The sequence below is a fragment of the Anoplopoma fimbria genome, chromosome 17 (assembly GCF_027596085.1).
Source record: "Anoplopoma fimbria isolate UVic2021 breed Golden Eagle Sablefish chromosome 17, Afim_UVic_2022, whole genome shotgun sequence".
Lineage (NCBI taxonomy): Eukaryota > Metazoa > Chordata > Actinopteri > Perciformes > Anoplopomatidae > Anoplopoma > Anoplopoma fimbria.
Genome location: NC_072465.1, coordinates 2928637 through 3216994, shown reverse-complemented (window position 1 = coordinate 3216994; position 288358 = coordinate 2928637). Strand labels below are relative to the sequence as shown.

General features: G+C 42.4%; 1 protein-coding gene across 1 annotated transcript; it reads right to left on the bottom strand.

Moving 5' to 3' along the window:
• Positions 1 to 67698: 67698 nt before the first annotated feature.
• LOC129105266 (plexin-A1-like) lies at positions 67699 to 254324 on the bottom strand. The gene is given in 33 exon segments (XM_054616196.1): positions 67699 to 71516; positions 72458 to 72608; positions 72698 to 72910; positions 73123 to 73292; positions 75385 to 75575; positions 77239 to 77335; positions 77750 to 77853; positions 78311 to 78470; positions 78897 to 79043; positions 82063 to 82129; positions 85006 to 85262; positions 87074 to 87216; positions 90420 to 90654; positions 91854 to 91997; positions 93601 to 93837; positions 94889 to 94982; positions 98167 to 98295; positions 98297 to 98332; positions 101379 to 101515; positions 101674 to 101797; positions 104699 to 104850; positions 111280 to 111470; positions 113838 to 113934; positions 126765 to 126965; positions 142466 to 142580; positions 148687 to 148786; positions 149816 to 149969; positions 150610 to 150733; positions 153588 to 153688; positions 167567 to 167707; positions 201268 to 201450; positions 217237 to 218668; positions 254227 to 254324. Coding segments are annotated over 32 exon segments (5673 nt in total). The 5' UTR covers positions 218419 to 218668; positions 254227 to 254324; the 3' UTR covers positions 67699 to 71420.
• Positions 254325 to 288358: the final 34034 nt, after the last annotated feature.

Sequence of the window (288358 nt, the reverse complement as noted above, 5' to 3'; positions counted from 1 at the left end):
GATGAATTCTAATAATCTGCCGTCTCTTTTTTCTGTTCTTTATCTTGTATCCTTCAAGCCCCCACGCAATCGTCTCTCGCTCGTTCACTCAGCTTTGTAAAAAGGGTCAAAGAGCAGCCTCATCAAAGGGTCATTTGTGAGTCTCAATGGAAAAGTAGGTTTACTCCTTTCCTTAATGGGGCCTAGTTTAACAGAAGCATTTTGGACGGACCATGGAGAGGGTTTTTATTCCCAAATGCAGCTGTATGAAAGGGTACAATGAAATCAAGGAACTTTGTTTCCTATTGGTGGGTGGTGCATGTAGGTGATTGAATTGAGTATGTCTCCACAAAAAAGTGCTAAGAGGCACTTCAGAGCAGAGACATGTTCAATCATTTTTTGAAAAAAAAAAAATTAACAGGAAGGGAAGCTCTTAAAAGTATTATGTACTGAAAATATTTGCCAGAAAAAAAGAGATACTGTAAATAGTCTGATTCAAAAAGAGGTAGTGTAAATAGTCTGATTCCACATTGTTGTACATGGATACATGATCATAGCAATCACTGCAGTGATAAAGTTTCTTTCCTTATATCATTACCACAAAGTCATTTACTCATTTACAAGAATACACACTCACAAGCAGGCTGATCCACCGCCGACAACAGCACCTCAGGCAACAATAATCAATTAGAATATACTGGCAAAGGCTTGCTGCACCATGTAAATGATTTGATACAAATGAGCTTTTCCTAATTAAACGGTCTAATTTGCTAAAAGGGGTGTGAGGGAGGTTGGCGATGAAGCCAGCTGAAATGCGCTGCAACGACATAACGCCCCAGGTGCAGTTGAAGATGATAAATGTGAGTAAAGCTGTGTGTTTTTAAATTAGGTGTTACGGGGAACATGACACGTGCATTTGTGTTTTATAGGAATTATTTATTTCCTGCAAAGTCCATTGTAATGCTAAACAAGATGCTTTCATTATTGTGTACAAAACCAGTAACTGACATGTTTGTGTTTGAGGTCAGAAAGATTCACTGAAGTTTGTGCTCAGTAAAACCTTCAAGATTATCAATACCAACTGATCAACTTCTGACATCACAATGTCTAACCATTTCTTCAACAAATGATTAAAATTTAAATGCACGGTATGTTATTTCTGCCATTAGGGGTCTCTCAATCAAAACAATGAAAAAAGACTGACTTTGATAACTTTCATGACGTAGTGACATAGCATGGGATCATGTAGTACTCATTGTTAAACAACCAGCATTACTGATGCAAATTTGTCTGATATGACTGTGGCAGAAATGATTTTCACGAACAAGTTATTGTATTCAAGTTTTTTTCGTTACGTTTTGTCATTTCATTCTAATGTAAAAGCCGTATGTAACGCTGTGTGCTAAGCTAGGCTAATATTGTATGTGCAGGCATACACTCAGCAAATTTTCATATTTCCAATGCCTTAAATCCAAAACCTGAAATGTTTTCCCTAAATCTCAATCATATTTTTGTCAAATGATTATAATGGGGTACACTTCAAATCCAGATCTGAAAGTTATTCGTAATACATTTTTATGTAATCAATTATTGTTTAATAATAAAAAAATAAATAATAATAATAATAATACCCATGTTCTCTAACAAGAGATAATTAGCCATTAGCAGTTAGTCGACATGCGCAGCTCAATGTGTAATTTCCTTCTTAACTTTGTTGTTTACATACCATATGCATGCCAGCTACATCAGTTTTAAACACAACCCAGCTACCAGATTTTTACCAGGTGTAAAGTGGGTACTAGTCTCTTGAAGGTAATTAATGTTCTGCTAGTGAGCTTTTAGCAACAGTCTGTTTTAGCATATCAATCAGCAGGAGATGCATAGCAACAACGGAGCAAAGGCTTTTCACTCTATTTCCAGTTGACCAATAGAGAGTGAGAGAGAGTGTTTGTGTGTGTGTGTGTGTGTGTGTGTGTGTGTGTGTGTGTGTGTGTGTGTGTGTGTGTGTGTGTGTGTGTGTGTGTGTATACGAGTGTGTGTGTCTGTGTGTGTGTCTGTCTGTGTGCGAGTGTGTGGTATATTAGTACAACTAATGAGGACTAGTCATAGCATCCGGGGCGTGAGGGTGCTGGCTGCCAGGTGATGAGATGTAAAAGGGCCTAGAGGGCACCGCTAGACATTTTAATATTAAAGCGATCTCCACTGAGAATGATTCATATGTGTGAGTGTGTGTGTGTGTGTGTGTGTGTGTGTGTGTGTGTGTGTTTGTGTGTGTAGAGCCTAGAATAAATTCTATATCAGGTGATGTTACTGCACAGGGCTACAGCTTATATGCTTCTTTCTCATTCTTCCCCTCCATTAGTCCAGCATCTCTTCTTACCTCTCCTCCTCTACGGTATGCTTCAAGACCAGAGGAGGGACAGACATGATAGAAATAAAGGGTTAAAAAAATCATGATAAAAAGACAGATAAACTTAACATAGCAAACTGTTTGCAGGGCAAATAAAAATCATAAACATCTTTGAGGATAATGCTAATAAATGCATGTGCCCTTTTGTGTGTATGTGTGTGTGGTCTCCTGGGAGTTACAATGATGCAGTCTCAGCATGTGACAAAGATAATCCTTTAGAGAAACAAATAACAACGACGACATAATTACAGGATTGCTGTCCAAAAATGTTCTTTCCTCCATCCCTTATTTATTAATGTTTGCAATGTCTGACCCGCACAATCATTGTTGTTTTGTATGTTGTTCTCTCAAAACAGTGGGCAAATTAACATTCAAACCCACAAACGGTTTAACCTGCAATAACTGCAATTACAATAACATTGTGGCCATTGAGGTGGCATGTCCTTTGGAAACAAGTTGTTAAATGGTAAATGGACTTGTGCTTGTACGGCGCTTTTCTTATATTCTGACCACTCAAATCACTTTTATACTTTACACCGCAGTGCATGCAAGGTCAGGTACATCAGGTACTAGTTAACCATTCATACCCATTCATACACTGAGCTACAGGAGCAATTTTGGATTAATTGTCTTGGCCAGGGATGCATCGATATCTCTAATAGAAGTCCTACTACATGGACCCAATCTACCACTGAGCCACCTTCGCACCTCAACATTAACACATCATATCATCATTTCATCACATTTTAAAGCTGATATGATCAACTGAGGTACTCTCTTTCACTCAGGGCAAAATTCCAAATAAAATCCAACAAAAGACAGAAACATGGTATTTCTGAGATTGTCTAAAAGCAGACACATAACATGTTTGGACCCCATCTTTTAGTGAGTTTCCATTTGGTGTTTGGATCTATGGTCCCACACAACCTTCTGAAGGATGAGTTTCTGGATCGTCTCTCTATTCAACATTTGAAAGTTAAATTTTCACTGCACTCCTCATTTGTTTAATTGCAGCCCATTGCAGCCATCTTACCAACCTCTCCTATTCTCTGTTTGATATGCTTTTAAAGCCCATCACCCACACTCTGACAATGAAGTCAGAATGGCAGCCACCTGAGAGATGTGCTCACCTTTCTTTGCTCCATTCATCCTCCCCCATCCTCCCTCTTCTGCCCTGTTCACCCTAAAAGGCGCACTGAATGGTCAGATATATGGTGCAGAACAGCAAAGAGCGGTCTTAGGCTACATGCATTAAGAAATGTCTGTTTACTGACTTTAAGATGTAGTTATACATGCAACTACAAAATGTTTAGCTATTTGACCAGGCGGCAACCCCCGGGTCTGAAAAGTTAATCAAATGCGGAAGTGGCTTAAACTTGCATTCTTTAAAATAGCCAGCAGGGGGCAACTCCTCTGGATGAAAAAAGAAGTATGATTGTATGAAAGTCTATGAGAAAAGGACTGCACTTCTCACCTGATTTATTACCGCAGCACACATTGAAAACACGATTTTATGGTCTTCATCGCTACCTTCAAGTCTTCCTCTATACAGCATGATGCTCATTTAGTAAATGCTGGTCCCATTTAGACTAAAAAAGACAATAAAGCAAGTTATGCTTTAGGGCGTGGCTACCTTCTGATTGACCCGGTTTAGGTGTTTCGTCTCACAACTTTAACTCTTTCACAGTGTGTTTTCAGGTCATGAGGTTGATTGTAACCCATTTGGTAGCCTAAAAATGTCTTACTCATCGTTCTTACCAAGATTGTGATCACCAAAACTCTGAACTTCAGGCTGCAAAACTGCAAACCAATGGTTGACGTCACGGTGACTATGTCCACTTCTTACTTACGGTCTATGTTTTTTACATGATATTTTTCCTTATGTCTCTCACAAGCAAATACACCTGAGTTTCCCTTTCCACTCTCTTAGTCTCTATATATCCTCTACATCACACTTTCTAATACTCTCTCCATCTCCCCAAGTATCATAAATCATTCCTGGGCAGCTCCAGCAGACTAAATCAGCCACTATGTAAACATGGCTGCTAATCCATCGGCAGCCAGTCTTACTCCCACTCCCTTATATCCTCCTCTTTACTTTATCTATCAGCATCCACAAGGGAGCTTCTGATCAGTCAAGCTGGGAGAAGAGCAATCTCTATGTGTTTTCACTGTCTGCAGTCTTCAGTAAAACACAACACACAGAGAGACTTTAGAAACACAAGCACAGAGGACGTCACAGATAGAAGATGGATACTTGTCTCCAACGGTGCATGCAAACCTTGGTTAATTTTACACATATGAGTGATATCTATTTAACGCTGGAAGAAGAGCTTGAGTGAGACAATTGATAACTACAGAGAATAAAGGAACACCGACACAGTACAGCAGGGTGCCATCGTGTTTAAGGGCCCAGCCACACCAGTAAATAGTTGTGGAAAATAACAAAAAATTACATAAAGTACAGTACTTGTGTACATTCTGAGATACTTATAGTTTACTGGAGTTTCAAGTTAATGCTACAATTTCATTATAATTCACAATATTTCACAGGTAAACGTTGTCGTCACTTTGTAGATTAAGATTTTGAACACCAATTAGCCAATGGTGATATTAATTGTAAACTGTTAAAGTAATACACATAAAGAACATTAAACAATTGTTTATAACACAGGTAAACTTAGCTGAACACCAACTAGCTAGAACAAATGCAGTTCTGAGTGTGGGGATGTAATTGTTCTGAGACAAGGCTGCATACAAAGTCCTACTTTAGCATCTAATCTGCTATATTTGAGATGTATGGAATAATAAACAAATATATTTAGAGTATTGAGCATTGATTGATATCAAATGAGTTACATACCCTATGTCTGCACACGGACCTTTGGAAAGATTCTTGTTTCCCAATGTTTCACTCTTCTGTCCCAAGACTGCAACATGTTCCTGCAGGGTTTCCAAGGCTTGTATTGATTTTCCACCGGCTTTAGCTTAACCAGGCCCACAAGACGGCGCAAAGAGACCAACAGGACATCAAGTCTAGATGATCCAAAAGAAACTGAGCTACCAACAAAGTGGATTTATCTGAGCTAGACAAATTGCACCATATCCATGGACACATACACGTGCAGACTGAGCCTATAATGTCATGGTGATTCAAACCTATTAAACTACATTAGTTGCAGTCAGGAAAGGACAGAAGAGAGAGGTTCAAAGTACACTGCTGCAATTTTTTTCTTCCTCTGTATTAAGAGGGAGGGATAGATGAATTAAAAGGAGATGAGTAGCGTAGGTGCTTAAGCAGAAGAGAAGCAATTAAAACACAATTGCAAAATTTTCAGGGGACTCAACTTCAGAAGCCGCCTTGGTTCAAAACATGTTTTGTCTAAAGAAACAGTAACAATTGCATATCTGATTGCACAGAAGGGATCAGCAGAGACAGATAAAGTAAAAGGACAGAAATGAGAGGAGAGATACATGCTGAGATACAAAACCAAAGTGTACTCAAATGACAATATGCTCTTCCGAGAGATGGGGAGCTTTGCAAATATAAAACAATGATATTATAATACTTTCTGTTCTATTTGATGTTATGTTTCTTCCAACTTGCAACTTCTTAGCAATAACGTGCTCCAGCATTTTAAAGTAGATGAGTTTCAGAAACTAGCAGAACATAGCCGGGAGAGGATGGTTACTCAAGCAAAGCAGTAACAAACCAAATATGTCTTCTAGAAATTACTTTTAAATACAAATCATTTGCAAGTTGTAAAATGTTATTACTGAATATTGAAAAACTCAACAGTTACTTGGAGCATATTGCACTACGTTTTTACTTTATCAGCATTTAATCAAACCCATAATCTTCCCCTAACCTTAGCTCAAGTGCTTTTGTTGCCCAGACCTAAACACAGATGGAAATATGAAAGCAAACCCTTGTCTCTGGAGTTGAATTCTAGTATTTAGAAAGCCCACTATCAACCCCAACCATTTATATACCAATGATTTCTATATAAGCGTGGCACTTGGTTCCCTGAAAAAAAATAAAAATTAAACTAAACTTAATCCTGGCAGGAATTATATTACCCTGAAAAGCTTAATGACAAAACAAATTGGTATTAACACAAGACAGGGTTGAAGAAATTCACATTACAGATTAGAGGCAGTTATCTGTAGTCAACACATCATTGTCTACAGTATGATACATAAGAAATACCTTATGAACTCAAACTTGAAAAGAATGAAATGAGTGAGTCGGATTCAGCGGAAATAGAAGCCTGGTTATAGGAAAATGTGTGTGCCTAAAGCTACAAGGCACGTTTCTGAGTTATGAAATTCAAACGAGAGGGCAGAGGAATATGTCTCCTTTTCATTAGCGGACTGTTTTGGAGCTCTCATATCCTCCGGCGTGGAGCCAGTCCAGACTCTGCCTGTGTCTCTAACTCTAAATAACCAAATGCATTATTCAACGACACACCGCACACTCGCTCTCTTTTCTTAAATATTAAACTTTGAAAATTGATTTATCTTTCAAAATTCATTCCAATCACAAAAGTCATTCCTGTGCAAACACTTGATTACACACACAGATGAATGGGTCTCAGAGGAGGTGGTGGGGGAAGGAGGGGGTTGGGGCTAAGAAGTACCTAAGGGCAGATGGCGGGCATTTCTAAGGGCTGGCATTAAAACAGGAAGGCTGCAGTGGTGGCTAGGGATGTAAACTGACAGGTGTTGGAAATGCATATTCACTTCCATGATTGGAGAGGGAACATGCATAATAACTTCAAATGTCTGAGAGCAGAGAAGGAGTTCTGGAGAGGAATAGAAAATCTCTCTAGTTTGATTTTCCTACTGCTGGAAAATTTAATATGGTGGAGAATTTGCCAGGCCTTGAGCACTCAACCTGCCTGTTGCAGCAGTAGACTCTTTGATCAAAAGCTTTATATATATATATATATATATATATATATATATATATATATACATATATATATATTATAAAATATAGTGCCTTACCAATGATGTGTTTATATATTGACACCCATATATATGTATATGTAAAACAACAGTGGGTGTCAAGCTTTCACTAAACACATCATTGGTAAGGCACTATTTTACTAAAGGGTAAATTAAGACACAAAAAAAGATAATCCAATGAAAATGTTATTATTCATTTGGAAATCACTGATGCCAGCCTGCCCTCCAGGACGTATACATCTCTAGAGTCAGGAAAAGGGCAGAAATAATCACTGCAGACACTCCACACCCTGGACACAACCTGTTGCAAGAACACTGTACACAAAAATAACCAGACACAAGAACAGTTTCTTACCACAGGGTATCACTAAGATGAACAGTCAGCATCGGTCATAAACTGCCAATAAACCTGTTAAACCAAAATATGCTGCCATTGTTATAGTTCCACAGTTTTTAATGCACAATTAGTTTTTATTATGCATATATCATCTGTCACTGTCAATATGAATCATATACCCTGTATGTACTGCATATGGTCATATTCACCTCAACATGTGCAGACTGTACATAATCATCCAATCTCCATTAACTATTTATATTTGTATGCAATTTGTTTTGTTTACAACTTAGAAAACACTTGACCTGCATAAATAGAGTATATATATATATTACTTAGAGTTACTTTTATTTTCCACATCTTGTGTACATAGCAGTACATAACAGTCCTGTCTATTCTTTACTTTTATCTGTCCAGCTTTGTTGTCCACATCCCAAGCAGTTTTTTTCTATTTCTGTATGAGGACGTAGCGAGGGATGCAAAAGAAAATCAAATTCCCTGTATGTGCATGCATATTTGGCCAAATACAGCTGACTCTTGATCCGAGTTGTGTCTCTGGCCACTTGTTAAACATTAACCCTACTTTTAGCTCTGTTTTGGTCTCCACCAACCACAGGGGAATCGGCAGGCGCTTCAGACGCTAAACCTAAACGCTCCACTGTGTTCAACAGCTAGTCTGTAGCTGTGTCCAATCCAGCGGCTGCAGCCTTCGGAGGGCCCAGCCTTCGCGGTCTTCGTCGTCCGGGTCCTTTGAATACCGCAAAGGCTCGACCGAGCAGTCCCCGAAATGATCTGGTCTACAGATGATTTTTTTTTTGCGTCACCAGCTTTTCGCGCCCCCACCCTTTTGCCACTCCCGTCTCCTAGCAACAAGCTGCGGTTGTCATAAAAGAGGTAAAGCTAAGGTTAAATGGACGAGCTGCTATAAATAGCGCAGCGGCTCTCGGTAGCGTTAGCTGGTTAGTTAATAGCGTCACATAACTGAACCGATCATTTTAACATAAGTGTGATCTGATCAGGTCCCTTGTTTTTAGTTTTAACATTTGAATCTGTAGATATTCACGTGAGTTAAAACCCAATAATTACATTTAAATGTGAATTCTCCCATTTCTGGTCCACTAGTCGCCATGTTGATTACATTTAAACTTCACCGGCAGGCAATGAATCTTGGCATATGTTGGGCCGTAAAGGATCCATCAGTTGTATCCTCCTAATCTGGGAAAAGTAGGCTGCATTTGTCGGCCACATTAGAAGGAGTCTTCAAAATGGGACAGTCTCGTCGCTGGATTGGGACACAGCTTGTGTCTGTCAGATGTTTGGTCCTGAGCAGGTAGTGCACAGAGGGTTTATCAAAACCTTAAAAATGAAAACAGCAGACTGGTGTGTCTAGAAATTACGCTGACGAGAGAAAAGAACTGCATTGTACAATAACATACCATGCTACTGCCAGAATAAGATTTTGTCAGCTGTCATATCTGGATTGCATGTTGCAAATCCAATGTTGTTCTTCATAAAACTAATTGGGCAAGCTTTTCTATTTCATATCAGACCAGAACAGGGGATTGAGAGGTAGCAAAGGATATTACTGTTCTTTCAATATAGAGCTATCAAGTGAACAAACTAGATCTTGTTAGGCTGTCTTATCTCACAGGTGAGAAAACAAATGTACAACAAAACAGAAGAAAGAGAACATCAGAATGGTCTTGTTTTTATCTCTCTCTGCTGAATAGCAATGACTTTGTCATCTCTCATCTGCAATCACTGCTTCAACATTTGACACAACCATTTTGATCTGTTAGAGTTGCCAAACCATGCTTTCATATGTTTGCAGAAGACTAATTTGAAGTCGGGATAGGTTAGGTTAGTAAATGCAAACCCTTGGCAAGACAAATTATCTGAAACTTTGAAAAGCTAATGTTGGAGCTAAAACTTTATGATGTTAGTGTAGGGATGGGTGTTACATTAGTATGCGCCTTTAGGGATATTAACCAGAGACTCTCTGCTGCTGTTGGCTGGATCAGATTTTTTGCCAATCTTCAAACAAATTACACTGATGTTACCTCGGAGAGCCTTAAAGAGAGACTGGAGATATGGCCAATTTTCATTTTAACAATTTTTAACGATATACTGCTTTGATTTCATTATCTTCACATTGACAGACTCTGCCTTTGTAGTAGGCCCATATTGCTGCCGACATGACTAAGCATGAAAAGAAAATGTATTATCTATGGTCACTCTGCCATGGCAGCATGCATCTCTCTTTCTGTATTTGGAGTTGGTGTAAATAATGACCAAAATACCCATGGTCTTCTTTCTTCATTTCCTCTCCCTCTCTGCCTCTCTCACTCGCTTTCTCTATCTGATTCCATGCGCTGATGATGATAGTGAGATTAGCTTTTCCCTTTGTCTGCCTCGTCACTCAGACAAATGCACTCATCAGCCTAGACCTTGAGGTCAGGCTCTGTAAGCTGCTATTTATTAAGCACATATCTTGCAGAGCAGCTGGTATTAAGAACTTGGACAAACTGAAAGATTGCCATCCATTTTTCTAAATAAATACTTCTGTATGAGCTCATCTGTTTGCATTTGTGAGGTTTAATACTTTATCCCTGAGGAGGCTTAAGTAGGAAAATCAAGCATCGTCATCAAATGTGAAAGCCACTTTCTCAAGGTGGAATAATTTGTGTGAATGTTTTTACATTAATGCATCATGACAGTACGAATCATGGTGGCATCATGCTCATTTAACAACCCTTCGAAAGATAATAGCAATACAATTAATAGATTATAATTTTTAATAACTTATATTTTGTATGGGCTGCACGGTGGTGTAGTGGTTAGCACTGTCGCCTCACAGCAAGAGGGGCCCGGGTTCAATTCCCGGGCCAGACAACCTTCTGTGTGGAGTTTGCATGTTCTCCCCGTGTCAGCGTGGGTTCTCTCCGGGTTCTCCAGCTTCCTCCCACAGTCCAAAGACATGCAGCTTAGGTTCATTGAAGACTCTAAATTGCCCGTAGGTGTGAGTGTGAGTGTGAATGGTTGTCTGTCTCTATATGTCAGCCCTGTGATAGGCTGGCGACCTGTCCAGGTGTACCCTGCCTTCGCCCATTGACAGCTGGGATCGGCTCCAGCACCCCCGCGACCCTTAACTGGATAAGCGGTTATGGAAGATGGATGGATGGATGGATGGATGGATATTTTGTATGTGTACTTATATCTAGTTTGGAGAATGCATACAGTGACTGTGTATATAGGTTTAAAGATGAGTTTTCACAAATAGCTTAATGCTGGTTAAAGTGTGTGTAAGGGTATGGAAACGGGAGGAAATATGTTACACGTTTTCAAACCTGAATACACATTCATAAATTGTCAATTGCAGGTTGCAGGTTAGAGATTTTTATTATTATTTAGAGTTTTATTTTAAAGCAAAACAGGGGGTCAAAATTAAATGGATCCGACAGAAGAATCTGAACTGAATATGACACTCAGATCTCAACCTTTGCTCTCTCATTTCATTTTCCAATTTCTTCCACCATGACTGGAAACACTCCATCAGAGTCTTAATTAAAAACAAAAACTACTCAAATGAAGATCCTTGATTCATGTACCAAAGAAAATCAATGACTCATCATTGCATTTTGTTATAGTGCGAGACTCATAAGGGCACTGATGAGCACATCTATGTCTGGCCATCACCAAGACCACAGCTCTGTAAAAGGCTGTTCAAACACCCATTAACCTTTCTATAACTCCGTCACGCTCAAAGAGAAAACTTCCTGAACTTTATCTCCCTTTGGATGTTTAAAAAATGGTGCTTACATAACACACACACACACACACACACACACACACATACACACGCACACACACTTGCTGTATCTCTATGTTGGTCTCTCTCTCCCTTTCTCTCGAGCACCAGTGTATTTTTACTTTGATATAAGCACCTAAATGATGAATGGTACAGCATTCCTGTGTCTCCCAGTGCCACTCCAACTGACAAAACATCAAGTGCCTCGTCCTGCTCCAATCTGTCACAGCACATCTTTTGATTAGTACACACAGCTAGACACCTGAGTGCATAAAGGATTGCTCCCTTTTCCATAAATTACACATCAGGGGTTGAGACACCAGTTTTGTGTGTCACCCAATCATAGCACGCCAGGATTTCAGCTCAGGAAGGAGTCGTGTTTGAAATGGCATTGCTGTGCTTTTCATTAGGAAAAAAGTGTCACAGACAGGCATGCACTCTGTGGAGACAGAGAGATAGTTATCACAAAACTTATCATTGCCTTTTTAAACTTAAAATCACTCGACACTTGGCATGTTTTCATTAAAAAATGTTTTCATTATGCCATTTTCTTCCGGAGCTCATTAGGCAACATAAGCAAAAAGGTTAGATTTTTTTACTCTGTTCCACTTTTTGATAATGTTGCCATGAAAACACAAATAAAAGTGTAAAAAACCTGACAACTGATAATAACTTTACCTACAAGCTGACAATTTCAACTGATTTGCCCTTGAGGGAAATCCTGTTCTGCAACAGACGCATAGGATTAAATTATAATGATGAACTAATGTAATCTACAAAATCTGCATTTGTGTGATACGTACGGACATGATATACAATATTGGATTTAAGGTGACACCAGATCTAATTAGAGGGGATCCTTGTGAGATAAGATAGTAAGGAATGTGGGATTTACTCCTTCAATTTCCCCCTGAGGGTCAGGCTGATGAAATGCTTTACCCTTCTTCACGATATTTTCTTGTGTAAGTATAAAGGTAAAATGCAGAAGCACAAAGGATCGAAATGCATTTTTTGGGGGCATGCATATAACGATCAATTCTCTCCCAAAACTCTCGATCCAAATTGTCTCCTGAAAATATCTGAAGCAACACATTAGCCATGCAGTTTTGAAATTTTACTTCATTTTAAATTTGCATACCTACTTTAAATGGTTGTCAGGAGGGCCAGGGGTTTAGAGAGGTGGTGAGTCATGGCATCATCTATACCACTCCCTATAGTTTGCTGATTGGACCAGCTTTCAGCTGCCAGGCTAAATCTGTCCAGGATGTTTTCCAGCCTACAATCTTGTAGGGAAACCAAGGGCATGATATTAATTCAGGCATATTTTGCAAGTTATTGTGCACTGGTCAAAAACTACAGAATAATTGAATATATCATCTCAACAATAATGGCAAGTTATAAGAAACTGCTAAATGGGGCTGGCAAAGAGAAACTGCAGTCATAATTTGAACCCAACTAACAGAAATATGATGAACATTTAACAATATATAAGGTATGCACCCAGTATGACACACCGTTGTCACCATATTTGTATTATTGATATTATATAGGGTTAAAGCTGCTGTAATCTATATTTTATATACCAACAATAATTAAATTATTATTGGCATGTGAGTTTCTATGTAGTGACAAACAAATATTATTATCATCCAACTCAGCAGTTCACCTCAGCTCCACAGAGCATTTTAGGCGTCTATTAGCTTATTGTTTTGATTTTAAGGCCCGCAACTTTAGTGTTTTTATTCACCATGCTCTCATCAGCATCTTTATAGATGCAGCAGTCAACTGTTTTCAGCGAAAGCTCCCACAACCAACTGTACATTGTTTTTCCCAGCACCAAATGTTGACTGATAGTGTCCACTAGTCCACTAATGATTGTTGGACGGGTCAAACAAACACAGGACTTTCACCCTATCCGAGTTAGGTTTATAGTGTGAAAAACACTACAGCTTGTACTAATAGTCTCTTGGATGCAGCTGCAAAATCTACAATTACGTGTCAACACCATGAAAAAATGTAAGGTTAGGTTTAGGCAACAAAACCTGGTACATTTAGGCACAGCCAACACGGCTCCGCAGCAGGAGAAACCAGCTTTCTCAGTCAATTTGGCAGGCACCAAGAATTTATTTCCTCAGTCGACTGCATTTACCATCAGCACTGATTGGACATCCAAAGTGGTGAAGTCTTCCTTAATGTTGCGTATGTGTATAAGCAACAGTTTAGGTTAGCCATATTCACTTTAAAGGTGATATTATGTGTTTGTTTCTGATGCATCAAAGTGCCCCAATATTATTTTAATGCAAGTTTAAAGTCAATATTACATTGCATGTGTATTTTAATTATCTCAATTTCCTGCATATTGTGGCTGTAAATATATAGCCAAATGTAGTTTACACACACACAAACCACTGACAATGAAGGGAAACCTTCAAGAGCCAGTGCAGGTTTGCTATATCTTATCAATTATACAATCCACATCACGTCATCATCCTGCTGAACTGAACAGCTGGTATCGTCCAACATTAACACAGACGTAAATAACAGAATAAACATAAATGAATATTAATGCATATTTATTAGCATTAGCTTTGTTGCTAAGGTCCCTGTGGGCAGCCCTATTAGCTTCAGCCACACACAGATGTCTCATCATTGCAGGTTCAGCAGGCACAGGTGAATAGGGGGTTTTCCTCTGAGAAAACAGTCTTTTCATTCTGTGTAGTGACAGCAGCTTGCAGCTTTTTTTTTGTATGTTGCCACAGACTCTAGTGAAATGCAAGCCATCATCCTCACTTGTTAGCAAATGCCCAGATGATCTAAACTTGATATTTTGTGTTTCTTTGTCATTCTGCAGAATGAATAGAAGGTAAGGCAATAAGTTATTTATGTACACACAGTACTGAAAAAGTTTCAATACTTGCGTTATAATGCATCTGGGTGTTCATTAGAAAGGATTATAAGGTGCAATCAGGCAGAAGAGATACATTTATTGCTTGTTAACCAATTTTGCTGCATTGTTTTGTTTCTTTGATTATACCAGCCAAACTATTCCTTATAACATCACCCAAACTGTTCTTCACTGCACTCAATCATTTGTGGTAAGTTTCTTAAATGCCTTGTGATTAATTCAAATCATTATGAGTGTGCTTTATATACACGATTTGATTGAAACATGCATTACATTTGCATAATTACAGCGCTGTAGAGTAGGGCTTATTGTTGCGATCCAATCTAAACCACTCAGACTTGGAGCTTTGTGTATTCAAGGGGGCTAATATGAAATCACACAAATGCATTGTGTACAGTGTTCTCAATTATGCACAATTACAGACTGGCCTTTCAGAGACACAAAAGCCTATTTTAGGCTAACATTGTTCAGCAGAAATGGTTTTTGGTTGTTTTATAGAGCTAACCGGGAGAATAATGGTGAGGATGCAGTGAATGATGAGGGGGAGAAGATAAACAAGGGGGGGAAAATCGAAAAAGTCATAAGTTTAGTGGAGATTGGGTTTTAGTGTATATTTGAGGTGATTTAAGGATATGCATGCCTCTGCATGCAAGTAGGGCAAAAGTACACTTTTTAAAGAACCATACCAGCAGTTTAACATGTCTTAGCATGACTGAGAATGTATACTTTATATCACAGGTAACCATTGTGCAAAACCATATTTCTGATTTTCCCTAGTATTCCATGCAGCTGATGGTTTCCATTCATACTGTGTTAAAAACCAATTTGTAAACTCTTGAAACTTCCTTGAGTTCTGTAATCCAGTTAAATTAAGTCTGCACCTTGTTTTGACAAAGTATTTTACAGGGCTTTTCAAATCAATCTCAATATGGGCAGAATTCTCAGTAATGGCATATTTAATTTAGAACACAATATCAATATATATCATCATACAATACATTTTCTTCGATTAATAACATTTAATTAATTGTTATCGATAAAATGGCCAAAGGGTAATGTTTTTTTGGCTAAATCAGAAAATACCTTGGATTCAAAGCCCTTTGACACATCAATGCACAAATCCAATGTTACCTTAAATAAGATAAGATAAGATAAGATAAGATAAGATAAGATAAGATAAGATAAGATAAGATAAGATAAGATAATCCTTTATTAGTCCCGCAGTGGGGAAATTTGCAGGCTTACAACAGCGTAGAGTAAAGTGCACACAAGAGACATAGTAGAATGAAGACAAGATAAAAAATAAAAAATGAAAAATAAAAAATAAAATAAAACAAGTATTATAAATAAGCAATAAAAAAAACAGTAGAAAAACAACAATAACTGAAATATTATATTTACAGACAGAGAAAAAAAACACAACTATTTTAACTTTTCTAACTATTATTGCACAGTGTAATGTGTAATGTATTGCACAGGTTTTTATTGTCATGAAATTATTATTGTCATGTGGTCATAAGTCATTCACATTTATTTTTATCATGGGCTAGAATGGCCAAATACACCCAGAGATGTTAGATGGATAGCTACAGCCGTATAAACAATATGGTAAAATTGCTGATTGTAAACACATTTATATTGTCTCATAATATATATCATCTCCTTCCCACGCAATGATAATCTAACACTGACAAACATTAATGCTGACTTGATGTTTACTGTGATGGAATAAACAACTCAAGCAAGTTAAGTCGAGTAACTGATGTGAGAAACTGAATGGAAACCTATCTCTGCTTGGAACAGGATGAATGCATCCAGAACAAAAACTGGGCAGTAGGCTATGTACTGAACACAGGCAGTACACATTTTAACACATATTTGTATTCATCATTTCAAGTTAAAGAGCTAAAATATGCAAATACACTGGAATTGTCCTTTACCAGAACAAGCAGTTTAAATGATATTCTACCTAAATACTAAAGAACTGCTTTAAACATTGGGGAATCTCAAATAGTGAAAGCTTAAAAAAAAAAATTCTTTAAAGGATTTGTGATGCTTCAGGTCTGCACTGGCACCTTTACAAACTGCTAATCTGTTCTCAAATCCTCTGATCGACGGTCGTCAGATGCAGCAGGCACTGATAACATGTTTTTTTTGAAGTCCTTATCTAGCTTCCACACCATCAAAGTAGTGTCTGGTTCTATGTGAGCTGCATCTCAGGACCAGCAGAGTCCGAGAGTTACTCAGGGAGCGACAACCAGCATGCCAAAACATTCCCCATCCCAAACACTGCCCAGCATTGTGGTCTTGCATGGGGAGATAAAAAGGTAGAATGTCCATAGTATCATAAACTCTCAGGCATTATCAGTCCTACTAGTGTAACATGGTTTTCAGCCGTGTGCTAATCTGTGACAATACTTGAGAAGCAACAGGAGACGACACTGGAAATAGAGAGGGGAGGTGTTGATGATGGTAAATACCCTTACAGATTTCTAAACAGTGGCTCTGACAATTGTTTGAATGGTGCTTATTTCTAAACTGCCAAACCTCCCAATATAATTTTTCCTTTTTTCTTAGCTCCACACAAAGCAACAAAGATTAGGGCAATGGTTCTAAAAACACACAATGTCGCCCGCAGGGTGGAAATGCAAAGGTTTATCTATAGGCAACTCATCAAAAACAACCTTTTAATCATCCAGATCAGCAACAGCGGATATCACCCCAGCTTATCGTTCATTTGAGACAGGATATCAGATGGAGCTGAGCCTTTTCTCATCATACACAATGTCTCTAGGTCTCTTCTCCAATCCGAAATATATCCTGAGTTGAGGTCAGAGATAACTCAAACTCTCCAGAGACACCTGAAGATTGATAAATGGAGAATTTTGTTTTGTAGCAAATCCAGTTAAACGCACATGTTGAGCCGAGGCTATTTATTTTTAATTCATACCATACTTTCTATCTGTTTACATTGTAATCTGTATCTGATACTGCTCCTCTTTGTAAATTGTTCTGTTCTGTCTGTCTATTTTACTTACTTACTTACTTTATTATTTTCTGCTCCCGCTTGTAATGCTCTCTCTCATTTGTCTCTTCTTTTTTTTTGCTAGGGAGTAAATGGCATCTTTTGCCTGCATAAACAGATTCCTGTCCATTTTGAAAGTGATTAAAATCAGCCTATTCTTCTCTTCCTTTCTCTCTTTCTGTTTCTACTCATCTGTGTTCTCTCCTCTTTCCCTCTAATGCTGTTGAATAATGGAGAGACTGCATGCAGTAGTCATGCTGTCACTCAGCCAGTGAGAGGCAGGGAGCCTGCAGTGAATACATACATGTATGTGTTTGTCAGCCTATCTGTCTGCATGCTGAAGATTAGCCTTGAGGGCATAACCTTCCCCCCAATCAGACACACGCACACACACACAGTGCATATACAGTACATAAACTCACATATATTCAAACATTATGCAATCAGCTGTACCAAAACTGCCTCTTTGTATCTTCTGTATCTGAGTTTTGTGTTTTCATCCTTTTATTTCTAAAATGTTAGAGTTAGCAACAGACACCATTCTATGATGTAATGAAACTCACTGCCTGATAAACAAATCTCATTTAATAGTAATATAAGCATTGCATATGGTAGCACCTCATAATATATGAGTGTCTCCCTATAGCAAGAACACAAAGATCACAAATCAGGGTCAGAAAAGAAAGAGAGCCACAAGCAGTTAACAGAATGATAACATCCATGGTGCTGCAGGGCAGATGTGCAATTATTTTGCATCCGATACTCTGCCATCCTTGTGGCCCCCTGCTGCTAAAAACAACGGCTAGGTGGACTTGAGACTTCCAAACCCTATCTTCAAATTGATAGACTGGTATAAATGCACGCTGCAATAACGAGTGCAGGCCTCTCCACACGGTCCTCCTATTTAGTTGGCCAGATTGCCTGGTTGTTGAAAGTCTCCAGACATCACTTTTAACTCAGAGAGAGCAGCCAGGCGAACGCAACATCTGGGGTTCCCTACCAGCTGAGCTAATAAAAAACGGTGTGCATACAGAATAGAGAGAATGTCAAAAAAAGGGTAGAATACAAAATGGTATTAATCCGATGGGGGTTCATGTAAATGGGTGGAGGGGGGAGTAATCTCTCTCCGTCTTTCTCTCTTCTTCCTTTTCTCCATCCCTCTCTTTTCCCAGTCCAGTGCCCGTCACAGCTGGGAAGGGGCTTTTGCTTGCCTTTGGCCCAATTAGCCAAGGCTTAAAGTGCAAAGCATGTTGAGCAGAGAAGGTCCAAGCTTGGTTTAGTCTAGTTCAGCATGGCTTGGCTTGGCTCGAGTTCCTGCTTTGAGCTGCTATGCAATTATAATTAAGGTTGTCCTCTGACACATACACACAAAGAGGAATTATTTTCCCCCTGAAAAATTCAGCATTTTAAATTTTAGCAGACTTTCTCTTCCTCTCTTTCCCACACACACACACACAAATTCGCCCCCACAGCACATGGTTCAGGCTCAGCGATCTGGCATAGCTTCACAAAGACACAAAAACTCCCAAAAGGAAAGGAGGAACAATACCATTTCATCCCTCTCTTTAATAGCCCCATCCTTTCTGCACCCATGAACCTCCCTGACTCTCTCTCTCTATATTTTGTATCTGTCTCTTACTATCTCTCTGTTCCTCTTTCTTTTGCTCTCTAATCTCATCCACTTTGTTCTGTGAATTCATTAAACCCTATTCTATATCGCCAGTGTCAAGGATCAATCAGAACAGCTCCCAGCATGCACTGCCACGCGTGGCCATTTTTAATGAGGCCTGGTTCCATCTGTCCTGCATAAAGAAAAAGAAAACTCAATTTGCAGCAGCAAAATCTCACAGAGATGTTAATCCTTAGGGTCCTTTATCTGTCTACAAATATGATAAATTTCATTAAATACCAAAAAAATGCACTTAATATCTGCTTTGAGTCGCTTTGATGTAAACCTGTGTAACTCCCGGTGTTTTATACATTTATTTGCACCTTTATTCCATCATAAATCTGGGAGCAAATTTCTCCAGGCGTATCTAATGTTTTATGATAAGAAGACCAAACCAGAGACTTGGCTGGATTATGGAAAAGGGCTAAAGGGGGTGTTGTGCATCAGATTTTAACCAAGCATGCAAAAATATGACCTCAAAACTAACTAAGCAAAAGCAGTAATTTAAGATGTGACATTGTACTTCTAAACACACAGAAAAAAAATCAATTTTATTAGCTGACTGCATGGAGTTTCAGCCCAGTCTAGTATGCATCAAGGAAGCAGCAAATAGAAATAGAGAAGGAGAGATGATAAGAGAATACCTTCACAGACAAACTTCCATTAGCATGATTGCCACATCCAGGTCATCATGGCTGACCCAGTAGAGATGGACAGATTATCGGTCTCCCTGTGCAATCTTTGGTCATCACTTCACGGTAAGGTCCGAATTCAGATATGCCTTTAATGGCTTGGCAAATTTTTTGAACACAGACGTAGATAAACACACACAGAAAGACACATGCATAGACACAAACACACACACACAACCAACTGATAATTGGGCAAGGAACCTTCATCTAAATCAAAGATTCTGTGCCAGCTGAATCCCAGCCTAGTCCACCAATGAGCCTCCGGATTGTGAAAAATGTATGAAAGAAAACAGGACAAAAAAAGCTACAATGACAAATCACCAATGTTCGGTCCAAGGAGAGAGAAAGATTTGTTGGAGACGCAACGTGATGCATAATGAAAATAAATGCCTGTGCCGAGGCTTTCCGGGCACGGTGTTGGTCTCCATTTAAAATCAATCCTGTCAATGCATCATAAGTTATTTTGACAGGGAGCAAGAGGCACTTCAGGAAACACCAGTTTAATGATGTCTTTAACCTGCCTGTAATTGACCTCCGAATTGAAAGGGAGAAACAGTATTAAAAGCCTGGGGCAGGCGATTATAGTTCTCTGCTAGTAGACGCCTGCTATACATCATTTCTGATCAGACCTGGGTCAGCATAAACCGCAGTGATTTTCTTTCTGTGTACAGTAGAGAATGGCTCCTCTGCTGGAAAGAGCAGTGCGCTCTGTGCTAGATTGGATTTATGTACTGCTGCCTTGAGTTTTCAAACCATACTGTACATCAGAAAGCCACAGTGTGTCCCAGGTTGGGTAGTTTCTACCTCAGATAAAAAATAAATAAAGAATAAGGATAAGAAGCTAGAATATTTTGTGCATTTTGAGATAGCTGGATCTTTAGAGATGTATTAGTATTCTTGCAGCATGCCATCCAAACTACATCTTCTGCATGAAAAAGTAGGGTATACTTTAGAGGCTTTCAAAGTAAAACTTACTGTACTTGCACAGAGTACAGTACACATGCATACTAAAACACTCTAAGCATCACCATCAGATGGCAGAAGACTGTGACTTAAACACACACCAGCTGGCTGCATTAGGAATCCAAATGACATCTGATTCATGCCTGAGCTCATGGAGTGAGGCATTACCCTGCTAATCAATTTACTAGCAATTTGTCAAGTTGTTCAAATTTTCACCATAAATTCACATTTTTGTTGTCAGTAACTGCCAGAGCTCCACACTCAGTGCTGTATCTCACACTGCCAATTATATCAACATTGTGCAGCCCTGCACAGCCAGCACCATAAGACATCAGCTGCTCATGTACACCCACCATAGCCAGCAGCAGCTTGCAGCAGCATCAGTGCTAGCTAACGTCCACAGATTACAGAAGCTGCTCCAGTTAATTAATGCAGGAGAGATACATCCTGCTATCCTGTGCCACCAATCTCCATCTCTGTCGTCTCCAGCTGCCTTTAACCCCACATCCCTGCTTGGGACTGCCGGCCCTCTAGATGCATTAAGAATCAGACCCAGGTGAGTGTGAGCATGTCATTGAGTTTTTAATATGCTGCAGGAGGAGATCAATCTATGGCAGCCAGAAAATGAATGGAGACGCCTGTCTATGGGGAATTTTGCGCTCAGGCTGGGCGGCGTGTGACAGAGCAAGGGGTGTGTGTGTTTGATTGTAATTACAGTCCTGAAGAGTCAGAGGGTGGAGGTAGGAGGGGTGTGGGTTTTGATTGAGGACGGGTTGGAATGAGGGATGATGGGAGAGGTGGCGTGTATGCATGTGTCCATATGCTGCTGGGATGGTGGGAATCTCCAAAAAGAGTTTTCACCTTGGCCAAGTCTCCCCAGTGCCTCGGGATGTTGTCCAAGGTTGAGCGGAGTGACGAAGACCGACACACAGACACAGAGGAATACTAAGAGAGGCATCACGGCAGAGAGCAAATCTGTTTGCCAGTGAGCAAATCAGAATTTAAGCAGTTATAAGCACTGACAAAAATATGACATCCTAATCAACCACCCAATGATACAGACAGCTGAGTGGTGATGGTGTTCATTTCTCCTCTACATCCTCTTCCTCTCACGTATGAAAATGGAGTCAATATTTTGACACTGCACCACTCAATTGTGCTAAAGCTACTGATAATAGCAACATCAAACTAATGACATAGTAGGGTTGTAAGCATCTTGACATTCAAAAACACACTTGACATTTCCTTCAATGTGCCGGGTGACAAGCTGCTTTCAATGCCATTTCAGAGACATTCGAGATAGATAAAGAGAAAAAAAGGGTTTTTGATCAAACACACAAGTTGATCATCAAACACTCTCCCCAAACCTTTTTCGCAATAACAACTAAATCTGGGCTATTGTGGTGCAGCTCCTAACACTCTTAAGTTTGGGTTCTGAGTCTGTTGCTTGTTTTTTTGAGTTAAGTACAAAACTATGTCTAACCAAGCAGTGCTTATAACTTTAAAGGAAAAGTGTGTTACAGTTAGGGGTATTCATTTGCAGCAATATAATATAATATTCATGACTATGTTTTAATCGATGTATAGTCACCTGAAACTAAGGATCATTGTGTGTTTGTTAGCTTAGAAAAAGCCCTTTATATCTACGTAGGGAGTGGGTCGTCTTCCACAAAGTTCGACATCTTGCACCCCAAGGTCCTACAATAGCCCAGAACGGACAATGGATCTAGTGATAGCCATTTGCGTTTTAAGTTAACTGAAGATGGGGATGCGTTCCGAAACCCAGTATGAAAAAATCCAATCCTAACCCAGAAAGCATAGACCTCCTCAATAAATTAGTGTATCAGCCCTGTGATTCTGATCTGCTCCTAAATGTAACAGGTTTTTCCCTGGCTCATTCTACACCCTTCCACCAAGTATCATGAAAAACTTTTTTTACATAATCCTGCTGAAAAAACAAACAAACAAGAATATCCAAGATAGCGCTGTGTATGGCAGCCTCAGTGCTGCACACTCTGATATTTTTTTACTGTTTTTATAAATTCAATTCAGTTTTCTGCATTACCCAGGAAGGAACTTTTGAACACCCAACGAGTAACATGTCAAACTTTTTCAGAGTTTTATCCAACCTGAAAGTTTTGCAGAGTTTTAGTTGGAGGAGCAGTAGTTTCTCTATGGGATAAAGCAGGAGACGCAGAGGAAGGAAACGACCTGGAGCGCTTGTTAAAATGCAACAGTGAGGATTAGAACTGGACTCCCCTCAATACAGAGAGTGGCGGCCATTTGGCCAGTTTTGAAACTCTTTGTCCAACAAGATAGAAACACACTTTACTCCATCTGCCGGGCTTTTAACTCCTCCATTGGAGCTATCGGGGAAAACGGTTTATTCTGGTCAGTGTTTAGTTCCCATCTCAGTGAGGCATTACAAACACCTGGCTGACCAGATTACTAACGTGGAGCAAAAGCACTCTCTGCTCATTGTTCTTGGAGACTTTAACAAAGCAAACGAACTTCTAAAATACAGACAGCATATTCAGTGTCCCACCAGGGATAATAACATAGTGGACCATTGTTGCACTACAATAATGGATGCCAATCAATCCCTGCGCAGCTTTGGAACTCTGGGACAATGTCTGGTTCATCTTATCTCAACCTACGGGCAGGAACTAATATCTGCAAACCCCATTGTAAAGACTAGGTCAAGATTGACGGACGAGGCAAAGCTGAAAATACAGGCCTGCTTTGACTGCAGTGATCGGAGTGTTTTTGATACTGCAGCTACAGACTTGATGAAATGTCAGACATTGTAACATGGTAAATCACTTTTTGTGAATAAATGTGTGTGCCGACTTAAACCTTCTTCACATAAAGCAACAATAAACCCTGGTTTTCAGCTAAACTCAGGCAGCACGTCTGGCCTAGGTGGAGGCCTACAGAAAGAGTGAAAGACTCTTGTACAACACGTCCAGAAACAAACTGACGAAGGCAGATCAAAGTAGCAAGAGGATATACACTGAAAACCTGAAAAAACAGAGACCCATCAACTGAATGATAAGCTGAATGTGTTTCACTGCAGGTTTGATAAACCCTCATCCACATCATTCTACGGCTCTGACATCAAACAACCACCTATAGCCCCTGCCTTCCCCTCACACCCTCCTAATGACCCCCCCACCTGTGAAGAGGATGTGTGTTGGCTCTTTAACAGACAGAAGATCAGGAATGCACCAGGCCCAGACGGCGTGTCACCCTCCTGTCTGAAAGTCTGTGCTGACCAGCTGGCCCCCATCTTCACACAGATCTTCAACAGATCACGCGAGCTGTGTGAAGTTCCCTCCTGTTTCAAACATCATCATCCTGCTCCCCAAGAAATACTCCATCACAGCAGTAAATTACTAAAGGCTGAATGCTCTTAAAACTGTGGAGATGGCAGTGGACTTCAGGAGAAGCCTCCCAGACACTGAACCCCATTACCATAGTGAATAACACTGTGTCTGCTCAGGTCCGTGTGTGAATAACACTGTGTTATTCAACACAGTGTTATTCACTATGGCCTACATACATACATAGCATATATATGTATGTAGGCATACATAGAAATATATATATACATACAAATATATATATACATATATATACATATATATATATATATATATATATATATATATATATATATACATATATATACATATATATACATATATATACATATATATATATATATATATATATATATATATATATACATATACATATATACATATATACATATATATATATATATATATATATGCAACAAAACTAACGGGAGTGAGGGAGCTATCAATCAAGCACACTGTACTAAGAAGAGGACTAATCAGGCAAATTAAGTGAAAACACCTGTGTGGGTGGACAAAGCGTGTGTAGCATCATGAACAATATAAAGTGTATCACAATAGTCCTGACGTGACTCACCTATGAGGAGATTTTTAATGTGAAAACTAATTCTGTCAGTAACATTGATAATTCTCTGTGGGTTCATCACTACAAGCGACCGCTTTCACATTACACAGAGTCATTTGATTTTCAGATACAAAATATGGGTAAGTATAGGCTTTAAGGTCTCTTTTGTCCTTGTTATGAACATAGCCCCACTGGGCTCTGTTTAATCGTTGTGAACTGACCATTAAACATCTTTGTGAATCATAATTTGTCTTGCCCATCACCTGAAACCAGTGTGGCTTGGGGTGACCTCACCTGAAAAAAATAAAAAACAATGTTAACCTCTATGCCATAATGAGGGTACAATTTGAGTGGGTCCCACAGTCAAACACAAAGGTTAACTCATTTGTCCTTCCACGGATAATAATGTTTTTTATAATTACACATCATTTATTCATAGCTACTGTTGTGAAAAGTAGTACAAAGCTAACAAAGAGAAGTAGGAGTGAAAATGTTTAGCTTGGGAACTCTAAATAAATAGATGGAGCGCTTCTGCAAAATCCTGATTATGACAGAAAAAGAAAATACAGACATTGTTCTGCCAACAGTTGTCTAATCTGTTATTAATGCCTAATGCCCAGTGAAAGGCATTCTAGCCAATACCAACACGGCTGGCTCGATACTGTACAAACACAGTCGTCCTGTCTGCAATGCTGAGAGCAACAGAAGGGACAACATAGGACAGGTGGTGGCTACATGTGATTCATTGTTCCTGTAAGAAAGCACAAGTCCCACTGGTCGCCAATCTCTCCTCCCTCTCTCTTTCTCCCTTCTTCGTTCTCTCTATCTAACTCTCTCTTCTCCACCTCTCATCTGTCTTTCCTCCTTCTCCTTCTCAGATTAGGTGTGAAGAATAATTAGCGTGTACTGAAGAGCCCCGGGTGGACTGGATACTCTTGGGAGCCTGGTCACTTTCTCCACCACCAAATGTCCCTGGCAACACAGCTGACAGTGGGCCATGTTGTATTGGTAATGAGAGTGTAGCAGTCACGTATGTGTGCGTCTCTGTCACTGATGTGTTTGTGTGTGTGGTCACAGTGTCGAACAGGTTTTTGACCAGCCCAGATCTGTTTGTTCCTTGCCACAATTTATAAAAATATCAAGCTCCATTGGAAAAGCATTAGATGGCTGATAAACACATATACATGGTTTGACACAAAGGGGCTTACAGATTCTATTGCTGTGTATAAGAGGAGTAAATTAGTGCTATGAAAAAAAAGAAACACTTCATAATAGTGTCAATTAATTTTCTCATCTCCGTTTAGCTTCTTTCAACTTTCTGCTGTTCAATATAATTACATATGACGTGTCTGTCATAACAATTTGATGACAAACTAACAATGTCCCATAATTTTGTGGGAAACGATTCTAGCAGTTTCATATTGACTAACTTTGGGTTAGTCAATGTGAAGTGGGCTGCTTCTGTAAAACAAAGTAAAACTAACTTGATAATGTGACACTTTATAAACTCCAGTGTTTTAAGTAGATACAGTGATATATGAGGAACACAATGAGATATTTTTTTCCAATGCTTTGAGGCTATCTTTAAGGAATCCATCTAGGACAAATACGCATGTCTGCCAGCAAAGTTCCTGTGAAGGTTCAGTCTTATGCTGGAATCAGACAACGTTTATGTCTTCATTATGACAGATTAGGTGATAATAATGTGGTGAGATGGCCGAGGGAAATGTCAAAATACAGGTTGAACCCCTACCAATCATACTGTAGCTTGAGGTCTTTTACAACTTCCATCATTTGTAATGCTGATAGAGGTAGAGAAACATTTCTGGGATCAGAATAGTCGACATCCACGCTAGCAGCTCTGCGAAACTTAACATAGGCACAATGATGCTTTAAACTACTGTAATCTCAGTTTGCCAACATGCTCACAATGACACTCAAAAAAATGCAGATTTTCATTTCATAATGTTGACCTTGTCCATCAACTTAGTCTAGCTTGTTAGCTTTAAACACAAAGTCAAGTTTAAGCTGATGGGAATGCCTTTAGTTTTTCAGGTATTTAGTCATAAACCAAAATATCGGACATAGCAAAACTCAACCTCAAATGTCAACCTGCTGGTGGTGCTCAAAGGAAAAATCAGGATTACCCACGTCGGCAGGATACATTTTCTGAAGACCATGAATATTTCTACCTAATGTCATAGCAATCCATCCAATAGTTACTGAGATATTCCACTCGGATCCCAAACTGTCAATCTCATGGTGTCACTTCACTGTTAGCTCTGCAATTTTTTTTACAGGCTTTTCTTTCAATCGTGAGAGTCAACAACCTTTTTTATGCATCCTCTCCTTTCAAACCATGTGTGTTGGATTCAGCCATTAACAAAATTATATCATGAAGTAAATTTCACCTTTACCTTTATCTGTTAAGCCCAAAAGAGTCAAATCCTGACTTTAGTCAACCTAATCTCGATTTAGCTTCATGCAAGCTTGCTAGGTTGTCCTTTAGACAAAACATCCAACAAACATCGTAAACCTAGCTAATAATTATGAGGGCAAAACCGTCTAATTTCATATCAAGCTGAGGAGGTAGCACTTGGCCCTGTCTCCAGATGGCATGAAGAAGCCGAGGAGATGGGGCTTTGCAATTCCATCCATGCAGATGAGCGAAAAGCTGTGAGTCTGTATAACATTGGTGAGGGTGGCGGGTGGGAATGGGAACGGGGGGTGTTCCTGACTCCCTGGCACGTCTTATAATCGGCTTTCCTTAGTGACAGCATGGAGCCCATAGGAGAGTCCTGTCTCTAGCTTTCTTTTTCCCACACACACAAGTGATCAGATACAAAAACGTGTGCACATGCACACCTGGCTGGAGGCACAGAGGGTCCTACACCGCCAGCTGTAGAGCAGGAAACACACTGAGCTGGAGAGGAACACACAAACACAAACATGTGCATTCAAAATGTGAACACATGAACCAGCATCTCCACACGAGAAACTGTAATTTTTTACAGCAGGCAGGATGTTTAACATGCACGCGCACACTCAGCAATGTGAGAATCATCAAATACACACACGTTTGAGAACTGAAGCATTAAAAAACAAAACCTATATTTTCAGTCTCACACTGTGAGGCTTCATTACATCGCTTGTACACAGACGGCACCAAGCAGCACTCAGAGTTATGACGGGGACACACATGCACATATCCACATTCACCTCACACACTGTCATACACAAAGTAATCTGTGCATCACATGGAGGTGTCGACTGGTGCAGCAGACAGTGGATCCTGCCATTCATACAGCCATGGGGAGTGGCTGAGCAGAGACCTGGAGCCATGCAGGGAAAAGCTATTGAACAGAACAGCAAGGAGTGAAAGCTCTCAGATGCCACTGCAGCCCCTGACCTTTCTTACAAGCTTACATCACCAAAGGCTCCCTAACATGCTATTTCAGGATTAGTTCCACAATGTCATAATGTTAATAATAACTGAAAATAAACACAAATAGAAGTTGTTGTTGTTGTTGTGGTTGTTGAGGATAACATAAATAGAATGGATGTGATGTAATGCCATTGACAGTATGTCACAGTGAAGTATTCTCGTCTTTCCATTACCTGCTTAAATCCACCTGCTCCGTGAAAGTCACAGATAGTTATTTTTTCCTGTGGGAACCAGTGTAAGTCACCAGTCACTGTGTCCTTGTACTGCAGGGAGGAAACAAATGTGAAGGCCAGCCTGCATCAAAATAGGCCAAAAACAATTAGTAAGGATTTTGAATGCCGTGTTGGAAGAAACACCATTTTTGAAAATCTTTATTTAAGTCCCCATTCCAGGTATGATGACTGTCAGCTTGTGCATTTCTTTCACATCATTGACATGATCAGGTAATCTTCTACTCACGTTGCAAAGATTTGATTAATCTCATTCATCTGCACTATGATCTTGTCTACATTTTCTTCCCCAACATCCCTTTTAAGCAAGAAATACAATAAAATTAAGAAAGTGAGACCTTGTCATAACATAGTTTTGTGTGGACGTTAGGTACTTAAACCAATATGCAAAGCTATGTTGGATATGCCAGTTGCACTGCCATGCTTTGTGAATCCATATCCACATTTACATGCAGGCAACCAGGTTACTAGGAGTAATCCGGTTTTTGCACGTTTTGGGAAATACGTGTGTTTGCTTTTTTTTCATGTTTCATGAAAAGATTGATACCACTTTCATGTCTGAATAGTAAATATGAAGCATTTGAAAGCAGCTGATTAACCTAGCTTAGCATAGATACTAGAAACAGGAGGAAATAGGTAGCCTGGCACTGAAGTTTCTTTTAGTCATAAGCTCAACATCACTGGGCTGTTGCCTGGCAACCAGCAGAGATTTCAATAAGTTAATGCTCCCAAACAAGAAATAGTCTGGCACACAACCCCCTGTGTTCAATCCGCCCCGTCTCCCATGTGGAGATCGGTGAGGGAGAAACAGGTCCCGGATCTCTGCAGAGAGATAACCTACATCCTCCTTTTAGGATCTTTGACACCCATAAACAGAGGAGGAACGCTGCAGAACTGGAGAGAATAACTCTGTGTCCTGTCCACCCATTCTGTCAATGCCCAGTTGCGTCTCCTTGTAAAACAGTGTTAGGGGAGCTGTGCGGCGGCAAGTATAAGGCTGTGATATCCCTTCTTGGCCATCTCAGCAACCAGGCACCAGGTAAATGGAAGGCTGGTCAATAGGTGGCAGATATGGAAAGGGCCAAGTCGCTGACAAGGCTCATGATCGCATCAGCATTGGCTAGCCTGAAAAGATGTGGCTGCGACACTGTGCTTTAATCCCTCTCGTCTCCCGTGTGGAGAATGGTGAGGATGGAACAGACACATGTATTTCCCAAAATTTCAGATAATTTCTTTCTGGCCGGAAATCCTGAGTATTTGGACTGTGTCACCATTTTCTAATTTTGACTCTTTACACGTCTGCAATAGATTTGAAATGAAGCAGTCAATATGTGTGTAGACTTTCAGCTTTAATTCAATGGAAATAACACAAATAGAACATCAACTGTTTAGGAGTTAAAGCTATTTTCAAACACTCCCCCCACAATTTCAGAGGCTCAAAATTAATTGGACAAATTAACACAATTGTCAGTATAAGGATTATTTTTAATACTCAGAGAAAAATCCTTTGCAGTCAATGATTCCCTGAAGACTTGCACCCATAGTCATCACCAGTTGTTCCAGAGTTTCCTCCCTTGAGATGCTTTGCCAGGCGTTCACTGTAGCCTCCTTCAGTTGCTGCTTGTTTGTGGGTCTTTCTGTCTTCAGTTTTATCTGAAGTTAGTGAAATGCACGCTCACTAGGGTTGAGATCAGGTGACTGACATGGCCACTGAAGACTATTCAACTTCTTTGCATGAGATGTTTTAAGTCATTGTCCATCTGCAGTTATGTGGTGTTATGAAGGGGTGTTTAGTCACCAAGGAAAGAATTCTGTGATCATCCACTTTAGGATTCTTCTGTGGTCTTCTGGGCCTTTTGGTGTTGGTAAGTTTGCCAATGCATTCCTTCTTTTTAGGAATGTACCAAACTGTGGATTTGGCCAATCATAATGTATCTGCTACCTGCCTGATAGGTTTGCATTGACACCCCTTTGGTGCTTATTCTGAGAGTTTGAAGGACCTACATTTTCAACATTTTGAATCAACTCCAGACTCTGCTAAATGTGACATGGAATAACAAGTGAACAGGCCTCACCATTTGTAAGACAATTGTCCAATTACTTCTAAACCCCTGAAAATGTGGGGGAGTGTGTAAAAAGAGCTGTAATTCCTAAACAGTTAATTCAATAGTTTTGTTATATCCATTGAATTAAAGCTGAAATTCAACACTTCATTGGGGTCCCTTAAAGAAATAAGAAAAACTGCCACGGTCCAAATACTTATGACCCTGACTGTACTGCTGCCAAGTTATGCTGCTGCCCTGAAACGGCTACACTTTCTTTGTCTGAAGCCCAAACATATAGATCATGCTGCTATAGAGCAGTGAATGTTAAACCTTGTTAGGAATCCAATAAACATATTCATGGTCAAGAAATCAGGTTTACCAAGACATTACAGGGACTTGAAAATACACTATTTAATGTGTGTAAACGGTAAAAAATAAAATAAAAATGGAACTTTTACAAATACAAATGTTGGTTTCATATGTTCGGTTTGTTTTATAATTTCTAAATACTTAAAATCCTAAAATAAGACAGTGACCTTAACTCCACATGCAAACTGTCTGCCCTTTGCATCCAAACCAAGGCTTCACAAATAGCCTCAACAGGCAGATTCAGTATTCAAGTATTTGTTTTTCATTAGAGAAGCTCTCTTGTAAGCAAAATATCAAAAAGTTCAATAGTCATGGCGGGTGTATGTGTTGTTCATTTGTGTGTGTGTGTGTGTGTGTGTGTGTGTGTGTGTGTGTGTGTGTGTGTGTGTGTGTGTGTGTGTGTGTGTGTGTGTGTGTGTGTGTGTGTGTGTGTGTGTGTGTGTTAAGCTCATCCATCCTGAATGAGTTTGCTCTGTCAGGTCTGTATTCTTAATGAACCGTATGGGGACCACATCACAGGCACTCGCTCGCACTCCAGTCACTGCTGTGCAAACGTCCTCTAGCTGCTGCGGCCAATGACTCAAAGTAGAACCAACCACACACTGACTCATACTCACACCTGCTCTACATGATGTGTGTACGTGTTTGTGTATCTGCGTTATGATTGGCCCACAGAGCGGTCGGTAGATACGCATGTACGCTCGAGCACTCAAGTGGTAATTGCCTGCCTGGTGGTGACACTGGTATCCCTCAATCCTTGTGGTGATCAATCTTAAAGAAATAGGTAAACAAAGTTGTGTCTCTGCCCTTTAAAGCAGTCTATCTGCCCTTGTTAAGAAGCACAGCTCAAATGGACAGATGAGGAAAAAAGAAAATGCAGCTGACATGGGAATAGATTCCTATAGACCAAAAGCAGGATGATCTTTTCTTTTGCTTTGCTGTGGAGTAGCCATCCACAGCTAACTAATGTATCATACATCAAGCCTATCATGTCTGACTGGAGATTGCTTGTTACAGATATGATGAAGAGTTGCAGCGTAGCCACATTAATTATGCCCCTATCACTGGCAAACACTGAGGATTTAATCAGTGAGGTGCTTTTTTGTGCGCGCCTGCCTGTATGCTTGTGTGTGTCTTGCTCATGAGCTATGAATATAGATTTGTGTGTGCACGGCTGTTTGGATCCAAGAGTGTGTGTGTATGCGTGTGTAAGCACTGCATGGAGGGGGAGACACACCGCGAGTAAAGCCATGACTTTGGTTAACAGTAAACACACCACTGAGAGCTCATTAGAGTAGCTCTCTCCTCTCCTCGCTGCACTGCTCCAGTGACGGGGCTTTAGCCCCAGCCATATCTGGCATCCAGCAACAAGCTAATTAGCGTCTAGAACTCATTACAGTCAGGCTAGTGAGCACAATTCCTCTCCAACACATCATCTGTATCCTGTCAGAAACACAGCATGCAAGATACAGTTCCAACCAACTCAGATTGGAAGAGGCTAAGTAAAGTGCTTTGCTAAATAGACAGTGTTATCCCCCATTTATTCCAGGCTCATCAAAATGACATCTATGGGTCTTAATGGTTCATGTTGCATCAGTTATTAAAGTTGTCTGAGATCCTTAGTGGGTCAGGAGCTTTTTATATTGGGTTAGTATCAACTTAATCACTTGAGAGATTCTTTGAATTAAGGCATGCAATATTGCTGCATCAACTGGGAATACGTATGGGGGAAATTAACCAGTTTTGCCACTTAGATATTTTTACTATGACTTGATTGAGGATCACAAAAAGTTACACCTTCAATTAGAGTGTGTTTTAACCCCTGGAGAGCTTCTTGTGCTCTCAGGAAAAAAGTTCAAGATTGTTAATTTGTTCAAACGGGTAAAAAAGGGATGTTTGCATTCAGAGCCAAGTTGGATAGCATGATGTTCTTATTGAGCAGTTAAACGTCAGGGTGTAAGACTTGGGATCATTTTCATTGTTCTATCAACAGTCAGTATTGGTTTCCTTTAACCGGGACATCAACCTTAATCAAGTAGGTTTGCCTTAATTAAACTTGGCTAACTTGGAAGTAGATTAGAAAACCTGCCTTGAGGATGCTGCATCCTTACAGAGTTTGATTCCCATGTGCATGAGACTGCATGGTCCACAAGCTTGACTTATTAGATGATCCACATTTCTAGTGAGCACATTTCTTTCTAAACAACCACTAATTCTTAAGGCTATCCTGCCATTCAGATGTTGCACTTTTCATTCAGTCTTTTAACAGCCAAGCACAAGCTCATATACTTTTGTTGAATCCCCTTGTTGATCCCTGTGTAGTATGAAGTACAGTCAATAAGAAATACTTCAGCACAATGTTAACCTGTGACTGAGGGCTGCTCAACCTCCTCTGCCCAAGTATGATCATATTTATTAGTTATTTAAAGTCTATCGATGATTTGTTTACAGTTATGTATAAGATCCAGGAAACAACTATACTGTACAGTTGCATGGGTAAGACAATGGCAATGGAATTCCTATGTGGTGTGGAATAAATTGAATCAGAGAATGACGTTTTTTTCATGTGAGACTACAAAGCACTCGCAGGAAGTTTGGAGGACAGACTGACTCGCTCTCTTTCAGAATGCTCACACATTTCTTGGTGACAAGGAAAGAACATGTGGCACCAGCGCTGCCACTTTCTTTTTACAGGATTCCGACGCACGTCTTTCTGATCACATTTTTCTTTTTTTAACACTCCGACTAAGCAGCACTTTGACGTTTCATTTGCTGTAATTTTACCCCTCATTTAGAACATAGCATACACCAGGTGAGTAACATCAACCAAGCCATTTCCTGACGCAAAGGTCTAATAGACAGTAAACAAGACAGTTGAGGTTGCTATAAAAATATAAAAGTATTTAGTTTGTTAATAGCTTATTAAAGGGAGACAATCATTGGAAATAAGCAAGCCATGTTTAAACAGCCTCTAAATAATTACTCCACAAGGTTAAAGATCACACTATTTATATACATTATCATCATGCTGTCAGTGTTAGAAGCTTGGGTGCAGCAGCACACACAAGGCTCGCTCCATATGTTAAACAAAAGGAGCCATGCATCCCTAATCAAAAAGACTATTCATCACATAGGCAACATCCAACATAATGATGCACATAGAGAGGAAGATAATAAGGTAAATGAGAGGGAGAGTTAAAAGAATACCGTAGCCATCACGGTTCATGCACTGATGCACTGCTGATGAATGATACGGGTCCCTCTCCTCCTCCTGCAGCTACTTCCTCTTTTCTTCCTTCCCTTTTCCCCACTGCAGTCCCCCTCACTTTTTTCTGATGGTGAGGGAAAAATAAGAGGACTTACTACTCTAACGGAAAAGTATCTGCATTTGACAGTAGGTTGCAAATGCAATTTTTTCAGATGCACATTCATAAAAAAGCAGAAGTTAATGGCCCAATGCAGACAACACATGCAGATACATACACACAGGGCTTAAGACAGATGTAGACAAACACACATGAGCCTTTCACAACTCACCTGTTGGAGCTGGCAGATGGTCCTGCCCTGGAGAACTGGTAATAACAGAACAATAGCCAATTAAGGAGTGACGGAGAAGCGGAGGGGGCCAAGACAGTTCACGGATAGATTCAGTCAATTAGTCAAACGCTCCATTAGGAGACTGTCCAGAGACACCATCTTGATTGCCTTCCATTATCCACACCAATCCACGGTTCTTGATTGGTATTATGTGATTATAGCGTGTATAACAGTCCTAATATCATATTGAGAGGTATTTCAAAAACTAACAATGACATCGATCCCCTTCATGATCTGTTTCACAATCACATTGGGGAAGTTAACCCGGGCAAAATGAGGTATTAATTGCAGATGCAGAAGATAGTAGAGAGGAAATTGTGCGACATCTATGGGAACCTGTAACCTCATGACTTCATCCAATTAGACATTGCCTGCACCATATCCTGACACCTTTACACACACACACACACACACACACACACACACACACACACACACACACACACACACACACACACACACACACACACACACACACACACACACACACACACACACACACACACACACACACACACACACACACACACAAAAGCAACCCACATTGGAGAAAAGCTTGGAGAAAGAATGGCTTTTTCCCTCTCACGCACACAAACATGTAATACAAACATGGTCATGCATTAAACATGCACATGCATAAACACGCCCACACACACAGCATGCTGACTCTGCCATCTATCTCCTCTATGTACGGCACACGGCGGTTCATACACACCGTCACACATTGTGTTCAGATCAAAGATAGGCTGTCTTCAGTTGTGCCCTTCCCATCTTCATGACCTTAAGCTGTCAGTGTTATCTGCTGCAGACATAAACACAAACACACACAGAGCAGCCCCATGAACTCACTTTGCTTCAAACACACACATGCATACTAACGAATCTCATGGAGGCAATTACAGAGCTGAGCCCTTCATGTTGGCCGACTATCAAACGTTTTTCCTCCCCTCTCACAATACTGTGTTTGTGTGTCCTTTTTTCCCAGAAGAGCTAGCACGACTGCTACCTTCACAGCTCATATGACTGACTAACACAAACCTAACAATTTGCTTGTTGTAACTGCGGTTGGTTGGAGTTTTTAAGGTGCTTTTAACACTTTATATATTTAAGTGTCCATCACCTCGCAAACTTCATTTCATTCCTGTGCAGCTGTATCAATCTCTGTTGTTCCTCCTTCTGTTGTGTGCCGACTTGTATTGCGTTATAGCCTCTTAAGCTCTATACGTTCCCTCCCTGACACCAAATAAGAGGTAAATCAACTTGCTGCTTCTTGTCACATAACCTGGTAACAGCAACCATAGCAACCCATCACAGCCAACCACTTTGCATACAAATGATTGTGACAGAAGTGTGCATGCATGAGAAGAGCTGGTGCCAGTTTGCTGGTGGGTGGCAATACAAATGTAGTTATGTGTCAGTGTGTGTGTGTGTGTGTGTGTGTGTGTGTGTGTGTGTGTGTGTGTGTGTGTGTGTGTGTGTGTGTGTGTGTGTGTGTGTGTGTGTGTGTGTGTGTGTGTGTGTGTTCTTGGCTGCACACGTGCTTACACATGGATGTGGAGGGGAGAGAGAACGGAAAAAGGGAACGGGTGAGAAAGAGAAAAGAGTGAGAGCGCAGAGACCAATTAAATTTTTTATCTCCTTTTGATTTCAGTGTGAATACACTATGAGCGGAGGCCAGCACTTGATCTGAGCATCAGATGGTACTTATGTTCCAGGCTTTTATGTATTAAAATGCATAAGAGATGGAAAGCCTCTTTTCTGTCTCATGAAGTTTAAAATAAATGCCTGTTTGATTGTTAATGTGCTTTAATAATTAATATCATCAGTACATCGAGTCATGCAATCTGGATAAGGATTAGAAACATGGAGGATGGAAGCTACTTTTTGACCTCCTGTCATTTAAGTTTGAAATACATTTCCATTACATATAGTAGTACCTGCCTACTCCTGATTATATCATACAACCAGGTAGAATATAAATGTGAACAAAAATATTGGAAAAAATTAAATAACTTGACCATCTGATCCATCACAGCGTCTATTTAAAATTTCTCAAGAGCTTTTGATTGCCTGAAAAATTATGCTGTTTGGCAGCTAATGGAGTTCTAAAAAAAAAAGACCCAGCATTGTCAAATAATAAAAACACATCTGTGATTGTCAGCTTGCATGTCTTGGGGATGAGTTTATGTGGGAATGCTTGCACATGGGCGTATACGTGTATGTGTGTGTAGAAATGTGCGACCATAATCAAGCTCGAGCGTGCATGTGATTTGCATCTGCCTGTGTGTTTCTGATTGTGTGTAAGAGAGCGGGGAGGCGGCAGCATTTGTTTAGCAGTGGGGGGAGATTGTGTGGATCGTCTCTGCCTCCTCTGGCTCTGGCAGCATGCCCAAAATCGGGAGGCCTGTGTTGTAGCTGCGCTGTGATACCAGGGTGGCACAGCCCATGATGGATTACAGTCATTGCACAGGTACCCATGCACAACTAATGTGTATATAAGCAGGTGTTAACAGCTACAGTGCTGTGTGTGCGTGTTTACATGGGGTGTGTGTGTATTTGTAGAAAGTGTTTGTGAACATGTGGAAGGCTTTTGAAAGAGTGTTTTTTCTAGTTTGTGTGGTAAATAAGTATGTATGAATGGTTATTAATGGATAATAAACTATGAATCAATACTGTATGAATGGTATCCAAATTGAGCATTAATATATATGTGTCCTGTACTGAGTTGTATTGAAGGATCCAGCATTTTTTAAGATTGACTCATACTAGGGACTAAAAGTCAGGATGTTTGCTTCACTGAACCATTCTGTCTGTTTCTCGCAAGTTCAAACATTTGTCGAGTTAACTTAAAATGCTGGGTCGGATATAAATTACAAATATACTTGTTTTCCAACTGTATTGCCAGAGTTTAGAGAACTGTCCTGACAACTTCCTCTCTGACTTCCCAAAGAATCACTGGCATTTATATTCAGAAAGTTTTTGCAAGTTATTGATGAATCTAAAAAAAAACGAAAGCTGATGAAGTCAGCAATGTTCTTATTGATAATGACAATCACAATTGAACACAAAATCAAATTCACTAGTTAAAATAAAATCCTTTTAACATTAAGAAAAACTATTTTATGTTTGCCTTTATTCAAAGAAAAATACCTAAGTGTCCAGGAGATTACAAGGAGAAAGGTTGAATTGGGGATTTCTAAAGGTCTGGCTAAAAACTTTAATAAATAATTAGGTTAATGAAGTTAAATAATATAGTTGTATGGTAAACATACAATCTGTCATTAATTTTTGCCTCCTGTTTATGTCCTACCTACTTGCTTGCATCTGGCTTCAGATACAAATGGACTACTTAGACTTTAGGGGAAATTTGCAATAGTCTGCATCAGCGCGTGTGCATTTGTGTATACGTGAGTAGTCCCCACACAAAACTCCTCTTATCAACTGCAGCATACTGTGAGCCAAACACGCCAACTGACAGCCCTAAAACAGTGGCAATGCAACCTTTTCAAGCCTCGTCTTGGAGCATTTTCTGTCAGACTACTAGCTGTTTGAGTGTGTTTGGTTTTTCCCCTTGGCTCTCCTTTCTCTTGATATCACATGCATTGCACTCCAAGTAGCCCAACCGGCATTGCCTGTCTATAAAAAATGGATTTCTCCCAGTCCGCATTGCCATGGCGATACACAGCTTACCCGTGCGGCAGTTCGGCCCTTTTAAGGATTTGCATCAAAGTTGCTGCAGTGATGGGGAGGTGAGGAGGAGTGTGGGTAAGGAGTTATTTCACCCCTCACTCAGTGTCTACGAAAAAGCTTTATTTCATATTTTAAAATGATATGATATACTGTAGTGGGAGCGATGTAGCTGTGTGTGTGTGTGTGTGAATGTGTGACTGTGTGTGTTTGACATAGAGACATAGCTCCTTTCACCAAGAAATCACCAATGAACATTCTTTATATTTTAGAAGCACAATTTACAGTTATTTAGAAATCAGTAGATGTGGCCCAATCCTTGTCCAATGCAGGACAAGGAACGGGGAAATTGCAGCGATGATTCAGAACCTGTCCGAAAGAGGGAGCACTCTGCCGCAAGTGTTGCATTCCGTTTTAACTCTAGGTCAAAAATAGTTTGCAAAACTGGGGCAACATCATCCTAAATTATGCAGATGCTGGGGCAAGTTTCACGCCAAAGCCAGTCAATAACATTTCATCTGATTTCATCTTCTCCCGCTCGAAAAAGATCTCAGGCATTCTAAATTTTGCCACAAGCTTCAAATAGTGTTGAGGTCTGATGTTTCAGTAAAAAACAAAGACCCACAATTCTTTGTGGATATCTGCCACTCTATCGAGACAAGGCTGTGACTTTCTTGTTCATGAGCAACACACGACACATTGTAAATCGCTGTGAAGTGTGCCTCTGGTGGGTTAAGAAGGATTTGCCAAGGCCTTATCTTACCTTTGAACACAACCGTGATTAAGACACAGTTTTCTGATGACTTGGATAAACAACCTGAGGTATCGTGGAAATCGGAGACTTGTAAACAAGCGTTTGAACAAAAATTGCAAAAACATCACAAGACCTAGAATTCTGTGGAGAGTTGAGAAATCAACTGGGCCTCAAAAATCTCATCTGTGTTTTTGAAAAGGAAGTTGTCTCTTTATAAAGCTGAGACAGGGGAAAGGGAAAAAAAGAATCAAAAGTAGTTTTGATCAATATTTCAAATGCTTCCATTTTTTAGCAGGGACTGTATGAAAGAGTTACTGAGACTGTAACTATTTAAGGGTCATGTTTTAATGAGGCGTCTGCAAGACAGTGTTGATCAGACACATTAATTGTCAGCGCTCATCTTTGAAGTCCAACATCTGCTTATAGCTCTGCACTCCATAAACTGCAATTTAGTCCACTGTCATTAGATAGAATTTTGCAGCTAATTGTCCTGTCACGTCATATGGATTATTAATTTTCTTTTTTTATGCATGTGGTGATGATGGCATGCTTTTCCATTTACTTCAAAGGCTGCATTCTTCCATTCACTTTACATTCAGGAGGGAGTGCAGAGTTCTTCATGGACTGTATATGAACTCAATATCTTATATTAACACATCAAACACAATATGGACTACATCTAACCGGCTCATAACAATCTGCAACAATCCCTCCCTTCCCTTCCTCTCTTGGATCCAGATGTAGATGAAATGAGCATGCTGATCCAGGCCTACAGTCCGTCACCTGCGCAGCCAGCCAGCCAGCTAGTCTTCCTGCAGCACCTCTGGCTGCCTTGACTGTGTCCCAGTACTGAACCAAGGTAAGGACGTGGTCACCAGTGTGAGTACTGGCTCCCTCTGTCCCCTTCCCCACCCCATTTCCCCTCTTTCATCTCGCTTTTGTGTTTGTCTTTTAATACAAAGCTTATCCCTCCTTCTCTCATTCCCTCCATCCCTCCACCACTTTCCTCACGCATTGTTTCTCTCCTCTGTCCCACATCACTCCTCCCTACATCCCCCCCGATCCTTCTCTCTTTCTCTCTTGCATCTGTTTGGTGTATTCCCAGGGGCCGTGAGGGGCCAGAAGGGTCCATGAATAAGTCATTAACACTGGCCAACCAGACTCTGTGATCATCGCCAACCTGTTCAAAAACATGGTTCCCCGGCACCTCTCTCGCTCCCTCTGCACCCCCTCTTTCCGCATCCATAAGCAATGAAAATATAAATAAATAAAGCATCAGGGACTTTGTGTGTGTGTTTGTTTAAGATGTTCATTGGCCTGCTAATCTGACATGGAGATGATATTGTGTTAAGAGGACAACCAGCCAAATCAGTTTTGAGTTTATATGTACTACCAATATTCCCATTGGTCGGAAACATTTTGATATATTTGATAAAATTCTCATCACAACCCGGTAGAGATTGATAGATCAAATGCTCAAAAATAACTGAGATCTGTGGCTGTTACAGAACTGTAATAAGCCTCTCCCATAATTTAATTTGGCCCAAATGAATTAATTTTCCTATATTCTTACTAGCTAATTTCAACTAGTCATTACCTAAATTGTTTTGCACCATTAGGAGTTAAGAAATGTTTTAGTGAGTAGAGGTATTAGTAATGTGTCAATTGGTTGAGAGGAAGCATCGATTGAAATCAATATGTAAACAGGAAGTCATCTGCTGAACAGATTCACGGTTTTGTATTAGTTCAGATTTATTTTTATATGCATAGACAGAAATATGTGTTTCAAGAGTTAGAGTTAGAATTCCTACAGTTAAGCATAAGGGAACTATCCAACTATGCTAACTGAGTTAAGATTACTTGGTCATTTAGCAGAAAGGTTAAACAATTCTGCTATTTAATTTATGTTATGTTAGTTTGTGTTAGGTAATTTAAATCTTCCGATTTTAACACTATATTAGATAGATATATCAGTGTCAGGTCACATGTACCAACCACATTACATATTATCTCTTTTACTTTTCACTCTAAATGGGCCATATAATGGGCCCTAGCAAGTTAATGTTAGTTTTGTCAGCTAGGTAAATAAAACAGTTAGATCTGGCAGTTTCTGGCTGTAAGTATTTTGTAACTACCAATCGTTAAATAGGAACTAGTTTGTATGGTGCAATCTGTGTTAATTTAACACTAATTAAAGCTCCACTTTAGAACTAGGCTAGTTTGAAATAAGTAAGAGCTGGTTTGGCTGTGGCTGCAGTAGAGGAACTGTACCTTAAGCACATCTGATTTGGTTTCAACCCTCAGCCATGTGTTTGCTCCTGATTAAGAGAAAGTAAATCATAATTGCACACCACCACAGCTTAACAAAAGGTGCGTAGGACCAAAAAATCTGTAGACCCAAAACAAGCAGGGAATCCAACCTCATGTACTAATTTTATTCAATAGTGAATAAAGATAACTTTAATTATCAGGTTAGATTTAAAAGAATAAAGTTAGCATTGGCATTAAGTAGTGTGTGAGATTCCTCGCCTCTTTTGGTCCTACACACCTGTCACTTAGACTTGCTGGAGTACAAGAGCGTTTTAAACGAACATGATGTGATGCCAGAGCGCTCACCTGAAACAACCTACAAAGAGTGTTTCTCACAGGCAGCAGCCGGCTGGAAAGTTCCTAGAAGTTGATGTGGCCTGATAACTTGAATTAAAAAAAAACAGGTCGATGGGCAGTTTGTAAGGTCAGCCAAAAGTAAAAGCTTGTAGTATGATGAGAATTCTAGATGTATTTGATCGACAAAAACAATTAATTAGTCTTCGGCTAAAGAAACCCAACCTTTGCATTTTAATGGGACGCAATAGAAAAAAGAAGCAGAGAGAACAACATAAGACTAAATTCAACCTCAAATATATTTTCTGAGTACCCATGCTGGTTGGTTTGATTATTTGACCAAACAGTGAAGCATGATTTCTTGAGGGGACAGGGTGGACAACAGGCATAAATTAAGGTCTTTCTTTTAGAGACTTCTGAACAATTTATCAGCCAGCGTAAACATGCACTTGTGCGGTTGTATTGAATTGATGTCCAATGCAGCTACACTACCTCTGCAGATTAATCCTTCTCTACAGGAACTGCAAATTCAAACTGTCCCAGCATTATCTGCAATAGCTTGTAACTGTGTCCATTCTTTATTATAGGCAAACCATGAAGGCAAAACGTTCAACCTCCTCCCATCTGCACAGACTACTGTCTGCTTCAGAATACTTACAAACTGCATATGTTTACAAACCAAAATGAAGACATTGTGCCCTAAATCTTTTGTTATTTTAAAATCTATCATTATACTTTTATTACTTTTTAAATTTGGGGGGAAATAAATTACATATCATGATTGCTTCTGGGTTCCTTGACAACTGCAAAACAAAAATCAAACTGATCTGCAATAATCATAACAAACCCCGGAGAAATCCTGGTTGGGCTGATGAACTAAGAAGGTGGAAGGGGTGAACACATGAATGACAATTATGCACTGTAAATATGATTTTTAGGTTAAATTCAATCATATTTTCACAGCAATCACAGGCCTGTTGGGCCCCCCATGAATTATGGATTTATCCCCCTTTGTTAGCTATTTTATGCTGCTAAATGATAATTTGCATTATATATTTAAGGGATAGGAAGGTGAGAAAGATGGCAAATGTAGTGTAAATTCCCACAGGGTACTTTCTGTAGATTTGTCTTGCCACATCCATTATTTTTTATTGATTTTTAGAATAATGCTTTTTAATCCTGTAATAATCTTTAGGAATACATATTTTATATTTTACTTTGTATCACAATTCATCTGGAGCAATAAAACTAAGTTACATTAATATGCAGATCGCTGTAAAGATCTGCATATTAATGCAGACAGTTGGAACATTTTGGAAGATCACCTGTTTTGAGTCAAAATATTTTATATCAATCTAAAGGGGAACATTTTATATCCTCTGGTTGGGGCGCAGGGTCAGTCAGGACCTTTGACACACATAGAACAGGGCGAGGTCATGTATCAGACTGAGGGACACCTCAGCATTTTTGTGGGAACAGGATCAGGTGATGGATAACCTCACAGACTATCCATGTCTCTCCTGCTGCTCCTGCTTGATAAGGCTGCTCATCATAAGATTCACAAGGTGCATCTTCCCCAACGGAGCCTGTCTTGAATTTCTAGCTGTTGCCTTTGTGTATGTTCAGCCTGGCATGAAATTGTGTATATTATCAAAGCATCCTTTGATATGCATGTTAACAACTTTATCAAAGCATTCTCATAATCAAAGTAAGACTATGATTACATTAATGTATGCATATAACATGGATTTATCATTTTAATCAACATCAGGTGGCTCAGCTATTAGCTTTCTCACCTCACAGCAAGAAGATCCCAGGATTAATTACCAGCACAGTCACTTCTGCGTGTTTGTGTTTCCATTAATAGCACTTTGAAAAAATTATAAGACTTCATCCCAGCTCTGCAAGCAAGATTGAAAAACAGGAGCTCTACATGCTGTATTTTTAATCAAGGCAAGAGCAGACATTTTTCTTTTAAGTCATCCCCTGTGGATAGTGAAACTATCTGTTTGCAGTTGTATACAATGCTGCTAATTGTATTCGGGAGGCCCAAATAAAAAGTTTTCCAATCTGTCTATGTGAACACTGAGTGAGGAAAGGCCAGGGCAATAAAAGACCTATCCTGCCAGTAATGACGCTATACAGGTTTTTCAGTCCTTCTTGTTCCTTTTACTTCATCCTGAATTTCATAGGTGACATCACAGCTGCATCACCTTAATCCAGGCACTTCAATGGGACAACATCATGCGATTCTGTGATCAATATAAAACCCATGGAAAAAGTAAGAACATTTATTTTCCTTTTTATTCTTTTCCAGTCTCCAGTATGTGTCAGTAAGGCTCTTAACCTACCTGATTTTACCTCTCCCTTTCATCTCAGTCCTTATACGACCTCTCCTCTATGTTCTGTCTCTTAACTCACGTCTATCTGATAAAAAATTAAACTCTTGTATTATATAACGTTGACAAGTAATGGGAAGCTGCGGAACAGCGCACACTCTACTGTGGAGGGTGGATAATGACATCGCTTACTCATTTTCAACAACCTCTCTTCTCTTTTGCTTTCACACACACACACACACACACACACACACACACACACACACACACACACACACACACACACACACACACACACACACACACACACACACACACACACACACACACACACACACACACACACACACACACAAGTGGAGCTTGTGGCCTATTGCAGATGATGTCTTTGACATTTTAAAGTAAAACTTACAATTCCCCAATCATGTCTACCATGTACAACAATTCACAGCAAACTGCATTAACAAATGGCATTCACCTCATAACCAAAAAGTAGCATCGACATTCTACTTTACATTCCTGGCAGTAGCCTTTACCCTCAGTGACCTCAAACAGCCGAATGACCTAAGTAATTACAAAAACATACTCTTGTACATGGTCAAGAATGTACAAGAGTACACTCTTGACCTTGTATTTTCAAGTATTTTCCCAGTTTTTAAACTACATATTTTTTGTTTTCCCACAGGTCATCAAACCTCAAACAGACATAATTTCTCTCACTCAGAGTAGCAAATGTCATTTCAGTGCAGCAATCTATTAGGGGAATTACAGAAACAACATGTGACTTTTGTGCATTTAAAGACTGAACAAGCCTAATTTGCAATTCTGTAGAGAGATAACAGTTTGAATTTCTCAAAACTTTGAATAGCTTCATTACTCAGGAATGAATTATTTTGGTGCTGTTAGACTCAGTGAACTGAAATCCTTATTTTTTTTTTAGTGTCTGATAAGGCTGACTCTGCAATCCCATGGCAGCATTTTACCTGTTACTGAGGTCAGACCTCTATAGACTGAACACTCAGACTCTAATGTTGGGAAAGTATCATGTGTTGAAGTTTCCATTAATCACTTGGAACCTGGATCTGAGAACATTTTTCACCAGGGCAGGGTTAAGACTGTATTTTCCTGGTGTAAGTCTCTATAACAGTAAAAATGTTCCCGCCAGCAAAATACTTCCACTTTTTAAATCCATGCTCTACTTTATAACTACAGTAGTTATGTCAAACAAGCGACTTATGCACCTATTTGAAAATTACCTCCGCTAAGTGTTTCACCAATGTTTCTGACCATGTGTAACAGCCACTGGGTGTGTTTTTCAGGGATTTGGGGGCCCAGGGCAAACAATGTCTTGCTTAACTTTTCACTCTTTCTCACTGGGGATGTTAGTATTGGCAGCGGTAGAAGAAGTAAGCCTACTGAAAACAATTCTCAGAGGTAAACTATTAATTCCATACAGAAGTGATTCTGACGAGTGAAATAAAGGCAATGTGCCTACATTTTTCTTCACGTCTGTTCAAAGTGGAGCTTCCACTTCTAAAACTGTAAGTTAATTTAGTGTACAATAAATTAGGATGGTTACATAATTCAATAATCTTCATATCTAAACATCATAATAAATCTGTTGCTGTTTGGGGCTACATTGCCTAACGGTAAAGGTCGTTCCTAGAGTTTGTTCGTGAACCAGAGTGCATTTCACTGATATGTGACTGTGAGTAGGCGCAACTGTGGTGTGTGACACAACCACTGTATGTCATTGCTGTGGACTCAAATAAGTGAATTGCTTGAAAGCATGAAGTTGCTCTTTTGAGCGGTTGTCTAGAAAGCTCCAAGTAGCAACACCATAGGCCAAGCATTTAGCCCATTCTGAACAGCACCCTCAGCACCCCCTTTCCCTGCTAAGTAATACAGTTCATCAGCTACAATCCCAATTAATGAGTTAGATTAATAAACAGGGTGCATTTTCTTGTGGAGTGCAACTTTAATACACTCTGAGACAAGTTGCAGATTGAAGGGTTCCTTCAGGACACACTTATGGCAGATGAGTCCTAATGCATGGGGAGTGGATGAGCAGCTGTGTGCCATACAGGACAGAGGAGGAGGATAGCGGGAGGATAAAGGGAGGGGAAGCAGGTGGGGCGGACAGGGTGGAGGAGGAGATGTCTGCCAGGAGGGCTGGCTTGGCTCGACATCGTATGGAGCAGAAGGAAGAAAGAAAATCTCTCAGGCATTCTTCATTTTTCTCTACCAATTTATCAGTCTCTGCCTTTTCCTCTCTCCCGTTTTCAAACCGCATCTGGACTCACTTTTTCCCCACCCTTTTCAACAACACTGTTGGATTCCTCTCCACGCTTTTCTTTCTCCTTCCTGTCCAGAGTCTATATGTCCTCCAGTCCTTCATTCTTTGCTTTCATTCCTTTCATAATTCTGTATCTCTCGTCGGCACCTTCTTTCCACTTTTGCCTCATTGTGTGTGTTTTAACCGTCTTCTCTTTGCTCCATCTTTTCACAGGGAAAGAGCTTGGCATGAGATCCGTGCCAGTGCAGTCTAGATTGTGCCAACCTACCGAGAGAGTGGGTGTCAAACACAGACATCGGCACAGCCTGCCAGGGAGATGGCACCACATTGAAGCCAATGGCTGCAGAGAAACATGAATATATGTCTGCTGCCACCCGATCATCCAGGACCTGATCCCTTTGGTTCACTTAAATCTGAAGGGATAACTCCATTTCAAATAATACCTTCTAATGTTCTGTCCTTATTTCTGCCACAAAGATAAAACAGGACACGGTCAGACTTAACTTACCTGTTAAGTGATGAAAACATATAGGCACTACTGCACCCAATAAAGCTGATTACACTACTTTTGTGTCACCCTATAACCTCTAATTGCACCAAAGCTTGCTAGCTTTAAGTAGCATATAATGATATACTGACAGGTGAGGAATGTTTCATACTGAACATACAGATCAACAGGGAAAGCTGGATCCCTCAAATGCTCACTTGATTATGCAGCAGGAGTAGTTTGAAACGTTTCTATGGATGTTTTTAAATATTCTGACAGAAGCCGACAATAAAATCCGTCTTAATATTTCACAGCACTTACAACAGTATTAGCATATACTATGACGGCTGATAAGTTGCATGAAATAGTTTAGAAATGCCAAAGATGTGTTCGAACATGTATCTTGGCTGATGTCAAAAAATCCAAAATCATCAGGCTATAGTTTTGTGGTATAGTTTTTGTTGTTGTGACTCTGCTACCTTCCTTTACAAAGGAGCAAGCTCCAAACTTTTCAGAGCTACAAGGCATTGAGTATTTGATATTTCGAGATAGATTCAGTGGAATATTTCCTTAAAGTCATCTCCACAAGCTGTGCTCAGCTTCTACCTGTGTACTGAGCTGCTGTGCATAAAGTTTTATTCATAGCTTTCTTATTTTGATTCTATATTGAGCATTATTGTGGAAAGCAACCAAAGAGCTAGCTCACAAACAAGAATACTGCCAAAAACACTTTATGTAACTCAGTAAAAATACATACATTAGCTCCTTTATTAGCAGGCAAAATTCACAACATGTTTGAATTTGTGTGACAACAAACAAGAAACCGAGGAGAAAACTTTTAGAGAAACAGAGGAAAGAGAGAGTTAATAAGAGGTGTGAACGATGAAAGATCATACAATGTGATTGACAAGGGAGAGGTGAGAGATTTAAGACATAAGATGGGTGAGAGAGAGCTGGGAGGAACTTGAGACATGCACACATTTACACAGAAAAACACTGAGAGGATAATGATGGAATAAAGACAAAGGATCTTGAAGAAGCACACACTGCTGATGTACATCTTGTTCATCAACTCTGTTGGATGAACAAAACTTTTTACTAACACCGTGATCAACACATTTAGAAACAGATCAAGCAAGTTAAGTCTTGTGAATGTGTAGTGTATTTTCAGTTCTGATAGTGGTCACGATACAGTCAATACTGCTTTGACTGAGTCAAAGTCAGTTACAGAACGGATATAAAGCCCAACATTTTAACCAGAGTCAACAATATTCATCCATCCATCCATCCATTTTCCGTAACCTGCTTATCCAGTTAAGGGTCGCAGGGGTGCTGGAGCCGATCTCAGCTGTCAATGGGCGAAGGCAGGGTTCACCCTGGACAGGTCTCCAGTCTGTCGCAGGGCTGACATATAGAGACAAACAACCATTCACACTCACATCCACACCTACGGGCAATTTAGAGTCTTCAATGCACCTAAGCTGCATGTCTTTGGACTGTGGGAGGAAGCCGGAGAACCCGGAGAGAACCCACGCTGACACGGGGAGAACATGCAAACTCCACACAGAAGGTTGTCCAGCCCGGGAATTGAACCCTGGCCCCTCTTGCTGTGAGGCGACAGTGCTAACCACTACACCACCGTGCAGCCCCTTCAACAATATTCAAGTTGTTAAAAATCATAAATACAGGGATTTCAAAATAAATGTGGATATTGAATCTTACAACCACTTGCAGAAGCTTGGTTGCAACAAACTTCAAAGATAAATACTCCAACAGAACAATCATCAGCACAAGGACAAGGCAGCTAGCATTAGTATTGTAATTTCCACCCCGAGGTCTTTTCACTGACCCAGATTGAAAGCCTCGTCCAAAAATCATGAATGCTTGGTGCACACTTCAACACACACTCAATATGCACTCAAATATTACAGCCAACATCTCAACACACACACACACACACACAGACACACAGACACACACACCAGGCAGCACCCCTCCTGACCCCCTCAATCCCGGTGGAAGCACCCCGAGATCAGCAGCGCGACTGCGGGGTGGCGAGTGGCCCAGGCCGGTGTGACGACCCTGCTCTGACAGAGTGTCAATACAAAGCAATTTACAAGCGCATGAAAAATCGACCCTCGATAACAGGCAATTTCTCTGCTCCGCTGCTTCAAGAGGCGTGACCCGCCTCGCCAAAGTGAGGGAAGAATGGGGAGGGGGTGGGGAGGTGGAAAGAAGACAAAGAGGAGGAAGAAGAGGAAGAGGAGGAGAGGGATGATCATGGTCCAGTGGATGTGATTACAGCCTACTGTGCTGTAAAGGGGGGAAAGGGTGGGAGGGAAGGAGGGAGGAAGAAAAATTGAACAGTAATAGGGCAGGGAAGGGAATTGGTGCGAGCGATTGTAATAGTGATGTGAGGAGCAGAGAAATCACTGTGATGAATGTGATGGTTGGATTCCGCTTGTGGGAAAAAGGAGTAACTGAGATAGAAATGAACTAGGGAGGAGGGAGTTTTCAAGCTCAGTATTATGCAGGACTGACAAGGAGAAGAAGAAGAAGAAGAAGAAGAAGAAGAAGAAGAAGAAGAAGAAGAAGAAGAAGAAGAAGAAGAAGAAGAAGAAGAAGAAGAAGAAGAAGAAATCCGCCTACCACTAAAGAGAAAAGGAGTCAGGACAAAGTAGAGAAGGAGAAAGAAAGAGGGGAGGTGGATTGGGGAGAAGTTGTTGCAGTTGTTGATAAAATGTGGATTGTACGTGTTTGTGGACTTGAGGCCACAGGTGAGGACAGAGATAATGACCTCATTCCTCTTCTCTTTTGCCGAGACACTTTCTTCCACACCACTCTATTCATCAAGCCCTGTATCCGTCTCTCCATCCCTCGCTCCCTCTCCTTCCTTTAATTCTCTCTCCTCTCTGTCGAAGAAGCCAGAGGTCACGCCTTCATTCAAACAGACAGGAACACACACAAAGGAGGAAATATAGCAGTATGTGTCTGTGAAATATGTGTGTGCCTGCATCTGACAGGAAAACACATGCATTCAATTCGTGGAGGCAGATGTCATGGACTTAAATAGAAAAATAAATTCTATTAAAACAACACTTCATCATGAGTTCACCTGTGTCGGGATCAAAAGCTGCCTCTGTGCCATTAAGCGACAGGGGAGATTGTGCAAAATTAAGCACCGTAAGCCTAAATAAAGGTTTCAGAGAAAAAAAGAGGACTTTTTTAACCTTTTAAAAGTTTCCTTTTCAACTAAAATAAATTAGATTCTTCAGTAGAGCGGCAGTTGTCATATTAATTCCAGTAGTTTCTTTGTTATGCTCTTCTTTACATCAATCCACTTACTTGCATTTCAATACTCTATTTATGTGTCCGTATGTGTGAATGAGATTGTGTATTTTTATGCATATACTTGGCCACCTGTGCTGACATAATAAAAAATAATACAATCTATTGCATTTGAATTGAAATGTACAGATACAGCATTTCAACTGCTTTGAGAAAATATGATACTCTGAAAAAGAGACTATTTTCTCTTTTTACCTGCAGCCAAAGGTTGATCCAGCAATGAAAAAGATTTACCAAGAGCTCTGCACAGCCGCAATCAATTGCTGAAGCCTTTGCACTCTGTCGAAGGATCCAAAACTGTATAGCATTGGTAGAGAGTGGGTTTATACACCTGCTCCTAGTGCTGAATGTAACCACAGTATATCATACCAAGTAGGTAGTTCTTCACGCCAACCTGCATCTGTAGGCCGCGTAGCTGGTTTTCAGTTTACAAAATTAAACGTTTTTTAAGGTACATCTTTGTTTCTCACACAACTTGTTTGCTGTTTAAGATTCTGATTATGACCAATGTTTTTTCAGAACATTATGATTAATTTTATCATGTCATAATTAACATATCGATTCTTGAGTTATGGCCAAAAGACATGTTTAGTGAGGTCACAGTGGCTAAGGCCTTTGACCACCAAATTCAAACAGATCATTCTTGAGTCCAAGTGGACGTTTGTGCCAAAGTCAATGCCTTCCTGAGATATGGACAAACCAAAGAAATAATCTTTCCAGTCATGGCCTTCACCGGCATGGAGGCATAACTCCATAGCAACTGCTGCCCACAGACACACATTCAAGAAAAGACTGCACAGATTTTATACACCTTGTAAGCACACACGCAACAACACTACATTGCTAGGCAACTCAATGGTTGTTAATATTCCTTTCTGGGGAATGAGTTCAGTAGTGTGTTGTTGTACTCACCTTCTCTGAACGTCATTCTGAGAGTCTTAAGTCCTGCAAAGTCCTCCTCAGTCTGCTCTAGGTTCAACTGCTGGCCTCTCTGTCCCCGTTTATCCAGTCTACTCAGCCTTTCTGGTCCCACTGCTCTCCTGAAATTCAAAACGTTTTGAGTTGAATTAGGCTCTGCAGTTATATCAAGGATTATTGTCCAAAAAGAGCAGGAAGGCCTCACACACCTCTCTGAAGGCAAAAGCCCCATATGGAAAAGAACGTACAAAATCGTACAAAAGGCCCCATGTCATATATATTACTTATAAGTTTCAGATAAGCGCTCCTCAGAAGTCACCACTGGAGGATCCACAATAAGCATTTAGCATTTAGCATGTTAGCTGGAACCAGTGTATCCCTTCTGTACTGTTCAGGTCATAAACAGTACAGAATCATTTTCCATATGACTTTTGTTTTTACGCTGTAGCTGAATAGAATTTAAATGTAGTGCAGTACAGTACTTGTGATATAAAAAATACTTGAGTGCTACAGTTGGTTACAGAGGACTCCAGGGATTGGACCCAATTGCAGGTCAGTAGAGAAGGCAGCAGGATGAATTCAATGGTTTATCGAAGGGCAAACATCAACAGTCCAAGTGAGGCAGTAGATCCAGCAGTTTGCAAACAAGCAGGCATGTAAGAAGCAAGCCGGTAACAGAAAGCCAAATTGTTAAACAGAAAAAGGAAGAAGACTAGTATATGTGGAGAGTGGCCGACAAGTGAATGAGATGCAGGTTAGGAGGTAGGCAGGGAAGGCCAAGCATAGCTGATTAGGGAACTAGGAACAGGTAAACAGGTGGGAGGGGATGTCAGGTGACCAGGACTGGCAAGAGAGTCTGAGGGCATCTAGTGGATAGTTCAAGAATGGCAGATCTGGAGAGTGAGAGGAGAGTTCATGGCCTGAGGGAAGTGAGCAAAGGCTAAGGACGGGTACAGAAAGCCGGACCAGGCAAAACATTCGGCTATAAGTCCTCATGACACATGAAAGAAAATTGAATTTGTTACTTCAACCAATGCAAAACCCTATGAGTGTCTCTGTTCAAACAGGCAGTTTGGTATGACAATAGAGACAACTTTTCAGAGGAGTGTATTATTGCAGAGTGAATAGAGCACTGTGGGAGAATTTCACCGACAAACCCTTGACTGAGATGTCGTCACTCATAAAGACTAGGGACTCAAAATAAAATCTAATTTAGGTGCCAAAATTAGCATAGCTTCTAGTAATTCAAAGGTCCTTGCCAATGTTTTATCATGTCCCTCACACAAACTCACCAGGAGCTAATCCATTGCCGTGCATTTCAGAGGTCTCTCTATGATCACAAGCTGTGGGACTCATTAAGTCATACTCTGGTCTAGCTGGGATAGAAAAGTGTGTTTGAGTTTCCTGCCCACCTGTCTCACTCTGCACCCCCACTGAACAAAGACCCCCTGCGTGGCATAACTGCGGTATCCTGATAAAAGCTCTCTGACTTAAATATTCAGCAGGTGGGAGTGCAACAGAGAGAGAGAGAGAGAGAGAGACTTTGGCCTGTATTGTTTCCTCTGCACATCATCTCTGCTCGCTCAGATCTCAGAAGACAAAAGAGAAGAGGGAGGGAAGGCATGTGAGCTAATAGCGTGCAGCCTCATCTGTGCACAAACTCTGTGAATCTTTTGAAAACTGATCTAAACTAAAAAGAACACTGCAGATCAAAACTCAAGTAGAGATAAACTGCATTTTTAAGGTGCAACTCAGAGGTTGATAGATTGGCACGATAACATTAATGTGACATACAAAAACAGAAAGCAGAAAACTGAGCCTGACTTAAAGATGGGTGTGGCTGCTCCTCTAAATGTAACACTCCACAGTAACATGAATTATTTGCAAGCAGAGTACAACCTCTTGTTATTACACGGGCTATTTTCAATTCAAGATCCTTGTGAGTCGTGTATATTGAATGTCATCCTGTTTGACAGCTTGTTCTTTCCCTCTTGTCTGCATCGCCTTCCAAAGCTTTTTTTCATCCCACATTCCTCATTCAATAGTAATTCTCTCTTTCTCTCTGACTCTTCTCCTCCTCCCTACATACTCATCTTTTGGCTTGTCACTTTCCCTTCATGTCAATTACTATCTCCCTCCATTTCCATTTCTCCTTTCCCTGGCAACGCTTGCCCTCTCCAACACCTTCTCTATTTGTATCCCACTATTTTCTCATCCCTCCTTCTTATGATCCCCTCCCTCCTCCTCTTCTTTTAATTCCACAATCTTCCTCTCTGCATGCAAAGCGCCTTCATGTTCATCTTTTGTCTCCCCTTCCTCATCTATTCACTTTATTGACACTCCATTTCTGTCATTCCCTTCTTCATCCATCATGTTGCTCCGCTTTGCCCTTCCTCTGTTTTGTCTGTTTCTGCATTCTCTCTCTTCTCCTTAAAGCATACCATATTCATTTCATCTTCCTGCAGGACGATCCTGCTTTTTGCCTCCTCTTGTCTCTCCTCTCTCTCATCGTCCTTCGCTTCATCCCACACATTCTTCTTTCTCTCCAACATGCAGCATCTTCTCTCCTTCTCCTTCTATATTCATCCCTGCAATGAGTGAGTGACCTGAATCTGTCTCTTTGCATTACAGCCCCTCCCTTCTGCAGCTCAGGAATATCTCAGAAAACCAATAGTGTGGCTGCCACCTTGCCTTGCTTGCCCTCATTTGTGTGTATGAGTGTAAGTGTGTGTAATTGAACCTGGAGTGATAAGGAAGCCAGGCTTTGTGTCCTAGTACTACAAGTGCACCGGACTTGGCTGAGCCTCATTTGTGTTTGCATGTGGGAGCCAGTGTGTTGTAGGCGTGTGTGTGTGTGTGTGTGTGTGTGTGTGTGTGTGTGTGTGTGTGTGTGTGTGTGTGTGTGTGTGTGTGTGTGTGTGTGTGTGTGTGTGTGTGTGTGTGTGTGTGTGTGTGTGTGTGTGTGTGTTGTGTGTGTGCACACTTTCTGTATAGTGTGTTTATCAGTATGCCAAGCAGTGAGCCTTAAATGGATTTTAGCTGGAATGTTTCGCCTTTTCCGGAAAGAAAGAAACTCAAGATTATCTTCCATTGCCAGTGTCTTCAATGTATGTGCATATATTGTTGAGTAGGTGTCTATGTGTGTGTGTGTGTGTGTGTGTGTGTGTGTGTGTGTGTGTGTGTGTGTGTGTTATATCCTCTATATGCACAGTGCCTGCCATGTTGTCTGTAATTGCCTGTGCCTTACCATCTATCACAGGGCTGTTTTTCTCACGCTTTCTTTACTCTTCAGTCACAAACTTGTTCTCTCTTCTCGGAAGAAAAAGCAAAAAACTTTTTTTTCAAAATCATTCTGACAAGTGTTTTTTTTTCTTCTTTTTTTCCCAACTGAACAAAAGCATACATAACAAACTTTCTAGAAAGAGATTGCGTGGGGGGCTGGATGGGGAGGAAGAAACATCATATCTGCCAAGCAGGAAAACAATCAAGGCAGATAGCACTGAGTTGTCAAAGAGTGTGACACCAGCAAAACACTGAGGTCCCAGCCTGGGAAAATGAAAAACATGGTACTGAAACAAAACACGGCATTCTCTATAAACTTTTACGCTCGTCCTTTCTCACGCTACTTCAACTTTACTTTCAAATTTGCAACTTATGTTTCCAGATGCAGCAACACTAACTTTTCTGGTGGAGTTACTTGATGCTGGCAGGATTGGATGTACTTAAGATTTGGTCATGAAATTTTTGTATTAAACTATACTAAGTATGAAAGTATACAATAAGAATGTACAAAAAGAAGAAAAACAACCGACATGGAGGAGCAGAATATAATTCAAACAAGGGGAATGACACTTTCAAATGGTGAGAGCAAGTTAAGAATGCAAAGAAAGAAAAAATACAATACATGATAGACACAAGTTACAGTCCTATTTAAGTTTTTTATTTAACCAGACTACATCTGACAAGCTCAGTTTTTGCAAAAGATTTGGCTCTTGCCACTCTAACAACACTGGGCCTTAAACACGATTACGCAACAATGGCCAATTTTTCTATTTTGATAAAATAGAACTTATTGTAGTAAATAGTTTGGGAGAAATCTGGCAATGTTCTGTAACAGTCACCATCTTCTTCCAATTTGATGCATGTCCAGTCAGGTGTAGGAAAGACTTGTGTTGCTGACAGTCAAACTGATAATTGTCATTAAAACCATCCAGATCACAATGAACTAAGTGAAAATTGGTGTTTCCCGGGCTACCTGGTCTAGTGTTATATAAATAATTGCATCCTAATCCTAACCCTAACCCATGGCCTTAGGTTAGGTTTAGTAGAAAAAAAAATGTTGGGCTATTCTCCACTCTTATTAATTTGAGCAAGTACACTTATCGGCTGCAGTAATAGGTTCAAAGAGGAGAGGGGGACACAGTAGAGAGAGCTGCTGATTGACTGTGTGAAGGTGACTGCATCATTGGTTGAGGATGCCGGGTGTCATTGACTTGTTCCCTTTTCTTTTTACTGTACATATTCTGCAAGATGAATCTGTGCTAGAAGAATCTAAGTGTGTGAATATCTCCTCTATCAGTACTGTATGTAGTCTGATGATTTCCATGGCAGGAAATTCCTCTTTTCATGTCAGAAAAAAATTCAGCCTGTAGGTATTATGACAGTCAGTAGGGACACAATCCAGGACCTCATGCTCCCCAGGCAACAACACAACCACAGTACCTGAAGATATATTTAGCTTTACAGAGCGGACTCTTCCACATCCTCCCAGAGCTTTTCCAATTTCTTTTTACAGAATTTGATAAACATGGGAGGTTGCCACATTTTAGATGAAAGTGGACCAGAGAAGTGTAACCCACAGAGGAGCTCTCTAACAAGCCAAAAGAAAAACCTACCACTGCCAATGACGTCCATAGTGAGAAATAGATACAGACCAGAAATGAATAAAATGTTCTTCATAGATACATGACTAATGACAGGGATATAAAATTACACCAGTGGGTGTTTGATGAGTACATTTTATTAATACCGTTTCTGGTTTTGTGCTGTAGATGTTCTGTAGGTGTACACTAATCAAACTATATCTCCATATTTCCTTCATCAAAGTGTATGAACTACCCTACCATGACCTTTTAAAACTCAGTGAACAGCTTGCCAGTCAGATGGCGGTGATTGTTCATATTAGCCAATCTACAAATCAAATTTTTAACCAAAGTTAACCAAGTTTAAAGTACGTTAACTTAGAGCAATGAACTATCTGCATGCATCTTTGTGTTCTCATCCAACAGAAAAAAAGTCATTAAAAATGTCTTGTCAGAATGCAATTTTGTGTATGATTTCATAATATATATTGATATCCCATTGATTGTCGGACATAATAATTGTATTGTCTGTTTTGTTGTTAAAACATGCTTTATGTGACAAGGGGTTCAAAAAATAAACCTAATTTGAGCAAACAATTCAAATAAACCACAGCTGATTGACATAAATCTTGTCAGTGTCGAAATGTGTTAATGTGCGCAGTCACACACCACAGAGGTTTACAGTGTGTTTGGGTCTAGAGGCAGTGACCTGGACACGATCCCGGAGTGGGTGCAGTTAAATGGACCGTGGCTGATGCAGTGCTTTGCTTTAGGTGGCGGCACGGGGGCCTCAACCACACAGACACGCTGTGAAGTGACACAGTCACAACTCAACATGCTACATCAGGCACGCCGCATGGAAAGTTGAGAGAGTAGAAGGCTATCGTTAGCGATATGTAACACTGCAGGAGATGCATTCAATGATGGAACTTCTGTTTAGAGCTGCATGATGTGAACGTACCTGTCTTATTAGTCTGAATCACAAATGTCCAATCCCAAATATTAGACCCCACAGAACCACTTATTTCAGACATCACAACCGTCTCATCCCTAACAGACAATTTTGACCCGGTGGTCCATCACAGCATAACTGGACTCCTCAGTGATGAGGAAACTGCTGAAAAATGATGATGATCACCTCCATCAAATACCATATATATATAGTTAACATATGTTTAATCATCTCTGATTCCTTGGCAATTAAGTATTTTGTGTCTACCTCAATATAAAGTTACAGCTTCAAATGTGTGTTTCTATTTTTAGAAATATACACCTGTTTGAGTTTAAATTATTACGAGATGAGTACTTTTTAGCCACATCGGCTCGAACAATATGCCGTCAACACAGAAGATGTTTTCCAGAAACTTCAAGTGCTCAAAAAAGTAATAACCATTTCTTACAGTGGACATGTTGACTTATCAAACACAGATGTAACTAAGAACATGAATGACGGCTGCCTTCCATTCTGAGCTGTCGTATTTTGCATGCTGTCTCTCTGCTTAGCTTTGACGCATTTAAATGTACTGGAGCCAACATTAATGATATTAGCTACACCTGTGTTTTCCTGCTGAGACATGTCAAAGCATCCGCGTTGAGATGGGTGTATAGCTAAGAAGCACAACAAGGGCCTGAGGAGCACAGGAATGCAGGATACATATAATTATATGTGACATTCAGGAGATTGTATCAAGCAGTACAACTATCACTATTCCTGATGATGAAAGTGACCGACATCATGTTGCAGGCTGGTCCTCATCTTTGTACTCCGACAATCCAGTCATCGATCTGGCTGAGGAACCTGGCTTTTGACAAGGGCTCAGGTGGAGGAAACGATGGAAGGGGCAACAGAGATTGAGGCTGATAGGATGACTGACTCGTCTTGGCAACAGCTCCCTGGACTCTCAGCTCCCTTCACCTACTTCCACCGATCCTTCCCTTTTTCCTCCTTCTGCCTTCCACTGCTTCACCCCACAGGACTCAGTGGAGCGATGGACGGAAACGGTGCCCAGACACCTCCACCTGGTTATTATCAACCACACACCTGCTGCCTACTTTCCTTTCGTGCTCTAACTCTTGCCTGTTTTGGGTCCCATGTTCTCACTCAACCCTGACTAATACGGATATCTCATTTCTTTTTTTTTTTTTTTTGGCAGTGTATGCCATGGGTGTGCAGCGAATAAAAATATCTATGTGTGTGTCCTAAACATGCTGTGTGTCTGTGTGTTCTATGTATTTTGCATGGCTTGTTTCTACATGAAGACACTGACCTGACATATTATCTATAACCGTCCTCGGCTGGAAGGCAAAACACTTTGCCTTTGCGTAAAGTGCAAGGTGAAATGTGCTAAACCAGTCGTTACCATCACTCTGCACCCTCTCCCAACAATCCTGTGATGACTCCTGTGACAGGTTACCATGACTACCTGACATTGAGGGCACCTCTCCATCCATCTCTTCTGCGGCAATTGCTTCCACCTCACCCCACTCTAACCTTCACTTTCTTCCTCTACCTCCCTTCCATCACTTCTTCAACCTGCAATACAAAAGCCATTCATTCAAAGAAGAACGGAGAAGGTCGACGCTGCCGGCTTTTTGAAAGCTCCGGCTCCAGAAGAACTGAACTCAGGCGACAAAGGCAGGAGTGAGGCAGCGACAAGCAACAGGGGCTATAAAAAATTCATAGCAAATGGAAAAGGCACTGGGAGTTCTACAGTATGTGAACTGTTAACTATAAACTTCTTCTCTTTTTGTTGCCTATCTCTCTTTCTCTTTGTTGCTCTCATTGTTTTCCTGTTAAAGTCATGTTAAAGCAAAAGTAAATATGTAATCTGAGTTCATCACTTCATCACAAAATATTTTTTACACCCAGACAAATTTGTAGGATACATTTTTTTAAGTATATGAAATTAGGCTTCAACTTTGTGAAAAAGTAAGCAGTAATCTCTGCTCTAAAATGCTAGTAACTCATTTCACAGAAACCCCTGAGAGGGAATCTTGTGTGTATGGTTGTTATTAATATTCTGTCTGTGTATGTGGGGCGTGGCTTCCTTGTGAATGCTACCTGAGCTGTTTACGGTGTCTCTACCATTACGTCACTCCTCTGCAGTCCAAGGTCACATACGTTGCAACAGCCAAAATGCTGAATTGGAGGCTTCAAAACCGCAGTCCACAATCCAATTGGTGACGTCACAATGATTACATCCACTTCCTATTTACAGTCTATGGTTGTAACTCGGGCAAAAACCACTGATGCTACAAGCTCTTGTTCTTAATAGTGTTAGGGGAGCGTGAAGTATGTCATCGAGCGTGTCAACGAGTAAAGATTTCAGGCACACCCAAAAAATCCTGAACACATACATGGTAAAAAAAAAGCTGTGGTCGACGCCAAAATGCAGTAGTATATCGTTAACAGTCTTTTCACATGTTTTCAGCAACACATTTTTACAAAACCATTCTAATTTTTTCACTCCATGGATATTAATGTTCTCAACTTAATTCAAGGCCTTCTGACTTTTATTGCACATTATTTATTGTAACAACTATTGCTTGAAAATTCAAAGTTAAGTTATTCGCACTGCTTTGAAAGTGGATTTTAGATCAATGTGCATATGCAACACGGGACTGGAAGACACGATCAGATGAACAGGACTATACATCAATATGTACACTATTATTATTCTCCATCTTCTTTGTAGCACTTTCTGTCAACCAAGCACTTTATGTTTCAGTCAAACCAACATGTTCAATCTTTCTCAATAATTGTACTGAAGACAAATATGTCTTTTGGTCTTTGGTAGATAATACAGACATTTTTATGTACTCTCTGCACAAGCTGATGTATGAACTACCAGGGAATACACACTGTAATGTCCCCGCTAGAGTACATAAAAGCACATCTGAACATTCAGCAGCTCGGCTGGTTGGTAGATGAGCAGAAGCAGCAGAATTTTCATATCATGCAGTAATTCAAGCAGCAGTTTGTAGAGTAAGGAGCAGCCTGGATGAGACCCAGCTCAGTTTGATCAGACCGCCCCATTCACTGAGTGCAGCTAATAGGAAGTTTATAATTAAAAACGATGAAGAAAAATTCAATGAAAGGGTGGGGTTGGTTACAATTTTGCATTTACCTTTACCTATATAATGTGTTGTTGCAGGTACGTACAGAAGTCTTCCTATCTTTGCTAAGTTGTTCATCATCTGATATTTACAATTTTAAAGCAATTTTAAACCAATTAAGTTGAAACCAAAACAAAATCATTTTAGAGTTTTTTCTTTTTTTACAATACCCTCATATACCACCGACCAGCTCCACACTACATACTAATGCTAAAATGATGAAATTCATGTATATTATTCTCACCTTTATGCAGGTCCCACAAGTGAAGTAATGTAAAAACAACCATTGTAGCAAAATGTTGACTTACTTACTGTACATGAGGAAATCTGTATCTGATGCATCCGTTTCTGTCTACTTCAAAATGACTGACAGAGTGCCCCTACACCTGATAGTATGTGATCTTTGAATTAGGACCCAGAGCAAACATTTTATCTATCTGAGTTTATCTATTGAAACTGCATAGGCTGAAATTCTGTGCTTTGTGGCGTCTGGCAGGACTCCAATTCATTGGTATTTTGAAATATTATGTAAAAAGCACAAATTATGAGCGATAACAATGATATGAAATTATTAGGAACTTATTGATTTACAAATTCATGTCACATTGGAATGATCGAATACAGCACCTGTGAGATATGACATGAAATATATATTTTGGGTCTGATGGGAACCCAGACAAAACTAACAATTGGCAAGTTGTGGTTTTACAGGGAAAGTTTTTATACAGCCATGCTAGCTTTTCTACTGCTTACAGACTTTATGCTAGGCAATTGCCTCCTGGCTCTAGCAATATACTGCTTGGACAGACATGAGACTGATATTTATCTTCTCATCTCATTCTCAGCAAAGAAGGAAAAAACTGCATTTCCAAAATGTTAAAAAAGAATAATTGTAATGCCACTTGTATTAGTGCTATAGCAAATGCCAAATGTTCATATGATTGATACACGCAGGAGGCCACAGGGAACCCATACACCTGCAGACCAGAGGACACTTACACCAAGCTGTGGTTTACGAGTGAGAGACACAGCAATTTGTTCACACATATGGAGTTTGAGGTTTGTAAAGGAGATGGCACAGTTATGCAACCTAAAGGTCAATTAGAAATATCCTTTGCTGTGGGTACAGCATGAAGTGATGCCGTGAGATACTTGCAGCAGCCGGAGTAACAGCCTCCCTCAGCAGCACTGTTCTCACCAACATATATTAATTAACCCTTTATCTTATCGTCCTGCAACAACCTGCTGTATAACTGTACCAGCAGTTAAACCTCAATCTCCAGGTAGCCGTCAACTCCGCTATACATACACCCACGCACCAACACACACAGACACACGCGAACACACACACACACACACACACACACACACACACACACACACACACACACACACACACACACACACACACACACACACACACACACACACACACACACACACACACGTGTCTCCACCATGACCTTCTCCCCATGGTAAATTAATTGAGCTAATTAAGGGTCCTTGTGTCAGTTCCATTGCCAGGCAATGTCCATGCCTTATCTCAATCCCACAATGCACTTGATCACAAGCTGCTGTGTTTGAGACGCTCCCAAGAAGTGATTAATTAATTCATGAGCGCCGGGTCGTTGAGGCGCACACCGCTTCCCTCTGACATCAAAGTGACTGCGGTGAATGCACGGAAATATGGAGGTTGTGTGGAGGCGGAGAGTAAAGTCGCATGTTCAGAACTGCTCCGTTGATCATACATGAAAGGCCGACAGTCAAGCTGAATGTGAGGGTTAAAGGGCAAAGCTTAGGCTAAATCTTTGAAGGGTTTAGGAAGCATCTGGCGTCCTCTGATACTTCTAATCAGCATTAATAATTCATCATACTGTATCAAAGTAAATGTTTTAAGCTGAATCACACACACCCGCCGCTGAATAAGAAACAGAATGTAAACATATTCTTTCCATTTCATCTGCTCCGTTTTGTTATCTTTAAAGAACATGCAATGCAACTTTATCTTTTTTGACTGCTGCACATCGTAGTTAATTACCAGAGCAGAGAAATAACGGAGGGAATTATTTTACTTATTGTCTAAGGAACTGCTCTTTCAAGAGCCATTCATATAATTGGAGAAAAATAAGCAAGTGAAAAAATGTGTACATATCTATTTGACTTCTTTGTTGTGCCCCCTCAAAGCTTAATGCCACAATAGACCTAAAGAGATTCATTCTTCTCTCCGAGGGAAAGCAGCAGCTTTCAACTTCAGTTCACTGAAGCTGCAAGACACAGGAAAAAAATTGCAGCCAAAGACACACATTTTCAGATCAAAGTGAGGCTGTATTGTGTGTTTGTGGGTGTGTTTGCATGTGTGTGTATGAGGGAGAAAGAAAGAGAAGGAGCCACTGTGGACTGCAGCCATAACCATCAGCTGGTTGAAGCGTGATTTAATTGACTGACTATGTCTTGTGTGGGAAGTCTGAACTTGACCTCTCTGACCTCCAGACTGCACACAAACCATTCATGTGTGCACACAAACAGAGCTGATAATAAATTGCATGCACGTGAAAACATTTCTGCACACACACATGCACAAAGATGCCTGCATACACAGACTCGGTGGATCTAGCCATCCTTCAGTGGAGGTGTGAGGGGTGGATGTGCTAATCGGACAGACTCCTCCGGATCCCGGGGGATGTGACCCATCACCTGGCGGGGAAGACAGGCGAATCAGACAGACCGAGTTTTCCCATTCACAGCAGGGGGTCTCCTCTGGGAGCTATTCATGTTTGTGTGAAGGCATCTGGGGAGAAAGGGAAGCTCTAAGGTGAACTAAGGTAGCACTTGGAAGTCAATCAGTGAATCATCGTTTTAAAGCATTTTGGCTCATGGGGAAAAGCAGGGAAATATAGAAAATAAGAAAGCAGACAATCAGCCTCGGAAACCATCAGGCATGAACGGCTGGGTTGTGTTCAGTAGTTTAGGTCCATAAGATACTATAGACAACCTCTTTAAAAGCTCGGCAACGCTCCATATAGATTGCCAACCCATGTGTGTTAATCAGACATCAGGAAGCTTCAGGTCAGTGGAGCAGGGAATGGATTTTCTCTGGTCCCGACATGGGGACGCCGTCCATAATGGTTTTTACCTGTGGAGAAATTAACAAGCCATTTAGAACAGAGGGACATCAACTGGTGAACTTTCATTCCACCTCAGATGCAGAAATGTGGTGAAATCTTGCCTTAAAAATTGACTCACACGGTTGGAGAAGTTGTCTTGAGTGTTTAATTGAACTGTAAAAAGTCTGCTCACAATTAATGCAGTTAATAAATGAGGCAATATGAAACTTGACTGGTGGCCATGCAGGGAATGCATGCATGAACTAATGTGAAATTAGACATAATTTGAGATGGGGAACTGTGGTATTGGTTTCTGCTTTACATAATAGATGTTAATGGGTTCAAGGCATTATGTAACATGTGACACATAAATGGAATGAAGTATAATAACAGTTTGGGACAAGCTAACCTTTTTGATTTAAACCGACTGACCATAACACGTAGGTGTAATAACAGCGACGGCCTTCTCTGCATTACAACTATTCTACTAATGGGTTATATTTTAAAATCCAGTGACCTCAGATACTCCAAACAACGACTAAATTGTTGTTTATTCATTTTTCTACCAGCAACCCTGAGGACAAGTACTAATCAGGCAAGAAATGTATTCATTATAATTACTTGCAGTTTAAAATAAATAAATAATTCTGAATCAAGTTTATTATTTGTCTTCTAATCTGATATAATCTGGCCAGGAAAACAAAAACTTTTTTTCAAGTCTATCTCGATACAATATTTACATACCACGTGTCCTCAGGTTGAATGAGTTAACAGTTGCTGTGTGACTTAAATGGTAAATGGACTGTACTTGTATGGCGCTTTTCTAGTCTTCCGACTACTCGGAGCGCTTTTACCCTACACGTCATTCTTCACCCATTCACACCCATTTATACACTGATGGCAGGGGCTACCATGCAAGGTGCCACCTGACCATCAGGGTCCATCTAAACATTCACACCCATTCACCGACAGCACAGCCTGTGGGAGCAATTTGGGGTTAAGTGTCTTGCCCAAGGACACATCGTCATGGATTTGAGGAGCTGGGGATCAAACCCAATCAGAGGATCGGAGGTTCGATACCCGGATCTTCTGAACTACAGATTTTATGAATGTTAGTTAGAGTCTGATGGTGGCACCTTTGGTAGCCTGTCATCTGGGTGAACCAGTCGGATAAAAGCGTCCTAAATGACTGTAATGTACACAAGACTACACTGTAAGAAATGAAGGACAGAATTCATAGTGATCATTCTGCACAAAAATGCATGTTAAAGTTCAACTGAAATTAAGACTTCAGTTGCCTGAGTTTCTTAAGTGCAATTTATAGTTTGTATTTAATCACAACACTGACATTATCACCTTACAAGGTTAATTTGTTAGCAAAATGTTCATGTTTACAGATTTGCATTCATTGGAGCTGTGTTTCTATACACCAGGCAAAATTAAGTCACAATTTTCATTCACACTTTTAGCTTTATTTTGGTCACCACCAACTCCTGAGGGAAATATATGTCTTGTAAGCAGCTATAAGCACCACTATGTTTATTAGCTAATTGCTAACTTGACTGTCTGTCTGATGTTTGGTGCTGTGAAGTTAGTGTACAATGGTCAATGCCTTTTTGCCAAAAGAAGATATGTGCTGTGTTTGGAAATAAAGTAACAATAGGCCTAAAGTTGTGGGCCGTCAAACCAAACAAGTCTAGAGGGGACTGCAGAGTTGGATGAGAAATCTGTGTGTATTCTTTGCTGTGAGAGACACCATTCACATTGCACACAGTCATTTCCTCCTATGTTAATATAAGAATATTGTTTAGAGCAGCTATAACTTCATCCATCTGGTTGCAAGTAGTCAGCATTCGTCTGATTCATAGCAATGCGGAAGCGTGAACAGCTAACACTGACTACATCTTTACATATGTTCACTACACGGAACACTTGCACTTGGGTAGCTTTGTATGGAGTGACTGTGTATGTCTATGAGCTGAAAGTTGGCATCACCTGTACTTAACACCCACTCATCTCCTCTCCTTCTCACACACACACACACACACACACACACACACACACACACACACACACACACACACACACACACACACACACACACACACACACACACACACACACACACACACACACACACAGCATAAGTTAAGAACGGTGACGGTAATCCATCTCATTGCAACCTCCAACCAGTCACGCCTGTCACCTTCGCCTCGCCATGAAAAAACTGAACTGCTCCCCGGATTTAGGGCCCCTATAGATACCACTGCCATTTATGGTGCCCCGGTTCTGCCATGCACTTGATGCAATACACATTGACAGATACCAAAAGACTCCTCAGCTAAAATAGAATTCCAATTTCATTGGGTTCAGTGTGCGATAAAACACAGAGCCCTCTTCAATTGTAACTAAACGAGATTAAAGAGGAAAGGGGTGGGGGTGGGGGCAAATACAGATCATGGCTTTATTAACTATGGCAACAGAATTTTGCATGCGGGGAGAGGTGGAGGAAGGATGGGGGGATGGGGGGTGAAGAAACGAGCATCTTGCGCTTTGCAAGGAATTTATCATAATGTTCGCACTGCAAGATCATTTGCCTCTTGACAGGATCATTACGAGATTCAGTGCTCCCACGACCATTACGCAATTTCAGCGTTCCTCCTCGGATGGAATTTTAATTGAATTAGCCCGGCTGGTTACACATGGTGCGAACGATAACATTTTCTGTCTATCTGGGCTCATTGAAACCACCGGGGGAGGGGGGTTCAGAGTTTAAGGCAGGCCATTAAAAAAAAAGGACAAGAAGGAAGCATATCAATATGCTTTTTTCTGGGTCCCTCTCTCTCTGTTGCTCCTTGCCTACTTGTTCAACAGCTATACCTTCCATGAAAATCACAGGCCCAGCCTATCAGAGCCAGCTGATGCACCATATTATGCACCCAAAGCCACACTTCCGTCTAAGTGCCCATGTAAGCCCAGGGCAGTGCGAGCATGATGTATGGTTATGGGGTAAACGTGTAAGTATAAACACCTCCTGAGAACAAACCTCCACCAGCCACTCAAGTACATCCCCATAAGAATGATTAATGATGCTGGTCATATTATGAAAGGCTGAGTGACGGAGGAGGAAAAGCTATCAAGCTGCAGGCAGATACAGAAGGTTTCTCTTGACTGTGAACATTTTGAAACTTAATTCTTTGATACCAAATGACACAGCCCATTAAGAGGCTAATGTGGGCTGAGTATGAACAGAAACACTCCAATACTACTGCAGATACTATACGAGTATCGGTAGGTCAAAGTTATCATTTTCTTAGTACCTTACATTGAGGGTAACAAACTATTTTCAAATGATAAATGTCCAAATACAAGCAGTCATACAAGAGCTTTGCCTCAACAATACGCAGTCTAAGAAATAGCAATAATTATTATTTAAAGCAGAAACTGTCTGATTAAAGAATAAGTAGGGCAGCAATCTGAACAAGCTTCCTTGTTAAGGGCTGCGCAACACTGGGATTTGGGATTATTGGAGAAAACTAACCTCTGCTGCAAACAAAACTTTAAGATACCTACACTTTTTGTTCAGCAACATAATCTTCCCAAATGAACGGCACTAGTGTGATTTTTGAAGCCTAAATGCAATCACCAGAAAAAAGCAAATGTCAGGCTTTAAACAATCTGCCACGGTTGCATGTCAACAGTAAACACAACAAGGCTGCAAAGGCGGACTCGTGACCTGATAACGATTCTGTGGTCTCATTTAGTCACTTGTTAGCAACCATTTCTTTTAACCCACATAAAAGCTTCAAAATGTACGTGAGGGGAATCTACTGACATGTTTTATATCAAAGAACAACACATAAAAATCTTTTAAATTAGTGTTGATTACAGCAGTAATTTCCGGCATTTAACAAAAAACCCAATTGACTAAGAGACGAGGGAATCGAACTTAGAACTTATTTCCAGGTTTTAGGACTCATTCTTGCAGCACTCCATAGCGTTGGGGTCAACTTTAGTGAATTTTAAACCACGACCAGCTTCAGAGCGGTATGGTTTCAAAAGCAGTTATGAGACAGGAGCCAATGATAAAAATTCACCATATTTGAATAACTGTAAACTTATAGTCCTTAGTTACACCAAGCTAACCGCTGATTTTTAGCGAGCTTTATGGCTCAAAGAGCATTTTCTTCCCCATTCCAATTGTTGTTACTCTTTATTGAATGGAAATATTAAAACATTTAAGAACAAAATGCCGGGGGGGGATGAGCAGTAAGGTTCAGTACTGAGTAAAATAGCAAGAAGCTTTTGTGACTAGAACTTTGTCCGTTACTTCTACTCCATATTTCTGCAAGGCACGCAGATTATTTTTCGTGGTGCCACTTTCTGGTGTGACCGGGCCTTTATGTTGAGGGTCAAATTTAGAAGGTATGAATAAAAAACACACAATACCACTTACATTGCTATCCCTTACCTTGTTCGCTGATGAGCATCTCTTCAATGTTGCAAATGTGATTGGACATTCCATAAAAATAAGGGGGAGGTAGAATTGCAGGTGGAGAAAATATAAAAAATATACACATATTAGGACTCACAGTAGCCTGGGCCGTATTAAGAAAGTGTGGAATTATAGACCCCATGCTACAGTAGAACATATCCATGTATATTAAATGCTGTAATGGAAACATAGTAACAAGCCTGCATAAGTACGACTTCCATCGATAGAAACTGCATAAGTCATTAAATAGAAATCTCAAGCCACATTTTATTTAGCAAAAAATGTTTAATCTCTCCTTGATGCGTGTTTATTTACAAGTAGTAAATCTGCAAAATAGGAAATAACAGAATATTTACATAATGAATGTTAACCTGCAAATTTGTGACAGTTGCTTCAAGTCTGAAAATGTATCAGTTATTGTAGTATTAAAATTCCTTTGCCATCTCTGACTCAAATTCATTTTCTCTGCGTTTTCTTGGATTTTATGTAACATCCATTGAGGAAAAAAAAAGGACAACTACTGAATTTTCCAGAATTTAAAGAAAACAGGAAAAAAAAAATATCTAAAAAACAGAATGGTGCCAGGAGTTGCATTTGACTCAACTAGGATTTTTTTTTTTAAAGGGTAAAAGAGTGACTAAGCATGTCTAAAGAGCTGAGAATTAAACATGAGATACATGACTTTGAGCTGACTCTGCTCATACTTAAACCAGTGCGAGACTTGTTAATTTGTTCTGATTCGACAGCATAAAACCCAGCAACTCTCTTTCAAACTGCAGCCGGCATGTTGTTCTTTTGACAAGTTCTTCGTCGGCTGATGCTTGCTTCCTCCTGATGACACCAAACACTCTTTGACAACAGACATGCTGTATACCACCTCCACAACACTTAATACGAGTCAATTATCACACTAAACAGTGACTGGGAAGTTTCTCTAAAGATGCGTCCAGACCTGCATCCAAGCAGGTCAATCTAAAAGGCAAGTAGCCATGCAAACGATAAACTAGCCGACTCCCTCAGCACTCAACCAAATTACACCCAGAATACCACAAAAATGGAGCATGAACCTGAGAATGAATTGAGAATGTGTAAGTGTCTTTAAAAAAAAAAAAGCCTGACAGATCACCAACTGGGCAGTGTTGCGCCACTTGGTTTTCGTTCGTGTGCTTTTGCCGGGAGCGAGTGTATTTGTCCCGACTGTACACTGTGCTCATACTGATCATTTACAGAACTGTTAACAGCAGCGCTGAGCTCTGGCCTCTAGATTCATCTATTTCCTTGCCATGTGATCCACAGTAAGAGCACCAGAATGTACAAATGCAGCAAAAACTCTACTCAACTGTACACTCGAGAAAAAAAAAAAAACATGCTCTGAATGCTTGCATGTGAACTTAGCATGTTTTCGTGTTGGTTTTGCAGTACTTTCTTTCATAAATATTATTCTAAAATACATTATTTAATGTGTGTAGCCAACATGGTCAGCTGAAACAGAGACATTTCTATCCATACACGGGCAGAGTTGTCCCTCAAGATTATTTTTTGGCAGGTACAGGTTGAACTAGTCCCTAAAGGTATCCAGTTGAACTAGGCTCATAAATGCAGCTGTAGAAAGCAATGTCACATCTCAGACATGTAAACAAAATTGTGGGTTGACATTAATTTGGGAGGTGTGCTCACTATTCCTGGATAGGAGTTGTTTTTTTTAAGGAACCTGGCGTAAAAATGGATAGCAACAGCATTTATGATCAGCATAAGATGACAGCCCTAATGTTTGATAGAAAAACAAGGATACAAGAGTTAAAGCAGCAAGTCACATTTCCATCACAAAGACACAGATGCTCATCCGATGCAACAATTTCATTTTGATCCTTGAGATCAGGAAAATAAACCTCAAGTTCGGTCAAGTACTTCAACTTCAGGCGAACCGAAGAGAATTTTGTCTTCTGTGTACCGTAAAATGTACAATTTACATGTTACAAAATAAAGACAAAAAAAAAAAAAAAAAAAAAAAAACACAAATAAAAACCTGATTAAAAAAAATGGCAAACAGCTTTTGTTCATCATGAAAAAAGTATACAATTTACAAATGAAAACATCAACAAAAACATTATACAGACCACAGTTTGGTTTTTTCGGCAAGCAGAACAAAATTAATCAGAAAACATTATTTCTCACCACAAAGTCAAAAGCCCTGACTTAAAAAAAAAAAAAAAAAAAGAAACAAAGAAATCCTCTTCAGAGAGCAGTAATAAAAAAAGCTTAAGCCACACATGGCAGTAGGCTAGTTCTGAAACAAGAGCTGCAGGCTAAGGGGAGGATTACTCAGCCTTGTGTAGCTAATGAACAGAGGTGTCTCACCTCTTTATCTTTCTACACCCCCCTCATGGATAAAAAGCTAAAACCCCTGTCTCAAATAGGTAGGTTAGAGGTGTAGAGAAACACAGTATATCTTTTCCTTGCCCCTTTATCTGGGTGTTAACATTGAGAAAATAAAAAAAATAGTGGCTTTATGCTAAAACCACTTTTCCCCACTTTGTGTCATTACAAAGGGGCTCAGCTAAGCTCGACCTTACCTCACTGTCCCTCCTGTAAAGACGTAAACAGCGTCTGAGAGCACCAAGAATTTGGCTTTTCTCTTACAGGACTGTTTTGGAAAATGAATGAATCTTCCAGGGGTGAATAACACAAACTTACGTCATGTGTAATCATCAGTGTAAGATATGGTGGCTAGGTGGTATCGGGGCAAACAGAAATATTTCAGGTAGTGCAATGTATCTACTTCATTGTTCAGTTACTATAACATGATTCACTCAACTGTCACCTCTTGACCCTCAAGAACAGAACCAGCCGTGGTGCCGGACACAAACCCGGCCATGAGAAAAGCAACAATCCTGTGAGTTTATATTTGGTTGTCTGAAACCAAACGATTGCACTGATTGAATTCGAAACAACAGCAACTTCATGTTATCACCATGATGCCATGAACTGTCCTAACTCGAGAAGGCGGACAACTCTCTGTCTTCTTGCTTCCCGCCGTTTCCGACAATGATCTTATAATGGGTAATTTCTCAAGCAGTTCTTTTCAGTCACGAGGCATGTTCATATTTAAAATCATACGGTAGCACACTCCATCTAACAAAATGTCTTTGCACCAAACAACATTTACAGAAAACATGGCACAGTACAACTTTTTTGTTTCTTTTTCGTTGTTTTTTTGTCTACGTTGTTTTTTTTGTACTTCAAATATCAAATCATGTTTTATTGTTATTTTTATTGTTTGTTGGTTTAAAATGAAAACGAAAAACAACAGAAATGTTTTCTCCCTAATCTTTCTTTAAAACGTAGCTGTATTTATATATAATATCTATATCGTCTTCCTTTGTAACGTTTCTGTAAATTGTGCAAATTCAGCAGTAATACAAGTGGCGAGAGATCAGAGAGTGGGCAGTTGATTACATCTTTACAAAAAAAAGAGAAAAATCTAACATCCTTTAAAACTGTGACACCCGTTGGAGTCACATGACCTAGGGAGCCTTTCTCCATTGGCTCATCACAGATTGGTCCATTCTGTGAATGATACCATACATGGAGTTTCTTTACAGGCTTCCATTGTTTCTTTCCTGACCATCGCTTCATCACGACAAAACTCCTGAAATCAAAATCAAGCAAACAACAAACACCAACATCCACAATAATCAAATGCTGTCAGTTGACATGTTTCTCCATGTGTGCATGTGTGACAATGTCTGGTGTCCCAGTCCCTCACACAGACACGAGCCCACACACTGTATGGGGCTGCAGACAAACACACACATTCACATGTAAGCGTACACAGGCCCGCCCATCTCTGCCAAACTCCCCCCCATTTTGCAGTATACTGCCATTGTCCTTTTTGCAGTTCGTCTGTCGTATTGTTGGGGGTTGGAGTTTTGTTTGTTGTCTGGGTGAGAGGAGCGATGGAGAGAGACAGATGGAGAAGAGGAGTGAAAAGAAGGAGGACATGGAGGTGCTGGACGGTCCTCAGCTGCTCAGGGCCATTGTGTCGATGACCTGCTCCAGCTTGCTCCTCAGTCTCTGTCTCCTCGCCTGCTCGTCCCGCTCCAAAGCCGACAAGATCTGAGGATAGATTGGGGAGGTCAGTCAGTGTCACAATGTGCCTTCTTTTGCTTTCAAGACATGAAGTCGTTTTTCCTAAAACAAGACTGCCAGAGGACACCAACCTGCCACCTGGTTATTATTGATACATACCATAAATAGAAAATCTGGTGTTGAGACAATGGCCAGCATGCACAAATGAAGGCCTTTAAAAAACCCTGGCTGTAGTCTACAACAACAGGTTCTCACATAGTCAATTCATTATGATGTACCTTTCCACAGCACTAATTCCATCAGTACCAACAACAGTCAAGCCGTGCTCGCCACTACACTACTCTGAATTTTAATTTATAACAGAATTTTTCTGCTTTCTGTTACTTTTCTAATAGAACAATGACACTCAACACTTCCTGTAGATTTTTCACAGTAGAGGTATACCAATTTCGGGCAGGTGAGAAGACTTTTCATGTGAAAAATCAAATTGAAGTTACTTACTTCTGTTAAAGGAGATAAGCTGAGCGCAGCATAGTGGTGATTTTGACATGATTATGTTGTTGTACCGATTGAGATAGTGTTGTGAAAATGTACATTATACAAGACAAATAGGTAAACATTTCGTTGTGTTTGCATTAACTGGTAAGCAGGGAAACTGGGAATTAAAGTGTGATGAAGGCCTGGTTCTCTTGTCAACGGGCTTTTCATGTACTTGCTTTTGGTGCTTCAGTTACCCTTTAACTGTTCAGGTTAACTGAAATCAGTGTTTTTACAATAAGCTTAAATTGTATTTTCTCGTCTAACCTCCAGGATTGCCAAAAACGCTCAACACACTAACAAACCTCCATAACCCAAAAGTACGCCTCTTCAAAGTTTGTAGGTGAGATGTAACTGCCAACAATCAGGGTTTAACTGCTGTTAAATAAAAAATATCTCTCCAGTTTTCTCAGAAATGGCGGACATCTCACCTCATCCTTGTACTTGACAATGTAGGAGTAGATCTCGTTTAGGGCCGACATGCTATTGAACTGGTTTGCGTGCAGACGAGACTGCTCCGCCAGGTAGGCACTCATGTCCTGGTCACTGATGGCCGACATCCTGGAGATGTCAGAGTAGTACCTGGAGGGAAAAAAACAAAACACAGTTTACATCTCGACAAATTCAATTTCAAAACAGCGATTAAAACAAAACAAATTGTGTTAGCGTACCTCTCTACCCAGTTCTTATAGTTGGGGATGTCTTTAGCATAGAGCAGCTTGTTCGAAGGAGAGTCCTTCCCTAGCTTATGCTCTGATGTTGAACAGGAGTCCATGAAGGTCTGAGCCACCACAGACAAGCAGGCGTCTGTAATGCTGTTCTTATGGATGTCAAAGACAAACTGGGGGTTCTTGATCACGTTCACCCAGAACCGCAGAGGAAGACTGGAAGGATTGGGTGGCAGGAAAGAGATTAAGGATATGCACAGTTAGTTATATGGAGTATTGAGCCGCAAACAGTGTCGCATATTTGCTGACTCACAGTAAAAAATGTTTACAATCTACAATCTGAAGTTCTCCACAACACTAATGAAAAACAAACCAGCCACCAAACACTTCCAATGATGCCCTTTTACTGCGTACACAAACTGACTCACCAGTTGCTCTTCCAAGTGTGCCGTACATCAGAGTCTGATATGGAGTGTTTGTCTGCCTGCTCGTCCAGGAAGTCAAACATGTACTTGATGGCGAGAGGCAGAGCGCTTCCTCGGTGTGCTGTGCTGAAGATGGTCTCGAACAGGTCATCAACAAACTTCTGGAGTGTACCCTGAGCAGGAGAACCAACACTGGCTTAGTTAGTGTGCAAAAAAACCCATTTCAATTCCTCTTGAAGGAGGAGATGTATACATTTAATATCTCTACTGTGTTCCATTTTCTAAAATGCGTTGAACCTTCATAAAACAAACTAGCCCACATTCTGTGTATCTTATTTTTGGAGAAATGAAAAACACCAATAATGGCATATGTGAGCCTATCAGGGTGTCAAGGTTGTACAGAGGACAGAATATGCACTCTATACGTTCACATAAACAACAAGAATATAAAGCTACAGTACGCAGTCTAGTAATTACACCACTGAACAGCCTCTGCTTTCATATTCCTCTTTGCTGCTAATAGATCTGGCTGGAGGCGATGGCTGTCAGTAGCAGGTGTTTGAAAATGACAGTGCTTTGCTATTAGTACTCCAACTTCTTTGGTTTAGAGTTTGTGATGGTGCTGAGTGCTGAGTGTTCTTTACAGTATTTAAGATGGGGCCCAATGTGAGTTCAGCCTGAGGCTGTTCTGCAATGTTTTTTACCACATCCCACAACTCAGGAGATTCTGAATCCTCACATATTCCTCTGAAGTTGAAGCGATTTCATATATCCCACAAGCGTTCAGCGCATTATTTTCCATCTTCAAGCATCCAGGCCACCACTTACAAAACCTTATTTAAACCAGCCAGAACTTGAATTTGCAGTTTTGTACTCCTTCACACATCCACAAATCAGCTTCCTAAACATACACAAAGCTGTGGGGGCTGTAATAAATAAGAATAAACTGCAGCGCTCCAAGTTCCCCTCCGTTGTCTTCCCCTGGCTTGCATGTTAATCATTTCCCAATCGAGGCAGCATTGATGCCGCTAACCTTGCACTTTCCTACCTGGAGCTGGAGCAATGGAAATCTAGAGCTAATGAGTGAAAAATCAGGGGAGAGGAAGTGTCAGGGTGAGCTGAATCACCAAGGTAGTAAGCACCAGCTTGGCACAATTAGTAGACTCTGTAGGCAGTTGCTGGCTGTTTGTGTTCAGAAACTATTTGTTAATGAATGCATGTCTGTTTCCATTGAGGAGTGTGCAAGCATATTTGGGACAAAACAGCTGGAGTCCATGTGTTTTCTGTGTATACGGTGTGGCAGAATGGATGAACAGGAAGAGCTGTCAACTTACTGTGGACTCAAGCTCAATTAAGACACCTCCTCTGTTGCTGCCTTAGTTTTTGTTCATATTTTTGTATTTTTGTACAGAAGTGCTGTTTAAGTTAATAAGGCAAAAAAACAATCAAAACTCTCTGAGCAAATTTTTGATTCCAAAGGATTGACTATTATCTTTATTATTATTATTATTATTATCCTAATATGATTTTTTAATGCTATCTTAATCTCATTTTAAATAATTAAGGTAACATTTGAGATACATACAGGTGCAACTTGCTTTGTAGGACATCCATGCATTGGACAATACACATGAAAGACCTAACCAAACGTCCAGTTGCGAAACATTCACAAATCTCTCTTAATTGCTCCTGAAACAGCTCTGGTAAAGATGCCAACGCTGTATCAGCTTAATCAGTCCCAGAATATAAAATAGTCTCAATGTTGCAAATGCTTTCCCACAAAACATTCAAATGGAAACTCAACAACAACGTTCTCAGGGATGTTTTTCCAGGACATCAACACAAACAGCCCGACTCCAAATAACCTTTCAGATCATCATCTGAAGCCACCCGCTGCATGAAAAACCTGAGGGCAGGTTCCAGTGTGGTCAGAAGGACATGGAGGAATTTAGTGAGTAATGATCTCAGGGTAAAAGGCCTGAGCCTGAAAGCCCTGAGGCCACCAACAGAGGGCCCAGTAACACCTACCAAACAGCTCAATAGACAAAGGTCAACCTCCTAATTAAGACACAATCACTAATTCCTGTGCATATGTGTGTCTTTGTGCAAAAGGTTATGAAAAATGTTAATGAGCTCTGAGACCACGACTGAACAAAGGTCAGGGGTAGAGGCCGCTGGGGAAAGTTGGCTTCATGACAGGGATGTGTTGGCGTGGTTTGATCCTGGTGTTTTAAGTGTGTTTGTGTTTGTACAGCTTCTGGATACCTTGGTGGCCAGCAGTCTGGTCAGGTAGATCTCAGAGACCATCTTGCTCCCTCTGTCCCCTTCCCTCTGGTCTGAGTGGTCGTGGTTCTTAACCAGGTGCCACAGTTTGGTGCCACTCTCGAGGTCCGGGGTGATCATGGGTGTTCGTGAGCGCAAGCTGTCTGGACTGCTGGCTGTCCTCAGCATACTCTCTGGAAGGAAGTGGAGGAGGAGACATGGAGCAGATTTGAGTAAATAGGACAAAAATAGCATTAGGGAGAGCAGATAGAGTTGTGTTTTGTAACATTAGTTTGGATTTTTTTTTTTATTCAAGCATGCAGGGAAAAGCAGGTTAATAGGGAAAGAGGAAGGTCAGAGTGAGTTATGCAAAACAGATTTGGCTTTGACACAAGACACATTTTGGAAGAGGCTCTATCTAACCTAACTTATCTCAGTTAGACAACAATACCTTGCACAATGCTCGCTGTGGGTTTTGAACTTGAGAAGGCAACGGTGTTATTAGATACATATGTTCTGTTAAGGTATGAAGCCCAAAGCTTGGTGCCAGTTTTTGGTTTTATTAAAGTATTATTCATTTTGTCTTAATCACCACTTCAAGGACAAGTATAACTTAATAAGTTAAAGTATAAAAATACATATGAATAATAAAAAAAACCGAGCGGTGGCTACAGAGAGAAAAATCTCTGTGTAAAGTTAAAAACATTTCTGAAAGGTGACAGCTCCTTCTACTTTCATGTCACTCTTTCATTTCAGAATAAATTTGTCTGTCACTCTCTCTCTTGCTCCCCACCCTCCCTCCCTCCTTTTGTTGGACAGTGATCCCCTATTTTGTGACACGGAGCATTACGCTCTCAGTTTGAATGCTTGTCACTTCCGTGACAAAGCAGGAATGGATTGAGAGGTTCAAAATGTCAGAAGAGAACGTGAACCATGGAAGTAAAGAGTAAGGGTGGTGGGGGTGAAAGTGAGTATTTATGTGTACGTGATGGTGGCAGATCTCAGGAACACAGTTACTGTATGCCAGAGAAGGATTTACAACACAGAAAAGAGAAATGAAAGAAGTGATGGCTACCTCACACCCAGCATTAACAATGTGCCTGATGATATCTGGATTGTGTCTAATTTATTTCTGTAAAATGCATCTCCATCAGACAATTTCCAGAAATGCAGGTTAATGTTCTTTTCACAAATGCACACTGTCAATTGCTTGATTTTTTTTTAAACCTTTAAGTACATTTGTCGGACATTGTCCATTGGCGACGACTGCATTGGACCTCACAGCTACACTCTGCTGTGAGCAACCAGGACCTCAGCTGTAGAAATGGTTTATTTGGTTGTCTTGGCTTCTTTTTATTGGTGTAATTCATTAGAAGAATTTACACGTGGATTTCAAATGTTTTTTCCCTACACTTCACTATATCATCACCAAAAAGGCATGCAGAGAGAAGCGAGCAGCAATGAAGAGCTTTTCAGTAAAGGAGCTGGACAGCCAGCAAGCCGACTAGGCACCAACACAAAAACAGTCACTCTACTCAATGTCAAAATGTGCTGCTGACAGCTGTCATGTGTGTCATCCTCTGTGGAATGTATGATGGGAATTGACAAAAAAAAAGGGAACTTGGTTGAAAAGTTACTACGCCACTCATTGTGTGTACATTTGATTTGTTCATTATTTAAAATTTGAGATTAGTTTCAGGTTAAACTGTTTATAAAGTTTTAAGGAAGGGAGCAACAAGTGAACTGATATCTTGTTAGAAATGCATTATCACATATAATGAAATAAGGGCACACATACAAACACCTGCACACACAGATGTACACACACACACAAAACACACACACCTTCTTTCGTACCGTATCTGCTGAGGGACTTGGTGAATGTGGAGGAGTTGGAGATGTTGTAGGCTGAGTTCTGCTTAGGCACCAGGGCAATCACTGAGCCATCTGTCACCTGAAACAGGATTTTTAAAATCAGTTAGCACCGCACAAATTGTCCAGCAGCAAGATTAGTCTTAAACCACACAAACAGTCACTGCTACTTTACTTTTCAAATTGAAATATACCAGAAACAATACATGAATTCCAAAGCAACAATAATGTGCAACCTATTCAATGAGTTGTTATTTTTTTAAACAAGACACCAAGTATTTGGTTGAGTTTATTTGACAAAATACAGTAATAAAAATACAAGTGTATAAGACATTGTCAGGGATAACACAACAAAGTCCAGTACTTATTAGGACATGGGTCCTATTGAACCATGAGTTCATCCTTGCGATAACAATATGCAGACAGACTTTCAACGTCCAAAGCAGGGAACACGATAAATACGAAGTATCACAGGATTTATGTTGTGCTTGAGTACCTGGTAGTGAGCCAAGGTGTTGAGTCTCTTCCAGTCATTGTCTATCTTAGTTGTGACATCCTCGTCCTGAAGGATGATGCGAGCCATCCTACCCTGCCGCCATTCTGTCACAGACAAAAAGGAGATACAGGTAAGGTTGTATACGTCTGTTTAACATCAGGTAATACGGAGAGAAATGGGACATGAATTGCAAAGATACACTAATTAAAAATTCCCTGCTCCAAACAAAAAGATAAGTTGCTGTGATAGAGGATGCAGAGAAGAAATTAAAAGGGTTACAATGCCTAATCTTAGTCACTTTTAGCCTAACTTGAATTTAATTTTTCTACAAAATCACTTATTTTCTCCAGAGGTGCCCCGGCTGTTTCAGAGAGCCCTTGAAACAATTCCTCTTTGCCACCTGTGGTAGTGCACCTGTGCTCGGAGTGTATACTTGGTGTGTGTGTGTGTGTGTGTGTGTGTGTGTGTGTGTGTGTGTGTGTGTGTGTGTGTGTGTGTGTGTGTGTGTGTGTGTGTGCGTGTGGGTGTGTATGTATGAGCAACAGTTTTCCTTCTCCTTACCCAAGTCCATATCGGAGGCCTTTGGTCTCTGGGAGTACGGTGTGCCCTTGTACACGGCATCGAGAAGCTTCTCCTTCACCTGCGTCACTGTGTCACAGTTCAGGCTCTTCACTGTCACCTCCGGAGCGTTTTCATTCTCTGGGTTCACACAGTGCAGCGTCTACAGAGGGCAAAAGGCACAGGTCACATATAAACCAAGAAATCAGTACAGTCTATGAGCTGTAGGAGTTAACTATAAATGTGTGGAAGCATGACCCTTCGGGGATTTTTGACTTGCAAACCAACACTTCATACAGCAATTCACAATCAATATTCAATAACGGCAACAGTGCACATGCAGCTCTTTATTACTATTAAAAGTGTGTTTCATCAGAATCAGAGGTCCCCTTTGTGGATTTGCAGATTAGCAAAGTTGCCAACAACTGCAAAATGGTCCCGGATTTAGCAAGTAAGACTTTCCAAGAATACAAAAAAAAAATCCATTTCAATGTACTGTATCAAAGGTAATGTATGTGTGCATCTGTTTTTATTCTATGCCACCAAATGTGTTATCCAACTGTTTGTCTTCACTTCTAAGCGTACTGACCAAAGTCTTGTAGTCAATCTGCTGCCTGATGAGTTTGTCCTCGCTGAGGGAGTAGCGGGCCTCTCCTGTGATTGAGTCTATTGGTCCCTTTTCCATTTGCTGCTTCATGGCGCAGTACAGCATGAAGAGAGGCTCACCAGCACACTCCTGCAAACAGGGAACGAGAGTGATGGAAGGAAGGAAGGAAGAAGAAGGAGGCAGGTAGAAGGGAAACGAAGGAAGGGGATAGATTAAAAAAAAAGAAGGAAATGGAGAGAAAGACAGATTGTTAAAATGCGTACTTTGAATGCAACTGTGCAAAAACTCTACCTACGAAAAAGTTCACAACAGCAAAAAGTGCATAGCTTTGCTGAGTAACTCCAATTATATTTCTAATCTTCTTTAAACCAACCGCAGGCAGAGCACTAAAGGACAGGGCCATGGCCTGTGTTGGCTAATGGCGCGCTGAAAACTGACAGAAAACAACACACACAATTTTTTCCTCTTTCGCATACACACTCCAGCCTCTCCCCAGTGTTTCTTCTTTGGGGAAAAAAAAACACCCTTTGAAAATCTCTGTTTGTGTGTGTGAGTGAGCAGGAAGGAGAGCAACCATAGAAACTGTGAGAGTGAATGAGTGGCAATTGATGGAGGAGTTAATAGTAGGTTAACGACTGAGGGGTGAAAAACGCTTGGAGAAGCACTTTGGGTGTGCGAGACGTGTCAACCAGGCAACGAGCTCTGGGATGTTGGGCCCCTGACTCTCTTTCCCTCGCTTTTCCCCTTCACTCACTCGTTCTGCTGGTCTGCCAACTAAGCACTGCCTGCTTGTACAACTTCTCAGTTCCTCTTTAAAGTAGGCATCAAGCAGTGCAGGAGCTGGTTGCATCCGACCTTCAAGTAACGCCTCTAGCGAGAGCCTTATACATTTTGGCGTTCTGTTCTGGGCTACTGTAGAAACATGGAAGGGCAACATGGTGGAATTCAAGAAGAGGACCAGCTCCCAATGCAGACATGAAGGAAAATTGTTTTTTTCCTTCACTTTTCTCTTATCATTGCTTTTTATTGTAAAATAGTGGATAATCCCACATCTTGATGCATTTATTAGAATTAAAAAAAGAACACCACCTTTTGTTTAAACTGCTCACAACTCACAGACAAGCCACCTGCGAAAAAGAGTCGTCAGAGGACATTTCTTTATTTTAAGGTCGGTCAAAAAGTTTGGGAACTTCTGTGTTGCTTTGTTTACAACAAATCATTGTTACAATGTCCTTGTATTCTCAGATCTCATTATAATGGCAAAGTTATAATAAACTGGAATCACCATTTAAAGGCTTTATTCAAATCTTAATACTTTTCACTCACTATATAACTCACTTCAACGCTGTTTAACCAATGATTCCCATTTTCAAACTGTCCTTTAAAGCTTTGAAATGCCACTTGGGACAGAGGAAGCGTATTGGATGTCCTGCCCTTCGCCCTTCAGCTGGACATGTTCATGCATCATCAACACACGTCAGTCATCTCTGTGAGCTGTCAGAGGAAGACTGTGGGATAATCTAGCACTGACTGCTTCCTATGGAGAACACACCACACTGGCTGACATCCTCTCTGTCCAACAGCTCTGTGCTGCATCTCCGCCCCTCTGTCTCCTAATGGTCCATGTTTATCAAAGAGTCATGACAGATGTGAGTTTATCTCTGCTGTACTGCCTTTTTTTTTTTTACTTCAGCAACCTGTTCCAACTTTTATGATGTGTCATTTCTATTAATTAAAGTATATTATTAGGATGACAGAGCATCCTAAAACAGCCATCTGCACTTTTTACCTGAAGCAGTTCAGAACTTCTGGTGCAGAAATAGAGTGAACATGCGACCATCCTCCTCTAGGTAGATAAGTGAAATAGGGAATTTGATAAAAAAAAAAAAATGAAAACAATCTTATTCCTGTTCTCTTTGGTAGGTAAAAGCTTATTCTATTTCCTCCCTTTGAACAACTACTTGACCTTTACCCGTCTCTTTTCACACCTGGCTGAATCGTGACATTTTTCCAGGCCTTTCTCTTATATGACCCCTGAAAAGTCAGGATAAAGACAGGCACTGAATTACAGAGGTCAGATAAACCCAGGTTACTGCTAGTAGCTACAGCAAGTCTTAGCTTTTGTACTCATGTATTTCCAATCCCTCCATTCCTGACTTTCCCTTGTACTCTTCATTCATGTTTTTCATTTTAAAACCTTTTAACATCCCCAACCCTTCCTCTTACCCTTCCATAACCACCTCTGACCATTCTCATTCTACATCATTTCACCTTTTCCTGTCCTCCTCTGTTGTTTTTGTCTCGTCTATAGTTCATAATACCAGCTGTTATAAAACATCCCCAACAGCTTCCCTGGTAACCCACTCCCCTGTCTCTGAACCCAACTCTAGCTGTCAAGTCCTGAGCCAAAACACACATATTCATGCACACCAGGAACGTACAAACTCACACACAGATGTTAACTGGGACCCCCGGGGGGGTTTGGCTGGTTCACTGTCCACCAGAATGAATGCCTGTCCTGGCGAGGGTTTAAGGCCCCACCGCTAACTGATTAGTTGCGGCAATGTTATAATGTAGAGAATGCGTGCGTGAAAACAAGAATTTAGCACAGTTTACGCCTCAATAAGTCCCTCTGATTCCATATCAGAGGGAGAGGAATTCAAAAAGAGAAAGAAAACATACAGACGCAGAGACAGACAGACAGAGAAATGAGAGAATGCATTGGTGTAAGATCTGTGCTTTCCTCTTATGCTAAGCCCCAAAGCTCTGAAGGGAGATACAAACACACAGGCATGCATACACACATTCCTGGCTGTAAAAGAATCCCAGTGAAGGACACAAAGAGAGGACAGGTTATTGCGAGGGGCTACGGAGATCACAACAACATGACCAGCTGTGTCTGAACAGCGCTTCAGACTACAGTTTCCTCAATTCTGAGAGAGGAGAATTTACCACATGAAAGGCGGAGCTAAGGGATAGGTAGCCTGCTGCCTCTGCCTTATCTAATGCGGCAGCTGTGAATGTGTTTGTGTGTGTGTGTGTGTGTTAGAGAGGCATTTTTCTATTCTCAAACTGCAGCGGTATTAGTATTGCTTCAAAAGTTGTGTGTGTCTGTGTGCGTATGTGTGTGTGAGACGGACAATTTTACCTTGAGGAACTTGTAAAGCAGGAAGGTGAACCAGTTGGTGAGCATCTTTTCAGCGACTGACTCCGTCCTGGGGGAGCGATGAAGGGAAGAGTGAGAGAGAAATAACAGAAAAAGAAAATTAGTGAGTGACAGTCATAAGGATGGGAGAAAGACTTCTTTAAAGGAGCACATAAACCTTTGCACAACACCCTGGGAGGTTTTGGAGTCAGCCTAACCCGCCCTTCCCTGTTTCAAGCCCCCCCAGCTACATTCTCATGGCATAAACCAACACTTTTATCATAGGGGGAAAAGGCATTTAAGACACGCTCGCACATCAAAGAGAACACGCGGCATTATCAGTCGTGGTGCGGTTAGCCTTCAAACAACCGAGCCCTTTCCTTTGCTCTCCTTCACTCCCCCCCCATCATCACACGCAAACAAATTAATTCGGCAAAATCAAACCCCTCCATTTCTGCCATTGTTTCGAACCAACCCCCAAACACACACACACACACACACACACATTCCCCCCTTCAAGCAAAACCACTCGTCTTCATTAGAAATACAGCAATTAGTATAATTCACTAACTTCTCTCGTTAATCACAAACCTGCCGTGTAATGAGGGGAACCTCCGCACGTGCACGCTCTTCAGCACACATGTCAACAACCAGCGAATGAAAACAGAGCAATTAAAAGGCATTGTAATTAACGGACTTATTGCGTCTAATTTGTTAAACAGCTGAAACGGAGACCGGCACTAACGGTATGTGGGGGGGAGAGTGATTATTTCTCCCTCCCCTTCATCGTCCTCAGATTTACCTCCTTACTTTCCACCATCCTTCCTTTTCACATTAGGAAGAAACAGGAAGACTGCTTAATTATCCATTCCTTTTTTTCTCTTAGATAAATGGGGGATGTAGAAGAGAGCCTTCTGCTGGGGTTACTGGGTTGTCTAACTGGGCCACATTCCCACACTTCTTGTAAACATCAGTCTCTGTGTCATTAGCAAGGCACATGTGCAAAGAGGTGAAGAAAGGCTTATTCTTTTGAGAAATGACAGCGTAGCAAGATATTTTCTTATCAACTTTGCACAGAAATTCTGGTTTTTTTTATTGAAAAATGAGTAGTAGTAAGGGAATAAAATGGAAACACAGGAAACTAGGCCAATGTGCTAGTGAAACCAGTGAGGGCCTGTAGCAGGAACGAGACGTGAACTCCTACGCTTCCGCATGCCTCCCTGTTTGACTTTTTGTTTGATGTATGTGGAGCAGCTTTCCTTTTTCATGGCTGTCAGCAAAATATAGCGGATGAAAGATGAGGCAACTGGGAACGGAGGGATGGAGGACGACGGAGGCGAATACACCTGGACAGAACACGCTGTTGGCCATGTCAGGACATGATAGTGGGCGAAATGTAGCATCGTCTCATTCAGAGAAACCATGTCAGGGGTTGCTGTAGCTTTCCTGGCCAAACACATTGAGTGTGAGCCAATAGTTGGACAATCACACCAAATGCACCCGATGGAAGAGTGTAATTTTACCATAGGGGATGAGAACTCACATGGGCACAAATTATTAAGTCCTTTGCTTTTTCTGTGTTCATGTCTGAAAATCACAATGTTCTAAAGCCTATCTATTGCAGGAAAAAAGACCAAACCAGGGTGAACTTTGTGTAATAATTGCTGAGCTTATTAACGCCAGCTCCCGAGGTTGGTGTAGTTAGCAGGGACAGCGTGTTGTGACCGTACGCCCCAAGAGGGGATTGGAAAAGGCTTCACACAGGCACACTGGCTGAGAGTCATTTATTTGATTAGATTTTTAATTAAATATCTCTCAGAGGAGAAGGAGGAGAGAAAAAAAAACATAACTTTTTTTTATCATTTAATGTCTAATTCTAATTTATTTGGAGATAGGCCATTTCTCTAATTGTGTCTTTCCTTAAATACGTGTATCTTTTCCTGTCTGTCTGTCTGTCTGTCTGTCTGTATTAGCTTGTTTTTCCTTCTCTTCCTTCCTTTGCTTCTACTACTACTCTCTCACCATATTGCACCTTCCTGCATCCTTTCTATTCTTCCTTCATTCCCCCCCATGTTTCTCCTTCCATCAATTTGCCTTCAGCCAAAGTCTCCCTCAAGACATTTTGCACTCTCTTTCTGTCAATCACCAAGTCTCCCCTTCCCTCTGCTCCATCTACCTTACTCTCGTGGCCTCCTCCTCTTTCGCCTCACATTCTCTCCCTCCACTGCTGCTCATTTCCCCTTCTTACCAACCCATTCTCTCTCTATCCCTCACACTCTCCATTGTAAATCCTCCTCTTGTTTCCCTTTACATCCCCTCCATCCCTCAGAGTTCTCCCCTCTCCACCTTTCCAACAGTCTGTGGGAGAGAAAGAGGATCTAGAAGTGTGTGACTGCAGCTCCACTGGGAGTGTGTGTGTGCTCAGGGGTGTAATCCTCTCTGACAGGGACAAGGTTGAGAGATAGAGACGAGGTAACGTCACATAGGCCTCTAAAAGCTACAGTCCCACTCCCCTGCCTTCCAGCTCCATAACTTCAGCTGTACAAGAAAAAACAAAAAAACACCTGACATTCTCATAGAGCATCATCTTCTATTTTCTATCATTTTGGCATAATTTCTCTTCTACGTTAGCACCATAATGAGTATAACTATCTGCTTGGGTTTGCATGTGCATTAGCACTGTCATGACAACAGGAAGACACATAAAATAGGGAACAATAACAAATATAAAGGTTTTTGTTTGTCCTTTAGTTTTGTTGAAGGCTGAATACTCAAGGTGCCCATTTTCAGTGGGGTGCCTCCTCTCAAGGACGCCCTAAACCAGTGAGAAGTATGATAAACAAAAGGGACGTAACCTCAGACTTAAACCCCCCCCCCTGTTCATTGTGTGACATGTTTTTGTCCGAGCCAGTTTCCACCCCTCTGTCTCCCTCCCTGTTTACGTACCTCCTGAGTAAGAGCTTGGGGTGGTTCTTGCTCTCCAGGTTTTTGTCGATTAGGTCAGACAAGAGCTGTTTGAGGACGCCCGTGGCGTACTCCATCTCCCCCTGCAGCGCCGTCATGATGAGGGAGGCCACGTTGCCCCGATCTCGCATGGAGAAGGACCGCTGTGCTTCCAAGGTGCGGATGAAGGTGAGGAGGAAGTGCTTTTTGGTCAGCAGCTGGCCGAACAATGTCAGGGCCTTCTCCGTGTTAGCGGGGACCTGGAGAGGAGGGCACAGAGGTGATGATGGGGAGGAGTGTGAGGAGAGGAGGAGAGGGAATTAAAGTAGAGTAAAGGAAGCAGGAAGGTAAGGGGAAAAAGTGGACAAGAAGGAGGGAATGGAGTGCAAGAGAGGGATGGAAAGTTAGAAGAAGGGAAGATATAAAGAGAAGTGAAAGGAAAGGCGCATTAGAGAAAAGGTACAAGAAAGGAAAAAGGGCAGAAAATTAGCAGAGGTATAGAAAAGAGTGAAGTAGGGGCGGATAAAAAGGTTGAGATCAAGATGAAGAGGAAGATGTGAGTTATAGTTGAGAAATTGATCCATGAGTATGAGTGAGAAAGAGGAACATTAGATGAAGGGTATATTTGAAAAAGGGCCAAATACTCACACCTGAAGAGACACATTCACAGCATATGTATCTTCAAACACGGAAAATCAGCTTATAGGTGCACCCATAAAATAATGCTTTTTAAGGTTTTGCACTCTTTCTACCTATTATTGTCTCAATGCTCTCCCCCTTTCACAAGTTCTCTTTACCACCCCCATCCTTCCACACCCCCCACCACCGATTCTCGTCTTCTCTGAGGGAGAGAAACGGAGTCTTGAAGTGAGAATGTGAGCTTCATGCTGTAATAAGAAATTGATCTGCTTGCTAGCGCACTACTGTGGCCTGTGATTGCCTGGGCCATACAAATGAAAATCCAATGTCGCGCTACACTATCCCTTTGGAATACAGTTGATAGCGCTAGCAGATACTCCATGTCTCAGAACCCCCTCCCTGCAGCCGCCACCACACATGCATGTCAGCGGAGCGCTAGTGTGCGTTTCCATGTGATGTATCTGCGAGAGTCTAATGTATAGGGAGACATGATGGAATTACGTGTGCATGCTGCGTTACAGTGTCCACAGAGCAAGGTTTTATGTGAGTGATAGTGTTCCCTCTTGAAAAAAGAAGCAGAAGTGGAGGGGAGAGGCTTTTATTGAACGAGTGAACATTGCTATTTCAGTAGCCTCAAACAGGTTTGATCCTGTAGAGGCAATCTAGCACTTTTAACCAAGTCTTGGTGGAGCTCGAACTTTGCTCACTCCCCCAAAAAGATCCGTCCCTTCACTGCAGTACATCAAACTGGAGCTTGCCCAAAGAGTTTCTCTCATCAAAGTTATTTCTTTTTCGTACTAGATTTGGCTTAAAGCCTCCTCTGCCTCGACCACGGAGCTGCTTAAGGTGAAAGATGTTTGGTAGTGACATTCAGATAGTCCACCTCTGATATAATGGAGATTCTTATCTTACTAAATGAAGTCTCTCAAACATTTAATTTGTATTGTTTTTATTTTTTGGAGCTCTTTAATGTTAAAGCGTCTGCTAAATGACTGTAATGTAATGTAATGTAATGTAATGTTAAATGTTAAATGTTACTCCTCTAAACCCTACACTGAGCAGCCCTGGCACAGATTGAAAACTTGAAGATCAAAACAAAAAAATCTCTACTAGATTTTATGCTCAAATGTTTTTCTTCAGGGCATATTGAACTCCCAAACTTTCTGAATGCATAACAATTTTAATCACACTCCAGATTGATGAATTTGGCTCTTTTCTTATTCCCACTATGCAAAGAAGTCATTGCTCAAAACTTCTTCTTCAAAAATTTTAACGACATATACAAACAGACATTCAGTACAACTTTCATTCACTCAGTGTGTGTGTGTGTGTGTGTGTGTGTGTGTGTGTGTGTGTGTGTGTGTGTGTGTGTGTGTGTGTGTGTGTGTGTGTGTGTGAGAATGTGAGTGGAGAGCTCTCTACTGACCCGTACCTCCATCTCCTTGAGCACAGGATGGTCCTCAATCCCAGGAAAGAGGACTCTCATGGCGTAGGTGCGGTAGTCCAGAAAGGGGATTCCTGCTCCGTCCAGCTCCTGAGTCAGTTCATGGATGTCCGTCTGCAGCTCCGCAAAGGCTGCACAAAATAGAAATATATCATGAAGGTTGTCTTACTGTAACTTTAAATTTTTGTTTCAGGTGACATTCAAATTTCTGACGACACTGAAAACAGGGAACTGAGTCTCTAGTTCAGCCGTCTGGGAGAGTTCATGGGTGGCAGAGCTGAATTCAAAAGTGAATTATTTGCTCCAACATTACCCGTTTTTTATTACCACTAACGCTAAAAAAGATTTTACAGGTAATCCTATACCAAAAAGGATTACCTGTAAAAAAAAAAGCTATGGAGCAGTTAATCAAACTTAAAAAACATGTAAAAGTGGAAATAAACTCTAGAGCCCATCTTTATCTTGACTTTTACTATTCATGCCTCAATCAATATGATTTCCTGAAACGGCATGTTTGAGAGTTGAAAAAGGCAACACAGGTGAAAGTAAGGAGAAGATGGAGGCGTGTGGAGGAGTAGCTGTGAAAAGCAGCATTATGTGATTGCTCTATGCTGAGAGCGGAGAGAAAGATGGGGGGAAGAAGGAGAGAGAGGAAAGTGTTATGGTACTGAGTGGCTGGAGGGGAGTTCAGGATGGAAGTGCACACACAGGAACAGGAACACGAGCCTGAGTACACACACATTACACGCTGGAACCTCACACACATACACACACACATGCAAGCACACACACTTTTTCCTGTCTTGCCCCACAGCTGAACACATAGTGCCCAGATGATTAATGTGAGTGCATGTGTCAGTGTTTTTACACATTTTCCATTCCCTACGAGTGTGTGTTCTGACCCCGTTCTGTATACTCCAGTGGCTTCACAAGTCACATCTAGAGGGATCAAATGGGATCAAATCCATTCTCTCACTCACTTCCCATACAATAGTGCATATATTTTATTTTTTTGCTGTACTGCCTTGATTCTATTTTATAAATACGTAACTCCCTTAGGAGAAAATATCCAGCTTTACGGTTCCATTAACTCGACTGTGTGTGTGTGCCCTATAGTGTCACCCAAAATACACCAACACATGGATACACAACCCAAACAAATAACGAACCAAAGCCCAGACTAACAGATGGCTTGTGTCACCCTATCCCTCGCTTCCTATCTCTCTCTTTCTCCCTCTTTCTTCCCTTCAAAGTGACATCTTAGAGGTCACCTCTCCCCCCCTATGGATGCCTCTCCTCTGCTACATCCTTCCATCTTTCTGTTTGTTTGACTCACTCGTCCCATCCATCTCTCTCTGCATTTCTAATCAGTCTCTCTTTTCTATGCCCTGCTGCATGTCTTCTCTTCACTTCTTTTCTTTCATCTATATATTCAATATTTTTGCTATCAATTTCTGTTTGCTGTTCTCTTGGCTGGCAAAAGGGGTTCACTCCACCTATCTAATATTTTCCCCGGCATATTCTAATTATTCACTTCTTTTCACTCCATGTTGTCGTCTTACTTGTGCACCCATCTCCTTCTGCACCAAAATATTTATCTAGCATTTTCTCCCGCTATCCTCATATTAACTTCCTTCTCTCTCTCCTTTTTAAAATTCTTATTAAGCACTTTCTGCTTCCCCTTTTGTTTTTCCCTCTTCCTTAATCTTCCAATCCATCCTTCTTAAGTGCCCACCTCCCCTCCCTTTCTCCTCTCACAAGTCGTCTGCCTTATTTATCTCCCTTGCTCCGTCCCCCTCCTTCCATCCATCCTGTTGTCGTCTTCCAGACAGTGGTGACAGTGGGGGACAGACAGGGTCAGGGCACCTGGACTCACCGCCACACCCCCCAGCCAATCATTGTTTGACCCGCTGTGTGAGTTTATGTGTGTATGTGATTGCGAGAAGTTAAAAAAAATAAAATAAAAAAGAGCATGAGTGTCAGGTGGATGGATGTGAAGTGCACACACACGCACACAAAGTCATCCCCCGAGCGGATGACTGACAGTTCAAAACAGTCTGGGGCGGGGAATTTGAAAGATGGGGTATTTACCATTGCCTGAAATTCAGACATTGCCGTTTACTTTTCTTCATTCATTCAGACTGAAATTGTGTTCATGTCGGCCAATTGTTTTGTTGAACGAGGGGATATTTTCTTCTGTGTTGCCCTAACCCATCATTAGTATGTGACTTGTCCTTCCCGCAAGAAGCAGTCAACTTTTATAGTTAAAGACTTGTTTATTCGTTAACTTGATTAACAACAACCTGTACAGCCGTGTCAATCTCATGCCTTTTATATTTTTATCTTTAATGGATGTCGCTAGGTAGCAAATAAGCCATAGAGGGAGATGATGTCGTCATTTTTAAATCATACCTGCAAAACTTGGATAGGCCGACTTGGTCACTATTGCATTCATTTGACCATATTTATTGTTTTTGAGATTACTCATAAGATTACTATACCTGTCGATATCAGGTCTGAGATAATATTTAGATTTTTCTACATGTTAATGCTTGGAAGTCTTTGGACACCCCTGATAGTAACTACAGTAAATTTAGGTTGTTATATTTGAAGTTTTTTTAAAGCACTGCAACAAGTAAAGTGATCTCTTATACATATGTAGTCTGATGATCATGGTTATCAGTATTCTCCCTCTCTCTCTCTCTCTCTTTCTCCCCCATCTGCTTCTCTCTCTCCTGCCAGACAAACCAGTAACAGCATCAGTAGGCTCTCACTGGATCCATGCCGTTTCCTGCCAAATAAATGTATGCTAATGTAATGGTGTGTAAGTCTCTATGCCCCCTGCTTCAGTCTTTGCCAAACCCCTCCCCTTTTACTATGCTTCACTTTCCCACCTCTGTGCCCTGTATCTATCTAACCTCCATCTCCCCCTCTCTCTCTCTCAGTGTGGATGGTAGTGAGGCCAGCCAGGCAGCTCTCTCATGGGGTGGAGAGCCAACATCTGGTGGCTGGCTCGGATCAAAGTACTCCTCTGGAAACACACCAACACCCACACACACAGACACACAAACACACACTGCTGCCACCTAACAGCAGGGGGACAGTTGGCAGCGAGAGGGAGGGAGATATAGAGAGTGAAAGAGAAAGCAGGGAGAGATATGGATAGGACTATTGAATGGGAGTTGTGGAGCTTTTAAAGGCAAACTGCAGCAATTTACAGGAAGTTATTTGGGGACATTGGAGTTATTTGGGATAAAAAAAGATATAAGTAACCTGGGAGGTTTGAGCGGTTAGCGTCACACCTCTCTTAAGACCAGGTTTTGTCAAAACTCACCTTCCTTGCACTCAAGGGCCACCCTGGACTCTAGGTTGTCCATCTGCAGTTGCAGCCGTTTGAGGGTGCGGTCGGCATCCCGCGACTTCCTCTTGTAAGCAATCAGCACCACAATGATAACCAGCAGGAGCAAGCCGCCACCTCCTCCGATACCGATGATGGCAGGCAGAGTGAGCAGGCTGTCTGAGTAGATCTGCAAGGTCCCCGGTGAGTATTCAAAGCCTCCAACACGCACCTAGTAGATAGACACAAACAGGAAAGTTACATTATCTTGAGACTACATAAAAATAGAAAAAATGTGGGTCTGTTTGCAGCAGTATTTGGCAGGGTTCCAAGCTGAAGCTTTAAACCCATTTTCATTTAGAGTTACATGGAATAGAAAATAAATTAGCTGTGGAAATCCTAAAGATCCTACAGGCCTACATCTCGCCACAACCACTTTAAATCCAATAGTGATGAAAAAAATTCTACCAGGTGCCAGTGCTAAATCCCATATTGCATTTATACTTTAAAAGCAAGCTGTGTCGTGTTGAGCTGAGTGCAGGCCAAAACTCCCCAAAACCCTTTATATCTGGGTGGGGGGAGGCAACATCTGTGCCCTCGGGCCGTCTTTGGAACCAGTGAAACAAGTACACACAGTCACACACCCATTTGACTTTCAGCTATATCACATTAAAACAGTTCTGGCTTGCAGAACGCATGAATAAGAAAAAAATCTTCTTTTTTTTCAGTCTTTTATTCCATCTTCAAATGGCTTACGTCTAAGAAATACCAAATGGAGGAGGGTAAAAATAGACACAGACCTCTAACGCCCACTAGCCATTTTTTGGTCTCTATTGAATATCAATACTGTTCAAATCCCAGGGAGGATGCCAGCCAAAAGAGGCCGATCAAAAGCTTCTAAGACGTAAATACAGTCACAAACAGTGCCAACGGTGCAAGAGACAGGATGTGTGTGTGTGTGTGTGTGTGTGTGTGTGTGTGTGTGTGTGTGTGTGTGTGTGTGTGTGTGTGTGTGTGTGTGTGTGTGTGTGTGTGTGCTATATGAATGGGGAAGAGAAATCTAGAGTAATTAAAGAGATTTAGGTCTGATGGATTGGGGAGCAAAGAATGAGATGAATGAATAAAATAGGCAGGAAGTGGATTGACATAAAGAGGGGGGATGAATAGCACAGCGGAAACCGCAGTGAGAACAGGAGCTATAGAAGAGATGGGATGAGTAGCTGAAAGACATGTGAAAGCCAGATGCTCCAGAGGTGGCAAGGAAAGAAATCAAGTGGTGTGATGAAATAATAGGTATTTAAGATAGTAAAACTTGGGGATGGATGATACTCATTTTCAGGTTTAATCCAAACATTGGAACATAAGAAAAAAGACAATCACATAAAGGGTGGACATTCAGTAATGTAAACAAATATTAAAAGTTTTACTCACAGTGACTTTGTGTTCTCCGGTCAGGTTGGGCCACTCACACAGCAGCTGGCTCTCAGACAGGGTGAGAACGCAGGGCGTCTCCCCGATCAGCACTGTGTAGTTCAGCTTAGCATTTCCTGGGGCTGCAGGAATTAGGTTACGGCCCTGGAAACAGACACGCACATATTTCGGTTACTTACATAAGATCTAAGTCTAATGTGGGCCACACAAATAGAATAATAATCACAGAGAAAAAAGGAAAACCGATTCACGACTGATTTATGTAGAAAAAAACCCCATCCTGTTTCTGATTGGCTGGCAGGTGTCCGTCAGGTGTTCAGCCACAGCTCTTGTAAGTGGGCAAGGCACTTTAAACTGCCGGTAGCCATAGCAAGTGAACTACTGCACAGACCTGACTGATCAGGCACCAAAATAGGAGAAACCTGTGCACATTTAACTTTTCCTTCTTTGATATTGCTAAAGTTAAAAGTTGCTTGAGTTAAAAATGTAACTTGCGATAAATTAAGCCAATAAGCGATTATATTATTTGATCATTATCTGTTTGATAACCTACCCCTCCTCATCCTTACTCACTGTGCTTTGCAGAGTGGGAGGAAATAATTGCTTTAAGATCTCGATGAACGTCTAATTTCTCAGCAATTATTTTATAGGATGCCGTTCCTGTGCCGCTTATTTCTGCAATTCTTTACCCGGAGCACGGTGGGGCAATCAGAGCTTTTCATTATGGAATTACATTTAAAGATACAGGGGAGGAAGGCATGAGTCTTCATTTCTAAAACTCCACCCTGATTGGCCGAGAGAAAAAAGGGCTTTCGTTTTCCATGAAATGCTTGATAATTTTCTCTTTGAAGTTCAAGGGGAGAGGTGAAATGACAAAAGACAGCGTTGGCGGGTCGGGCAAAGCATTTATAAATGTGCTCCGGATTCTAATGCGTACTGCTTCTATGGCTCAGAGTAAACATGGCTATGAAGTCTCTTTAGAAGGTATCTGATAAGAATCGGAGCAGGTGGCATAGCAAAGCGTGGGTCCACTTTATAAACATGACTTTCCTTTGCACCTGATTTTAAAGGAGGCGTTATGGCAGATACTTTTTATTTCTTAAATGTCTCCAAACCCCAATGGAGAAAGCAGGCGAAGAAATACCACCTTTCAAGGTTGAGGCACATCTGACAGACGGCTGTGTTGGAAGAAAACTCAAAGAAAGAGGAAGGAGGTGGCCAACAGTCTGTACAGAAATGTTTCCAGCAAATCATTTCAAACAACTGTCAGCCTGTTATCGGTTGTGTTGGATGCTGACTGATAGATCGCCGCAGCATTTTCTAAAAAACTATTTGTTAGATTGAGCTTTTTAATGTTGCCTACAATACTCAACATCACTGGTATGCTGCTATCTGCTTTTACTGCTCTTCTAGTGTGTCAACTGAGCTCCAACACTCAGCTAACCTTCTTTTGTCCTGGAGTCCTAGTGAGTTTTAAGACATTTATTCCACACCTTTACAGAGTAACCTTCGATGAAAAGCTTTGATGCAAAAACTCCAACCTGACATCATTCCCTCAGACGTATGAATCATTTTTTCCCCCTACCAATGCCTGGTCTACTTTTAACAGGGGAGAGGACAGACATCAGAAATACAATGGGAAAGGTGATGCAAGAAAGGAGACAGGATGAAACACAAAAAGAGAAAAGCAAAACTAGCTAGAGACAAGGCCAAAACAGATCAGTGCTAAGAGCACAAGGCAATTTACCTTGAGTATGAGTGGTGAGCTGGGCTTCAGCTCCAGCATGCCCGAGGGGCTCAGAGGTTCAAACACGGGGTCCGGGTGGTAGCTGAAAGTCTCGTTTACCACCAGCACAGAGTGCACGTCGTCCATGACGAAGCCGATCTCATCAGGACTGCTGCCCGACTCCGAGAAGCCTTTGTCAGATCCGGCCACAGAGGGTGCCAGACACACCATCACGGTGTTGTTGACAACCGTGCAGTTCTAGAGAAGGGGAGAGTACACACAGCAAGAAAAGAAGGAAAGGAGGGAGGAAAAGTAAAAAAAAGGAATGAGGGAATTAGAACATATGAAGAAAATATGCTTAAGAGCTGAATTAAGTTTGATTTCATTTTCTATCAGACAACATTACAACCTTGTTGGCAGTATTGGCAAGACATTTAAATAAAGGACATTTTAAAATAATTACTCTTACGGCTGAAACAGGTTCATGTGATATGAGTGATTACATGTCTCCGTAATCACATAATGAGGAAGAGGCTGGCTTAATAGCATCAGTGTTGTAATCAGTGTTGATATCATCTGGCAATCCCCTGTGGGGTTCGACACTAAAATCAGTCACCGAAGAACAAATTAGACCGTAATGACTCACAGAAAAAAAAACAGGAGCGGTCAGCCGGTAGCTGTTAACAATAACACAGCACGGCTAAAGAGACCTCTGAATAGTTTCACAGCGTGTTATAGCCTTACATTAGGTTCTATATGTCACATACTAACACCCTCAGACACAAAGGGTGTGCAAAATCACAAAGGCAGGGAACAAAACTGTGTTTATAGGTCAACATAAACATTAACCAAGAAGAATAAAAATGACTGCAGAGAGGTTGACAAAGGAAACGGAAGGGATATTTTTACTTTCAGCGAGGAGCGGGAGAAAGGTTAGCTAAGCCCCGTGGTGCTAGGTGAAGAGAGGGGGATTTGCCAGAGCCGCTTTATTGCTGGTTGACATTTCAAAGGTTAAACTGCTAAAAGGAAATTCAACATCAAAAACAAACAGAAAATGGGCCCTTGGCTGGTTGACCGACGGGTCAGGTGTGTGTGCGCCTGTGTCTGCGTGTCCCAGGAGTGTGTGTATTGCCTGAAAATGAGTTTTCCACAGAGAGGGAGACAGCAGAGACAGAGGGAAAGGGAGAGGGAGAGACACCTGTGTGTCTATATTGGTCTCACTCCGTCTCACTTGCCAAGTCAAGTCACTGCTTTTTTTTGTTTTGTCAATAAAAACTGTATGTGTGGGTGTCTGGATCTGACCACTTACATTTTCTGACTTGGCAGCTCCATACTTGGCTCTCATTTTGGGCTCCTTGATGGTGGCCAGATTGGTTCCAGTTATGGTCAACATGGTTCCTCCACTAAAAAAAGAAATGGCAACACTTGTTGTAAAGACATCAGGAAAAATAAAATTTCTACAATAGTACTGGAAACATTTTAACAATTCTATGTGCACTTGTGTGTGTCACACATTCATCCACCTCCTGCTGAGCTTTTTTTGTCATGCAGGGTCCAAGTGCAAACGCTATATAGCCGTCCTATCAGTAGAAGAGGCCCCTCCAGTAAGCACCATACCATTAATGCTCACTCCTGCTATAACCTTCTGCCTGCTTATTCACGGAATCCCATTTTCAGGTAATGATAGAAACGCTAAAGCCCTTGCATGAATGTTAAAAGCTGCTTTAAACCGATATGGAGGCTGGAGGGAAGAATAAGCGAATATGTAGCATTACCTCTGAGAGCCAAAGCTTTTGGCCTCTCCTCAGCACCTCTCGAAAAGCCAGGGGAGATATTTGCAGAGAGTATTAAAGTTGCACTGCAGTATTTTTCTGCACAAGATTCACTCAGCGAATGCACCGCTGTCACTGATCTGACGTGTTCCGTAACCTTTACACCTGTGACCTATTCGGGTCTATGTGGCGCTGACCAGCGGAGAGATGGGTAATATGGGGGAGAGTCCTATTCCCCCACAATGCCTCTTTGACAGCCTCCGCTGGCCTGAGAGGCTGAACTTTATCTGATGTGAGGTGTTCTGACAGCAGCTAAATAAGTTAACATACAACCTAAAAACTGGAGTGGGGTAAGGCCAAGCTTGAGGCCTCTGTGCCACTGTGAGTCACCCCTGGCACCAATGAACACAAACAGCAAACGATACGCTGGCTGGTATGTTGCTAGGTTTCATACAGGCAATGATACACTAAAAAAGAGCATATTCTGTCATTGTTCATGTGCTGTAAAGCCTTGGAAGAAAGCTCTTCTACATTATCAGCTGTTTCAGAGGCTTTGGTGTTTTTTCTCTCTGAGCAGTAGCAGCTGAGGACTTGTGATCTACTCAGCCAACATTACATCCATTCCATGATGGAACTAGAGCATCCTAAAATGTAAATATACATGGACACAGTTCCCACAAGACAAAACATCAACATCCAAAGGTTTGGCTGTGTTTTCTGAGGCCAGATGGAGCCGGTTTCTAAGGCCAGTCCCAGGCCTGGCAGATGTTGAAGTGGTGAATAGAGTGTGAAAAGTGATCAGACAAAGGAGATTTACATAAAGTTACACCTTTGTTGGTGGAACAACATAGAGCTGCTTACATGTAAAGGAAACTGTGAACATTCAGTAGATCAAGAGCAGTAAATATCTGTATCAATATGTAGACACTAGAAGATAAGGATCCTTTCCACACAGTGTACACTTCAGTGGTGTACTACACACTGTACTACACAAAGTGAAGAGTCACGCAATCCACAGTGTTATCCATGTGTTACCGTTTTTACCTCAAGAACTTCTTCCTGAAGTGAGGGGAACAAGTCTGAGTCATGTCAGATTTGTGTTTTCGACAAGGGAGGCTCATTGCTGTTTAAAATCGTTCAAAAGGGTCACCAAAGGGGACGCGGTGACAAAATAGCTTGGTAAATAAAAATTTGATTTGCCTGGATAACAATGCACCTCCTCCTCTGGGATCTCTGAGTGAAACACCAAACACAAGCCGAAGGTTGGAACCAACTCTTTCATTCTCCTTTCCCCTTGTCTACCCTCAACTACTTTATTCACGCCATTCCAAATGAGACTTCACATCCGCTCACACCTCTTTTGCACGACGAGAGACTTGCTCTCCCTGCAGAGTTTTTAAACACGGCTTCCATTTTCACCTCAACCACCTGCGATGATGCAGAAGTGGATTGTTACACTGTCTGAACAGACAACGTGTCTGGTGGAAAAATCTAATGCGGGCTGTCCTAATAGGTGACACTCCCAAATAAAATCCTTGAAAATAATGTTTTCAAGCCAGAGGAACCCAAAAGATATGACTCCCCTCTTGCTTTCTTGATTGGCTTTGATTATGAAATATCTGCAGGAAATGTAGAGGTTCTCTAAAGGCGACAGAGTTGAACTGAAGGAGAACAGTGATTCTGTTAAAGACGATCTCCGAGCTGTGACTAAGACATGCAACTTGTGCAAGTTATGTACTTTTTTGTTCATCCCTCCATGGCTATTTTGTGGGATTCTCGCATAATTTGAATACTAGCTTGTTTTTGATAATTATAAGTCAATGCAAGAGAAAAACATACTGTAAAAAACTCACGACATGTTCCTGGAATCATATTTTTGAAGTAAATGAGACAGTCAAAAGTGTGTGTGTGTGTGTGTGTGTGTGTGTGTGTGTGTGTGTGTGTGTGTGTGTTTGTGTGTGTGTGTGTGTGTGTGTGCTGGCTTCATTTCGGAGCTGAGGAGTAGTAGAGTTTTCTAGGTCATGCAATTGAGCCCATTAGCACTTGGTAGCTCCAAGCTTTTTCCTTTTTTTCCCCTCCACAACACAGCTTGTGTTTGCACAAGAAATCTTCCTGTGGGTATGTAGTCTCATTTCAATAAGACAAGTAATATTTACAGATACATCTCTGCTGCAACTCATCAACTGTAGCAGTGCACTGCTTCAGGAGCCTCCTTTACTGCTGCTTCTGCTCTCAAAGATTTACTTTGAAAAGAAAAACTGTGTGAAACGGAGAAGAATGTTTAGCTAGTTTTTTTCTCTTCCCGACCCAGCCGGGGCGTATGCTTGCGAAATAATACATTTATCACATTTTACAGAGAGTTCATATTTCACTTTAGTTGACTATGCTCCTTGAAGGCATTAATGGTTAGCACATCCACCACCAGGTATTAATAATGTATTGATGCATTTGTATCTGTTCTATAGAACTACATCAAGCAGAATTGCAGATCAAAAACTGTGTTGATGTGAATTATAGATAATGATATAATCACATGACATTTTAAAATGATACTGATGGAATGAGCTATATGGCATAGCATAGCTTAAAAGATACACCAATTTATGCCGATATTTCCTAGTTTGCAAACCTTTCCTATGAATTATTCACCTTGATTCACTGTCAGAGCTGACATAAGCAAGGCATGAAATAGCGAGAATTAATCAATCATGTAGTCGTGGTAGCTGAAAGCTTCTATGCAACATAGAAAATCCTTCAAAGGTTATTTTTTGCTGCACCGTACTAGTTGAGGGTAAAGCCCGTATTGCGTCCTCACCTGGCGATACTCCAGTCGGGCTCAATCTTGAGGATGGTGGGATCGTCAGAGTAGTTGAACTTGACCTCTGGGTTCCTCAGCTCAGCAGAGTTGATGTCCACCATGACCGGGGTGGTACCTGAGGTTTGCCGACGGAGTCACACACACTATCTCCTTGTTGCTCCGCCTAGAAGAGCAGGAGATGAAGTTATGAGGACAGGAGAAAAAGAGAAACGTTACATAAAAAGGTTGCTGATGGTCTCTCTTAAAGTGGACTGTGTGCTCCAGGGATCTGTGCCATAAGATCTTGAAAAAGGATTTTGAGTATTTGGGAGCTGACTCTGACAGACACAGAATAACAACTGAAGGGTGTACACTGTTAAAAAAAACCCCAAAAAACCATATTCATCCCTTAAATAACTCATAAATTATTTATAAGATGCGACAAAAAAGCACACGCACACACACACACACACACACATAGCTGTGACACAGTTGCCTATCAACAAGGCCGAGATCTTTCAGTCTGTCCAGCCATGGTTTCATCAGCCTGAATCACAGAGGGCTTCAAAGCTCTCTCTCGCTCCCTATTTCTCTCTCTCTCTCCTTCTCTTTATCTGTCTGTCTGTCTCTCGTTCCCTCCTGCGCTTTCTCTGGCTGATAGATCTGAAGTGGCAGATCAGGCTGGTCGTCTCTCTGTGTGATGTAACTCCCTCCGTAGCAGACAGGCGGCCAGCTGTGACCTGCTGGGAAACTTTGTACCGCTGCCAGAAACTTTGCGCTCCACTCCAGTGGCTTATTCCACCATCCCTTACAGACACCGCTGACCGAGCGGCGGGAGGATAGCTATCTGTGAGACAGCAGTGTGTTGAGCAGGTGTGCTTTGTCTGTTTGGAAGACTACATTTGCATATAAATGCAGTGCGCAGGTAGAAGAAGATTAACATTGTGTGAGTATGTGTTTTGTGTCAGTCGTCGTCTACCAACATCCTACAGAGCACCGCAAGTCAGAGTAAATGGTGTGTGTGCATTGTGCAGGCATGATGGCAGGCGGCGCAGTGTGACATTTTGAACATGAGTAGAACAAGCTGATCCGTACACAAATCTTCCCCCGTTATCTGCTGTGAAAGTGAAATACGCAAAAAGACAGGAGATGATGGAGAGAATGAGAGAGTGGAAACCTATTTTATCCCCGCGGTTTGCGATTGGGTGGGGTTGGGTTTGGATACCGGGTGAAAAAACGGTGAAAGAAAAGCAAAGACCGAAGGAATCGGGCGTCTTTGTCGGACACATCCCTGCTGTCTCCCAGGAGGCGATTTCGACAGCGTCCTCTACCTGAAACGGGACTGAAGAAGGAACGAAGAAAGAAGCAAAAAAAAACAAAAGGTAGATATGAAGGAAAAGAATACACATTCCACTAGTGCTGCGTTTCCATGGCAACCGCTCTCACAACACTGTCGCTGCAGAGGAGTGCCCGTGGTGCCGCGTACGTATTTTTGACAAGGTTGCGACCACACAAAAGAAAGCCAAGAGGGGATTCAGAGAGAAAGAGAAGAGAAGGAAAGAAATGGGGTTGCAGACGGAGATAAGAGGATGAGTGACTTGGGGTAAATAGGTTTTGATTAAAGCGGAGGCCCCACTGAATACAAAGACACATTAAAAGAGATGGACTCAACCAGTTCATTACTTTGGCCATAAAGGTTATTATTGCTGCTCAGTGAATGAAAGGCCAAGACTATTATGTTCACCTTTCTCGGGATGTGCTTCAGAGCTTTAAATTGGCCTTTACTTTTTCTTTTGATATGATATAAAAAAGAACTTGATAGGTCCAAGCTCATTAGTTTAACCTGTCACTTGTTGCCTGAGAGAAGGGAACCAGTATAATAAAAACACCAGTGTAATAGATAAATGTGTTTTATAAAGAGAAAATGAAAAAGAAGCAAGGAAAACTTTGGAATAGGGCCTCAGCTACAATTAAAAAAATGTATGAGGAATGTAAAATCCGTGTTACCAATTTTCACCTTCAATAGTTAAGCTTCTTCCTGGAAATTTCTTTTCAGTACATAGGTGCTTGTTTTAGTTCACTGAGAATCTTTTTCAGCTTGGTTTCTTTTCTCTGCCATCTGCCAGACACCATACGTGAGCGGATTTAGTCCAGAGCTCAGTTCGCTGTCACTTTGCCAGGAACTCAAAGAAACAATTGAGTCCTCAGCTCAAACGAATTAGAGTCATATCAAATTGGATCCTTGTCTCCTCTCCTTGAGATCTTGGCACAATCTCTTGCCGAGTCAGTGACAATGTAAGATAACAGTGGCAGATTATTCTAAAAACAAAAAGTATAAATAATAATAAAAAAGTATTTCAAACACGAGTTCAAAGCAAGGAAAAATGTGAGTTTCCAATTACATGCAACACCATATAATTCCTTCCAAATTCTAGTCATATCTCTGGCAAAATGTGGGCCTTGCACTTAAGTCATTCACAGCACAACTGAACAATGGTATCAGCTTCCCAACAGAAAGGCTACACTGTCATTCTCACAATTTGTGTGAATTACAGTACTGCAGGTCATCTTCTTGCCGCTAGCATTTTTCAGGCCTTCAGCAAATCAAAGGCAGCAACCAAGAAAAAAAGGTGCTTTTCTTTTTTTAAAACAGGGAATAACTATAATTATCAAAATACAGGAAACAGGAAAAGATGGCAGATGGCAGAAGTAAAAGATGAGTGGGGGAAATCATTATGCTTTGTAATGATCTACAGAGGAGCATAAGCAGAAAAGAGAACTTTTGACATCTTCTGACATGACAGCATTATGCACATTGTTCTCCACTTTTTGGAAAGCTTTTTTCCTTATATTTCCTGCTTCCAAAACAGAGCAATAGAAGTTTAAACTGTCCATTTTCCCACTGAAATTTGCCTCTATCAATACTAGGGCTGGGTATCGGTACTAAATACTTTAAGGTATAGACCAAAATAAGTCAGTACTAAGTAGTATTGAAACTTTTATGCAACTAAACACTTCCATTTACATGATGGATATGGAATGAAAAAAAGTCTCTATTTGAAAAAATTGGTATTCGTACTGGTATTGTAACAAATTAAGTACTCTAAGTACTATTTGGTACCACTTTAATTCCATGGTATTAAACCAGTATAACTTTTCAGTGAAAAGTGGTATTGTAATCAAATATGAGCTAACAAAACAAATGTTAAAAGTCATTTGGGTTGACTCACTTCTCAAAGCGACAGGGGTGAAGTCCTATTTTCACAGATACAGCACTGCCTGCGTTGAGATTACTGCCTTCAATGGTGATCCTCGTTCCTCCAGACAGCGGCCCAGTGGACGGCACGACACGGGTAAAGTACGGAGACTATGGAGGGACACAGGCAGAGGACAGGGGAATAAATATCGGCTGCAGATTTTCAACAGGACAAGAGATGTCCAATACAGTTTTTTAAAAAAATCCCAAAAAGGGTTAGTTTTAGCTGTAACTTAGCAGCAACGCTCTTACAACACACACACACTTACCACAAAGGTAAAGGCCTTGGTAGACACTGCTTTGTAGTCGGGGTGAATGCAGTCCCGAACACACACTTCTACCTGAGCCTCCTGCACCCTGTAACCTGTTGCATCATTCAGCCGGCACACAATCCTGAAAAAAAGGGGAAACACAGAGGTGGAGAGATGAGTTTATCATCTTTCTACCAAAACAAATGCATACATGTCAAGGTTTTCTTTTCGGTGTTGGCTTATAAATGAGAAAGCCAATTCTGATGAAAGACGCTTGGCCAAACAGGGAGCAAGTGAAGGACAGCAGCGGAATCTGCAGAACAGGTGATTTTTCCAAGTCAGAAAAAAATTCCAATAGTTCAGAATAACCTGTTTCTGAAGCCTCATTCAGAAAAATAACAAAAATCAGACCAAATGTTCTATGAGTGGAAATCTGCAGTGCTAAGACAGGGTGGAGTTTTTCTGTGTGTGTGTGTGTCTGCATTAGGGTGTACTATAGAACTTAGCCCTGGGAGCTGGCTGGCCAAATGAAAATCCACTGGAGAAATGATTGAATGAGGGGAGGAGTGGCAATGTAGCCTACGGGGAGCACACACACACACACACACACACACACACACACACACACACACACACACACACACACACACACACACACACACACACACACACACACACACACACACACACACACACACACACACACACACACACACACACACTTCCTTCATGTTTCACCCACTGGAGACACACTTGACTGTTAATTAGCCAGAAAGAACGAATGAGACAGAGAGAAAGGGCAATAGTGCAGAGGAGAGAGGGAGAGAGAGAGAGAGCGTAAGAGAGAGAGAGGGGGTTAAAGTGGGAGAGGCTGATTAATTGAACGAGCTCATATCCTACACATCTCCTCTGCTTCCCTCCCTCCCCGAGATGAGTTATTAACTCTCCTGCTTCCATCCTCCCCGCAGGTGACCATGGCAACTGCGGCGACAATGAAATTCACATTCCGATGCGGTGTGTTCCCTTTTGTTTTTATTTTCCCTTTCATTTATTCCCAGGTCTCCCACTATGACAGGGGCAGTCATTAAAATGCTGGACAGATATCAGTCAGAAACTGCGACTCCACTTGCCTCATTACTGCACAGATGACAGGTGGCTACATTGAGCTGTTATTACGTGGTTAGAAAGACAGAAAGTGCATGCTGCATTTGTAACGACGACAACATTATAAATTATACCCTCCTAAATCAAATAACTGAGGTGGAATGTGATGGTTCAAAAATCAAACATGTGCCAAATTGTCACACAGAAACTACTAATAAGGTTCTGTTTCTCTTCACAACTGGCTATCATTTACTTTTCCAAATGTGGAATCAAATCCATCTGGTGAATATTGAATGACGGAGGTGAATGACAGGCCTACTAATACTAAAAAGGACCAGAAGTGCTACATTTTCATGCAATTAATTTTCACTCCAGTCACAGAAACAGGGAATGTGTGAATATATCAAGTACAAGTGTTAGCAGAGAGAATGAGACAGCCAGAGCGAGAACATATGTGTCTACATTTTGCCCAACAGTCAGGGCACCTCCTTCTCTCCACTAGCTGACCTTTGACCTGGGCTGTCAGTCCCGTAACCCTGTCCTTAGTCGTGTGCTGCAGATCCGATAGGGTCACGATAACGACAAGAGCAACCGAGCCACTAATGGCACCGTATGGCTGACATCACTTTTAATTAGCATGACAGCCTCACCGCCAGCCGCGCCCTCATTTTTCCTTCTCCTGCGGGTGCTATGGCAACAGGCCAATGCTGCATTGTGAGGTTGACGGGGTTAAACGTAGACACCTTGGTGCTTTTGGATGTGGAAAAGTTAACACAGGATCACCTAATATTACTCCATAGCTACACAGGCTAGTGTAAAAACGGTATGTTGTGTGTGAATACAACCATATAAAGGCTGACGTGTCACTATCATGTTTCTACACCTGTCATCGCTGGTGAAGCAGCACAGCCCTCTGTTGTCGTGGCTGTCAAATCATCAAAGTCACATTTCTTAGTTTCCTTCTTAGTGAGGGGGGGCAGAGAGAAAACAAAATCTGCTGGGACTGTTCTGCAAAACTCAGCAAATGGATCATTTGTGTACAAATGACAGCTACATAGTTGGAAATAGAATATTGAGGACAGCTCAAGCTGTGTCGAGCTTCCCCGATGTCGCCTCGTCCCAAATTGTATTTTCTCTGCTTCTGGATGAATTCAACATAAATTAAGAGTGTGTTACTCATCATGTAGTTTCTTAGAAGGCCCAGATCTTTCTGGGGAACTGTAACAGTGCAGTGCCGGCGTCACACTGGCTGTGGTTTGCAGTTTTTTTTTTACATTCTTAATGAAATTAAATTTATGATTCCCATGATATTGCTCAAGAAAAATATTGCACTGAGATGACCTGTTTTTAGTTAAAACAAAGAGTTCAGTCATGCTCAACAGAGAACAAGGAGCTATGATTGTTTACAGCTTTTCTCAGAATGAACTAGTTCATCCGCGGCTCTCCCGTCGTGATTCAGAATTTCCCGGAAAGCAGTAAACATAATTTAATCAGAGGGAGAGTTCACGTGACAAGCTTTCATCCGTGCAGTTTTTAGAAGAAATGTACCACCCACTTCAAATGTCATTACATTTCTCTCAGAGTGGGCCAAAATTAATTGTTGGTTACATGAGGTAATTCGATTCTGATTGAGCTATTTTTCTGATTATTAGTGATATGTAATGTTCCACGTTCTGCTCAGCTACTGTCAGATTTACATGGACTGCACCAAACGCAGCAGGAGCCTGCTTGTAAGGAATTGGTTTTGTTTGAAAGAGGAAAGAGCTGCATTACCAGTGGAGTTTTTACTGAAATAGAAGGCTGAGAGAGAGTCGCAGTGTTGTGCTAAGCACTCAGTGTAACATCAATATTGGACAAAGACGACATGGGAGTAGAGTCTCGGAAACAATGAGCCTGTGAGTGAGGGGTGGGAGTGAAGACAGAGAAAGTGTCAACGTACTGCTCAGCGCTGATGTACTGGTCCTCCTGAGGGTTGCAGGCCACCTTGCCGATGCGGACTCCGCTCTGGATGTCTTTGAACTGCAAACCCAGGTTCTCGCCCATGATGGTCAGCATGGTCCCTCCCTGCCTGGGCCCCGTCTCCGGAGTCAACTGGTTGGAAGAACAAATTAGAGAGGACATATGTTAGCCAGAAAAACACATGGGACAATTGATTTAAATCAAAAGCAGTACATCATAGTAAATGAATTGTATGTCAGCATGAATGACAGTTCACTTAAGTCCTTATGGTCATCTCCCATTATCAAATGCATCTAATACTTAAGTTGCTACCTCATTAAGTAAGATGACAAATGACCTTGGAACCATTAACTCCACCTCAACTCAGTCACATATTCACAACCTGCCAACTCACACACTTAACCTGGACCCACCCATCAAGCCCTCACTTACATCTCTCGTTTAATCTTGCGACGATTAATCTACTGAACACAATTACTGCGCACAGCGACCTCTGCTCCCCGACTTTTCCCTAGAGGTCTGCAAAAGGTGTGCGGAGGTGCTAATGGCTACCCGAGGCTAGCCCGGTTGCTAATCACGGCCCATTCATCCAGCCCACGACGCAGACAATGGCCCCTTCGGTAATCAGTCATTACTAGCATAATTAGGGCTAAAGCTAATTGGATTAGAACCTGGTGGGGTGGGGCTGGGTCCTTTGTCGCAGCAGGGTGCGAGGAGGTTGAAGGGGCTAAGAGAAAGCTGATAGTTGGGTGTCATGGAGTGGGGTTGTGGGTAAGGTCACACTTTGACCTGGCTTGCCATAAAGGAAAGATACAATAAATGATCACTGATTAAGTTTCCATCAGCCAGACTTTTCCCCCATAAGTATGGATAGAATACTTAGAATAATACAGTTATAGTCAATAAATAGCACACAAGAACAGAGATGGGGGTTAAGTGCCAGAACCGGTTGGTGAACCAATGATAGCGCGCTAGCAACAGTTCCGGTCACACCAGAAAGTCGAAAAGCCAAATTAATTTGTGTGCTGTTGCAAAATCTGTTGTGCTGCCAGCTTGCTGAAATACTTCGTTAATTTGTCACACTTGGCCAAAGTCAAACTTTAAGTCAAAGCACCATGTAAATTGAATTATCCTCTATTGGCAAACCCACTAGCAGCATCAATACCAGTGAAATGATGTTGGTTGAAAATTCTTCAGTTATAAATAATAGTGTGACCGTGCTTTCTGAGTAATATATTTGTCTGTTATAACATTAAAAAGAGATGAGGAACAGTGGAACAGGTTAAAACAGGGATGAAGAATTAAATTTACATTTTGACATTTTAGAGAATATGTTAATTCGCTGTCTTGCTGTGAGTTACATGAGTAAGTTCGATACCACTCTCATGTCTATGAAGTGAATATGAGGCTACCACATCAGATGGTTAACTTGGCCTTCTAGCATGTGTAACTTATTCTAATATTTACTGTTCAAACATAAGATTATAAGGTATCAATCTTCTTATCTACCTCTCTGCAAGAAATAGAATAAGTGACTTCCCCCCCCCCAAAAAAAAATCAAACAATTTCTTTATGTGCATCTACTGTCTCACATATAAATTATCTCCATTCTCTCAAGCTGCTCTCCACAGCTCTATTTCCCCACCTGGTGCCTGACAAAGCTCCCCAGTCTAACATCATTATAGAAAAGGTGGCAGGCTAGTAAAAGCCACAGGTGTTCAGGACACCACTAACAGAAACACACAATGGGAACAAAGCCCAGTGTCATGCAGGCCAGAACTGAAATGCCACAGTGATACAATTAAGGAGTGTTTTCTATCTTACAGCAGCTAGGCCTCAGATGAACATCCCTCCTCCTTCCCTCGCCCTTTTCCCTCTTCCTCTCCGGACTTCTGTCTTTTTAATTCACTTGCTGTCTCTTTGACAATGTGCCTGACTGCTTATATTTTAGCTGCAGACAAAAGAGTGAGTGGCACACAGTTGTGCACCAGTCAGAATCTTCAGATATGGTAATCAAATCTCTCTGTCTCTATAAGCACTGGCTTATCAAAACACACACACACACACACACACACACTCACACTCACACTCACACACACACACACACACACACACACACACACACACACACACACACACACACACACACACACACACACACACACACAAGTTGTTACATCACCAACTAACCAACACAAACAAAAAGCCCTTTTTTGATAAAAGCCACCAGCCCTAAACACTCGCTCTATTCTCTTCTCCACACTCATTCAAATTCCCTTTTTCCTCTTCGTCTCCGACTTGTCCCGTTGTGTCGGAGGCTTTGTGTGAGGCCTATTGTGGCCGGCTGAACGGCAGTGCACAGATAGCATCTGCTAGTTATAGGAAGAGGAGGAGGAGGAGGAAGGGGGGAAGCAGGGGACACAGAAAGAGATGATCCGAACATGGCCTAAGGTTTCTGATGTCTATCTCAGATGTGAGAGACTCAGACAAAATAAACGTCACAAACAAATCGATGGAGGTTATGAAGTGAGTAATGAGAGGGATAATATAAAGTCTAAACCACTTAATGTTTATATGTGTACAAGTGAAAAATTATATGATTGAAGACACTGGAGCCAATTATATTCCTGTGACTCAACATGTTTATATAAAAAGCTAAGTATTTACTCAGCACTGGCTTGTTTCATTATTTCTGTGAGACCGATAGTTTTGCTCTGAAACACAATACAGACCTCTAAAGAGAAAGACATCTCTCCTGACACTGGCTGACAGATGAGGAAAGAAGAGGGGAAGATGATAGAAGGGCAGGACAGATGAAGGACGATGAAAAGGGAAGGGGAAGAAGGACAGGAAGGGAAAATGAAAGAGGATCGAGGGTTGATAAAGGAAAGGAAACACAAAAAAATTGTTGAACGAGGGAATGAGGGACAGAGGTTACAAGGAACAGAAGAAAAGGAAGTGACAACAGAATAGAGAGGTAGCGAGAGATAAAGAAGTCTGGCAAAGGCCAATATTGCAGCTTAACAATACAAGAAGGAGAAATCATTGGCCTTTAGCAAGTACACCAGCTGTGAAAGACTCGCACGCTGACACGATTCCATGCAATATCCGATAGATTTTAGAGCACACAAAAAACAATTTCTCATATACAAAAGATCGCAAAGAAGCAAAAAACAGAACACAGAAGTGTGCCATATTGCACACACACACACACACACACACGCACACACACACACACGCACACACACACACACACATCGCCTGTGTTGTTTTAATTGGTTTCTAAGGGCTAGCTGTAATGCTCTTCCTGTCCCCTAGGAGAAGGCAGGCAGGAGATGATGGATGATGGAGGGCCAGGCAGAATCCAAGGCCACTACTAGGACACTGCTGCACTACACTGGGACACAGCGCCAAACAGTGTGTGTGCGTGTGTATGTGCGTGTGTATGTGCGTGTTTGCGCGCGTGTGCGTGTGTTTCACTGTCTGTGTGGCTGTGAATCTGATTTTTATACCATACAAGTTGTAGCTTAATGTTTATCACTGATTTTAAACATTTCATATCTGAATGTAGGCCTTTCAGAGTGTGTGTGTGTGTTTGACTGTGGGAACCGGAGGGTTTTTTGCTTGTTCGGGTGTGTTTGTGTATGCTTTCACACACAAACTGTGTGTCTGCTTGTTGTGAAAGGAGAACTAATTAATCTTAGTGCATAATGTCAGCGCAGAGACAAAAAAAAAATGCAGCACAATAAAAAATAGCACTTCAACAGCCTAACAGCTAAATTCTTGGTCTAAAACCAATCATTTAGAGCCTAAAACATCAATTGCAGTGTTTGGAGAACAGCGCTTAGGTGCCAGAGTCATTAGTGGAACGGTACCCAACTGCACACCATTGAACAACGTTAAATGGGCAATAGCACACTTGCAAATGACACCAAAATGGGTTCAACGCTTGCTGCTTTGAAAGCTCTGGATAGCTGTGTGTATGTGTATATTATGTGTCTGCATGTTGTGTGTTCGGTCACATAGTGGCGGCCGTTCAAATACACACTCTCTGGCCCAAAATAATTTAGCGACTAATCTGCTAGCTGATGGCCACACAACAGCTAGCATGCTGCAAAAATTAACAAAGCAGCCTGAATAAACCAAAAAGGAGTTTTTTTCCTTTAAAAAAAGAGGAATTTGACTGAACGGATGGTAAGAAGTGAAGTAATATTCAATTTGTGTGGTGGATGTGATGCTCTTTGGGAGAACTAAATGATGAAATGACAGAAAGAAAAGGGAGAGATTTCCTTTGTCACCTGCGGATGATCTTTTGGCATTAATGTCACACTGTAAATGTCAAAGGTGGAGAGAAGGTGGTGAGGCTGGTAGCGCGGCTCGGTGATAACGCCTCCTCCAGTGTCTCTTCTCTTTTTCTATCCTTCTTTGTCTCTTCTATTTTCTCAAACCTGCAGTACATTTCTCCTCTTACTGCTTTTGAAGCTACGCCTGCTTTTTGACTGCCACCAACATCTTGCCCTGAGGCCAGGATTTACCCCTCAATATGCATGCAAGAGCACATGCTTGCTTGCACACACACACACACACACACACACACACACACACACACACACACACACACACACACACACACACACACACACACACACACACACACACACACACACACACACACACACACACACACACACACACACACACACACACACACACACACACACACACACACACACCACCTCATACACCCCCCCATCTCTCTCATACATATACACACACGAACACAAAACCCAATTGCCTCTGTACGCTTGTTTCAAAGAGATAACTGAAGCGGGCAGGAAGAGAGAGAGAGAGAGAGAGAGAGAGAGAGAAAAAGAGAGAGAGAGAAAAAGAGCATTAGCGAATGGATTTATCTATGTGCCAGTGCCCCAATTATCCAATATCTCCATTACGCATTCAGAGAGACGAACCCGTGTCACACAGGAAAAGTACTGAGGGCTCCAGCCATACAAATCTGCATCGGTAAAATGGGCATGCATTAAAAGCCATACATATATTTCACACTCATTTAAAAAAAGAGAGCAATGGCACTCGTTTTGACTCAGATGATGATTCGTATTATTTTAGAGAAAGTTCAATTTAAAGAAAAAAAAAAAAGCAGAGTTAAAAGCTTGAGGAGGAATGACGGAGGAAAGGAAAAGAACGAGCAAAAGGGTCGAACTTCAAGACGAGTCTCACACGGCGGTGCATGGCTTTCAAACCGGGCTCTGTGTGTTTGTTCGCAAGATCGTGCATGTGTGTGTCAGTCCCAGTGGTGAGCTGTGGGGACGCTGACCCGGGTCACAGTCGGACGAGGACCACCGCCACGGTTACCCGGCGGCAACAGATGGGAACGCCATGGTGTTTAGACGCCTTGGCTCACCCAGCCTGTCAGATGTACACATGCGCACACACATTCTGCGCCCATGGTGTGGGACACAATTAGCACAATTGCACATTCTCTGATTCTTTGTCACCCTCCTGCGCGCGTACACACACACACACACACACACACACATACACTACAGACAACCAACCTCCCTGCCTCCTCAGGTGTGTAGGTGTGTGTGTGTGTGTGTGTGTCTTTAGTCATCATCTCTAATCATGTCAGTGTGTTCAGTCTTGGGTGTTTGTGAACTGCCTCCTCCTGGCCGGCCCATCTGTGTTGTGGTTGCCGTCATGGTGATGGCTTCTAAGTTGTCTGTCCTCCCTGCCGCCTCTCCTCCTATGATGTCCCCTTCACTTCACTGAGGCCAAACAATGACGCAGCATAGGTAGGGATTTCTAATCTCTTTCTTTTTATAAAACTTACTAATGAGCTGACTTTGGCATTGCTTTGATTTGTGTCTAAAAAAATCAGTTTCAAAGTTTGCTGAACAAGAAATAATCACAACCCTGTTACAAAAGGCATACTGTCACTTTAACCCCCCTCCTTTCTGACCCCTGCCCTGAATAAAACCATGACTTGTTTGTTGTTTTGGAGGTGGAGTTGCTGGGCAACGCACACCAAACAGCAGCTAAAGTGTCTGCTTTAACTTTAGCAGTGGTAAGAGAAGAGTTTTTCTTCAACTTGGATTCAGCAGCGCCATGCAATGTTTATTTTAGAGTGGGCTGTTCCCCGGCCTCACAGACCTTTGGGTGTTAATGTGTGAGGCGACGGCGTCAGTTAAAATCTTTGACGAAAGACAGGGTTAACTCCAAGAGGTTTTATTTTTATTTATGTAGTGACCTAAAATATATATATATATAAAAACACATTTTTACAAATTTATTTTCAAACTAATCTTGAATAAAAGTATGGTATTATAGCTTTGGAAAGGTACATTTGTTTGTTATACACAAACTACATTATGGTGTGTGCTGCTGCATGTCGTGCACTTTCAATCCATCTTAAAGAGGTGAAAGTGTGTACTTGCAGGAACATATGTGCGGGTAGGAATGTGTTACCTTGCTCGGCTTCGGGGGCATACTGAGCTGCTATATGATGTTACGTGGTGAGCATGTGTCGTTACTATCAGGCCTTACCTTGGTGATCTTGGGGTGTGCACAGCGGCTGTTTCCTGTGGTGGCGTGCATCCAAGTGCTCTCTGGAGGAGTACACTCCTGCCTCATGGAGCACTTCTTCTCCTGTACGCACCAGCCGCACTCAAACCTGGGGTTTGCCTTCAGACACATCCCACAGCTCTCCCTCAGGGCATAGCACTTATACAGGTGGGCTGGTAAAGAGAGAAGAAGAAAGGGACAGAAATTGAAGTAATGAGAAAGTATTATTGGGTGGAATGAGGATAGGGAGGAAATGAAGTTACTTTAACACCAATATAGTTTGTATTGAATATTACAATACATGCTGACTGGGTAAACACACAACCTGAGGGGTAGAGCAGTTGGAAAATCTGTTTCTCAACTTCCACACAAAAAATTCTAAAAACTTCTTCAATGTCACTGAGACTAAGTTAAGTTAAGGCAATATTTCCCAAAGGCCTCAGGAATTGTGCAGCGAAATCTTTTCTCTCTCTCTCTCTCTCTGCTATTCCATCCCCAAATCCCATTGGTCACGGAGCAGCTTTAAAGCAACCCTGTACCAATTACTGGCTAAACGTCTCCTCTGTAATTACATTAACATATCAGTATTTAAGACAAGCGAGCATCGCTCACATTCCACCAGATGATTATAATGATTGTGAAATAGGGAGGGGGGGCAGGCGGTGAGGAGAGATAGACCGGGAGAGGAATCTATGGGCTGTAGGTCAACTCCGGTTGCACTTTGGGAGATTTACACTTAGGGATAACACACAACACATAGACACTGATGCATGTAACAGATGCTCATTAGACACACTTTGTCTCCGGAAGAACTATCAACGGTCAAATAATTTCTATGTTGGCTCTATGAATATAAACATCCCATTATTGTGGATTACAGTGGGCTCCTTATGTTTGTAAAGGTTACAAACGCATCCATATAACATATCAGTCAGAGCCAGCGGCCTGAGGAATACGTGAAATCTGAGACTTCATTACCTTGTTCGGTACATTTGGACTACAGGGACTGACGTCGATAAATGGGACAAAGGGACTCTGCGTCGTTACCTTACATTACTGACAAAAAGGCAATGATCGCTGCTTCACAGACTTTAGAGATGTAACATCTTCTATTCTGAGATACTGCTTGAAATCTCTTCGCTGCGTCTTTAACCATCAAAGAGCAACTAACGGCACCAAACAACGCAGCTCCTTCTGTTGTAAAAAAAAACCTCCTTGTGCATGTCATCAACAGGCCGTATCGAACGCAGTGGTGGCTGCAGATGATGTTACTTTACTTCACAGCAAGAGAATTATGTTACAGACCCATGCTGTGCTGTACAGGCCACAATAATTATGGAGACAGCCCTATACAGACTGTCCTACCAGTAATTATATCCAACAGACATGATCTCATTGTGTTCTCCCACAGCGGGTATGTGTATGTGTTCAATCATTATCCTCTTGGTCCTTTGTATGCAGGGCGAGTTGTGGTTTTACATTAGAGTACATATGGTAATAATAAAGTGTCTAAAAGTGGGTTTGGATACAGTGGTGCCTACAATGTTAAAAATTCTACCTGTCAACCTAAAATTGCACAAAAGGGTTGTAATAATACATCCCTCTCTCAAGATATTTTACTATTTAACGTGGAGCTGAAAACGAGGTGCAACACAAAATAAATGTTATGAACAATCTTTATCAGTCGACTTTGATCTTACTACAGTCTGTTTTGTAAGCATACTGTTTCCAAGGTCAAGAATGAACCTTATCAGTAACAATATCTCAAAGTTGGTGATTACCAGTGAGAGAAAATCTATTTTTTTAGTTTTAGTTTGGGGAAAGTACCAATACCTTGAGCTGCTTTCTTCACCAACATTGTGATGGATGTATTTTGCCTACCCTTTTTACTCTCGGCCTAAAATCGGACTTTGAATTGTGTCGAGAACCTCTGGTCTGATCTTAACACTGCACCTATTGGCCTCGTGACTTTGCAGAACGCAAAAACTGTAGATCCCCAACTTTATTCAACAGATTGAAATCTAATGTTCCATTGCAGAGAGAATGCCTGCGTATAAATTGGTCATTTTGACACTGGTTTATCAGTCAGTCTGCTGAATGGAGCACTATTCCAGTCTCCCGCACACAAATACACTCACAGTGTTGGAGCCCCTTACAGACAAAGAATATAAATTAGTGGGATGGCCAAGGGATTTTGGTCACAATATAAATGATTTACTATGCAGTTGGAGCTGGGTTTTTTTTTTGTAAGTCACAAAACGTCTGTATCTATAAGTCCTAGCAGGTCCTGGATCCTACATTTTTGAGATGCTGTAACAGCCATGACTTATTTAAAGATTAAAGAAAAAGAAAAAACTGACAAATCAACACAGCTTTTGAAATGGGATTGATTGACTACAATGTCTCATGTTAAAGGTTAAGACACATGACGAGATTTAAGAATACTTTCATACTGATTATAATAACACTATCTTATCCTTATTTGCTCATGCAGATTGAGACAATAATGGTCGACAATGTTAGTCACCACGTTAACTCACCTTGGATGTTGTAGGGGTTGTCGATGACAAAGTTTCCGTTCCAAACCACAGACAAATCCACGGGCAGGTCGCTGATGTCATTGCCTTCATAGGCATACTGAAATACAAAACGACATCAATATTAGCATTCACAGTCACATATTGGTACCTCAAACAATAATTTTCTTACACCAATAACATCATTGTAAGACATCCTCGGTCTTTTAATAAAATATTAAATTAGTGAGAAAGAGGGACAAATCTGCCAATACCAAGAGCTATCTCAGTTCAGCTAGTGGCGTGTAGTTATGTCATACCCTGCGGTGCTCACACAGTTGAAGGGCCATAAAAATGAAAGATGAGAGACAGGCTATATTGTGATTTTAACACGCAGCACATCCGCCGCTGCCTGGCAGAGCACAGAGTTGATTAAGAGATTGGAATCCCCATCACTGTATGACTCATTCCATTCCAGTGATGAATGAAAAGCCTAATATATCTCCAACAATAATATTCTCATCTAATTTCATTTTTGCATCCTGAACTAATAAGAGTTGAAACGTAATTGACTCGTCGTCGGCATAATCAGTTTAATGGAATCGCTTTAAATGAGACAACAAGCTTCAAAAGCGGCGATGTGATGGCGCCGTGTTAACCGAAGGAATAAAAGGGGAAAGAGCTCTTGTGAGACCCTTCCCAACATCCGAACAAATAAATTATCGATGACGATTATCACCGGCAAATAAAATGCAGCTGCAGAAGTTACATCGCCTCCCCAATCGTCTCTCACAAACACTAATCAGCCAAACACTGAGGTAAACACACAATCATCTCAGTACTAATTCATCTAGAACCCCACATCCCACAGTCTGAGACACAATATGAATTAGTAACCACTCCATCCGCTAGTTTACTTTTCAATACAATAAAAAACTGTTTGTATATAGCAAGCGAGTGTGAGCTTGTCAGACTTGAGATAGGCCACGTTAACCTAATACCTCTGTCAGTCAAAGGGTGTCCAGTCGGTCTTACTACCCCTGGTATGGTCACTATCTTCCATGACCCGAGGCTGAGAGATAGCAGGACTATTCTCTTCTTGTGGAGTGGTGATAAAATCCGATGTGAAAGCCCTGAGCCTGAGGCTATGGGGCCCTCACAGATTGAATCTAGCTACAACTTCGCCACTATGTGACACCACTCCAATGTGATACTGTGAGATTTATCTTGACATCTGTAATAATAGTGAATTGGAAATGTATTTGAGGGGTGGAAAGTACCAAGAAAATGTGCATAGAGAAGATAAGAAAATGAGAGGACACGGCAATGTCACAATGTGTGAATGGCTGATTAATTCATTCTTCACTTTTTCGCGATTGGATGATTTACATTCAGCAGGCCCTCAAGGCGGAGATGCTGATATCCAAATGAAGGAAGATGTCTCCATGTATCTCAGAAGAACTACTACTTTGCTCTCGGAGTATATTTTAAGGGGGAAATTCTTCAAAAAAGGTTTTTAGGCACATTTTGGTGCCCTTATTTATTTAGTAGCCATGAACTATTGAAGAGGAAACTTTTACCCCTGAGTAACTCCACTTGGGAGCTGGCCAGCAGAACGATAAACAAGAAAACGTTTTCATAAAGTTAGGGAGATAGCTAGTCATTTTTCATCCAACAACTATACACAGCATATTATAAAATGAAAATGATTATTATTTTTGTTACAGTCCTAGATCATCATGATTATTTTTCTCCTTCAAGGCCAGTGAACCTGGTTTCTAAGGACAAACAACGGCCAACTTTACTGCAGTGGGGTCATATAGGAAGGTAAGGTTGAAGGTGACTATAAAAGAGCAATCTGAAAAGCACCAATAAAACTGGACAGAGTGAAGAAAGAAGAGGGGAGAAAAGCATCAAGTGATGGTTAAAAGATGAGAGAACGTTTGGAATGGCTGATGGGTCGGAAAAACAGAGGTGGAGTGTTCTGGGACAAGGAGTGCCGAGAGCAGAAATATGAAAAGATGGTGGAAAAGGGTGAGGGAAGTGGATAGGGAAAAGAGGGGGAGAGAGGATGATCCAGCAGCAAGGGTGAGGGAGAAATAGTGAGGATAGAGAGAGGTGATTGTGAGTTATTCTGTGGACACCATTCATTTACACATGGAATAAGAGGCCGCGGCTGGCCTGTAAGCGCCTGAGCTGGTGGGGGCTAAAGTGAAATTGGCATTTTCAATTTGTTCCCTGACATGTCTGCCTTGGTCTTTTCACACATTCCTCTGCCGCCTCACCCTCTCTCGCTATCCTCCCTTCCACCGCCTCCTTTTCCTCTCTTTCTCCCTCTCCCTCTCATTATTCCTTCCCTCTCCCTCTTCACGAACCTCCTCCCCCCTTCAATTTCAGTCAGACTTTCTCTCCCCTACCTCAATCCCCCGGAACGCCCACAGTCAAACAAGGAAAAATGGAGCAGATTCCTTTATCGCATATACCAAACATGTCCAGAGAAACACATGTGCACACTGCACTATAAATATGCATTCTGCACACGGGACAGTTTCCAAGAGACGGATGCCAGCGAACGCATTAAAGACGGATCGCGCAGTCTATACAGGAAATAAAAAATGATAAATAAAAACACATGAAAGCACAGGGAGATAAGACACTCACACAGTAACACATGTTTTGGATGTCAGCTATTATTTCTCTCTGCTGAAGTCCGAGCATATGAACTTCTTCAATCTTTCCCTCCCTCCCTCCCTCCCTCCTTCCCCCTCTCCCCCACAGGAGACCACCCAGTCTGCCTGGGAACAAGAGCACTTCTTCACCGGGAAAAGATGTGAAGAACATGTGAGTGTGTTTTAGTGTGTTTGCATAAAAGACAATGAGAGAGAAGAAAGGGACATGCACTGAAAACGTGTGGATGTAGAGAGAGAAAGGGGTGAGAGAAGGGCAGCAAGAAGGAGATAAGAAGAAAACGTGAGGGGAAGAAAAGCAGATGAGACAGATGAGATAAAACAGACACTGAAAGGCCATAGAAGCAAATGGGAGGAAGATGGTAAGGGAGAGAGAGAGAAAGAGAGAGAGCAGGGAGAAGAGTGGCGTTATGCCAGCTATGGGCAGCTTCATATTTGGCAACTGTTCAGGCTACTGTAGGTGTTTCAAATGTTGCATACCTGCTCTTGACAACCAGGCTTGCTTTAAAACACTGCAGTGGACAACACATTCACAGACTTGTGACAAGACACGAAACAGCAGCAGCAAGAAAGTTCCATTAAGCTATATTTCATATAAACGTTAAATCAAGGCTTGTTAAGACAAATGGTTGCTAATTGTTTTAGTTGGCCCTGAATGACAAAATCCAAACTAAGCCAGCTCATATAAAATGTTGGACAGCCTTTACGAGCACAGGAGGCCACACAAGCCAAAACCAGATTTATAAGTTCTGCAGGTGGCGTCTCACAAGACAGGAAACTGAAATACGATTTGGGCATTTGGCTATTTGTACAAAAGAGAGGCAGTCAGTGAGTAAGTGCAGTATGGAATGGGTTGGTTGATTTTTCCGCAACCCATAAGCCTTCAATCATTCTGTCTCAAACCTCCCAGCTTCCAGTATTGGATGGACACATCTGAAATGATGGCTAGACCATTAGCACAGTCTAGCCATCATTTCAGAGGCATGTTATGTCAGACAACAGGAGCTTAAGAACAATCTTCTTCGTGTAATTCACTGCCAAATACGTGGTATGTTGTATCCATTTCTCTATTTCAGAGTCGTTAACTATGTCTTTCCTTGCTGCTCTGTTATATCCTCTCAGGACTGAAGACCGGCTACAGTAAAGGACACGGGGTCAAGCTTCCTTCCACTTCCATCCCTGCTTTCTCTGATGACCAGCCAATCAGAGCATGGCCTGATCCCCCTCTGGATCACATGAGAAGAGCCAATTGCGCTGATAGAGAAATAGATAATAGAAGTGTGTGTGGACCTCTTCATCCCTGCTTTACACTCTGACAAGTCGTCACCCTGAAAAGCTGCAGCACACCGAGGTGTGGAGGCGCTAAAACAACACTGCCTGTCCTCTCTCCATTTTTTGTTTGTCCATGTTACAGGTTTGTGTCTGTGTCTGCTCAAAAAGGGGGGTGAATGTTGAGAGGGGTAACTGGGATCTGCTAAAGTATGTACCTTCACTCAACAACAACATGAATATTTAGTTAGGGAGAGGTGTGCATGTGCGTGTATGTGTGTTTAATGGGCAGTAGAGTGTGGGGGAGGCATAGGAAAGGTTAGGTTATGATCCAAAGCTCATCTCCTCTCATTGCACCAAAGGCTTATTAAACTTTCATGCTGAACCACCATTGTTGCACAATACACAGTTCAGGGAATACACACATGCGCCTTGGTGCATGGTTTATTCACTGCACAGCAGATATGAAAATGCAAACATTAAGCAGGTTACTCTGAAAAGGTCAGGATTTGCATGTGTGAAGTGGAGAGAAAAACTGAAACAGAGCCACAAAAATCACTATGTTCTATATTCAGTGATTTAATTATGATATTTGAAACCGTATAGAACGACCGTTACAATTCCTTCTGTCTACAGTCTTTGACCCGAGGAGACATGGAGGGACAAAAAACAGACTGAAGGTAAGTGGAAAGACAAAAAGGAGAGCTTGCTAGTGATAAGCTAGCAAATGTAAACAGAAAACACACAGACCATTACAAAATACTAAAGCATCCGGGAGAGGAAAAGACATAGGTGAGGAGAGTGTTATGTTAAATAAAGAACATACACTTCAGAGAATGGAGTGATACATATATAACAGACTAGAAGATACAGTGAATTGGGCAGAGGAAGAGCAAATAAATCTCGAAAAAATAAATTTGAAATGTGAAATATTAAGAATAAGGATGTTCAAGTAGGAAGTGAGACGTTGACCCACGGCATTCTCTCAACCAGCTGAGCCTGTCACTGAAAACTTAAACTTAAGGAGGGGAGGCAAGGATAGATGGATGGAGAAGGAGGGGGGGAAGGAAAACAGGTACGAAGTAGCATCAGGTACCGTCTGTGAGGGTCACCGCCCGATAATTAGTCATTTTGAAAGCATGTGCAAGCTGGACGGCTAAAAATACCAAGCTAGCCCAGGGCAAGCCCATACCTGGGACAGAGTAGGTTACACTCTTCCTCTTTCCTTCCTCCCTAGCTCTCTCAAGGTGATGACGTCTGTTATCAAATATTAAGACCTGACAAAACGCATCTTACAATCTAGATTAATGGCAGATTTTTGTGGAGTCACATTGGGACAGAGCAAAAAGAGAGCTAATGGACAGAGACTGAATGTTGGCCCATTTAAAATGTGCTTTGGCAGTGTACAGCAAACAGTACGTCAACGTATAGACACAACTGTGCCCTTATATACACACACACACACACACACACACACACACACACACACACACACACACACACACACACACAACACACACACACACACACACACACACACACACACACACACACACAACTTCCAGGCAGATATGGCTTCCTAATCAAGGATCAAGTGGTAATCCTTCCTATAGCTTAGCGTGTGTGTGTGTGTGTGTGTGTACTGTATGTGTGGGGTCAGGCGGCGTGGAATCAGCCTCCGCTCATAATAGGGACCTGTTGGCCAGTGCTAATCGCTAATGCTAACAGGATTGGAGGGCATGGCCGGACCCAGTTACCCAGCTTATCTCTTGGACGCACACACACGAACACACACATGTGCATAGTTGCACAGTTGCGCACATACATTCTTCATTGATGTAAATAAAAAGAGAGAGGGAGAGGGAGGGTAGGGGAGAAAAGTGCTGGCTTGAGGAAAAACATAATAATGCTGCCACAGCCAGTGTTTCTTATTTTCTAGCCTACGCATTAAGCTAGAGTAAGCTTACTAGATTTCTCCCCGGACAAAAGCCTGAATTCTGGTTGTTTGCAGAAACGTCCCTATTTCCAATTCCCTCACCCTTTTTCACCTCTCAACTCGTGCCATTCTTCTGGTGGCCATTCTCCCCTTGCAAACTCCACCGCTCAACTGTTTTTTTCCACAAGCCAACCAAGCCACTTACATCTATTCACTCAAAACACATGACTGCAGTATTGCACCATCTATGCAGTAGCACTCAGCGACAGAGGAGAAATCAAAGGATTGACGCTGATTGAGCAGCAATTTACATATTGGCTGGGGTCCTTTGGTTTGGAGTTTAAATGCATCTGACTTTACTAGCGACGGTGGCTATTGCTCATGCAACTGAGAGATTTGGACAGTACTGGAATGTGCGGCAGATCACATCCTGTGTGCCAGAGGATTTCTGGAAGGTCTACCCATCACTAGTTTTAAATACACTCCCTGATTAATATCACAGAGTTTCTGTCAAGTTCAAGTCATTAATAAAAAGGGATACCAGCCAAATGCACTATTCACACTGACTACTAGCACTTTGACTTTAATCTCTGATACTTTCATTTGCTATTCATGAACTGTGAACTGTTACTGCTAGGTTGTTAAGGTTTCTTTCTGCACACATCAACTTGTTTGGGGCAATAAATATTCTAATAACAGTTTCTCATTCATTCAATTACAACACAAGTGCTATTATGGAATATTATATGTTCTGTAATATGGAAATGGAGCGTGGTTAAATCACTAAACTCTACAGCAGCATACAAGACATTCACCGTAGGTTATGAGTAAACAGACTGAGGCTACTGTACTGGATTTAAAATAACCCAAAATGCATTCAGACAGAGAAACAATGAGGCAGGCGGGCAGAGGTCTCCCCTCTGGTTTAACCACTTTCTCTCCGCTCCTCTCTTCTCATCAGGCTAATAGCACAAGACTCTCGCTATGACAATCATTTTTGCAGCTTCCCTGACCCCATCAATCCATCACACAGAGCTGAACACATTGAAGGGTGGAGCACTGCTATAAGAAAGAGAGAAGATTTAGAGTAAAGGTTACAGATTGCAGAGAGACAAGGAGAGGGGTAGAAATGAGAAATAGATGGTGAAAGTGAGGTGGAGGATGGGTGGAAGAGCTGGCGTATGCTTATGGCTGAGCAGCAATTAATCCTTGTTTATTCAGGACAGGAGCGTGGGAGCTCTGCTTTTCACCTGTCAGAGAGGAGGAGGCAGAGATCCAATGACGGGACAGAGATGAAGAGGAAAGAGGAAGCTGGAGGTAGAGATGGAGACAGGTAGATGACTGGGAAAGAGGGAGGGGGAATGCTTGAGAGGAAAGTGTGTGAGGGAAGGGAAACGCCCTCTCTCTCTCTCTCTCTCTCTCTCTCCCGTCTCTGACTTTCAGCTGCTTCATAGTAAGATGGATCGGAGAGCAGTCTGTGTAAACAGGAACACACTGTTACCGAGTTAATGTGTTAAATTGTGTGAGGGCCAACAAATGCACGAAAACCTCATTGAATTCTCACAATCTCTCCCCGACACGAACGAACACAATGTAGCGCCCCAGAATCTAAATGGGATCAGTGCGGTCTGAGGTATCACATGATTTTGGGAACAAAGTAATGGAACAACGAATGGTTCTCAATCTGCAGCTCTCCAAAAATAAATCCAAGAGAATTTCCCATGCACTTTAAATCCACCCCGACCCTGAGTGTGTGTGTGTACCCTGAACACACACACACACACACACACACACACACACACGCACACACACACACACACACACACACACACAGTCTGCAAGCCAATTAAAACAGTGTCAGTGTGTGCCGTGGCTGACTGCGGTGGCAGGTCTAGTGTTTATATCTCATTAAACTGTGCCAGGCCATGCCAGACCGGGCTGTACCATGCTCCGCTGCGCCTACCCTCCACCGACCAGCGCCGAGGCCCTCATTAGCCTCGTCTCTGCCACCTTTAGAACTTTGTGTGTGTGAATTTATGAGTATGTATTCAAAATGACAGGATTTCTCCCTATATAATTTACAGTTTTACAGTCAGTTACATCTTTTAACGAATCCCATAAACTCCAGAAAGTTTTCAAAAAGTCAGAGAAGTTTGAATCAGCAAATGTGTGGCTAATGTTTCCTCTTAAACACACACACACACACACACACACACACACACCACACACACACACACAGTGTGGTTTGTGTTGACTGCCTTCCCTGCAGACACGTTTGGCCTCTTCTCTAGACCTCTATTTGCTCCGTCTATCAATTAATTAATCCATCTCTCCATCTTTCTTGTCTGCCGTCCTTCTCTCATTTCCCATTGGAAAGGGTGCAGATTATTTGTCCTCTCTCTCCTCCAAACTCTCCCTCTGTACGGTCTCATTGCACTCTGCCTCTTTCCCTCTTCATCCATCTCTCTTGTTGCTCCCTCTTTTTATTCCTGGTACCGCTGCCTCCAAACTTCCTCGCCTTTCTTTTACTTTCCTTCCTCACATTGCTCTCTTTCTCGCCTTTCCTTCTCCAAATCTGTAAGGCTGCTTTCCTCTTCTGCTGTCCCCCTGTGTGTGTATGCGAGAGTGTGTGTGTGTGTGTGTGTGCATGAGCGTCCGTCTCTGCTGCCCGACTGCAATTCATCATCATTTTATCTGCCTTAATTGGATGCCATCAGGACCCCTGATACTTCCCATTTCTCCTTTAACAAACAGCTGCTCACTCCGCACAAGGAAGAATAATACACCGACACACTTCCTATCCCAAACTAGATTTTCTCCTCCTGCTCCTTGTCTTGCTGCTTCCCCCCCCCCATTGGTGAAAGAGTGAGAGAAAGAGTGTGATGGAGTGGCCGAGTGGTTTATCAGACAGAAGGTAATGGTGTTGGGACTGCGCTGATATAATCTGTCCTCTCATTCCTGCCCTCCAGGGGGAAACAAGAAAGAGGGATACTGAAGTACAAATGGGCAAAAAAGCTAAGAACAGGGGGGAGATAAAGGAAAAGAGAGGTGAAAAAGTCTTGAATAGTTCTCTCCTCTCATCCTCGGCCTTCAAACAACGCTCAGCAGCACTGCCAGCCTCACTGACCTCAGAGTGTGGTCATTCGTGTGAGCGAGCGCTGTGTTTGCACATGCGTTTATTCGCTCCCATGGCCCCTCTGAGCACAACTTCCCAGCCCACAGCTCAGCATCTTATTGTCCTTTGCACCTTCACCTCGGCCTCTGATTGGCCGACACACACCAGGAGGCTTCCTGAGGCCAGGTCAGAAAACCGAAAGGAGCCGATTTAGTCACCAGCTTGTTGTTTTGGTTGCTGCTGACCGGAGTTAACTGTTACCATAAGGACTGGCGGATGGCTCCGTATGTGTCAGTGGTAATGTGGGCTTGTTTGGCACCAAGAAATATGATGAGGACTCTTTTTTTATTTATTTTTTTAAACAAAATGAACAGTATTTTTCTCCAACTTGCTATAGGACCTTGGACAATCTGCCTTTTAGTCAACTTTCACAGGTTCCAAAAATGTTGATTTATGTTTGGCTCAGTACCCAACTTCAAAAGTGAGAATGGGAAAGTGAGTGACGAACAATATTGTTAATTTTAACCCTCAACACAGCAAAAAAATATAAAGCTATGAGCATTGAGCAAAACCCTTAGCCCAAACGTTTTATTCTTAAAAGTCTCAACACCTTGGCCTACTTATTTCACGTCCATGCTTGCAAAAAAACAACCTTCCTCCAATGATGCATTCTTTCTCATGTCTTGTGATACGCCTGCTCTTTCCTTCTTTGGGATCAGTTGCTACAGTAACTTTATACAGAAATACCATAGCATCAATATTTCCCCCTCCTCCATAAGCAGATATGGAAAGTCAATACCCAACAAGCTTAGCATGGAGCTGATGTTACACTATCGTATATCATGTGTGTCACATATACAGTAGGTTATTGACAGCCTCCTGTTAGGCGATACTATATAAGAGGCTTGATATATTACGGTCAGTGCAAAAGGAATAAAGTATGGGAAACTGGAGTTTAAACATGATCCAACGGTGGATATCTTGTGTATCCTGTGGATAGTTTGTCTTCTTTTGGATAGTGTGATGATATCGCATGAAACAAAGTGAGTTTTAGCCTCAGGGGAGACTTTTGAGCTGATTTTGTCCCTCGCACCCTCTCATCTAGCACCTAACTCTGCCTTTCGCCTTTTTCTATTCATCTCACTTGAAACTGTGTACTACGCTCCAATCCTGCCCTCTCTCTTTCCCGCTCCTCTCCGTTATTACTTTATAGAAATTCACGCCACAGCTCTCTCCTCTCTGCCCTTGTCCTCGTCTCTGCCAGTGTATGTCAGTTTGACAACACTTATGTGCATCTCAAACCCAAGGCTAAACTGTGGATTAGCACTCCTGTGTTTATCCCATTGATTAGCAAGCCCCCCCAGTCTCCATGCATAGGTGTAATGAGCAGCAGGGCCAGCACAGACATGCAAAGCTATCCTGGGATCCATAGCCTAAGGCACATTGAAGGGTGCACATGTGCACGCACACACACACGCACACTGATTAACCCCTATCCCCATAGCTGTGTGCATAACAGATGAAGTCTATTTCTACTGCAGTCATGCATGATTCATTGAGTTGGTGCTGAACGCTGTCAAAGTAGGAACAAACATGGAGGGGAGCGCATGAAAAGTAGAGATATGAAGGTCTATAAACGGATAAACTAATATTTAAGACCCTCATTCTTGTGAAATACTGCTCCGGAGCTATAATAAGACTATCGTTCTAATAATTCATGACACATAATTACACTCATAAGCTCAAGCCTGGATGAATTATGCCTTAATGGAAAGTGCATGCAGCTGGCACCTTTTTTTCATCCACAGAATTTAACCATGGCCTCACGTAGACTCGATGCACGCGCTGCGTCGATATTCTTACCGCGCAGTCGAGTTGCCACGGCTAATTGCTAACAAGGGCTAAGCGCTGACAGCCCAAGGCTAATTGCTGCTAGCATGTCTGCTTCGTGGACATCAAATGGAGAAATTCAGCTTTTGGCCGGGGTTGGGATTTGTTGCTGATTAGCAGTGGCCTTGCAGCTACTAATAAACAGTCAATAAACAGACATCTCTTTGGAGAGACAACCCTATCGCTAGCTAATTAGCCCTGTCTTCACAAACAACTTGCTAGCGTGTGCCAGCACCTGAAGACTGTCCGTCGATACGGACAGAATCAAATGCTGCGCTGGCTGTCACAGTGGCTACCCAGAAAGCTATACAGCTAAGGAAGGATATGCTGCTGGTTAGTGCTGTAAACGTGTTTGCTCATATCTATATGACTCTATATACTTGTGACTGTTATGACAATGTTTAGTATATAGAAGTGGTAAAGTTCTTTAAAAGGTGCTACAGCTTATTAGCAAGAAATATCACGTCTTTGAGATGTTTCTACTTTATTTTAATCTGTCAAAGATATTCTTCCATTTGCGACACGTTGTGGTGACAGCTGCAACACCCTCATCTAAAACAAAATTAACGGCAGCGGCTCTCATCTCATGTCAGTTTGTTGCCTTTCATTTTATGTTGAGATAGAGAGCGAGACAGGGACAGGCAAGCGGCAGAAATAAGTGTGTGAAAAAGAGAGAGAGAGAGAGCAGTGAGGAAAGTAGTGAATAGAAGGGGGGAAAAAAGGTATGACAGACGGAGGGGGAGGGAGGGAGAGCCAGAGAGAAAGATGAGCTCTACAGGTAGAGAGAGGACGGGGGAGAAAGAGGTATGGAGTTGAGGTGTAAACATGATCAATCCGCTCCCAACTAGGTTCAGAGACAGACTTCCTCTTCGCATTTTCAGCCTCAGTGAAGCACAACGCTAGCTACCTCTTATCTGTCATGCTAGTTTGAAGCCTCACAAACACACACACACACACACACACACACACACACACACACACACACACACACACACACACACACACACACACACACACACACACACACACACACACACACACACACACACACACACACACACACACAGCCATATTTCAACACACAGAACAGGCATGGACTCACATGCACAAACTCCTCAGCCTACCTGTAAATCCCCTATACACACACACAAACACACAAATTCTTATTAGAAAAGTTCTTTAAAGTGTGAAAAGAACACTTTAATCCAGCACACACCACTCATCCCCTCCAGCCACAGACGCATAGAAAATCATAGGAGCAGAACAGAAACTATGATGGCTGACCACTGCGGCTTCACACATCATTAACATCAATGATGTAAATGAAGTGTTGCATGATGATATGTCAAGATTCCAACCAGTGCACACTGACACTTCCCCCGCAATGAAGGCTTATCATAAGTGTGTCTCAATTCAGATAATGTCTATGTGAACTCTTTATGTCAATATCTATTTGCCAACTATAAGTTCAATGTGGGAAGATCAGCGTTAGATCATTTATCTAGATTGCGACCGGGCCAGTGTCCACGTGGCACACGGTGATCTATGAGGACAATGAGCATGTTAGTGTCCAAAGTGGTCATTAGTTGAAGAAAGCCATTATTTAAACCCTGACCGAGTCAATGTCCTTACTGGAATCATGATTCAGTTACCTAGTTGCCTTGATTAGATGAAGAGTAATAGTGGTAAATCACTATGCTTTTAGCCTATACAGAAACCAAAGCGCTGGCCATTCAGTCTATACAGTGATCTGGAGTTATTTATAACTAACGCTTTACATCATGTGCTTTTATTTTGTCAGTGTATGACTGTAATGGCATACATCATGTTCTCCTTACTGAACTGTCAGCATCATTCAACCGGAATCCTCTTGATACACAATACACTAACTAAATTATTTCTGTAAACAACACCATCCAATTTTTTTGCCAATAATATCACTAGAACACAACCACCATCACGTGCTGTGTTCTCCACCGCGGCGAGGCTTTAATGGCATCCACTCATACAATCAGATTACCCATATTTCCTATCTTCCATCCCTCTTTACTCACCGCTGTTTTCTGGCACTGGATGGAGGTGCTGTTGAAGCGCAGGGCCGGCACACTGTGGGTCTCCCCTTGGATGTGGAAGACACACTCGTAGTTCCTCTGTCCTGACTGGGGCTGGGGCAGGTTCTTGGCAGCTAAGGTGATCGGCTTGGTCACCCCGACAGGGATGTAGATCTGGGTTGAGGGAAGGATCTGGGGGCAGTCCTGCAGAGACAAAAAAAAAAGAGATACTTTTAGCTTTAAAGCTTTTTCCCCCCCAAAACGAAACAGTTATGTAAGGAATGAGCTTGTGATATCCAGTCGGAAGAGCAAGCAAACAAAGCACAAATAGCAGTAAGATAAGATAAGGAGCGATGAAATAAATCAATTGTTTGTTGACATGTAAAAAAAAAAAGGCGAGCAAGCCGTGGGTTACTTTTGACTTCACGCCAGTTTGCCACAGCACACTCCTCCTAAAGAGCTATGTTGTGATGCAGTCTTTACATGTGATGCAGGCTTGTGCAACACTCCCACTGCAGTTGCACCAGATAAATGCTGCACGACAACACTTGAGCAAGAGAGCCTTCATACAAAGTTCACAATATATTATCTACCCAATAAAACTATTTGCTTCACAACAGTGCTGCATTGTTATAGCAGGAAGATAGGCTCCAGTGTATTGTGTTCATGTGTGGAGTGGTGTAATGAGCTCATGAAATTTGTCAGCTCTGGCCAATATCAATGACTGTTGTGCGCACACACATGCACACCCACATACACACACGCAAACACAATCTTGTTTAGATCATCTGGGAGCAGCCCCTTCATTGGCTCACGCCACTGGAGCTCAGCGCCCTGGAGGGCTTGGCATGTGTCCTCACATCGATGCATATGGACAAACAAGTTTCTTAATGTACAGTTGGATTAATGTGCGCCTACGCTTGCACATGTTTACTTCACTGAGGCAGAATAAGACAGGACAGTCCACTCAGTATGTAATGTTTCCTAGATATGCATGTGTGCATGTGCTGGAAGGAATGAAGTCATTAAAGTGTTCATGCCATGATTTGGCAGCGATGCAGATCTCGTCAACACGGATAATGAGAGAGGGAGAAAGAAGGAACAGGAGGGTGGGTGACGGAGCTTATACAATATGAGGTAAAGCTTGGGTGGAACTAGCCCACCCTGTGTCATACAGTTTGAGGCAAAAGGATAAGAAAACAGATCACTGCTGACAAATCACATATTTCACAACCCAGAGAAACTGTAAAGTGACTCGCATAATAAGAGACATGTGGCAGGGGGAGAATGCTAACTTTTTTCATAAAAAGGGAAAAGGGCCTTGAAACTGTGGACTTGATTCTGATCAATCATTCACCTAATGAAACCAAAACACATATCTCAGCTGTGTTTAAACAATAAATCTCCATCTTTTGCCCAGTCTAAATAATGTATCCAACAAGTTTTACTGTTACAAGGATGTAGAAGCGTCTGATATTGACAGCGTCCAGTTGCAGGATAGAACAACATGTTGACAAGTCAGAAAAGGTGGTATAAGAAGACACCGACCACATCCTTGTAAAATATTCACTGCACATCCTCTGCTTCACTTGTTGTAGCGTTTCCTTTAAGCAGATAGCTGGCTCCCTGTCAGTGAATTTTTCTTTCCCCTCCTCTCCTCTGAGCTGTTGTACATTAGAAGCTACAGCGCGTCCCCGGGGCCTGAACACAATGCCGGAGTTTGTTCATTAGGCTGCTTAGCCCTGGCCTTGTGTGTCTGATCACACAAAAACACATGCATAACACATAATGAGAGAGGGGAGTACTATAGGAGGAAGATGAGGGCTACAGAAGACCTGGCGTATAATCAACTAGGGGAAGGTGGGTGATGGGTGGAAACGTGGATGGCTCAAAAGGACCACGTGAGGTAGGGAATGGTGGAGGGAGGAAGAGGGAGAGAAGGCAGAGAAGAAGAAGGTGGGAATGAAGGGAGCGGCGATAGAGAAGGCAAGGGAAAAGCATGTGAAAGTAAGTGAAGGAAGCGAAGAGGGAAAAGCAGAAGAGGCAAGTTTAATTTGGAACAGAGCAAAGTGGAACGGGGGAACTCAGAAAGCTGTTGATGCGAGGAAAGGAGGAAGAGAAATCGAAAGACTACAATAAAAGGAAGGGTCAAAAGAAAAGACAGGAGACAGAGAGAAGACATTTTAGAGGAATGTCTGAATCCCTTTGCACCTTTTCTGTCTTTACCCTTCCCATCCCCTCCATCCATCCTACAGTACAAACCACGTACCCAAGCCCCCCCGACAACATCCTACTTAATTAACAGCCTGAAGCCTCAGACGACGGTTGGAAATTGATGGAGGGGGCCAGAGATGGAGAGAGAGAGAGAGAGAGAGAGGGACAGAGAAGAAAGCGTGGATTAATTTGCACTTGTGGCTTTTGAAGTTCTGCCTCAGTAAAAAAAGATTGTTTGTGTCAAAAGCTGTGGGCTTGCATTGTCAAAGGTGTCCATAAAAAAAAAAAAAAAAAAGGTCTGAGCATCCTGCTGCTAAAGCTAACTGTGTCAGAAGCTAGCATAGCCTCGAGTGCAAGCTGCAGCTAACCAATGTTTTATTCATCCCTCTATTGACTTTGTGTCAGCTCAGCTGTCTGATTGTCGTTTTCTCTGGCAGTCCTCTTTCCTTACAGCATCCATTTGATTCATTCTGTCCTATGTATTAAAATAATACAGTAAATATAGCAGTCTCTGGTGCAGTATGTATGTATAAGTGTCTCTCTACATACCAGGAAACAGAAAACAGATTTCTAGGAGACATGAAAGAGAATATGTAAAGAAAAAAGTGAGGTGTCCTGCCGCTTTACAAAACGAATCAGAACTCCAGTACTTTACATGAAAGACTTAAAAAAAAACTTACTATAAGGGCAATGAAAGAAAATATCAAATGGATTAGTGTTGGGATAGCTCATTGATGCCATGTAGCAAGAGAAATCCTACTGTGTGAAGCCAAAAAAATACAAGATCCCACTGCATTCAAGACGGAGTAGAAAGGGGTTCTGGGAAAGAGATGTAGTTAGGAGGGAGGAAAAAGAGGATATAGAAGGAAAGCAAGAAGGATAAAGCAAAAAAGTGCTCTTGAAGAGAAACTATTTCATCAGGAGTTGTGACAGGTGCCAAAACAGTTCAAAGCAGGCATTAGGGCTACGATGTGCAGAGTGCATTGAAACAATATTTCACCGGGGGGATTCGTTTGAAGTTGGAAGAGATCCTATTTTTTACCCCCTTTTTCCTGACTTCTCAGCTTTTACTTCTTTGTGAAGACGGATGCTGTGGTTTTCTTGGCCAGATGTGACACTTCAGGTGGACCAACAAGGGAAGAAGATGAAGGAGTGTGTATGTGTTTGTAGATATAGTAGTTTTTAAATGTGTGTATGTTTATGTGCTTTATCGGTGGGATAGGGTGCATGCCATACATGGCTCAGTGATGGTTGCAGGTACTGAAGGAGCCGAGTTCTTCTACACAAAAATGCACCATAGCGGGACCTGATTTTGCACAGACCAGCAGCTTGCTTCATTATAAGGTTCACTTTGTCTTCTATAACCGGCGAGGGCTTTTTATAGTAAAGCTGCATGTGCGCGTGAAGTGGAAATGATGCGTGAAGGAATGCACGCCACAGATGGTTCCTCCACACCAAAACAAGGCACAAAAACATCTGCTCTATTCTCGAGATTCTGATCACTGTCTTTGCATTCCGACATCTTCATAAGTATTTTTTTAACACCAACAGATGTGGAGACTGTAGCATAAAGCTGCCATTCCATGAAATCCTTTGTTTATGAGCAAACACACAAGCACCGGCCACTAACTGTGAAATAAGCTCTCACACCCCGCTTGGATCGGGCCGTGAAAGTGTGTATTTGTACATGTGTTTTTTGAGTAAGTGAACAAGTGATATTGTGACAAAGTGTGTGTTTATGATGGCCGCCGTCCAAGTCTCCAACTTCGGTTCAAAGCCAGGCACCTGGAGGGCTTTCTTTACCTCTCCGTGTTTGTTTTCCCTCACACGCCCGCTGTTAGCTTTGTTCCTACAGCTATCACCACTGTTTCCGTTTTTTTAACAGTAAAGGCATGTATAATCATGTAGCTTATTAAGATGCACTGTATATATTACCTAACAGAAAACGTCCTACATACAAACAAAGAGGAAATATCTTCTAGAGACAAAAACAAGCCCACACCATTATTCCCAACAAAAATAGTATTACAATGCTTGACCTATATATTTTGACGTCTTAGTGCCGACACCCAGATGCCAGTTTTGATTTAATGTCGCCATGAGCTTTCTCAAAGCAGAGCAGCTGTCATTCTAGGTCAAGCCTTTTGCTAAAATATTCCTTCCTTCATATCCAATGCACTCTGATGTGTTCTGCGACACGTCGTTTCACACCGATTGGGAAAAAAAGTAGAAGAAAATAAATTAATAAAACAAGTGTTCAGCGGCCGGATGAGATAATCTCTACTCACACCTTTTAACATTCGCCAAGAGCTGATAATGAGACAGTCGGCAAGCAAGCGTGCATGTGTGTGTGTGCATGCAGATAGGTAGAAGGTGAGAGATTAGAATCAAGACAGTAGATGGGGTTGGGTGTAGGAGGGGTTGGAGGGTGAAGACGAAAGCAAGAGCAGGATGCTATATAAATAAATAAATAAATGTATTAAAACGCCAAAAGACTTCTGAAGGCTTTGGCGTAGCCTGACAAGATATAAATTAATAAAGCTCCAAAAACACTGCGCATATGTAATGAGGCGGGTGTCTGGTCGTTTTTTTTTTTTTTTTTTTTTTTTTTTTAAAGTCCCCCCCCAAATCCAAGTCCATCTATGAATAATTAATTAGCCGCCTCTGTGATGTGGGGACTATAGATCAGGGAGGAGAAAAAATAACACGCTAAATAATGAAGTAAAGCGATATGGGGAGCCCAAGGGAGAGATGAGATGGCATGGGTGGCCACAGAGGAGCGAGGGGGGCACACTGGTACAAAAAAGAGGGACAGAGTGTGTGTGTGTGTGTGTGTGTGTGTGTGTGTGTGTGTGTGTGTGTGTGTCACAAGATCCCGACAAAGGGGTATATGAAGAGTTGAATGCTCCCCCACCGCATGTCGACATGCCCCCCCCCAAAGGCTTTGTGACAGAGGTCTCACATAGGAAACCAAAGAGTCATCTGTAACCTTGAACTAAAGAGTCCCATCTACTCCATTTTACAATCCACAATACATTAATATTATATTACGATATACGGCAGTGGATGGACCCTTTTATCCAAAGTAACGAACATGACATGGTGTGTGATATGTTTTGGCTGTGGGAAATACCAGGGGGAACGAGAATGAGGACAGTTTTAGCATCAGCATTGTGCTGGTTTTCGGTCACCGAAAAAAATAAAAAAATAAAAAGGTGTGTTTCATTATGGATATGAAGTGTAAATATATACAAAACACAGAGAAGAAGAGGGCAGGAAAAAAAACTAAAGCTTATGTGTGCAGTGAGATGAAAGCTAACTCAGACTGCAGCGGTGGAATAATGTGACAAGGCAGGACATACGGCTGGGCGGTTTTTAGATGAGAATGATCAGTTTTTGAGAAAAACAGCATAAATCATGATAAAGTACATGATAAGGACATTTTTTATTCTGCTTTAATTTTCATCCACATCATTAATGGAAGTCTGCTTCCAAATCATTTCTTAATAAATATAAACTGTGTAATATCTTGTCATACATCACAATGTCAAAGCCAGAACCACATATTCCCTTCTCTACCGTGTAGCAGCTGGCCAGCAGCCGTGTGTTCGTTTCAGTGTGTGTTTAGTGTGTGTGAGTGTTCCTCTTTGGGACTCAAACCAGCCACAGGGATTTGAAAAGCAAGACAAAAAAAAGCTTACCCATTAAATCACTGGAAATAGAGATAGGAAGGTGTGTATGTAGGTGTGTTGTCTTTTTAAAATATAAGCAAAAAAACTACAAGATATTGTACACACATAACTATATGTTAAACAAAACCGTATACACGTGTGCAATTATTATAAAAAGCAAATATCTACATGAGCTGCACGGTGTGTAACATATATGGAAGCATGTAAGTGTGTGTGTATTTGTGTGAGAGACAGTGTGTGTTCATGTGCACGAAAAAGTTGAGGCAGGCTCATTAGCAGACAGAAAACCAGAAAGATGTTCTGTGACCGGCCAGACACTCGCTGTCGGGGAGGGAGGTAGAGGTAGAGAGAGAGAGAGAGAGAGAGAGAGAGGGAGGGCGTAGGGGGGAGAGGAGCAACTTAATAAGGCAGCAACATGTAGAACAGTGCAGGAGCGACGGAAGAGACGGAAGAAAAGGGACTTTGAAGCTTGAAAGGGACTGTGAGATTGTCCGCCCACGTCCTTCGTTTTTTTTGTAGCGGAGTGGTGATGCAGTGAGGAAGAGATGGGGAGAGAGAGAGGGGGGGGGGAGATATGAAGAGTAAATGGGAAAACGTGAGTGAGCGCAGAGGAATAAGGGAGCACAGAAAGGAGCTGGAATTAAAGCGAGATGCAGGGGAACGTGTGTCATGAATGTTATTCAGCGTGGATTATCAAAGTCTCAGAGCAAGAGCTCGCCTGATTCTACCTATATATGTGTTCTTCCTATACATACATACAACCCCACTCTCTGTGCTTTGATGTACCACCCAGGCACACATACATGTTGATATCATCTCCTAATCCCTTATCCTTGACTTACAAGCAAGCTGCCAAACCTACACACTGCATCCGACATATAGGGCATAGTTTGCTATAAAACAATATTTGAAAAAAAGCAGGAATGTGGGAATATTTTTTCAGACGGTCTTTTTTTATTTCTTTCCGTGGATTTTCATAAAGTGGAGGATGGGAGGGGAGTGGGGAGACTCCTTGCACCCTGTTATCATTCTAACCCAGATATGTCAGCTGCGATCAAACCTTGTGCTTTTCAGCTTTTCAAAGACAAACCTTGATTTCAGAGGTAGATTTGCTCTCCTGTCTGCTTGCTGATGGCTCTAGACCGCGCTCACATTTCGGTCACTAAGATACACTAAAGCTGTGATTTTTGTAAATGAAAAAGAAGGGCCAAAATTAGTCGCTTTGCTTGACAATAAACTCCCTACACCTATGTGTACACATCATATTTTACATTTTGATTTGTCCGCCGGTGTTAAAACATTGGTCATCGAGAGGGGAAAGGTTTACTGATAGTGTGCAATTTAACATTGTGCAAACAGTTATTCCACTTCCCGTTTTGCTGTAGTATTCCTTTAGAAGAAGAACAGAAACAAGATGAAAGAGAGCGGAAACACACTGGTTTGTGCCACTGAGAAAACAACAGAATAGCACAGACGTTTCAGTTTCTCCATGACCTGTGAGATACAATCTATCCCACTGTACTGAGAACATAATGCTTCATTCACACTTCTTTTTAAGTCACCGCCTGTAACTAAATAACCTAGTTATGACAAGATGTGCCTGAACGACGCTTTGATACAGAAATTGGAAGCAGAAACAAATGTACTCAAAGTACATCAGTGAATAAAAACTATCGCTTGTGCCAGACTTATTTTTAGGTGAAACCACACAATTCACAGCATTTGCCCATTTTATTTAATCTTTTACTAATCTTGGCAGAGGAGAGGCATGCCCAAGCTTCATTGTGTCGTCTGTAGGAAGCAACAATGCCGTCAGCCACTAGGAGGCAAATAGGCATAAGAAATATGAGTTTCTTACTCCATCTGTGAGGTGCTTTGCATTTTACAATAATGTTAAGCCCTGATGTGGTGGGGAAAATAAACCCATTTTACGGTCTTTAAGGACATTGAATTCAGACTTTATAAAAACTTGGTGTTATACAGCACTAGTGTCCATCTCCTAGTCTCCACAGCTTGTAGGTCACCGACCATCTTGGGATTCCATGGGAGTGCAATTGCGTCAGTTAAAAGAAGGATGGACTAAAAATCCATGCAGGCCACTTACTAAAACAGCTCGCTGAAAAACCCAACATGACAGAGACAGTTAGCTGCTCTTGTGAGATTGGAGGATGCGGCCCACTATAGTTTCTTTCCCCCCTCCCTCTCTTTCTCGATGCCTCACCATCCCAGCAGGCTGTCGCTCAATCCCAATCACTCTCTCTCCCTCTATTCTCTGCTCTGCCTGCACTTTTTGAGTTTGTTTTTCTTCAGCTCACATTGCAGCGTGAATCATCTGTCTCCCTCTTTCTCCCGGTGACTCTGCATTTATCTCTTCCTCCAGCTGACACACGAGGGGGTTGATGGTGAAAATGCAATATTCATCTGTGTTCACCATTAGCTGGGGCCGACTGTGAGGGCTGCGGAAATGAAGATTTCATACAGCCTGAATAATTAAACCTCGGAGACCTGTCACTGACATGTAGCCACAGTCGCACACAAACTCTAAAAACACACTCCTGCATGGTCTGCAAACCTCTGTGATCTTTGCTCCATGTTAACTCTTTATTAAGCTGTCGCCGATCTTGTATTCATCACTGCAGCCAGCATGTCCGCATAGGTGATACTGGCTTCAGCAGTGGGCCTTGCCGCGTGACATAAGACTACATCAAGGAGAAGATAACCTAGCAGCGATGTTGCACCTTACACTTGTGTTTTGCCAGTGCTGAGCTCAACTGCTTCATATTTTCTCAATGTCATATAAGGATTAACACTTTTCAACCAATTAGACCAAGGAAGTGTCCTTCGAATCTACATAAACACTTAAAGCTGCATTGGCTAAGCTCCACCCTCTTCCCTAAATATAACTCCGCCGTCCTTGTGTAGTTGTCTACTAAGCATACTTCTTAGAGTATGACAGGCTGGTCTCTCCACAGTGCCTCTCAGACACCCTCCCTGCCTTCTGTTAGTCAGGGATTGATGCACGATGAGGATGCTTCAACACTATGTGAGGGAATTTTAAAAGGATCGCTTCTGAATAAAAACATAAGGGAGAGCTGGAGGAGAGGAAAAAGAAAAGGAAGATAAGCTGTGGGACGCTGGGGCTAAATATAGCCAGAGAGAGAAGGAGAGATGAAACATCTGCATGCATATGTGACAGACTGTGCATGTGTGTGAGCCTACTTACACATCTGTGCACACAAGGGACAAAATCCAAATCTCTCCTCTCGCCTTTTTCTTTCACCGATACAAACAGTACGATCATGTGGGAAGTACGCACACACACAAACACACACTTGCATGACTGCGTGACTGAATTACATTATCTCTACTTAAAAAAACGCTAACACTTCCTCAATTTACCCCATTGTTCTCTCTTGACAAACAAGAGGGATGTGCAGCAGAGTTGGCCAAAACACCTGATACAATCTTATTCTGATTTCCCCGAGGCAGATGTGTGATTATTGACTCTTGGACATGGTCTGAGAAGTTTCCTGAGAAAGTGGGTTGTCAGAAGCAGTTTGAACAGCTAAAGGAGGCGCAACCGGCCAGACTAAGATCCATCTGGCGGAGAAGGAATGTGGTTACTTCACCCCGTCGCCTACACTTCCTCTACATGTTCCCTCAATTTCTCTCTCTCCCTTCCCTTGAACCATGGTGTGCATTTGGAAAAAATTAATTGTGTCACTCTGGATGTAATCTGCCGCTTGTTACTGCCAGGGCTCTCTGCTTGCCTCCCTGCCCTTGTATATGTTTTTTTTGTTTGTTTTTACTTCCCTTCTTTCTCTGTTTACATCTGGTCTCAATCACAGCATCTCTGTCTGTCTTTGGTTTTGTGCTCGTGAAATAAAATGAAGCACTGCATTGTTTGGGAGAACTGCATGGGGGGAAATATTGCATCCCACCTCAACACGTTTTCTCATTTATTTGTTCCCTGTTCCCAACATTGTTTCTGTTTCATCAAATATGGCTTAGGCACATAACCTCTTAATATAAGGCAGAAGCACATGTGTGGGTGTGCATCCAGATATTGGCTACATGGTGCACCTAACACCACCAGGTAGAGAGGCAATAAATGGACTTATAAATAGAAAAAGAAAAAGAGAGAAAGATGAGGGAAAAGGAAGGACAGATGGACAACAACGAAGTCTGTGGATTGCAACAGTGGGCAGAAAATGGAGAGAGACCTGCTGAAACATGATTTGGTTGAAGGCACAGTGTGGGAAGAGAAGGCGGTAAAAAAAATAAAGTATGATGATGAGGGGAGAAGACGGATATCACTATCGGATAAAGACACCAGGAGAAAGAAAGGAAGGGGTGGATATTATTCAACCACTTGCCCTCTCCACCCTCCCCCTCACCCACATGCCCCCTGCAGCTCCGTGCTGCTGGTTGTGCTTCGTCCTGATAAGAACCAGTGACAGTCACAGTCTCACACACACACACACACACACACGAAGCGGCATAGAGAAACACACATGTATAACCGTGCACACAGCGAGGCCCCTCTAGCGGCCTTGGCCTACAATGTGTGGGATGTCCTTCTCAGGAGTGTGTGTGTGTGTGTGTGTGTGTGTGTGTGTGTGTGTGTGTTTTCTGCTCAGTGTCGGAGTCCCAGCCAGGGTAAACACAATGTGCCAGAATGTCATGGTCCAGGGCCTTCACACCTCCATTACAAATAACCCTTTCAGCCATGGAGAGAGAGTGTGTGTGAGTGTGTGTGTGTGTGTGTGTGTGTGTGTGTGTGTGTGTGTGTGTGTGTGTGTGTGTGTGTGTGTGTGTGACAAGGAGAGAAAGGAAAAGGGTAAGCATGTGTGTTCTGTGACTGTTTAAGAATGTGTGGGTAGGCTGCATGCTATAAGTGTAGCGGCTTGGTTAAGAGTGGGAGAGAGAGACAGAGCTAGAGGAAATATATTCATGCGTATTGTTATGCTTTGCTCAGAGTGCAGCCTGTATCCAGCCTCTCTTATTAATGCAGTGTCTAGGGACGGTGTGTCATACACTAACATTACATTTGTGTAATTGGCAGCAGACAGCAGAGCTGGAGTGTGAATACGTGAGTATGTCTAGCAGCACAACTGCAGTAATGCTTTGATAAACACAGATGATTGTGTATAATGTGTGCATAAAGTTTATATGTGTTTTTGTATTTAAAGGAATAGTGCAACAATATTTGTTTCCTACCAAAAGAGGATTGATACCTCTTGCATGCCTGTAGGGTAAATATGATTATGTAACAGCGAGCGCCCAGATAGCTTAGCTTAGCACAAAGACTGATAATAAGAAGAAACAGCCAGCCTTGGATGTGTTCAAAGGCAGCAAAATCCGCCTACGAGCATCTCTGAAGCTCACTAATTAAAACAATATATATCCCAAACTCTTGGCAAGAAAGAGAATAAGCATATTTCCGAAAGCGTCAAACTACTGCTTTAAAAGTTTTCACGCACACGAGTAGCAGGAAGAGGGAGATGGTGGAGGAGAGAGACAGGACTGAATAGGAGGGTGACATCATTTAACCCATCGTGCAGCCATGCAGAGAGGGGACAGAGGGAGGGCGAGGAGCGGAGGATGTTGAATTTATAAAAGAGTGAAAAAATCATCACTGGCGCCACACATTTCATGGCACACAGAAAAGAAAAAAAATGCACGACAGCATTATTTTTATAATATCTACATCCTGATGGAAAGTGGAGTTTGGCCATAAATGCAAACCACATAACTACATCTGGAAGAATTTTTTTATAATCTGAATGTGTTGCTCATCACTCGATTTACCTCAGTCTGGACCTAAACCCAAAATAAACAACACCAGCTTTGTTTAAATAGTATGAAAACCTGTCTGTTGTACGTTAAGTTAAAACTCAAAAATGACAAATAAAAGAAGTGAGGCAAAAAAAAGAGAGAGAGAAATGAAATTGGGAGACGGCAAAATGCGACAGCCAGAGAGTTTAGGAAGAAAAAAAAAAAAAAGCCCTGTGCCCACAAATCTCAATCAAGTTAACCGCTGCCTTGATTGCTCAAGTGAGACTGAGCCTTGCTTTGCAGCAAAACAAACACGTAAGCATGTCTTAACATAGCTGAGACCAACCACCCCGAACCCTGCCTGGCACTCATCAAGGCTTTGGCTCAGAATAGCACTTTCTCTTCAGGGGTGTGGAAGGAGAAAGGAAGAGAGCAGGAGGAGGAGAAAGAAGGAGCGAAAAGTGAAAGAAGAAACGTCAATCAAGTTCCTTAAAAAAAGGAAATGAGGGAAAGGAAGAGAGGGAGAATATGCTCCCTGAATAAAGGAAGCAAAGAGACTTCTCTCACGCTAGCCTTCCCCTCTCTGCAGCTTTTTTTTGTTGTTTTGTTTTTATGATAAGTAACTTTTACTCCTCTCCTGCAATTTTCCAGCCGGTCGCTCCTTAATTCGAGAATTTGTTTGTTGTGCATTCGGAGGCATTGTTGATTCATGCATATTTGATTTGGAAATGTCACTCATTATATTTATTCCCTCCCCCACTGACTCTGTCGATCTATTTCTTTCCCTTTCTTTCTTCCCTATTTTGACACAGTCTGTTCACAAAAAAAATACACTTTTACTCCTTGGTTGGTTTGTTTTGTTGGATTACATTTTTCACTCATCTCACCATTTCTCTGCCTGACATTCACAAAAAAGGAAAAAAACGTATTCCATGCAATGTAGTGAACAAATTACAGATTTATGACACATGGCTGGTTGTGTGAGAGAGGGAACAAAAATAAAATGGGGGGGAAAAAATGTTGTTGGCAACACACCGACCCTCTGGGTTGCCATGGTTACAAAAAGAATCAGGTACTGTAGGAGATGAGAGCGGAACACTTGAAGAGGGAAAAAATAAATAAGGATGGGGAGAAGGGAATGTTTGGAGTTAAAATGTTTATTATATTCAGAATGAGGACACTGATTTTTATAGATGTTTGACTGAGGTACAACTATTCATTTTTAAGAGTTTAGCATTGTCAGGGTAGTAAAGAAATGGAAGAATAAACAGTGAAGCACGAGAGGAGAGAGAGTTGATAATGTTGGTATAAAATAACAAATTTAAAGTTCTGTGTTAACCTTGGTCTTGGTTCCCTATTCTTAAGGACTTTGGACATTTGACCAGCTGGTCCTGCATTTCCTCTTGGCTCTTCTGTCTACTCCATACAACACCACTCAGACCACACAGAGTCTGACGTGAGGAGCAGCCACCTCTTAACCCTGTGTGAAAACCTCTATCTGGCCTTTGATCACAGGCTGACGATGAGTCTCATTTAATCCTGTCTACTGTGTTTTTTCCGCAGGTGGGAGCAGCAAAGGTCTGAGTGAAATGTCTGCTATCAGGAGAGCCCATTTCACTCTTATGTTAAACACTGCTATTTGTATTCAGAGTTGAGCTACAACACGGCAAAAAGGAATCGTTTGAGGTCTAAATTAAGGGTGCAAGCATATGTGCGCACACACACACACACACACACACACACACAAAAACATCCCTGATGGAATGCCAACCCATTCCCTCTTCACTGGTAGATAAAGAGGCCAAACAATAAGGTATTAAGGAAGAGAGACACATTCCTGTCCTCTTCCTCCATTCTTTAACTATATATAATCCACACACAGAGGCGGCAAGGTGATGAGAAGGAAGTATGAGGGGGAGAAGAAAATGGGGTGAATGAGCATCAAAGTGGTGAGGGGATGGGGTGGGGTGGAGAGAGGAGATGGGAGAGGAGAAGGATAAGTCTAGCCTACAGGAAGAGCTGTACTTGTTGGGGCATTGAGAGCGCATCTAATGGATATGGCAGCTGGGAGAACGATGATGAATGACTGTGTGTGTGTGTGTGTGTGTGTGTGTGTGTGTGTGTGTGTGTGTGTGTGTGTGTGTGTGTGTGTGTGTGTGTGTGTGCATGCACTGTCACTGTCAAGATGTTTACACTTTTGTGCATGAACGACACAAAGTATGGTAGCTGTGTGTCTACCGTGTGTGTGTGTGTGTGTGTGTGATGTGTGTGTGTGTGTGTGTGTGTGTAGTGTGTGTGTGTGTGTGTGTGTGTGTGTGCAGATGATGGATTCTCTAGTGGAGCATGTGGTCGGAGGTTTCTTGGGCAGACGAGATGACAGGAGAGGTCTCTCTGTCCACATGCCACTGTCAGCCAGTCTGTCTATCTTTCCCATCTTTTCCTTCCTTGCTGCCTCTCTCTCTCTTCCTCTCTCTTTCTTTCACTCCCTCAATCTCTCCCTCAATTTGTCTCCTTCCCTTTGCAATGCTGTCTGTTTTTCTTCTTGGTCATCCAGGTCTTAACCAAGCTTATACCTCACGGAAAAATATATATTTCCACATTAACCCTGAGCAGATTGAGTACTGTGTCATTAATCAGTGGTAGGCCTTACTCTAATACATGTTACACTTCTGTCATTCATCAATATTTCCACACAGCTTCTATGTTTGCTTGCACATGCTGCATTTTCTGCGATTCTCCTTTCATCACTGCAGGCCTTTCCTGTTTACCCATCCGTTGCCCCTCTGGCCTCGCTCAGCTAGGAGTGTGCTAGCCAGCCCTTCTCCCCGTGTCTTGCAGATGGGCGTGCTAATCCGCTAACATTAGCTCTGTGAGGCGTGAAGGCTGGGCCCGTGTGTTGTTTTGGACGGGCACGGAGGCTGTGGTTTAGCCTGCTAGTGTTTGGGATTCTACACAGCTCCGGTTGAGGGGAGGAGATAAAGGGGAAAGTAATTGGATAAAGGTTGACCAATTAATAAAGGCCGGTGATTCAAGCCGGCCAACAAGGAGGGGGGCTTTAATCTGCGCAGAGATAGCGGGGAGAGTCAGACCACAAACACAAGGAGATAGGGGTGGGATTGTGTGTTTGCGTGTGTGCGTTTGTGCATTTATGTGTGTGAGGCATCAATCAGATAAAGAACAGGCATGGCTGTCATTCACTTGGGAGTGCAGTGGATTTACATCCATAAGTCCATTGAGGAGATATGCATTTGAAAGCATTTTTCTGTGTCTCTTAATATATGCAAGACTGTGTTTGGTGAGAGAAAGAGAGTGAAAGAAAAGGGAAAAAGCACAATGAAAGCATGGCACCGCTGTGTGTCCATCACTAATATCCTTGTATACACTCCAGCAGTTGACAAACACTTGTTATGCCTTGCATGTCGCCCGCTGCAGCCCCCACTCGGCACGATTGATATTAGCTTTTATGCTAATGCAGCATTTGGCTGTGTAAGAACAAGGCAGTATTTCCAAAGACAGTCATTCATTCCGGCCTGCTTATGGCCTTATGGGCCACGACAGAATTATTGCTGCACAGTAAACAAGCTGTTGTCACTATGCCAAGGGCCACTAAGACACATACAGACAGCAGACACACACAGCAGGGTGATGTGAGGAAACCCTGAGGCGAAGGCCGCAGAAGGTGCGAGGGTAAATGTGTGTGTGTGTGTGTGTGTGTATAGCTGAGTGCAATTTGTTCCTATTTTGCTAGAATTTGTGTTTGCATGTGGGGGAATAGAACCAAGCTTGCACTGTGTGATCAGCCACACTATATGTGGAATTTAGCGGTTATATCACGAAGATCTACAGAAGATTTGCTCAGATATTTTAGTTTTTTTTAAGTTACATTCAGCAAGGCTATAAAAAATGAAATCTCTTGAGTTCGAATTTTGGAATTATCCCACAAAAAAGCCCATCCTTGCTATAAAAAGCACTGTTGTCAATATGAAAGCAATATGGTCGAATCCGCCGTGTGAATCTTACCTCAGAGATGTTGACGCGTCCCTCCTGGAAAGAGCAGTCATTGGCGTTCTGGGTGCACATGTGGCGGTACTTGCACCAGTGGCATGGGAAGGAGCCGTTCACACAGGAGAGGCAGCTTAAACAGAAAGAGATGAGAGGAGACGGTTAGGGGTTAGCAGGGTCACCTGTTATCCGACATTAGTCTAAACTTTTTATCTCACTGCATCAACGCTTCATTTCACAAAGCTGATAAAAGGCAAAAACCAGGACAGAATGAGGTGGTGTCATATTGTAAAATTGATGTGTGCCCAGTAATATCTCATACTTTATGTCTAAAACAAACTGATAAACTGATTAGAAGAGGAAAGGTTATTTTGTTTAATCTCCTCAATGCCATCTCCCTTAGTAAGTGCACTGAAATTGGAAATATATCTTTGGTTCCTGACTATTTACAGCCATCTCAGTGACATTACGTTGTTGACTTTGTTTGGGATGTTTGAATAAGTGTGGAAATCTGGCCTTTCCCTCTTATTCTCCATCTACTTGTCATCAGCTTTTCGTTGTATTGGGGAAAAATATGTGATATGACACAGGATGTACTAAAGAGTTAATACATATCCATCTGTGTTTTTTAAATCTTTACTCTTCATTTTTTCCAGACTTCCTTCCTTTTCATGGTCTCATGTCAAATTTGGACATTTTCCAACCTTGTCTGGAATCCTCTTGTCTTTCCCTCACCTTTGCTTCCATCCTATCTATCATCTGTCTCAACATCTTTCTCCCCCTCCCTCCCCTCATTCATCACTCTCCTGTAACTGTCCATCGCTTGTTGCTTCTACATGTTCAATGATCTTCCTCACAATCGGCCTACTCTCTGCATATATATTCCCTCTCTTCTCCCTCTTTCTATACTTCTGCTGTGTCATTCTCTCCATCCATTCAGCCCTGAGCCTTTCTTTCTCTCCCTACGTCTCTGCCTCTCTCTCGCTCTATCCATCCCTTTCATTCGCTGCCGCCTCATTTTTTAAAAGCTCTTCCCCCTGTTCTTTGTCTAAAGCTCTCTTTCATCCGCGGGGCTAAGACCGCTCCACCATTTTAAATTCACCTGCCTTAGCTGAGGCGAGGTGCAGATAGACGGGCTGAAAGAGAAAGATTGGGGGGGAAAGAAGAGAGCGAAAGAGAGAGGGAGAGATCAAAAGCAGGTGGATCTCCCCGAGAGAGGTTTAGACGCCAGGTATCGTGGGAGAGAGAGGGGTAGAAAATAGGGATGGGGGGTGTAGCCTGGGGGCTCTGCATGGGAGTCTCATGGGAGAGGGAGGAAACATTAGGTTGAAAGTCAGAAAGTGTGTGTGAGAGAGTGTGTGTGTGTGTGTGTGTGTGTGTGTGTGTGTGTGTGTGTGTGTGTGTGTGTGTGTGTGTGTGTGTGTGTGTGTGTGTGTGTGTGTGTGTGTGTGTTCACATATTAGGGGACCGTGTAAGAGAGCCATACAGGTTCAAGTACGCAGTTTATCAACACCGCTTCATTTTATTGGTCCTCTCTCAGCCCTAGAGAGATTCTACACTTCCTGCTACCTCATTTATGTGCGCAGTATTATCTAATGTAACAATAATCTGCTTACAAATAAAATTGTTTCATTTTATTACAACGCTCACTGTAGTTCAGTTTCAGAATTTCTTCTGTGTGACTCATTTAGCTATTATGGTTTGCGTGAGCATATGGTTTATTGGAGCATATAATAAAATACTACACATAACACAGTCAAGGTAAGCAAGTCTGGATCCATAACAATAAAAAGAGCGGGTAGAGGTGCTTAACATACAGGCTGATCAGTATTCAAACACATCTGCCAGGCGTGAATTTCAGCGTCTCTCTGAACCGCTACGAGCGTACTCCCGACAAGCACTCAATTGTGTTTTAACCCTGTGTAAAATGCCGACAGCCATTCCTCTCATCCACATGAAAAATTAGGGCTTTAACTCTTGAGCGCTGAGATGGAGCAAATACACGATTCCATCAAACCCTGACGTGGATTCATTTGGATCAATTAGGGCCGCTCGTTTGTCAGGTGCGCGCGCTGTAAGTGATCATTTCCAGCCCAGACCCCTCCTTCTGAGCGAGATCAGAGGCTCGGGCTTAATTCAATCCCACTGCAGCTTTAATTGACCAATTTAGCATTGTGCTGAGAGAAGCTGTCCATTTAAAATGAGGGATGTGCGGCTAAGGAAATAGCGGGCCTCTTATTACCACACAAGAGCAAATAGGAGATTTGTCAATGTTGCCAACAAATGGAGGGAAAGCGATCAGGCTGCCCCTCAGTTAGGTTAGCATACAGTGTGTGGACTCAAACAGCAGAAATTGGGGTTTTAGCTCAATGTTTTGTCCCAAGTGAGTCGGACACGGCAGAAGGGTGTCAATACCCAACAAAAGAGCAGATGACATTACCGACGCAAGACAAATGAACACGTGGCAAGTTAGCTGAGCTCATTGTGTAGCTTGATGGTGTTTGTTAGCCAGGCAACAATCACTAGTTTGAATGTCAAAGAGACTTTTTTTTTTTGGTTGGGGGCCCACCAATGGATCACTGCTCATCAAAATACAGTACACCACCAACTTAACACAGCAGGTGACCAGAGCCAAGCAGCGAACAGTACAATGTTTAGTGAGAGGTTCACACCCAAACACATCTGTCGCTAAGCCCTGATAATAATCATTTTTATCTGGACTTTTATCTTTTATTCATGTCGAATCAACCTCGTTAGTGTACCATTGACTTTGAAATAACGAGCAAAATATCAGCAGGTAACCACTGCCAACTTTCTGTGACTTTTATGATCACGGCCTTTGAAATAAAAGACGGTGCCATTACGCGTGCCACCCAAGGCCAACAGTAGACCACGTCTGACAACCCCCTACTGCTTACTCTTTGGTTCCTCCAAGTAACCAGGGCCCCCCTGTCACAAGCTGCCTCAGGATCTCAGAGTCTCTCTTTTAGCCTGGGTGCACACAATTTTAGGGAAAGCCCACCCAGGGCCATTTAGGGACGTTCAATCATTCTTCTTCTCTTGTCCATTGGTGGCCTCCCTTTTACAGACCCCCCAGTACCTCCTTGTTCCTCCTTCCTGTCACTCGCTATCGCCGTTAGCCACTCAGAAGCTTTGAGCGGCTGCAGACACGCTGCCCGTATGGCCACGCTCATCATGCTAATTTAATCCGTTCATATTGAGATGCTAATCGAGCTCTGGAGCCGTAGTGTTTTTTCAAGGCCGACACAATGGGCTATGATTTCCCTCCTCTTTTCTCTCCTTGGTCAGTTTGGAGTGCTAAATACAATCCTCTTTCTTGGTGAGGCGAGTTTGACACTCCTGCACTTGGCAAAATGAGTTATTTATTGGCTACTATTCATTTCAAAGGAGTGGAGGTGAAAAATTGAATGACTCTCTAGATAGTCTCACCTGTCATTACTGGATCACTTTTAAATCTGAGGGGGGTCAATAAAGCTCAGAGGGACTAGTATTCATACACACAATTGTATTAATGCATGTCTTAGTTTACAGGAAATAAAATGCACTCTGAATTGTGCAAAATAGCGCAAGAATTTCTGCAAGATTTGGAAAAAAAATACTTAAAAATCATTGTAGAATTCACTCAAACCAGCTGAACAAATTATCTCTGTTTTGGGCTGGATTCTCAGCTTTTTACATTGTTCTTTATCAAAGAAACAAAACACTTTCTTGCTATGCACTTTTTCTCCGAGCCACAATAACCATAGCAAGTAAAAGGTGCTCCATGTGGCTTTATACAGACATATATACACCCCCAATTCATTGCCAGACTATCTTCCCTATCTTTAATAAATGGGGGGATGTGGGATGAGAAAAAGCGTATGGAAATATTTAATTAAGCAGCAATCATGGCCGTGGGTAATTTTCTATTTCAATCTCAGCAATCCTTAAACTGAAACAGTGGGAATTCTAATTAGATTAATACCACTATGTAAATTTATGGCATTTTTGAAAAGGCAAGGGCCACAACGTAATCAGTTGAGTAAATAAGCGGGGAGGGTGTGTGTTTTTGGGGGATGGGGGTTGGGTGTCAATATGTGAGTGTAAACTATTCAGAAACATGATGGGGTAATTCCAATGCTGTGCTCATGCCTTGACTTCCGAAAAGCTGAGTTAACGTTAGCAGTATACACACTGCTGTATGAATAAAAATAGATGTGCAGGAACAGCTGATGAATATTGCCTCTGCCCGGAAATGTGTGTCTGCATGTGTTGAGAGTGTCACTCTGCATCCTTCACTGTGCAAAAGCCTGCATATTTTGAGTTTGAGCCCATTAGAGGGAAAACTCGGCTCTGCAAGGAATGACCAAGCATCCTGGAAACGGGGCCTTGCATGTGGCCGCCATTACGCCAACGACATTACCAGTCTGATCTCATCAGATGCCACACACTCTGACGTCCGGAGGGCACAGCGGGTATGCGGGTCGGAGTGCCAGCTACAAATGGGATTCTTATCTCAGCATCTCTCGTCGCCATCGGAGTCGCTGCTGAAGATGCAACGCGCCGTATCTGTAACTTCATTAGAACGTGTCCATTACATCACTGCAAGGCTGTATTAGATTAGCCTGGGGAACAGATTTAATCAGAGTTCATTGGGGTAATGTCTTCAAATGGCCAACTCTCTTGTCTGCGTCACTTCTCATACATGTCTCGCACTCGGTTTGGGAGATCATGGCCATATAAGTATCTTTAATGTGACATCACATTTGAATACATCCATGAGGAGACTGGGGTACTTTTACATTTACGATTTCAAAATGAAGCAATTTGTACCGACAGGATTTGCAACATGTACCCTAGGCAGTATGAGGTGCTGGGAGTTAGAGCAAACATCACAGGGTCCTTATGGGACAGGAATTAACTGGGAGTTGACATTGTAAACCACCACACCCTTAACCAGCTGAGCTAATTATCATTGTTGTGGCAGGGGATTGTTCTCTACGAGGGCAGGGAGACAGGGGTAGGCGGGTTAAAGGTCATGGTAACGGATAAGGTGTCCAAGACATTCAGGGCTTCAATGAGATGTAAGTGACAGAGGGGAGAGAGGTGCGGTGGTGCATGTCTATGTGTATCTGTGTGTGTGTGTGTTTGCAGACAATCCTCGAAGGAGGCTCATCTAACATCCAGAGGGAAGCCAGGATGGAGCCCTGCGGTACCCCAGGGGCCTCCTAGCCATCTGCTGCCCCTCAGCTAATACCCAAGCAGACGTTTCAGCCTCCCCTGGATCAGTCGTGGATGGGCAGCAGGCGGGGTATCATGTGGGGCGGGGTGGGGGGGCTAGAGGATTCTTTTACCCCGGCAGGGTGCATCGGGCTTGTGCTAGGACTGACCTAGGGGTGTTGTTCCATGGATGGTGGAGATTTTCGGCAGAAGGTGGATTAGGAGAGGCAGTGAACTGAGATTTGGCAGATAGCTGAGGGCGTCTCGAGTGTGAATGAGACTGACTCTTTTCGGAAAAAAAAGGACAAGACTTCATTTGCCGGGCGCTTCTTAGCAGCCCACTGCTCCTCCGGGATGGGTTAAATGCAGAGAATTGTAATTTCCCCATTGTGGGACTAATAAAGGATTAATTATTATTATTATTATTATTATTATTATTATTATAATACAGTGTTTGACTTTGTCTTTATTGTGTAAATAAGTACCAGACTGAGTATCCGAGAGCTCCAAAAAGCTGGAAGTATTTGTTTTATCAAGTGGGAAAGAGAAATTAATGTGGTTAGAGTCTGTGATTGGGAGGCATTATGGCAAACCATCGCATAATGAATTAATCATTGAAGTATCATTAGTGTGTGTCGTGGGTTATGATAATAAGACTAGAATTACCATCTCGTATCACAATCGTTTCTCATATACGGTGCATTCGATTTTTAACTCAAAGGGTAACACGAGCCTCCTGTGGAGGTCGGAGGGGGAGGAGGGTGTGTTTGTGTGTGTGTGTGTGTGTGTGTGTGTGTGTGTGTGTGTGTGTGTGTGTGTGTGTGTGTGTGTGTGTGTGTGTGTGTGTGTGTTTGTATGTCTAAATGTATTTCTCATGGACAGTAACATGAGACAGCCCACAGGGAGAATAGACAAAGACATAATCTCTTTAAAGAACAAGAGGGAAAAGAGTAAAACAACACCAAAAAAAAAGAGCAAATGGCTAATGTACCCAAAAATATTCAATCATTGTAACTTACGACTGGTGGACGCTGCAGTTGTAGAAGACAAAGTCGACGCTGGCAAACTTCTTGCCCGTCTCCTTGGACTTGAGATAGAGCTTCACCACCCGCTTGTCACCTGCACCAAACAAATACATGAAAACAAAATTAACATGATTTAATTAGCAAACAGCTCAAAAATACATAACAATCACATTTAATCACAGGGAATATACGTGACAAATCATCGACACTATGTCACACTTGAATTTTGAATTCCAATTGTGTGACCTCAACAGATAATACGCACACACAAAGAAACACTGTAGCTTAGCAACACGGCGCTCATGTCACACCCACAGTAGGGTGGCATTAAAAATAGCAGCACCAATCAGTGTTTGGATGCCGGAGCTGATGAGAACTGGGGGAGAAATGGGGCATAATTGGCTCATTTGAACATCTTCTGAGATGTCACTTTAAGGAAACTTAGAGTGTACTGACATGTTTTCAGTGCTTTGAATGTGGATACCAAACAAGTTCTTATCATTTGTGGCTTGACAGAATTGGACATAAAACAGGTGCAAAATATCAGCAAAAAAAAAAAAAAAAAAAAAAAAAAAGGTGCAGATATTTTTAAATATGACGATAAACTACACTGAAGTCACTGCTTTGAAAAGGAAGTAAGAGCATAACCAGTGTCTTTAGATAGAAAAAAAACACATAAAATGGAACTGACAACAGTGCATAATGCATGGTAATGGGAATTCAAAAACAGTTCTATTTTCAGTAGATAAATGTAGACTTGTGTTTATGGCTTTGAAAGGGAATGGGTGAGCGTTATTAGTGGTGACAAGGTATTCTGAATATAGACACACTAAACAAATCATCTGGTAACATTAAAATTCAGTTCTAGCTCTGCCAAAGTCTAACGTACAAAAAGACACATTGGCCCATGGTGATGAACATACAGCATATAGTGAAAAGAGGGAGAGACGACAAATACATAAAACATGTCAAATGGAATACAGAGTACTATCATAAAAAGAGTCCATTACTGAACTATATCACCAGAACTCCTCATAACCACACCCTAATCTGCCCACTGCCCCCACCCAGTAACCTCACTACCCCGATGACTTCATCACCCTTCACCCCTTCCTGTCCCCACCTTTGTTCCTTGTGATTGGGATGATGTCCCGGACTGAGGGAGACAGGCAGAAGATGTGTCCACCCTGGATCCGTCCCTCCGTCTCCACGTAGTCCTCGAAGGAGCAGTTGACCCCCGCTGAAAGATCAGGCACGTTACGAGCCTGGAGGACCAGCTAGCGAGAGAAAGGGGGACAATCATTACAAGATCAATGGAAGGACATGGTGTACATGGATTGTTATAAGATATGACATGGGGGTTAATGGGTGTTGCGGAAGGGAGGTGGGTGGGGTGGGTGGAGTGAAGCGTGGGTATGAGTACATGTGACAGCAGCAGGAATAAAGGAGGGTGAGTGCGTTTCTTGTGTGCGTGCATGTGTGCGTCACTCGGAGCAGCTATTACAGCAAGGTCAATGTGTCCGTGTTAATGTGCAGAGAGAAAGTGAAGGCAAACTGTAATCAGTCAAACCTATGTGGTTACATTGAGGAGCTGCTGACAGAATGAGAGCTCCAAGATATAGATGGCAAGACCAAGAAAAGAACATTTCTGGTTAAATCTACAAGTAGAGTTTCTGTTGCATCCTTGGTGGATGTTTCATCGTCACACTTCACTTATGTGTGTACGACAATAGATGCATAAAGATAAGGCTGTATCAAGCAGGTGGAAATGTATCATGGCACCGCCGTGTTTGTTTCGGACAACAGCATGCTTCACAGAACGGGTACAAGCCCTTTTCATACCCTGACTTTTCTCGACTGGTAATGTTGTTTAAATGTATCCACTACAATTGGCACTATATGCAAGAGAAGACATACCTCGACTTCCGACATGGTGACAGAGATGTTTCTTGGCTGAACGGTGAGCTCCACACACTGCCTCTGGTCGGAGGCAAACCTCTGGGCCTCTCCTGCTCGTTCACACCGGTCCTTACGGGAACATCTAGGGTGGGGCAGCAAAAGAGGAGGAGAAAGGGAAGGTGGAGGGGAAGAAGATAGGTGAGGAGAGGTGAGAAGAAAAGGAGGGGAAGAAGAGAGGAGTGAGGCGAGAGGGGAGGGGAGGAGAGAAGAGAGAGAATATGAGCAACTGTTAAGCTAATATGGCAATCATATTAAGATGACAAACATGCACAGCCATCACCGTCATACAGAAATGGGAGCAATAACAGAAGACAAATAGGCTAATAGCTACCCCGGCCATTACTGTAGGCCTTTACGTCATTACCTCATTGGCCCTGACATTTGTGCAAGAACCGCTAAGCTATATGAACATCCACTCTCCCTCATCTTTTCAGTTTACAGCGCCTCCCGATTCCAACTTCTAGGGAGATATACAGGCAATCATTAAAGTTTCCCTGAGCCGTAAAAAAGATACAATTCCTACCAGCCTGCATATCAATGGGGTCAGCAATTTCCACTGCTTATTACGAGCCAACTGATCGTGCTAAAAAACAGCCCAGTATTGCAGCGGTTTTACTATTAGCTATTCATAATGCATTAGCTATCACTTCACCTTCGCGCTAACAACAACTGGTCCCGGTGGTGAGAGGAAAGTGCTGATGTGGCACTCTGTGAGGCCTTTACAATAAGAGAGGCAGGAAAAAAAAAATGCTAACTGCCTCCTGTGAGCAGCAGCCCCCCATCCCCTCGTTTAGTTAGCCTTCACTCGAGCTCAGCAAGAAAAAGCTGTCGCCAACCGCTCCCCCGGGAGTCACTTACTTACACACACACACACTCACACACACACATAAAACGCACACTGTAAAGGCACGAAAAGAGATGCACAAAGGTATGTACACGTTTTCTCATTATGGACTTCTTTTCCTTTGTTTGCTCCTCTGGTGTGTGACTGTGTGAATTGCGTTTAAATGAAGTGTGCTCATTTGTCCAGAAACACCTGCGTGTGTGTGTGCGTGTGTGTGTGTGTGTGTGTGTGTGTGTGTGTGTGTGTGTGTGTGTGTGTGTGTGTGTGTGTGTGTGTGTATTCCGCGTTCAATTCCACTGATGATTGAAACTACCATGGCTCTTAATAAGATGTGGTGAAAAAGCACCAGAGGGCTGAATGAGGCTTATAAATAATTTGCCTATTAATACCAATTTGCCTGCAAGGACCTCGACAAAATTTGGCAACACTATCAGGGAAGCAATGAGCGAGCTGCATTCAAGACACAAGGTCAAAATGTGCCCAAACAGAAGGATATCACTGGATTAAGTCCATCATGATTGTGTGTGTAATTTAAAATATGTGTGTGTGTGTGTGTGGAGGGATGTGTGTGTGTGCCAAATGGAGACACAGGTGGTGTGTGCTTGTGTGTGTTTGTGTGCCTTGAGGAAAGACTGGTTGGTGATGTGTTTTGTAAGTTTAATTAACGTACAAAGAGATGGCATCATGCCAAATGCTTGAGGAGTTCCAACTGTGTTTTAACATCCTGTAACCTTTCAATAACATGGAACTGTTCTCACACTCTCCTTTGTGCATACACACGCGCTATCAAGTCGAGGGGAGGAAATGGAGAGATTACTATCGGACACAGTTTTACTTTGTATCACTACACTTGTGAGTACTAGATTTAATGTATAAACATAACTGCAAACCTGCAGTCTCTCCGTTACAAATCTAATCTTGTACAGTAATCTTAAAAAAACCTAGACCGCTAACCTAACACTAGAAGTGACTAATCCTTAATCTGTTGCCAAACAGTTCTCACGTAAGTATTAAAAAAGAAGCTAAATACCACAAAGATAAATGGGAGTGTCAGTGACGCAGCCTGCCAGGCTGTGTTATTTATGTGCTATTAACAGGTTTAGTCAGTTGACTCTTCTATGAATCAAAATTATGCCTAATTAAAAGGTGTTAGAGGCACATTACTCAAGTTATTACAAGGTTTTAAAAATAGTTCTCGAGGTCAACACAGGCCACATTCAAAGCAGCAACTGGCTGCCTGTGTAGTCTTTAGGTTCTCTATACAGCCTTTCCAGGTTTCACACTGTTCACCTTTCAGTTGCGTATTTACATGTATAGCAAATTTGTTTCATGTAAAAGGTGTTGCATATCATTTAACAGTACATCAACAATCACATTTTAATGCAGTTTAGGAAGCAAAGAAACACTCATTTAGTGGTCAAGATTGAACACATCAGTATAATTTAATTTCAGAAAATGGTAGTTCTGAATATCATGGTCTCTCTTATATTCAGCAAGCTAAACTGCAAGTCTTTACAAGTCATAATTAAAAGGAACACCAAACTTCTTCACAGTTGTAGACACCCACAAAAAGCCCCAAGGCCAGACCACAAATTGATACAGTCTCTATTCTCTACTAAAACTTTCAGAAAGAAAATGCCCCCCACTGAGTCGAGATTGTGCCAGTTTTTTCTATTTAACTTGTATTGCTCATTTTTGTCCTACATTCAAAAACTCTGGAATATATAACTACTACTCGTAACTTCAGTGTCAATAGAGTAAAACTATTCACTGTTCATCAGTTCAAGCCTCGATACTTTCTCAGTAGAGAATAACTTGAAAATAACCCCTGGAAGCCACAACCTGTATTCTATTTTAGGGTGGAATTTCCCTTTAAACAACCAGAACTGGAGTATCTGGGGTTACAAAGGGATACTGAGCTTCATGTGTACATCATTCCGTCGGGTGTTTTCACTCCAACTTGATCAGCTGTCACACACCTAAAAACCCCTGACGACACTTCTTTCATAATTATCTACTGTACAATCCACTGCATGGGTACCGGCCAGGGGTGAAGTGTGTTAATGTGTGCATGAGTGTGTGTGGTACTTACACATTGTGGAGGACACACCATCCACAGTGAGGGTCTCTGGAGCCCAAACACTCCCCACAAGTGGTGTACTGCTCGCAGCTTTCCACTGGAACTCTCACCACCTAGGGACACAGAAAGAGAGACAGACAGAGAGAGAAAGAGAGACAGACAGACAGAGAGAGAGAAAGAGAGAGAGAGAGGGCAAATAGGTGATGAAGAAATAATTAGTATCCTCGTTGTCATCAAACTTGTAAAATGAGCAGTATATTCGGCTGGATGGAGATGAGCATTTGACAGCTTATCAGACTGATTCAATTCAACAAACAGTCAGAGTGTGTATGTGTGTGTGTGTGTGTGTGTGTGTGTGTGTGTGTGTGTGTCTTTGTGCATGTGTGTGTTCTGGTTCTGATTCCGGTCCAGCGGTGTGTGACAGCCTCCAGTGAAGCGTATACAGGAGAGGCCTCGCAATGCATGCTGGGACACCTGACAGGTGGCTGTGGCAATGCTTCTGTGATTGACAGGTGACCTCAAAAACCAATGGGAGGCAGAGGAGCAGACGGACAAACCCCCAGCGTGTGTGTGTGTGTGTGTGTGTGTGTGTGTGTGTCATGTATGAGAGAAAGAGAGAGAGTATATTAAAGTGTCTGTACAGAGCCTGTGTGAGTGTGTGTGTGTGTGTGTGTGTGTGTGTGTGTGTGTGTGTGTGTGTGTGTGTGTGTGTGTGTGTGTGTGTGTGTGTGTGTGTGTGTGTCATTCACTGCCATACTGGATGTTCGAGCCTGGTGTGGCTACAGATGTTGCCTAAGAAACTAGATCAAGTGTTTAAGTTGGCCCTCCAACTCCTGCTAAAGGTGATGACAGATGGTTCACAACATGGCCCCCAATGGGTCAGAAAGTGTGAGCGTATTTAAGGATATTCACGAGAGATGTGAGTGCGTTTAAGTGAGTGACAGATTGCTAGCATATGCGCCAAATGCTAGTGTGCGACAAAGCTGGCACGTGTTCTTTTGCGGGTCTGTGTGTGCACATGTGCTGAAAGTGTCAGCTCAACACATTCAACTTTTCTTCACCACCGGGCCCCAGGTTGATGAGTCGCTTGATCCCTGTTTCATGATGTGTGTGTGTGTGTGTGTGTGTGTGTGTGTGTGTGTGTGTGTGTGCACGTATCAAATAGCCACAGACAGCAGGCCAGTTTTAAATCATGCAGCAGAGAGCGAGCCAGCCGATCAGTAAGTAACAGCATTTAACAACCCTACCCTTGGGTAGCACTAATATAGCGGGGGGACACACACCGATTTAACCATGAGAACCCCTTTCAAGTGGTATGTGGGGACTAAAGCAGTGACTGGCCTGGCGGGGACCGACTTTTTTACGAGTTAAGGACGGGAGGGGAGAGACGGAGAGATGTATGGAGGGATAAGAGGACAAAAAAATATATATATGGCAGAAAGAGAGTAGAGGCCTGAGGTAAGAGATAAAGCTGGTTAGCTGCAGGATGGAAATCAGGCCGACAAAGGAACGCAGCGCTGAAATATTAAACCGGGGCCGGGGTTTTCCTCCGTGAGCTCTAAGTACAACACAGATGTGAGATAGATATGACATGATGGAACTCATTTATGCTATGAAATGCCTTGTATCAGACCGGCCTTGGGGCTTTTTTGACGGAACAATGCTGCTCAAGCAGACAGACAAAAACACTTGACACTTTGTGCCACTAATCCGCCTTTTTCTTTCCTTTCTCCGTTTCCGTCTTTCCCCACTATACATTTGGTTATTTCCATTACTCTTTATGTTCCTTCTCTGCCCCACAATCTTCATCCTTCTCTGAGCATCTCATTCATTCATTCATTCATTCCGCAGACCCCAGTACAGTAGCTTTCTATCTTGCTAGCTGCCCAGAGAGAGATAAAGACGGATGAAATGATGTAAACAAGTAATGGTGAGGACCAGAGGAGGGGTGGAGAGAGATGGAGGTGGTCATCTACTGGAAGAGCTGCTGGATGGATGAATAGAGGGGAAAAAGAGGTGTAATGGAAGACACACACGGGCCGCATTGGCGAGGACATTGTGCTGAGTAGATGGGATATGGTGGCAGACGGCTGCTATGTGTCATTGTCAGAACAAGTGTGAGTCTAGTTTTCATCTGAAAGGAGAGCTGAAAGAGGGATGGAACGAGGGATTGGTGCGTCTTTGATAATAAAAGGATGACAGAGGGGGAAAAATGAGTGTGAGCGAATGAGCAGATAATGGAAAAGTGGATGAGGCCAAATCAGCTTTGGTTGAGGATTTGTGATTGGACACCTTGGGAGAAAGAAATCATCACATGATTCCTCCTAAGTTCACGATGTAACAAAAAAATAAAAAGAAGAGTAAAAGGAGCAAGAATGGCCTGTTCCTCATATCATCACGGACGCTGACAAATTCCCCCTTGTCCTTTCCATGAATCATTATGACTGTGATTAAGGACAATGGTTCACATAAATCATGCTAACACTATGGGTCCTTGGCGAGCTAGCATAACCTTATCACTGCCCTGTGTAATGATAGATATGGTCTATTGTTCACAGTTCTAGTACTAGTGAACACACTATGGGCTCTACTTAGTGGGAGTGGTGTACAGCTGTTGATGTGGTAGGGGGCTATGATGGTTGTTTTCCCTAGTGGGGATAATAAAATACTTTACTGGAGCTTGTACAACCGCATGCAGATCCCCCCAAAAAATGTGTTCCTGCATGTGTGTTGGAAAAACCGCTTACCCACAGACACACATACGCACACACCCTCCCCGTCTGCCTCTCGATGGCTCTTTTAATGAAAGCCAATGCCCGACAGTGTGCCACATTACTCCTTTAAATGACCTTATAAACCAAGGCCGCCATCTCCTCTCTCTTGCCGTCTCCTTATTTACAATAGCATCCACCGCTGTAACTCAATTCTCCTTCCCCGCTCTCTCTCTCTCTCTCTCCCCCCGTGTTGTCAGCCCTCTACTCGACCATATCGCAATGCCATGACATCTCCTTTCTGCTATAAAACTTTCCACCTTTCCTCTCCAATCTTTTTTTACAGAGCGCTTTCACCTGCCTTTAAGCGTCCCGCTAACAGGCTTTGCGACGGTCACCCCCCCCAAAAAACCCGACGGACCTGTAAAGCTTTCAGCATTGCTTTTCATTGGTTGTTAAATCTACAGATGTAAAAAAAGATCAGCCTTGTTGTTTCCTTTTTTATAACATTTTCAAACACAGGGGCAGACTATAGTAGAGGAGGAGAGGAGGGGGGCGTCACAGAGATGTCTCCCAGAAGGAAGCCTCTTCTATGTGTTACGCTGTCTGGGAGCCAGGAAAGAGGAATCTATGTTTATTTTCAGTTATTTTTAGATATCTGCATGAGACCCTGCATCATAAATTAGTAACGCCGAGTGCCTATCACTGAACCTCCTGTGCTCAACACTTAACCTCATATGGTTCTAATCCCACAGCTAAGGCACAAATATGAGTGACATTTGGTTTTACTATGGAGTGTCAATTTAAGGAAAGAGCACGCGTCTACAGTCAGCATGCACATTTAAGAAAACTGCATGTATTTGGGGAAAAAAAGATCACATGTTCAGTTTCCAGAGAAAAAAAAATCGGAGAAATCTCATAAAAGTGTGGCTCTTTTATTGCTCCTCTCCTTTCATCCAAACCTTACTCTGTAATCTCAACCAGCCGTGGTGGAGCAGGAAAAAAAAAAAGAGTCAGAAAAATAAATTTAACTGACAGAAGGAGCAGACAGCAAGGGGAGGAGGATGAGAAGGAAGAAGATGAGAGAGGTTATCACCTGTCATCTTCCCTCCATCGCCTCCTCACTGTAGACCGGCATTAACCACTCCTGCATTATTTCAACAACCGTCAATCATTTTCCATCTTCCTGTGGTCTAGTCTGTGCTGGCAGTGAACAGCCATGTGCATGAAAAAAAAAAAAATCAATATCTACCAACATTGCCACTAAATGCCTCAGAACAACAAAGAATAACACAGAGAACTAGAAATAAAAAGACAAATTCAACTGGACTCATTTGTTAGGTCTGCAACTGTCGCTCTAAAATGTGTTGTGGCGGTCATTACTGTGCTGTGGCTGTAATTCATGTTGCCATCTTCTGCTTTGGCACCAGTGTATCATATCCTTCCTGCATTAGAAAAAGGGGTTCTACCCAGTAGTGGTCTGGGTATCCCTTGGGCGTAGTACAGAAACATGTCTCTCAACAGGGTCTCCGTGTAAGTGTTCGTTCTTCCAGGGCTGGGATAGCTGCTCAGGGGGGGTGTTGAATCAAAGGCTGGGTTAGCATGTGTGCATTGACTGGATTGTAAGGGGCTTAGGAGATCAATGACTGGCTAGGAGCTCGATGTGTTGACTGATTGGAGATAAGCAGCAAAGCAAACAAGACTCTGAGAGTCTGGCAACCGGAAAAAAGGAAGGGGAGGTGCTGAAGGATGGGTGAAGAGAGGGGATGAAGGATAAAGGTTGTGTAGGAGGAGAAATGAAAAGTGAGAAACAGCAATCACATCATTGTCTTCCATCAAAAAAATAAAATAAATCTGTTGTCACATTCAATTTGCTGACTGGAGTCCTAATACTAAAATTGCTGTTACACTGTAGAGATGTTATTGACAGATATGGCCATTGTGGTCAGCTCAAATTGTTTGCTGCAGACCTGTTTTAGTGAATTAGGTCTTTATGTGTCAGTCAGAGAAAATAGTGCCCACTGTGATAGCTGTAAGCTCTTGTTTTCTCTCTCAAAACTCACTCCCTGCAGTATTCTTTGCACCCACTGCCCTCCTGCCTCCCTCGCTATCTTTATCTCTCTCATATTGTGTTGTGCCTGCTGTTTCTCTCTCCCAATGAGCTCTCCTTGTCTTTCGCCACTTTAATTTATCTCTTTCTACCTGCACTGGGCTCAATTATTCATCCGCTCCGTTGTTTTTCCTCTTCTGAATTACTGTTTTGATCTCTTCTTCTATACTCCATACCGGTGAAAACAAGAGGCAGATCAAACAGCTTATTTATTTGTCCTTTGTGTGTGCTCATATGGTGAGTTCAAGGCCAATAAAGATGACGACTAAAATCCACCTTTCCTAGGAGATTGCTCTGAGACAACATATATACAGTATACACACAAACACACATACGACTGCACTGCAGCTGTAGGACTGTCAGAGGGAAGGTGTGTGTGTTTGTAAGACCCTTAAAAAACTAATATAGAAGCACCTTCAAATAAGTTGGGAGTAAAACTTAAAAAAACTCTAAAAAGTGATCACCTAACCTCTAAAAAAAACAAAAACCGATGGTCATTAAAATGTCTCCAAAAGCCAGATAACGTAGTAGATCTCCTTGTCCTTCATAATGTTGAATTATGATGATAATTGTGTATTATGTGCTGAATTGCTGAAGATATTGCCAAGATATGGCCTAAAGAAAAGACAAAATATTTGAATCTTTTTTCAACAAAACTAGAGAGAAAAAGAACAGGAAATGTGAAAAAAGATCAACAGTTGGGACTGGCTACACAAACAAAATCAGACAAAACCTAGAGTGAGTAAAAAAAGACATTGAAAAATAAAGAAGTGAGACCTCATCAGTCATCACATGGACATCCTCATTAACTCCTCCAAAGAAAGCTAATCTTAAACTATCAGTCAATACACCTTCTACCTCTTTGTGTAGCCATTTGTCCATAATACTGTGTCCCTCATGAAAGAAAGAAAGCCTGAAATAGAGAGAGAAAGTAGAATGAGAGAGCAAAAGAGGAAAACTAAGACAGAGACAAAGGATGAGACGGAGACTGCAAAAAGCGCAGAAAACAAAGAATTGGAAGAAAAGAGACTGTAGAGAGAGAGAGAAAGAGGTAAATGTGACCAGCTAAGGTAGACAGGCCTAGGGGTCTTCTAATTAAGTGAGGATGGGAGAGGCCGGCGGCCTGGTAAATGACTCTGTCACTTTAGTAAATGGACTTGGTGAGGAGTGAGGAGCCACACAGCTGGCATTTCCATTAGCACTGGCAGGCGACCCACCACCATATACACAGACAGAGAGAAGCAGAGGAGAGAAAGAGGGGGGGAAAAGGAGGAAAGAGAAATTCTGCTTTACTCTATTTGCTCTCACAGGAGTCGCTGTGTGAAAGTCATGCCTGGTAGGTGCATGGATGGATAGTGATTGTGGAGAGAACTGAGCAGAATAAACAAAATCTGTGTGATGGATTTATCTAATCTAGTATCTAATAATAGCTAATAAGTATGCTGTCATTCAAAATTACTGCCAGCAAGTTTTACAGGAGCGTCTGCAATATTACAATGTGTTTATTGCAAAATGAGAGAATTGGTTGAAACAAATAGCTATGCATTTTAACAAAGCTACGTCAAAAACAAATCAAGGGATGCGAAAAACAGTCCTAACTGATCAAGGATGTCATGATTTACCATGACATCAGCAAATGTTGCATATTTGGGGATTTCACCAAAAGGATAAAATTCTTTAGACACTAATACATACAACCATGTTTCATGTGAGGAAAAAGACAAATTACTTGGGCCTTATGGTTATTATTAGTGCTGAAACAATTAGTTAACTAATCAATAAGGAAGACAGTTAAAGTGGTGGTCCAGCACTGTATTATTACAGATTGGTCCAAATTGATGCAGCAGAGGAAGAGATGTCCTGACTTTAAGTCTCTATTATGGATCAAGCTTTAAACATGCTGGATCCTACATTTCCTATAATGCAACTAAACAGCATCTTTCTGTCTTCAAGCTTCCTGTTTCCAGTTTTTTAAGCAGGGTTTCCATAAGAAAATGTAAGTCTCCAAGCCCGATCGACCCCCTATGGCGTCATCTGGGTTATTTTCTCATATTTGACATCGTCCAGAAAAGAAGAGAAAGAAGACTTTACAGAGCTGTTTTCACAGGCTGAGTAGAACTCCTCATGGTGAGAAAGCCGATGGACAATTCAAAATCATTAATCAAGCAAAAATGGTCAACATTTGCCTGTTCAAACTTCTCAAATATCTCAAGTGTGCATTTGCTGCCAAACTGAATCTCTTTTAGACTGTTGGTTAAGCAAAACAAGCACTTTTCACCTTTGGAAAACCGTGATGGTTGTTTTACACAGTTCTTTTCAAATTTTATAGACAAAAAGATCAATTGAGTTGATTAATAAATAAATAAAATAATGAGTTATTTATAAATGTCTCCATTTATATTCATCAGTGTCATGTTTTTTTCATTTTGCAATTTCTGACAGTGACTGGAAGAAAACTTGCCATTCTGCTTTTCCACCCTGAGTTTTCCCCATCTGATACTTTATAACTAGGTCTGAAGAGGCCTGCTGTGCATGGATTTGCAAAGAAATGTGACTTAAATTCAGAACAATTCCCTGTTCTGTCATGCATGAGCGACACTTCATCGTTCTACCAAGTGTGGCTGCTGGTTGAGGCACAGGACTGAATACAGTGATGTGCCACTCGGAGCAGCTCCGAGGGCCACGCCGGCTTTTGATTGACCTCATCCAATGACAATCATTCAGAGCCACATCGTTCCGCCCCAATCACTGTCAAGCAACAGGAGGACCAATTGCACAGCCGATTGACTGATTGAGATGAAAAGGGGAGGAGGGGGAGACGGTAAGAGAGGGAGAAACCATTAACCTCCCTATCCATCTCGCCCTCTTTTCTAACCCTATCAGTCTGCTCTATCGCGCCATCCTTTGGGAAAAGACGGCGGAGTAAAACGGAGCGAGATGAGAGAAAGACAGAGCTATCTAGTGACAGCTAGACTTCCATTAGGACTGATAGCATCACGCCACAGACAAGTGTCTGAGCACACTTTTCTGATGAGGCACACTCACTCAATCAAGTACAAAAAAACCCCCACAAGAGACAACGTTAGGACAGGAAAGAAGGAAGTGCAAGAAAAGGAAACAATTAAGAGAAAAAGAGAGAGGAAGAAGTGAAGTTTGAGCTATCAAGAGACATGGAAACCATTCCTCCGTGGCTAATGATTGGATCTTGGTTAGTCTCCTCACATCTGCCACTGTTAGAAGGAATTACTATCACTTTTCACTCCATGTCACAGAAAGGAGGGGAGTAGAGCTGCAATTAGCAATCAATTATAGATTATTTTCAATTAAACAGTTAAATAGTTTTTCATTACTCTTACAAATTTGACTTTTTATAAACACAGTCAATGTAGTACCAAACTGACAGTACAGACATTTGCTGTTACCAAAAAGGACAAGAGGTCTATAAAGGTGGACATCTACATACATGTGAGAGTGAACTAATGCATGATTACCAGTATTGTGTACGTTGTGTATGAGTGTGTGGGTGCACATGCTCAGTCCCGTGTTGCGGAAGGTGCTATAATGGTTTGAACTCTTGTAATTGAGTGCCATATACCTACATGGCTACACCGCCACCCGCAGAAGCACTTCTCCTTTTTAGTCACTGTACTCCCGTCTCCGCCTCGCTGCACCCAGTCTATTAACATTTACATAACAATGACCACCTCCTTGCTCAAACTGTGTGTTTGTGTGTGTGTGTGTGTGTGTGTGTGTGTGTGTGTGTGTGTGTGTGTGTGTGTGTGTGTGTGTGTGTGTGTGTGTGTGTGTGTGTGTGTGTGTGCAGGACACAGAAAGGACTCATTCAAGCTTTACTCTGTCAAGCCAATGAGTGGAAGAGATGATGCTGGAGTCGTGCTCATGAATCTAAATGAACAGGTCGGACGCTTAGTGGGCTCAGTAGCCGAACGGAACTTAAGAAAAATAAATAAATCAATCAAAAAAAGAAATTCCTGGGGGGGGGGCTCCTCCTCTTCTCAATCTGTTGAAGCATGTAATGCAAATCACACACCCTGCATGCTACCCGTATGATCCGAGAGATAAAACAAAGGTGTCAGCCAACAATCGCTGATGTTTAAACGCAGCATTACGCACTCGTTAGCTTCCGTAGTTCCTCAGTCAGCCAGAGTTTGATAAATTATGGAAAATTAATCTTTGAGCTACTTAAAAACTGACTGATTAGCTGTATCCAGTTCACTAGAATGTCAGTGTTGATTGATACAACCAGCTGCTTATTGTGTGTGTTGATGTCAGTCGGTGCTAATGTGTTTGCTAACGAGATTGGCAGCGAACCAGTAATATGTGAATGTAAACAGATCCACACACACACACACACACACACACACACACACACACACACACACACACACACACACACACACACACACACACACACACACACACACACACACACACACACACACACACACACACACACACACACACACACGATTGATGTGTGACGAAAACCCTATGGGTAAGATATTACTTGATGAGGCCTTGTTGAGAAAGCCAACAACACAATGCGGACCTTTGTTTGCTATTGTTGGGACTCAAACCCAACATCTTGTGAATGGAACAACAACTTTGTGCGAGCTCGTGCACGGATACAGATTCCTTGGAGGGATGAGAGTCTTGTTGAAATGTGGAGGGGGAAATCTCTTTCAGATTCTGAATGGAAAGTCAGACAATGATGTTAGCCCACACACACACAAAACACACAAATATATGTTTGAATGCCGAGAGTATGCGTGTGCAAACGCGGACTCAAAGACATGCAGATGTGGCTGGATCGATGTACGAGCACATGAACCATCACTGGTACAAAATGCGATTTGAGACAGGCATGCTTTTATGTGCTCACACACATGCTTGACACTTGAACAAAGGTTGTCTCATGCATACTCATAATACATCATTTCCCCTCCACTTTATCAAGCCCTCCAAGTCTTTCCCGTCTGTTTCCAGGACGCTCGCTCCAAACACAGTTTCCCCCTTCCCACACCGGAGGCCATGAATATTCATGCTTTCAGCAATTAGCCTGCACCGCACTCCACACCGCTATCATATGCATGGCTGCCATCAAAGACACCAGGATGTGCGTGTCCGTGTGTGTATGACACTGTGAGGCTGAGTACAACTACAAAGACAGCAAGAATGGCAGCTGTAGCAACAAATTCAGCGAGTGCCTTCTACCTTTTTTGGGCTAGAAAACAGAAAAAGGGAAATGATTTGATGATGGAATGTCTTGACCGAGCCAAGACACCATTTCCCAGAGTGGCAGTTTTTGCATAGAGGAGAGATTATTCAAAAAGTTAACAAAGTTTCTAATCTGAGTGCATGTATTAACTGATTTACACCAACAGTAAAACAGTTTTGAGATATGACAAGGGCAGTGTGTGTGTGAGTGTGTGCATGCTTATATGAAGCTTGGGGGTGAGTGTATGGATCCTTATCGATAATGTCAAGAAAAAAATGTCTACTGGTGCAGATCTTTACCTTTTTGCTAACACACAAAGTCACATGTGCAAATGTGATAAACTCAATAACAGACAGACATATATAACATCAGGAAAAGTCAGTAAAATGATTTAAATTCCCTGTAATAACCCACTGTCTCACACATAAACACACACACACACACACACACACACACACACACACACACACACACACACACACACACACACACACACACACACACACACACACACACACACACACACACACACACACACACACACACACACACACACACACACACACAGCAGGCCGTCCACTCCTGCTGTCATATCCTCCATTGATAATAATGACAGTGATGAATATAGCTGGAACAGAGCGAGTCATAAATCACCGGGCCTCACCCCTAACTCTGACTCACCGCCTGGTCCTGCATCTGTGTGTGAGCGTGTGTGAGAGAGAGAGGGACTCGTCGTAGGCTACGCATCAGTGGATATGTCCAGTGACACCTTAATGTGCTTGGCTTGTCTTGTCTGAGGAACCCCAGGCCACCAGCTACAATCACACACACACACACACACACACACACACACACACACACACACACACACACACACACACACACACACACACACACACACACAGATGTCTGCTCGTGGGATGAGAGCAGGGCTGTGCGTGTATGAATTTCATTTGAAAATAGGGAATAGGGAGCATGGTTGCATTCGTCATGCAAACTTACTGGTGTGTTTGTTTGCGTGTGTGTGTGTCGGTGTAGTTGTGTGTGTGCGTGTAGTACAGTGGCACCCTACTCTAGCTCAAAACCAGCCTCCTACAACCATCAATTCCATGATTTTCCACCTCTGCCTCCTTAAAAAAATATACCAAGTGTTTGCGAGTGTGTGTGTGGGAGAGAGAGAGAGAGAGAGAGAGAGAGAGAGAGAGAGAGAGAGAGAGAGAGAGAGAGGGGATGAAGGGGTACGCAGCAGCGATAGTGAGACATCATTAAAAACATGGGAATGGGATCAGTAGAAGGCAGTTGAGAGGGGAGGACTCAATTTGGGCTTAGATGGAAACATGGGAGCATGTGTGAGTATGAGCTTGAGTGTGTGTGGCAGCCGAGGCCTGGATTTATAAAAGTAGGGATGGGGGGGGCATAGTGGGATAGATGGAGGACAGAGGGATAAAGATGAGGGTAGGACGGAGGGCGAGAGAAGGGAATTGCCCCCTCTAGTCATTAATGCTAGAAGGGGGTTTAGCTAGAAGGTCTGGCAACCGCAGCCCCACCGTTCTGCTTAACCTGAGCCTGCTAACCATTAATGGGGATCAAACACACAGCGAGATGAAGGTGTATGTGTGTAAGAAGGAGAATGTGTTTGAACATGATGGGGGGAGTTCTGGAGAAAAAGGGCATGATGGGAGGTAGATGGAAACAGAACATCCGTGTAAATGGTTGTGTGCGTGTGTGTGTGTGTGTGTGTGTGTGTGTGTGTGTGTGTGTGTGTGTGTGTGTGTGTGTGTGTGTGTGTGTGTCCCTCATGTCCTTAGCTGCTGTAGCTGCCAAGATCAAGTGGAGCAGGCCACCAAGTCACAAAGTACATTTCACACAAATACCTAACACCGACTGCGTTTACCTCCACCTTAGTCTCCACATATAAGCTGAGTACCCCGCTGCAGTGTGCAACACAATAGCAGTCTTCAAATCTCACACTTGCACCAGAAAATATGCCAGTGACACTTCAAGCCTCTCTCGTAATTTAAGAATGTGACTTGTGTGCTGACACAAGGCAAGTAATGTTAGTGTTAGCAGCTAATGCTACTACCAACTGGCCCCCTTCCTCCTCTCAATTACTGAAGCCATGTGCTGATTTGTCTACAGGGATAAACAGTCATATAGCGTTATGGAAAATGACTAATTCCAAAAGATGACACTGACCTAGGAACTGAGGTGTCTGGCCAAAATGTCCACTGTAGCAGTGCCGATAATTACTATTTTATTGTGTGGCAGAAGACAATATTTTCTGTGATATATTACTGATTCAGTATTTTAGATTCAAGACTTCTTCTTTGCTTTTCTTCAAATTGACAGGTTTAATGTATCAATATGCTAAGAAGTGAATCAGGGCGTATATAAAGCTATTCATGAATAACTGTGGGAGTGGAAAAGTGGCCTGTGCATGCGCACCCAGTTCCACAATTATTAACATAAAAGTGAATCTAGTCTAGAGTCTACTCTAATCTGAGTTGTATGCATGTGACCCTTAAGCAGTGTCAACTAGGCCTGGGTATGGCAACTCAATACTTCTTGAGTACCAAATGCAATATCAAAAACTGAATACTCAAATTACTTGTTCTTTGTTTCACATATTTTTTGACGATTACGTTTCGGGTTTTAGAACATTTTATTCTGATAAAGTTCTTGCATGCCTTCTTGTGTTAAGACATCATTAAAGAATAATGGACTGAGGTGTAGTTTTAATAGTATTACTGAAACTCTACTGAAACAATACTATCTGCAACAGTACTTTATTTGGAATACAGAGAGTGTATCGCAGATTACACATTTCATTACCGCAGCTCCAGTTATGGACAACTGACCTTTGGCAAGAAGAAAAGGAGGGAAAGAAGATTCCATCTTATTGCCAGGTTCTGGTTTAGCGAGCTACAGAATGGACTGGTCTAGCCTCGAACACCGTTCACAGAACAGACCTCAGTCACCCTATCTCACCCTTTTTAATCAGGCAATCTTTAACCATTTTAGATCTATTAAATCCAGACGTATATTTGCATCGTGTACAACCCCATCCCCCCCCCCCCCCCCATCTCCGCTTCCTTCACTCACCACACTAATGAGACAGAAAAACAAGGGGAGCAGCTGGGCCTGGGGAGCAACAGAGATGCGACACGCTCTCCTCCACTCCTCCCTCCGCAACCCCACCCCCTACCCCTAACTCACCATCAAAGTAGACAACCCTCACCAGCGGTGGAGATGGTAATGACCGCGGGCACACACACACCACATGTGACCTATAACACTCCCTGTATGTAATGTCTGTGTGTAATGTCTTGATTATTAGCGGTCATGGTGGCACTGTGTGTAGCTGGTGTGTGTGTGTGTTGTGTTGCTGTGTAATTACATCCAGTGGGGATGAGTTGTGTTGTGATTGTACAGTGGGTAGGATGTTTAAGATATACAGGAACTAATTGCTAATGTGGAGGAGGTCTGCTCTGAACAGTTGGTACCAGACTGCTGTGGTGGAAATGACTGGTGTAACGTGCAATACAATAAAATTGCATGTGTGAATGTGTGTGTGTGTGTGTGTGTGTGTGTGTGTGTGTGTGTGTGTGTGTGTGTGTGTGTGTGTGTGTGTACATGCTTGTGGGTCCAACCCAAATAAGATACACATCTGGAACCATATGTGTTAACGAGGCATTGTTAGCCCTGTACCTTGGTAAGTGCTGGATTGGATATGGAGGCTAATGATGGCTACATGCATACACATACTGTGTGTGTCAGAATTTCATAACTTTGATTCCATGTGACTTGTTTAGCAATCATTTGGTTCTCGCACCAAACAGCTGCACCGAAAGACGCATTCTGTGTGAGCGCTGTGTGGAGTTTGGGTGTTCATGTGCATGTCTTAATATGTGCGTATTTGTTGTGTGAGTCTCACCTGTCTGTCAGTCAGCGTGTAGATGTACTGCTGGTCTGGGCTGAACAGCATGTCTCTCAGCAAGGGACTTCCTCCTTCGCTTACAGTCACCTTCTCGTAGAGGACAGCCGGACGGTTGGGACTCACAGAGTTCACCAAGATCTACAGAGAAGCATAGAAAAAAACCAGTTAGAAAAATACTCAAATGTCATAAACACTTATGAAACTCTTAAGTACATATGAAAGTACAAAGTAGAGAGAGAGAGATATACATTATTGTATTTTATTTGTATTATTATTGTGATAACAATAAATGTATCAAGCAATGGGTACTGCTTTAACGATGAAGGCTTTCCAAAAACAAAGCCAGAGCGCAAGAGGAACATGCTGAGAGGGCTTTTACTTTGAACTCATGACCCCCTTCAAACGTATCTCACATTGCATACTCTCTACCTTTGTGTAGGTTTCTCCAGCGGTAACAGGTGGTTATTAGGTAGGCAGAGGGAAATTATCAACATTTTGGAGAAAGGTTGAAAGCGCCTGCTTTACTGAGCCGTAAAAAGGGCTTAATTAATAGCAGTATTGAATATAGTATCATTATTGTGAACACAGACGTGATTACAGGGGTATGTGCATGGGAAAGAGCATTATTGACTGGATAATGAGGTTAATACAACTGTAGGGAAAAAGTCTCTATTCAGCACCTGCGAGGAACTAATAACACTTTTAAAACTGAAAGGATGAAAGAAAGTAGTGTGTATGAAAAATGTTTTGTCCTGTATTAAGCCCAGAGAGGATAACAGTGAGACACTATATCTTTGGTTTTTAATAAAAATGTAATTATCCAATACACCTGTAGACAAATCTAACTTCATACACACACAACAACACACACACACACACACTCACGAGCGCTCAAATTTTTCGTTGTGAGCTTTGGCGAATAATTTGCCCAGATATGGAAAGTAATGGGGCAGATACAAGATAGGAGATTGGCTGCCTGTGGATGGCTGTGAGCCAAAGTCATCTCAGCAGCAAATGAAAAGCGCAGAGCGACGGTGGGGGGTTACGGAGGGGGAAATCAGCTCTCCATTACTGAGCTTTGTCGACTCGCACTGCTATCAGCCCACAGTGACAAGGAAGGGACAGCAGGCAATGACTAGCTGGAAAATGATACTGAACATACACAGACACACACACACACACACACACACACACACACACACACACACACACACACACACACACACACACACACACACACACACACACACACACACACACACACACACACACACACACACACACACACACACACACACACAAATAGGTTCACACTCGGATAGATGAAAAATGATAAGATGAAAACCCACACACACAAACATATGCACAGACGATGATAGATATGCATACTCTTATATGTGTTTCGATAGATATGTACATGCGCACGTGCAAACACACACAAACAGGTTTGCACGGGTGGACGCTGAGCGCACACACTTTGCGATGAAAGAATTTTTTTACAATCTCACCAAAAGAAACCAGGGGCAACAATCCCATTATCTCTCACTGCCTGTGTTGGTGCCAGAGAGAGGGAGAAAGGGAGAGAAGGAGGGAGAGAGAGAGGGAGGGAGGGAGGGAGGGAGAGATAGAGAGAGAGAGGGGGGGAGGCCAAGAAAGATAAAGAGATAGACGAGAGAGAGAGAGAGAGAGAGAGAGAGAGAGAGAGAGAGAGAGAGAGAGAGGAGAGAGTGAAAGAGCTCATAAGGCTGTGATGAAGCACCGGAGAAGAGAGGAAATATGGATGTTATTATCTAGATAATGGGCCCGTAAACAAAGGATACATTTCATTCACGGATGGCTCGCATCTAAATGAGCGCAAGCGAGCACACCAACACACACACATGGCAACATACTGTAGTTTTGAACACAGACAACCAGAATAAGGAAAGATTGCTGGCTGACACACACAAAAGTGAAAGAATAGGTTTATATTTTGTGGGCTCCAAGCATAATTTTCTCTCACACAGAAAAAGAGCGACTTCAGTTGGCAGCCACATCCATCTCTGGGAAGTCCAGTTCGCTGGCTAATGACCAGTCCCCCGCCTAGACTGGTTTTTGCACACACAATAATAGAGAGAATAAAAGTCTGTCTTTCTGTCGGGGCTTCCTATCTGCTGTTTGTATCCATCTGCTTGTCTCTTTGTGCATCTTCCAGCCTGCAGAATCCCAAATGTACAAACGACTGTCTCTTCATAGACTGTCTACGGCCGTTACCGAGTCCAGTATCACTTTAGAACCAGGGACCGGGGCTGGCGTTGGTTGCAAACGTTACTTGATCTAACTTTTATCCCTCCTGTCTTTGATTCCCCATTTGTCTTTCCATTCTTTCCCTCACCTTTCCTATTCTCTGAGGATGCAGTTATTATACAGTGCTAATGTGCAAAAAAAAAAGTGCGTTGGAAGAGTGAGAGAGGTGAGAAAGAGAGAAAAGGGAAGAGTGGAACCAGTGAGAGCGGGTGACGTGTGAAAACAACAAGTAATAAATTGTCCCAAATCAATTTATTCCACACGGCGCCGCAGCCAAGACTGGCCAGAGATTATGGAAAAGCAGGGAGGGAACAAAGGACTATGGAACATATAAACCGAGCAGATGGATGGATGGATGGATGGATGGATGAGGAACATTTGTCTAATTGAATCAAACTGAGCTTCTGTGCCTGGGAACCAACCACTAGAATCTAATAATCAGGTTAACAAGGTGAGCTGTATGTTTAGGAGGGTTGAGAGCTTCTTCTGGACGTGTACAGCTATGTGTGTACTATCACGCATGTGTGCATTTAAGCTGGCATGCCTGTGCATATGTCAGTCGGTTTTCACATTTATCTACAAACACCTGTAGTGTATAAGCACGCACCAATCTGTATAAAAACCAAGGAATATGTTGACATGCCTGTACATGCGCAGCTCTATGTGAATGTGCATGTATGTGAGTGAACTATGTGTCAAGAAATCAATGCAACAGTCGGTGATGATTGGAGATGCCGCTGCTGCCGTCTCGCTGTCTCCTCCTGTATTGCTTAGCTTTCCGCTAAGTGGTTGATGGATGGATTCGTAGGACGATGCTGTGCTTGTGTTTTTCAGGAAAAGCCCGTCTCTGCGCTCTTGTCAACATGCATAATGCAACATTAACAGACTTTAAACACATTAGGGCCAGTGTCTTAAGTAAGGATATAGGGAAGCATTGAGAGAGGGAGAGGAGGAGGAAGACAAAGCAGAGTGTTTTAAGAGTAGGGAACAATGAGGAGCAAGAGCAACATGAGAGGAATAGCAGATGAGGAATTACAGTCGTAAAAACTATAGTCTTTGTCTCTCAATGGCTCTGAGGTCAAACTCCAAAACCTGGTTTTTGAGAACAGCGACCCAAAGATCCTCCATGACCTGCACTTGTTATTCCTTTCTGGACGATTAATGTTGATTTTCAGTTCGACATAACTGGGAAATAAAAAGAGATGAAGTAATATATTTTTGCTTTTCACTACAACTGTGCACTCTGGAGAGAAACAAAAAGAAATCTGTTGTTTAATGCAGTAAATGAGTAAAACAATTGTGGAATGACTCCGTATAAAGTGGCAACATCCCCCAGCATCCCCGGGGATTTTATTACCATCCGTGACTTTCCCCGTCTGCAACATGCCTCTGGATATACAGAAACCTTACATAATTCCTGCACGAGAAAAAAAGCTTTGCAAACAAATAAAATCAACACCGCACCATTACCACACTGAAACTACCATCCCCCTCCTTCTCCTCCTTCTACAACATCCATTTTTTTTTATCTGTTCTCTGTGCATTAACACCTCCCTAAACCCTCCGATCCACCCTAAATCCCCTGATGCCGGGTTTTATCTGTGCCAGGCAGGCCTGGTTAGCTCTGATAGACACACAGGATAGCTAGTTGGTGATAGGGAGGCTGGCGGTACGAGGGTGAGAGAGTTGGCCGATAAGACAGCGGCACGTCAATGAGAATGATGCCTGTCAGAGCCGCAAGTGACAACTGATGGAGCTTGTGTACATGATTGCGAGTGAGAGACTGAGAGAAAGACAGAGATTGTCAATGCAGTGCCCTCTGTTGCATTGATGTACTATGGGAGGAAAGACGGGAAGGGAACAAGGAGGAGGAAAAGTGAAGAGTGCGAGGAACTGAAGAAGAACGTCTTCCTCTTAAAATAAAAGACGGTAAGTAAAATAAAATAAAGAGGAGGTACGTAGGAACTTCAAAGACTTGAAGAAAATGAATTAGCAGCGCAGGGAACGGGGAAGAAATGAATTGGTCCAGGTGTTCCCAGGTCTGACCGAGAGCCATAACACACCAGCATGAGCCTATAGCTCCACTAATGGCTTCGACATTTCAAAGCAGATTTGGAGATATGTGTGAACACAAAGCATACTTGACTCGCTCATAGCATGTCGGAACGCACACACAAACACACATAAACTTACTTTATAGAGGGGTTAACTTGACATAAGTAGGTCTACCCGTGCATAATGGTAGCAAGCTCCGCATTCCTGACTTTGAAGTTGGAGGGGAGCCCCTGTGTGTATGTGCAAGTGTTTAGGGGCCCCATTGAAATGGGGAATTCAGTGTGGCCCTCTCCTGAACAAACGACAATGAAGAAAAGCAGCAGGAGGGTCATGAACAGAGGGGAGAAACGATGCAGGGTCCTACAGTCATAAGACTGTGGGAAGGAGTGATGAAGTGGGCGAAGGAGTGAACAACAGATGCCATACTTGGTATTAGTGGACTCTAAATACCTTGGTGATCTTGTGTATTGTAATATACCACTTGGCTGTACAAAGCTGGGCCCCAAATGTTGGGAACGCTTCCAATTTTTCATGTTTATGTGTAACAGTATATTTATATTATTATTCATTCCAGGATGCACCTGCCAGCCTCCTACAGCATGTGATTCTATCCCAATCTCACTTTTTTCTTCTGTTAAAGATCATGTGACATGATAGAAAGCTCCAGAACGGCTACCAAAGGACCGTGTGGTGAGATCTTTTTCAGTTGCTGTTTCTAAGGTCGAGAATTAACTTTGATACTCAGCTTTTATGCCAACGTGGAGGAGACGTTCTCAGAGAAAAAACCCCAAATTCAATTCAATGACAAATGGGTAATTCTGATCTAATCTCATAATGAAGATTGTGTAGTATCCTCTAAAACTCAAAAGCTGGTATTTTATTATCGCTGTTCAATGTTCAACAGAAAAATCAATCTGAGCTGAAATACCCAAGACAAAGTTTTCCACAACTTTCCCCTTCACCCTGACCTTACAGACACCCTATAACCTCGTAGTGTCCCCCTGGAATAACAAATAAACTCATATAACAGTCACACATACAACACGCTCAGTGGAATGACAGCTCCATGTAAACGTCCCCCATATCCTCTGTGTCTCTCTTTAAGCTGTGTTTTCAATCTGCAGCAGAGGCGTTCAGATAAAGGGGCTGAAATCACTCACTTCCTATCGCACGGTGAGCTTGGCAGAACTTGAGCGCAGCAGGACACAAAACAAATCCATCAATTGTTCTTCAACGGCAAGACGTTGCCCATAGACACATTGCAAAACATACATTTCCCCTGTCGCTCTGTGTGTGTGTGTGTGTGTGTGTTTTCAGGGCATTTTCGGTTGCTAACGGAAATTTAAGAGGACAGAGCCACTAGCACAGAGTATTTGAGCCTGTGCTCTCAAACACACACATGTTACAGGCAGGTACAGTATATAGTGGGTAGTAGTACACTCATTCTCTGTGATACAGGGCTGCAGTGCATTGTTAGTGAGAAGAGAGGCATTCCCTGGATATGTGAAAAATATGATTTGATGGAATAAGTTGTTTTATCCATCATAAAAAGCCGCTCTTTTTCTTCCATAGCTCGAAGGTCGTGTGTGTAGGTGTGTGTGTGTGTGTGTGTGTGTGTGTGTGTGTGTGTGTGTGTGTGTGTGTGTGTGTGTGTGTGTGTGTGTGTGTGTGTGTCGTGTCTGTCTGAGTGACTTAGAAGCTGTGAGCAGATGGAGCATCACACATGAGTGAGTGATCGCTCCGATATATCTACAGGACAAATCCACCACCACCACCACCACCACCACACACACACTCAGTATATACACAGCCGCCACACAGAGGAGCTCAGGGTAAACCTATACCATATGTGGGTCAGACAGCTTTTCCTTCAACAGCACCAAGACAGACAAAGAGCTATGGTGACAATGATGGAGGAGGCGTGCACTCAAACACATATATATATATATATATACACACACACTCACACACAGTCAGTGGAATGTCAGTGTGGCTGCTATCAAAACACAGTGTGTGTCTGGAGAGGGTTATTTTAAGGCCTGGGAAGGAGAGCAGATGCCATCATACATTTTGTGCTCTTTTATTTGAGTTTTAAGGGGCTTTATTTGTATAAAATGAGACAGCATTTGTAGTATTTTGCTGTGGTGAGGAGTCCTTGCTTCTTAAGATTACATATTTATTTATGAATATATAAGCACTCGATAGAGATGGACCAAGTGATTGGCTGCCGAGAAACCTTAGAGTGATCACAGTGACCGGTTCCTCTGCCCACAGCATGGGGTCTCTCCCTAACACAGTCCTGCTTCTAACAGAGCTAACAGCTAACGTTAACGGAGGTTACATTGACTTGCATTGTGGTGCATTCAAGCTCTACTCAGTAAAATGAGAATTAGGTGAATTATAGGCCATCATGATGTGTTCAAATGCTAGAAGGAAATATCAAAGTTAAAGGGATAACATTTAGAATTTTTGACAGTTTACACTGACTTCAGGACGGTTGAAATTAGTTCTTGGGACTGTTCTGTTACGTTGATGAAAAAGGTAAGTCTGGAGCTTTGCTGTTAATTATAGAATATAAAAAATTCAAAAACTCCAAGTTGGACCAAAATTGGAATAGTCCAAAAGAAAATTGCAAACGGTGCATCTCTCAACTCAACAGCCCAAATAATATGGGAGATGAAAAGAGGGAGGAAAACAGTAAATGGCAAAAAAAAAAAAAAATCGCCTTCTCACACACCTCTCCGGTAATTCTTCCACACACCGCCACAACTGACACTAATGCACACACCTTCAAGTCGCCTGTACATAGAAGCACAAACAATTATGGGTCATCAAGCGCTCAGGTTCATTATTACATCTCCATTAAAAGACAATCCTATAAAAGTCCTCTATTTCTATCTCTTAATGTTCCTACACAAGATAGGCTCCTACTGCTGTGACGATCTATTGTTCGTTTACCCGAAAAATCTGTTATGAGGTGAGTTGAGATTTGCTTGAAAAGGTGTAATTTAATGAGTACTCTCACAACACAAGTGGAACAATATTAAACAAAGCCTGTTTTCAAGCTGCACCTGACAGGTTCAATCAAAGATCTGGAAGTTGACATCAAGCCCTCGTCAATGAGTTCAAATATGTGGCCGTGTAATCCAGTGTCTTCTGTCATATCAGGTTACTTGCTATGCCAACTCTTATTGACTGGCTTTGGTATTCACCCACATGTCTACACCATGGTTATTCATGTGTGAGCCTGTGGCCTTTCACCAGCAGAGCTTACAGAAAGGTCACATACTCACCCACACCCACACACACACACACACACACACACACACACACACACACAGCTACAACAGGCTGAGGAGGAAGAAGAGGCAAGAGGAGACAAAAAGGAACAAAGGCCCGAGCCACATGTGGTACCATTCTCCAAGCTTATAATATAGAGTAAACACGGTGAAAGAGAGTGAGCTGCTTTAACAGCAAATTAAACCTATTCATCACCGTTAAGGCCTTTTAATCCTGGTGCTCGCTGAAATTAAAAGACCTTGTCATCGCTCTATCCCTCTATCTCTACCTCATGTCTTGCATCCTGAGCCTTCCCGCCCGTGCGATGCATTTCTCTCCTTTACTCTCATTCATCTCCCATGAATTCACCGTTTTTTTTTTTCCCCACCTGCCCTCGTCTCTCTACCTTTCCTTCCTCCCTCCTTTTTCCCCTTCAAATTAAATGCCTTTAGCTTGCCATCGTCAGATAAGTGTGCGCAGCGAGTCGCTAGACACGGCGCGGCGGCGGCATTTCATCTTCCGACCATCACTAAATCACTCTAACTCAATCATCTGCATGGAGTTACACACACATACGCACACGCACACACGAGGCTGCGAGTGTGAAAAACACTGCATCTAGAGCGGTGCTTTACTATGACGGATCTTATCAGCTGTCTTGCAAACGGTTGAAGAAATTGCACCACAACATTATCATATACAATAAGATGAGAGTCGAAGATAGAGGTTTCCAATTGAATGCCTTTTTAGTGTCGCCATTCAAATGAGAAAAGACCTCCTCTTATATTGAGCCGCGACACAAATCCCTTATGGGATATCTCAACCCAGACAATATTACACATTTACATCAACGGCTGCTGAGAGGATATTTATGTTAAAGACATAACGTGCATACACTTAAAGACTAGATTTAATATTTACACGGCTGTGGGTGCTTGCACAGAAGAATAGCAACCTGGCACATGATTCCCTCAGTGGCCCTGGCCTGTTTGGTCCGATGCTAACTATTCAAGTCACTGAGGGAAAAGCGAGAGCTATGCTAATAAGATGCTAGCCTTATCGGACACAGGAAGGTGGGAAACTAAACAAAGATTGGGAAGAGTGCTAAATGCAATGAGGGGTGGGACTGATGCTATCATCTATAAAGATTGTGTGTGGCTTTGATGGGAGAAGTGAAGCACATACAAACACAGGAAGAGATCGGCTGGGGAGCAGAGTGTTTGTGTGGGTGTAGGACTGGGGGAGGGGGTGTTTGTGGGAGAGAAAGTGTGTGTGCATATCGAGTGTGCGTCGTTTTGCAGGTGTAGCAGATTGCACGCTTGCAGTGTATCCATGCGGTCGTGCAATTGTGCGTATGGAGTTAATCTCAATCAGTCACATTAAAGAGGCATCAATTAATAGCTTGAAGAGATGAAGAACAAAAACACACTCCCACTGTTGATGTGACACTACGCAGCGCCGCTTGACCTACCATTTACTGACTAGATCAGCCATTCACTAGGATTACAGCAAATAGGACCTAATCTTCAATTGTAATTACCAAGGTAGGTATGTGTGTGTGTGTGTGTGTGTGTGTGTGTGTGTGTGTGTGTGTGTGTGTGTGTGTGTGTGTGTGTGTGTGTGTGTCCTGTGGGAGAGCCAGAGTGATTACATGGCCACTGGTGCCTCTAATAGCATCTTTTAGGGAGAGAGAGGGAGGGATAAGTGATTTCCATCTTTCTTGGGAAGGACCTGAATTATGGCGGCGGAATTCTATGGTGGTTAAGATGTGGGTCTGTTTTGATTCTGCCGTCATGTACAGTAAGAGTGATGTATGTGTGTGTGTGTGTGTGTGTGTGTGTGTGTGTGTGTGTGTGTGTGTGTGTGTGTGTGTGTGTGTGTGTGTGTGTGTGTGTGCAGATGTTTGGAATAGATGTAACACAAGATGCTAATGGGAGCCAGGCCAAAACCACACCTCAGCGTAACGTTGCCAAACCATTCCTGGCCACAAACGCCCGCCTTTACTCCGCCTCTTTCATTTCTCCATCTTCTCCTCCGTTCTTTCTATTTCACCCTCTCCTGGAGCATTTATGTTTTTTCCTTCCCTTTAACTTCTTCCCGCTTCTCTTTATTTTTGTTTTGACACTTTTCTTCACCACTTAATCTTCCTCTTTTTGTCCTCGCCCCTTCCCTTAACATTTTCTTCCCACTCTGGCTTTCCAAAACACGAGCAAAAAAGTAAAAACCTTACTCAGCTCTAACTCATTCACCAGAAACACCCACGGCAGAAAAAGAAACTCTGAGAGAGAACAGAATGATAAGTTGACGTAAACAAAGTGAGCACAGAAACCAGCAGACCACAACATCTTCCGTTTGGTGTCTCAGATGTTTTAAATTAGGAATAAGGTCGCTGGTAACAATAGGAAGCTTGGTGGCTTAAATGAGAGGAGGTTCATGGGAGAAAATTAATGACAGAACACACACATGCACGCACACACAAATAATGTCTGGCAGTTGTAAAGAAGGAGGAATGCAGATGGTGTTTAAAATGAGCTTTTATACCGTGGTTTAGAACGATTTACAGCAGCGGTTGGCCTTGTATCTTTAGTGTTGCAGTAAGATGTACTGCTCCACCCACTATCTACCATCCCTTATTATAACCCCTGCTCCCTTTCCCTCCCTACCCTCCACTACATGACTCATTCCGCACAGCTTCTCCAGTTTTCTTTTGTTTTTTTGTTTGCTCCTTTGTGTTCTTTTTTTGTTTTTGTTTGTCTTCGCCCTATGTAAAGCGTCTTTGGGTATCTAGAAAAGCGCTATATAAAATTAAAGTATTATTATTATTATTATTATTATTTTTCTTGGTCTAAATTTTTAGTTTTAACATAAAATAGTGAAAAATGGACATTACAATTTACCAGAGCTCAAACTGATTTGTATTTTTTGACTAAAAGTCATAAACCAAAAGATATTCAATTAACAGTTACATTAACCAAAGTAGTAAAGCAGTATAGGATCACATTTAAGAAGCTGAAGCCAGCAAATGTTGTGTGATATTTTGGTTTGATTAATGACTTAAGGCCCAATCATACCAGAAAGTGAAAATTCAACTGCAGGTCTTTGTGAAATAGCCAGTTCCAGAAGCTTGGTGAAATAGGGACTACTCCATGGATGTATTGTAGAACTGGATACCGGACTCCAAGATTGCAACTATTCAGTCTAATGAGAAGTGATTGCCTGGCACATACGCCAAAACTGTTGTCTAGCTTCCAAAGTCATGCGACCCACTGAATATGCGCAGTAATGTTATCCCATCATGCCTCTGGCCCAGTCAGCATGCTCGTACACAGCGGTGAAGTCAATAAATAGATCTGAGCTTTGAAAAAAGTTTTACAAAGATGGAACCCCCATGGCTTAAAATATAAAATACAGACCAGTAACAAGTTATAAGTTTATAGCTGGAGGTGTAGCTGGAGGCGTCATGTCAAAAGTTTTTCATACGACTCTTAATTATGGTAGTCTATAAAGAAAATGCTTTTGGGCTGAAGGGGATTTTTCATCGCAACCACAAGTGGCCACTGTAAATGATGGAAGCAAGACTGAGCACTAATGCTAGAGAGCTAACAACTTGCATGCTTTAAAGCCAGTGTCATGTTAGCCAGGCAAAATACCTCTCTGAGCTTCTTTATTGTTTTGTACCGTACGGTTTACTCACCCCTTTGAGCCCTATGACTGCACATCATTTTATTCAATAATGTTTATTGAAGAGGGAAAAACGCTTTCCGACCTAGCTAACTTGCTAAATGTTAGTTAACTGGCGATAACTGTTCAGTTAGCAAGCTCGTTAGCTAGTTGTAAACGGGACAATGTGTTCACACTGTTCATTCAGAAGACATATTCGTACCATCAACTCCTACATCGTTAGAGTCTTTTAGTGGAGCAGTTTATACTCCAACATAGGAGGATTGATTAACTACGTTGACTCCTCCCTTTTACACTCTCTGGCTTACTATTCCCTTAAAGGTCAGCATGTCAAGACAGTTTGCTATGTTGGTGTAGCCAAGCTTTTAATTGATTAACTCTTTCAACGACTATTCATTTCAGCACTATACTTGATTATTCAATTTTGCTCACATAACCAAACTCTCTTAGTATCTGTTGCCCACTGAAGGCCTATGAATAGGTCAAAAGTGCAAACTCAGGGAAAGGTATGGGACGTTGGGTTTAGGGTTAGCTTTCTGTTTAGAAGAGTGGAGGAGGCACATTCCTGTCATGACTGCCCTAATCCTGCCCTTCAACACAACCCTCTACTGCCCCCCCGACTACGTTGTGTGCCTGTGTATGTTGGTGTGTGCTTGCGTGTGTTAATACCTCTGTATGTGTTAAAACACACATGCAACAGTCTATCCACCAACACACTCCAACACCCTCCAAGACATTGGCATAGCAACCTCCTAACAATCAGAGCAGCGAAGTACCGAGGAAGACAGAGGTATATTTATATTTATATGTGTTTGCATATGCTGTCTCAGTTCCACATTACAAGTTAGTGCCAGGAAGGGAGAAAAGGAGCGTAGGGGGAGGTGAACTTTGGGTTTGAGACAAAAACACCTAAATATGTGTTTCACTTTTGAATTTTAATGGTGAGGTAGTATGTGATCTGTAGGTCCGGTGGGGTTTATGCTGTTAGCTTAACACGGCTGGACTCTATTTGTGTGTGTCCAGGAGGCAGAACTCTGTTTTTCTTGGCATGAGGCTAAATGTAATGCCTTATGCTGAGAGTCGAGGAGAGAGATGTACTGATGGATGAGGTTAAAGGTATTGAATCTGGACAGGGAGAGGGGGCGGGTAGCTGTTTCAAAACAAAAAAATATATACTCAAGTATCTACTGTACGTGGCTGTGGGTGAACTGGAGAAAGTTAATTTTTGTGTGTGCACATCTTTACAAAATCTGAACTCCATAAAGGGAAGTGGAGAGAAGGTGTTTGCAGATTGTGTTGATTTACAACAAATGTTTTAGAGCAGAGTCTGGCTTTCTGTACGCACCAATGCCCTCGATAACTAGTGTAATGCAGCATTGCTTTTTCATTTCCTTCGGTGGAAGAATATCAGTTCTCTTCTCCACCCAAGCAATGACGACATTAATTTCCGACCGAAACCAAAAGCCTGACCAGGCAAGACCAAACATAACATCCTTTCATCCCCAGGTGATACCACCCAGTTTGCCCAGATTGCTGACTCTTCGTTGGGGGAGAGCCAGAGGAAAGTCCCTTGCTTTGGTTTGGGCCTCCAGCGATAAAAGAGAAAAGGGAAAACTGGGATTGCTGCCACTGACAGGAACACAAATGAGAGTTGGACCAGTGTTGCTTTCACGCCTCCCCTAAACTCTTGCAAAGTTTTATTTCGTTCACCGCTCCATCTCTGTGTTCCTCATTCAGCATTCCTCTCTTCTCTTATCCTCTCTTCTGTACATTTTTATATCTCGCTCCATCTCTCGGCTCAGTTCCCATTTCCCTCCCTCTCTCTCCCTCCCTGCCCGCTCATTCCCCTCTCCTGGTGTGTGTAATGGTCCACAGGGATGGTCTTGGCTGCTGCTGACTAAATACAACTAGCATGACTGATTTAAGAGCCAAAAGACTGGACTGGACAGAGCGAGAGGGAGAAATGGTGTGTGTCTGTGAGGGAGAGAGAGAGTTTAACAGACGGAGAGAGAGTGGAAAGGAATAAAGGCCAGTACAGTCTAAAGTGAAACAATTAACAACTGGAAAATGAGAAAGAGAGTCTGAGCTCCTCCAGTCATCTTCAGAGAAAGCAGGGAATACGAGACCACACATAGCTCTAACTGGACCCTATTAAAATACACTATACACAACACCGTGTGTGCCTGTGTGTGTGTGTGTGTGTGTGTGTGTGTGTGTGTGTGTGTGTGTGTGTGTGTGTGTGTGTGTGTGTGTGTGTGTGTGTGTGTGTGTGTGACAGAGGAAAAGGACAGCTGTGGAGTATACACGGTGACATTTAGTAGATGTGCCAGCGCACACCCAGACATGACCTAGTCCAAGGTGCTATTTAATCCCTCAAAAATTATATTACTCATTAAATGACACCAATGGAAAGGAAAAAATGAGGAAGATACATATTTTGACATTTTTTTGACCTTTGCCTCCTCTATTTTGAAATGTTAAAAACACTACCATGGCTCAATATCAGACCTTCCCTGTTCTAGGTTTTTAGTTTGTATCAGCTTACTCAGCATTTCATGTGGTAAACAGGTCATTTGTTAGTTCAAGGCTCCAACTGAAGGCAACATAAAAGCGCTCCATAAGCTTTGACAGTACAATGATATAAGAGATGAAAAAACTCAAAATAAAATATTGCATTTACAGATAAGACGTAGGCACATTTCCTGGTGTGTGTTGAATACTAGCTTTGCCACTCAGATGTAGAACACAGAGTGGTACAAGAGGAGATATCCTATCCATTTCTGCCACGGCTTTTGATTAGAACTTGATCTCAACGATGCAGGTTAAAGGTGTACACACGCTGGTAGAAGGAATGTGAGGAGTGTGGTTTGTTCCGCCTCTTTAACACACCTGTCCAGACCTGAGCAATCGCTACAGATAATAGGCACAGATGTGAGTTTGTCCGTTTCAGAAAGTACACAAGTACACAAATATTATGCTTTTAAAAGTGAGCTGAAAGTGCTGCACTCATATAACGTCTACTAATACCTGCACTGCTCAACTATAGACCACCTTACACTGCCTTATGTAACCACAGGGGTCACAGAGGGCACAAATAGAGATAGACCATGGTTCATGTACAGTATGCACAAACATACAGGAATACACTCCTCTGCACATATGCATGCCACTCTCTGCCTGCACTGGAGATGTCATGCAAACAGACATATATGCGCACACAAAAACACACACACACACACACACACACACACACACACACACACACAGTCCAGGCATGCCATAGCAGTGCCTGAGCAGCTGGTTCGACCAGGTGGAGGACAGATGCCCCGCCTCTGCGTTGGCCTGTAGCCACATTAACACAATGGGGCCCGACCAATTCTCTGTAGTCCCTGGGGAGGAGGTGGGTGTGGGTTTGGTTGACACCCAAAGCTATCCAGATGATATGGCCCACCCACGTTTGACCACATTCCTGCCAAATTATGACAATTAGATGCTGTAATCGACGGGCTGTATGTTTCTGCCGGTTCATCCAGGGCTGAGCAGCACTCATACAATTAGCAAGAGCAAAATTTGGCAAGATCCAAATCAATAGGGACATCACAAGGAAAACCAGGAGGTGATTGTTTGCAAACTTTGTAAGTCATTGTGCGTCTTTTGTTTTCAATAGCTTGTGTTTCCCACATGAAGAAAACTGTGTTTATGTGATTTACAGTGCACAAAACCATAACTAAAATATCATGTTGTAATGTGTTGAAAGAGCTGAACTTATAGCAGTCCCACAGAGAGAAGGCCCAGAAAAAGAGAAAGAAACCGAGGAAGGATAAAAGGAGGAATGATGGAGGAGAAAGCTGAAGAAAGGCCGAGTGATGAGTGTGAGACCTTTTTTTTAAATCAGAGGCTGCTGGCTGACAATTACTAACAGATAATGTGTGTGCGCAGTTTGTCTCTTTGAGGGAGAGCGCGACAAAGGCAAACACAGAGCGCAAGAGAGAGCAGAGTTTGTCTGAAGTGGTGGCCAGCCGGGTCAACCCTCATTCCTGCTATATCAGCGAGGGAGGACATGGCGGAGGTATGGACAGAGGCGGAAGAAAAAGAGGGAAAAGATCAAGGAGGGCGGGAATCAAAGAAAAACAGAGGAAAAGAATGATAGGAAGACAACTACAGCCGATGACAAGGGAGGGAGATGAAGACACATGACAATTAGTCAGTTACTATGAGCAAGAGGGTCGGGACTTGATTTGAGTCCAGCCAGGAACAGAAAGGAAGGAGGGAGTGACATGAAAGATAAAACTGTTCTCAGCCGTGATTTTTCCCCCCCAACCAGTAAGTTTGTTATGTATCATCAGTGTGTTCCTAAGAGATAGTCAACTTGTACTGAGAAAACAGAAACTAAACTCAGAAGGTGGTGGAGGAAATACTCTCAGATACACATCAAACTTTAGTCCTCTGACTTAAGTCATTTTGTCATGGGACATGCAGTGTCCAGAGATTTGTGATCATTGAAGGCCCTGGTAGACCACAGAACTGACACAGACATGGACTTGGTGCATAAACAGTTAAGTTCATACTATATAGGGTATTTGCACATGATCCGAGGCTCAATCCTCACTCAACTTGTCAAAGTCAAAATAAATTATTCCAACACATTCAAACGCACAAAGTGATGACAGTGTAGTGGCATCACTTGATGAGAAATGGGATCGGTATCAGGATACCATGCGGCACATTTAGCATATTAGGAAGTGGCTTCAGTATCTGTGGTTGTTTATGTGTGTCCCTGACAAAGCAGCCTCTGACCCATGTCACTGAGCATTACACCTCCTCTTTAGTCTGCTCTCTAACTATCTCTCTCAGTCTCTTCCTGCAGGGCACAGCGCTTTAAATATAGTTCAAATCAATGCTAGGGAGTAAAGAAAAAAAAAAAGAGGAAGAGGAAGTGGGTGATAATTGTGTCACTTCTTTGACATACACATGGAAAATTCTAAACTAGCAAGAGAAGGCTCACCCTGGACTAAAAGAGGGCGAGAGGAGAAGAAAACACGGTGAAGTTTCCAGAGAGTCAGCTGAGCCCCCTGGACGGTCACAAGATTGCTTTTTATAGAAGTGCTCTTTATTGTGTCTCTTGCTGTCACTCTCTTTCTGCCCCTCTCACTTGCCCACACACACACACACACCACACACGCACACACACACACACACACACACATACATCTGCCAGCTTATCTTGCCCTTTCACTTCCTCCGGTCTCTCTCTCCGAATGCCCCACGGACAGAAACAGGAAGCGTGTATGAGCAGGGGAAGTTGTCAATATAGAAACGGAGGAAATCCTTCGTCCCAGATTACTTTTTCTCACGTGTTCAACCATAAACACACACACACACAGATAATTACACCAACATGCAATCAAAGAGATAAGGCCAGTAACAATAACAGTCACACACACACACACACACACACACACACACACACACACACACACACACACACACACACACACACACACACACACACACACACACACACACACACACACACACACACACACACACACTGTGATTCCATGCAATGTGTAATTTGTGTGATTAGATTAGGTTAAAATCAAAGTGAATTGGAATTGAAATGCCACAATGGTAAACAATCAGTGGTTCCCACATACAAATATAGCTTCAAAGTGGCAAAAAAATAAAAAGAACCAAGGTGACGCACCCAACCCAGCGTGGATGGGGTTTTTTTTGTTACTCAGTCTGCCGTTCTCCTGCTTCCTGACTCATGTAAACACACATGCACAAACACACTTTACAAAACTATAAAAACACAATGCACACTAATAGATTCCTCAAAGGGTAACCACACGTTGCCATTAGCTCATTATCCACAGAAGGAGCCTGCATGCTCGCTCACTGGCTCCACACACAGACAGAATCGTGCACATCCCAGCAGACCGGACACACACATGCACACAAACACAATTAGGCAGCAGCATGGGCGCTCAGCAGGATTTAGAGGACAATTAAAAAGCTCAATTAGACTTATACTCTTATTTCCAGAAATGAGCGCGCTACAGATGGCGTGGCTCGCTCTTTGCGTTTAAAAACACACACTTTGCCGGTTCCCTCCTGGGAGACAACACGGGGGAGATGTAGAGAGGAGGGAGGGATCTGATGTAAATATGTCTAATGGTGCTGCGTTTGCCAGGCTGTTGAGATAAGTGCCCGATGAAAACGTATCCCACATCCTTTAAAATACAATATTGCTGATACTAATATGATTTCACATGTTTTCAAAAGGCAATTCACTTGGCTTGAAAGCCCTTTGGTGATGCTTCCTCGCTTAGCTTTTGTAGCTGGATGACAGATGTGTTTGTGTTGTTCCTGCAAATACATTTCACAACCTTGTTTTGTTCCCTATCTCTGTCATTTCCTCCCTCCAGCCTTAAACTATTTACAGTTCTACCCTTCCCAAACCATTCTCTAGCCCTTTCTTCTAAGTTTCCCTTCTTTTCTCTCCTTTTCTCCCTCTTCCTCCTCTTTGCGTCACTTCCAGTAAAACTAAGTATCACACTCCAATTGTCTTCCTCTACTGCATCCTCCAAGATGTTTTGAATGCCAAGTCTGTTGAGTCAGCAGCTGCATAAATCTACTGTTTGTGTGTTTGTGTGTGTGTGTGTGTGTGTGTGTGTGTGTGTGTGTGTGTGTGTGTGTGTGTGTGTGTGTGTGTGTGTGTGTGTACTTGGGGAAATTGCTCTTGGCCAGGTCACAAACTTTGAATAGACAATACCTTTCCATTCAGAAAAGTCACAAGACACACACACACACACACACACACACACACACACACACACACACACACACACACACACACACACACACACACACACACACACACACACACACACACACACACACACACACACACACACACACACACACACACACACACACACACACACACAGGCAGATGGTCCAACCTGTAGGTTTTCCACGGCCCATTTGAAGAAGGGCAATGCTTCACTGTCCGCCCTAACTGGGCACAGAAACACACACTCACTCACCCATGCAGGGAGGGCAATAAATTCAAAACCAGCACAATACAACCCCCGCAACGGACATAGTGGGAGCCGCGGCTAATGCCAGAAAAACATACCAAGTCCCAGAGTTCATCCAGAGGTAAACCTGATTCACACTCACAGGAGGGCATGTGATACACTTCTTCCTCCATGAAGGAACTTGGCACCGTATAAAATACTTTTTTCTGCCATTCAAACTGTCAGCCTCTCTGACTTTTGCTGTTGCAACAGGATGAAAAACCTGATTTCAACCGCAGCCGGATTATTTTGATTGTTTGACTTTTCTTCATTGATTTTTTTTTTTTTTTTTTTTTTTGGGGCCTTTTAAATGTATTGTCAACATTGTGGCATATTCTCAAAGTCATTCAAGTTCAGCTGCTTTTGGCAGATAATGCTAGCTTCCAAGCACAAAGAAAACAATTCGCTGGGAAACCAGTGCTTCCTGTGAGTCACCAGCAGTGTCTAAAAACATTAACGCAGACCTTTTCCTGTCATTGTACATCACTTTGTGAACTGAGGTTGTAGAGTAGAGACTGTAGGCCTTATTTTAAAGGTAATGAGTTGGTGGGTCTCTGGAGGGCTGTGAAAACGCCACTGAGAAAAATATCAGACGATAAGCCCACCAATATCTCCCTCTGGCCAAAAGTCTTCTTCTATCCTATTCCTCTCCTTCTCTTCAAGCTTTCTTTTTTTCTGCATCTATATTGTTGGTCAAAGCCTTTCTAGCAGCTAATTGGTGAGATCGTACAGAATTGTGCCCTTCATTTCCCCCATCCCTTTCTCTCCCTCTCCCTTCTCGCCCTAAAAATCACATGGAAGATGGTTTGTAGGCCACAGCAGCCTCAGAGAAATAGGGATGAACACACACATACACACACACACACACATACACACACACACACATCCAGGCGCACACACGTTCTTGCACTCAGGCACATACTGAACAATGTGGTTAACTCGTCAACAAATGCGAGAGCAAGAAATGTGGTGCGCGCACACACAGAGACATACACACACACACGTACACGCAAACACACACACAGAGTGAGTGCTAACTCAGAGCTGGAGTTGAGAAGTCCCAGTGGGAAAAGCCACTTTCCGAAACATTTTACCCAATTTGCATTGCTCCTGGCTCCATCGCTCTCTCTCTATGGAGAAGATATGGGAATGAAGAAGGCACAGCGTGCGTGTGTGTATGTGTGTGTGTCAATGAATGTGTCTCCAAAGTGTGTCATAACTAAGGATTAGGAGACAACATGTATGTCAGTTAAGTCAGCAATGAGAAATATGCATATTTTAATGCTTGGGAACACAAAAAAAGCTTGTTTGTGCATTTTAAAAGCTGCATTCTCACCTGTTTAGCTACTCCATCCATTTATTTATTCCTAAATAAATGGAGTATTCAGGTCAGGTTTGACTGCTAATGAAATTGGCTCTTTATAAATGTGCTCTGAAGAGAGTCCTCGCATGACAAATGTTATGCACATATTAACAACTCAACAGACTTAACTGGATGTGAATCAGAAGGCCGTAAACGAGCACGCACAAACACACACTTCGGTGAACATCCAAGGTTTCATGACATCAGGACATGGCCCCCGTGGCCTTTACCAGTCTACTGAAGACCCCGCATTTCTGAACTACCACACACATCCACGTACACACTCAGCACACACAGTGGTAGAAAGTGATGCAGGACCAATGCATTAGAGAGATGATGCAATGAGAAGAGTCAGTGCCGCCAGCAATCAGGCTGATTAAGTGTGTGTGTGCGTGCGTGCGTGCGTGCGTGCGTGCGTGCGTGCGTGCGTGCGTGCGTGCCTTCTCCTCTCATCTCCCTCTCCTCTTCCCCAGCTCTCCTCTGTGATCCCCCACTCGCCTCTTCCTCAGAGGAATCAGGTTGTTTTTCCCAGGTTGGACATTATATCATCTGGTAAGGTACGCATGGAAGTGCAAGTGTGACAAACATGCAGCTGTCAATTCATCAGGGGACCCAGAGAGGGGGATGGGTAGGTGGATGGAGGAATAGAGGATGAGAGTGTCCAAGTGGTTAAGGAGACACGTGATAAACCCTGCACAAAAATCAGCGATATAGTCATTATAAAATATATGAGCTATAAAATGAGGATTGTCTGAATGCTTTTGCAACGAAGTCACACTCAAGTAAAACAATATGATGTATATATAAAGCTGGATTTGTCTCATTTGGCCTGGTTTGTCACACCAGGCCAAATGGGAACAAGTTTACGAGCCTGCATAGAGTTGATTTATGTAAGCAAAATGTATGCAATATAAAGTCAGAACTATATCCAAGACAAATCACTGCAGTAGCATGAGACGTCATTAAGTGTGATTGTCCACAGTTCACAAAGAGCCATGCATATTCAGTATACTATAGTAAACCAAAATCTGAACCTGCTGCCATTTGAATTGCTTAGTAAAGAAAGCACTGTGTATGTTACATGACCTCACAAGGAAATTCTGTCAAGGACATGTGTAATAAATGGCAGTAAGTTGTGACCCACAACACCTATGTCAAACCCTATTGTGAGGTCCTTGACACACTCACACAGGGACAGGATGGCAGCAGAACTCTCAGAACTAAAGGTGAGTAGGGTACAACTGAAGCTGTGCCAGTTACTGCCCATGAACTTTATCTGGCTGCTTCTCCCCGTCTCTCTAACACACTTCATTCCCAGCGGCAGCCTTGACCCTCTTGCCTCCTCCTCACTCCACCGCGTCACTAAATGCAGCCATTTGGGCTCCCGTAGGGCACATGATAGAGCTTCGGTCGCCTCCCAGCCACATTCATACCACCGGGCCTGTAATGAAACTATGGATTTTCCATCGGAGGCCTGACACTAACTGCCTGTTTGTCGTGCATTTGGTGTCTGCTACGCTATTCTGCACTGTATACAGTATATGGAGAGGAGAGAGGAAAGAAAAGATTCCCCCGGCAACACCATTACGGTAATTCTTTTCACATTTTTCTGGCAATGGCAACGGTTTGTCAGATGAATAGCATTAACCCACTGCTGTATTGCCTGAGAGTCTAGAAATGTAAAGACAGCTTTTGACTGATAGTAAAGGACTCCGTAAAAAAAAAAAAAAAAATCCCACTCTATGTAAAATTAAACTACTACTAAATTCAAATATCACATAATCCGCACTTTTATTAACTTTTTCCTACCAGATTAGGAATGTTTTCATCATGTAGATTGATTTGTAGTGGAGTCAAAATTCTATAGTGTGGTTGTAAGCAGATGTAATATCAAAGCAACAGAGAGTGCAGCCTGAATCCTGTTTGCAGCCACAGCGTTGTGCATCGGTGAACATGTCCTCACAAACACACACAGCTCATCTGCAAGCGCACAAACATGAAGACAGAATGAACATGCCAAGGGAGTTAATGAGCGAGTGTGCTGTCTCTGCAGTTTCATCTCTCTCTCACACATATATCTGTCTCTTGCTCTCTATCCAACCCCCCCTCCCCACACACACACACACACAGCGGGGTAAACATGACCTACAAGCCCACTTCTTTCCAATCCCAGTTGAAACTGCAATCCCAGCACCGCTCTGCTGCTGTATGCAGCGTTAACGTTGCAGCAACGTTGCAGCAACCCAGTTTCAATGTTGTGACTGTGTTCAACTCCCCTGCCTGCACCACAAACGTCAATGCTCCCTGTGACTCTCACTCTCCCTCCCTCTCTCTCTCCCTCTTCCTCACTATCGCCAGCCGTGGCTGCCCTGACTACTGTTGCCATGGCAACCGAGGAGCAGGCCCGCCACTGGGGGATTTGGAGACAACTTGGAGTAAAGACCCCTATGTTATTGGAGCCTTATTATTGGGTGTGTGTGCTTGTGTGTTCTCGGGTGTGACTGTGTTGATTGTTGTGTGCTCAAAGCCCTCTGATATCTCCTTCACAATAATAAAACAGCTCTCTCACGGGGGGCATCGGTGCAGTCAAGAGCCGTACCCTCACCACAGCACGGGGGGGACAAATACAATTTAAAGGGAACTATGAAGCCAGAGGTATACACTCATACTTAATGTCAGACTCGTCATTGATTTAACTACAAGGGAATACAATGGAGGGGCAATTGAGTGAGGAAAAGAATAAAAAACAGAAGGGAAAAGACGAGTGAAGCAAAGTGAGGGAGAAGCCCATGCACTCATCGCTTTCTCCCCCGCCTCCCTCTCTCTTGTACACATCCTCTGTGCTGGCCCTATCCATTCCAAGGTTATCAGTAATCCAATAGGTTTCCCTGGAAGCAGGCAGTTTTCCAGAGACACGGCCAATATCCTGAAAGCAGAAACATCCGGAAGGGATTTCCAACCAAGAGACACAGCGTTCCCTCTCTTCCTGTCTCTCTCTATGACAGGATGGAGGGGTTCCTTCCGTCCTCGGCTATTTCTTTCATCTGTTCAGCCCATTTCTTTTTATTTCTCCAGGACATTTTTCTCTTTTCACATTCAGGCTTGGGTCGGTAGCCACACACGGTATATGTTCGGACTTGTTCGCCATGAACACTAATACATACACATAAGAGCAGGACGGCTCCCGCACTGGCTGTCAATCATGTCTTAAAAAACAACCTAACTAACCACTACAGAAACTATCAACCGTATTCTCTCGGATCATGCACACACACACACAAATAAACACACACAAGCCGGGGTTAAAGTGAGAAGGTCTGGTGTTATTTCTGGGCCACTAGTTCCCTGCCAGTGACCCATAAATATACAGAACAAGGCTCTTATGGTTGATAACACATAGCTGGGAGTCCTTGGGCTGAAGCTTGGAGCGAACACAGGCTGAGGATGCAGGGTTAGCATCAAACAGCGGGGGGGGGGGTTTACATCAGCTCGGTTCTTCACTAATGACAAATAATTCAATCCGAACGTAAATCCATTGAAATTCAGTAAAGACTATGTTGAGCTTGTTTACAGTGCAAGAAAGTGGTCCATAAAGTATTTACATGGTGCTTTGACAGGACCATATATAGACCAACACTGTACTGTAATGCATAGTGTGCTTGGATGCAGCACATGCGAACACTATCTTCTGCAGCAGCTCATGCACAGCGAGTTGCATGTCTTTGTATCTATGTGTTCATGTTCTCATGTTTCCTGGCTGTTTTTCCTATGGTGGACATCTGTGTACTTGCATCCGTTAATGAGTGTGTGTGTGTTGTGTGTGTGTGTGTGTGTGTGTGTGTGTGTGTGTGTGTGTGTGTGTGTGTGTGTGTGTGTGTGTGTGTGTGTGTGTGTGTGTGTGTGTGTGTGTGTGTGCAGCTTCTCTCTGGGGACCCTGCATGCGGTGCTTTAATTAGCTTAATCCACCGGCAACACATGGACTGAGAAGAGGAGAAGAAGAGGTGTGTGAGGAAGGTTGGAAGGAGAGGTTGCAGAGAGGGAAGGGTAGACAGAGGAGAATATCTCTCCCCCTGCCATTTGTCACTCATCCTCCAACGCACACACCACACACACCCTTCCATCTTGGCTCTTGGCAGTGTCAGTAGCTGGCCAGACCATTGTAAAACCCACAGGGAGGAGGAAACCGTCTCCGAAATGGCCACATGTGCTGTCGGAGGCCAACTGAGCCATTTCCAGGGAGACGCTGCATTCAAACAGTAGCCAAGCTAAATGACCAATTAAATATAATAGTGAGGCCTTAATTGGTGTTAGCCAATTTAAAATGGCACCGTGCAATTAAGGTTATGGAGAAGGTATGGAGGAGACTGGGGAGAGTCTGTGTACCATGGTGTACTAATTCAGCAACCCAAAGCTGTATTTGTGGCCAAGATTACTTTATGGGCGAGAAAGTGTGGAGATGTATGGAGGGGGGGCAGCATGAGATGGGAGGAGAAGGAGAAAGACTGAGTTGGGAAATAGAGGGTGGAGAGCGAGGGTGGGAGGGAAAGAAAGAAGATGCACAAACAAATGCTAGCCTTGGGAATAGATGCAATCAGCTCAGTCAGTCAGCTAATGACTAATTCCATGGAGAAAAGAGAGGAGCAGAAAGAGAGTAGCAATGGTGTGAGTAAATCAAAGAGAGAAAAACAGAGAGGCTGGGAGAAAGAGACTAGAACTGAAGGGGGGGACAAGAGACCGACAGGGAGAAGAGAGATAGATGCATGCATGACTAATTAAAGACTCCGTCAGTTTGATAAATTTGAACCAAAGGAAAGGAAGGATAAATATTTCACCATGAAGGGGGAGATGATGAGATCTCTCTGTCTCAGACTCAGAATCGGGAGAAAAGGAGGAGGATTGCAAGGGGAAAAGAAAGTGGCGTCGAAAAAAGAACTAACCCTCTGCAAGGAAGTGAATAACACTCTGTGCCCAGAGAGCCTCGTCTTAAATGCATAATTCTTCATTTTTAAGGGCTTAGCGGATGGAAGTGGAGAAGCCACAAGGTCAGCTGCACCAATAATGGAGCCATTAGGTGTTTCACTGCTAGCTCCACTAACGCTAAAAACAAGAACCTAAGCCACGGCTGGAACAAGTTACTCCTCTTAATTAGCATCAAATGAAATCTCAACTCAATTATTCGAGCGGACTTGCTGCCCTGCACACAAAGGGCTAATAATAAACAAGTGAGTTCACTTTAGCCAACTGTTACGCTCAAAGATTAGCCAAAGGGTATTAGACCGCCGTCGGGGGATTGGCTTTCCGCTTTTTTTTTTTGCTAAAAGGATTAGCCACGGGGTCAGTGCAATATGGCGAGCAGTGGTCAGGAGGCGAGCAGGCTAAAGGCAGAAAAGGCTGGGGGGCAAGTTACCAAGCTCGTGTAAAGGCTTCAGGCTGAAGCTTCTCCCTCCGGGGAGACAGGGTGGGGGAGTAATTAGTTAAGACGGCGGGAGACGCCACCATGCTGTGTGAGAAGGATGAACGCAGGGAGCTGTTGCATTTGGAGTTGTTTGTGTATTTCAAGGGTATTTGTGGCTCTGAAATGCTCCCAAAGCATATCATAGCCTTATGACAACCCACTTGTGACAACAAACACAAAAACAATTTCAGTAAATCACATTTTCTGTTAACTAATACAAAACTGTACGCAAATGTATGCGGGTGAACACAAACGTACATTTGTTTCTATACACACACACACACAAACATTAATCATCTTAACGTCACTAAACCAGAGGAACTAATCAAAAACAATCTATTAAGAATCTATTAGCTTGGCGATGCGTAATCTGATAAGCCAGCTTCCCATAGGAGAGTGTGAACGCGGATCTGGTGCCGTCTGCATTTTTCACAGTATATTAGCAAATGTGTTAGTAACTCATGTATTTACACTCATTTACACTTGTCATGTGGTATAATGAAGATAAACATCCTGTTATTAACTGAGAGATTTAAGGGAACCATCAGAGTGCTGCGTCTTGTTCCGTTATATGTTCTACTTCCATGTAACTGCATCACTCTGTAAACAGTCGATCCTTCCTGCAACTCTATCGCTGCAGGTTCATGTAGCTTCCAAGCGCGGTTGTTAAGGGCTTGTTGAGAGCTGTACAGCCATTTGAAGATGGTCCTTTCCATGCCAATGCATTTACTGTGAGCTGCTGGGCTTGATTGCAAGAGACAAGTGTGTGAGACGTTGTCTGAGCATGTCAGTGCCTGTAGGTATAAAACAGCCCCTGTGGGCCAAAGGTAATCTATGCCCGTTGTGCCACTCATGCCTATCCCTTTGGACACTGTGCCGCCATCCAACATGCACCAGTGTGTGTCATTACATTACATTACATTACAGTCATTTAGCAGACGCTTTTATCCAAAGCGACTTACAGGAAGTGTCCAAGTTTGGGTGTGTGTGTGTGTGTGTGTGTATGTATATATATATTATATATATATATATATATATATATATATATATATATATATATATATGCATGCCTGAATGTGCTCATTTTGACTTGTTGGCTTGAGATATGACAACCCTTCTGGTGTCAGAATATGTGTGTGCATGTGTGTGAGTGTGTGTCTTGCCAGAAGAGAGTGTGTCCATGGAGCCTTGGCGCTGGGCCATCAACCAGGTGTGCTGTTGGCTGAATCAGCCGGTATGGACGCAGCAATGCCAGGACACTAAATCCTCTACCAACAACTTCACTTTCTAGAGGCACAAATCAAGCTCCATTCCAAATCACTATGCTGCATGTTCTATTCAATTTAAAAAGGCCCACATTATACTATGGCATTGTCTAATACATACAAAAAAAGTGAACTTTGACTTATGGCATAAACCTTAACTTATATTTGTTAATATTGCATTATATAATAAAAAGACTCTTCAGGTATACTTAAAAAAAGTAAACAGAAATGTAACTTTTCACGAATATATAATATGAGAAAGCGGGGATTCTTTGATGCACCATCCAGAGATGTTTAATGGAGATGACCTAGAAACAGGCTGGCCTCGTCCTTACTTGGATCATGTGAGCATCCCAGCTTGCATCCAGACTCCTCTAATCTTCCCTTAAAATGGATTCAAGCATGGTACATTTATTATTCATCTCCCTTTGCTCTTTCTGTTCCTCCTGTCTCTTTTTTCTCCCGGCTTTCTCCCCCCCCCTCTCCTCTCCTCTCCTCCACTCCTCACTTTGCCTCATTAACCCCTGGTAGTAGTGAATTAGGACGGGAATGCCGAGTTGGTGAATGAGTGCCGTGCGGTGCGGTGCAGTCACACGCTGCTGGACCGGGCTGAAGTGCATTAGCACTGAGATTATCGTAGGGCTGAACTGTTACAGCACAGGAGCCCACTGTAACTTATCCGGAGATTTACAAGTGATTAGTTTTGAACGTATTGCTCTGCACCGGTGAAATGACTGGGTAATAGTTGGGGCTGAGTTTAAGTAGAGACATTTCCTTAGATTTGCTTTTAAGTAGAGCTTGCAGTACTTCATAGTGTCCCTTACTGATGTGGATACTATCTACTGGATCATTGGGGTAGATGAGGCTCTTGTAGGATAAAGGTGTGGAGTTGGAGACACTGGTTTAATGAGACTGGGTGGGTGTATGTGTGTGGGTTTGGATGGCATTGAATATTTTAAGAAGAGCCCTCATTACTGTATACCCTTAAAACCTGCGTGCTAAAACCAGGTTTCTAAGAAGTGAAAGTATGTGTATGTACCCAAGGTTGTGCACGTACTTTCAGTATCCTAACATGTATGTACATTCTGTGTGTGTATGTGTGTGCGCTCTGCCCTTCTCTTTAATGAGAGACAATGATTACAGAAAGACAGCGACAACTACATCTCATATCAACGCGCACACACACACACACACACACACACACACACACACACACACACACACACACACACACACACACACACACACACACACACACACACACACACACACACACACACACACACACACACACACACACACACACACACACACACACACACACAATGCTCAACCATTATCAGGGAGAGGGATCTTTGATCACAGAAGGAACCAGACGGACAGAGCGGAAGGAGAATATGTTAGCAGCAGATGAAACAGAAAATGAGAGAGAGAGAGAGAGAGAGAGAGAGAGAGAAGAGAGAACAGAAGCGGAGAGTCAATGTGAAGGAGCAATGGATGATTCCTTTTATTAATTCATAACTGTAGTTTTACACTGACATTTATGGATGCCTTTTAGACATTTCTTTTATTTATTTTTTTACTTACGATGTTCAACAATCTATATGGCTGTTTCTCTCACACTGATGAAAGCAGAGGTGGCAGCGTCCGAGGCCTGAGGTCACACCTGCATGTTATATTCTCTGTGTGAAATTCTGCAATGACAGCCTCCAAGGCTCGAGTGTGTCGCTGTGTATGAATATGTGCGTCTGTGAGAGTCCACAGGGAGATGTTGTGCGCGTTGTTGGGTCGAGTATAGCCACGCAAGAGGACATGCTAACAGATGGGAGAAAGACTCGGGCTGGTAATGACGAGAGATAATTGATATCCAGACGCTTCATATGGAGACACACTCACTCTCAAAACCTGGAGAATGTGCAGCGTTTTCTTGGACAGACGTGAACACACGGACATTCATTCCCCCTGTATTCGCTCTGGGTGGGACGGCACAGGCCAGAAACCATACAACACCGTCCTCTGTACGTGAAGCTAGCTGGCCGGCAACTAGTTCATTTGATTAAGATGATTTCACGCTAGGTTGCATGCAAAGAGAGGGTACTTGTGGTATGAAAGAAATACTGTATATGCTCGGCTTGTCACACTCACATTATGGCTTAACGGCGCACTGTGTGAAATCGGAAAGACGCCATTTAAATGCTGTGCAGTCAGGAGAGAGGGTAAACCAGAAAATGATACATTTTTGCTGTTAATTTGGGAACATCCTGATAAGATTGCATGACTGATGGGTCTCTGGGACTAAATTAAGTGGAAAAAACTCCACTTCATTTTGTGTTGTATGGAAAGTGTAATTTATCCGATTTGTCTTTAGCGCCGGGTCTCAACATCTCCTCCCTGTATCTGATCCCTCTCATCGCCCTTTTGCATCCCCATTTGCCCCGTCTCTTTTTTCATCCGTTCTGCATTTGTGTGTGACCGCATGCAGTGGTGTGACCTAATGACCGAGTGCTCCCAAACGCCCGCACAAAGCCAGCCTCTGTGCCGCTGCCCGGGCCAAACAACCTCGTGGCGAGGGTGGCTGAGCCAAATGATGACACAACCCCCTCCCCCTCCTCTTCCACATTTCTTCTCTCCTTCCTGACTTCTTCTACTGGTCATGTATTACTGGTGTGTTTCCACAGTGTGTTTATACCAGCCTTTATTTTGGGTGGAGGTCCTGTCTCTAAAGGCTGGGAGGTGGCCTGAGTCATTTAAAATGCAAACCACACAGAAACACACTCGGGGGAGTTTGACAGGGCAGCATAATGCACCGGCGGAATAACAATCATCAGTCAATTAGGCCGTGACATGGTCTCTTGATGATGACACACCGGCAGTCCCAGTGGAATACATCAATGACTCCACACACACAGCAAGACTCAGGAACAAACGTCGCTGTCACTGGTTATTAACCGCTAGAATGCCACTTGACCAGTGCAATAAATATAAAAACACAGTGGATGTAAAAGATGACAGCAAACAAACAACTCTAATGGTCAACTAGCTACAGCAAGTATTTGATAATATTTGTTAGATTATTATTATTTCATAATTATTCTTGCCTATCTTTCATACTAGTTGTAAACCACTTTTGATCAACTAAGACTTGCTATCCGCCATCATTCATAAAAACCCACTGTGTCTTAAAGAGGCCTAGTTTATCAAGTCTATGATCTATCAGCTGCCCGGCTGATGCCGTCATCCTCTCATCTTTACAGATAACACAGCTGATAGGGGCTCATGTTCTTGCTCAAGGAGACCTCAGCAGAACCAATGCTAATTAGTTTATGGAAACACTCTGGCTGTTGCAGAGGTCAATCATGTTATCTCTTTTCTTGTGAGACACTTACACTCTGCTGCCCTCCGCTTTACAAATCCCTGTTTGAAGGACACGTATTCTGCATTGCTGAACTTCTTTTTATTTATTGTACTTTTACAGTATGTTTTGTTTTTGTTACACTCGACATTTAGGAGATATATTTGAACTGACATGCTGTCCGATGCCTCCAGTTTGCTTCATTGATGCCCCGATCAGATGAAATGCAGCAACTTCCCCTCCGCAGCACCACCTGAGCCTGGCAGAGCCACAATGGGCTCGCAGCGGGCACCGGGGGGCTCTACCACCTGGAACACTGGCCACGTACACACGGCAGATGGCTCGAATCGACCGCCCCCCCCGAAGGAGGGCGCAGCTGAGGAATCCCAACGTGCGTTTGCGTATAAATGTGTGTGCAGCTCTAAAGACAAGCACTTAAAAATAGGTATTGGATTATCGACCTGAACTCTCTTTTGTCTGGTGGTCTCAGCCAGCCTATTGAGATTGTGTATTTGTGTGGGCGCGCGTGTGGGTCATGGTGAATGCCCTTTCATTGTAAATGCTCAACAGCGCCTTAAAGTGCAAGAAGTGGCCCAGAGAATCGCCCGCTTGTTATTTAAATGTCCATCTGCTGATGGCTTTACAACACAGACAGAGACGACTTAGTTACGGTATCTCTTTAGAAGACTTAAAAAGGAGAGGGTGAGATATGAAACATAATGTAACGCTGCCGTGCTTAAAGATGAACAGCGACACATGGTGACCAACGGCAGGCCGAGCCAAGCAGACAGAAATAATGAAACAGTCAAAGGGAATGAGGGCTTTTAATCCTAAATATTAAGTGCAGCGTATATTGCCAGTCCGCCGCCGTGTCCTTGACCGCAGCGGTATCCAGATGACCGCTGGAATTATTCAATCACACCAGTGGACATCACCTCTCTTTATCACTTCCTTCTCTCCTACTCCTCCTCTGGCTCTCCTCTCTATCTGCTCCATCTTTATCTCTATCTCCCTTCCTCTCCTTGCATCTCCTATCTTTGTAGCATCAAACCAGGACTCATTAGTAAAAGCTCCCTCTGTGTATATATATATGTGTGTGTGTGTGTGTGTGTGTGTGTGTGTGAGTGGCCAACGGAGCACAGAGGGACTTCATTAGTGCATTAAACATGTTGTTTGTGCCACCGTTGTGTTGCTCCGGTAACCTTGAGCGTTGGAGTTGGGTAAAAATAGACTTTGTGTAGATAGCAAAAGCATATCAAAGCACTTCAAGTCCAGACAAATGAGCAAATGAAGAGATGCTTAAGGTGTAATAATGTTATTTAAAAAGGAAACATCTTTAAGTACCCTGATGAAAACAAGATCTATTCGTAACACACTAATCTATACAACCATGATGATTAAAGATGTCCCTTCATTTTTTTACCTGCAAAGACAGAGCGTTGGCTTTTTTTCGGAGTGGATGAATTGACGAATTCTGAAAATCCTCTCCCCTCTCATCCTCTCAAAATAAGACAGAAACGCGCACACTAGAAAGCTGCCTCCTTTTAGCACAGTCATCCATCTTACCAATATTCTCCCTGTTTCTGCCCCTATCTCCCTTCAGCACCCTCAGGCATGGCTATATAAACAGCATTCAATGCTAGTGCTCTCCAGAGGGAAGTATAAGAACAAGGAATGCGCTCCATCATGGCATCATGGTCTGAGTGCACTCCCACTAAACTGCCAGCAGCTAACAACACACACTCGTAGAAACAGATCCTGATGACTCAAACATCTTATTCTGCTGATAAGATAATATGCACACATATTAAATCACTTATAGAAACAATGACACAGATTGGAAGAGGACAAATGCCTGCCGGATCAGTGAGGAATTATCCGTTATCACACGCTACTAATTCAGTTGCTCTTTTTCCATTTTTTTTCATCTCTCATCATCTCTTCATTACTTTGCCTTTTTTCTCCATTACTATCATTATTTTTCTGGCAGAGCTTTGAGTGTGTGTGTGTGTGTGTGTGTGTGTGTGTGTGTGTGTGTGTGTGTGTGTGTGTGTGTGTGTGTGTGTGTGTGTGTGTGTGTGCTTTAATGTCAGGTTTTAGATATTGTTCCCTTCTATGCAAATTGAATATTTTCCAAGACCAGATTTCTTGTTGTTTTGGAATCTTCTGTCTGAAACAGAAGGCAGCCACAAGAACTGCAGGCTTTTTGGCAAACACACAAATGCACAACAAAACACACGTAAAAAAAAAACCAACACACCTCAGCAACCTGCCCTAGCATTGCTTTCTCAGGTGTTCCACAGAGTGCACAGCAGCACAAAAGAAAAGACATGTGACGACGGCTAAATAAATAAAGGGACTACTGCCAAGCTAAGTGAATGGGTGTCACTTTGACAAATGCACAGCGCTGAATCTTATTCAACACTGTATTGTTTGTTGTCTCTTGCTCCCTCATAAACACAAACACACATACTCGCACACAAATCCATGCCATCACAAGCGTACACATTATTATGCGTACTGTGAGTGACAAACACACAAACACCGCGTGCATACACAAACAGGCATTAAAAGCGCACAAACACACGGGCTGATTATACATTCATAATATTGAATGGATGACAGGTCTTGAGCAGTGCGGCGGGAAACGGGGTGAATTCTAATGAGCTACCATTTACCCGTCGTCCATAGACTGGATACACACACACACACACACACACACACACACACACACACACACACACACACACACACACACACACACACACACACACACACACACACACACACACACACACACACACACACACACACACAGTAACAAATACTCAGGCTGCACACAAGCATGTCACACAGATAGAATCGTAATTATGGTACATTGTAAGAGTGTAGATCTCAAATACAATCGCCATGCCATCCAAGGTTCCAACCAACATTAATGTTACATTAATGTATAGTTAACATGGTGTCATTTAGGAGCTTTCTCATTCCTCCACAAGAGGATACAGCAGCTGCCTTAGTGTGGTCCAAATGTGCATCTGATGTAGACACAACCCGCAGTCTCGAAAGTAAAAAAAATATATATATATATATCTTAAAAATTAAGAAATTAACTCTCTTAACATGCTCTCCAAAGGAAAAGTTTAACTGAAAGTCAAACTCTAAAAGAACACGGAAAGTTAAAAAGTCCACCCATCAGTGCTCCGTCCCTCCGTCCTGCCCTCCACCTACCCACCTGAATTAATCCTCACCACACAGCTGACCAGAACAGAAAAGCCATTCCCTTAGTCATAGCTGTTGGATTGATTGAAGGCGAGCTCTTAAAATTAGAGGCGAGGCGGTACGTGGCGTCGGGATACAGCAGTAACATTTTATGTGTGACGTGACTAACATGACAATCGATGAGAGGAGTAGCCACGGACTCGCTCTGAATTGCTTGTTAAACGAACAGGTTTTAAAGAGGCACTTGAATGTCCCGTTGGAAATGGCCACTAGCGAGAAAAATGGAGTTGACTGCGTTTAATCTTAGTGTAAAAAGTGCCTGCAAAGCGCTCAGTGTCAATGAACAATGATTAAGCTGCAAGCATACAGTTCATTAAGTGAACAATAACCATTACTACCTTAAAAAAAATCTACTCACCATTTAAAAACAGAAAGAAAATCTCTAAATGACTTGCATCCATTTTGCTTAATTTCCTAGAAATGACAAGCACCAAAATAAGCAAGTTTGCTCTACACTTTAGAAGCAATTTCTCTTCAACTACAGCGCCCAAAAGCAACCAAAACTAAAAACAACCAACATGTCATTTGATTGATATGGAAATGGAAGATTGGATAAAAAAAAAAGCCCAAAGGGAGAAAAAAAAAAAATTCCTACCTTCTTCAGTTTGCCATTACGTGTGCCAACAAAAGCCAAGGTGTTGCCACGGTAATCGTACGCCGCCACCGAGGTCATGCCATCATCTTTGTCGATGAAGAGGGGGATGCCCTCGATGGTGCTGGTTCCACCCAGAGGCTGGTTGAAGTCCTGGCCACAGAAGTTGTCGTCTATCTGCAGCGGCTGGAGGAAAAAAAAGAAAACACAATCAGACGAAAGGGCCTCGCAGAAGAATAAAACTGTTTGAAATTCAGTTCTTAATCTGAGGATGTCGTTTTATAGTATTCATTTTGAACTCTAATAAGTAAAAACACAAAAGTGAACAAGGCTTTCTGTGTGTCATTGTGTTTTTAGATGTTCTAAAGAATGCCACACAGTCTATTTTATCTTGTGCACCTTTTTGATTCGGTACATCCACAGCTTCACAGAGTACACTTTAAATAAATAAAATGTTTAGTATTTTGAAGCCCTATTTTGGTTAAACAGTTCAAAGCCTGGAGAAAAGGAGGACTTTAAAAGAACAGGGACTGAAACATGACAAAGGTTCAGATCAAGCCCCAGACATCAAGCGCCTTAGCGAAGGGATTTCCAAGGTCGGTACCTTGAAAGCAGCAGAGCGGTTCATAATTCCACTCACAGTGGGAGTAAACACAGGGCGATATGTGCAGCATATTCAACACTTTTACTTTATTATCCAAAATGTTAACATGAGCCATTAATAAACACAATTTTCTTTTTCCCTAGCAGAATCCCAACATGAAAAACCCTCCGTGTATTGTAAAGCGTTCAGTCACGGCGGTTTCATGGCGGTAATGCTGGTGACCATATCTGGAGCATTCTCATGTCACGAGGGGGCCGTTGCCCCCGGCAATCCACTGACCCTTAAAAGGCCTTAACCAGTCACCACACACACACACACACACAAAGCTTAATCAGTTTCCTATGAAGAAGGGTTTAAAAGCCACAGACAATGAATGGTTTGTTAAACTAACACATTTGTTACTTTTGTAGATATTGGCTGATTTTGAATAGCTACACACATGCCAAATATTTACTTTTTCAGCTTCTCAAATGTGAATTTTTTCTTGTTTTCCCATGATTTATATCATCGTTAATTCATCATATACGGGTTTTAAACTAAATGAGCAATTTAAGGACATCAATTTGGAATGAGGGACATTTTTCTGGATTTATCAACTGATTGAAATTGTCGCAATTATAGATAATGAAAGTAATAACTACTAGCCCAAGGTTTTAATGATTTAAAAGTTTGTGCATCAATCCAAAAACAGGCAATTCTTGGATGCTGCTTTGGCAATACCGTGTTTGACAGAAGCCAAATGCGTGTGAGTGAGAGAGTGCAGGCATGTGTGTGTGTGTGTGTGTGTGTGTGTGTGTGTGTGTGTGTGTGTGTGTGTCAGACGCAGGGCTGCTGATTGACTGCTCAAGTGTGGAACTGAATGGGCGTCAGTGTGTGTCAAACAGAGCCAACAGACGCATGTGTGAGTTACACACACACACACACACACACACACACACACACACACACACACACACACACACACACACACACACACACACACACACACACACACACAAACACAAACACTAACACTAACACTAACAAACACACAGGGAGTGTGTAAATGGCGGTGTAATCCAGAGTCTTATCACTACATCATCTGATTGATCCACAGAGGAGTAAAAGATAGCACCCCCCCTCCCTCCCTCACACACTCTCCTTCCCAATCTGCCTAAATTGCCTGCAGCTCAGCACATGTCAATAACCAGTTATTCTGCCTTTTTCTACTTTCTCACTCTTTTTCTCCATCTGCTTCCAGCTGATACAGTAACTGAGCAAACATCAATACCCCCTCCCCCTGTCCTTTTCTACCTCCTTCCATCCATCCCTTCTTGCCTCACCACTCCGCATCACCCTCTTCATCCCTCCCTCCATCACTACTGCTCCGTCTGTCCCTCACGCCCCTCTTTGGACCCGCGTTATGTTCTCCCAAAGAGAGTGTAGAGGTGGGGGTTTGTGTGGAGGGTGGAGGGGTTATCAACTGGAATGCTCTATTTTTCTTCCTTTGCACAGTGATCAGTCACATGGTAAAAGCAAAGTGTGTGTGTGTGTGTGTGTGTGTGTGTGTGTGTGTGTGTGTGTGTGTGTGTGTGTGTGTGTGTGTGTGTGTGTGTGTGTGTGTGTGTGTGTGTGTGTGTGTGTGTGTGCGTTTAATAAAGTGAGGGACAGGAACACACACAGCCATTACCTGAAACAACTTTCTTTTGTAACAACTAATGGCTAGGGGGCAATCTCTTTTTCGGAACAAAGGCGACTGACAGAAACACACGTGAGGACTTGTAAACCTGTGCACACACATACACACATACCAGTTGTTTTTTTTCTGTGTGCGTGCAACAAAACACTTCCCATCGTCTTCATACAACATACAACTAGGGGCCATCATTTTTAAATCATATAGTCATGAGAGAGAAATCCATCAATCTGAACTGGAGTCAGCCACACACACACACACACTAACACACACACACACACACACACTAACACACACACACACAAGCACAACACACACACACACACACACACAAGCCAATGCCGTCAGAGCCTAAGGAAAACAAGTTAAAAGGGTTAATCCATCTTCTAAGGAGGAGACTCACAGTCGAAACAACACTGTATACAGTAGCCCCAAGAGTCCATAAGGGTTAACACGGACCACTACACACACAACGCACACACTAGCACACGCACACACAGTAGCCTATATGGGTCTCTCTGGGGTACTGGAGGGTAAAGGTGCAATAGCATTCCTGCAGGTCTGGAAGGTTTAAACAGCACAGATCAGCGTGAAAATAAAGGGCGTTTCCCTTGAGGTTGGAAACCATTTTAATGGAGGCTACATTCTTATGTTGGTTCTGCAATTTAAGGCCTAAATGATCCCCACGTGAATTGGAGCCGCTATTCAGATGGAAAGAATATTTCCCTCTGTGGTCTCTGCGGGGTTATTGGCTGGAGACCGTATTTAACGTTCCGCAGCGTTTTCAAAGACACAGAACTCCGACGGGGATGAAATAGTTAAGCCAACAACCTTCCACTGACTTTGGCAGCAGGTTCTTAGAAATGCAGAAGAGTTGGTTTCTTGTTTTGATTTTTGCATGATGCATGTGGTGTTGAATGAATTTGGGGATTTGCACTTCACTGGGGCTTGGTCTTTTTCTTCTTATAGCCCCGTCCCAAAAAAAAAAAAAAAAAAATGAGTATGATTGTGTGACAAATGTGGCACCACTGTTTTCTACCACTGTTTAAAACACTTCTAGTCCATTACTTTACAAAGAAGGTTGCAACTTATGATTATTTATCTACGAATCAATTGCTTCGACTAAAACTTTTATGGAAATGCAATAGTTCGAGAAGCCCACAGTTTTGTCTGACCAACCAAAGCCCACATTTTTTAGTTTATCATCATACAAGACCAAGAACAGAAACATATTGTCTTGTGAGGTGTAACCAGTGAATTTCTTGCTTAAGATATAGTTGAAAGGGTTAACATACATGTTTTGTAAATTTCCCCGCTGCGGGACTAATAAAGGATTATTTTATCTTATACAGTCTTAGGGTAGCATTATACTGTACTTGGTGTGTTTATACTTTATAACTGTCAGGGTCTTGTATTCAAGGTCACAGATGTATGTAACCTAGATACTGCTGATAATATATGAGATATGCACAAAAAGACACACACACACCTATGTATATACTATATATATATATATATATATATATATAATATATATATATATATATATATATATATATATATATAAACCCAGAGTGGTCTCGAGATAACAGCTAGAGGTCACGCATGTTGCTGGTGAACAGCAACAACTGTGGTGGTTTCCCCTGAGTAGAGCTGCTTCAGCCACTTCACATTGCAAAACGATGAAATATAGTCATTCATATGGCACCAAACACACACACACACACACACACACACACACACACACACACACACACACACACACACACACACACACACACACACACACACACACACACACACACACACACACACACACACACACACACACACACACACACACACACACACACACACAACCCCGCCCACAATCACACTGACTGATTACAGACGTGTGCTGGTTGGCCCCCGCTGAAGCAAATGGTTGAATAATCATCCCCCTATGATTGCTATTTCTTTAACGTATTACGTCAAGAAAATATGTCTGGGCACACATAACGCCGACCACAAGTGGAACTTGTCCATAGTAACCTCTATTCATATGGAGAGGGGAGAATACAATACGGGCTTATGTACAGGAGCAAGGTGTTGTTGTTTGAATACACTGCTGTGAATTACGGCTATTAAGGCGGAAGAAAAACATGTTTGGCGAAACACTCGTTCATTTGGCAACGTGAATGAATAAGGCAGCATGTTGCGTTAACAAGAACTATGTTTCTACATAAAAACCTGTTTGTGCAGAATAAAGACAAAAGAATATCTTTACGGGTCACCAAGGACTGAAAAGGAGTGAAAGAGGAAATAAGAAATAGGGACAGAAGTGGCTGGTGTAAATGCTTTTAGAACGGTTTCAAGACAAGCCTGCAATGCGTCTGTGTGGTCGTCTGTGTGTATGTGTGTCAGAGAAAAAGAGCAATGATGCCTCTCTCCTTACTAGTCATCGGCTGTCTCGTCATAAAGCCAATAGACAAACACAGTTTCAGACCCCCCCCCCCCCCAGTCTAAAAAAGTGTGTGTTTTGGTGTGTGAACAGGAGAGAAGTAAAAGAGCAGTGGACAGCGGGAAACTAAAACTATCTACTTGCAGGAGTGGTTCCTCTGCAGCTATCCACCTTGTTTTGATATCAGATATCTCACTCACACTCACACACACACACACACACACACACACACACACACACACACACACACACACACACACACACACACACACACACACACACACACCTTGGAGTATGTTGGCAGATGCAGGTGCCTTTTTTTCTGACAAGTGTGTATGCGGCTGGCTCCAAGCGGAGTGAGCGATTCTGGGTGAGGCAGCTCATAAATTACCCAGAAATCTCAGCGGGGGCCTTGAACTCACGGAGACACTGCTGGAGTTTCTGCATGAAGAATAAACACATGAAGTGCTGCAGAGTTTGTGTGTGAGCACCCTGGTGTTGCTTTATAAAGTCAACCTAGCATCTGATGTCAGCCATAGTTTCACATTCATAATGCAAAGTTCACATGTGTATATATGTGTTTGTTTGTCTGTGTGTGTGTGTGCATGGTCAAAGTAAGTTGACATCACTGTCAAATAATATGGGTCCCTGTCTTATATACTAATATTTAGACTGAAGCAAGAGAGAATGAAACAATGCATGGCAGCCACACAGCCACACACAGACAGACACAGACACAGACAGCACACACAGACAGACACACACAGACAGCCACACACAGACAGCCACAGACACAGACACACACAGACAGCCACAGACACACAGACACACACAGTCACAGACACAGACACACACACACACAAGGTCAAAGTGCCATAGTTGGGCCACAAAGCAGGATTTGTAAACTACAGAAAGAAGCATGGAGGCCAGTTACGGTGGTAACTTCTTATCTTTTAATGTCTCTTGTAATGGTTGTAATGAGAATATTATTTTCAGTTAAGAAGAGTTGATTTGTGGCTAACAAAACACACAGAGAGAACAAAAGCGATTAAATTACAATATCTGTTACTTATTCAGTCTCTTTATAATAATGGTCTGAATCCCTGTTGATTTTATTAATTATGCATTCACTTCTCAAAGCTTGACAGAGTTTTGCGCAGGAAAAAGGGTTTAAATCATTGTCCAGCCAGGTGTCATGTTTCCATCACTGCCAATCGGAGCTGGAGGGGAAAAACACCTGTGACTACTGCCGAGTCTTTTCGTCGGGAATAAATGCCGATTGTAACCTTTCGCGCTAAAGACAAAAGCCAGATGGTTGTTGAGGTTAGTGTGTTTTTCGTCTTACTCTGACATCTCTTGGATGTACAGCAATCTGTGTGACTGTGATTTAACCGTTGGAAACACACACAGACTGCCATAAAGATATCACAAACACACCGTACTTACTTGCTTACAGGCACGGCTGGGAAATATCGCTGTAATGGGGCTGCTGTGTTTTTAATAATATCATGAACGTCGACAGAAAAATCATTTACTACTACATATGTGTATGGAAGCCAAAAATACAATTACAAGCTGTCACCCTTAGCTAGACTATTAAAACAGATGATTCCCATACAAAAAATATTGGAAGAGGGTCCTCTGGTTACTGGGATATGCTTTTTTTCCTATTCCATAAACCTGCCCATGTGAAAAATATTTTAGGGATTTTGTTGCATCCATTCAGCACACGCAATTGAAAAGCAAGTCATGTTTCAGTTGAAGGAATTATTCATCCCACGATCTCACCTTCTTATGGTTACCAAACTCATAGTGAATCTATAGGTCAGTTGGTTTTATTTCGGTAAATTTTATGATTTTAATTCATGTAACTTAAAAAAAGAAATCACAGCTCTTTGCCAATAAACATAATTAACACTGAGGTTAAGCCTCCATAAAGAGAACACTGCACATGAAATGCAATGAGCATATAGCACATGAATGTAAAAACAGACACACTGGAACACCTCTAAAGCAGCCTCTGTGGTTAGAAAAACAAGACGTGAAAGTCTCATAGGGCTCCTCGACCACGTCAGCTGTGACGCTACGGGCTCCATGGAGGCAGAGTGTGTTTGTTTGGTTCCGTCTCAAAGGTGTTGGACGAGATGCATGAGGCATTAACAACATCTTAGCAAAAGTGTTTTATGCAGGCTGTTGATTCAGAGAGAGGTTTATGGTGGAAAAATAACCCGAAGAAATAATAATAATCCAAACTATTTACAATCAATTAGTTATTTCCTCACAAGATGTAGTAGTTGTTTTCCAGAATATGTTACTGGATCCTCACTGATCAATAATTTAGAAAGAGAGATGACTGCACCAATTATGCCTTCATGGTTTGCTGGGTAGTCATTTCTATGTTGAGTGCACTCCAGGCAGACAGTGAAAACTCAAGGAGTTGGCACCTATTCAGAGCACCGCTTCCAGAAGCTGTCACCACATGTTTAGACCGCGATCCGACAGAATGTTAGAGACAGAGAGGGAAGAATATATAGTGTATGGATATGTACATTTGTAAAGGAAGAAATACACCCGTAACTACATGGAAAGAAACATAGAGTCTGTGGAAAATAAACCAATGTCAATATATATGTAAGCTTACATGGTGTCAAGAGGGAGGCTTGTGGTCAAGAGATCATGAGTTCAAATACCCTCACCAGCTGGTATATGTGTGTAGAGAAAAGTGAATGAGTGACACAGTTCTCCCTCCATCATCAGCCACCACAGGTGCCTTTAAGCAAAGTACTTAACCTCCAACTGTTCTGATGGAGATGCTCAGTGGCCAGCGGTGAAAGAGTGGGCACGCAGATTTAAAAATGTCCCACAACAAACTAAAGGTTTAACTGCATACAATACATGTGAAGCAGCAGTTAAAAGGTATATCATCAGTGTGTCTCTATGAAAATCAATGCAACAAACTGAAATCCAACATTTCAGCCAGTTTTGGTGAAACTATTTTGTGTTTATGTTCAGCATTTTATATATTCATTTTCAAATTCATATTATATGTATTTTATAATAAATATAATATAATATAAAATGTTAAAGTAGAGCAGATACTATCCCTTTAAAGAAATTGTAAGAGAAAATCTGAGGAAAATAAATCAGATTTTTAAAAACATTATTTTTTTTTATTACTTTGTGAGACTCATACAGCAGCTCTTTTAAAAATATGTATATTTTTCTCTTAAATCTCTATTTGATAAAACATTAAAAAAAAAAAAAAAAAAACTTAAAGCAAACACACAAAGACTGTTAGCATGCGCAGCACAGGCACAACCCCTGCTCCACTTTTCTCTGATTACTCCTGATAATGATGTATGCAACACCCACACACAGAACAGATCAATACATAATTACACTGACAATTAGTATCATTAGAGGGGTGCTGGAGACGGGGATTTGTTGAGCTAAACAGAGAGAGAGAGGGGGAATGAGAGAGAGAGAGCATGGGGTCTTCTCCAAAGAGTTTGCTATTGTCCGTTAATAATGAGATGAGAGCGTCACTTGAGAGCAGAGTGGGTGTGACGTTGTTAGCTCACACACACCACTGCGATCCAATCAAAAGTTGGTCCTATATATGAATGAGTAAATTTCAGAATTTAAATCTAATCACCAAAAATGAATCGAAACATGACCTATTAGTACCACTAACGTTAAAGACGACCCGCCCGATCGGTGTCTCCTATACCTAACCTCATTTAGACTGTCAATTAACTCTGCTCGTCAACTCGGGCTCAATTAATCAGCTCTAATTACTTAAACCCATTTGCCGGCACATCCTTTTAGATAAGGTCGGCAGAAATAGGACTGTGTGTTACAAAGAACACAAGTGAGGTACGTTCATTAGATGATATACATAATGATGGATTTAATAAGGTTAGGAGCTGGACCATTCCACTTTGTCTTTTCTGCAACGATGTAATAAAACTCTGCTGGGTTTGTTTAACGTGGGCTCATGGCTAGGGCTGGGACATATGGACCAAAAATCATATCTCATATGTTTATGCTGAATGGCGATGTGGGCTAAACGTTCAGTTGTAAGTCAAAGCCACATGTGAGATGTCACAAGCACTTTTATTAAAACAGATATCATATCACATGATATAAGCTCCATTTGAGAAAAATAATAACGTTGTCAGTGTGTAATTCATTTTTCTTTATTAAACAGACCAGCCACATGACAATTATGGACATGCCCAACGCCTCAAATGTTGGTCTTGAAGAGCATATGCGTTTATACTTATACATACTGAAACCTACAATGTACATTTACTACCATTTGACTACTTTCTCTGCTCCGATTGGATAACACCTGTCTGCTCTGAGCTCATCCACCTCTCTCTCTGTGGCTCGACCACACAGCTACACCCATACACTACTCTTATTACATATCCTTCAAACTGTGTCAACACACTACAACTACAAGATCTGACCACGACTGAAACACATGTACAAGAAAATATACATTTTTATAGGCCTACAGAAAAAAAAAACATCCGCCTAGGTATTTGGGAAGTGGATCAGCTGGTTGATTGAGGAGGTGACGTTACCAGCAGAAACACTGTCCCGCTTATTCATTATGAAAGAGGATTGGCCAATATTGAAATGTTATCACTCATTCTGCCAATGCTGTGACTTCATCACTCAGGAACTTTAGAACTCAGTGACATACTTCTGGGTTTATAGGACCAGGTTTGTGTGAAAAGAGAGAGGATCGATGCAAAACACTGAGACGGCTTTATGTTAGAAACGTTATGTAACGTGATATCTAACAATATCAATATAAAACGTATTATCTCATCCTATATCTTGTTTGAAAAGGAATCAATAATACAACTTAAAGAGTCAATAAACCACCCAGCCCTACTCATGACGTGCAGAGTAGTTGTTGGAACGTCGAACAGCAGAGAGTAAAACCAGAAAGCAAAGAGCAAATACCGGATCCTAGGAATAAAGAGAACCGTGTGCTCTACTGCATCAAACTTAGAGAGTCAGTATGATATTCCGCAGTGGTGTGTGCTCTTATCAAGCACAGGTGGAAGGATCAGTTATAACATTTGCATCTGCTATACTCCTGTAATCAGTCTCCAGGGTGCAGCTCACCACAGGACCACTCTGATAACAATGCTCCTCTCAGAGGCTCCACCAAAATAAAATAGCCCCACCTGTGAAAAATCGAGCTATAAATAAAAACCGTGAATCAAACATTTTACAAGGAAAGACGCATAGCAACACAACCCACACTGCCTCACAAGTCTTGTAAGGGGGATAATTAACACAGCAACAAGCAGCATCAATAAGAAGATACCAAAAAACTAAATAACTACGATGCAAATGTGATCATTTCCCATTCAAGGTTATGCATCAAATGTCACCTTTGACACTGCTGGTCATGCAACAGCTGGCCTATGAATCATCAAAAAATGAATGCTGGAGATTGACTCTTTTTTTCTTTTTAGCTATGATTGATCTCCGATTGATTGATGCATTGGCTTGTGACAAAGTTCAAAACCTCACCATCCATCTGGTGATCGAGAGAAAGCAGCTTGACATTTTGAATAGTCTTTGGGTCACGTATGAGCCTGGTGTAGAGACAATGGAGCCTCCAGCGGGGGAAAGGAATGTTCTAACCAAGTTGTTTTTTTACATATTTTTCCTTAACTCCCAATTTACTAAATATAACAGTTAGTGTGTGATAATTATGTGTCCTAAAACAATATTTCTCGATTTGTTAAAGTTCGCTTATATACAATTGGTAAGGCCAAAGAGAGTATGTTTAACTGCTTCATCAAAAGCAACAATTAGGGCTAGGTGAAAAATCCTGAAAAATATATTTCTGACCAAATACCTTTGATATTGCAACAATATTGTAGGATTGACTATTGGTGCTTTCACAATATATTCACACCATGAGGTTGTTGGTAAATAATCATCAATAACGTGGATATAATGAAAAAAAGTCATACAAAAAATTGATAAATTAGAACGTGTCTTGATCAGATAATATATGAACATGTTTCCCTGTGCTGCCCTGGTGTTAAATACCAGGACTTTTCCATGACTTTCTACCACTAAATGTTTTCTAGTAACCTTAAAAGGCTACAGCTGGCTACTTTAATGTTTTGCTTGCTGTTGAGAAAAGCTGCTGGAAATCACCATTAAATGTGATGACTTTTAGGTAGTGGGAAAATAGATATTCTGCAAAGTGACCCCTGAGCAAAAAGGTTCCCTAACTTTCTCTATTTGGAGGACACCTCTATAAATCCAGTAATATTTCATAAACACCAAGAGAGCTTTGTTGTTTTCCTGAGTCCCGCTTATTATATCACCTACTCCAAGATATACATACCCTGTCAGGTGAGCCACACACACACACACACACACACACACACACACACACACACACACACACACACACACACACACACACACACACACACACACACACACACACACACACACACACACAGCGCTGACATGACAGAGGGTGGTGCTGCTGAGGAGGACAGTGTGGTGGCCAGGTGACGGACACCGATATTATTTGTGCAGCGGCCAGCGTTCAATCACCCTCTCCTCTCCTCCCTCCCTCTTTCTGTCATCCACCCTTTTCTCACACTGTTCTTGGCAGTGGTGAGGAAAAGATTTCTGGGGCCATCACTCTTCCTCTCGTCCTCCTCTTCTCTCTCCGTCGGTGAATCACTGCCTCTCCTTCGAGCACACCCTGGCTGTAAAAAGGCATGTTGCTCTCTCCTTGGCTGGTATTCTGTCTCTCGCTCTCTCCCTACATGCCATTTTCCCTGTTTATCCCTCTCTCTGAAATATCCCAGCTCCTGTGTCATTCTCCTTATATCCCTATCTTGCTAGCTAGGGTTATGTGTAATTATGAGCAATTTATTTTATCTACACAGTTTGGAATCTAAAATCTAAAATAAATAATTACACAGAAAAAAAGTTGGAAAATCAGATTTAAAAACACATTCAAATATATTTGATTCACGTCAATCTCTAGAGATGATCAGTCTTCCCACTCAATTCAAAACTGACTGGAAAGAAAAACATTACTGAAAAACCGAACATTGACGTCACATCCAAAACACAGTTAAACAGCCGTGACTGCAGCCCAAAACATGGCACGAGATCCAACTCCTCACGACTGATAATGTTGGATATGTTCATGGGCGGTAACAGTAAAAGAACATATCTCCATTCCTTGAACTGGCCTGCAGCTGACTGTTTTTGGTTTCCTGTGTTTTAAAATGCAGCTAGTGGTTCACATGCCGGCCTACAGTACAGTCATTTCCACAGCTAGAAGTGAAGAGAAGTTCAAAATCCCTGAACACACAAATCTAGGTATGATGTGCTCAAGTTCAGCTTTGAGAAACTTGACTGCATTGTGGTCAGATCCAACAACACTGATGCTATTTCTTCTTCTTTTGTGCTTTCTTTTCTCAATCCCTTCCCTTTTCCCCTTCAAGCCTCTTCCTGGGCTCGCGCTCTTATTTTCACACTCACTCTGTCTCTCTCATCTCAACACACCCTCTTTCAAATTCCCTTACTCTCTCATGTTATGTTGCATTGGCGTCTAACTCTTCCTCTCTCTCCGACTCCCTCGCGGCCTCTCATTTTTAAGCCCGCCCACGTCCTGCGCCTCTTTCCTTTCTTTCTCTCTCTCGTCCCTCTCTCTGCTTCTAGCTGCTGTCTTTCTCATTTACCTCTTGAAACTCGTTCATCCTCTCACCTCTGTACTGCTCTCTTGTCTCTCTCTCTCTCTCTCTCCCCTGTGTGGAAATGGTTTGTATTGATCCACTCTCAAACCGTGGAGAAGGTCAGCGGTTCACTAATAAAGCTCAGGGACAAAACAGAGACACACAAACAAACACGGAGCGCACACACCCACGGCAGACATATATATAGCCAGGTAGCCGGTCTGTGGTGATGAACGGTGTGTGTGTGTGTGTGTGTGTGTGTGTGTGTGTGTGTGTGTGTGTGTGTGTGTGTGTGTGTGTGTGTGTGTGTGTGTGTGTGTGTCTGCTTCGCCCAGACACACATTGCTTCTAATATGCCCAAACATTTGTGTTTACAGAAAAAACGGCACCATCTCACTGTCCCTATAAACGTATCCCTCTAATGACGGCCAGAGGCTAGAAATTATGATCCAGCACAAGTATGAACTCCACACAGGGAGCTGACAGAGCGTGGGCCATCCATCATGGCTGTGTGGCTAACAGCTGTCCAGTCCTCCCTCTCTTCCCCCTGCCTCGCCCTCTCCACAGAACTATGGCAGGGTCAAACTAAACGTATTCACACTCCGCCCCCACGTCACACCGCCGTTCACACACTGCTCACCCAAATGCAGTTGAGATGGGCATTCTGTCACCGAGAGGTTAGAGGAGTGCATTTGAATTCCTTGAGTGGGGGGTAAAATCTGGATGGGGTTAGGTGCCAAACACCCCGTAACTTTAACATTAGGAAGCTGTGGAGCAGGGGATTGCCAGTTTATAACTAGATTAGCTGGAGAAATGGGAATGAGTTGTAAGTTTGATCCTTACTTTATAGTCCAAATGCTGGCAGTAGTAGCCGCCAGTGGAGGAGTGGCATCTATTAGCCGGCTGGTGCAACTCTCAGCTTCTTGTGCTATTTCAGTTCTGCCGTCTGATTCAGCCTCGTCCGTGCTTCTCTGTGCTTGTTATTGTGTTTAGTCTTGTTGCCCAGCATCAGCTACCAGGCTGACAAATGATATCTGGCATTTGAGGTCAGATTTGAGGTCGCTCGGACCCACTGACTGAGGTTAAGGTTGGTGGTGGGCAGCTGACACTAGGTCAGTGCTTAGGGGCAACGTGGCAGACGTCATTAACCTGCGGCTGACCCCTCCAGTCTTGCTGCTGTCGTGGGGTCAGCCAATCAGCTTATCTCTGGCGCCATTACATCATCATTGCTGACAGTTTATATGGGACAACAGTTGTTTTTTGAGAGGATGTCTAAGTGGTGATAAATTATGAGAGAAAGTAACCCTTTTGAAAACTCCAGTAACCATGGTAACAGGCCTGACTGGAAGATGGGAAGCTGTGGGATGGTCTCTCTGCTAAATAATCGTGACTAATAAACAAAATGAACAATGCAAGCTGGCTCCAAAGTATGACTTGGCACGCGTGCTTTTCCTTCTATAGCAAGTAAAGCAGTCTACAGGCTGCATGGGTACGGCTGTGTTGGGTGAAATACAAACCAGTATGTCTTGTCAAAAGCAAACACAGTGCACATCCGTTTATACTCCTTTGTGGTTGGATAGGCACTCAATAGAGTCAACATGACAGCAATTTCTTTCTCCACAAGCTAAATGCTGATGAGGTTAGCAGCATTTCTGCACAACGCAGTTATATACCTGGAATTTGCATATGCAAATACAGTATTTGACTGGCCAGTACAATGACATGGCAGATGATGTTGCACTGCAACACTGCAAGAGTCAAATTCTTCCCCAAACTAACCTGCGATATTTTTTTAAATTTTCTTTAACCACAGCAAGAGCTTCTGCTGCACCAGTGCAAAGGTCTAATTGAAATAAATGAGATTGCCTCAGAGCTATAGTCAGTGTGATGGGGCTAAAGACAGGAAAGCACAAAAAAAAGAATGAAGACAACTAATGAACAGGAAGAAGAATACATCTACAAAAGGTTGCTAAAGAGAGAAAGAAAGGGAGATGAAAGAGGAGTTGGGTGGTTCATTCACATCACTTACACAACCACAAAAAACACACCTGTGCAGAAAAAACTAATGACAACCCACACCGAGAAAGAGTGCTATTCTTACCAAGTATCTCAGTTGATTAGTTGCTACACAGGGTGAATGGTTTATGTGTATGTGTGTGGGTGTATGTGTGTAGACACCTGCCAGAAAAAAATGGTGTGCGCTGACATTTAGAGAAATAGCTTTAAAAGCGGCATTTTAATTAAGCTATCTTAAGAGAGCGCGAGATGGAGGGGATGGACGGGCGAATTTAAAGAGCACACAGGATGGAAGATGGGGTCGCTGAGACAGGTGGTCAAACTCAGAGAGCCGCACACTTAACACTAATAGATAGAACAAATACATAAGAGCTTTTTTAGCAGATGGAACTTGAAGAGAGTGGGTAAGCAAGGGGAGATAGAAGAGAATGAGGCATGAAAGACAGAAAAATATAAAAGGACATGAGCAGGTATGTTCACTATAGAGAAAACTAGACTGTGTGCTGTTGTTGTGTAGTAGTGCCTTAAGGTCTCCAGAGTGAGTGAGTGTATGTATGTGTGTCTATGCGAGCGGGGTCCTCTGTAACGCATGCAGGGCCATGCACTGTGGATCAGTTAGTAAAAAAAAAAAAAAAAAAAAAAAAGTCTAGTTCATGCCATCCCCCAGGATGTCACACTGCAGTGCACCGAACCATAAAGTGGGTACGTGTGTGTGTGTGTGTGTGTGTGTGTGTGTGTGTGTGTGTGTGTGTGTGTGTGTGTGTGTGTGTGTGTGTGTGTGTGTGTGTGTGTGTGTGTGTGTGCAACTCCTGAGTGACATTTTACAAATCCAGGGGACTGGGCTAATGATGTCCCCTGCCAGACTAAATCAAAGCACCAAGAGATTGTGCGGAGAGGCGAAAATGGACAGAAAAAAGTGAAGTAGAAGACAGCAGGAAAAGAAATGAGAGCTGTTCACACTTTGTATTAACCACTGCAGGCCTGTAGCAGTGGCTCTTGTGATTGATTGTAACATGAGTAGACCGGTATTCAATTAGCTGGCACACAAGAAAGGGGGTGAGCGGAGAAATAGGAGTAATGGACAGTTTAAGGAACATAAACATCAAGACCAGTCTTGAATACTTTAATTCCTACTGTGTGTGTGTGTGTGTGTGTGTGTGTGTGTGTGTGTGTGTGTGTGTGTGTGTGTGTGTGTGTGTGTGTGTGTGTGTGTGTGTGTGTGTGTGTGTGTGTGTGTAAATTCATGTATGCTAAGAAGGATATTTTCAGCAATGTTTTTGAGAAAAGGGTTTTGCACGTTTGCCAAAGCAATGGTGTCATACGTTACCAATGCTAATGCAGTCTGCATCACTGTCAACATTTTACCATCAAAACCTAATATGCGAGCCTTGACCGGTAAGTAAACGGATTCCCTCTAAGGGGAAAAGGTTGTAAAGAAAGTATGTACTCTGCAGAACCCAAAAATCACAAAGAAGAGATTTAAGCTTACCGAGTTGATGCAGGCGAGCTCCTTGTTGAGCAGCCAGGGTAAGGACAGTTTCCCGTATCCCTTGTAGCAGGACTGAATTCTTTCTTTGATCTTCTCTTTTATCTTCTTCAGGGTGAACAGGCACAATGCGGACTCTTTGGGTGGCTTGGCCCGATTCTTCTGACCCTGAGAGAAGACCGTGAAGAGGATGTCTTCGTTCTCAGAGATCCCCAGAGAGTTGGCCAGCTGACGCCCTGGCCGAGCCAAGAAGGCGTCCTGAACCAGGCGGTACTCGACTCCATCTTTGGTGCAACCGATGGGGAACTCGACGTAGGAGTAAAACTTGGGGTCGTCGACGCAGAGGCGGACAATTTTGGAGGTGAAGAACTGCTCTCCGCTGGCGTCGGGCGAAGTCAATTGGGTGTCCAGCTGCATTGTTAGATAGTAGACGAACTGCTCGCTGCTGAAGCTGTAAACGTAATAGATGTCGAAAGCAGGGAACTTGGACAAAGTGTCAGAGGGGATCTTCAGCTGAGAGGAGACAAACTCATCCTGATAGACGAAGCTGAACATGTCGGCATTTTCTTCGTTTTCCATAAGCTTGCGGCTGGACAAGGTGGGGAAGTACTCAGACTTGCCATCGATGGGCGTTCCTATGAATAGCTTACTGGTCAGACTGGTGGGGGAGCTTATGATGACCCCGGACATGGTACCCGACTCTGCCACGCTAGAGAGGTAGTGCTCCTTGCGGTGGTGGGGCTCGCCCAGCTTAAAGAGGTCATCCAGACGAAGGAACTGGCAGATCCCCTGCGAAGTGCTGCCACAGGCAATGAGGCGGTTCTGTGCGTAGTCTATGAGCAGAAGCTTGTTCACATTGGGGGTCTGGGCCAGGTCATGAGGGCACGACTGGACACTGGGTGGAGGGTAGCACTTCTCATTGTCCACCACTGGGCCAGTCATGTGGCTGCGCAGTTTGGTCAGGTTGCTAGACAGCTTGAAAATCCAGTTGACAGCTCCCACATAGACTTCTCCCGTTTTGTTGTGGATGGCCAGATGTGTAAGCCCCCACTCTGAGGGGGCAAATCGTTTGAAGGGTGGGGGTTGGCCTCCAGAGAAGGACGAGCTCATGATAAGCAAAAACCCCAAGAGGAGAATGAAGTTCCCCTGGTCAGGGGAAGCCACTGACCGAGCCAGGGGACACATAACTGGGCTGTAGAGGCAAGGCTTAGGGGGTTGGGGGAGGAGAAAGAGAGGAGGAGGAGTACAGGTGCTGGTCCCAAGTCAGGTTGTTCTTTTTGTTTCCACTCTTCTGTCTTGGAATAAAGGAAGACAGTTTGAGGGAGAGAGAAGTATGAAGAGAGAGGCCACAAAACTCCTATTGATGCGCTGTTCTGTTCTCAGCGTCGCAGGCCGTCATCAGGAACATCATCCACAGAGGCACGATGTGGGAGCCCTGGAAGGCAGAAAGAAAGAAAAAAACACGGTGAGCTTCCGAGGAACATTTCCTATTGATTATGCATCAAGCAGGCAGAGAGGCAGAAAAAGGCTCACAAATTACACAGCCAAAATTAGAAGAAAAAAAATAATAAATCAAGCTGACATTTGCCCCAGTAATAAATAAATACTATCAAATCAAGTCTGGAAGGCAAATGTGTGTCTGCATTTCATTATGAGTGAAGATAGCAGGGGAGGCATGGGCCGATTATTAAAGGGTTCTGAACACATAATGGGAGTCTTGCTGGGATGAGTTAATACATTTACAACATTCAACTCTTTTAATATTTCATAACTTTTAACTTTACCGTGTTGGATTTGGCCGAGGCGTGTGTTTAAATAAAAATGTAAGAGGGCACTGTTAAATTGACAGAAACATATTTATATCCAGGTCTACTAGAAGGCTTTCCTTTCATGATTTCAATGGTATCAACACACTATACGGTAATGTAAGCCCTTATTGTAATCACAGCAGGTCACAAGCAACACACTCTGCCTTCCCTCAGGAGACACAATCATCATATATATATATACATATATATATACCATATCTACAAAAATATAACTTAAGCAGAGAGAAATACAAAAACCCTTGAATGACATAAATGCTGCAGATTCAGCACAATTCTTGTTCTTGAAGGGTCCATATCCTACACAACACTCCTTTCCAGCGACCACATTCAGTACACTCAAAACCTGCCTGTCTCCAGCTACTCAGTTAACTCTGTGATTTAAGCAAATTTTATAAAGCATCAAAAAAGGGAACGTCATCCTTCGATTTCAGACAGACCACTCCCTTGGCACAGTGAGCGTCCCGCTGTAGGCTCAGGCCAAAAAAGATCAACCTCGCTCTGCAACAGAGCAACGTCCTCCGACAATGTATTGCAGCAGAAACAAATTGAAAGATATTCAGGCAACCATAGCAGATAATGCACCTTCTAACATAGATGGCTCTGTTTTACGGTTTACCCTGAAACTCATTTTGATCAATTAAGAGCCATGACTTTGCAAATACACATTTACTTAAGTCTGCTTTTATTTATGAGCTTCTTCGTAATACGCAAATATATTTCACAGAGCACACACTATACCACACAACTCGAATCTCTTGGCAACCTGGGATGCGGACAACAGAGGCGGCGTAATTAAAGAGCAGACGTGAGAAAAAGAACGGAGGATGGAGGTTTTAGACATAAAGGACAGGGAGGAGGAGAAGAGGAGGAGTCAAAGGGGCACTATCTGCTCCTTTGGGCGTCCTCCAACGACAATACACTGATGATGAGGAGCAGGGTTTTGCCGGGCGTGTGCTGCTGCTTGACAGGCCAATCATCTTCCTGCAATACCGGGACATTCGTTCTCCTGTAAATGCTGATTATGCAAAACAGGACGCAACTCTCCCAGGGACCTCCATGCTTCAATTTCACCTTGACTATCAAAGTGTCTGCACACGGGGTGTTTTATGGCCACGCCGAATCGGGAAAGATGAGAGACACTATGGAGGGATGAGGAAAAGTAGGACGTGGGGGATGGGAGATGGGAGGCAGAAACGTGAGATTGAGAGGAAATCAAAACAGGGACAGAGAAGGGAGAGAGCGGAAATGTGGGGTTTTCCTTTCTGTTACTTCTTTTCCCAGTTTCTGCTTCCTGCTCTCCCCGTGGGGAACCACAGGCGCAAGGTTATCATTCTATCAATCACCGAGCATACCGGTCAGGGACTGTGGTCAGATGACCAAGATCGGAAGGATGAATGTGAGTGGTTTTCTTTTGTTTTATACAGTCGCCAGAGAGAGAGAGAGAGAGATTAAGTAAACACTCCGGGGAGAAAAATGCACTTTGGGATGTATTGAAAGAATTAAACACCTCAGTAAGAGGAGTCATTAAATTGCACATCTATTTCAGTCGCTGCCGCCGTTGCTGCAAACAGTGTGTGAGAGAGAAAAGAAAGAGACAGAGTGAGCAGGAGAGAAAAGAAATAGTAGTGGCGATGTTCATGGAATAGCAAACCATTGCTCAGCTGAGACGCTGGCCAGGTTCAGGGAGAGGTGGTGTCATTCCAATTTTCACAAATGAAAGGCTGGGAGAAGAGGTATAGGGGAGATGAAGAGCAAGGTGAGGAAAAGAGAGAGGGGGAAAAAAAGAAAGAGAAAGTAGGAGACCAAGAGGAGGAGAAACTGCACGGACAGAAAGACAGAGAGGAGCAGAAGGAGGAGTGAGGAGCAGCAGGAGACGAACAAAAGGCAGCATCTCCACCGCATTTTAATCAGAGCTCTACCTGAGCTAGAATCAAACACCAGAGGAGCCCCGTGGTTTGAGGCACCCTCAGCGAGGTAGCAGCAGACAAAAGGGCCTGAAGTGCAGTTATACCCTCTCTCTCTCTCTCTCTCTCTCTCTCTCTCTCCACTCTGTGAGATTAAAACGACTCGGCGCGGGCCGCAGCCTCTCCGACATAAGCGGCCGCAATAAAGTGACGAGCCGGCCTATAAAACAAAATAAATAAAACTAATTTCTTGCTCAACGGTACGGCCGCGCCGCGAGACGAGAGCAGATGCCAATTTCCCAAAACGTGGTGGCACGTAGGGAGGACGGCTGCCTCATTTTCCTTTGTCATTTCCAAGTGAGGGAAAGACACAATGAGGCAAAGTGAGCGAGCGGGGAAATGAGAGAGCCTGATAACGAACGAGAGATAACGTGAAGAAAAAAAAAGAAAAAAACGTCCCCACAGTGATTCCTCTTCATTTAGGCCAGCCACGGCTTTATGTAAAGGAGTGTGAATCGCACAACAAATTGCATCTGGGGCTTGTTATGTATCCCAGGAATAAGACGACGACATCCCAGCGCACACTTTAACTAACGCAATAGTGAAAAAAACGATGTGGAGGCATACAATTCAAAAACTAACAGGGCAGCAACCTGGTGGATGAAAGAATCAGACAAATGATTTCTTCGCCAATGGGCCCCCACCTCCCTCTTCCTCTACTCCTCCACCTCCAACCCCATCATTCAAGACATGCCCAACTGCTGAGAATACGGTCGATCACTCAGCTTCTCGCTCACATTCCTCGTTTTCCTTAAATTTTTGCCACTTCCTCGCGACAGCCTTATCCCTCTAACCCCTCTTCAATTTCAATTTCCCCCAGAGCTAAAGTGAAAATGGTGGGAAGAGCGCTGAAAACAAGGTTGCGAGCCATATCTGGCACCATCAAGGAAAAACATGTCAATCATTTTGGGGCCGGAGCGTGTCTGTGGCTTTGGGACCGGGCAGCCACCATATCTGAGGAGCCGAGGAGGCCGTTATCACATCAGGGGGAAAAAGCCTCAGAGAGGACGGGCTGTAAGGGGCCCAGTTGATTGGATTTGATATCGGGACGCCCTATCAATTCACAGGCCTGCGCTGAGTCCCTATGGGCATTGGGGATTGAAATGAAGGATTGAAGGGGAGGTGGAAGACATAACAGAGAAGAAAAAGCTTAGAGAGGAGGGGTCCTCCCACAGCATTAGTTCATTTAGTTTATTTGGCTTAAGAGCGGAGAAAATCCTGAGAAGAGATGGAGGCGGTGGTGCGCTCTCTTGAACGTTGAGTTGAAATTCCACAGGCTGGTGAGGTGGCGAGCTGTTGCTAACTCTCGTGAGCTGAGCTGGATCAACTCTCCCTCTCTCTCTCTCTCTCTCTCTCTCCCCCTCTCTCTCTCACCCGCTCCTCCAAAGCAACTAAACCTGTCCGCTCAGATAATGGTCGCTGCTCAGCCCTAGAGCTGCGCTGATTTATTGCCAGTGGCATATCAATTACAGCCCTCGCCACTGGAGGGGAGAAAGAGGAGGAGAAGGTGGCAAGAGAGGGATGGCCATGATGAGGATGGAAGCGCGGCGCAAAGAAAATTCTCTACCCGTGCGTCACAACATGTGGGTCACATCTGGGATGAGAGGAAGAGGTGAGAGGGTGGAATCGAGGGTTTAAAAATAAAGAAGGGAAATAAATTTAGAGAGATGGACGTGTGTGAGAATAAGGGAGAGGCTTGGGAAATTAATGTAAATTGTCAAGACACACACACTCTCATATAGGCACAAAGTCAATTATTGTAACCCAACCGTAGCATAATCGAGGAGGTGACAGAAGGCAGTGTGGTTTAAGAGACACATACTGGGAGCACTTCAACCCACACACACACACACACACACAACACACACACACACACACACAACACCATCCTCCCCTCTGTTCACAAAAGGTCCCTATATATATATATATATATATATGTGTGCACACAAATAAAGATTTATGCGCATGCAAATCAAAAAACACACATGTACAAAAACCCTAATGGGTCCCTATCTTAATCTGCCCTCCACCTCTTCACTCAGCAAGCCAACACACTCCAGAGATTGGCGATTTGCCCGGGGGGAGACAAAAAAAAAAAAAAGGAGATGGGTGAGGGGCGGGTTAAGGGATTGAACAGCGCGGGGAGGCGGCAGGAAGCGGATGGTGGGGTGGGGTGGGGTGGTTGGAGAGGAGGTAAGATGGAAGGGGAGCCAAGCCCTGAAGCCTTAATCCTCTCCCAGGGTCTAATCTCAGCGCCACTATCTGCATATTGGGAAGAATGGATTACCATCCCCCGACACACTGACGGACGGATGGACTGAAAGAGAGGGATGGGTTGCAATCCCTGGACAGACGACACACTCGCAGACACAAACACACCAAAAAGTCTGACTGATGTTATTACAGTAGAGGATGTGGGTGGCTCTCTCTAAACTATTCTGGTGCTTTGAGGAAAAAATACACTCAGCTCTGACACACACACATATATATATATATATACACATATATATATATATATATATATATATATATATATATATATATATATATATATATATATATATATATATATATATATATATATATATATATATATATATATACTGCAGGTAGGCATGGTGCAGGCTAGTTATTTGCAGCCTGGTTAGCCCACCAGACTGACATATGTCCCAATCAGAGGCTGTCTGAGGGGGTGAGGGGGCTGGGGGGGGGGGGCTGAATGAGTCCTCTTAAATCACCAAATACTCTCAAATCTCATCACTGAAACAAAGCAATCAGTCTGTCTGCTGAGGATTATCAGAGAATGTCAACGTTATTGCAATAAACCACAGGCATATTATCAAAGAATATCCAGCCCATTTGTCACTGTCCAGGGAGATTTGTTCATAAAGGTTCTCATTTTTCAATAATAGCTGGATGACAGCAGGATAGGTACTAATAACGGAGTATGGGTAGTATTTTAAGAGTGCCCTTGGGGGGGCAATATAAGCAGAAACAGTCGGCCCCAGATCTGATATTCATTTTTGTGTCATTACTTCATACCTAGACTTTATTAGCAAGAAAAAAAAAAGTGACAAAAAGGCATTAAGTGATGAGAATTTTCAATTTGAAAGTGCCAAAATCAACTGTCCCTATATCGTCTTCAAATCGTCCAGCGAGCCAAGACAAATTTCAGAGGAGGTAAGAGCAATTTTAAAGAGGTCAGACAACAGAAGAAGTATTACACATTGTGGTATCTTGTATCATTTCCTTCCTGCCTTGGCCGGAGGGGAATAAGCTGACTGGCCGGTCTTGAGGCGTATAAAAAGTCCTTATGAGTTCTGTTTTAGTGCCAACGTAAATCAGTTTAGTGGAGGACAAGCGTCAGTGCCCTCTCTCTCTCCCTCTCTATGCCGGGTGGCCTGCCAAAACAAATGCCTTGTTCTTGAGTACCAAAGTAGTGTATATAACGTGTGTGTGAGTTTGTGTGTGTGTTTGTGTCTGTTAGGAAGTCAGGCACCGGAACAAATTGAGCACCCTGTCTAAGAGCACCTTGCTGGGCTGACTTTCAAGCCACCAGCCCGGTCGGAGTGATAGAACCTGATCTAGACGTGTCTGGCTGCTACCCTGAAAGAGTAGAGAGAAAGCTACGCAGTAGAAACACCAGTCTCAGGCTCCGTCCTCGGCGGGCTCCCCATTAGTTTTGCTCAAGTACATTAGCCAAGAATAAATTCTTTACAGCCGACGCTTTACAAGCTGGCATAATAGAATCTGAAGATTGTAAATATATATTTTTAGAGAAAGTAGCATGAGCCACAGGGTTATACAACACACATTAATAACAAACAATCATTAAAAACATGAAAAAGACTTCACAGTCTTTTCAGTCAACCCGTTAATCTGTAATAATCTGATTTTTTTGTGTGTTTCCCAGGCTTGTATCAGTAGCCTGCACAAGGACGACTGTAGAAAACGGACAGACATTCCACTCACACATTCAAGAGCTGGGGCAGCAATGGGTGCAAGGACAACTGCTTCTCTAACACCAAATGTACCCTATGCATAACTGACATGTGTGCCTGTTTGTGTTCATGTGTGTGTGTGTTTGTGTGAGACAGCTGCCACTCCGAGACAGTAGACAGACTGTGGGCGCTACATCACACACATTCTTCCTCTCCTCATTCCCTGCGACAATAAACACTCACACCCTCGTGTGTTTTCAGAGGTAAATGGGATTATATGCCGACAGACGTTACTTCAGACACAAGTGTGTGGTAATGTGTGTGTGTGTGTGCGTGTTGCAGTCAGTCACAAATGTGTGCATGCGCCTGTGCTCATGTGAGGGGTCGTCGGCTCCTGTGTGTTTTTAAAATAAGGCCATAAGAGCATGAAACACACACACACACACACACACACACACACACACACACACACACACACACACACACACACACACACACACACACACACACACACACACACACACACACACACACACACACACACACACACACACACACACACACACACACACACACACACCAACATTGACAGCAGTTTCTGCATTTTGTCTGAATCTGACCGCTGGCGACCTCACACTAAGTCTGCTCCAAAGTCTGGAATGCAGAGGGAATGAGCCGTGGACAAACCTCAACGTGGAATCCTCCACCTCATCAAACAAACACATACCATGTATATATGTGTAGCAAAGGTAATCTGTGTGACAGGTGTGTGTGTGTGTGTGTGTGTGTGTGTGTGTGTGTCGGCTAATGAACGTCACCATCTCGGTGCTCTGAACTGTTTATGAACACGGTCTCTGATTTGGCTGGTGAACACAGGGTTGAGCGCCCCAGGGTGTCTCTCAGGCATGCAGTCCCCGTCATTCCAATTACACATGAAGAGCAGACAAACTGTATTTGTCTCCATCTTTGTAACCAATCTCCCTCAGCCTCACGCTATTTCTATCCGTCAGTTTAAGCGCATGTCTCTTTCTGCATCTCTTCGGTCCCGTTCTCCACCTTTTATGTCTCATAGTGCCCAAATAAAAGCCCAAATAAAATAAAATCTGTTTGTTTTAACACCAAATTTATGGGGATCACAACTAACTAAACATGGTTACACAAATTCTCCTCCCTGTTTCTTCTCTCCGGAGGTGAAATTCCTGGAAAAACAATAGGGGCTTCATTCCAGCTGCCAACACAGAATGAACCCGCCATGGCATAAAACCTGCCCACATTTGGAAAAAAAGGGGAGCACACAGACACACAAACACAGCGATGCAGGCACCCTCAGATTAGTGGTTTACTCTTAATCTCTCGACTGTGTTTGTGCGACTGGGTCTTTCTTTCCATGACAAATCCTGTCTGTCTGTGCGAGTGTGTGCGAGTGTGTGCGAGTGTGTGTGTGTGTGTGTGTGTGTGTGTGTGTGTGTGTGTGTGTGTGTGTGTGTGTGTGTGTGTGTGTGTGTGTGAAGGTGGGAGAGGTGGGAGAGGTAGGCGATATGTAGGTCAGGGCCACAATGCGCCTGATACGAGTCGCACAGTAACGCGTTAATCGTGCAGTTAGTTGAACGTTTCACGACTGGCTCACCGAGGCAGTATCACACTGAGCCGGCACTATTGTATGTAGCATCACGCTAATGCTGTTTCTGTTTGACATGGCTTTAAGAGAACAACAGTGACTAACGCTCAGAGCAGGTAATGACATGCAACAGCAGGTTGTTAGCTTAATATGCTCGATATAGCAGCACATATCATCACCATGCCTTGTTACGATCGATTAAATCTCATATTTCAGAATGAAATGAATTTACGTTTACAGCTTTAAAGTCTTGCACACTAAAGAACTACACCTAGATTTCTGCCAAATTCAGGTTTTTATTTTATTTTTATATTCCTTTACTGATTACATTGTCTCCAAAATCCTTCCTTTTTAAACGGGACAATATATCTTTTGAAAATAGTTATAACACATTCTTCCTCTTACAAATGAAAAGTTCAATTCAACACACTCACTAAAGCTTTACTTGGCCTGGTATGACCATTTGTTTATGGTGTAAAATGCATCCACATTTGCTTAGCCTACTGTTACAAGGTGCAGTTCTTGTCAGGCTTGTTTGTTATTTAAATGACAATTGACATTGAGATTTGAGAGAGACTCACTCAGAGCCAGACCTGGGAGAGATGCTCACAACAAATTCCCAGATGATTGATTACTCCTGTAATTTGACCAGGAACAGCACAAAAAGCAACACATATCCTTTAAACTCTTTACTATTGTTGCACCAATATGATTTTTTTAAAGTCCAGAAAAACTGCACCTGCATAGATATTTTAGGAAACTACCCCGTGGAGCGTGAATGGTGCCGGGCACTGTTATTGCTAATCACAAAAACACAGCGTGAATGTACATGCCACTGCACAACATGAACCAGCACTGAGCTATGCCAGTCACAATGAAGGTCAACCACAAACAACCTTGTGGTTTTCCAACAGTCATTCATCGCACCAGTCAAGCTGTGCTTTAAGCGCTCCTAATGCAGGTTGGACAGGTGTTGATGTCATGAAACCACGGGCGAGGATAGGTTCACTCAGTGGACTTAGAGTGAAGTGGGAACCTAAATGGTAACCTGATGACATAACTGAAGAATATCAACCGGTCTTTATACAGTGTAGACCACATGTTGTTGTTGGTGACTGAGGAACTGATTGATCAACCGATACTAATTAACTTTAATATGTTAAACGCTCATGAAGACGTACTTATAACTTTAATAAATGATCAAATGTTGCCTGTATAAGGTTCACATACTTCATCTACCCACAAACAAACTGTTCTGAGCTCTTTCTGTTACAACAAAAACCGGTGCATTCCTCAACAGGGCTGCCTGTATTCTCCTTGCTGAGTTCACTATGATGGAATGCAGCCCGCTCTGCCCGAAACAGCCTATTGCCAAACACTGCAATCCTCAACTCACTTCTACTTTCTCTTCCTCGCTCCCTCCACTTGTGAGTTTGATTGACCTTTGATACCCAGAGTGCTCGTGTGAACTTGTGCCACGCCGCTTTTACAAAACTTGCGCTGGTTGTAAAAAGCAGGCGTGCCATTATAAAGCCTCTCTCTAAAGGATTTGAGGACAGTGCTTTGGATTGTGGCAGCGGGTGGAAGAGGAGTCGCTTCAAGGAGAAAGTTATTAAAAAGAATCACGGTCTCCTTTTGTTTTAATGGCGCCATAAAAAGGTAGCCTCCCCTTCTTGGACTCACTGTTTCCGGAGTAAGCTTATGTGGACCACCAACACAGTCGGCGCTAGATGAATGGTCAGCTCAAACTGGGATTGCGCAAGTATTTAAAAATGATGTATTAGCTATGAACCAACAGCAAGAGCAGGAGGTAATGAGAACATATTTTAAAATGCGGCTTTCAAATCAGGCAAGAAAAACAAGAAAAGGGAGGTCCAAAGTACAATCTGTTCTGTGGCGTCACTGGTTTTTGTGTTGACAGGAACAAAGTGACAAAACGCATATCTCAAGATAAAGACTGTTCAAAACCAGACTCCTTTTTTTTAATTCCCCATTGAGATAGCATCATAAAAAGAGACTGACATCTGACCTTGGCACTTCAAAGACTTGACACAAGTCCGAGTCTTATTCTAGCTGCTATCTTCTCAGCTGTGGAGTCCTCTGGTGCCCCATCACCCTTGATATGGTCTCCACTTATTACTTTTATTGAAACCGACAGACAACTGACCATCTGCTTTTCCTTTATCTCCGCAGTCGCAAACATCAGTACGTCATCCAGAACACGTTTAAACAAATAAATGTCCTGCTTTGTTGCAATGACGGCACATGAGCCAAAGCACTCGCAGAAACACACACACAGTGTATCTGGGCTGGTTTACCATCGACTCGGACGGCATCCTTATCCATCTTTGTCCATTAAGGCCCAAACTGTTTCCGGATGTGTGCTGTTGAGGAGTATTAGTAACCATATCATTGGCTATGACCGCATGGCTTTATCCTATGCTCTAAATGCTTTAGGACAGGCGTGTGGCTTGTGTCACATGGTGTTTAGCAGATTAATGTCCACAGATGGGTCACAAGACATCAGAGTTAATGCAGACATCTCTGCTTGGGGGGGAATGTGGGTTCAATTCTATAACAGGGAAACCATCGAGATAAAAAAAGATGCCATAACTCATGTGAGATGTTGTGTAAAAGGGCAAAGGCAGTAGGTCTCCAGCATTTAATTGCAGGTTTATGATTAGGTTGTTTGGAGAAAAATATACAAAATATATATGTATATTGCAATACAAAGAAGAGCTTTTATAAGCTTTTGTTCTGCAAGAAAATCGAGAAATAGTCCTCCCACACCACGTTAAACACATCACAATCTAGGAAGATTTGCAACAGCATACACACTTAACAAAGAGACTGTCACGTCCAGGAATTCAGTGGGACGGGACCATTCATTTTGTTTCACTGTTATATCGGAGTCATGTGAGGCCAACGCCAGTAATCTTCAGTCTCGCCGTTGTGGAGCTGAAACAAAGGAAGCTCGTCTATCCCAACTGTTTTTAGCTCAGGAGATATTTAAGCCAACAGACAGTATGTATGTGTGTGTGTGTGTGTCAATGTAATTGTGAATGTGCGTGCACACCCATGCATTGTGTTCAGTAGGAAGAGAATAGGGGCTTGTGAGCTCAGACGATTTCCTGTCTTGTCCCAGATCATCAGTACATACTGTATTCCTGGTGAAGCGCGACACACAGCGCCGCATGCATCACTGCTCCACTATAGAGACAGAGACGGAGGGGAAGGCTGGTGTGTAAATGTGTGTGTGTGTGTGTGTGTGTGTGTGTGCTAAAACCTCATTCGCAAACAGCCACTATGACACGTACAGTAACATCCCCTTTAACTTTCTACCCTCTTTAACTACATTAGAGACTAAATGTCCATTCAATGATGTCTAGCCACTAAACTCTTCTCGGGGAAGAGAAAAATATTATGAAGGAGATAGGAGGCTGGGGAAGAGAGTGAAAAAAACCGTAAAACTGTGAGAGGACGGAGCTTGAGTGAGAAAGGGTGTAATAATCAGGTGGAAGATGAGGAGACAAGACAGAAAATGGTGCAGGTGGAGAAAAAAAAAAGGCGAGGTGATGGAAATGGAGAGAAAAGAGGGAGAGATAGACGGATGAGATGAGAGGAGCTGACGATAACTTTTCAGAGGGCCGGCGAGGCGGAACGAGGAGGAATGGAGAGAGATAAGAGGAGAGCAGTCTGTGCATGTTTAAGGGAAAGGGAAACTTTTTCTCTCGGCTAGTGGGCAACTGAGTGCCTGTCACATAACTAGAACCAACAGCACTTCAACTTACACTAAGTCCTTCAAAATAAATCCGCACTGCAGCTTCCACGAGGATTCCACATGTTTTACAGCTGGAATCGAGTGCTTCAATACTCACTACATTTACATTTTTAAATAATAGTACCTGTTTGGTTCTCTATTGGGAAATAGAAACCAAAATAATGCCCTCATTTGATGTTAGTTGCCTTGAAATTTTCTTAGTTTTTTTTTTTTTCCCTTACAGAAGCAAATTCAGGTCACCCAGACTATATTTCACCAGCATCACAGCCTGCAGCTCTCGAGAGGTTTTTGTTTTTTTAACTCTCCTTATTATATCTCCTTAGCTGTGATTATTAGGTGGTAATATCTACCACAGTCTTTTTTTGGTCTCGCTCTAATCAAGTTATCATCTAATAGAGAAATGTATCCTCTTTAATAATTGGACATAATCTAAAACAGTATGAAATGTGCTGCACAATAAGAAAATGCTATTGTTTACAGAAACATATTGTAGTTTTACCTAGGAAAACCTAGGACTGTTTTCAATCTACCCATCTTTAGCAAGAAGTGAACTATTTATCTAAGACAATATAATAATAATTCATTGTCAGCACTATTATATCAAACTAGCATTTGTAATAGGAGATTTGTGAAGAATCATAATCTAGGTTTTGCTGAGGGTAATACAGATTTTTTTCCAATAGTTGATGATGAACCACCATGAAGTCACAGTCTAACAACCTGTCTACCAAAATATCCCACCCCGATCCAAAAAAGTCTAAGTGGAATTCCTGTCTTCAGTCGAAAGCATCCATTTCGTGATCAGAGCCTTTATAGAGGCGCCTGGCTGTTTCTTGGAGCGCTCCCAAAAGGAAGGGCCGGGCCTACTGGTCGGTCCAGAAGGACGAGTTCCTCCAGCCATTGTGAGTCATCCACAGGGCAGACAAGGGGAGGGAGCGGGTGGATTCAACGGAAGACAAAACACAAAGCAATCTCCAGCACACGTTCATAAGGTCATATTACCGAAACTGTCCCTCAACTTGGCAGACAGCACAATTAATAAAGCCGCCGCTAGTGTAAACAGGGTGTGTGTGTGTTCTGTGGGTGTCCGATGGTCTTTGTGTGCCTCTAAGTTTACATTAGACTTCCCCGTGTCTAAATGCAGCAAGTGACAGAGGGAGGGAACTGTGAATAGAAAATAAAGAAGAAATCCTCAGATGAGAGACTAAAGCCAAAACTGTGTCCAAAGAGCGTGTCAGCGTCGCTACAGCAACAGGACCCAGGACGAGGTAGAGCTCCGGAGGAGGGGGAGGGAGGAGAGCGTGGGGGAGGATAAGAGCAAGACACGGAGGGAAAGAAAAACACAGAGGGAGATGTGTTGGTAAGAACAGAAATGTGAGCACAGAGGAAGAGAGATAAGGAGAGGCTGGTGGGAGCGGGGGAAGATGAGAGGGAGAGTGGTGAGTGAGAGGAATGCCAGAGACAAAGAGAGGAGGAGAAGTGAGACGAAGGACTAAATATATATATATATATATATATATATATATATATATATATATATATATATATATATATATATCATCTTTCCGACATAACACTGGGCTGGATGTGAAAAGTCTTTAGCATAACTGTGGCTAACAGGACAGACGCTGCAGTGGTTTCCTACAGGCCTGAAGCTGCACACATGACCTTGTTGTTGTACACTTGCCAACTTTTTTGACAGGAGAATTGAGGCGGAAGACAAACTTCCCTCTAAGAAAAGCCCCACACAGCGTGTACCCTACTGAGGAGATGAATAAAACTGGTAATTTCCGTCTCAGGTCTGAATATTGCTGAGCATGACAGACAGGGCCTCACTGGGGGACACAATCATTACACGATAAGAAATATTCTGCTCCCTGTGGTTTTAAATCTGTTTAAATGTTATTTGCCCCAGTCTGATTAAGTCTCCCCTCTGTTTCTATTGCATTCCCGTCTGCTGAATAAGCACCTCGCTCCCTGCACCTCTGAACCCCCCTCTGCATTCCCAGCCAGCCAACTCGCCGTAGTGTACAAATACATCAAACCAATACAGGCCAGGCAAATGACCTGCCATGTTCCATGGTCCCCCAGGGACCCGCTGCCACTCATAACTCCCCGATCCCTCGCTTATTTCCAGCCACTCACCGCCACTTTCAAAGCAGATTGAAAATATGTCTGAGGGGTTATTTGCGAGCCATTATCGTACATTGTTTGGGTATTTATGCACGCTTGGCCCGGCCGATTCAAAGTGGAGTAGATTGTGTCTGTAATGACGCAAGAAATATTGGAGTACATGCCACGCTGGGAAGTAAAAAGTGGAAAAAAAAACAGATGGAGAGCAGACAAAAGGGGGCTTTAGTTTCTGCCATTTATAGTCGTATAGGACGGATACGGGAGAAATATTGAATGTTTGATTTTATTAAATGCCTACAGTGGATGGAAACAAAGTCAGCATGTTAATGTCACAACAAGAAAATCAATCAATATTAACAACTGCAGCGCCGATATGAAGCAAAGTAAAAGCAATAACTTGCACTGGCCCTCTAGACATCAGGCAGCCCTGCTATCAATGTATTCTCTTCAGCACCGCAACAGAGATCAAGCTCTGCCCTCAGTCTGCTGTCTGATCGAGCTTAATACAAGCAACCTTTTGTTCTCCACCAAATCACTTTGCACAGAGCCAAAATCAGTTCTACAAAGCGCTGGAATTAAACCACAACCTAATATGTCTTTGGTACAAGTGGGCCTTGACCTATTATTTGACAAACGCTGTTTGATAATGGGATTCAGCTCTAAGCCGGTCTCCATCGGCGCAACGCAATCCACTCTCCTCTGCAGGTCGGCTGACCCTTCCCTTGGTGTGCTGAAGTGTGGCTTGTATGATCTGTTCTGGCTTGTTAAAACTTGTGATTTCACAAGGGGAGGGGTGGAGGTGGGGGGGGGGGGGTTAAGGCTCGCACAACGACAAGAACCTGTCACCGGAGTCGCGCTCGTGACCTCTACCCACAATGAGGCGTCCTCAGAAGATCCCTGCTTCGCTCTCTTCCTTTTCTCTGTCTCTTACTCTCTGTCTCTCGAGGAATACTGAAGTCTCGACCTGCACGCCTCATTTGAATTTCAACTGCTGCCTTAAACCCAGTAAAGACACACACACACACACACACACACACACACACACACACACACACACACACACACACACACACACACACACGCACACACACACACGCACAAACCAAACAAAGTTTTTTCAGCTCAATGGTCCCAGAGAAAGCACTTCTTTTTTTTTTTTTCAAAATAAGTGATTCATGAATCGTGAATTTGTGTGTCGGAGAGGTGACTTGCTTTACGCCCTGACCTTTCCAAGGGGAGAAAGAGGTGAATCCATTTTCTCCTGCCGTTGTTTGTTATGAGGCGCAAAGGCAGCAATTATTAAAGCCTAATGAATAACTGGGACAAAACAAAGCACCGACACACTCTATCCATTTCGGCTCCCCCCAAAAGGCTACATTAGCATCTAAAAATGCAAATGAAACTCTTACTGTCGCTCTTGCTGGGAGAGAAAAGAAAAACACATTATTCCTTCTCCCTAACCTGTAGACTCAAACGGTACGCAGTGCAGACACAAGCCATATTTAACCGTCTTCGTAGAGGTTGTCATTAATTCCTGTAAAGACATGAAAGAGGGTGGAAAAACTCGGGTTCTTTCGAAGCGGAAGCAGACGGTTTAAGTTCATTTCAGTTCAGCGAGCCTTTATTTTGATCTAGGATTTTGCCACATGCGTCAGTCTGTCACTAAAGAAGGGATATTGTGCAGCTACATATGGGGCTTAACAAGCACACTAGAACATGAAGCTTCTTTATAAGCTGATTCACTAGGAAAGGAGGAGGAGGAGGGACCAAAATAAGAGACTCAGTTTAAAAGAGATCCACAGATTATGTAGAGTAACCACAACTGCTTTAACAGGCACCAAAAACCTCTTAAGGCTGTTATCAAGTCAAATAAGGGAAATCCTGGAGAGCCTCAACTGCAGCGCTCGGAGCATTTATTTAACAAACTCCCTGCTGAGCACACAACCAAGTCTCTCCCTTCACAATGGATTACTGAGTCATCCATCAATGTATGGACTGTCGCGGTTGTGTGTGAATGCACGGCGATGGGCCACGCTTGAGGTGCTTCGTCCAGCAAGCGTGACTGTGCGTGGCCTAGATCTGGCCTCAGAGCCAAAAAGCGGCTGCGCAACGCCGCCAATTGTGGTTACTTTGTTGCTGGTTTGTGTTCCTCCGGGAACAGATGTGATTAATGTGTGTGCATTGAAACCTTATCCACTTTATGCTTTCCCTCTGCTAAGATAAGCTTGTCTTCTCCCTCTCTCTCTCTGTCTGGTTGTAATATGGCCTTGATTAGCAGTTGGCTGGCAGACTTGTTCCAGCTATGTGTTGGTACTGAGGGTCCTCGGGGGAGAAATATGTCAGCCTGACCCCACAGCTTGGACGAGACCCTCACCGCCGCCTCATACTAGGAACATGACAGTCAGCGCTGAGAAGCAGGGAGCAGAAAGATATATGGAGTTTGAACACAGACAGGGAGCTAGAGAGAGTACTGTGTGCAATACTTCCTTTGTCTCCTGTGGTTGTTGAAGTAGGGCCAAGTCTTTAAGCAGTTAATACACACACATGTGCACACTGGAGTGTACACACATACACACACTTGGCTCTCTTGACAGACATAAACCTCAACAAGAACAACAGTGAAACCGGATCCTGAACCCATCTCATGAATCTGTGAAGTCAACAGTCTGTTGCTAAAGCGCTCCCAGAACAGCGGAAATAGGGGAAATATAGATTTCCCTGACAGTTGTTGTGTCTCTCTTGCCTCTCAGAGCACGTCTGCTCACATGCACTACCTCAATGTGATCTTCGGAAAGTGCCACTAGGAAAGCGTTTTAGTTTCCCCTCTGTGGTGGCAGCTTAAAAGCAGCAGCTCTCTAGAGCGGCAACAGGAGAGAGACAAGAGTTTAGGAAAGAGACCGAAGAGACGGAGCATGTTCTGCAACAATACGATGCACCAAACCACAGGCTGAACACGCAGACCCATGCGTAGGCAGGCCTGGTTTTACAACCTGCAACCTCTGCGACTACTTTTCAGAGACAGTATGCATTCACACTGCAAAGAGTGCACAGGGGGAAACATTGCAGCCGATGCAAAGAGCAAACAACACACAAACAGAAAGCCATCACACAGACGCGGGGCTGGGGCTTTACCACAGTGGCGCCGGGGCAGGGCAGGCGGCAGCAGCAGCTACTAATTAAGAGCGGTTGGCTGAACAGCTATAGTTAGGGCTACAGCTGCAGGGCTGAGGAGAATAGGGCGACAGGTCTGACACCGTGTCTGTGTGTGTGTGTGTGTGTGTGTGTGTGTGTGTGTGTGTGTGTGTGTGTGTGTGTGTGTGTGTGTGTGTGTGTGTGACTACTCGCAGCCCGGGGGCTCTAGGCTAGGGCCCCACTTCAAGTCTTGCTGACTCAGATTCAACACTGTGTCTGGCAGCAATACTGCTGGTACAGCCAGAAGGGGGGGAAGAGCAATTTGTTCCCTTCCCCTGTCTCTGTTACTTTCTCTCTTTCCCTCACTCCGTGTTTTACTCCACGTTTTTGTGCCTCTTTCAGTTTCACTTCCTCTTTTCATTCCCTCGCTCCACTTTCCAGCCAGCCTATCGTTTGGGTCGTTCCCTCTTTCCCCTCCGCTTCCGCACACAGTCAATATGATTCAATAAGCTTTGCCGTGAATGGGTTTGTAGAGCAGTGGTGGGGATTACAGTGGGATCAAAACAGGAAATACATTTGCTTTTAATGGTGAGAGACCGATAAACACTTTCTCGACAGCGATACTCCAGTTGAACGTATTCCTGTCTCTCTTTCTATCCGACTCTGTGTTCGTTCCCACTTGTGGGTATTAAATGTTCCTGTTCTCCTGCTGCAACTGTAGTGCATCAAACTTGTTGAGCAGCTTTGGGAATTAACAGCTCCACTGGTTCAGAGCATTACACCGTGAAATGCAAACACAAAGAAAGATGACAGGTCACATGCTGAGATAGGACTGGGCTATATAACGAAAAGGAAATTTTGTGGTCGACCATTGGTGCTTTGGGGAAATATTCATGCAATGAGACTTTTGATACATAATCTTCCTAATGTGTATATAAAAACTTAGTGGGTGAAGGCAAATAACAAACCAGCTAGAACCGTCTGTTAAGTTCAGAAAATTACAGAATTTTACTGTAATGCAGCCTTTAAATCTAGAAAAAGACACCTATGCCATGTTAAGATATTTAAAATATAAAAAGATATTTAGTCTCATAATACAATATCGATATAATAGTGATACATTTACCAACCCTAGCCTGAGACATCCACAATGCCACTTGTACAATAGTTTTTAAAACATGTATAGCTTGGAATAAATATGTGTAAAGTTATCTCTTAAGACACATGCATGAATTTCCATTGTGAACTAAAAGGCCCTTAATTTGCAATTTTAAAGCAATTTATTGTATTAAAATAACTGGTGACCATATTAACATATATTAAAAAGGGCCTTGTGACAGTATAAGAGGCTTGGCCTAGGCCTTAGTTGTTTAGCGTGCCGGCTAATCCCATTGTTGTTGTCTCTGGAGCATAAGTGGCGAGCTTGATGTTAAATCCTTGCTTTTGTCTCTTTGTGTCTCATTTGCTGCCATCGAAGGCCTGAAATAACAGTCCTTCACATTTAAGTGTAGACCAGTTCTGAAAGTCAAGTACCGTTCTCGAGCATACCATGAACACATACTGTGGAGAAAACACTGTGCATATCACATCAAACAGGCCTCACTTGACAGAGCATTCAACTGTGGCTACCTACTGAACACGCACTTCCTGTCCACTGCATTCCCAGTCATTCTAATCTGCTTAAAAATGGAGAAGTGACATCGTTGACATTTGGACGCTTCCAACGGTGGGAAGGTTTACGTTATGAAATCTGCAAGTTGGCATTCTTATGCGCCAGATCCTATGCTGACTTTCTTTCTCAGGGCTACAGATTTCATGTGTGGCTGGCTACATACGCACGCACACACACAAACACACACTTGCTCTTTTGTGTTTGCAGTCTAAACAGAGTGTTATGGGAGAGTGTGTCAGTTTATTGTTTGTATGTTCTCCCCTCTGCTCCCTGATGTTTACCTCTGCAGAACAATGGACTGGCCTGGGAAAACTTGAGCACACTGTGTGTGTGTGTGTGTGTGTGTGTGTGTGTGTGTGTGTGTGTGTGTGTGTGTGTGTGTGTGTGTGTGTGTGTGTGTGTGTGTGTGTGTGTGTGTGTGTGTGTGTGTGTGTGTGTGCGCAATAATTTCTGGTTGCATTTCCATGATAAACACAACACAGTTTACTTTGCCACTCCTTAACTATCACAATTTTTGATTCCTGTCTAGGAATGCATGTGGCTGAAAAAGCATGTCTGTCATGCTGAACAAGTTGGCAACTCAGCTGAGAGGAAATCCAAATTTGATTAATTCCAAAATAAGTTTTGAAATACATCATTTTTGGCTGCCTGTGTGGGAAGATAGAGCACTTATTTTTCCCTCTGTCCTTGTGTTTCCAATTTGCCATTATTTAGAGAGCACTGAATGTGACGGTCCTTTCATGAGGGAACAGAATTGACCCTACATCAGCCAAGAGACCATTTCTACCATACCTTACTGGATCATACTGACTTTAGTAATAATCATATCTCTAAATCATTATTGGGTGCGCACATGTCCTTTCAAAGCACCAATAGTCATCCGGAAAATATGAACACTGTCAGACGAGGTACTAAATCCTATTTGATTTTGTCAATATTGCTCAACACTAATTTCCTCATTATGAACTTTGTAAAAAAACACCAATATTTCTATTATTGAAACACCGATGTAACCCAGACGTCTGAATATAGAGATAGACATAAACACTAGCGATGTCAAGTAGAGCAGTCATAAAAGCATTATACGAATCTACTACAATATCCATTATGGTACCATGAAGCGTCTCTTTTTAAACAAGAATTAGAAAATGTAAATGAAAGTGCTGAAAATAAACTAAACTTGTAATTGTGACGTTAAAATTGAAAGACAAGTTGAATCGTTGATTTGGAGAATTGTGACTACACTATTAGCTACAGACACAACGTTAATTCAGTCAGCCTTCCGTAAAAACGACTCATGCATGCGCGTGTTTGAAATCTGGGATTCTAGCCAGCCAACAGTTGGGCTAACTGTCTCGTGTGAGTTTGCCATTGAGGCTTAAACTGATACTGCTACTATGGGCCCTAACTTAACAATGGCTTGAATATGAGAGTTGGTGCAGTCAGGGTTACTTCATCTACATGTGGCATTATTATCAGAGGATCCAGATAATGCAAGAAAGGGGTCCTGTTCATAAAGATTTCCCATGGTCTGATTGTTTAAAAAAAAAAAAAGATGAAATTCATCCAACAATTACCAAATCAGTGTAAAAAGTGAGAACCCATTGTGTTTTATGAGATAAGCAATTGTATCAAAGGAGAGTCAAAAAGCAGAGCGTGTGATCATGAGGAAATGCCGTGTTGCTTTTCATTAGGAGAGCTCGACTCAGAGACAGACAGACAGACAGACAGACAGACAGACAGACAGACAGACAGACAGACAGACAGACAGAGAGGCCTTGCTCTGCCCATCCTCACTTTGGCCCAGTGCCAGGCCTGCTCCGACGGAGGAACAGAGAGAAAGGGTGGGCGCTGAGAGCGTGCGTGTGTGTGTGTGTGTGTGTGTGTGTGTGTGTGTGTGTGTGTGTGTGTGTGTGTGTGTGTGTGTGTGTGTGTGTGGCAAACACTCCCCTGGCAGGATCCCCGGGACCCGGCGGAGGGCAGGGTTCAGCCGGTGAAGGAGAGGCTGCGTGCCCGGCAGTCAATTAGCGGCTCGCATTTACACAACAAATGGAGCTCCCACGGTTTCTCTAATGCTCACACGAGCCCGCAAACACACAAACACACACACACACACACACACCACTCATGAGTGTATCCACTCGGCGCTCATCAGCACACGCCGACGCAAGGTCAGAGAGACAGGGAGGGAGGAGGAGAGAGAGAGAGCAAGAGGCCGGCTATCTGCTGGAGTGGTACTCTACAAACACTAACTCATGGGCTGTATCAGAAACATACGCAGAGCCGCGGTGAGCGCAGTGAAACTAAATCTCTACTGCTGAAAACTGGAGCTGTGACACAGATAGGGAAACTTGTTCTCATCGCCTTTTGTCCTCAGTAGATTTAACAAAGGAGCAAGTGGTAAAGAAAGTTGTAAATCATGATCTAAATTGGATTTTGAATGTATGTTTAAGAAAAAACAAGTTATTTGAACATTTCAAATGTAAACATTGATCATTATTTCATGACATTGTACACCTTCAAAGGCATTCACACCAGTGAAGTTGCATTGTCTTAGCCTACTTGTCTATCACCCCACCGCATTACCTCCCAATGATAAAACAGGGGAAGGATAAAAGCAAAAAACGTCTGAGTCAACACTTTCCACCGACTCATATCTTAACATAAGCTCACTCTGCTATGGTTGACCTGCAAATTATTTATCCTCTGTGCAACAAGTTGTCCTTGTTAATGTAAACGCAATAATTTGTGGTTCTGTATTTTGATCACTATTAAGATCACGATTATTCATTTTTTGGTGACAAAATCTGTGTATTGCACCTTCACTTCATTTAAATAAACACAGCAGTGCCAATGTACAAATCCTTGCATTAAAAATAAGATTGGTATTTCTTCACAGTCCATCAACTTGAAGCAAAATTGAATGGTACCTAACGTTTTACACAATATTAAATCAACAGAGCAACGCTTTGACTTTTACATTGTGCTATATTCCTGCTAATTAACAAACCTGTACTTCAAAATATGACTCATAATTAGGTATTCAGTGAATTTTTGTTTGGTTTAAAAGGAGTTATATACCTTGTATTACTTTTCTACTCTGGACTGCAGCTGCACCATTCAGAAAAGTTGTTCACAGGCTGTCGCTGTGAGGTGTGTGCGCAGCGGCATGACAGATCCCCAAACGTGAAGCCAAAACATTTCCTCTGGTTTTTTTTGAAAGCGCTTGATATGATATGCAGTACAAGTTTTTCTATGAGAGGAGCACGCATTTGAAATGTTAATTTTGCAGTCGATATGTTCATGTGTTGGAAGCCCAAATTGTGATCTCGATTAACATTCAATTAATGTTGCAGTCCTACCTTGCAGCCCCAAGTTATAATTGTCTGGAAACATCCTCAGCAGTAACAGCCAGCATAATGCATTGGGGCATACCAGATTAATCTAAAACATAGCAGGTTGTTTAATTGAACCGAAGTGGCAACTGCCAAATATTATTAACTTTGTATGATTAGAAAGAGTGTAAAGCTGATGTGAGGCTTCAGACCGGCAAACCAATACTCTACTAAATAGATGGACACAGAGAAAGTAAAGAAACAGGAAAGAAAGAAAAAGAAAACACTGAAGAGAGACAGTCAGGCAGAAAATACAGGGCAGGAGTGGCAGATGTCCCTTTCAAACACTTAGCTTCACCCCCAAACCTCATGGAACACTGCCATGTCAGGGTGACGTGTGAACGGCAGCTTAAGTCAATACTGTTAACCCAATAAACTTGATCAGGGAATACTACCCCTGTGAGGACCTGGTGAGATTCCATTCAGTCTTTCTTTACTGCAGTGAAGAAAACAGCAGAGGGCTAAACTATACTTCCATGCACATTGAGCAAACCAATACCAAGAGACTCAAATGTGACTTACATCTGTAAGTTGCTCTCTGCAAGCAGGTGAGATGCCATGTGGTAGATATTGACACCATCTTTCCACCTCTCGGCCATAAATGCCACTCTTCTTTATACTTCTATCCATTCCATGACTCGAGCAGAGCAGGAGTTTTTCATAAGGTGACCACATAAAGAAATCTTGAGTCGGTCCGCATCGTCTGCCTTATGGAATATCCAGTGTAAAAACATCGTTGTAAAAACTTGAACGACATTGAAACGTAATAGTCCTGTTAAGCGCACTAAACTTTTACAAGCTCTTGTAAAGTTCTGCTTTAGCAGTAGTGCGTACGGATCTGCAGCAGAGGACCGAGGTCTTGTTTTGGATGACAACAGAAAGGCGTGTTACCTGTATGTTTGGGATAAATGGTTGAACACAGTATAAAATATCTATACCATAGATCGGATATTGGGTGACCGGAGCCAAACACAGGAGACAATCACTGTCTCTGTCTGTCTCCACTTCCCCTGCTCCTCCCAACCATCTGTCATTCTCCCCCATTGACATTCAGGTGAGAACTGCCTTGTAAGCAGACAGCATAACTCTGTGTGTGTGCGCGTGTGTGTGTGTGTGTGTGTGTGTGTGTGTGTGTGTGTGTGTGTGTGTGTGTGTGTGTGTGTGTGTGTGTGTGTGTGTGTGTGTGTGTGTGTGTGTGTGTGGGAGCAGTTACAGTGGAGGCAGCCTGCCAAAGTTAATGGGAGGAAGACGTGGGTCTATACTGCTGTTGATGAGGTCTTGTGTGAGTTTGGAGTGTGTGTACGGAGCTCATCAGCGGCGGGTCGGCTCACTCATGTGCGCGTCTCTCTGATGACCCGCCCTCTACTCACTTCCTGCATTCATCTCCCTACCTATACATCAATCTATCAGGGACAATTATTGGTGAAACGAGACCAGTGGTAAGTGGATGAGAGGTGACCTGCGCCATGCAGCAATCAAACCCGTCTCTCTCTTTCTCTCTGGCGCTCTCTCTCTCTCTCCCAAACTGTCGCCATCCCTCTCCCTCTCCCTCCAGCTGTGCTCTGAATAGGCCTCTAAATCACTCGGCCCGGGCCCTTTGATTGGTTGACCTCTCTGCATGATTAAACAGCCATTTTCATCACATCCTCCATAGGAGAGTGACAGAATGAGAGAGAGAAAGAGAGAGTGAGGGGGGAGACAAGCTTTTTTTGGATCAGAGAAGGGAGAGAGGGAAACTCTGCTGTGTGCAAACTGGGGTAGATATCACCTGAGAGTAAAACGCATGCATGAACACTGACTACAAAAGGACAGATGTGGCACAGATCCCAATATTGGAATATAAATAGGAAATAAAAAAATAATGTTACTTTGAGAATGGAAGATGTAATGACAACCTTATATCAATGCATTATACCTCCTCTCGGCTAACTTATGGTGTTTGTACCGAACTAATAAAGTTTGATATGATTCATGTAACTTCTGTGGCACACAGCAGGCTGATTACTTGGTCAAACATCTGGTTAGATGTTGTTGTGATGCCATTCTCTCTTTAATTATATGGGATTCACATCATTTGTGATTTCAGTAAACTCAATCAAGTAAGACATCCATAATGGTGGTCATTTAATAAACATGGTTTATAGTCCAGCCCCTATGAAAAGCGGCATTATTTGGAGAACGGTTTAATATTTAGAGACACACACACACACACATCCTGAAAAGCTTGCAGTGAGTGAGCAGAAAGCATAAGGAACAATTTCTGCATCGCATTGTAACTTTGTAAAACAAACAAACAAATGAATGCAAAGATATAGATGTCCTGAAGTGTTATTTATTTGTAAAGTAATAAATCATGCACCAGTAATGTCGTAAAATAATCTTCAAAATCATCAGGAATTACAATTCAAGTGGAAACCTTTATAATGCAGCAACAAATTGTTCATAACTTTAACAGGAATAAAAATTCCAGTATAGATGGTATATTTTGAATCTGAATTTACTAGAACGGCCCTGTTATCACAAATGCCCCATACAGCTATATGAGTCAGCTTCATCGGGATATCTGCTTCATCGCTAATCTACAGTGACTCTATCCCACTGTGATGTGGGGCAGCTAACAAGATATCACAGGGTAGCAATCATCATCGCTTTGACCAGCGGACCGCAACACTAATTCCCTGAAATCACCTAAAGAGTGGGAGGGTTCCATTTCCTCCCTTCCCTGAAACCAAACTTCTCGTCCGATAAAATCACCACCCCCTCGTAACATCTGTTTGGCTTCCGAATAAAAAAAAGAAAAGCTGTAAAGCCGGCGTGGCGGGGTGGTAAAAGCAACAGCAGCTGTTCCAACGCTGCGTTCAGGCCCCTTAATTAGAGTTTGACTCAGCTTCTTCAGTTTTTGTCATCCTTCTTTCCCAACACACACTCTCTCTTTTCCCCCGCCCTGCCTTGCTCAGAAGAGCGTCTCTCTACGAGATTAATCATTATTCTTTGGTGCGAGCTGCCTTGTTGCTGTTCTAAGTTTGCCAACGCTGCCAAGTTCCCTCCCTTCCCTCCTCTGTTGTCTCCTGCTTTCTCCCTCAGCCGTTTCTGGCCGAGGTGCAGTCTCTGGCATCGTTTTGTTCCGATTTCTCCAATCCCGCCCTTTCACAAATCTAAACGCTCGAGGCTTTTATGTTGATGCAGCTACAAGCAGACTGGGAGACGGGCTACTTTTGAAAAATGTGTCTGTGCTGTGGCCAAGTTTGACTTCAGCACTGATTGCCGAGGGCAGGATAAGGTGCGCCTCTTGAATGAGCTCAAGAATGAGCTCAAGAATGAGCTAAAAACAGCTTGTGCATTGTTGTGAGGAGAGCACATGTGGCGACGGCTTTTGAAATGTGTCTTATTTAGTAGTTTGAGTCAAGGAAAAGTCATGTATGGCTGTTCTTAAGAATGTTTCAGCTTTGTGTTGTCTCTGCTTGGAAAATGGACTCTTTCTGCCTCTTTTCTCTTTTGTTTTGCAACATTGTTTTCAAGTCACACTCGACATTCAGTGTTGCCTGAAGTGCCAGTTGGACAAATACTATCTGGCATGTGTCAGAGGGCAGGCAGAGGGAGTCCGCTGGTGCACTAGGGGCCATGTCACGCTGATCTCAAAAGCCGAATGAGGTCACACTCAGGAACGACAGAGAACCGGACCGATCGACCAGAACAGCCGCATTCCTCAAGACGCACTGGGAACCAAGGAAATCATGGATCTTGGTGAAACAGTGGTGGGAGGACGGCCCCAAGAGAATGACTTGGGAGAGAAAGGAAGCTACTCCTCCCAGCTGCCACGCATCAGCACATCACACCAGTCACAAGTTACACACTCCATTTCATTTGGAATGCGACGGTCCCGACAAGAGCTGAATGGTATCGCTGACACATTCCTTCATGTTTGCCGCTTTGTCACATGCTCGGCCTCCTTTCCGCGCACCATGAAATCTACCAGCTGAGAGAACAGACTCAAGAAAATCAAGAACAGTCAGGAGGAGTAACTGATGAGACGCTTGGAGACGCTCTTCTCTACCTCAGCCTCTCTCCACGCGGGAGTTGGAATAACGCTGACCTATGTGACAGCTCCTGGTAGGGGGGAGAGGAGGTCTGGGTCAGAGGTCACCGAGCACCACTGGAGCCATCATGGGACAGCAATGTGTAGCTGGCACTCACACACACACACACACACACACACACACACACACACACACACACACATCTAAATGACCCCTCCCCACCCCATGGCACAGCAGTAGCTCAGAGGTTCACCCCCGACCGGGCAAAAAGCAACACAAGGGCAATAAAACCTCCATGGCCTCACTCCACCTTTAAAGTAGGGATCAGTCTAACCTCCGACCTCCCCCCCCCCATCCCACCCTCCTCCTCCTCCTCCTCCAAAAGTTTGGAAGCCTTCTCCTGCTCCTCCTGCTATTTCTGGTTACAATCAACACCCCACCCCCCTTGCCATCGGCCGGCCATTGTCTGGCCCCTGAAGTACTTATTCCCCAGAGAGCCCCAGCTCTGCTTGACTCTCCTCTGCAGGAGGGCTGAGGAGGGAGGCACGACTTAAAAGCACCCCCGGGACGTGGTTGCAGCGTGGAGGTAACCCAGGTCTGCTGAAAGAATTAGGCTGAGCAGCCACCAATGTTCTACACAACATGTCGTCGAGTGGTTTTCTCCTTAATAAGCTATGTGAGGGAGGAAAGGGAGGGAAAAGGGTTTTATGGTCCTCAAGCACATGTTTCCACTGAGGGAGTAGAAGAAAAACAACCGGTCTGTCAGGAGAATCCCAAAACGTTTTTCCTAAAGTTGTTGGGTGTAAGAAGGAGGTACTCCAAGCTGATCATAATGTTGGAGGCAAAAGAAAAGCACTGTTGTGCAAACTTTTTCAGACCTTATCTGAGGCAGTTTTGCATTGAGCTGCCAATGACATACGAGTGTTTTCACTGGCCTTTTGATGCCACCAACCCTAAAAGTATTTGCGTTGATTTGCAGGAGGTGGGGGTAACATTACAGGGTAACTGTAGCGCCTGTGAGTGGAGTAAAAGTCCCTTGTACATGTGTCTATGGTCGACATGCTATGCAGTGGCACAATGCCAACACACAATGGAGGCCAGACGTGGCGGGCTACTCATCACTTCTCCCTCTTTAACCCTTTGAGAGGAGCACAAAGGAGGGAACTGACAAAGAGGCAGTGGAAAGAAAGGGAGGTGGTAAAGGAAGGAGGTGAAGGAGGTGAAGGATATTCTGTGCTACTTGGGCACCGTTTTAAGGGGAGTTTCAGACTCCATTTGTAATTTGACAACTTGAATATGCCTCCACCGTTAGCACGGGTCAATGGAGGCCAGGAATCCAAAGTATTTCTAAGGCAAGGACACAACACTGTGATTAAGGGCTGTCGAGAAAGTAACCCTGTTCCTACTACTAAGTATAACTGGCTTGCACTGTTTCCAAGTTTTCTTCAAAATAACAATTCTGTGGTTAAACGTCTGTTACTGTTGTTAACAGGGACCATTTGTTATCTGGGACACAGCTCCAAATAGGCTAATACTGCTTTCAGTCAGAGGTTAGTAAAGTTTTGAGTTGGCCCCTTAACCTGAGGTTCCCACTTGGCCGTTCTGTGTAAACGTGGCTACTGAGAGTTAAACATGGGGAGGTGAGAGGCTGGGAAGTGCTCCAAAGTGATTTAGAGCTAAAGCTACTCAAAATCTACCCGTCTTCTTGCTGCTGAAGTGGGATCGCCGAGTGGATTTAAGAAGGCTAACTGGCCATTCTGAAAAACGAAAATGTTTTCTGTGAAGTGTCTGACTACATAAGACCCCACCAAACACATGCACGCACACACACACACACACACACACACACACACACACACACACACACACACACACACACACACACACACACACACACACACACACACACACACACACACACACACACACACACACACACACACACACACACACACACACACACACACACACCAGAAGAAGCACCAGGCCACATCTAAAGAGAGCCAAGCACTCAAGGGGAAAAAATGAGTGACAAACAAAATGAATAAATGAGCACTTATCTCCATCTGGTAAACACACATGCAGGTGCTGACATCAGAGTGTGTGGTTTATGAGCCGTGGAGCATGTGGGAGTCTGCACGCACACGCACACACACACACACACACACACACGCCAGAGTGCAACTAAGGGAAAGGAGAGGGAGAGAGAGTGATCCTGCCTGTGTCCAAGACGCATATGCACAAACACTTTCTCAACACCCACCACCGCCGCCGCCTCGGGGTGGGTGGGTGGGAGGTTGGGGGACGCCACCATACTGCTGACCTCTCTGGAATAAGTCTCCCTTCCTTCCGCTAACATAGGAGGTTGTTGCTGGCTAGTCCATAACGCAGCCACAGCAAAGGGGCTGATTTATAGGCTAGCCCGCGGCCGTGCTTTCCCCGGGCAAGTGGCTCTCTTAAAAGGCCCGCCTTCTATTAGTCTTATTTACAGAGCTGGGGAGAACAGACCACCTGAATTATTTAAGTTTTCCCTTGGTAAATACACAAACCAGGAGGGTGTGTATGTGTGCAAGAATGGGGGGAGGGATGGAAGACAGGAATGAGGAAGTGGGAGCTACGGAGACGGAGAAATAAGGGGTAAAAGAGGCAAGCAATTATGAGGTACTGCGCCATTAACATTAATCACAACAATAAATGGCTACGTGCCTGTGTAAACTCTCCCCCGTTTCATCTCCTCCACAGCCGAGAGTGTTACCTTACATTTAACAAGGCGAGTCCCCCATGCTCGCTCACACACAAACCCGTCCAGATAGCACCCTGTATACCATGGTCCTGTTTGGTGTGCACATTGATGATGCACGCCTTATCTCAATGCAAATGCATGCACAGGCGCGCACACACACACACACACCGCTGTCTCCTCTCTCACACAGTGGTTCTCATTAACAAGCCAAACATGCCTGAAGAGGCAGACAGACTCTAGTGAGCACGGTAAACAACCAGTAGGCTCCCTCATCTAAACTGAGACTATCTCAGCATCAGCAACACACACACACACACACACACACACACACACACACACACACACACACACACACACACACACACACACACACACACACACACACACACACACACACACACACACAGACACACACACACACACACACACAACACACACACACACACACTCTGCAGAAGATACTGACAGGCTGGGCCAGATGCAGTAGACTCAAAAATCTGCTTTTTCCCACTGAACCAGTGGATTCTGGTGTCTTTGCTCAAGGGGAACTTATGAAGGCAAACACTGGGTATGAGTTATTTCCCCCATAACATTCCAACATATAAGGGTGTTTGACTGTGACACTATTTATATACATCAACTCTTGAGAAATGATTAGATCACTATAAACCTACTGCATAGTGTATTCATTGCACACTATAGTTCATGGGCATCGTTTTTACTGATTTGGGGACCAAACTGAATGGGCCATTACATCAAATTATGACTTTGCAGTGACAAAAGGTAGGGTTCGTCACAGTTGCCCCAAATGATCCTCAAAATTATGGAAAACTACATCCTCTCAAGATGTTAAAAAAATGGATTGAACCTATGTTAGAAATAGTATCACATGATCATGTATCTGATGATCTGGTTGTGGTGCTGTTGCTAAATGTGTATTTTTGTTTGTTCTGATTCTGTGCATTTTTATCACGGGTCTTTGGATATCTTATAACTAAAAGGTATTAATACTGTCTATTTGTGTAGGTTCAAATAATTGTAAACTTAAATTACAAAATAAAATACCATGAATGTGTAAAGGAGAGGTCAAATTAAAATGATTTCCATCAAGACTACATGTCCCCACATGATTTTTGCTGATGAAAGCCAGATCATTAGCCCGATACTTTAAACCAAAAAAATGTAATAATGATAGCTGACTACAGTGTACCATTAAACACCTGCCAACACCTTCACGCTAAATTAAATGAATTGAACTCTGTTTCCCCAGCACACGGTTCTCACTTGGAAGCTTAAAGACTGACCTGAGATCCACATGCAAAAACTATAAGCATCTTGTATCAGGATCTTCTGCACACCTTAGCAATAAAATTAAAAGAACACTACTGATGATACAGTTGTTGACTTATGTTACAGGAAGAAGCCGTTTCTTCCTGATCAATAGCCAACACCCAGCTCGTCTTCACAGGAGGAAATGCAACAAGAGAAGCCATTTTTTAGTGTCCACATAAATCGGGGACCCGAGCTGCCTGTCTGAGTCGGTGTCTGAGAGGGGGGTGGACAGAATGCTGACAAGAGCATTGGCATGCCGAGGAGGAAACCTCATATGCTGAGGCCGTGCCCACGAGCTGCGGGGCGGTGGGATTTCTACACAAGGCCACTAGGTCACAAGTGGAACCGGGGTTAACACTGCAACTTTGGACCTTCAAGCAGAACCTTCAGGATTAATTGTAACTCAATCTCAGTGGGGACATGCCGGGAGACAAGGGAGGGTCATAACCAAAACCAATGACAGTGTGTCTTTGGTTTGGATGAGAGCCCGTTCCACAAATTAGGAGAGATTATCAAATAAATTTTACAGGAAAAATGAATCCAATGCGCTGCTCCTGTTAATAAAACTAAATGCCTGCGAAATGGTGAGCAAGTTCTTCGTGTCCTACTTCAGTCAATCTCATCACTCTGCTATAAAATGTCAACCAAACTAATCAACAACTCTTTGCACAAAAGGAGACCGCGTAAATTATGTTCCCCAACAGGCAGCACACTGGAGACATAGTTTATTTTCAATTTGCAGCCAGATTAGCAGGCATGTTTTTTGATACTGTCAGAACGGCAGACTTTTTTTTCTTCTTCTTCTTCTTTTTTCTATTCCGAGTCGACTTGAGTGAGCGGCCTTTTTAGTGCCTGCTTCAAAAAGCATCCCCCGTACCCGAGCAGCTGTCACTTTCAGCAGGCACTGTGGAGGACGGATGCGGGGGAGGGGTCCTTTGAAGGAATGGTTAAAAGTGGGCGATAAAAATAAACTGGGAGAGAGGAGAAAATTAATTATACATAACAGACAGTTCACTTGGATGAGCACGACGGAGACAGAGAAACTAAGGCTGCTTCGCTCAAAGATGAAAAAAAAAAAAAAAAAAAAAAAAAAAAAAAAAAGCCATTTTCTAGCTGAGGAAAATTTCTGCTCCGCCATCCACAGTGGTCATATTTATTTGGCTACATCTGACGTGAAGGATGCAACAATGAAGGTCAAAGCATCAAACAATACAGACAAGGCTTTCATTTCAAATTCTGTGCACACTGGCCCTCCCTTCATGCATTCTCTCTAACTGAGGCAGTTTCCTGGGACCCAAATAAAACTGCCAGGAATGAGCGCACACTCTCCTTCTTAAGAAATGTGATGAAGCTTGCAGATAAGTCAGCCTTTAAAGTCGCTTTTGATTGGCACTGATTAGGGTTTATGCTGCCGCCTCACCTGCAAGCTCACCTCTGGATATGATTGGTAATGCACCAGCACTTTGCAGTTCAACACCGCCCACCGACTCTCAATCCCAGCTTCTTGTTTGGGCCAAATGGAGGTCATTCCTATTTGAGCAGTCAGTCAAGACAGGCCCGCCAGGTATTGGCGAGTGAGTTTATTTCATATTAAGGCTTGTCGGCTGGAGAGGTGTTAGCACCAGGAGAGCTGTGTGTGTGTGTGTGTGTGTGTATGTGTGTATACAACAGGGCCTTCGGGTAGAGCCCTGCTGCTGGTCTCTCTTTAGTGCGTTTTAATATTGTTGCGGCTGTGTGGCTCCTCGCCTCGAGGCGCCACACAAACCCCCAGAGAGACCAAGTAAAAACACTCAAATAGAGAGAGGATGGGAAAGAGATGGAGAGGTGACAGCAAAGAGAAGCACGAGAGGATGTGACAGAAAAGGAGGGAAGGAAGAATAAATCCAAACAGGAAACTTAAAAAAGAGGTGTTAAAAAAAATAGCAAAAAAAGGCAGACGCACAGCGATTGAATGAAACACTCTCGGAGCAGAGCGCCGGCAACGCGGCTAACCTCTTTAGCAAGACTGACATAAATGAAAACTTATGTAATAAAAATGCGCCATCTCCGTCGGCTATGATATGAAAGCAGATATTGCATTACGGCGCCGCTGTGGCAAGGAAACCCTCGATCACACAATGGGGGAGAGAGAGAGCTTATGCCTTGGCATTATTGGTTTGAGAAGGGATCCTCTCTCAGTTGTAGTGAATGCTTCTTCATGTTCAGAGCCAAGGCAAGCTATGAAGACTAGTCATCCCACCAGAAATGGACTGGAGAACTAGCTGAAAGTTTTTTAAGACTGCTGAAAATGATGCCAGGGCGTCTGGACAGAGAGAGAGAGAGAGAGAGAGAGAGGATGACAATGGAAAAGCGAGGAAACGTTACATGCGCATCTTCTCACAAAGGAGGATACCAGCATCCCACCAGACAGAGAGGAGAGTGGAGTAGAAGGGAGAACGGGGAGACAGATCGGAAAAACGAAAGTGAGGAAAAAAAAGCAAAGAAAGAGAGGGAGGTGGTGTGGAAGAACGGAGGTAGACGCAGACAACGAGGGAGAGAGAAAGGGGGGAGAGGGAGGAAAAGAAAGGCTGAGTGGCAGCATAAGTCTGGAGGCAGGAAAAATGGCGGAGAGAGAGAAGGCGAGAAGAGGAAATGCCTAAACGTGAGGTTGTCACACTGGTTTAAAGTGTCGAATAGGAGGAGAAACTGGAAAAGGAGCTGGATCTTACAGTCTAGCTTCACAGACTCACACTGTGAGCAAGAACGGAGTCCATATATCGACTCACCGCATGAAAGCAATGAACCACAGTACAGCATACCCTGAAGAATACAATTATGCACTTTAAGTCCTTACACACATATAAACAATTTCAATGAACCAGTATGTCGTTTTTTCACTCCAACTGAGAACGCCCCATGTGAGCCTGATGGAATTTAATTCAAAACTTCTCCTTTAATGCGTCATTGTGAAATCCTTTATCAATATACACACACACCAAGACAAATTATTGAGGGCCAGTCTTTTGGTGCTAAGTGGCGATTCAGTTCTCACTAAGGCAAAAGCTCCTCTGCTTTGTCATCCATCTACAATCTCATTAGACCTTGAATATGCCAGTCACCGAACAGGTCCAGAGGAATGCGATGGGGGGTGCGAGTCGCACAAAGGCACGACCGGCGGGGTGCAAAGTGCACATGTCAGCTCGAATTCCAAAGTTTGGACATCACAGATTTTACCCTTCACGGCAGCAGCCAGACCGGACAGGGCAGACTTTGAAAAAGCATGACACTGCTGCTCTATTGTGGGGCAGATTTGTATCATAATTAGGGAAGATTGAGGCAAATTGCTTGTAATTTTCTGGCTGGGTTGCCAGCTTTCATGTGAAATGCCATGCAAGGTCACAGTTTTGCCAAAAAAATTGATTTTTTTTCTGAAGCCCTCGGCTGTATAAGGTGGGAACTTTTTGAAACCATGAGGGGGATAATCAAGGTCAGATTGTTTCTCATAAATTCCCCCAAGTTATATTCCTATTTACGTTACATAAGAACACGCTTGTTTGGACATGTCTAAACATGTTTTCACTTCCACACACACACTGTCTATATAAAACTAGATGTTATCACATAGTCCTCGTACAAAGAGAGTCCTCGCTATGTTTGGTTACATTACTGCCACTACTCGCCGTCAGTCACACAGTCATGTTAAGTAACAGTTTTGATTGAATAAGTTAGGTGCACCTCCGTTGTGTGGTTGGTGAGATGTCTGTCTGTCTGTGGTGGAATGATTTATAACTGTGACTGGGCACCACCTCTTAAACAAACACCCATGTCACGGTTCACATCCTGTCACATCATTTAAACGTGAACGCTGGTCATCGCATTTAACTGTCAATAAGACGCCGCTGCTTGACTGAGCTGAGGCAAAATTGGGTCATGTCACTTATGATAAAGAATTATCGTGTTAGTCACATAACGCCCGTGTCTTGTGGGGGTGTTGGAGTGGTGCCACAGGAGATAAAATGCATCAATCAACACCACTGGGTTTAATATGAACTATCTGAAATGCACAATATACAATCCAGGGCTCCTTCTTTGATATTAAATAAATATTTCAGTGATTTTTGATTTCTTTTGGGGGGGGTGATATGCTGTAGTCTGGCCCTACTCCCCCAAAAAAGAAGGTTAAAATGAAAACCCTGGCTCATCTAATATGCTTTATGAATACATGTTTAAAAATGGGCTCCAGAATGAATTCACCTAGCATCTAGTAGTCTAATATGGTTAACAGGGATTTCATTTAAAAAAAAAAGAAGAAAAAAATAAAAATAATAATAATAACTGAGGAGAATCCGATAGAGCAATGAGAGCATTCTCAATAGCTGACAACCGATGCACTCAACACACCCACGGACAGCTCCCTCCATCCTGCTCCAGAAGGGGGATTCAATTGCTGTCGAATAACAAAAGCTTACAAATTGCCTCCCATTCGTTAGCAGATTAACGCTCCTTTCACACCACACCAACACACTTTCTAATTATTTCAAAGCTAATAGGGGAATCGATTTTTATTTATTTATTTATTTATTTATTTCAAAGCACCAGCACCACGTCTCCCCCCCAGGAGACATCCAGCACAACTCCTCCCTTAGGACAGGATACATTCAATACATTTTTTTTTTTTTTTTTAAAAACAAGCATAAAAGCAAATGTTTAATCCATAAACATGCAGTCTACCCCAGACTATTCATCAGTGAATACCTGTGATTATGTATGGTGGTGGAGGTGGTGGTGGAGGTGGTGCAACAGTGAAACGCACACCCTCAGCCGGATAACCCCGCCGGCTAGTCCGCGTCACCAAACACTGTTCCCGGAGATTTCTTTTTATTTAATAGCCTCCAGATATAACTTGCAAACCCGGAGCTCAGAAAAGTCTCTTTTATTTTTGCTGCAGCTCAGAAACTCACCTCACACTGCAGCAAAAATAAAAGAAAAAGAAAAAGAAAACACCAACATTATCTTAAGTTTCCATCTCCATGTGCGAACTGCGGAAGATATGCTGTGATTCATTTAATTAGTTTGTTAAATGCACAAAACACCCGCAGTTTTACAGTCCTAGTGTGGGATCAACCCGACACACACACACACACACACACACACACACACACACACACACACACACACACACACAAACACACACCCTAATAACTGGATATTGGAGCTGAACTACACTTCCTCTTCATTCCTCTTTTTCCACTCTTGCGTTTGGTTGGAGCCTCGAACTCGTTGGGGGAGAGCAGAGGAGAATAAGAGAGAGAGAGAGAGAGACATAGAGACAGACAGAGAGAGAGAGAGAGAAATGTAGCCTAAATATTTAAGCCGGCTTCACTCCCCAAAAAAAAAAAAAAAAAAAGCCCCGGACCGAGGTTTCCACGGTACTTACAGGTTCAAGTGATCCGTAGGTTAGATATCCTTGCCATGGTTTTAAATTCCAAAACTTGGGGACATTCCTCTCTGGTCACGGAGCGGCGGTGCTCTCTCTCCGGCGGCTCCCTGCGTGTGAATGGAGAGGAGAGGACAGGAATGCGGCTCCGGAGGAGGGAGGAGGAGGAGGAGGAGGAGGAGGGAGGAGGGAGGAGGGAGGGAGGGAGGAGGAGGGAGGAGGCGCTCCGCTGCTGCAGTACCGCACGGAGCCCATAGAGGGGCGCCCCCGGGCCGACTCCTGGTGCGACGGGGACATGTGAGGGACTCGTTTTTTTTTTTGTTTGTTTTTTTTATTACATTTTTTTTTTTTTTTTACATTACAGTCATTTAGCAGACGCTTTTATCCATTATTGCTTATTTATAATACTTGTTTTATTTTATTTTTATTTTTTTTTTTATTTTATTTAATTTTAATTTTTAGCTTGTTTTTTTCTGTCTGTAAATATTATATTTCAGTTATTGCGCTTTTGTAAGTCTGCAAATTTTGCTTATTTATAATACTTGTTTTATTTTATTTTTATTTTTTATTTTATTTTTTTTTATTTTATTTTTTATTTTATCTTGTCTTCTTCTACTATGTCTCTTGTGTGCACTTTACTCTGCGCTGCTGCAAATTTTGTTATTTATAATACTTGTTTTAAGTTTCTGCTAATAAAGGAAGTCTTTTTATCTTATTTATAATACTTGTTTTATTTTATTTTTATTTTATTTTTTTTTATTTTTTATTTTTTTTTTTTTATTTTTAGCTTGTCTTCTTCTGCTATGTCTCTTGTGTGCACTTTACTCTGCGCTGTTGTAAGTCTGCAAATTTCCCCGCTGCGGGACTAATAAAGGATTATCTTATCTTATCTCTTATCTTATCTTATAGGTATTCAAGAGAACTACTAGTCACCAGAAGTCATAAGTGCATCTCCTTTCTTAAACAAGCATCTCAAAGCATAAACCAGAGCAAAAGTACAGTCAGTTAAAATGTTAAAATGTTAAGTACAATCATTTACTCCATATAAAAACTAAGTTGACATATATTTCAAAAGAAATGCATTAACTTTTAATGGAGTAAGTCAATAGTTGTAATCAAAGGTTTTATTCAAGTAAAAAGGTTTACATTACATTATATTACATTACATTACATTACATTACATTACAGTCATTTAGCAGACGCTTTTATCCAAAGCGACTTACAGGAAGTGTATTCAACATAGGTATTCAAGAGAACTACTAGTCACCAGAAGTCATAAGTGCATCTCCTTTCTTAAACAAGCATCTCAAAGCATAAACCAGAGCAAAAGTATAGTGCAGAGGCAGATTACTACGAAAACAATAATTGCAACAGACTAATACGAATATAATAAGTGCTACAAACTACTACGAATAGGATAAGTGCAGTAAACAAATACGAATGCAATAAATGCTACGAGGAAGACTCAGGGACTCAGGACTTTTATCTAGTCACCTTTCCCAGTCTTTAACAAAACAAATGTTTTATTTTTTAACAATTTTTTATTTTATTTTTATGTTCAATTTTATTTTACATGTCTATTAATACGTTCAAAAGCTTTATATTTAATTCAATATTTTTTTTATAGGTTTATAGGCTATTTATGTCAGACATGTTTTGTTGCAATGAATTCATGTTATGTTCTTAGATGGCAGTTGTTGTTTTTTTTAATACAGTGAATAAAGTTCAATCAAGATTTTCAAAAAATAGACAAAGCCCTTTTTTGCCCATTTACTGTGCGTATTGCACAGATTACTTTAATTCTCTTTGTCGTATTTTATGTATAATAGTACTTGACAGGTAGGAGAAATTGGCAAAATACAAAGTCAGGAAATGCCTTTTTTTAACACAGACAAAAGCAAAATTTTCTCTGTGCCACATTTTGACATGCAACACCCGAGGCTATTTAAAATACCTTGTGGGAGTATCACATTCACTGTAGAAATACTCCCAGAAGTGATCATTTAGAATTACAGTCTGTAACCACAATGCCTACAATTTACGATATGCATACAATGAGTTAAACAGAGTTCTCTTTCAAATAAAGTATTCAGTTACAACTCTACGCCAGGTTGAGGCTAATCTCAAAAGTATGGGGGAAAAAACAGAATCATAGACATTGTTAATGTTTATTACCACTCCAACAACAACAACAACTAATCATAAACGTTTTTAAAATCATAATTATCTTAGCTGTCATTGTGATCACAATACATTTAAAGCACCTTTTTGACTGAAAGTTTGGACAAAATACAAGGTTATGTAAGAATTGGACGACAGCAAAGGGGAAGTATCGTGTAGGGTTTACAGGCTGGTGTTGGGAGGGGGAGGGGTGAAAACAAATATTTGCTGGACAAATGAGTGACATTGATAGCGAGAGTAAAACCAGTTTAGCCTTGATGTGAGACGGAATATTGGATACCTGCAGGTTACATTCAAAGCAGAAAACATCAAAGCAACATTTACAGTGAAAGCTGTTTAAAATAGGAAAAAGCCCTGGGAGATGTTGGGAGACAGGTTTGGTTGTGAGTTCCCCAAAACAAGACAGGCTCCCTAATTAAATGAGGAGGCCCCAGGCCTGGATGTCACATCCCATCAGCTGACATATTCACACTGACTAACTTACACTGAGTGACACTCAGATGACAGATTTTGGATACAAGCTGTGCCCATAAGGCTACTTACGGGCCAACTTTTAAATCTCACTCATTTCTTCTGAAAAGGCCTCTCGCGACAGTCAAAGTGACTTTGAAAGCTGAATTTCAGTATCCATCACACAGTCAGTGACTATCAAGAGCTTGGACAAAGTGTGTTTTGGGCACTGTTCCATGATGTCTCCGCAGCAAGGAAGCATTTGGGATAACTGAGTTATTCAAACAGGCAGCTCAGGTTACCAATTGCACTCAGGAGAGCAGAGAGCGAGATCTGGCAATAACCACACCACCTGGCCCCGTACTCTGAGTATGTGTGAGAGTGTGTGTGTGTGTGTGTGTGTGTGTGTATGTGTTTCAGAGAGGTAGCGTTTTTTTGATTGAGGTAGATAAAGACATTTGTGTGTGTTATGTGAATAAAAGAGCAGCTGAATTTCAGCACTTGCCAGGAAATTTCCCCATGGTCTATCACACCACCCAGCTTTCAGTGGTTTTCAAAAGCCCACTGTCTGCCATTAGAAATGGTCGGTTTTGCCATAGTACTACTAAGAGATTAGCCTCACTTACCATGTGAAAGGCCTCTGGACAAAGCCATTCCCTATCTTACACTTAAACACTAACACATTGATTAGCTCTGAGTTAGTACGGTTTGCCTCCATCCAGTTCCAATTCAGGCCTACTGTAGGTTCTCATGGGAATGTTTTTTGATGGAGTATGAAACACATCAGCCTGAGCGCAAAGTTAGCTTTGTGCAAACCAGGAACAAAAGATATGCATGCAAAATGGGAATCCCTTTCCTTTCTGTTGAACACGGTAGTAAACTGCAATATAATAGAGTCAAAATAAAGACACAGCAACTGAAAAATGCTTAAATAAAAATGTTCTCCCTTTCTATATACTTCCCTTCAGTGTACAACCTAAAGTTGTTTTGCATACAGTGCGCGGCGATGTATTTTTCTTAAAGAACCAGATTAATCTTTGCTGTCATGATTTGACTAGACAGTGCACAGGCCGAGCAGCTTGGGCTGAAAGCACAGAGAATATTAAATAAATGCATGCATGGCTGTTTGGTGGTTTACTGCTGTTTTGCTCTCTATTTGCTTTTTTTTTTTTTTTTTCATGCACTATTAATGGGTTTGTGTTTGGCAAGAAGAACAAACATTTTAAGTGAACAGAGAGATACAATAACTGACTGATCAGAGAGAAAAGTTGTCCTTGAAAAACACACAGTGAATACACTAACCTGCATCTGTGAAGACACACATATACATATATATATTAAAAAATTTGTGCAAACAACTAAACAAGGATGTGTGCATTAATGCTGTACAACCCAAATCTAATTTTGCAGCTTTTTTATCCACACTAACACAGTAGTAAGCACATGCAAAACCCAAATTTCCATACACTCCTGATAACAGTACAACGGATGCCTATGAGCTCTGAAACAAACAAAAAACCTGTTGTCTGAATCCCCAAACCTGACAGATGATCAGTGTTTGTTCTTCACCAGCAGCCAGTAGCATCACTTTTACTGCCCATGAAACTCGATCCTTCTTCCTTAAAAGCAAAATAACAAGCAACTGATCTGTGCAAAGGATGAGAAACTAACCTGATTTGAGCCAGCGGGTGAAGTGCAGGTTTGGTGGCCCTGTAACCTGAGGTTACACAGCTCTAGCTAAACAGGTAATGAGTCATTAATTGGCTAACAGCAACAGTTAGGTAGCACGGTTACAGATTATCATCTGGCTAAACCTGTCTGATCTGTTTGTACAGTCGCTCCAATCCCATTTCAGCTCCCAGTATCCTCGGCAATCATGGACCCATTCCATCTAAGGACGCCTCCGCCACCACATCAGGAGAGATAGAAACATGTTGAAATACCTGTTTGAAACTAATACATACAGCCAGTCACAATAGCAAAAAAAAAAGCTATGCCACTCATAAGATGTTTGAACAGTTTGGGTCAATATCTGCTAAAATACCTCCAACAGTCTTGTTTTTCTTGATTCAGTGTCACAAGATGATTACCAACATTTGTTTGGTATTTTCTTTCATCATTTAGGCACTGATTTAGCATACTGTAATACAAATGATACGATGTCCTCCTTTATAAAGAAGTTCCCCTTGAGGCCATGCAGTCATTCACTGTAATCATTGTCAACAACAACAATTCTTCCTGTGTCCCTGACTCTCTTAACCTTAGATGTTTAGTCCACTCATATATGATATGTTGGCATAATTCAGAACTTTCAATAGAACCATGGTGATCATAATGTGTATAATTTAATTTATGTTGTTTAAATTAATGATTCCAAGCTAATTGTGTTTGTTTTACATATTGGGAAAAAGGGCTTATGAAATGCAACAGTGAAACACAGTTCATTGCACCAAACATCAGTTTATGTTATTTGGGATTTTGCACACATGTGCCATATCATACACATCGGTTTTGAAGAAATATTCTTATTAATATTATGATTTTGATCGCCAATCCAAACCTGCAAAAAGCATCATACACGATAAAAACACTGTAGCAGTACATGGTGGAAATATGTTTAACCACATTTACTTTGCACTTCAAAAGCTTCCGTGCACTGCCTCTCCTGTAGAAAACATCTGTGGTAAGATATCAGCTAGTAGCAAAGACCAGCAAAACAGACATGAATTTATGTGCAACCATTTGGCAGGTTATGCATGTTAAATATGACAAATCATTCAATTCAAGTTAATCACAGAAACACATCTCAACACATATGCTCACGAGGAAACGCAGAGATCAAACAGTAACATAAGGAGGCATTGAGAGAGCAACCTGCAGTTGGTGGAGGTGAAAGTGTTTATGCATTTCAACATTATGCATATGCTACATGTTTGAAATAGTAATGTCTTAAGTAAGGTAATACGAGTTGAGAATATTTCCGCCTTAATTATTCATTCAGAGTGCATTTCAGTTGTGGGGAAACCTTAAGAGACTCTGGAGACTTGTTCTTTAAATTGCTGCAACCTTATAGGCAGGCTCATTGGCCATGATTTAATGTGCATCTTTTCATAGACCTCAATTATCAATTAACTGTAAGTGTACACCACTGGGAATATCCTCAGTCATGTCCACCACATTAACATCCATTAGAAGGGAATCACCTGTCTGCGCTGGAGCTCCTCAGCTGCTGAATGTTTTCCTCTGGGCTGCAATCTGTCACAGTGGAAAGAATAAGACTGGTAAGATAATAATTTGGAATTGCTAGTGAATCATTTTAAGGTGGTCACAGATCTCAAAATGAACAGTTTGGATCACACTGAACGAGTTGTACGCCCGAAGACTGATTCCTCTAATTATGAATGTGGCAGGAGAGTAGAACCACCATGAAACTGCAGCAGATTTGCGACCTCATTATGTGTTCGAATATGATGGAGGTCTACATTTTAAAACATCAAGACCTTTATAATGAAAATAGGATGTGTGAATGCAGTGGGGAAACAGAGGTTAGCCATACAATGAGAATTGTCTGGGAAGTCTTATGATGTATGTAATTGCTATGAAGAGCATTTATGACTTTGATATAACATGAATGGTGCAACATGATTAGATGCATGTTGTGCCAGAAAGCACACCTCATACGGCATTGCACTTCAAACTTGACACAATTCTTTTTTTGGTTGCTGTGTTGAGTCCGGCAAGATGACAGTGGGCTACCTTATGCTAAGCTAGTTAGCAGCTGTGTTTCCCAACACCTGACCACCTGTTTTAAGAAGCTTTAAAATAGGTACCTACATATTTTGTGCAGAAAATCTTTCATGTGCCAGAACTTAATAAAACTAGGTGAAACGAATGGAACCTAATAAGTAACAAACAGCCTCTTTGTGTCGCTTCTCAGCCGCCATCAAACATTAACTGTGGCCTTTCTGCGCCGGATTCTGATGTGTGGACCTTAGGGTGTGCATGGTAGGGAGACCGGCAAACAGCAGCCTTTTATTAAACACAACACATTACATTATACTCAGAATTACAAGAACTTGTGTCATGACTTTTTCACGATATTGGCTTTTTTTTTTACTTCCCAGGTATGGGATTTGGAGGACAGTGAGGGCGGGAGGAGTGGAAGCTTTGATTTTGCTAGATGTACAGTCCATAGCATGCTTTTGTGGATGTCACTTTTAACTGCAATCATACTTTTCTGCCCAGTGTGCAGGCTTGAAGTAATATTATAGCATATGACTTAAATTAATCACAAAGCTAGTGCCAATTAAGACCTTGGAAAACAGTGTGCAAGGGGAAAGATGTGATAGATTGGATGGATTGCCATGAAATCTAGTCCAAAAAATCTGTGGTGCCCAAAGAACAAATCCTTATGGCTTTGGTGATCCCCTAACAACATTTAAACTTGTCCAATACTTTACAACCAAATACCTGCAAACCAAAAACCAAATCCTCAGGTGTAGTTTATGTTTAGTCCTAATTAGCAAATCTAAGCATGCTAACTCACTAAGCCAAGATGGTGAAACGATACATCTACTAAATATCAGCATGGTGGCGTTATCATTCTGGTACATTAGCGTGTTGATGTTAGCAATTAGCTCAAAGCACCACTGTGGATAAGTACAGCCTCACAGAGTCACCATAGCATGGCTGTGGACTCCTAGTCTTGTTTCATTCATGATAGAGGGGTTTAAGACAAACTTATTTTAAAGCTTTATCGTGTCGTTATAGGGCAGAGCTGAATATGAGAGATATCTAAGCGTGAAGTATTTCTCAAATGTTTTGAGAAATATAGCAGGTTACTATGGAATCCCTTTTCTTTGTCCTACAAACCATACCATTCTGTATGATTTCAGACCCATAGGAAGAGTTCCATCATCAGGGCTGATCTTGGATAAGCTCAGCCTTTTACATTAGGCTGAATGAGACACTCCTTCTCTGGGAGACATGGTACATTTTGGTCCAGACCTTTTCCTGGGTACCCGGGGGAGACAGTGTGTCAAAACATCTTCTAATGACTGCCTACTTCGTCTAGCTCCTTTAAAACCGGAGGCCTTATGCCAAGCTTTTGCCCATGCCAGGTTTTTAGGCCTCGGTGACAGTAACAGTTTTAGTCATATCTTGGCAGGTATGCTTATGCCGAGGGTTTTCTCTGAGCAGGAAGTTTTGGGCTTTGGCTGGTGTTATATTAACAGGGTCTGTCGTCTCAGCTGGGCCCAGAGCTGAAATCAGATCTCACACACCCCTCTGCCTAACAGTGATGAATATGGTCGCCTCCTGTCCGCTGAGAACTTGCAGAACAACACTAAAGCCCAAGACACACATTAAAGTCCATAACTAAAATGTGGCACCTGTGTGTAATGAGTCTTTCCATATTGGAGGTGCTTTGCAATGGTTAGGCACGGAGTTGAGTTCTTACTGAAAAACAAAAACAGTTAATGTTGTCACAATACTTTTCCCCACAAATTACCTGCAGTTTCATCATTTCCCAGAAGCTGAAGCTTTTGTCATCGACTGCGCCTCGGTACACACTGTTGCTGTGTCTTTTGGCTCTCTCCTGTACTGTAAAGCTTGGTCCCATTTTGCCCTTGACAGAGGAGCTTGTCACCCTCACACAGTAATTATACCAGAGCTGACGTCTACTCTTTCCATTGAATTATTGAGAAGGTGGAGAGGACACAAGATCCCATGTAGAGAGAGACAGCACTGTTGCGTCACAGTGGCCTCAGGGTGAAAACAAATAATCCACAATGGAAGCTGTTGCAAAGAAACAGTCAGTCTAGGTCACCTGAGAAGTTGCATGTGTGATACTATTTTCAAAAAAAGATAAATATTAATAAATGATTAGGTTTTTTTTCACTGCACATTTTGAAATGCTACTCTGAGAAATGTGGACAGGAGTTTTTCAATTATGCACACAAGCTTATTTGTATGTATGCAAGACTTCTAGGATAGAGTGCCAGCTTATGCAGGACATGTTTTACACCCCTTTGGCAACTTTAAACTGTAAACATAAGTGATTTCTAATCTGTGGTGCCACTTGAAATACTGGGCCCCTTAAACAGCTCAGCAACAGCAATAACACAATAAATATGAGCTATGATGAAATAAGCATTCCTGTCCTTTTAGGATTGATAATACGAATGTCAGTACAGCAGACTTCAGCAGTCAGCGTGCCCCTAGACTAGTGTTGTCATTACTCAGAAAATCCTGCCAAGCTTCTCTCAAAACGCTGCCTATACTTGTGCAGAGTCTGCAGCTCATGGTATCTACAGTACATATACATGTTATATAATGAAAAGGAACCAACCTCAGCTGCCATAGACTGCGAGTGTGTTTGCACGCTGCGTTTCTCTTGTCAGAGGAGGTTTGTTTCATAATCTAAATGGAACTTATTGTAAGAAAAAAATCATCTGTGTGCATGTTTACAAAGCTGATGTCCCATTCACACTAGCATTGTAATTCAGCTCTGGCATTTGGCTCTTGATTTTCTAGTTCTACATTAAACTGCCCAAGTCATACAATTGTGCTATATGCTCTCTCTCTCTCTCTCTACAGAGTACATTCTACCCTCAGGTAAGTAAGGTGGCTTGGATTTTAAAACGCAGAAAGGAAGTAATAGAAAAAATGATCATGGAGGGAATGAACAACATTGCCAAGAAAACATTTTATGAGCAAATGTTCCCTGAGAAATGTATTACAATCGCACCTTCTTCCTGTTCACAACTCACCTCTTCACTTCTTCGTTGCCATGGCACCATGGGGGTTGTAGTTCATGCACGACTTTGCTTTATTCTGCCTCTTCTCTGTGTGTGGGTTTTGATTTTTACTTCACACTGCTATGCTTATAAAGATGAAGACCGAACGGGAAACTTATTCACTTTCAGGGTGGTCAGGGTGCATACCAGATGGGTGCTAATGCCCTAAGGTGGGTGTCCCGGGTCAGATCCCCGGCTGTCCGGGCTGTTTGCTGTCATTCCCCCTAAGTCTGTCTCCAATGTCACTGTCAGAGAGGACTGTCACATTATCAGATTTTTACTAGATCGTATCGTTATTACCTTGATATCTATAGAGAATAAAAATAAAAGTTCAAACAGTCAAATTAATTTCTAACTTGGAAAATGAATTACACTCAAAAACGAGTGTGGGTAGGTGGAGAGAGTGTCTGTAACCATAAGTTTATAGAATGATTTAAGAGGCGATGAATCATTTACAGAATATTATCATATGTGTATTATCAACATATCAATGATTATAAATATTAAGGTTATTGCCAATACAGTTATAGCGCAACACCCAGTTCTCACACCCAGCTGCTCCTATGTGAAATGACACATTTTATTAAAACATTTTTATGGTTCGGAGAAAATAGTTTTCCTTCTTCTGAGAGGGTCACGCAGTGTCACACTCAGTGCTTCTTATGTAATTCACACAAGGGAGCTTACATAATCTATCTGGTGGTAAGACCTTGAGGTTGCTGTAGGATTGTCCTCGAGGACTAGATGTTATTTGTTTACCTGAGAATGTTTCTGTATTCCTGTGCACACACACAAACACAGAAAAAAAATAATTCTCTTTCCTTTTCACTCCGAGCTTTCTTCCACACAGGAAGCCATTACAGAGAGAAAAGGTGACATGTAGGAGTAGCACAGGATGGCTGGCCTCAGTTCAGTGCCTCCATCTCCACCCCTGACAGAGCAGTGAATGGGCCTCACTCACAGCTGTCCTGGACTCAGTCAGCCAAGCACAGCTCAAACCTGGAAAACAACACGATATGCTAGGATGCTAAGATGCGCCTGGCAGTGCAATTTTCCTCCTAGAAGAGGTAGAGGGACAGGGAGTTATTTAAATGCTAAACAATGCAACCTGTCGCTGTAACCCCAGACAGCTTCCTGATGACTTCCTGGTTGGATCGGTCATACAGGATGCGATGCGTTGGGCCGTATGAGGAAGGATACAGAAATACCCTGGGTGTTGATTTTGCCCGTGCAGGGTCATTTTATTGGCTTGGTGCTTGTAATCAGATATGGTCATGAATCTACTGTATCTGCAAGCAGTGCCTCTGAGCAACTTTCATAGGAATCAAGAGGGCCTCGCCTCAAAAGCCTCAAAATTCTGGTGACTAGTAGTTCTCTTGAATACCTATGTTGAATACACTTCCTGTAAGTCGCTTTGGATAAAAGCGTCTGCTAAATGACTGTAATGTAATGTAATGTAATGTAAAAAGCTGTACCCAGATGGTTTTATACATCCATTAATACAACACAAACAGAGAGCGTGACTTCATTCTCTGCTCAGGATGCCATTACTCCACTAAAACTTTTCATAGCAAATAGGCGTTTGCTGCTACATCAATGTTCTGAATGTCGTTTAATGAAACTAAAAGTGAGATAGGGCCTTGGTGAGGGTCTGCGCACTTCACGTGCCCTTGGTTCCTTTATAACAAATACAGCAGCCAACCTACACCACATATAACTTGTAAGGCAAGAATAAAGTTGTTCAACATTATTTAAAACAGCCTTCCTGCAATATAACACAGAGAACAATTAAAGCCGTCTCTGCATAACTTCCTCAAATATGACATGCAGCTTGGTGCCATGTGGAGGAGAAAAGAAGGTTCATGTTGGATAAGTAAGGAGCTTAATCAAGGTTCATACACTGTATATTAACAACCCACAGGGCCACTGGCTGATGTGACAGCTGATGAAAGGGGAAAAATGTAGGATGACATGCGTGGAGGCTCATATAACTCTCTACTATGTGAGTTTTAAAGTCTCCCAAACATCATCATAACTGTAAGTGTTATGTTTGATATGGAAATGTGGGGATTATTCTTTTTTATATGAGGACTCAACATATTCTGGCAAATGTATCCCAGTACCCAGAATTCAAATTTACCATTTAGCTTTCACTTTAATTATCAGATTTAAATGTGTGCTGTTGATGAAATATGGACATTTTCACTCTATTCTCAGGTTTAGTGGAGGAAATTATGGCCAAGCTGAGATACAGAATAAAGAAGGAGAAGAGACAGGGTGGAGGTTGGAGGAAGCTGTGGTTTGTGCAGAATGAAATTGTAGCCCTGCTAAGAAGGAGCTTTCATTTTTTGGCAATGAGGAGACGATGACCTACTATGTGGTTTTGGAGCAGGAAAATGTCCTTTCTTTTTTTTGCTCTCGGTGCAAAACCACCGTGGGAAATTGGCCGCATTGTCCCAACTTAAAAGCAGTGGTAAAAATGTCGGAAACATTAGAGGTATTGCCACTATATGAGTATATATATTTACTTTTCAAGTGACACTGTATGTCTACCGGCTTCAGTACCATATAAAGAAATGGTTCACAATAGATCCTCAGCTTTTGATATTTCTGTGTTCTGGCAAGTAAGTCAATCCATTCATCACCTGCCCTCCATTTATAGAGCAACCACTACCATAGTGCCTTCAGAGAAGAACACAGCTGACTGTAGTATGTATTTAGCTAATTCTTGTGATTAGCATTGAATTGCATTTACATTTTAAGCGGAGTTAAAATCAACATCATAAATCCTTAAACTTATTCTCTTCCACCTGCTCTAAAAAAGTTTTGCCAGTGTCACCACGGCCGTTTCATCAAGGGCACTGTTCCACTTTCGCAGCCAACATGTCTTAGCTTGAGGCAATGGTCAGAAATAACTGCACCCATTATAAAAACCTCACAACGCTCTCTCTACCCATGGCTACCATATGAGTTTCACTTTAAGATATCCTATCTGGACAACTGTCCAGACGTTTAAAATGATTATAAACAATGTGTCTACAGTATGCAAATGGTGAACTGATATAATGGAGATTTTTATTAATTTCTTTACCAAGGTAAATGTACATGCAATGAGCACAAATGGCATCCTTTCTCCCCAAGAACACCAGAACACAGCACAGTTATATATGTGAGCAATTGTTTGCTACTGTAAGGTGTTTTTTCAATGCAGGTAAGAAAATAAAAGACGTTATTCTGTCATTCATTTGTCTTCACTAGGTGTTTTGTGACAGCAGACAGAAGAGGAATGAAAAGCAGCGGGTGTATTGACAGCGGTACGTACGAGGCAATAAAGCTTTCTCTAACTGCATTTATTCACCGTATGAAACAGAAATGATGGCAAAATTGCTTTTCGATTCATTTCTCTAAACTGAATGCAATTGCAATGAATGTGACAAGCTGCAAACTGTGCAATCCAAAATGTTATTAAGCAATGCAGACAGGTAATCAGGACGAAGGAACTACGCTGAGCTCAATTGTTAAATGTTTCCATTGCTACCCTTTGTCTTAGCACACACACACACACACACACACACACACACACACACACACACACACACACACACACACTTGAATACATGTGCAGAAATCTCCAGTGCTGCGGACGTACTTATCTAATGACCTTGTAAACGTGGTAAAGATATCCCCATTTGACACAGCTAATTGGTCGACGTGTCAAAGGATGATAGCGGCTTAGGAAATCACATCTGCCCATTGATTTCTCCCAACTACACCCCCTCCATCAGACATTGTATTGCTTAATCCAGTCTACAACTCTATTCTTGTGAATCCTCAATGGATTATCAGGCAGAGGAGGCGAGAAAGAAAGGGAGAGGGAGGGAGATCGAAAGAGAGGGGAGAGAACAAGCGATTAAGAGACGCTTGGGACGGCGAAGGTAAATTACAGACTGTGGGTTTGTGTGTGTGTGTGTGTGTGAACGAGAACCAAAACAACAGCGTAGATGCAATCACACAGAAGCAGAAGAGAGGGCAGAATGGAGAACACATCCCCTCTCATCCTTTGTGCTGAAGCATATTTAATGGCATAAGAGTTGTCATGCAGCAGTGTGCCTTCACATGCTACTGTGTCATGCTACTTGTGTAGGTGCTGAGCTGCTGTGCCAGCTGAGGCGTGCTAGGTTATGCCGTGGCATCTGCTCTAGCTTTAAGCTTGTCTGCCCTCTGGTTAATCAGGAGAGTTTCTCTGTCTTCCTGTCTCTGCAGCGAGGCTTCATACTTTTAAACCCACATTTAGGGTCAAAGCAAACACTCATACACACACAAACACATTCACAAACGTGTGAAAAGCCTAGCTTGTCTTCTGTGTGCTAAAGTAAGGGAGTATCTTTACTTATAATTTGACTGCAGTACATCTTAAATGATGCTTGTGTTAATGTGTCTTTTTCAGGCCGTGCTCAACCGATTATTTTAGTCTAACGGCAAAATTATTAGTCTAATAATTCAACAATAACAGTCGGCTCATCCAAATGGAAATTGACATTTTCTCACTTGACTGGTATCAACTTATGTGGATGTTTTGGTTTGATGTTCTACTTAATTAGTAGAAATTGCTTATAAACCCGAAGACCAGTTTTAATGGAAAAAACAAACTTTGTGACCAGTTCAATGCTTTGAGCATCAAAAACGTGACACCATTCAATTTTAAAAGTTGGGTAAAAAACAAACAAAATGATTGTTATTTAGGTGAACTGACCCTTTGAGTTCTTAGTGTGCGTCATTGTATAGAGAGACAATGTACCATGGCAGCCACTATGACAAGCTCAAATGTCCCCTTTGAGCTGTCAGTATAGTTGCTATGGAAACAAAGTTTGTCTGGTTGATACACAAATAAAGTCTTACATTTCTTGCGACCTTGGCTTGCTGGCTGAACTTGAAGCCTCTGCTGCATCACTGTCTGTAGTTAGTTTGTATCCAGGTATACCAACTTATTCAGGACAGCAGTGTTTCTGGATGATGGTTCTCTGTCTTTCTTTCACTTCTTTCACTTCTTGCACAAACACAGCATTATCCAGCCGTCATACTGTAAACTGTAAAATGTAAATTCACACACTTTCAAATGATCACAGACTTGATCTACTGTAAGACACACACTACCATTGACACACCGACATACACATATTTCACACGTTCACGAAATCTAACTTTCAGTTTGGTTTTCAGACCACAAGCAGAAGTTTCATATACGGTGTCTTCTGACAACACATGACGCACATTATCTCTTTTCACCATGGGTGGCCATATTGCTGGGGATAAACAGCATCTTGGAAAATAACTACACAATGGAATAAGAGTTCTTTGATTTTTTCACAGGGTCTGAAACTGATCCTGGTGTTGAACGACTGTTTATCCCCCTGGCTGCATTGCTGCCATGTTAAGCGTCAAATAGATAACTTCAAAGGCAGACACACTATTGTAAATCAAATGGATGATTTGGACATAGACAGACAGAGAGAGTAAGAGATTTACAGACATATCACTAAATCAAATATTCACCTCCTGAAAGCTTGAACGGTGGTACTGAAACAGATGCTTGGTCTGCTTTGAATTATGACGGTTACAATGATTTCCAATGACGACTTATCTTAACAGCAAATGCATCAAAACATCCACTAAAACTTTTTAAATCAGTCCTACAGTATGATCCAGTTTTATGGGTAGTTAGCACGTTAGCAGTTAGCAGCAAAAACTGCAACTGTTTACTTTGTTTCTGAGGGTTAAGTTAAATAGAGGGCATAACCCTATGTGATGCACTCACAAGGTGCATATGGAGGAAGAACATGCGCTCGCTGTGACTTCAGCTCTCTAAGTGATTGGAGTGAACTCTCAGTGGTATCAGCATGACATGATACAGTACAGTGTGTGTGATTGTTGGTGTGTGTTGGGTGGCTGGGACAAAAACAGCAGTCATACATCTGGGTGGGTCATGTGTAGTGTATGTTAAGGTTAAAGGCGCTGCCTTTGGCGAGGCTTGCTCTCACAGGTACTCTGCCTAGAAACAAAGCGTCTGTGCATGTTTGTGTGCGTCTGGTGCAGAGCTGGTTAGACAGATTCCTGAGCTGCCCGTCGGTGTGAGAAGCGTGAAGTCATTGCGCATTGATCAGCAACCTGCTGTCTCAGGTGCCAGAACTTCCACTGTACCTGGAGCGCTAGAAACGGCTGAGACTGCATTTCATACCTGGTTAAACACCGTCTTCAAACCACCCCAAAAACTCTCCATACAGATGTCGTCTAAAAAACAAGCTTGGTTCACTTGTTTCCACTAACTTGACTACTAAGAAACCCCTGCTGCTCCCATTCACTCGCTCAGTTTTTCCAAATAAAAGTGGAAATAGTTCAGAGCGAGAGGTGAATCATTTGACTCTGCATGTGTCCTTTGAGATAACAAGCCATGGTTACACCACAAATCTCTAGTCTTTAGAAGAGAGAGAGAGAGAGAGAGAGAAAGAGAGAGAATGAGAGGAGAAATAACAAGCTCTCTGAAGTATAAAGCATATCGTTGCACAAGTCTAATTTCAGGGTCAGGGGACAGATTGCACAAAATGTTTTTGCTCATTCTTATTTCTTTATCATGCACATACACACTGGACCGACACAATAGTGCATGCAGCTAAAATATTTTGGATTTGTTTGTGCCCCCTGCCTCTGTATATGTGTAAATCTGCTACCCTGCATCTAGAAAATAATTTTGCCTTTGATGACCTTTTCCTTTTGATCTGTGTTCTGCAATATTTCTTTTCCTGTACAACAAAAAGCCACAGACATGATTGATAATGCATGCATGCTCCGCTGGCTGCTGGCGTACTGCTTTGATCTCCGTCAAAAACCGAACGAGAGGAGCTGATAGAATGTAGGGCAACCCTCGTTCTGCTGGGTTAAAGGGAGCTAGTGGTGCTTGGAATAAACGGTGCTATATTGCTAACACACAAACACACACACATACAGAGTGTTGGAAATCAAATCGGACTGATATTATGTTCTCAATCGTTCTTCTTGGGGCAGCATTGGCATTTTTCTCATCCCGATGGAAATTGCACCAACAACCTCTAGTTTTCATCTCTGCTGAAGGTCTAAAAGACAGAAGAGGGGGATCAGTCAGAAGATAGTCGAATGCAGACATCTCCTCTTGTACATGCCGTATATAGACTAGATCTAAAGTTCTGTGACAGCTTTGGCCTTTCCATAAGGGGCTTCAAAACACACACACACAACAAACACACACACACACACACACACACACACACACACACACACACACACACAACACGCACAGCATCTCTCATCTGCTCTCTTTTCTTCTCTCTCACCCTCTGTCTACCAGCGCTGCTAGAACATGCATGTATTATTCATTTAGCAACTAGCAGGATGTGGGGCCCTGTCAAGAACTGAACCCACCACAGCGGCGAGCAGAGGGAAAGCAGAGAACAGCGGAGGGGGATGGAAAGGGGGGAGGAGGGGAGAAAAAGACAGAGTGACAGAGAGAAGAAAAAAGATGGAGAGATCTGGTGATCTGTTGGTCTATACAGGAAACAACAGCAATGCACAGGCGCAGGATTAGCCTCATGTGTCTCCTGTTGGAGCGCGTACACACCCACTCCCTTAAGAGCAACATATATCTACTCTTCTTACAACAGGGAGTTGAACCAACAACCTCTCTCTGCTCCTCAACAGAGACACCTCCGCTGTAGGCAAATTGCTATTGTGGTTGGAGTGTTGCTTCTCGTCTCCCAGCTGTGTCACAGCAGCTAAATCTAGGTGGAATATAAAAACACTTCAGCCAGCACAGATTGGCTCCTCCGTCTCCCCCGGCCAATCTTAAACATCAATCTGACTTGCATTTTCTCCTCTCACATGCTGTCACTTATGAGACATTTGTGGTCAAAAAGGGTCGTAACACTCGGTCAGAATGAGCTGTGACTCTGGAGATGGGCAGGCTCCCTGTAGGGAAGGAGGCGGGTGGAGAGGGGATAACAGAGGAGGGAAGAAAAAGCAGAGAGGGATGAGGAAAGATGACGGGGAGGAGGTATGCAGGGGAGGGTAGTGAAGGGTCACATAGAGAAAGGTGAAAGGGGGAATGATAAAATGTAGTTAAGGGAGGAACACCAACTTGTTTATATGGATGGAATTGATGAAAAATTGAGCTAGAGAGAAAAGGAGAATTAAAGATGGACTACACACACATTTTGGTTGAAATGGACTTAATCTCAAAGGCCCCAAAGTTGCCCATGTGTCTGTGTGCAATGAGCGTTTGTGCGAAGGGTGAAGTGGATAGAGGGCAGAGGGCAGATAAATGCCATGTTGTTGGTGGCATGTGGCAGAAGGTGGATGAATTAAAGCCTGGTCTCTTAAAAATGACATTCCTATTCAATGAAACGGCAATGTAAATTCCATTTAAAGGGAAATATATTTTCTCACGGATTACGTTTGTAATCGCAGGAGTCCCAAACTGCTGTTTGTGTCCAGTGTGAAACCAAAAGCCAACTTTGACTTATTTAAATTTCCGTCTGTAACATCATTTTATCATAACATTAAAATTGTTTAACGTGTATGTGTTAACGTGTTCAAAATTACGTCCGTTTCCTTAAAACGTAATTGAGAATGCAGTTTAGTTGTATGGGAATGTAATTTTGTAGGAGACAGGGTTGTGCATTATGTAGCAGAGTATGTAGTTGCCTTTGCTGAGTTTAGGGTTGATGAAGGTCAGTTATTCTGTTTAATGCTATTGTAATATTACACATGGTTCATTCAATCTGTTAACATGCTGGTATTTTGTTTTTCAACTCAAAAACAGTACTGCCCTGAAGGCTAATGGGCTAATTTCGCATTCTTGCTTGTGTTACTTATAGCTGTTTCAATCAATAATCATCAATCATCAAAACGACTCTCAACTATTTATTTTGCAAGGGCACCGTGGCTGCATCAGCCAGACCTTTCGTGAGCAGCTAGTTTGCCTTTTCAACTTAAAAGGTGATGTTATGTAAGGATTTGGTTAAAATTTGTTCCCACTGCCCCCAAGTGGCAAAAAAGTAAAAACTAGCATCTGTACATAGACTGCATCCATTTCACCAGGACTTTTTCCATTTCCCACAAACAAAACTGTATGACCTCAGCCTCATTGGAACGATGCTAATGTAAATAGTGGCTTTAAAATTGGCATTATCTGATATAGATCTTCTGATAAAGTACAGGCAGTGACATGAGGACAAAAACAAACAGGAAAGAAGAAAGCAGCAGTAGCAGCACTTAAATCAGGAGTCGTCACTTGTGATCAGCCCGGCTCCCCTGACAGACGACATGTGAACAAACAAGAGCCAGCACCACAGTGAGTAAAACAGGGCCCAGGGGAGGGGCCGACCCCTAACCATGTGGCCCACCCTGACCCGCCACCACTGAGAGCGAGGGCATGTCAGCACAATCACATTATGCTATATAAATGCCTGGCCTGCGCCAAAATATGTGTGGCTTCTTTGTAACAGGAGGCTGCCACATGGCCCAAGTTAGTAGAAACACTAACTTGTGACTCTGGAGATAACAACGTGTGTATGGGAGTGCATGAGGGAGTGTGTGTGTGTGTGTGTGTGTGTGTGTGTGTGTGTGTGTGTGTGTGTGTGTGTGTGTGTGTGTGTGTGTGTGTGTGTCTGTGTGTGGCACCAACACATGGTTGTTATGCCCCCGAGCAAGGCTGAAGACAGCTGCGCGGTTGTGAAGACAGTAGAGAATAGAAAGGGCCTCCTGAACGTGATTTCTCTGTACCGCGCACTCATAAAATGGTGCCTGGTGGCTGGAGAAATTCTTGAACTATTCCATCAACAGACACATTGTGTGACACAACAGATTCATAACTTTTAATGCCTTTTTCCCTGCTGTGTTTGAGGCAAATCATAAAGAGATTCAGTTATTCTAAGATGGGACATTTATCATTGTACAGCACATCCCAGCAGTGTATCTGTTGTTTACTGTGTTGCATGTGCATTTGTTGTGTGATGAACCACAGGTGAGTTGAGGTGAGGAGCATTATAAACCCTCCAAAGCCTGTTCAATCAACTTCTCCCTTCAGAACAAACTGGTTTGCTTTCAACTGTTAATCTTGCCCTCAGAGTAAGTTAGAGTTGTTGGCGTGTTGGCAGGTGTCATTACCCAACAGCCCATGGGGGCGTGGGATTCACAAACAGGAAGTGATGATATTACACTTTTTCCCCCCAGGCTGCGGTTTCCTGTCTGCAGGAACGCTGTTATTTTCATTACAAAAGTCTTGCTCGTCAGCCTCAGCAGCCGCAGCGATTACTTAACTTGGTGAATATTAAAACAAAAACATCAACTTTTTTCATAACCCTCCCTCCACTGTAATAACCCTTCTCCTGAATCCAGAAGAATTTGATATAATTAAGTCTATTTTTTGAGATTTTAGGAGGATTAATATTTTGGATGAAGTGAGGAGAAGCGAGAAGTGATTTCCCCCGAGGTAGAGCTCAAGGCTGGAGGAGGGAGTGCTGCTGGTTGATTACCCCAGCTAGAGGGAGGCATGTCTGGGGAAGGAAAGAACAGGGGAGCCCCCTTCATGGGCTCCAAAGGGAAGAGATCCATACTCTGGGAATGAGTTAATCCCATAATGACTTCCGAAGACGGCGGAGTCGGATCGGCTTTCTTAGCTTGGATAATAAAGAGAAGGTAAGAGAGAAAGAGGGAGGGTGAAGGAGAGAGAGGAGGGAGAACTGCATAACTCCCCCCTATCCCGGGGCAGTGTAATTATATCTGGGGATGAGATAAATGTCCTTTTAAACACACTCCCTTGCATACACACACGCACACACACACACACACACACACACACATATACATACGCACACAGGATCCCAGGTAACGTACAGATGTTCCAGACCTTGGGCATTTCTCCACAAGTCTCCAGCTGAGTGACTGATTTCTCTAAACTGCCCCCGTGGGCCAGCGTACGACCATAAGCCAACCTCTAAGGCACACGGGACACACATTTGGTTAACTTCACAGTTTAGAAAGAACACACACTCACACACACACACACACACACACACACATACAAGCAATCTGGGGAGCGTGGGCCAGCAACGGTGTGAGAGGGAAATGGGTGATAAAATCCTCATTTTCCTTCATTGCCGGGTCGTTTGTCTTCGTCGTGCAGGCGGCTCGCCAGTCATGGAAATGCTGGCCGGCAACCGAGAGCTGAGTCACGTCAGGCGTTCATCGATCATTCGACTGTTTACTGTTACTCTCACTCGCTCTTTCGTTCTTTCTTTTAATCCCTCTGTCCGGCTATTCATCCTTCGCTTCGCTTCGCCTCTGTCTCTCTCGCATATAAACTCAGCAGTGCTTGACCCCACACAACCTTTTCTTTATTTCTCTCCCACACACGCGTCATGAATTTTTGTAAATGTATAGAATCTCTCATAAAGGTGGAAGGGGATATTGATGGATGTTTTTCAGATAAGTTCATGGACTGGACCCAGTGTGCACAACCCAAGACTAACAGTGTATAGTAAGTGTTCTGTCAGCTGAGGAAACAAGCTTGTTTCTCAGAATATAGGGGAAATTGGCAGCATATTTGTCAGAGTGAAAGTGTGAGAACATCAGAAATAAACTCTCTGAAATATACAGTAGCAGAGTAAACTCAGCAGAGCAGCCAACCTTGTTAACACTGAGAACGTCCCGAGCTTGCAAAGATGCTGCCTCATCTTGTCTCATTTCAAAGAGACAAACAAAATAATATACAATTTGACCATAGACGAAACCTCTTTCCCTGAACAGCGATTGTCCAACCGTAACTCAACACAGGGGTCCTGTCAAGTTATTTATGTATTTCTCGACATGCCACAGTGGTGTACATTGGGTATACAAAGAGTTTAAAGTTGATAGTCTTTCAAAAAACTCGAAACACAATAACAAAGTTGTACAAAATGATAGAAATTGCATCTGCTATAAGTTATGCTAAAAAACTTAAGCTAGTAGTGTTACTTCTAAAGCCAAGAATTATAAACTAACATTATCTTGTGGTATTTCATCAAGTGACTACGTCCACTTCTTATATACAGTCTATGGATTACACGTTATTGAGTTAGCCATCATTTTCCAGCTAGCTCTAACTGTTAGCATCATTACAACCAACTAAATCAATGGTCACCAGCTAGAAATGAGAGGCCTGCTTATATCTACTTCTGTCTGAAGTCTGAGATCCATTGTTTTAAAATTATTACACATTTTGAGTGGTATAAATCTGTCACTGTCCTTATAAACTGAATATGTGCCGTGCGAGAGAGGAAAGCTTGAGGTGTAACAGAAACAAAGGGTGGCTGGCTTAGCAAGGGGTCAATTCACTTCAACAGCTCTGTAGGCTTTGGGTTATTGTTCTGTCAAATTTCACTAAAACCTGTTTTCTAAGTTTCTGATATATATTTCCTCCTTTCAATATAGAGTTGCATGGCTTTAAGGTGGGAACAGCCAGTAGCAAATTGATAAATAGAGAAAAGAATCCCCACCTGCTAAGTTTATTTCAGTTTCAGACTTGTAAATGTAAAATGTCCAATGTTGTTCCTTTTACAACAGCAAGTCAAAAATGCAATTTCTTAACACGTGCAGTTGCCATGTAAAACAAACGATTCATAGAAATACTCAGGATGAGGAGGTTGTGATTGATGAGGACAGTGATTGGTCTTTCACCACAGCGATCCATTACCGTATAGAATGTTTCAAACTCCGTGTTGGTGTAATCAGGTAATGTAGACTAAAGAAGAGGCTGATAGGGTGGAGAGAAGATCTGTCAACAACTCTGGTCTCATGCTGGTGTTTCAATGAGCTGCACAGGTGACAGAGAGAAAGAGAGCTGGAGTTTGGCTGCAGCAGTTAGATGTAAAATCCTCCTTCTTGGTATGGCTCTCCCACACACACACACACACTCAACCTGATGCACCTACACAGTAAAACTCTCATTGGAATCCAGCAAATTAGACGTTCATGTGTATGTGCATGAGTGTATATCAGCTGCCTGTGTGTGTGTGTGTGTGTGTGTGTGTGTGTGTGTGTGTGTGTGTGTGTGTGTGTGTGTGTGTGTGTGTGTGTGTGTGTGTGTGTGTGTGTGTCAGGCAGAAGACTCGTACTGTTCAGCTTGTACAGGATGACTCAGCAGCATTCAGCCCCCACGGGAACACAGGCCTCCTGTTAGCGCTCGGCTAATAAGATGCCTGCTTGAGCCGATGCGTCACCATCCCACCTGAACGCTGCAGAGACAGACTGGAGCATTGAGGAGGGAGGCGGGGAAGAAAGAGATGCAGATGTAGATATTAGAGAGGGAAATGTCTTTAAGATGAGTGCACCTGTCTCCCAGCACAAGCTGCTGCGCTCTGTCTTTCTTGTAAGTGTATGTGGCACAAAGAAACAGATATTTTCACAACCAATCATAGATTGGATGTTGTACTGGATCTATCATACTGCTTTATGTGACTTTACAAAAGCAGGGTTCCATGTGTATGGACATACAGGTAAAGACATGCAACACCAGACAGAATGGTGTTATTGGACAATTCTGCAAAACCGTGGACCAAATATGAGTGAAGCTCATACAGCAGCATCGTTGGGATGCGTCATGTTCATTGAAAAGCAAATGATTTTCACCATGTACAGATCCAGATATTGTAGCACAATGCAGAATGCGTCTCACCACCAGGTATAATTGGGGTCTTAGACTTGCTACATAAAGGGCTTCTTCCTGCGTTGGTCCTGAATGCTGACTTTGCACTTAATTAATGTCTGGCTGTGTTGTCCAATATGAATATAAAGCTTGGGGAAACTGAGCTGGCAATGAACACAAGTGGGGAGACAATCACACCGGCTATAAACAACCCACAAACCATATTATTCAAATCATTTTTTGGGGGGTGAGACTGCATAGCATACTCAAAATGTCAGTTACTATCAGTGAGTTTACATGCACTTAAGTATCCGGGTTCAGCTGTTCTCATTCAATGTTCATGCTTATACCTACAAAAAGTAAGGAGCCATAACTCATATACAACTCATGTAATCGTGAGCAAGGGCATGTGGGGCTGCCTCAGGTGACGTAGTATAAACAGCGCCTGAGTACACGTATTGACAAGGGTTGGGTCGATGGATAAGTCAAACAAACACATGACTTCCACCCAATGGACCACTGTTTGTGCCCTGAGCGTTAACAAAAGTCAATGTTGATGTCTTTTACCTTACTTTTGTTACGTAACATATGTCCTTAACTGACGCCGTCTACGTAAGTTACAGAACAAACATTTATTTAACATAACTTATTTTAACTCAAACCACAATCTCTTCCTAAACCTAACCAGGTTGTACGATATCGTACAAACGGTAGTATGTGGATACGTTGCCAGGTTACAGTCAGCTTTCACCTCTTCATAAATGTCATGTGATCAACAAACCTGGTTACTGTAATCTTATATTCCGGGTAATCCATAGCTACATTTGTCCTGGAAAACGCAGATATCTCGGTCTCGTATACAGCTCAATGGGTGTCAACCTTTCAACAAAAAATGTGCACAACAAAGACTGCAGACACGGAAATTTAACTTGATTTAAATTTGATTGTACTTAAAATCATTCCATCCAAAGTCTGACTGAAACGGATCATCTGCATGTGCACAGGACTATGCAAAGTACCATTGAGTTGTTGAAGCAGGAAGACAGTCTGTACATTTTAATATATGTTAACAATGAACCAATTGGGTAATAATTATATTTTATATTAATATTTTTAAAGTAAGCAAGGTATGTGTTACAATACCTGATGATAATAATGGCCATAACTATAAAAATAGGACAGAGGTAGTTAAAAGATAGAGAATCTTCCTTTAAACGCACATTCCTGTGCATACATACTTTCTCACAGTACATTTCAAGTCACCCCTGGTTCCTTCAAACACACCCACACACATGGATGCACAGACACATAGAAAGACAGGCTGACATACACACACACACAACTGTTTTCTTGAGCCCGCTGGCGATGTCAAGCACTTCCGTGGACTGTGTTTCCGGAAGAACTGGACCAAGTTTTTTTTACTCATGTTTTCAGTTCAACTTTGCGTGAGTGTGAACATGTGTGAACAACACACCATAATGGTCAGGGTTGTTTGAGGTCAGATTGGATAGCGCAAACGTTATCCAGATATCTATTCCAGCAGGACGCAAACCCAGGGACTTTGCTCACTCTGGCCTCATTCTCACTGCAAAGGAAGGATTACAAAAAAACCATTTCAGCACAGCTGTGGAACAATTAAGCTTTTTTTGACAGAGGATTTCGTAAATTAAAACCTCAGAGATTCCTAAACCAAGAGGGAAAACAGACACTGATGCAAACAAGTTTTTCTAACCCTCAAAGAAAAACAGAGAATCTGGCCTGGACTTTCCCCCAGACGGATGTGTCACGGGGAGATACATGCGTTAATAAGCTTGTGGACCAAAGTGCATTTTCACTTCTCAAACTTACACACCCTGAGAGGCCAATACACACACAAACACAACCCTCTGAAACTCAGGCTTCTCCTTTCAGACAATGTTACATTCTAGTTTCTCATACGGAGTCAATAAAGGAAACACAGGCAGCAAAGGGGAGAGAAAAGAAGCAGATGACGACCAAACGAACAGAAATGTTCTAAGGTTCTTCTGTGGGTGTTTGTTTTTTCTTGTCACAGTTGACGTGCTATGTTTGTGTTCCCGTCCTGTTGTAAACCTCACATACCAGTGGTGGCTTCTACATCTGAGGCTCCATTTATTTTTACTGACAGAATTTCTGATTATTTTTATAGCCTTTGTGACACATCTGATGCTCTCATGGCTGACTACATTGAAAAGCAACATCATGGTGTATAACTTTTCCCTCTTCACAGTCACAAATAGATCAGGCCTGCCACAAAGGTGGGGAAAAAGTCAGGTATAAAGGCAGATTTAGTTTGTGTTTGCTGTGTATAAAAAGTAACTCTCAACTTTCTTTCAGCTTACTGGGCTGTATTATAAAAAAATATATATCTATATATATAAAAAAATATATATATAAAATAAAAATATTCTGTTCTAGATGGACGACAAACAACTAGGCCTACTGAAAAATATTAAATATATCAAACCAAGCATAAGTTTGCATTTTGGGCCAACATGACCGACAAATCTGCATATTTCGCATGTCCGCTGCTGCTTCACAGTAAAAGAGAGAGGCAATGCAGCCTTTCTTTTTAGAGATTCATGGCAACAAGACTAGTCTGTAGCCATGCTATCAGCTCAGTGAGGCAGTGCATTAAATGCTAACGTCAGCATGCTAACAATGCTAACATGCAGATGTTTATCATGTTCACCATCTTAGTTTAGCACGTTTACATTTGCTAATCAGCATAGAACACAAAGCAGCTGTCACATATTGTAATATTCTTAGTTTGCATGTATTTGGGCATAAACCAAAGTATTGGACAAATACAAATTTTGACCTGATGATGGCGCTAAATGATGTAAGTAATGTTGTTACAATTCATCCTGAGGAGACCATGAATGTTTCATGGCAATCCATATTTCAGAGCAATTGACATTGTCATCCTAAGAGCCAAGACGCTAGCATGACTACAAAGTACCTTGCAGGTTTGAGATTATTTTCTGATTATATCAATTCAAGATTAGCATTTGCCACAGTAGAACATATTACACAATTTACCTGATCAAAAGTTGATAGACCACTCCAGAGATACAACTGGAGTCTTTTACATCAACTTATTATGTTGTTGGTGGGGAAAACTATCTGCAGCAATAACGCAGGAAGGCTGCAGGGGCTGTCTTTGTAGCTGTGACTATACACTGTGAGATGAAGGCAGTAAAAACCTCACTGCTGTGTCGACGAGCACCAAAGGTTAAATATGGTGTGTGTGTGTGTGTGTGTGTGTGTGTGTGTGTGTGTGTGTGTGTGTGTGTGTGTGGAGGAGACTAGCATCCACCTCATAAATTATAATGTAAGCTGTCAGAATGAGCGTGTCTTCAGGATCGTAAGTGGCCAGTTCATGTCGGGACAGGACAGCTTGGTGCTTGATTAAAATCCTGCCTTTCAGCACACACACGCACACTCATGCACACACACACACACACACACACACACACACACACACACACGCACACACACAAATACACACACACACACACAATGATCATGACCACCACCACCACCCACTAGAAATCAGGGTGTGGCAGGTCCTGCAGTGCCTCCAACTCCTCTTGTCTTGGTGAATTATATCACATCAGCTGTTGCGTGCTTAAAGAGAACGAATGATCACAACATCATCCTGGACAACACTGTCTCTTTACAGAACTTTCCCTCGTCACACAATAAAAAACAACCAGCCAACCACACATTCGTCTACACCCTCCTCCAACCTGTGTCCTAGATATTTACTCTCAGAAAATGTGTGTGTGTGTGTGTGTTTGATTATGAATATTTGTCATTTGAGTGCATGGTTGATATGATTTTGTGTGCCCTCATCATGCTCGGCTGCACCTGTGTGTTGTGAGGTAGCTGTGCCTATGTTGTCTCCGAATAGCAAGTGACAGTAGGTACTAGACTAGAGCAGGGAGCGCCCCAAACAGGCAGCATGGAGGGGGGAGGTGAGAGAGAGAGAGCACCCGGGGGGCTTTCCATGGTGCCGGGCAAGACATGAAGGTCATGTCGCTAAGCATCAGATCAGCTGGGCTGCTGGCCTGGCTGGGGATGCGTTTGTGTGTTTCTCAAAGAACAGTATCATGAAATGCTCTCGAGGCACCTCAGTGTTTCTTTGTTCCTTTGGTTCAGTTTGGGTGGTGGAACCCTGGAGAGCAAGAATCAAAGAAGACACTCTGAGAATAAATGTTTTCAATTTTTGTAATCTTGAGAAATCTGTTTTGATGTTAATCACATCTGTGGCCCCCGTAGATGTCTACATGTAACTTATAATTTACAAATCATCAACTGTAGATGTCTAAATCTGTGATTATTTAAATATCTGGAGCTCTTAAAGCTGCATTAAACACTACATTTTAAATCAAGATTGGATGAAATTACCATGTTTAATGTTAAAGTGGTCACTTGTCGTTACAAACCTAGAGATAATTATCAACTAACTCAGCAGTTCCTCTTAGCATTTTAGCATCTCTCAGCTAATTGTATTGTTTTTATGGTGTGCAACTTCACTGTTTTTATTCACATCTCACTGTCTCAGCATTGTTTCCAGCAGTAAGCAGCTGTTTCCAATGAAGCTCTGATAAATCCACAGCACACTACCTCTCAAGTCTAAATAGTAGACAGCCAAAGTAAGCGAATAGCTGGTGAACAGAGTGGAGAATTTAGTCGCTAAAGTGCCATATAATCCCCCTTAGCAGTTGGAGGAGACCAAAACAGAGCAGAAATAGACTGAATATTGGACTTACTTTTGCCAGTTGACCAGAAACAGGACTCCAAATGAATGTTAATGCTGTATCCGCTGGTTGTAATCATCTGTTACGAGACATCATTTACTTATAAATGTACTTATAAATGATGGCCTTGTCAGGTGTAAACATTATGAATCCAAATTGATGTTTTGTTTTCATGTCTATTACCTATTTAGCCTGACAATCAGATTAAATTGCCATATCACTTTTACTTCATTATACATTAAAATAATAATAATAATACATTAAAAAAACTTCCTGTAAGTCGCTTTGGATAAAAGCGTCTGCTAAATGACTGTAATGTAATGTAAATGTAAAAGTGAGCAGTAATTCAGTTTCTAATACAAAGCTATCGTCCTTGGTCTAATGTAATTTAGAAACATTTCCATCCCTTATTTCCAACCCGCTGGTGGATTCTTTCTTAGCTCCTGAAAGGGTTGTTTGCTAACACAGTTTTCATCGGATGGCAACAAGACAAAGTTAAATAAAACAAGGGTTGGTGAAAACATATTACAAACACGTAACAGTTATACTGACTAGACCGTACCAACAGAAATATCCTTTGTGAGTCAGAAAATAAGAGTGGGATGAGAGGAAGGAAAGGATGAGGAAAAGAAAACGCTGACTGCCGAGCGAAAAAATATCTTTGCTTCATTTGGTGGTTGAAGTTATCGTGATACTCTTGTCATAAAAGTGCAAGGAGAACCTTGGTATTTGTGTGCATCTGGTGTGTGTTTGTGATTGAACCTGTCAGTGAGTCATATATACTCCTCTCTACCAGTTCAATAAATAACCATTCCCCAAAATGCCCGCTTTACTCACAGGTTACTTTCCCCTGCAGTCTGACAGAAAGGACTCCCCAGGGAGAGGGGAATGAGTCAAGGAGCACAGGCTGCTTTCCAATATGAAGAGAGGAGCTGCAGGAGAACCAGCGCTTGACTCTCTAGTCACCCAAATATTTCCCCACCTTACTTAAGACCTGCCTTCTGCGGTGAACTTCTGTTGGTAATATGTTGTATAGCTTTAAATCCTTATTTTTGGGTAAGACTGATACTTACATACTCTATCAAACATGCATGAAATGCTGAATCGACAAGTCACGTTAATCTATTTAACTACAGTGACTGCAATAAAAAGCGACCAATATAATATGACAATATGATAATCGATGTTAGTCATTGAAGTGTCTTTGCCGTCTAGTGTTTCTTTGCGTACTATGTACCCACAATGTTTCAAGTTCAATATTATTGTCTTCTTCCTCTGTATCTACATTTAAGTACCAGTAGCATCAGGAAATGATTTTATTGGTGCCTGATTCATACAAAAAAATTACACTGTAATAGTATGCAGTATTATTAAGTGTCAGCAGCTTCTTTTATGTGTTTTCTATTACTGTAAATTGGGTATTGTTGCGATTTGTACAATTTTGATTACTCCATAATAAGAAACAGCTGTTAGTTGCAGCCCTTAACAGTATGGAATAGATTTTATAACATGATTTTAAGCTGTATCTTCTGTATATGTAATGTGTTTGTAGGAGAAGTTTTGATATATCCATATGTTTGTATAAGCAAATGGATTTAAGTGTAAATGCTAAACTGCACTGAAAAGCAGACACATTGAAAGTCTAGTCTTACCTCCAGCTGATATGTCTGTCTTGGCTTACAGCCGATCAACAGTGGATTCTCTTCAACCATGTCGGTACAGTGCAGGAGCTAATCAAAAACAGGATCAATTCAAGGGTAGAGGTTTACTGTCTGTACCATGCATCATGTACACATAAAAAGAGGTTAAAATGAGAATACATCCTGTGGAGTTGTTTACCATACTATCTAACGGGTGACGACAGGTGTAGGTGCTAGCAAGCTCACAGGCAGTAAAACGGAGCTAGGTCACGTGGGGGTCGAGGTCAGGGACCTGACACTCTCACGAGGATCACTGCCCCACCACTACATGTCATCTTTCCACACTAACACATACTGCACATAGAGTAGATTACTGAGAACATTTAGTAAAGGGTGAATCAGAAAATAACGGAAAAGTGGGAAATGCAATCTTTTAATTTGATTAATCAACATGTTGTCGATGTTGGCAGCAGCATTAATATAGAGTCCATAAAGAGGCCATTTATTTAACCTGATTAGCCTGGTTGTTTGTGACTGTCATTTCTTCTGCATCCCAATGCATCCATCACATCTTGTAGCCTTCAATCCAAACAACAAGTGCTTCACCCGTATGTGCACTAATATTGCTTTATATCCAAAGCCCTGCCACACTGATAAAAAAATATAGAGACCTTGGTTGCGGCATAGTAAGCCAGACCTTGTAAAAAAGCAGCTGGGAGACATGTCTTTGTGGCCTTGTCCAAGCAGAAAGCTTCATCTGCCTTTCAGGACCAGGCAGAGGGGCCGATGTTCACACATTAGAGTGTGACCTCCGCTAGTTGACAATGTGAGATTGAGCCACAGGCTGCTGGGAGAACGTGTTGCATTTGGATCTGCAGCGAGGACCGAGCTCTGACATTAAAGCACACACAGTTTTTAATTTCTGAGAAGCACAAAAGTGTACTCTTGCACACACCAAAATGCCAACACGAACATTTTCAACACAAACTTTCAAAGCCCCTGAAAATCACACCAGTGCACGGACACACATAAGTGCTCATAAACACACACACACACACACACACACACACACAGATAATGTGTCTTGATAACATTATGGATGGATGAGTGAGCAGCTCCATAGAACAGTGATTACTGGCTGCTGTGTGTGAAAGGAAATAGATTAGTCACTGTCTCAGCTCTCTCCCATTTAATAACACAACATATAAACACTCCTTCATGCTGTCTGAGAAGAAAAAATAAATACGATTTTCAATGTTAGGCTCCAAGGAAACTGCTTTTTAATAGAGATTGTGGCATAAAGTGAAAATAATATGAATTACTGTGTTATCCTTTTCATCGTCATGAATGTGTCTGCTTTTCTTTATTAAACAAATTTGAAAAACACGATAAAAAAAACTACACTACTCTGAGAATCATCATGGCTAATATTATAGTCATATTTATGCTCATTCTTCTTTTGTGCATCTTCCTCAAAGCTTGTCACAAGCTCGCAATGAAAGACAATCATTTAATGGACCTTGGTGGCCTTGTAGAGGCCCCTTGAAATAAGGGGCGGTTGAATAGAAAAATGTACCTTCCTTTGTGCTCACAAATGGCGCTGCTCTCTCTCCTCATTCTAGTCAGATGGGAGATGAACCCTGCCATTGAGCAATTCTTATGTAATTTTTTCTCCTGCACAGATACATATTTGGATAGATTAACAGATAAAAAGACAGCCTAGAAAAAAAAAAGTAAGAAAAATCGAGTATCCATTGTCATACAAATCCAAGAACAATGAGATTTACTGATTTGTTGGTGGAAGGGGTTTGCTATCCCTAAATGAGTGATGGTGAAGTTGGTAATGAGTTTAAGAGTATTATTTTCCCAATATGGACACAACAGCAGGACGCTGATGAGCATGACGCCTCACCTAATCCCACGCTAGCGCTGAAGACAAGTGGTGTGACAGCCGACACACAGAGAGGTGTCAGAGAGGCACCGGCAACAAAGGGTCTTGTTTATTAACGGAGCTCGTGAGGCGACAAATGAACCATGAAATGAGTATATCGCACACAACACAGACATACCAGGAGCTGTATGACGAGGGCATGGAGGGAAAGAGGGAGAGCTACCTGTTTCACACCATGAAAACGCTCACAAACATACAGATAAAAAGAATCAATTTCATGGGTCGTGATAGTAAACAGAATGTAGAGGCATCTGTACACCAGATTGTGTGACCCACTTTATGAGGGCTGTGTGCCGGTGTGTGTGCCAGTCAGTCAGTCCTCTGGTTTAAAGGTGCAGTCCAACGTTTAAGGAACTACATGTTGCTGAGAGTTAGATGAGAAGATTGAAACCACTTTTGCTTCTGTCCGGTAAATATCTAGTTTGAGCATCCGGTTAGCTTAGTTTAGCATAAAGACTGGAAACAGAGGGAAACAGCTAGCCTGGCTCTGTCCAAACATAACAAAATATCTTCCCAGCACAAATAATTCTCCCTAATTTGTTATATCTCATTTGTTTAATCCGTACAAAAAACGAAAGGTAAAAACAACACATTATGGCAGTGATACTTAACTCACGATCCACGGGCCGCCAGGCACACAGACCATTTTCCGATTCACATGAAAATAAATTGATTCACAATTGGAATTTGTTTTTGTAGTCTGAGTCTAATTAAGATGCCAGTGCATGAAATAGCATCAAAATAGACAGCATGTTTTGGGGTGTGTTTTAAAAAAAAAAAGATATATACAGCGGGTAAAATAAGTATTGAACACGTCACCATTTTTCTCAGTAAATATATTTCTAAAGGTGCTATTGACATGACATTTTCACCAGATGTCAGTAACAACCCAAGTAATCCATACATACAAAGAAAACCAAACAAATAAGTTCAGAAATTAAGTTATGTGTAATAAAATGGAATGGCACAGGGAAAAAGTATTGAACACATGAAGAAAGGGAGGTGCAAAAAGGCATGGAAAGCCAAGACAGCAGCTGAAATCTATCAGTAATTAGAAAGCAATCCTGCCCCTTGTCAGTGCAAATTACTATCAGCTGGTTCAGTCCCAACTGATGGCCTATAAAAAGGTGTCTCATTACCAAGGTGTCACACAAGAAACATCTCATGATGGGTAAAAGCAAAGAGCTCTCTCAAGACCTTCACAACCTTATTGTTGCAAAACATACTGATGGCATTGGTTACAGAAGGATTTCTAAACTTCTGAATGTTCCAGTGAGCACTGTTGGGGCCATAATCCGGAAGTGGAAAGAACATCATTTCACCATAAACCGGCCACGACCAGGTGCTCCTCGCAAGATTTCTGACAGAGGAGTGAAAATAATTATCAGAAGAGTTGTCCAAGAGCCAAGGACCACTTGTGGAGAGCTTCAGAAAGACCTGGAATTAGCAGGTACAATTGTTTCAAAGAAAACAATAAGTAATGCACTCAACCGCCGTGGCCTGTATGCACGCTCACCACGCAAGACTCCATTGCTGAAGAAAAAGCATGTTGAAGCTCGTTTAAAGTTTGCTGCACAACATTTAGACAAGCCTGTGAAATACTGGGAGAATATAGTCTGGTCAGATGAGACCAAAATTGAACTCTTTGGATGCCATAATACACACCATGTTTGGAGGTCAAATGGCACTGCACATCACCCCAAAAACACCATACCAACAGTGAAGTTTGGAGGTGGGAACATCATGGTGTGGGGCTGTTTTTCAGCATACGGCACTATCATTAAAGACCATAAATGCGATATTCAGACCATATCTATTGCCTCGATACTGTTCTCATCATGGCAACGGCTGAACTGGCAGCTAGCAGCTAACTATGCAAATTATGGAAACAGTGCTGACAAGAAGTAACAGTGCTTAGGTATATTAATGGGTGGTTATTAATGGGCGGCTGTGGCGTAGTGGAGAGCAAGGTAGTTCTCCAATCAGAGGATTGGTGGTTCGATACCCGGCCTCGGCAGTCGATGTGTCCTTGGGCAAGACACTTAACCCCAAGTTGCTCCTGAAGGCTTGCCATCGGTGTGGACTGGATGTTGCATGAATGTTAGTTAGAGTCTGATGGTGGCACCTTGATGGTAGCCTGTCATCAGTGTGTGAATGATATGTAATATACTACTGACTGTAAGTCGCTTTGGATAAAAGCGTCTGCTAAATGACTGTAATGTAATGTAATGTAATGTAATGGTAGGTGTGTGCGTGTGCGTGTGTGTGTGTGTGTGTGTGTGTGTGTGTGCGTGTGCGTGTGGGCTTAGTGGACAGAATTCCACTGTACATGCATTTAAAATCTGTATTAATCTGACCTAGTTCACCAAGTGGCCCAATGACAGCAGGGAACATGTCATGCCATAGTGTCCTTATGCTGGAAACTGAGACTCTAGCACCAGGTACCAGGACACTTCAACCTGTGTTGACCTCCGCATGATGTGAAAAGCATATTTCCCTTTAGGGATCAACAATGTCACAGAGAAAATCTTTGTTGTGCTGCAATGAAACACATGTAAGAGGGGTGTGACACTGGGGAGGAGGACTCTGAGTGTAATGCTGCCATCTATGGGTAGAAC